This window comes from Pantherophis guttatus, chromosome 8, assembly GCF_059756535.1.
Source record: "Pantherophis guttatus breed Tessera chromosome 8, ASM5975653v1, whole genome shotgun sequence".
Classification (NCBI taxonomy): Eukaryota; Metazoa; Chordata; class Lepidosauria; order Squamata; family Colubridae; genus Pantherophis; species Pantherophis guttatus.
In genome coordinates, this window is record NC_142070.1 from 83,370,878 (window position 1) to 83,650,001 (window position 279,124).

The 279,124-nt window shown below is 49.3% G+C and overlaps 9 protein-coding genes and 3 long non-coding RNA genes across 24 annotated transcripts; 5 read left to right on the plus strand and 7 right to left on the minus strand.

Annotated features, from left to right (window-relative positions):
• Nucleotides 1–20,788: 20,788 nt before the first annotated feature.
• TRMT44 (tRNA methyltransferase 44 homolog) lies at nucleotides 20,789–36,399 on the minus strand. Of its 2 annotated transcripts, none has more exons than XR_015729190.1 (11): nucleotides 36,075–36,399; nucleotides 34,901–35,018; nucleotides 33,534–33,750; nucleotides 31,400–31,468; nucleotides 29,785–29,892; nucleotides 26,806–26,877; nucleotides 26,173–26,273; nucleotides 24,842–25,025; nucleotides 23,469–23,717; nucleotides 22,733–22,849; nucleotides 20,789–21,058 (listed from the first exon to the last, which is right to left on the minus strand). XR_015729190.1 is itself a non-coding variant. In XM_034435992.3 (11 exons), the coding sequence occupies exons 1-11, from the start codon at nucleotides 36,397–36,399 to the stop codon at nucleotides 20,808–20,810; spliced, it is 1,935 nt and encodes a 644-aa protein (XP_034291883.2). In that variant the 3' UTR covers nucleotides 20,789–20,807. The 2 variants fall into 2 exon arrangements, 1 of the variants encoding a protein (XP_034291883.2); XM_034435992.3 differs by having other exon boundaries at nucleotides 23,345–23,717.
• ACOX3 (acyl-CoA oxidase 3, pristanoyl) lies at nucleotides 35,807–55,544 on the plus strand. Of its 6 annotated transcripts, none has more exons than XM_060688985.2 (18): nucleotides 35,807–36,039; nucleotides 37,671–37,861; nucleotides 39,083–39,316; nucleotides 40,705–40,779; nucleotides 41,207–41,296; nucleotides 42,015–42,158; nucleotides 44,095–44,183; nucleotides 45,940–46,036; nucleotides 46,445–46,627; nucleotides 47,813–47,935; nucleotides 48,932–49,052; nucleotides 50,129–50,251; nucleotides 50,406–50,516; nucleotides 51,716–51,831; nucleotides 52,005–52,179; nucleotides 53,179–53,246; nucleotides 53,830–53,916; nucleotides 54,077–55,544. In XM_060688985.2, exons 1-18 carry the CDS (start codon nucleotides 36,018–36,020, stop codon nucleotides 54,194–54,196), a joined length of 2,169 nt encoding a protein of 722 aa, XP_060544968.1. In that variant the 5' UTR covers nucleotides 35,807–36,017; the 3' UTR covers nucleotides 54,197–55,544. The 6 variants fall into 6 exon arrangements, with proteins under 6 accessions (XP_060544968.1, XP_087731105.1, XP_060544970.1 ...); XM_087874979.1 differs by having other exon boundaries at nucleotides 35,858–36,039; nucleotides 47,816–47,935; XM_060688987.2 differs by lacking the exon at nucleotides 35,807–36,039 and adding an exon at nucleotides 36,108–36,581.
• An 827-nt stretch (nucleotides 55,545–56,371) lies between these two features.
• SH3TC1 (SH3 domain and tetratricopeptide repeats 1) lies at nucleotides 56,372–75,991 on the minus strand. Of its 4 annotated transcripts, none has more exons than XM_034435987.3 (17): nucleotides 75,905–75,991; nucleotides 74,657–74,956; nucleotides 73,206–73,333; nucleotides 72,349–72,454; nucleotides 71,322–71,462; nucleotides 69,680–69,809; nucleotides 69,477–69,550; nucleotides 68,088–68,292; nucleotides 67,631–67,758; nucleotides 66,859–66,900; nucleotides 64,594–66,273; nucleotides 63,729–63,909; nucleotides 62,335–62,485; nucleotides 61,340–61,462; nucleotides 61,065–61,215; nucleotides 58,487–58,683; nucleotides 56,372–56,871 (listed from the first exon to the last, which is right to left on the minus strand). In XM_034435987.3, exons 2-17 carry the CDS (start codon nucleotides 74,913–74,915, stop codon nucleotides 56,635–56,637), a joined length of 3,933 nt encoding a protein of 1,310 aa, XP_034291878.2. In that variant the 5' UTR covers nucleotides 74,916–74,956; nucleotides 75,905–75,991; the 3' UTR covers nucleotides 56,372–56,634. The 4 variants fall into 4 exon arrangements, with proteins under 4 accessions (XP_034291878.2, XP_034291879.2, XP_034291877.2 ...); XM_034435988.3 differs by lacking the exon at nucleotides 75,905–75,991 and adding an exon at nucleotides 75,128–75,575 and having other exon boundaries at nucleotides 74,657–74,920; XM_034435986.3 differs by lacking the exon at nucleotides 75,905–75,991 and adding an exon at nucleotides 75,128–75,323.
• A 6,429-nt stretch (nucleotides 75,992–82,420) lies between these two features.
• ABLIM2 (actin binding LIM protein family member 2) lies at nucleotides 82,421–119,466 on the plus strand. The gene is made up of 22 exons (XM_087875403.1): nucleotides 82,421–82,588; nucleotides 83,126–83,351; nucleotides 87,045–87,188; nucleotides 91,575–91,758; nucleotides 92,943–93,046; nucleotides 94,141–94,267; nucleotides 94,900–94,993; nucleotides 96,355–96,442; nucleotides 97,945–98,003; nucleotides 101,010–101,093; nucleotides 102,210–102,356; nucleotides 104,566–104,686; nucleotides 107,962–108,060; nucleotides 109,749–109,850; nucleotides 110,496–110,549; nucleotides 112,941–112,990; nucleotides 114,470–114,614; nucleotides 115,071–115,139; nucleotides 115,868–115,909; nucleotides 116,681–116,688; nucleotides 116,863–116,943; nucleotides 118,867–119,466. The coding sequence occupies exons 1-22, from the start codon at nucleotides 82,421–82,423 to the stop codon at nucleotides 118,978–118,980; spliced, it is 2,310 nt and encodes a 769-aa protein (XP_087731529.1). The 3' UTR covers nucleotides 118,981–119,466.
• Nucleotides 119,467–122,125: 2,659 nt separating this feature from the next.
• Nucleotides 122,126–136,053, minus strand: LOC117676489 (solute carrier family 2, facilitated glucose transporter member 3-like). Of its 2 annotated transcripts, XM_034435978.3 has the most exons (11): nucleotides 135,503–135,600; nucleotides 134,473–134,848; nucleotides 132,631–132,729; nucleotides 129,175–129,335; nucleotides 128,299–128,539; nucleotides 127,828–127,990; nucleotides 127,008–127,195; nucleotides 126,469–126,573; nucleotides 125,897–125,998; nucleotides 124,943–125,146; nucleotides 122,126–124,373 (listed from the first exon to the last, which is right to left on the minus strand). In XM_034435978.3, exons 4-11 carry the CDS (start codon nucleotides 129,219–129,221, stop codon nucleotides 124,158–124,160), a joined length of 1,266 nt encoding a protein of 421 aa, XP_034291869.1. In that variant the 5' UTR covers nucleotides 129,222–129,335; nucleotides 132,631–132,729; nucleotides 134,473–134,848; nucleotides 135,503–135,600; the 3' UTR covers nucleotides 122,126–124,157. The 2 variants fall into 2 exon arrangements, with proteins under 2 accessions (XP_034291869.1, XP_034291868.1); XM_034435977.3 differs by lacking the exon at nucleotides 134,473–134,848 and having other exon boundaries at nucleotides 135,503–136,053.
• Nucleotides 136,054–137,405: 1,352 nt separating this feature from the next.
• On the minus strand, nucleotides 137,406–141,850 carry LOC148112732 (uncharacterized). The gene is made up of 3 exons (XR_015729191.1): nucleotides 140,827–141,850; nucleotides 139,418–139,531; nucleotides 137,406–138,748 (listed from the first exon to the last, which is right to left on the minus strand). It is a non-coding gene; the product is annotated as an uncharacterized LOC148112732 (long non-coding RNA).
• Nucleotides 141,851–148,670: 6,820 nt separating this feature from the next.
• FOXJ2 (forkhead box J2) lies at nucleotides 148,671–165,118 on the plus strand. Of its 2 annotated transcripts, none has more exons than XM_034435975.3 (11): nucleotides 148,671–149,045; nucleotides 156,726–157,076; nucleotides 158,767–158,841; nucleotides 159,269–159,337; nucleotides 159,741–159,881; nucleotides 160,023–160,221; nucleotides 160,958–161,245; nucleotides 161,491–161,592; nucleotides 161,702–161,902; nucleotides 162,482–162,580; nucleotides 162,889–165,118. In XM_034435975.3, the coding sequence occupies exons 2-11, from the start codon at nucleotides 156,744–156,746 to the stop codon at nucleotides 162,966–162,968; spliced, it is 1,587 nt and encodes a 528-aa protein (XP_034291866.1). In that variant the 5' UTR covers nucleotides 148,671–149,045; nucleotides 156,726–156,743; the 3' UTR covers nucleotides 162,969–165,118. The 2 variants fall into 2 exon arrangements, with proteins under 2 accessions (XP_034291866.1, XP_034291867.1); XM_034435976.3 differs by having other exon boundaries at nucleotides 148,697–149,049.
• A 752-nt stretch (nucleotides 165,119–165,870) lies between these two features.
• On the minus strand, nucleotides 165,871–169,211 carry C3AR1 (complement C3a receptor 1). The gene is made up of 2 exons (XM_034435973.3): nucleotides 168,681–169,211; nucleotides 165,871–167,790 (listed from the first exon to the last, which is right to left on the minus strand). Exon 2 carries the CDS (start codon nucleotides 167,768–167,770, stop codon nucleotides 166,421–166,423), a length of 1,350 nt encoding a protein of 449 aa, XP_034291864.2. The 5' UTR covers nucleotides 167,771–167,790; nucleotides 168,681–169,211; the 3' UTR covers nucleotides 165,871–166,420.
• Nucleotides 169,071–176,648, plus strand: NECAP1 (NECAP endocytosis associated 1). Of its 2 annotated transcripts, none has more exons than XM_034435971.3 (8): nucleotides 169,071–169,361; nucleotides 169,940–170,040; nucleotides 171,375–171,479; nucleotides 172,163–172,244; nucleotides 173,139–173,247; nucleotides 173,361–173,550; nucleotides 174,496–174,601; nucleotides 174,805–176,648. In XM_034435971.3, exons 1-8 carry the CDS (start codon nucleotides 169,264–169,266, stop codon nucleotides 174,851–174,853), a joined length of 840 nt encoding a protein of 279 aa, XP_034291862.1. In that variant the 5' UTR covers nucleotides 169,071–169,263; the 3' UTR covers nucleotides 174,854–176,648. The 2 variants fall into 2 exon arrangements, with proteins under 2 accessions (XP_034291862.1, XP_034291863.1); XM_034435972.3 differs by having other exon boundaries at nucleotides 169,227–169,361; nucleotides 174,810–176,648.
• A 13,526-nt stretch (nucleotides 176,649–190,174) lies between these two features.
• On the minus strand, nucleotides 190,175–193,192 carry LOC117676485 (uncharacterized). Its single transcript, XR_015729192.1, has 2 exons — nucleotides 192,357–193,192; nucleotides 190,175–191,202 (listed from the first exon to the last, which is right to left on the minus strand). It is a non-coding gene; the product is annotated as an uncharacterized LOC117676485 (long non-coding RNA).
• A 5,116-nt stretch (nucleotides 193,193–198,308) lies between these two features.
• Nucleotides 198,309–202,094, minus strand: MSX1 (msh homeobox 1). The gene is made up of 2 exons (XM_034435970.2): nucleotides 201,613–202,094; nucleotides 198,309–198,948 (listed from the first exon to the last, which is right to left on the minus strand). Exons 1-2 carry the CDS (start codon nucleotides 202,040–202,042, stop codon nucleotides 198,512–198,514), a joined length of 867 nt encoding a protein of 288 aa, XP_034291861.1. The 5' UTR covers nucleotides 202,043–202,094; the 3' UTR covers nucleotides 198,309–198,511.
• Nucleotides 202,095–270,600: 68,506 nt separating this feature from the next.
• Nucleotides 270,601–277,692, plus strand: LOC148112733 (uncharacterized). The gene is made up of 3 exons (XR_015729089.1): nucleotides 270,601–270,903; nucleotides 271,033–271,128; nucleotides 274,584–277,692. It is a non-coding gene; the product is annotated as an uncharacterized LOC148112733 (long non-coding RNA).
• Nucleotides 277,693–279,124: the final 1,432 nt, after the last annotated feature.

Sequence of the window (279,124 nt, forward strand, 5' to 3'; positions counted from 1 at the left end):
ATCCTGGCTGAAGAACGGAGCCCACGGTCTGGCTTCGGCCCCTTGCAGGGAATCAGCTGTTCTTCGGTTGGCGTTTATAGGAAGACAACATTAATGCTCTCTCCAACATGGCTGCAAACCAATTCCCATGTTGGAAGGAGAATGGGTGTTGGCTTGGGGACAAGAGGGACATAGTTCCTGTCTGGTGTTTGCATGGAGCAGCCATCCAAAAGCCAGCGTCCCCTCCTTCCCTGGAGGAAGCCAGGAGCGGCCACTTGAGAAACCAGCTTGCTGAGAGGCCCGGCTTCAGCACTAAGTAGATTAATGCTTCCTGTTCCAAAAAATTAGGAAAAGGGAGGAGGGAGAGCCCTCTTTAAATAATCCTCTTTAGATTTCAAAGCAGCAGATCTTCAAATATCCCAGTGAAAGGGTGAAGGGGGAGTTCTTCAATCTTTGAAGCCTGGGTGGAAAAAGGCAGCTGTGAAGCATCCGTGTGGGTTCCAAACCAGCTTCTCTCTCCTTAAATCTCTTTGCGGTTGGGGGGTGGGGGGAGCAACCCACGGATTGGAGAAACAAAGCTGCTGAGATCCAGCCAAGGTTGGTGCTCAGAGACTCAGCCGGTTTCATGACCTCCCTGGGCCTCGGGGCTTAAATTCCACGTAAAGATGGGTGGAGCAGCTGGGCTGAATGGTAGCCCCCGCCTTGGGTTCTCGTGTGGAAGCTGGCAAGAAAATGTTAATCAATATTTTATCTTTTGTGGAATTTTATCAGCAGCTACTTTCCAACCATGATTTTGTCATCCTATCAAATCCATGTCTTAGTTATGACATCAAAGGAGAAGCATAATCCAGAACTTGAGGCCCTCCTCCTCCTTCTCCTCCTCCTCTTCCTTCTCGTTTTCTTCTTCTTCTTCTTTGTCTTCTTCTTCTCCTCCTCCTCCTCCTCCTCCTCTTCCTTCTTATTTTCTTCTTCTTCTTTGTCTCCTCCTCCTCCTCCTCCTCCTCCTTCATTACTGCTATTCTTCCTCTTTTACTGCCCTGAGTGTTGAGGGAGATAAAAAGTTCTTTCTCTTGCTCTTCTGGTGGCTTCAACCATTGTTAATTGATGTTGTTGCAGTGTGTCTTTGATGAGGGAACTCTATGGGGTCAAAACTTTAAGATGGTACCCAACCATGGGGGATTGCACAGTGATTTTGAGATTTATTTTTACCATACCCACGATGACTTCCTGATCCAAGCAGAATCAACATTGCAACTGCTTATGCATGTGAACGGGAGAGATACAATTACAGGCACTAAATTATGTAAATTTTGATAAAATTCCTCCTTAGTTCTAGGCTGGTTCTCTCCTTGTTTAGTTTACGTCCGTTGCTTCTTGTCCTGCCCTCAGGTGCTTTGGAGGATAGGTTGTCCCCCTCTTCTCTGTGACAGCCCCTCAACTATTGGAAGACTGCTATCATGTCACCCCTAGTCCTTCTCTTCATTAGACTAGACATGCCCTGTTTTAGCCTCCAGTCCCCTAACCATCTTTGTTGCTCTTCTCTGCACTCTTTCTGGAGCCTCAACATTTATAATGTATTAGTAAAAACTGGATGCAACAACATTTTAGGTACAGATCGAAGAAGCAGGATTTGGTTGCTGAGCAGTATTATGGACACCGATGCAAACATTGAATCCAGCATTGCATGTTATGTCTGAGTTGTGATGAATATCCAGAAGAAAGCATAAAATGGAAATGGATATTAGGGGGTAAATTGAAAGTTCAGCCAGACCAAAATGGTTCTTAGAAGATACTCATCATGCATGGAAAAGCTATGATGGGCCTGTTGGGTTATCAAATGGGCAAAGGTGAGCTCTTTTACTCTCAGCACATGAGGGAGGCCAGAAAAAGTCTTATTGGGGGAGCAGATCCAGGAGTTACAAAGAAGAAATTGAAATGCTTAAGAACAGGAGATCTAAGGAAATTTGAAGGGGGAAAACATTGTATGTGTGACAGGAAAAAATGCATGCTGAAAGCTACAGCTGATTTTAAATAGAAATGTATAAAGCTGGAGGACAGCCTAATAAAGGGTATCCATAACAGCATTTCTAATGAGAAGATAATCTCAAGTAATCCAAAATGTTAATTGTACACTATTATTTCAAATTGTTCTTGTTCATTTCACTGCCTGGAAGCAACTATTTCAGCTAACTAAGGTAATGGGCATGACTGGCTCATAATTACTTTTTCACACTATTGTGATTAAAAAGATAATTTTGGTTGTCAATCAGTCATTCATGCATGTCATATTTTTTCCCAATCAGACATTTTGCGCACATCTGAAATCTTTTACTAAAAAAAAAAGAAATTAGTCACAGATTCTCTGGTATTGCAACACCATTTTGGTACACGCATAATCTCTCTGGTCCTTAGAATGATGGAACCATAGGGTTAGGAGGACCCTTGGAGGTCTTCTAGTCCAGCCTCCTGCCCAAAGCAAGAATCCTCGTATCATCACAGGCAAATCTTCCTATCTTTTCTTGAAAGCCTCCAGCAACAGTTCCACTTCTTGTTTCTTACTGCCTGGGAATTTCTCATTTCGAGGCTGGGTCTCCCTCTGATGAGCTTTCGCCCAATGTTTCTTATTCTGCTATTATCGCTTCATTTCCCACTCAAAGACTAACCAGATCTTGGTTAGTTTCTCAAGGTATATGAAGGGCTGCCTTGCCACACGTGCTGGGTTTGAGCATCAGGAGAGGTTATGCTTGCAGAGCCTGCCTCCATGACACACGTAAAACAGAGGCTTAGTTCAATGACAAGGTTTTGACTCTTTCGGCATTCCCCCCCACCCCACCCCCGCTTTGCCCCAGCATCAAAGATCGTTTCCTGGATCTGTGAAATGCTTTCACTGCTGTTCTATTCCATTCTGCTTGATGGCTCATTTTACTGACACCGACAATCAAGAGAAAACTCTTTTATCAGTCAAATATTCCAGAAAATCACACCTCTGTCTGTTTGGTGCCGGGGCCAAAGCCAACGCACAAGCAAAAGTGAAGGAATGTGGCTTCCAGGCATTTTCAAATGTCACCAACGCTGGAAGGCCCTGAAAGTTTTTGACTAACGTTTTAACACACCGTGTCAGTTTCTATCATGTTACGACACGCCTGTAAGCGGTCCTGTCCATCGGACACCATGCGCTGTGGCTGCAGGAGAAGAGACGGGGCAGCTGTGGCTGGGGACCCGCTCAGACCAGGGAAGGGCGAGCGTTCAAGAGTTCAGCCCCGGGTGCAAATCCACTCGGGTGCGAGACGGGTCCTGTAAAAGCTCGTTGCGACTTATTCATTTCTACCTTTCCAAAGGCTGTTTTGTGCAGGTTGCTGGATTCACTGTTTAGCAACATCTACAGAACAATAAAAAAGAAGAATTTTGGAAAAAAATACCTTCCGTTCGTTTTCCACTGAGGTGCACCAGCAACATCTCATCCCACCTGTCTGCTTTCCTTAGGTCCAAATTCACACGGAAGCCTCACTCTGTATTTCCTCATATAAACTCTGAATTTGTGTGTGTTTCACATTAAAATCCAGATCCGATTGCAAAATTCTGTTTCGTTTATGCTCCTGTTTTCTGTAGATTCTCGCTCTCCTCAAAATGAGAGAAGGAATGGGATCTGCAGAACCTTTGGGAGCGCAGGCGATAGATACTACAAGGCCCATGGAAAAGGGGCGGGGCTTGTGTCGTAACAACGCCCCTCTGACGCGCTCTTGGCAGACTCCGTTGGGACACAACCAATTCACAGAGCAGATCCCAGCAACAAACGGGAACGAGGTTTGTTATAGGGATGTTTCCCTTTCAAGGGAAATTACAGGTAGCCCTCGACTTACGACCACAACTGAGCCCAACATTTCTGTGGCTAAATGAAACATTTGTTAAGTGAGCTTTGCCCCATTTTACGAACTTTCTTGCCACAGTTGTTAAGTGAATCATTGTGGTTATGAGTCAACTGTTGTTAAGTGAATCTGGTTTCCCCGTTGACATTGCTGGACAGAAGGTTGTAACGTGGTAATCTTGTAAATAAATATCTTCGAGTGAGTGACTGAGAAACTGAAAACTCTTTGACAATCAATCAATTTTTATTATGGTCTAACATTACAAATAAAAACATTTAAAAGCTTTTTTTTCACTTAACAATCCTGTAATTCCTTGCTTTGTGATGGGGTTGGGGTGAATGGAGCTGAGCATTTACCAGCCAGATGCCCTTCCTGACGCCTATGTGAAACCCACAGCAAATATTTTCTCTTTGCGCCCAGACAGAGGAATATCTGCCACTACCTAGGATTGAATTCACAGCCTCCTAATTGTGAGGTGAGAGCTCCACCTCTAGGTTACCTCACTGCTCAAAAAAAAAAAGAAAGAAAGAAAGTGGAAAAAATAACAAAAAAGACAAAAAGACAAAATAATATATTAGATTAGTGGTGGGTTATCAGTAGGCAGTTGGAGTCTGCCTAACGGTGCGTAGGGTATGCTCTGTGTAGTCTGTTCATACTGTCCATGCTGTTCATACAAATATCTTTATAACTACAGACTTGGTCATCAGGATCACATCATCTGTAGGCCTTGGGCCGGCTGCGTGGGAACGTCAGCAATTTATGATGCAGGTGGATATATACCCAATGAGCTAAAGGCTCCTGATGATGGGCCAAAATGCCCTCTCTGGGCTCCTGCACAGGTTTGCTGGGCGAGATTTCTCAACTTAACTGGAATTTGGAAGGAAGGAATGGAAAGCCAAGTGAAACTCGCAAAACAAGAACGGAACAGAAGAGGGACAATAACCTAAAGTCCCAACTACGCAGCTGTGAAAGGACGAAGCTGTGGTCCTCCTGCAGACAAAATGGAAAAGACTTGGGCAAAGTGGGAGGGCCAGAAGCAGAGACGTTTTCTTCAGGGGGAACAATTGGGATTCAGTCCATGCCCCCCTGAGCGAGGGCCACCTAAGCCCCGTGCCCCCCTTTCTGAAGAGGCTGGTTCTGAGTCAGGAGCCCTCCCTCCCCACGTCTCCTCCGCCTTCGCTTCCAAACAGAAGGCGCAGAAGGCCCGGCTCAGCTCCCGGCAGGTTGAGAAGAGGCCCAGAGCAGGTGTGCTACTTGAATGGGGCTATTTTTCTTCTGGCTAGGCTTCCCCCCCCCCCCACCTACTTTTTTTTTCTCCATGCACAATAACACAATCCTGCTTCCTGCCGGCCCCCTCGAAGGCCTTAAATGCATGTCTGCATTGTGGGCAACATTCGGGAAGGCGCCAGGACTCGAGTGGACGGGGGGGGGGGGGGCAAAGGCAGGAGAATTTGTGCCTAATGAACCACTTCAGACTCAGCTGCCTGAAGTAGTGGTGGAAAGGCTCCCAACTCTGCTGTCTGGACAAGCAAGGCGATAAAAGAAGACGCCGGACTCCGCCAGAGCGACCAAAATCCTCCCTCCTTTTCATTCTGCAGAACTCCTCCTGACGCAGCCTTTGCTGTGCTGGGAGCTTGATAGATGGTGGCCTCCATGGAGCCTGGATTTCTTTCTGGGAGGCTTTGGTTAAGAGGGAGGTTTTCCGACAAGCCCTTCTTCCCACTTCCAGCACTTTTCCCCCATTTGCAAGGTTTCAAACCCACACAGCTGATATGACCCAACCTTTGAAAATACAATATTTGTTCATGCTGCTGACGACGTTACTACCTGAATGCCTTCCAGTCCATTCCCAACAAAACTCTCTCTCCAAAATGCTTTTCTGTGGGTGCAGAACGGGGCTTCTTAATTATGACGACAGTTTTTTTAAAAAGGATCTGGGTGGGAGGAAGAAAATGGGCTCTAAAACGGCAGCATCAGCAAAGCTCCAATTAAATGCTGGATGCAGAGAGGCAGAGATATGTCAGGGAAGATCATGCAAGAGAAATTGCAGAGCAATTAAGGTATCCTGGAGGTTTTTCCCCTTCCTCTGCTTCTTTTTTTAATTCAGTGGGTTACATCAAATGCACCTTTTCTCCCTGCTAATCGCTTTTGTCTGTCCACAGATGACCCCACACACACACACACACACACAGAGGTTGTGCATTGCCACCTATGGACGCACTCCAATGTCTTCTATCGGTCCTATTAAGAAAAAGTGAAAGTCTAAGTAGTTGCAGATAAGGCGTTACCTTGGGAAACTACTCCTTTCCCAAGATAAATTTAATTCTTGAGGGTTTTGGGGGGGGGGAATACTTCTGCAATAGGATTTATTAGCAAAGATCTCACATCCAGGTCCACATCGAATCGTTCCTGTCCTTTGTTAAAACAGCTGAGATTCATTTGAAGGAGAAGTTCAGGAAAGTGAAGATAAAAGTCCATTCCCAGACAGAGGCTGTTCAAGGAAGAGAGTGGACTATTGTGGGTTTCGACTTTTCCCTGGGATCCTGGAAACCGGCGCAATGAATACTTGGGTATCAAACTTGAAAGGTGGAATGGTGTCGTGTGTGTGCACACAATTTTCCATTTTCAGAGCAGGTATTGTGCTCTAAAGTAATGCTGCATTTTACTTCCCTAAAAACGAGCGTTGCCTGTAAAGGCCAGGAAAGAGTACAGAGAAGATGATGAAGGGACGGGAGGCTAAAACATGTCAAGAACGGTTGCAGGAATTGGGTAGGTCTAGTTCAATGAAGAGAAGGACTAGTTTCCATCCGTTGCTCCTTGACCTGCCTTCAGGTGCTTCGGAGAATAGGCCGACCCCTTCCTCTCTGTGGCAGCCCTTCAAATACAGGTCGCCACCTGGTCCTTCTTTTAGTTAAACCAGACATTCCCAATCCCTGCAACCGTTCTTCCCATGTTTTAGCCTCCAGCCCACTACCTACGAAGTTAGCCCTGCACTGGTGCTCTGTACTCCAAGCTCCCTCCCAACTCTGTTATTCTGTCATCAATGAGAGGGAGAGGGATGGGGGCAGGGGGGGCAGAGAGAGAGAGAGAACATCTGCTAGGACTGTTTGAATTCCAGTTTTTGGACCACATTTAATCGCATTTTTAACTGTAGTAGATTTCCAGGGCTAAAATAAGCCATAAAGCAAGGAGAAAACAGCTCCACGAATGAAAGGGATAAAAGCGGGGAAGGTTGTTCTTTGTAAACTTTGAAAGGTTCAGTAGTGAACCTGCATTTCTTTCTCCTTTGTTGCTTACGATGCTGTGGGGACGCTGTGCTCCAGGAAGGCAAGGTCCCGCTGCCATCTAGTGTCCACCCAACCCTTCCCAGCAAGACCGGCCTTGAATGGGGAGCCGGCCAGGCTTAGTTTTAAGGAACAAGGGCTGCCATATACAAGTCACAGGTCCCTGTCTGGCTTTGGTGAAGAAAAACCCATTTGCTGCAGAAAACAGACACTGGTTGTCCCTTAGTGGCCCCAAGTGTACCTACAGTAGAAGACGTTCAATCACTAGAGTGTTTTTCAGCTTCACAGAAGATTATTAATAAGGCAACGTACAATCAGATAAATGAATAAGCTTGTGTGTGACTCTTAACTAGTGGCAAAAAAAAAAATATGGCCACTGGATTTCCCAGAGTTCAATATAGGAAAACACAGCTCCATTTCTTCTCCCCGGATCAGCCCCCCAGGGCTTCTGCCCCTCCGGCTGCCGTGAGCAGCAGGAGCCTCCAAGCGCCTCGGGAGGACAAGGCTGGTTTGCAAACTAAAATGCACAAACTTCATTTATGGATCAGGGCCGTTTGCAAAGCGAATTGCAGGCAGTTCTCAGATTATGACCGTTTGTACAATGACTGTTCAAAGTTAGGGTGGCCCTGAACAAGGGGGGTTTCCAGCTGCTCTGGCCGTCTCAGCGTCCCCTCCTCCTGTCATTGGGATCCAGCCACCCAGCGCCCAGTTTGCAGTGATGGCTTCGCAGGCAGGCAGCTGCCGTTACAGGATTGCGATTTCCGATGTTCCCAAGCAAAGACAATGATGAAGCCAGCCGGAAGTTGAAAGCCACGGTCATGTGAGGTCCTCATTTAATGACCCATGTATTCCTCATTTAATGATGTCAACAGGATTGCCATCACACTTTATGGCTGCATGGCTTAGCAACAGAGTTCTGGTCCCAATTGCCATTGTAACCTAAACAACAGCAATAGCACGTAGACTTATATGCCACTTTGTAATGCTTTACAGTCCTCTCTGAGCAATTTAGAGTCAGCCTCTTGCCCCCAACAATCTGGGTCCTCATTATACTGACCTCAGAAGGACAGAAGGCTGAGTCAACCTTGAGCAAGTCAGGATTGAACTGCTGGCTGGCAGTGGGCAGAGTCAGCCTGCAATGCTGCATTCTAACCACTGTGCCACCATGACAGTGGTAGAGTAGAGTAGAGTGGAGTGGAGTGGAGTGGAGTAAAATCTTGAAAATTACCTCTCCAAGTCCTCAGAAGTATTATCTAGAGTATTCTCCCTACAATTTTTTCTCTTTCAAGATGTAGGCTTTCTTTGGGAACCCCTATAATGCTGTGGCAATGCTGGCCCACATTTTAGCTGTCTGGCTCGTGAACCCCACTTAAGAGTTCTTAAGTTTCTTTCTATGAATTCTGTTGATATCAGTTGGGTCTACAAGGACTTCCAGAAACACCATATCACATCTAATTTCACACAGTAACAACTGGAATAATGCCAGGCCACAGTTTTGCAAGTTCTATGGCTCTTGTTACTGACATACCACTTCAAAATTAATGCACCCCTGGAATTATAGCATTTTGCATTCAATAGTGCAGGAGTTCATTTGTGGTGGATAATAACAATTGTGAGGAACCTTTGAATACCTGAGTCTGTGGCATGGCGGCAAAAAGAAAACTGCAATTGTTATTATCCATCACAAATGAACTCTTGCTAACGACATGATTTTGCTGGCGTGTCACTTCAGAATTCTGCATTAATAAGTGCAAAATGCTACAATCCCAGTGGTGTATTAATTTCGAAGTGGGATGTCAATAACAAGAACCGCAGAACTTGGGTGTCAAGCTTGTTAAATTCCAGTTAATCTGATTTATTGCTTCTGCTCATACACAAGAATCTAGTCAACTAATGGTTAGCAATAAACTGGCACTAGATAAGAGTCCATGGAATTTGAGACAGGTTGGACTTTGAATGTTTGTGGGAAGATGCCGACTCTAGGCTGGTTCCTTTCTTGACTCCTCCCTCAGGCTTGGCCCGTCCTTCTCCTACAGCCCGTTTCCTATGTGCCTTGCATTGATGCACTGCAGAGCAACCTCTTAGCCACACCCCACAAGCCTTAAAGGGGATATATGTGGATATATGAGTCCCCAAATTCTCACCACTTCAAAGGGCCTACATTTTTCTGGCTCATACTCAGGATTCTTCAGCTTCTCTAAAGACTAAAGCTTTATTTAGTGGAGCTGTGGAAGGAATCTTAAATTTTGGAGTAGTGTGTTTTCCTACAGAAGGCCAGGAAAGATTGGAGCAGATTTTTTCATACCTTTGATGGGGAATCTACCAGCTTCAAAGGTTGATACTTTATTTGCAAACCGGAGCTTTGCTGCTAATAAAGCTAAATCCAAAAGTTTCACAAACACCCCTCCTTGTGTGTGTGTGTGTGTGTGTGTGTGTGTGTGTGTGTGTGTGTGTGTCTGGGGTCTTAAGGAGGTAAAAGTACAAAATGTTACATCTTGGAGATTATTTGCTCACCTTTGTTTAAACAGATACGGCTCTTCCATTTATTTCGTCTCTGGCCAGAAATTACTATTGGAAAATTGTGCTGCAAGAATTCCCTGGTGTCTGCACATTTTAGATTTGCCCTCGGTGGATAGTTAGCTATGGCTGGACATTCATTTGAAATATTTCCAAAATAAATTGTGGGGAAACAATTACTGGAATCAACAATTAAAATAAAATATCACGCAATACAGTATAATTTAAAAACACATTTGGGAATAGAGTTCAGTTTTGGAAATTGAGCTTAGTGGACCCAAATCAGGAAATGCCTGAAAAAGAGCAGCTGGGATAATTCCCTTCTTCCTCCTGGTGGAATGCAAGGCTGGGCCCAGGGAGGGAGCAACCACATACCAAGAATTCGGGATCCTTTATGCATCCTTTATACACAAGGAGGGGGACGGTTCAAGTAGAAAGTTACACGTTAATAGAGCAACTCTACACCTACTTGCAGTGGCGAAATAGTGACGATCCCCTTTATGTTATGCTTTCAGCTGGTTCTCGTTCAACCGAGGGACAAAGAAGAGAATTTGCAAATAATTTGGTCATCTACGGAGATTCTCCATCATCCAAGTCAGGGTTGTCCCAACGGTGCTTTTTCAAAAGGCAACTGGACTTTCTTTGTTTTTCCTCGAAGATATTTCTCTTCTCATCCAAGAAGCTTCTTCAGTTCCCCACCCAAGAAGCAGCTTCTTGGATGACAAATGAAACGTCTTCAAGCAAAAACAAAAACAAAACAAAGTCCAGTTGCCTTTTGAAAAAGCACCTTTGGGAAAAGAATTTAGTCAAACTTCATTGAGTTGTTTTGCCCAGCATTAAATACGCACATCTGCCGTGTTTGCATTTACTTTTTCAATTTCGATTACTGTACACCGTTGGATAGACTCTCAGATGCACTGAGCTTGACATGAGAAGGGAAGGAAGAAGGGGAAGAATCACCCAGGCGTGGAATCCTTGGGTTGGAGGGAGCTTGGAGGTCTCCTAGGCCTGACTAGGGCAGGAGTCCTCGGACAAACGGCTGTCCAATCTCTGCTTGGAAACCTCCCCTGGCTGATGGGGATCCCAGGAGGCCAGCTGCTCCACCGCTCGCCCGAGAGCTGCCACGGTCAGGAAATCCCTCCTGTTGCAAGTGCTGATTCCCTTCTGTAAAGCTCCCACCTGCTGAAAATTATTCTTCCCCCAAGTCAGTCTGAGGCTGACTCTAGGAGAGCTTGACTTTGCAGGTATCCTAATACAGCCGTCCCCAAACTTTTGGGCACCAGGAACCGGTTCCCTGGAAAACAATTTTTGCACGGATGGGGGCTGGATGTTGGTGGGCATGCTTTCACACACCACCTAGATCCAACGCATGTGCAAATGAAGCTTCGCTCACTTGCGTGGCCCAGTTCCTAACAGGCCACGAACTGGTACTGGTCAGCGGCCAGGGGGTTGGGGAGCCTTGTCCAAATACATTTGTACCATAACCAGTTTGTCTATAAAAACAAGTGAGGACATAATGTGGACAGAAAAAGGACGAAAAAGGGTCAATTCCCATCTAACAATGGGCTTCTGGATGGACGATGGCCAATCACCCCTCCTCCCCTCTTTCTTCTTTCCTTCCTCTGTTAGGTTTTTTTCTTTGGGATGGGTGTTTTTTATTTTTTGGAGCATTGCAAGAATCACCTAAGAGCCGTGATGAATGACTGCACATTAATAACTTGGCATGTGCTAACAGCTGCCAGGGAGCCATTTAAAATGACCCCCCCACCCCCATGGAGTCTGCTGCTAATTTACAACGTGGCTGTGATCCCTGGAGTTACCAGGAATTAGTTTTGAAAAATGCAGCGAGTGAGAGCCCGGTCTGCTTCCATTTTCCTGGCTTCTACAACATTACAATGTTCTTTGTAAATACACTGCGGAAAGCTTTATTTTTTCTTTGAACAAACACTGAAAAATAACAGCCAGTATTGGGCGGCCTTAGGAAATTAATCAAATCTTCACAGGAGAGAACACTTGGGGCTACCTTTCCTTTTCTTTCTCTATTTATCAGGTGTTACTTGCAAAGTGATAAATCTGCTCCAGTGACTGAGTGGCTCAAAGAGAAATGACAGATATTTCTGGAGGCATCCAGCAAAAGAGGTAAAGAGTCCGGATTCTGTCTGGAATCAAGCAATTGAAACTTTACCCCGTTTCTTTCTACAGGTATTGTACGTGCAACAATGTCTTCTTAGTTACCACTCTGATGAAGTAAGTGTTACACTCCACAGATGCTTCCCAGAGACTCCTGATCCCTGCATGTCCTTGTCACCAGAGAAGAGCTCCTGATGTTCCGGATGCTTCTTAATTTCTTTTGATAAAATTCACCCGGTTTCTTCTACATGGAAATATCCCCGTGCAACCCACAAAGGCCACACTTGGAGAACAGAGTCCAGTTCTGGTCACCATGCTAAAAAAAGGCGCTGAGACCCCAGGGAGTGTGCAGAGAAGAGCAACCAGGATGATTGGGGGTCTCTGGAGGCTCAGTCGTAGGAGGAACGCCTGAGGAAACAAAGAGTGTCCAGACTAAGAAAGAAACAGGTAGCTGTTTTCCAATACTTGAGGGGCTATCAGAGAGAAGATGAGATTGACGCATTTTCCAAAGCATCGAAGGGCAGGACAAGAAGTAAACAAGCTAGAACTAAGGAGAAATTTCCTGACAGTGAGAATGGAATTGCTTGCCCCCCTGGAGTTGTGGGGGCTCCATCACTGGAGGTTTTCAAAAGTAGGCCAGAAGGACAATCATTTGTCCAGGATGGTATAAGATCTCCTGCCTTGACCAGAGGGTTGGAGTAGAAGACCTTCTCCCCTATGACCCTTCGTTCTAAGTAGAGTATCGCTTGTTCTGCTGGAATTGGCGGATTCTAATCTTCTCCTGGATCTAACCACCGCTTCCTCTCCAGGGTGGGGTGTGCAAGGCCAGGTAGGCCCCAGCTGCTTTATCAATTCTGCTCGGTCTAGTAGTTCATTGAGCTTTATTGCCATCGGCTGTCACACTTCAGTGACCTTTGCACAGCGCAGTCTCAGGATGCACACCGGCAAGATACATTCCATGTATATATTTCCATATTAGAAGCACCATAAAATTTAAATGAAGGAGATTTTGGCCTGATGCTCATAACTTACGTTGTGGTATTTTAGGAAAGGTGGTAACAGCTTTTCCTGGAATAGCCATAGTTACTAATCATTCTGATCTGGGCCTGTCTGCCTTTGATGTTTTGGGCACAGAGCAAAGCTAAGCAGAGCTGTCTATTCATGCTGTTGTCACAATTACAAAGCCGGTTGCCCAAGACATCACTTCAACATATTTATGACTTGGAAATTAAGATTTAGCCCCATGTCTCCTGAGATTAGTGAATCTAATTACTTTCCTAAAGCTAGAAAGTGTTTCATTAGCAAAGGAGCTGCAACTAACCACATGGACCTCATTATTTCTTCGATGTTATTAATTTGTTTTAACCTTCATTATTTAAATTGCTAATTAGAAGTAACAATATGAAATTGTTATAACAAATGTGTCCAGATCATATGTATAGGGGAAGCCACTGCATACTATGGATTTCTGCCAAGATCACCTTGCATGGTCTGGTGATCTTGGGAGGTATCATTGCTTACCTGAGCAGCATTATGGCCTAGAGGCGAAGACGCTCACCTCCCGCTCAGAAGATTGGGAGTTCAATCCTAGGGAGATGCAGATGTTTCTCTATCAGGGCACAAAGGGAAAAGATCTGCTGCGAACTCCACACAGGCGTCAAGGAGGGCACCCGGCCAGTAAACACTCAGCTCCATTCAGTCATCCTGACCCCACACCAAAGCAAGAGATTAGCAAGGGCTAATCACACGTTTCCACACGTTCACCTTCACTGTCCTAGAACCTAGATCAATCAGATGCATGGTGTCAATGATAAACTTTAAAGAATCCAAGGAGATCAGCCTCCAGATATCTTACGAAGGGGGTGATCCAAGAGGATTTTCTTATCGGAGAAGTCATTCAAATTCAGGAAAGTTCATCATCTCCACAGTTTTCCCCCCAAATTCTTCCCCCCATGTGAACTCTGGCTTCCAAAAAGATGTGAACTTTGACTGTTTTTCAGACGTAGGACCATTGCAGCATCCCCATGGCCATGGGATGCTTGACAACTGACTTACATTTATGACGGTCACATTGTCCCGGGGTCACGTGGCGATCCCCTTTTGCAACCTTCTGACAAGCAAAGTCAATGGGGAAGCCAGACTCGCTTAACAACCATGTTACTAAGTAAACATTGCAGTGATTCACTAAACAAGAAAGATCGTAAAATGGGGCAAAATTCACTTAACAACTGTCTCGCTTAGCAACAAAAATTCTGGGCTCCACTGTGATGGTAAATTGAGGATTACCTGTGCAGTCAAGATGGGGCCATATGAAAACTCTTTTTTTAATTCAGTGTAAGGATAGGCTTCAGCTAGCCTGTTTCTATGCTGTGTTCTACTGTAATTTAATCGATTGTTTTTGCAGCCCTTATCCAGGGTGTCCAGAGGAGGGCTGGAGAGGAAAGCACTCGGTGACTTTGCTTTTCTTAATCCTCCCTGCAAATGCCTGGGATTAATAGCCACCGTGGGCACCATCTGTGTGAAACTGGGGGTGCCAATTTATCACACAAGCCAACAAATTTGTGAGAATTTTCAGGCCATCAAGATACATAAGTGCCTTGATTAAAAGGTAACTGAATGATGATTAGTACATTACAGACTGTGTATTAATTATGGTTAATTGTTGTTTTCTCATTTTGCTATACCCAGGATACTCCAATCAGCAATAAATTGAAAACTAATAAAAATAAAAACAAGTGCTACCAATATAGCAGCAAAACAAAATGTTTCTCAAACAAGAATGCATAAATCAGCCTTAAAAGCTTTGGATTTTTAAAAGAGAACAAGGCTTAGATTACTTGTCAGACCTCACACCTTCCCACTGTTCAACGTTACCATGGCACTGAAAAAGGTGTCTTATGACCAGTCCTCGCATTTATGACCATCACAGCATTCCCGCAGTCACGTGATCAAAATCTAAGTGCTTGGCAACTGGCATGTGCATCTGCCATTGCTGCAGCATCCTGGAATCAGGTGATCGTCACTTGTGAGCACCCAATGGGGGAAGCCGGATTCACTTAACTGTAGTGATTAACAAACACTGCAAAAAAGGCCATAAAAGCAGATGCGTTTCACTTGCTTAGCGATGGAAATTCTGGTCACAACTGTGGTCCCAAGTCAAGAATTATATGTCCTAAGACCTAAGCATATTGTACGAGGGTCCTTGGCTGCTTTCCTGCAGATGTTTCATTGCCCAGATGGAGTAACACCCTCTCTGGCACTGATGATGTTACCCAGTTTGGGTCATGAACCGTCTGCAGGAAGCCACCCAGCTGAGAAAGGGCCAAAAGTTCATCCCTGAGCGGGAAATATTCTCCTTTATTGCCACCCGATGCTTCTCCCGATAGAAACAGACTTGGCAGAGCTGCTTCTCCGATCCCTTTAAGCAGGCTCCTCTAGCGCCCAGGGCTTTAAGAGGGAGCATCCCTCCTTTGAAGTAAACCTGGATAGGGTCTGTGTAGATCAACGACCTGGTCCAACGGGAGAATTAAAAGGGGGGGGCAAGGCTTCCATTGTGCCATCCGGATCCCCCTCCTGCATGGCTGGAGAACTAGCCCGGCTAAGCACCTTGAAACTCATCCCTTCCCAAGCAGCCAAGTCCCGTCTATTTGCAGGATAAAAATGATTTAGGACATTGGCAGGTTTGTGCGTGCAGCGGAAGAGGGAGAAAGCCATCGGCTCCGTTTTAAGACATGCTGAGCCAGCCAAACACGTCCATAAATAAGGAGGCGTTTAGCGTTTCTGGCAGCCTGGCAACCTCCACGGACTCTAAAGAATGACTTAGAAGCCCAGCTCAAAGCCATGTTTCATAAGCCTCAGCTCTGATCCTTTATCATTCGTTCATTTGTGCATGTAGCCTTTCATTTATTTATTACATTCATATGGGCTCAGTTTCCAAAAGCTTAAAAAAACCCCATTTCATTAGCATGGTTTCTTTCCAATGAGAAGGATCGTGAATCTCACACAGGATTCCTTCGAGCTTCTTCTTTTTTTTTTTAATCTTTTTTGTGTGTGAATAGTTTCACCCGCAGTTGTTGATGTTTTTCTACATGTCCATGAACAATTTAACTGCCCGCTTCTTTAATTGAAAAATTAAATTCTGTGCCTAGAATACTAAAGAGTATTCATAAAAGGAGCCAGCACTGAAGGTGGATTGTTATTTTACGACCTATTTTGTGAGGGTTCCACAACAAAATTAGTTGAGGTTGAAATTCAGTGAATGTAGAAAAAGCAAGTGAGACTCTTTACAGGAAGTCCTCGGCTTGTTTGTTTAGTGACCGTTTGAAGTCACAACAGCACTGAAAGTAGCGACTTGTGACCATTTTTCATACTTATGACTGTTGCAGCATCCCCATGGTCATGGGATGCTTGACAACTGACTCATATTTATGACGGTTGCAGTGTCCCGGAATCACGTGATCCCCTTTTGCGACCTTCTGACAAGCAAAGTCAATGGAGAAGCCAGATTCACTTAATAACCAGCTTACTAACTTAACAACTGCGGTGATTCACTTAACAAATGTGGCAAGAAAAGTCGTAAAATGGGGCAAAATTCACTTAACAAGTTTCTCACTTAGCAACGTAGATTTTGGGCTCAGTTGTGGTCATAACTTGAGGACTACCTATATAATCTAGTTTTCTTGGTTGTGAGCAGCTGCCATCATCTAGAGAGAAGCTCCAGGGAGACTCTGCCACATCCCAATATAATCCACAGAATCCTGTTTCTCGGGATAATGGCTGGGCTCCATATTCAAAAATACAAATTCACCATGCAAATACATGCAGGTAATAGTCCTTTACAAATCCAAATCCTTTATATATTCTATATATAAGTATTATATATTATTTTGTGTGTGTGTGTGTATGTATAGATATATATATGTGTGTGTATACACACACACATATGGGTTTTCTATCGAAGCAACCTGGTCTACCCAAATATGGGAAGGAGCATTCTGCTTCCTTTCGCCTTTCAGCCCCAATCCAGGAGCCCTCAGGTAGTGGGGTTTTCTATCGAAGCAACCTAGAGGTTTGGCTTAGAGGGTAAGCCCAGGTTCGAATCCCAGAAGGGTATGGCTAGCTGATGAGAGCTAAATAGCTTGAAATGGATCTATACTATTATCCCCAGAAACAGGATTCTGTGGATGATGATCTAGATGATGGCAGCTGCTCACAACCAAGAAAACTAGATTATATAAGTAGTCCTCAATTTATGACCAGAACTGAGCCCAAAATTTACGTTGCTAAGTGAGAAATTTGTTAAGTGAGTTTCTAAATGTATAGTAAAGGTAAAGGTTCCCCTCGCACATATGTGCTAGTCGTTCCTGACTCTAGGGGGCGGTGCTCATCTCCGTTTCAAAGCCGAAGAGCCAGCGCTGTCCGAAGACGTCTCCGTGGTCATGTGGCCGGCATGACTCAACACCAAAGGTGCATGGAACACTGTTACTTTCCCACCAAAGGTGGTCCCTATTTTTCTACTTGCATTTTTTTTTTACCTGCTTTCAAACCGCTAGGTTGGCAGAAGCTGGGACAAGTCACGGGAGCTCACCCCGTTACGTGGCACCAGGGATTCAAATCGCTGAACTGCCAACCTTCCGATCGACAAGCTCAGCGTCTTAGCCACTGAGCAACCACATCCCTGTAAATGTATATGTATGTATGTATGTTATTATAGGTAATGCACCCATTGACATGGCCCAAAAACTGAGGGGGTGTGGGCTATAGTGTTGCATCACTATTAAGTTTTTGAAAAGACTGAGGTAGGAACAAATCAAAATGTGCTCTAAAAAATGCATAATAAAATTTAGAAAGAAGAAAATTAATTTAAAAAACGCCCTCTGGACATTCCTTCCTTCCTTCCCCTTTGAAGCTCCTTTCCCTGCGCTCTTGGTTCCTCCCCACAGGCAGAAAGTGTAAGACGCAGAGGGGCTTTCCTTAGGCCAAGAGGACGGAATCGTTTTCTTCTGCTATTATTCAAACTTTCAAAGACGCGCAGCCCAGAAAAGAAGTTTGAAAAACCAAGATCGATACCAGCTGTCCAATATCCAGCGCAGCCACGATAGTTCCCGGCGATCGCCACTAGGGGTCAGGCGCGGACGCTCTGGGACGCAGCGCGGAGATTCGGCGGCAGCTTCGGGCGCCGTCTCGCTGGAGGCGCGCAGGAACCGGAAGCGGAGGGAAGCAGGTTTCCGGTTCCGATGCCGCTTCCCCCTGCAGGGTTGCAAACGGCGCCCCGGTTCTTGGGTGGCTTGGGCGCCCCGCGGCCCTCCTGGGGGACGGGGAGGGGGGGCATCTTTCCTTGGGGGGGGGGGAGGACTCGAGGCTTCTCAAAGGGGCGGGGGTGGTTGGCGGAGGGGGCTGCCCCGAGTCCGCTTTTCGTGGCTGGGAGGAAGGCCCGGAAGTAAAAAAAAAGCTCCGAGCAGCAAAGGCGCCTCCGGAGGCTCCCAGAGCTCGGCTGCTTTCTTGCAGACGTCTCATCACCAAGCTAGGCAACGCCATCAGTGCCAGTAGGGGGTGTGGGGGTCGTAGTGGGTTAACTCCCAAGACTTAACACCAGAGGGGCAATCAAGAACCCAACAGCAAACGGACCACCCACCCCCAGCACCAGCACCAGCACCAGCAGGGAAAGCCACCAGAATATAGACCTGAGAGCAAACCCACCCACCCCCCACCCCCACTTGCACGGATGGTGTTAACTAGTTTGGGTCATGAAACGTCTGTAAGGAAACCACCAAGCTCGGAGAGCATCAGGGACCCTTCATTTCAATCCTGAGCTACAAATATTCTCCTTTATTGGTGCTCTGCTTAACTGATTTTCCCTGTCTGAAGAATTAGCATTCCTCCAGCCACACTGTGGTTTGCACTTATCTACAAAGATGATTTTAAATTTGTTTTTCCTCTTGCCTTCCACATAGCCTCCCAAGCGTAGCGGTGGTAGACAAACCATACTAGCTTGTCAATATTCCTAGGCAGGGAAAACCTGGTCAGAGTCATCCACCCTCTAGTCATGTCCCGATTCAGTTGTTTCAAAGTGTTATAAGTCAACTGATTTCGTAAATTGCTTGGCACTCAAATTATGAGTGCAACATATTTGTATTTGGACAATACGTATTTGTATTGTATTGCCAGTTTTCGAACTCTCCTGGCTACCTATTTTGTTTGAGCGTTTAACGTGCTAATCTATGCCAAAGTACCTTCTCTGAAATATGATCTACCGATACTTGATGCCTTCTCCCTTTGAGATGAGATAGGAGAGGAAATGCTATAGCCTAGTTATGAAATATGTTAAAAAGGCTTATCAGTGTTATTGATTGGACATAGCCTGCAAACCAACATTAGCGAGGATTCAAATCTCTTAATGAAAAATTAGGAATCGTCGTATGTTAGCCAAGCTTCCCTGGAGTGTGTTATATCACTGACATGATAGCAGTATTCCAATATTTGAGGGGCTGCCACAAAGAAGAGGGGGTCATCCTAAGGTTTTTTAAGAAGAGACTGGCCAGCCACTTGTCTGAAATGATTAGGGTCTTGTGCTTGAGCAGGGTGTTGACTAGAAGACTTCCAAGGTCTCTTCCAGCTGTTTATTTCTGTTTCTGTCTTTTTAAACGTATTTGCTCCCCTCTCATTTATCAACCATTTTGAAAATCAAGATAATAGAATAACAGAGTTAGAAGGGACCGTGGAGGTCTTCTAGTCCAACCCTCTGCTCAGGCAGGAAACCCCACACCACTTCAGACAAATGGTTATCCAATCTCTTCTTAAAAACTTCCAGTGTTGGAGCATTCACAACTTCTGGAGGCAAGTTGTTCTACTGATTAATTGTGGAACAATTAATTTTAATATGATAACCTATATTGTCACTTTCTTCTGTGAACACACTGGCACACATTAAAAAATGAAATTCTAATGCAAGATCTCAAAAGAAAATATACCGACACACTCAAACGCACATGCATATAAATACATATCGGTATATTAATGAAGTCCATTTTGAATACATAATTTAGTATGTTCCTTAGCGTTCCACCTCTTGGCTTCAGGTGGTCCCAAACTGGCTCATTCACAAACTTGCCCCTTAATTTAGTTATGTTTATTTTTAAATTCTAAAGGCTTCCGTCTGTCTATGGGATGGATACCCCAATCCTATTTTGGGCAGAGCCCCTTTTTCCCTCCCCAAACCAGAAAGAGCCAGGTTGCAACTTTTTTCCATATAACAAATTTGGCTGAGTTGAAAGCTGGTTCCCTTTAATAGAATTGGCTAGGTGGAAAAGGTGCTATCAAAAACTCCCCATTTTTGGCTTTCGATACACTATTATGTCTCCCCTCTCCTAGGGATCACCCTTCCAAGGATGATCTGGGAATCTTCTGGTTAGATCTTGCTTTAAATTCTTAGTTGTAGCTCCGGCTTTATCTTCTTTTAACTTCTTACATCCCACATTCTTTGTGTTACTTTATTTCCTAATTTTACTGTTCTACTGTTATTTTAAAGTTTTTACGGTACATTATGTGTTATGACCTCTGGTTACAACAATAAACGTAACTAACCGACTTGCTATATGGCACCAACTGTCATCAGAAGAGTCGCGGTGCAGAGACCGTCTAGGCTCTACCACGAAGGATCCTTGGTGTTCTGAGCTGGGTGGTTTTCTTGCAGACGTTTCACGACCCAACCAGGCAACATCATCAGTGCTAGTCACCTAGTTTGGGTCATAAAATGTCTGCAAGAAAACAACGCTCTCCAGGACTTGCAATTTAGCTCCACGGACTGACTTGGTCCAAAAATGTTCTGAGAAATGAACTTTTTTTAGTAAAAGGGGGCATCCAAACACTCCCATTCACCAGGCTGACATTTTAATGCACAAATGAATATCCGTTATTAAGAAGATAACTCAGCTAAGCAACCCCGAAGTCTGGTCAATGTTTTCGCTGTGCTGTTCCTTTTGCGCTAGGAACAAGGAAGCTGCCACGCTCACATCAAGAGGCAACTTTTTATTTAGCAAAGTTGAACTAGCAGCTCTTTATTGCCCGGCACGATTCGTCTTTCGTTCAGCTCGGCAGTTCCGTGGGCATAAGGGCAGGAGGCCGAGGGCAGAGGGCAGCCTTGAGGGTGATGCCGGTCAAACCAGCAGAGCCGAGTTTTCGTGGCTTCAGAAGGGAGCCGGGCTCTGGTCTGCCGGCCCCGGAGCTGCTTCCTGGGTCTCTCCTCTTCCCTCCAGTCGCGGATGCGAACTTTCCCATGTTGGACTGGGGGGGAGGAATCGCATCGACACACCAATTAGTGCCAACAGGTAAAGCCCACGTCCCCCTCCCCCAATCTCACTGAAGCATGCATGCGCCCTCGCGCAAACTGAAGAGCACAATCCTTCCTCCCACAGAAATCCAGTTACGAGAGGTTATTTAACGTCCACTCAGAGTTTTGATGGCCTTGCTCCCCTCCCCTCGTGATCACATTCTGGGCGCTTGGTAGCTGGCTCAACCTTACAACTGGTCCCCAGGTGCCCCACGACGTTCAGCTGGGAAGCTGGCAGGGAAGGCTGCGAGCGGAGGGGAGGGGCAAAATCTTTGTGGAGGCTGCCGGGATGGGGTTGAAATCCAACAAAGGATTCCTCCTCTGTGCACTGAAACCCCTCAGCAGGCAGCTCTTTCGCTCCTTCCACTTAACGACCCGGAAAATCACTTAACGACTGCCACAGGGAAGGCTGGGATTGTGGTAGTTGAGCGAAGACAGTCATGTGGGCACCTTGCTTAACAAACGCTTCACTCAATGTCTTAATTCTGATTGTAAGTCGAGGACTACCAGTAGAGCAAGATCATCTCCCTCTAGGAGGCCATCCTGCTGGCAGGGAGCCTCTCCCAGCTGCTCTGGCATCACAAGACGCTTCATACACGTCTATCCGCAAATCTTTACCAAAATAAACCTACAGCCTTTCGGTTCTGGAGTTTTCCTTTTGGAGCTCACTGGATGGAAAGCTAGGACCCTCCCCACAATACAACACAAGAGCAACACAACAAAGGATGCATATCGTATGCAAAATACTGAGCAAGACGTAGTTTTGACTTTTTAAAAATAAAATAAGGGTGTCTGAATTAGGCCGCTCTTTGGAGTTAGAGGCCCAAGTCAAATCACCCTCTTGCCCCGGCCTCTGCAGACCCAGGACCCCCACCCCACCCCACCCCCCTCCCCAACTGCTGGGATCGTCTTCATGCCCTCCTTCCTCCTCAGAGCTGGGAAGACAGCTGGCTTCCTGTAGTAATCGGCCACAGACAGGGCACCAAACTTTGTTCCTGAAACTTTGTCAGTTTCTCTCTACATAATAAAATAGGTTTCACAATCCTTTTCCTCCCACAAACATTAATGGAGTAGCAGAGTTGGAAGGGACCTTGGAGGTCTTCTAGTCCAGCTCCCTAAAGTTGCAGATAAAATTTGGCCTGAATTTTGAAACCTTTGTGGTAATGGTGGCGATTACCATTGCTACTCCTAATAACAAACATTCTTTGAGAAAACTATGAAGTTACTTACATTAAAAACAGAAAAATAAGAGAGAATAAATGGTACACCCAATAAATGGAATTGAACTACATTATAAATCCCAAGGCAGACCCTTGACATCAAAAGCCATCTCTAAAAATGATGGGATGACTAGCAAGAAATCTTCCCCTGACGCAACACAGAAGCGTCAATGGAGGTGCCAGGAGGAAATCACCTGGAGAGGAAATTCCGCAACAGAATTTGGAGGAGGCCCCTTTCTTCTAGACCTCCACCGCCCTTGACCTGGAGGAAAGATCTAGAGATCTTTCCAGGATAACCACACCCCAAGCAGATGCCTAAAGGAAGAGACACTCTTCTGCCCCGGACAGTTCACACCAAGTCTCTAAAACTGAGCCCAGAAAGAGACAGAAACAGAACTGCCTTCTTACCTTTAAATACCTGATAATTATTTCTAAGCAAGGTCTGTAGGCCTCCATATTCCTTCTTCAGAGTTTTCAAAGTGTCCTTGTCTAAATGCCCAGCAATTTCACTCAAGGGAAGACTCTCTACAGAAAACAGGGTTCGTATTAACACGTGTTAATTCTTTGGGGGCTTCTGGGAATTCATGTCATTTGGGACATTTGTCTCCATCTCTCCCTCTCTCTGTGTATGTGTGCACAAACATGTGAGTGAAATGACACCCCCTTCCTTTCCCAAAGGCTTATATATATATATATAGGCTGTACCAAAAAGGTTGCTTCCCCCCCCTTTCAAGATTGTATCATGTGCTATGCTTTACAAGCCTTCAGACTGATATTATCATTATCTTTTTATGCTGTAAAGCACTGATACAGATCTTTTTTTTTTTGTTTGTGTGACCTGAATTCTATATAAACTCTTGTGCCACTGAGGAATCCAAGGTAGGATGTCTGTCGCTAATTACAGCGTGGTGAATTTGACCTGCTTATTCAAATTATCCTCCGGCCTAATCCTTCAGGTGCCACCCAGATTCAAGATTTTGGGACCTTAGAAATTGTTAGGATATGGAGCCCGACTCTCACCTCCGCTGTTCCAGGGGCTGGAAGGTCCGTGGAGGCTCTGTTCCGTCTCGCTTAACAACAGGTGGGCTACCTTCAAAGCCACCTGGTCTACAAAGGCATGCGGGAGGGTGGTGCAGTTTCTTACTTGTTCTTTGCCCCGAGGCAGAAACCCAGAGGGCCAGAGAGTCCGCCCATCTCTCTCCCGGGGGGCCTCCTGGCACAGCAGCTGACCGGCGGCCGAGAGGCTCTGCTCCCGATGGAAGGGAAAGTGTTTGTCCGGTGCCACAATTACGCTGCAAGGCTGCCGTCTCCTGATGTATTCCCCTCTCTCTTCCTCCAGGGCCGGATCGTCTTGTGCCGCCGGGGAAGTCCTAGACATTCCGATTAAACAGACCTACAAGAAAGAGGAATCCTCTTGTCAAGAACCTAAGTGGATCTTCTGGGATCCACCTCCAGGGCCTATCAAGTCCCCCAACGGCTCCAGAAAGCTCATGGGCAATAGACGTAGTCCTCGACCTACAAGAGTTCGTTTAGTGACTGTTCAAAATTACAACGGCAGTGAAAAATGTGACCTACGACCATTTTTTCAGTTACGACTTTTGCAGCATCCTCATGTTCACGTGATCAAAATTCGGACGCTTGGCACCTGATTCATACTTACGACCGTTGCTGTGCCCTAAGGTCACATGGTCCCCTTTTGTGGCCTTCTGACCAGCAAAGTCAATGGGGAAGCCAGATTCGCTTAACAACCGTGTTGCTAACTTATCCACTGCAGGGATTCACTTGACAATTGTGGCAAGAAAGTCGCAAAATGGGGCAAAACTCACTTAAGCAATGTCTCACTTAACAACAGAAACTTTGGGCTCAATTGTGGTCCTAAGTCGAGGACTACCTGTACATGAAGGCAACTTTCCTCTTCCATGGTGGCTCCACAGCAAATGGCATTTAAGGTTTGGTTTTGGAGGCCTCTCGGCTATCAAGACTGGCTGCCACTCCTGCCTCTTTCCTACAGGTTTAATCCCCAGTTAAAACATTAAAGTGTCCCCCACCTATGGCCAAACTAAGGAATGGACATGCTGATTGTGGGTTGCCAAATTAATGGCCATGAACAGAGGCAGAAAAGCTCCTTTCAAGCAGGGTAGTAACCTCAGCTCCACAAGAGAAGCCGGTGTGGCAGCACCTTCAGGAGTGAGGTGGCCAACAGCTCCAACCCCCTGCAAGAGTCCAGGAACCCTGTGGCTCCACAAAGGACCCTGAGCACAATCCTTAACAGCAACGTTGGGGGCGGTTTGCAGTTACAGAGAAGGGGAAAAACCAACCAACGCAGCCTCCTCCAGCCGGCATAAACCTAGTTAGTGGGACAGCAACTTCAGGCTTTTCTGCCTCTTCAGCCGAACGAATGTAAATTCAGCGATCTGATGTGCAGCTTAGGCTTTGGAAAACTGCCTGTATGCAGCCGAGGCTCAGCAATAAGGCTGCTAAAATGTAGAAAGAGCCGCGAGAGCAGACGTTCGTTACCCTTTTTGTGGAAGGAATTCTAAGGCAATCTTCTTCTACATTAAAGCCGCATACATTCCCGACTTCTGTAACGAAATCGAGGTATTCTCTGTACTGGCTCTTCTGACTCTGCCTTCGGTTGTATTTTCCATAGAAGTCAAAAAAGCAGCAAGGCAGCAGAAAATAGCGACAAGAACAGGAAGACCTGCAGCAGGGAGGCAAAAAAAACAAAAACAAAGTCAGGCTCTGTGGGAGGCAAAACAAAAGCTCCCGGGACTCGGGTGACGTGTGTCTATCAAGCCGAGTGTTTATTCAGCACAGATTTGCTGGGGGGAGGGAGGGAGGGAGGGAGGGAGGGAGGGAGACTTTGAGAGAAGGAGCCTATTAGGTCTACTTTAGGGGATGAAAATATCTAACAGCTTGCTAAATACCTGATTTACTTGTCTGGTCAAAATGTACGTCTGCAGTTGGATGAACCTGGCTAAGGCTTCCAAATGCTGACTGCTCAACACAACTCCTAAATATTGTGAATCAGATTCCTAAATGGGATGCCACTGGATATTTTACCACTTAATAGAGGGGTCCCCAACCCCTGGGCTCTGGCCCAGCACTGGGCTGCAGCCTGTTTGGAACTGGGCCACAGAAGTGACGGCTGAGTGTCCGCCCACAGCTCCATCCGTATGAGTGGCAGACATGGGGGCCTGCCACTCGAGCAAATGGAGCTGCATGCATGCACGCGCTTGCCTGCCACTCATGTGGAAGCATCCCACTTCTCTCCCCACCCCCACCCTCTCTCTCTCTCTCTCTCTCTCTCTCACACACACACACACAGGTTGGTCCAAAAAGCCAGAAAGGTTGGGGTGCTCTGACTTAATAAGCGGCACTGCTACTGCATTGGCTGCGGTGCACATTTTGGGAACTGCTACAGACCCTGTAAAAAAATTAGGGAGACTAAGAGTGCTATGAATTCACAAAATTGGGTGCTTTAGAAGTAGTTTAGAATTCATGCTGATTTTACCAATTTCCACTTTCTGGAGGTTTGTCCCAACTAATATAGAATTTTGGCCTGTCAGAAGAATTTTCTATTTTTCGATTCTTCTCAACCAAAACTTTTTTAACCTCCTTTTTTTATTCATAGCTCACTTCCTCTTTCAATTTTTCTAAGATTCTTTGTATCCCTGTCACTAAATACTTTCCTTCAAATACAAAACACATTCCTTGGCGTAACTGAAACACCTTTGTTTTTAATGTAAATGGTTTACAGGTGTCCTATTTTGAACTGCTTAGCGTAACGCGGTAACTCCCAAGAGAATAACTGCCGAAGGGCTCAGATGGTTCCACTTTGTTGGTACCTGGCTGCTATTACGGGGATCCAGGGCGTCAGCTCATCAGAATGATTTCCAATTAACCAGTCAACATCTGGATAAAGGTTGTTTGGATTAATGGCACTTTCCTAATACAAAAGAGAACAAGACAACTTAATAAACCATGCAAAGGGTTGCCGGTATTTTTCCACCGAAATCTATCAGTACAGGTAATCCTCAATTTACGACGTCGATTGAGCCCAAAATTTCTGTTGCTAAGTGAGATAATTATTAAGTGAATTTTGGCCTCTTTTACGACCTCTCTTGCCAGAGTTGTTAAGCAAATCGCTGCCGTTGTTACATTAATAACATGGGTGTTAAGTGAATCCTGCTTCCCCCTTGACTTGGCTTGTCATAAGGTCACAAAACGGATCACATGACCCAGAGACACTGTGACCGTCATAAGTATGACTCCCTTGCCAAGAGTCTGAATTTTGATCACGTGACCCTGGGGATGCTATAACAGTCATAAGTGAAAAATGGTCATAAGTCACTTTTTTCACTGCCTTGTAATTTCAAACAGTCACTAAATGAATTGTTGTAAGACGAGGACTGCCTGTGTTTCAGCTTAAAGTCATTTTGCAGAGCCTGATGGCAGAAGAACCCCTATTTCGACCCTACCTCCAAGCAGGTCTGTGGGCCGTACATGTCCCATATTTTCCTTCTTCGGACATCAATTCCTTTTCCTGAATGCTGGAAGAATCCACACAGGAGGCATCCGTTAGGGAAGCGGCCTTTACCATAACCGACTTTTAAGGCAAACATTCTTTTCTCCTCACAACGGATTAAAAAAAAGCAAAGCAGCCATTCTGGAAACAAGAGGCAGCCTGTGGATGGGAGCCTCAACCCTCCTGCTCCCTTGCCGGCTGGACCGCTGCCCAAATCAACCAAACCAATGAGTCCTCAGGGGTTCAGTTCAGAAGAAAAGAGGAGCATGAAACCCAAAATGTTTGGGCGTGGAATTTCAAAGTTACAGCTCGCATGTCAATCAGTTAAGAGGCTGCAATGGCTACAATGCTGTTGGAGTGTTGTCATTTTTGTATATGTAGCTTAAAATTTTTATTTTATCCCTTCACAATAAAAAAAGAAAATTCTACTTGGGAGACCCTATGCTGAATAGAGTTAAGCTGAGTAAGCAGTAAATGCTTACTTACTGGAGCTTATTTACTTATTTAGAAAATTTATATGGCCGCTCAACTCACTTCAACAGTATCTGAACAAACTTATTTTCCCTTCCGTACTAACAGGGTTAAACATAACAGCAGTATAATAAAAGGAAACAAGAATACACAACAACAACAAAAAAAAAATACTAAGGAAAAACGAAATGTCCGAGGATAAAACCTGACATCGCAGGGCAGGGTGGAGGGTCTAAGTTATCCCAGATCTCCTCCTAGGTTTTCATAGCTTATTTCTGAAACATGAACAGGGTGGGTTCAGTCTGATCTTGGCTGGGGGGCTATTTCACAAGAGGGCTGCAACAGAGAAGGCTGCCAATCTCTAAGGGATGGAGCTGGGAGGGAACGAAGCCTACCTGATCTTGCTGGACAGACAGAAGCCATGGGGAGGGGGAGGGGGAAGCTCTTGGAGAGTTTTAAGGGTGAGGAGCCACACCTTAAACTACAGCTGTTCAGTAGTCACCCAGGAGCTCCCCATCAAAGTTAGGTCAGTGTTTCTCTACCTCGGCAGCATTAAGAGGTGTGCACTTCAACTCCCAGGATTTGTGGCAAAGGTTGAGAAACACCATCGGCCTCAGTTGGGGAAGCCCAAGTTACCCCTTCCAACTCCGCTGGAGAGGCCTGGCAGGGGCAGCAGCCCCGGTGGGCCTACTTATTAGGGGGAGAGCCAGAGAAAAAAGTGATTTGACCAACAAAAATAAAATACTTAGGAATCTGGCTCACCAATAAGGTATCATCTCTCAAAGAAGACAATTATATTAAATTGGCCAAACAAATACAGAAGGACTTAGAGGCATGGAGTAAATTGAAACTATCACTATTAGGCAAAATTGCTTCAATTAAAATGACAATTCTACCAAAACTACTATATCTATTTAGAACAATACCGATAAACCCAGGAAAATCATATTTCAAAGACCTTGATAAAATGACATTAAAGTATATATGGCAAGGAAAAAGAGCCAGGATTAAACTGAAACACCTGCAGGACACCAAAGAAAGGGGTGGCCTGGGATTACCAGATTGGCAAACTTATTACACTGCAACAGCTTTAACTTAGATTAAGGATTGGATGACACTCAAAGATAAACGAACACTAGCACTAGAAGGATTTGACTTGTCAAAAGGCTGGCATGCATTTTTATGGGAGGAAAAGCCCAGACAACATGAACACTTCAGGAGACATTATATCAGAGGAGCATTGGCAAAAATTTGGACTGAAATAAGGAGAAAACACTACGACAAAATCCCAAGATGGCTATCAACCATGGAGGCCCAAATTTACCCGTACACAATGGATACAGACAAGATGAAAACCTATGACGAATTGTTGAACACAGAGGGAGATATGAAAACAAGAGAGGAACTGAGACAACAGGGCATGGATATTGATTGGTGGCCGTATTTACAGATAAAATCAAGATATAAAAGTGATATGGAAAAATTTGGAATCCAAAAAGAAAGAAATGAATTAGATAAAATTATAATGCAATCAGATGACAAATTAATAACCAAAATATATAATTATCTATTAAAATACAAATTGGAAGAAGAAGTGGTGAAGGAAAATATGATTATTTGGGCTAAAAACTTTGGATATAATATTAACCTAGAAAATTGGGAAAAAATATGGAAAGTAAATACTAAGCTGACAATGTCCATGCCCTACAAAGAAAATACATACAAGATGTTTTATAGGTGGCATCTCCCCCCTGCACGGTTGGCAAGGATGTTTCCCAATACTAATCAGAATTGTTGGAAGTGTAAAATACAGAAGGGGACCTACTACCACATGTGGTGGTCATGCCCAAAAGTCAAAAAATTTTGGAAAACAATTCAAAGTCAGCTGGAAGAAATTACCGCCCAAAAAGTACCCCTCAGACCGGAAATTTACCTATTAGGAATACTGACAAAGGACTATAAAAAAGAGACACAATACTTGATAATACACATCCTAACTGCAGCTAGAATCGTCTTCGCACAAATGTGGAAATTGGAAAACACGCCACCAGAAGAAAAAATAATACAAAAAACAATGGAATGTGCAGAAATGGATAAACTGACCAAAGAAATACAGGGAAAAGAAGATTCAGACTTTTACTTAATTTGGCAAGAATGGTACAACTGGTTAGATAAAAAAGACACGAAATAAGGGAATACCATCCAATGATACAAAAATAAGGAAATAAAATGAAATATCATTATATAAACATTGATACAAGATGAAAGATAATATATACAGATATATAGATATATAATTACCGAAGTAGCTTTATTTTCAAAGTTCAAGCTCTATGACTTGATTTCATTGTAGAGTTAGTTTATGTTTAGTTTGTTTAAATGTTCATGTTTGTATGTGTATGTTTGTTTACAAAATTAAAAAAAAAAAAGTGATTTGACCAATACTGTACAACTGACTTACCCCCTCGTTACTTAAAATGTGAACCAGGAGTCCATTTCCACAGCCAAGGTCCACAAAGGACTGTTTCTTGGACAGGCCTCTCCGAGCTCTCTCATCTTCCCAGAGGATCTAACAAGACAGGACCGCCATTCAGAAACACCAAATAACCACCAGCAAGAATGAGTCATTGGAAATTAGGAAAGGGCGAACTGGATTCATAGAGATCCAGGAGATTCCAACCAGGGCTGACTACTGGGGTACGAGGCCACCTTCCCTCTCCCAGGGGTACCTCTGTGTGTGTTTGGGGGGGGTGAGCTCTGGGGTCACAGCTCTCCCCCACCCCCACCCCCCCGACAGCTTTCCTGAGTTCTGCCCTGCAACTCGGAGCGAGTCTTTTGCGGTATACCAACCCCTGTGGATAGAGGTAGGCTAGACTACCTTAATCCCAGTGGAGAGGGATTTACTGATGGCCACTAACATGAAATTTTCTTTAAGCCATTGCCAACCATTAGCAACACCCAAAAATTTATTTATTATTTTTATAAATAACAGAAGGCAGCAAACATAGCTAACCCTCCTCCTATTTTCCCAACAACAAGAAGATACCATTTTCTGCTCTCTGCTGCCTCTAACGGTCTTCTGTGCTTTTGCAACCCAGATGTGGGAAACATCCAAAGATTTATGATTTAATGACATACAATCGAAGTGGGACTTTTGGATTCTGTGTCATTTTAATCTTTTGCAGACTGTTGCACAGCTCTTTCATTTCAATAATTCTGCCTTAATGCAGTTTAAAACATTGTAGGAAGAGATTGGTGTTAATCTTAGGTTGACAAAAAGAACCATGAACGTGGCAGCACTTTTTCCAGCCAACATATTTTATTAAAAGGCATAGAGCTGATTTTTTTTTTTGCTGACCCTGAAGTCCATTAGCATTACATTCAGTTATGTGCAATCGAGTTCTCCAGCTGAGCCTGCATTATTGTTTGGATGCAACATGCAAAATCACATTAACTAACCAGATGATTTTCTGGAAGAACTTATTGTAACCAACTCTTCAACTACCCATCTAATCGTTTTTAAAGGGCCCCACACTGAGCCTTTATTTTGGCATTTAGTATCCATTCATGGCCTTGACGTTCAGGTCAACTTTGGGCCACACCCAGATGGGCTTTAAGCAGCTGTCGCTTCCTGGTGCCATGAAAGAAAGATAGACCCGTGATGGACTGATGCCTCCCCGACTGACACTTCTACAAGGTGGACGAGATCCAGAAAATGACCCATCTTGGAACGTTCCTTTCCGTGGCTCTCCACACTACAGTTGGGACCCTGCATCTTTTTCATGAAGAATAAAGAAACAAAATTCTCTCCTGGAAATGTATGTTTTGTGGTTTTACTGCTTTTTCTTTTCTTCTTTCATAGCACTTGGCCACTCCTTGCAAACAAATACATAATCTCCTAACTGAAATTATTAACAGAATTGTGCTCAAAATGTATCTTGTATATCCAATTTAAAGTGTCAAACTTTACATTCAAAAAAATCTATTCTTTATCATTCCATTTTTGGAAGTTTATTATTTTGGAGTAATTTATATTTTCAGAGTAAACTTTTAATTAGTTTTTAAATACCACCTACCAGCAGATAAGTAGCTATAGCAACATCCTCATAGACAAACTTTTCAGGATCTGTTACTTCAGGCCAAACCTGTGGATAAATAAGACACAGGTTCAAATGATTATCCTCAAATAAAGGTTATTCAACGTAAGAGGTTATTTCAAATATCCAGCAGATGCCTGCCTAATGCATATTCAGGCCCACCAGACCCCACAGTCTTTTGGGAAGCCTCCGTAAAGAGGCTGAGATGGTGCTAGCCCTTTAGTCAGCTCTCCCTGCCAACGCAACCCCCACAGAACACATTCCTAGCACCAGGCCAGCCTCCCTCCGTGCCCTTTCACTTGCAGGGCTAAGCGGATTCAGACGTTGTTTCGGAGGCATAAAAACCCAACCACAACGATGTTGTTTTCTTCACACTGTCAAGGTAACGCATGGCCAACGTTACTTCAACAGGAGCCACTATCCTGGCACTAACTATCCATTTTCTCCGAGTAGCTTTTTCTTCCTCACCCTCAAAAAGTGAGTTAAGTTGTCATCAGCCATCACGAGGCCACCACTTCAGCTGGCACAAAGTGCAGTGGCACCGTCAGTTACGCGCACCCCTAGATCAATGCACGTTTCACCTCTGCCCCGTGAGTTACCCTGGTTACCAGCTGGCTTCCAGCTTCAATTCAAAGTGCTGGCAATGGCTTCTAAAGCCCAACGTGGCGTGAGGCCCGGTTGAGGGACCGCCTCTTCCCAACCACACCGACCTGCCCATCAGGAAGAGCACGTTGTGGGTCGCCTACAACTGATGGGTGCCAGGAGGAGAGGCCTTCCTGCTATGGCACCCGCTCTTTGGCACATCATTCGCCCAAGGTCAGACGGCTCCCGACCCTGCTGGTCTTCAGGGAGGGCCTGAAAATAGGATGCTGCCTTCAGGCCTGGGGTAGAAGTACTACATTATATTATCAGGGAATGGCTGCTCTCCTGGAAATGTATGTTTTATGGTTTTACTGCTTTTTCTTTTCTTCTTTCATTATTTGTTTCACTCTTTTTGGTGTCCAGAGTCACATATATTAGGAGGACAACTTTACCAAATAAATAAACAAGCAACCACCCAACCTTAAGCCAATTCTTACAAAAGCGGAAGAATGTTAAATTGGGACCAGATCCTGTGACAAACCGAAAGGCTTCCTGCTTTCCTCCCACATTTACACCAACAGCTCCATCTACGTTTCTTCGCCTACTTTTCTTCTAATGTGACGCATCTACCAGCAATGCCCTCCAGATTTCACACATTGTAGTACAAATGGGGCAAACGTTGTACAGCAGGACACAAGTTTGGCATCAGGACTCAAACGCTGACAAAGTAAAGTAGTAGCAAAGCATTTCAGCCGTCTAGGAGCCTCCTTTAACAGAGCTCAGTTACCTTGGGGGAAAAGAATCAAACTTCCCCAACTCAACTGAGTGAGACTGCTGAACTTACACAATTTAAAGATTTCAGGCAATCTCTGTAGATCTCAACAAACCCAACAGGTTTTTAACATATTACAATTGTTAGTTGATAAACTTATTGGAAACTGACTCGTGTTTAATTCGCATCTGGCATAACCAACCTGTAATTACACTACTCCATCAATCTAGACACTGCGTAGACCTGACGAGGTAAGATGCGGCTCATGAATGCTTAATAACATCTGCTAATCCAAAAAGTTGCAACCAGATTCCCTGAGATTTCCCAAACTCAGGCGTGGCTCTGAGAATCATGAAACAGCTTTAGGCCGTACTGCATTGCAAGCAGATTAATGGCCAACACAGCCAAGCACCTTCTCTACCTGGCAGTGATGAATTCTCACACATATAAGACAACCTCAAGCTTTTCAACCATAATCCACGCTTTCCTCAGATAGAACCGGATTTCAGCTTCCTCCCTTCCCTCCCTCGGGAGTTTTAGGAGGCTGAATTCTCCACACATTTTCCCCTTGACATCGGATGAAGACTGGACTCAGCCTGAGAAACCTCTTCTGTCCCCAAGGCCCAAGCATCCTCCTTCATTTCATTTCTTTGTTCAATTAAGAACAAAACCTTTTCATTTAAGATAGGGACAAATAAACACTTTTCTGCATGAACATTAAGTTCAAAAATGTCAAAGCAAAAAGTAAGCTCTACTTACTTTGACCATCTCTTTGTACTTCTCCTTTAAATCTTGATAAACCTGGCTGTATCTAGCTACAGAAATGAGAGAGAGCGTCCTCTTAAATTCATTTTTTGTGATCTCTGTAGACCATTTAACCAGTTTAGAAATCAATTCACTTCCAAGCCACTCTGCTTTAGGATATACAATTCCATCAGGAACATATTTTTCTGGGTTCAGGAGCACTGACACAGTCCTACAAACAGACAAACGAAATTAAAGATCAGAATCAATCAGTGGTAGAGTGCTTTAATTTCATTGTGCCTCTGGCCAATCAAGCAACGTTCCAGTTTTAGTTTATACTAGCATGTAGCAAAATGGGACAATATTTTCTTTCTCAAATAGAAGAATCTGAGGCAGAGGCATGCAGCTCATGGCCTCCCTCACCTGCACCTTCTTAGAAAGCAGTAGTAACAATTGCAAGTGAAGATTTTTTGCTCTAGAAAAATCAGGAAGCTCGTTCACCACCATGGGGTAAGAGATCATCAGTATGCTGACAATACCCAATTACATAACTCCACCCTGGCAAATTAAGCAATTAAGCCATGAACATCTTATCTTGGTGTCTGGAAGCCATGAGGATCTGGGAGGGGAAAAACAGGCTTCAGCTGAATCTGAGCATCTCAGGACTTGGGGGCCCATCCTTCGTGCTAGATGCGGTTACACTCTCCCAGAAAGATCTGGTGCGCAATCTTGGGATCCTCCTAGAGCAGGGGTGTCAAACCTGTGTCGTCACGGCAGCATCACGTGACATATGGGGACTTTTTCCTCCTTTGCTAAACCGAGTGTGGGCATGGCCAGGGTGTGACGCATCCGGCCCCATGGGCCACAAGTTTGACAGCCCTGTCCTAGAGACTCACGACTCCTGCTGAATGGGCAAGTGGTAGTCATGGCTAAGAGGGTCTTGGCATAGCTGCCTGTGTGCCAGTTGAGCGCGTTCCTGGCGCAGCAGTCTACCCACAGTCACCTCCAGACTGAACTACTGCAAAATATATATAGATTCAGCAGGTACAGAATGCAGAGGTGCAGGCAGTTCCGTGTGCTCCTAGAATAGCACATGCGATAACTCTGCTCTACAAACTGCATTAGTTGCAGATTACTTCTGCAGAGTCCAACTCACACGGACAGTACTGCCAAAATCCAAATCATATCAAACTGAGGCCAGCAACACCCAAGCCGGATGCAACGTGCTACTAAATTTACATCTTAATGCAGAAAGATGCCATACATAAAAAAATCTGACAAGACTGAACAACACAAACAGAAACAAAGAATCATCACTCATTTGAATGCATCTGTAGTGTGATAAAACGATTCAAAGACAGCAACATCTTCTGAGCACCCACCATTCATCGTTCTGTATGTGCCGAAGCTGAAGTTGATAAATATTGTCGACCTTCACCTTGTATTGGCCTTCGCAGGTCTGTTCCAAAGGCAAAAAGGTTACCGACCCATTAAGGACATCTGTAAAGAGTTGCAAGTTCTTTGTAAGATACATCTTTTAGAAAATGACAAAAAGACTGTTACGTAGAACTCCAAACTGAATTTACTGAGCATATCACTCGGCAGGGTCAAACATGGAGGTGTGGGGGGTGGAGCAGACCAGACTGAGAAGTGGAGAATTAACTCAGAGGGGCTGCTGGATTCTTTGTCTCTCTGAGCTTGTTTCCTTGCAGATGTTTCATGACCATCCTTAGTGCTGGCTTAGATCAAACCCTGCTCCCTTCCAGCACCCATGATGTTATCTACAGGTAGTCCTCAACCTACGACCACAACTGAGCCCAATATTTATGTTGCTAAGTGAGAAGATAGTTAAGTGACTTTTGCCCCATTTTACCACCTTTCTCGCCACATTTGTTAAGTGAGTCCCCCACAGTCGTTAAGTTCGTAACAGGGTTGTTAAGCGAATCCGGTTCCCCCAGTGACTTTGCTTGTCGGAGGGTCCCAAAAGGAGGCCACGTGACCCCGGGGGGGGGGACCGCAAGCGGTCATAAAAAGTGAGTCAGCTGTGGAGCACCTGAATAGAAAAGCCCTGGGGATGCTGCTGTGAAAAGGGGGATGATCCCTGTCCGTTTTTTCGGGGCCCTTGTAAGTTCGGCCAGTGAAAGGGGCGCTGGTGGCGGGAGGGCTGCCTGCAGTGGGGGCCTCAACCGTCTGCAAGGAAGGCACCAGGCGGGGCCCCCCTCCCCCTCCCCCTCCCAGCACCGGGGAGGCTCCGTATAGCGGGGTGGGGGGAGGGGAGGGGAGGGGGAGGCTCCCCCCCCTCCACGCCCTCTTCCCTACCGGGGCCTCCTCCAGGGAGACGGGCGGGCGCCACGGGCGGAGGCGGCTCCCGCTTTCCAGCCGAGGCAGCGAACGCCTCCGGGGGACGGGCCTGCCCTGCTCCCTCCCGGCCCCCACCCCCGGGGGGGGGGAGATAATAACCCGGGCGGCTCTTCCACTCGCGGAGGCCGCACCGCAGCCATGGCAGCGCAGGGCAGGGAAGGTGAGGGGGAAGCGGGAAGCGGGAAGCGGGCCCACCTCTCACCACCAGCTCCGGGGCGGCGGGGCTTCGGGGGCTTCGGGGCAGCAGGCGGCGCAGCACCAGCTCCAGCTCCAGCTCCGGCGGCCCCCTCAGGCCCAGCGCCTCGGCCCCCGCGCCTGCGCAGAAGGCCCCCCAGGCGCGCTCGGCCGGGCCCTCCCCTCCGCCCGCTCGGGGGACGCGCAGGGGGGGCTCCGCGCAGGCGCCGCTCAGCCTTTTGTTGGCCACCTGCGGCCGCTCCAGCCACACGGCCGCCGCCGCCCAGAAGCCGCCGGGCAAGCGCCCCGCAGGGTCCCGCAGCGCCGCCGTGCCCGCCGCTTCCATGGCTCCGCTTCCGGGCTCCTCCCGCCGGCGCCTGCGCAGTGGTGTGACGGAAGGGACGGCGGCCGGGCAGGGACTTTCTTGGCCGCTTCTCAAAGGGCGCCTCCGCGCAGACAAGCCGGCCCCCGAGGCGGAGGAGGAAGGGTGACCCCGAGGTCGTCTAGCCGAGCGCCCAGAGGCTGCAGGTGGAGGGGGGAGGGGCTCCGTCTCAGGGAAGCGAGGGGCGCCAGGGGGGCGGAGAAAAGAGAAAAAGGGTGGGGGGGTCCCTTGAGCATGGGGGGGGCGAGATCAGGAGCGGGCGAGGGAGGAGGGGGGGTCTAGCCTAGCTGGAGGGGGGGCGGGGGGGTTGGGGGCGTCCCTGAGCTGCCTGGGGCGGAGGGGGAGGGGCTCGTTCAGGACAGGCGGAGAGGTCGCCCCTCTTCCCCCCCCTCCCAGCCTCCCCCACCCCTGGAAGGAGCCCCCGGGCGACTCTCGGCTCTCCGGGAGCGCCTCCTCCTTGGCCCGCCCGGGCTCCCTGCTGCCCTCCGCGGGGGCTTCTCCCAAAGCTTCCGGTCCCGCAGAGTCTCTCTCTCCCTGGTTCTTTGTCTCTTTAAACGCATCCTGCAAATACGGGTAGTCCTCGACTTATGTCCACGGTTGAACCCAAGGCTTCTGCTGTTAAGTGGGACGCGGGCTAATCGAGGCTTCCTTGCAGACCTTTCGTGGCCCAGGTAGGAGTTCCCTGGTTACTGCCAGGCTGGATCAAATCCGGCTGCCTTCTGGCACCACTGAGGCTCCCGGGTTTGCCCTGTGACCTTGCCACAGTTGTTAAGTGAGTCACTGCAAGTCTTCAGCTAGTAGCCTGGTCGTTAAGTGAATCTGGCCGTTGACTTTGCTTGGCAAAAAGGGACCGGGTGACCCTGGGAGACAGCAAAGGTCGTAAGTATGAATCGGTTGCCGAGTGGCTGAGTTTTGATCACGTGACCACGGAGGGGCTGCAACGGCCGTGGGTCACTATTTTTCAGTGCCGCTGTAACTTTGAACGGCCACTAAATGGCCTGCTGTAAGTCGAGGACTGCCTGTAGCGCCTCTCCTAGAAGGAGCTGAGTGGGATCGCGTGGGAAGGTTTGCCAGAAACCTCTCAGAAACTCCGCCTGTCGGATTAAATCAGAGCCGGAGGATGATCCCCGTGGAGGAGAGGCTGCTTTTGCACAGGGTGTGAGTTCAGGGAGAGGATAATCTGCACGGCTCTGTCTTCCTGCAAAGCTCTTGTGACGCCCTCTCCGTATTCTCAGTTCGATTCCCAGTGTCGGGCATCTGTATCAGGATGGCTTCGGGTGGGGAAGTGGCACCGTCCAGCCCCTCGGAGCCCTTGGTGCTCCCGGACTTCCCCAAAGGACCCCTGTGCGCCTACCGGAAGAAGGCGTCCTTCGACTGGAAGGAGATGGCCCTCTTCGTTGAGGAGGAGGACCTGATCCGTTTTAAGGTGAGGCTCCGCACAATTGGAGAGGAAGGAAGCCTGGCCCCTCCCTTGGAAGGCCCACGGTCCACCTGTCTCCCCAAAGAGGGTCCGGAAAAGTTGGTTCTTCCAAAGAAGGCCGTCTTTGACAAGTTCCCATTGGTCTTGCTCTTTGGGCTCCTATCTAGGGCCATTTTTATGGGAGCTCTTTACGCCCTATATTGTGTTCAATTTGGGTCTTTATCTTGATAGATGGGCTCATCTGTGGGCAGCCGCTTCCCTTGTCTGAAATGGTTTAGTCTCCTGCTTGGACTAGAAGACCTCCAAGGTCCCTTCCGGCTCTATTCTGTCTGTAGTTATAATGGCTGGATTTTTACCTAGATTTTTAAAAAGGAGATAAAAACTAATGTAAGAAAAAGAAAATAAGAAAGAAATCAAATAGAATGATAAAAGCGCAAGAAAGAGAAAAGGGTATAAAGCCATACTGATCAGCTAATAAAAGTTCTGAATTTAGTCGGGGATTTATATACAAAAAAAGCTTGCTTTTTGGGCGTTCTAGTTTTTATTTTATTTTTGGTGTTTATTTTGCTGAAATAAATTTCCACCCGCATTATAGCAGGAGTATATCCAGAGTTCCTCATTGCAAGGATTTCAATCCAGCTTTATGTTTCAGTTGTAGCATTTCCAGAAACAGAATATTTGTGGCTCGGGGTTGAATTGTGGAGCTTTTAGTTATTTGCTTGCCGACATTTAGTTACTCAGATAATATCATTGGCACACGTAGTTGTGGTCTTTGCTGCCTCTTTCCTTGGGTTGGGTTACAAATTATCTGCAAAGAAACAATTAAGCTCAGAGTGCCCCAAGAACACTCCCACTCCAGAAATGTTGGTGATGATGAAAAGAGTTTTCATACACACACACTAAAAAAAGGAAATGCATGCAATATTTTGTTACCAAATTCAAGCTTTTAAGGACCCGGAAGTTGCTGTAACATGAATTGTTCCTTAGAGGAGCATTTGAAGTATCCTCACCCTTCTTTTTAGCGCTAAGGGCTCCGAAAGTGGCATCTGGAGACCAGTCCTGCCTTGAGTTTTACTGTCCCAAAGACACGGCTTGTGAGCAGGAAGAAGAAGGAGAAGGAGAAAAATGCATTCTGTGTCTTTTGGTTCATATTCCCTTACAATGTCTGCAGAAATTAGGAATGTAGATACTGCATGTAGGAACTGACTGATCTTTTTTTTCATGAAGCACACGATATACTCAGCTCTTGAGAACGACCCTCTCTTTGCTCGTGTTCCCGGAGAAGAGTTGTCGCTTGAGAAGTACCGGGAGCTGACCTTCCGGCGCTGTCGGAAGCTGTTTGAATACGATTTTCTACTCTTGGAGGAGATTCTTGAAAAACCCTTGAAAGTGGTCATTATGATCAGCTGCCTGGGGATGTACGATTGGTCCCTGGGAACCAAATATTTGCTCAATTCCCAGGTAGGTACAATTGTTCTCCCTGAATTGACACACTGAAGCCGCGGGATCCCTTTTCTCATTATTATTATTATTATTATTTAGCCTTGTTGTTGAGAAACTTCTGTGGGTGGCTGTTCAACTACATGCTTACTTTGACAGTAATTATTAACTTTGTTACTTAAGCATGGGATGTTGCCAATGCCAGGTTGCCAAACTAAAACCTTTGCTTGTTCTCATTTAAATATAAAAGGAGTAAACTGCCATATTCTGCTTTGAAAGCATTAGCAATGCTTTCTAGTTTAGGCTTAAGCCCTCTACAGGTAGTCCTTGACTTACGACCAAAATTTCTATTGTTAACTGACAAATCTGTTAAGTGACATTTGCCCCATTTTATGACATTTCTGGCCACAGTTGTTAAGTGAATCACTGCGATTGGTAAGTTAGCAACCCGGTTGTTAAGTGAATCTGGCTTCCCCCATTGACTTTATCTGTCAGACGGTCGCAAAAGGGGATGACGTGACCCCGGGACGCTGCAACTGTCATAAGTATGAATCAGTTGCCAAGCATCTGAATTTTGATCACATGATCATGGAGATGCTGCAAAGATTGTAATTGTGAAAAACAGTCATAAGTCACTTTTTTCAGTGCCGTTGTAACTTTGAACGGTCACTAAACAAACTGTCGTAAGTCAAGGACTGCCTGTCATTTTTTTAATGAGATGGATACATGCTGAGCTGAAAGAGGAAGGGAGGCGGTGGAGGAAAAAGCTCTGGAGCCAGGAACCAAAGAGCGAAAGCCTCCGAAGCCCTCGGGGCAGTGAACAAATGAAACTCTCTCTCAGGCCGGAAATCCCTCCTGTACAGCTGTGTTTCCCAGCCTCTGCAACTGTGAGTTGGGTGGACTCCATCTCCCAGAATTCCCCAGCCACCCGGAAGACAAAGGGGGGGAGGGGAGGGGAAGGAAGAGCACAGGGCAGGAGAGAGGAGCCAGGGGTGCCCAGCTGGTCCCGCCCACTGAACGGGCATCGGTGGTTTTAGTGTAGCCAGACTGCAGCTCCATCAGGCTGGCCTGGCCCAATTGTTTGCTCCACGCACAGAGCAAGTGCAGCTTCCAGAACGTATTCTGTTCCCTTTTTACCTTTACTGCGAGAAGCTATTTTGTCCTAACGTTTTTCTTTTTTTTTTTTTTTATGTACTGTTGTACTATTCACTTTATCTGTTTAATGTAGTTCTTAATAAAATTGTTGGAAAAAAGCTGCCTTGCCTGGAAGAATAGTTAACGTACTTTCCACCTGAGCGGCAAATAGTGCCGCATCTTTACCTTTAAACTATGCTGAACATTTTATGATTCTTAATTGGCTTGTTTTTTTGTTTTTGTTTTTTTCCCTCTGGCTTCTGTTAATGTCGTAGGTGTTCAAGGATAGCATTGAGAGTTCCGGATGTGAAAGACATGAAAAATTTGTTAAACAAGTTGAAAGCATGGAGGTACTACTTTTCTATTGTTTGAAATTTGAAGTTGCTGACATCGCTTTTGCAGAAAGATTAATTTCATAAGAAATAACAATAGGACTCTTCTATAAAATAGGCAGCCATTCCCTTTTTCAAGTTTGACCGTGTTCGTGCTGCAGCTTTTCTAATTGCCTAGGAATTGCCCAAAGGCCAGAGAAGATGCCGGTTGCAACGCTGCAGTCCGGGCTCCCCCAGCAATGCACATAAGAAATCCTTGTTGTGATCACTTCCCTGGCCACCCCCTGCAGGTGCCTTACCAAGAATGGATCTGCTGGACGTTGGAAACCTCCTTTTAGCCCCGAGCGAGCGAGCGGCAGGCTCAGCTCAGAGCTGCCCAGTGGAACCATGGGGCAACGATGCTTCTGTGTGACGGTGTTCCCTTTTTTGTGTCTCTTGGCCACAGATATTTGGATGCTTTGCACTGACTGAAGTCAGCCACGGCAGCAACACCAAGAACATCCGGACGGTTGCTAGATACGACCCAGACACCCAGGTCAGACTGTCAGCGGCCAGCAACGGTGGTTTCTAGTCCTCAGTGTTTAGTTTTATTAAAATAATGACATTGGATGGTGAAACTGTGTTTAAATGGACTCGTTGGCTAACCGGGTGTCAGTTTTTCACCAAAATCTGTTAAATAACATAACTGCGGCCTTGCAAGCAGCTCAAATTGCTTCATTTAAATAATATACATGACATCCCTGCGCTGGAAGAATTTAGATCTAGGCTTTGTTGGCTAACAAGGCTGCTAGTTGTGAGGTTTCCCGTAGAAATATTTCCTGTTTCTGTCTAAAGGTCCTAATATCAAATACCTTGACTTACAACAGTAATTGAGGCCAAAATTTATGTTGCTACCGTAAGTGAGACAGTTGGATTTTACCCCATTTCATGACTTTTCTGGCCACAGTTGCTAAGTGAATCACTGGAGAAGTTAAGCTACTCACACAGTCGTTAAGTGAACCTGCCTTCCCCATTGACATTACCAGTCAGAAGCTCACAAAAGGGGATCACGTGACCCCTGGATACGGCAACCGTCATAAATACGAGTCGGTTGCCAAGCGCCTGGATTTTCATCAGGTGACCATGTCACTTTTTTCACTGATGATGTAACGGTCACTAAATGAAGGGTTGTGGGTCAAGGACCGCAGGTAGAGCCAGAGCCAATCACTTCCTTTTCCCATTGGATATGAAATGTCTCTTTTCCAACTGTGCAGGAGTTTATCCTTCATTCCCCTGACTTCGAGGCTGCCAAGTTTTGGATTGGCAACATGGGGAAGAACGCCACGCACGCGGTGGTCTATGCCCAGCTCTACACACCGGATGGCCAGTGCCAGGGGCTGCATTCCTTCGTGGTGCAGGTGAGGGACGTGTTCTTGCTCTCCGGGGTTCGGCAGGAGCCCTCCCTTCGTGCTGTGGTCGGTCATGCCGCCCACAGCACAGCATAATGTCCCGTTTTGAGGCATCCTCACAGAGAGAGAGACTAGCTTTGAGGGTTTCTTTGGTGCCTTCCGTCAGTGTTGACAGCCCTGCGGTTTTCTTGGCAAGATTTTGGAAGTGGGTTTGCCATTGCTGCCTTCTCCTCCCCCTGAGGGCTGAAGGAGAGTAACTGGCCCAAGGTCACAGTTGGACCAGCCTAAAGCTGGACTAGAACTCATGATCTCCCGGTTTATAGCCTGATGCTGAACCACGACCTCAGAATGGATAGCCTGAGGCCACTCTTGGAACACCACGTCCAGTTTTGGTCAACACAATGTAAAAAAGATCTTGAGACTCTAGAAAGAGTGCAGAGTAGAGCAACCAAGAGGATTAGGGGGCTGGAGACTAAAACACATGAAAAAACGTTGCTGGAATTGGATATGTCTAATGCAGAGGTCTGCAATCTTAAACACTCAGAGATCCATTTGGGCCCATTTCCCACAGAAGAAAAAACACCGGGAGCCACAAAACCCTTCCCGTGCCTGACTATTTCTTGAGCGGCCACAAAACTAGCATATGTAGTTGAATTAAACGTTCTGTTTTCTTCGGAAACTTTTCTTGGATTTATCCATGGTTAGCCTACTGGGGGTTGAAAAACTCAATAAATTGCATGCTGGCGGGTGTCGCACATTGGCGGTTGTGACGCATATTTTGAGTGACGGAGCCGCAGCAGAGGGGTGAAAGAGCCACATGCAGGTCCAGAGCCGCAGGTTGCTGATCCCCGGTCTAGTGTAACAAATAGAAGGAATAGGGGTGACATGGTGGCAGTCTTCCAATATTTGAGGGGATATCGCAAAGAAGAGGGGCTCAACCTATTCTCAAAAGCAGCTGAAGGAGCCGAACAAGAAGCGATGGATAGAAACTAATCAAGGAGAGAAGCAACGTTGGAACTAAGGAGAAATTTCCTGACAGTGAGAACCATTGATCAGTGGAACAACTTATCTTCAGATGTTGAGGGAGCTCTGGCACTAGAGGTTTTGAAGAAGAGATTGGACAGCCATTAGTCCAGAATCGTCTAGGGTTTCTTGCCTGAGCAGGGGGTTGGTCTAGAAGACCTCCAGTATCCCTTCCCACTCTGTTCTGTTGTGATGAGACCATGCAAAAATTGGCCTGTTTTCATTGCTCTAAGCCAGCCTCAGTCATGAGGTCACTGAGGCCCAGGAGAGCCAAGAGGGTGAGGTGTTGTTCTAGGCCTAGTGAGACGCAGGTGTGCTGTGTTGTTCACCTATAATTGTAGGTTTTATGGCCACTCAATCATGCATGATTCTGAGCTACTCGGATCCACCCAGGTTCAAGTCCCCCTCCCCCCCCAGCCATGAAAGTGAACTGGAAGACTGACGTTGGCAGGAAGGCCTTGTGGCCCTGGTGGAAGTCTCCCCAGGGAGCAAGAGTCCCAGGCAGCCATGGCCCCAGGTCCCCTTCCCAACTTCTTTGTTTCCTTGCTTCAGGGCCCTGGGGAGCTCCTTCCCCTGAGCTTCACCCTCTCTGCATGGCTGTGCCAGGTCTGCACTCAGCCGACTTCTCTGTGTGAGCTTTCTTGGAGGCAAGCTTCAACAGACGATAATCATGTCTGCGGAGATTCTCCATCATCCAGGTCATGGTTCTCCCAAAGGTGCTTTTTCCATAACTGAAGAAGCTTCTTGGATGAGAAGTGAAACATTTTCAAAGAAAAACCCCCCAAGAAAATCCAGTTGCCTCTTGGAAAAAGCACCTTTGCGATGATAATGGTAGCAGTAAAATGTACACATGTAGCACCTTGATCTAAACAAAAATGAATCGATGTATTGATTTAAATTTCCCATTCTTCTGTGCTTCCAGATTCGAGATCCAAAAACGCTGCTTCCGATGCCAGGCGTGATGGTTGGTGACATAGGCAGGAAACTTGGACAGAATGGCTTAGATAATGGGTAAGTATCTTCCAGCAGCAGGAAATCAGTATTTCCACCCAGGGTGATGGTTAAGGCAAAGGCACCAGGTTAGAAACTGGGAAGACCGGGAGTTCTGGTCTCATGTTGGGCACAAAGCCAGCTGGGTGATTTTGGGCCAGTCCCTCCTTTTCATGGCGAGCCACTTTCAAAATCTTGCCAAGAAAATTGGAGGGGTTTCTCCAAGCAGCCAAGACTGACTCGAAAGCACCCCAAAAACGAATAACTTCAGAAATGTCCGCGTCCAAGGCTTTCTGGTGTTAACAGCATTCCAAGATACTTCTAAATAAATACAAGAATCCTTTTTTAAAAACCTGTTAAATTTTCCTATCCCATTGTCAGACCTGCCATGACATAGGCACTTAGGAAAGAAAGACCCTCGACTCCATTAGGTTGAAGTGATAGGTTCTTTTACTAAAGTTAAGCGGTTACAGAGAAAGGAAAGCTACACCTGAGTATTCCTGCACAGAGCTTACACCTTTTTCCCTTCCCTGCCCTCCCGCTTTGACCAGTCCATCAGTGTCCAATAGGATGCCTTTCTGATATTTTGGAAACGTCTTGGATACTTGGCACCTCTCGATGTAGTTTTGCATTCTGTTGCCAGGCCATTCTGCCCTTGGCGGCTGGTTCATTCCAGGTTGGTCCCTCTGGTTCTTGCCAATGTGTCTCCCCTTCTGCCGGTTATCTTCTCATTCCCAGGCCTGAACTTTACTATTCCAGATTCCTTCCCCCTGCCTGCCCCTGAGTTTTATGGCAGGAATGGAATGGAATGGAATAGAGGAATAGGAATAGGAATAGGAATAGGAATAGGACAGAGCAGAATTTTTTTATTGGCCAAGTGTGATTGGACACACAAGGAATTTGTCTTTGGTGCATAGGCTCTCAGTGTACATAAAAAAAAAAGATACGTTCATCAAGAACCATGAGGTACAACACTTAATGATAGTCACAGGGAACAAATAAGCCTGCCAGCAAAATGAAGAAGCTGAAGAATAATTTTAATAAGAATAATTTTATTTCTATACCGCCCTTCTCCCGAAGGACTCAGGGCAGTGTACGGCCTATTAAAAGCACAAGACAAACATCAATTAAAATTATTAAAATTATTACATAATTTCGGCTCAGATTTAAAACCTCAAATATTTAAAACACCCAATTTAAAAATCATTACATTGATAGCCCGGCTTGGCAGAACAGCAGGGTCTTGAGGGCACAGCAAAATACACGGAGGTCGGAGATCTTACGCATTTCCGGGGGCAGTTCATTCTACAGGGCTGGGGCTCCCACAGAGAAGGCCCTCTTCCTGGGTGTCGCCAGCCGACATAACTTGGCCGATGGCACCCTGAGGAGACCCTCTCTGTGGGAGCGGACTGGCCGGTGGCTGAAGCTGAAGGGTGTTTCCCTGCCAGCATTGCCTGGACTTGGAAGCTGCCCAGCCGGTCTCCCTGGGTGGGAGGCCTGCAGGGACTTTGGGAGGCTGGGCTGGGTTGCTGCTTAAAATCCATCCTGCAGGAAAGGCAGCAGGGAGAGCTGCTCCCAGAAAAACGGCACCCGGGGGAGGGGCTCTTCTGTCCCGAGGAGTCTCCCTGCTTTGGCCAGAAGGAGGAAAGCCGCACTGTGGGGCACGCTTGCTCTTGTGGGGAGGGGGATGTGCTGTTCTGGCTGAGGGTGTCCATGTCTGTGCTGAGCCCGGGAGCCCCCCCTCCCCCCCAATTCAACCGTCTCTTGAAACTGCCAGGTTTGCCATGTTCCACCAAGTGAGGATCCCCAAAGACAATCTGTTGACCCGGACAGGCGATGTCAGTGCTGAGGGGAAATACACGAGCGCCTTCAAGGTAGGAGCTCTGCTTTTTTTAGGGTTTTTTGTTTTTAATCCCACCTTCGTTAGTTTCACAAAAAATTCAAGGCAGAGAACATACCTAATACTTCCTCCTCCTCCTCCTCCTCTCATTTTCCCCACCGCAACAGCCCTTTGGGGTGGGCGGGATTGAGGGAGGGGGACTGGCCCAGAGTCACGAAGGGCTAACGTAGGGCTGGAACTTTCCCTCTCCTGGTTTCCAGCCTGGAGCCGTCAGCACTAGACTAAATCAAGGCTCTTCACCGTATGGAAGTTCGATTCCGTTCTCCCTGCTTCTTCCTCACGGGCTGGTTTTCAGCAGAGTGGCCGTAGCCCGGGAGGACTTGCTCTCTCAGTGTTAAGGCCGGGGTCAACTCTTCCTTGCGGGACGGTTGTGTTTCCCCAGGATCACAAGCGGCGTTTGGGGGCTTCACTGGGCACCTTGTCCAGCGGGAGAGTTATGATCATCGCCATGTCTGTGGTCAATCTGAAGCTGGCCGTGTCGATAGCCATTCGCTTCTCCGCCACCCGGCGCCAGTTCGGGCCAAGCGACGCTGAGGAGATTCCTGTCCTGGAATACCAAATGCAGGTAAAGGCAGCCTGGCCAGGAGCCGGCGCAAGGGGAAGTCTAGTTAAGAGTTCTGGTCATAAGTCATTACGGTCATAGGTCGAGGAACCCACCTGACCAGAAGTAATTGTGGCAGTCAATAAACAGACCCTTTCCTTTAAACGGGGTTCAACTGATGAATCTCATCATGGGACCACCAAACGGCTGAGTTGGTCATAAAAACACACACGCCATACAGTACATGCTCCTGTGATCATGGGGAGGCAGCATGGCCATTTACAACAGCCGGGGGGAGGGGGAGTGCTTTATGGGCCGTACTCTTTCTGTAACTGTCGTAACTTTGAATGGTCGTAAAAGCTGCAACTGTTTATAGCATCCTTCTGGCCAGTATTCCCTGCCCGGGCCTTACGGAGAGGAACAGCAGAGTTAACCGAGATCTGTGTCCTCGCGTGGACGTCCCTGCTGGTTCCCTCACATCACTGCTCCAAGTTTAATTTAAAAGACTACTTTGAAAGATAATGCAAGTTCAGGTAGTCCTCAACTTACAAGAGTTCTTTTAGTGGCCATTCAAAGTTACAACGGCATTGAAAAGGGGACTTATGACCTTTTTTCACACTTACGACTGTTATGGCATCCCCACGGTCACGTGACGAAAAATTCAGACGCTTGGCAACCGATTCATACTTATGACGGTCACGGTGTCCCTGGGTCATGTGATCCGTTTTGCCACCTTCCGACAAGCAAAGTCACGGGGGAAGCCAGATTCACTTAACAACCGCATCGCTAAGTTATCAGCTGCAGGGATTCACTTGACCACCGTGGCAAGAGAAGGCCGTCAGATGGGGCAAAACTCACCTAACAGATGTCTCTGTTAGGAACAGAAATTTTGGGCTTGATTGTGGTCATAATTCGAGGAGTCCCCGTTTACTCTCAACCTAGATAGGTATGAGATTATTGCCTGATTAATTTTAGTGCTGCCTTTTGTACCTTCTCTTTACCAATCGCATCGCTGTCTTGGAGGGAGCCGAGGCGGCCTTTTATGTGTGTGTGGGGGGGGGCAGGAGCAGAATCGGGGGGGGAGGGGCGGTTGTGGGCCTTGGTGGGGATTTCCAGAGTCGGGGCTTCCAGAAGAGCCCGTGATGAGATGCGTATTTGCCAGGATGTGGGCCTCCCAACTCACCCAACCCAAATGTCCTTAAATCGCAGCAGTGGCGTTTGCTGCCGTACCTGGCGGCCACCTATGTCTTGGACTACTTCTCCAGAGCGCTCTTCCTGAAGTTCATGGAGTTCCACATTGGGCTGCTGATGAGGGACAAGAGTGCCCAGCAGGTGGGGGAATCTTCCAGAACCAAACCCTCTGGCCCTAAGCGATCCTTTGGGATCCCTCGGTTCCCTTGGCAGGATGGCTGTGCCACGAACGTGATGGATCGCGTTTCTCTTCACGGCGCAAACTTCACTGCGTTGCGTTGAACGGGTGGACATTGCTTGGGGCAAGACTTCAAGGTCATCGCAAGGACACAAAGAGCCATCGTGTCTTATTGATAAAGTCTATAATTTTGGATGGAAATATTGAATGTATACAGGTAGTCCTCGACTTACAGCAGTTCACTTAGTGACCATTCCTAAATTACAATGGCACTGAAAAAAAGTGACTTATGACCGTTTTTCACGCTTGCGACCATTGCGGCATCCCCATGGTCACACGATCAGAACTCAGCAGCTGACTCATACTATGACGGTCACAGTGTCCCGGGGTCATGTGATCCCCTTTTGAGACCTTCTGACAAGCAAAGTCAATGGGGAAGCCAGATTCACTGGACGACCGTCTGACTAACTTAACAACTAACTGTTAATCACTCAACAACAGTGATTCACTTAACAACAGTGGCAAGAAAGGGGGTAAAATGGGGCAAAACTCACTTAACAAACGTCTCACTTGGTAACAAAAATTTTGGACTCGGTTGTGGTCATAAGTTGAGGACTGTCTGTATATTTATATTGAACTTCTCAGATTTACAAAATAGGTGGGTGGGTGTTTTTTATTGATAGGAGTAATTGTTACTTTTCTGCAACTGTATCTAGCTATTATTTAGGAGGGGATTTGGGAGGTGGGATTCTTGTTAAATAAGCATGCAAAAAGAATCGGGATGAATGTGCACCTCAGATAGACCGGAAACTGCCGGAATGTTTTTCCTTTTGCCCAGTTCTCCCATTCTGTCTGCTTTTCCCCGGGGTGGAGGGGAAGAGGGGGGGGGCTGCTGGTGCTCCTGAAGGGGTGGGGAGCTGGGGTGGTGACCACTCTCTTCTTCCTTCCTCTTCCCCAAGGCTGAGCTGGGCCGTGAGATCCATGCCTTGTCCACCTCGGGCAAGCCCCTCTCCTCCTGGCTCACCCAGGAAGCCATCCAAGAATGCCGGGAAGCCTGCGGGGGACACGGCTACCTGGCCAGTAAGTGAGACAGCGCTTCCAAGCCAGCAGTCGGGAGGGAGGGAGGGAGGGAGGGAGGCGGTAGGCACCTGGTGATGCACTAAAGGTTTAATTCTGACAAGATTAACAGGTAAATACAGGTAGTCCTTGGCCACCATGGAGCCCAAAATTTGTTAAGTGAGACATTTGTTACGTGAGTTTTGCCCAGTTTTATGACCGTTCTTGTCACAGTTGTTGGGTGAATCATTGTGATTGTTAAGTTAGTAACCTGGCCATGAAGTGACTCCGGCTTCCCCATTGACGTTGCTTGTATCAAAAGGTCTCAAAAGGGGATCACGTGATCCAGTGGTGGGTTTCGCTCACCTTTGCTACCGGTTTGCTCGCGCATGCACCACTTCTGCACATGTGCAGAAGTTTCTGTGCATGCGCAGAGCGTATTTGATGACGTCCGGGTGGCTGGACGGAGCCTCCCACTGCCGCTGCTACTGGTTTGCCCGAACCGGGACGAACCGGTAGCAACCCACCACTGACATGATCCCTGGACATTGTGACCGTCATAAATATGAGACAGTTGCCAAGCATCTGAGTTTTGATCGCATGAGCGTGGGGATGCTGCAACTGTCGTTGAGTGCAAAAATCAGTCATAAGTCACTTTTTTCAGTGACATTGTAACTTTGAAGGGCCACTAAATGAACTGTTGTAAGTGGAGAACTACCTGCCCATCGCTTCCTCTTGCAGCTGTTTGCATTCGACCGAACCCCTTGTCTTTTGTTACCAAGCTCCTTGGATGCTTGAAAATTGACAGGCAGATAGAAGTGAGCGAAATAATTAAGGTTCACTCCAGTTTTTCCACGGAAGGGGGAATCTGGGCCTTTCCGGGATACTCGCAACTCAGCACCATAAAGTTTTGCGAGCCGTGTGCGTCCCACAGCTGGAGGTCAAGGTTTAAAAATCACTTGACCTTGACGGAGGTTGGGGCTTTGGGGGTTTTTTTTTTGGTAATTTTCAATAAGAAGGATTTTTTGTAGCTTTTAAGTAGGTGACGGCTCCTTCGTAATGCTTGTGTCTTCTGTGTGCTCTTTATCCCTGACCTCCAGTGAATCGTCTGGGCGATATCCGTAATGACAATGACCCAAACTGCACTTACGAAGGAGACAACAATGTTTTGTTGCAGCAAACAAGCAACTACCTGCTGCGGTGGATGAGCGAGAGATCCCAAGGTGAAGGGGGGGGGCGAGGGGGGAGGACCGGGGGTTGCTGTGCTCGGAGCTCAGCGAACGCAGAGAAGAGCATCCGACTTTCACCGGGCCTCAGAGCCATTGGGGCGTTTTGGATGGGGATTTGGATTTGATGTCTCTGGCGTTTCATCTGCAGGCCATCCTGTTTCGTCGCCCATGGGATCGGTCGATTTTTTAAATGATTATGATGATATTCTCCGTCAGAAATTCGTGCTTCCAGATGCCCAAGACCTCATGGACTCTTCAGGTAGCTCTCTCTTCCCTTCCAGGATGGGCTGCATGGATCTCCTTTCGGGCCCACGGAATGTTCTGGAGGAGAGCCCCCTGCTCTGTGATTCTTGGGCTGGTGGGTGCTCATCAGCTGTTTGGCTCAAAGGAGCCTGGGGTTGTCTGGCCCTCCTGAGCAAGGGGACCAGTGGGAGGAGGCTCAGGGCAGAAGCGGGGCTTTGGGTGGGGGGGCGGCAGAGGGGAGTCATCAGAAGGGCAACTTGAAGACATTTGCACTTTGGTTCCTGAAATGAAGAGCCACTGTTCTGACCCAGCCTTAGCAGAAACAAGAAACAGACTCCTTGTCCCCCCCCCAAAAAAACCCTCTTTATTTATCTCTTGTGAATTAATGACATTCACACACCCAAAAAGTCCAGGCATTAGTCCTTCAAAGAGTTAACTGCAGTGAGAGACCTTATCAGTTCCTTGAGATAATTGCCAGGCCGGGCGTTTTCCAGCCACAAAGCTGTAAATTAAGTTCTGGCAAGCAGTCTCTCAGGCAGGAAACATGATGAGCCAAATCTTCAGAAGTCCGAATGGTTGTCTCTACAGCCCCCACTCCCCTTTCCTTCTATTTATTCCCCAGCCAGGGAGGGGCCACTCAGCATCCATATGTGCTTTGCTTCCCGAGTCAACTCCTTGTCCTCCGTCGTTCTCCTCTCCTAACAGCTCTGCGCATACATGCATCTGGAACAGGCCCCAGCTGTTCTTCCTCCCCACTTATCTCAACTTCCCAAAGCAGCTGCCTCTCCAGTGGCTCGGAAATGTCGGATGGCCCTGGCTCCATCTCTGCTTCCGACACAGAGCATCCATCAGAGCCTTCCTCAGACCCCAGAACTGGCCCAAGTTCCTCCCCAGCCTCGTCCGAGTCTGCTGCCAGCTCCACTGGCAGCTGGCAGTCCACAACAGCCACGATCTTGGCGCATTAAGTGAACTTCCCAATGTTTGTGAAAATGGGTTCATCTCCCTGGGATCTGTTGGTCATGATGTCTATTGATCCTTTTCCTCTTTATGAACTGCACACAAGAAAAAAATTCCAGTTTGCAGATGGCCCTGACTTCTGGCAATGCTCATAATGCATCCAGTGACGTTCATTAGGTGTATTGCTGCTCGCTCTCCCCGTCATCACGTTGAATTGCCTGAATGAATGTATAAAACAACTGCCATTCCTTCCTCCAGTGGCTTTGAACGCCTACAAGTGGCTGGTTTGTTACTTGCTCCGAGAAAGCATCCAGAAACTGAGGAAGCAGGAAGAAAGCGGCTGTGCTGATTTTGAGGCAAAGAACAACAGCCAGGTAACTTCCGGTTCTAATTTCAGAGAGTTCTAGGTTTTCCTTCAAGTGAGAGGAGCAGCCCCCACTCACTTTAATTCCACGGACAGCCTTTGTGGGTGAAGGCACAATTTGTTATATTTGTAGCTCTGCTTTTACATGGTCATCCTGAAGTACGCTTTCCCTTTTTTCCACAGGTGTATTACTGTCGTTCTTTAGCTATAGCTTTTATTGAGCACACAGTTTTGCAAAAGTACCACAAACACGTGCACAGTCCTGGCACACCAGTAAATCTTCAGCCGGTACTAAAGCGCATTTGTTCACTCTATGGACTCTGGTCTTTAAATAAGCACACGGCAATACTCTACCAAGGTGAGGTTGGCTTTATGTCTTTTTGTGAGCTCTGTGACCCATAAATGTTTGTTGCATAACACTTCCAATTCATCCTATCTGTTAACCTGCTGAGAAATCAAAATGCCCAAATTGTACCATTTAATATAAGGGCGAAATACATTACACCCTTACAATTTCAGCCTCTGTACTTTTGCATTTTAGCTTTTTAGCCATGCCTCTTTTTCTAGAGAGGGGTGATGTATTTCCCTTGAATAACTTTAAATCTCCCATTCTGTTACTTAACCTATTTTTAAGTTGTTCTAAGTAGAATCCAGGCCAGACTGAGTCTAAGTAAAATCAGCAGATTAATTATCAGCTACTTGTAAGCCTGGCTTGGTTACTGCTGAATGTCCAGATTTCCTTGTTAAGAGACGCTGCTTCTCCATAGGCCTGGGACACACACACACACGCCCCTCAGCAGGCTATTAAGGGAGGCCATGCAGCACTCTGGATTCAGGATCCCCTCCTCCCCCGAGATGTTGGCGGGGCCAGGCGGTTGTGGGAAGAGGAGCAGGTGTCTCTTGGATCTGCCTGTCCAGGCCCTTCCACACTCAGAGCCACAATTTGCGAATCCCCAGGTGCTGTCCGTCTCTGGGCAGGAGAATTTCCTCCTCACCCTTTTCAGTGGGATGTTTCGCTCTTCTCCGCACACAGGAGACAGTCCTGCCCTCAGCCCAGGAAGAGCAGCTCCCTCCTGAATCCCCTCCTTTCCTTCCTTCCTTCCTTCCTTCCTTCCTTCCTTCCTTCCTTCCTTCCTTCCTTCCTTCCCAGTGAGATGGGGGAACCTTTCCCAGTCATGCTTTTTCCATATCTTGTAGTCAGGAAGGTCTCAAATGCAAAGCACCAGAGCGTTAATCCTCAGTACAGTGCCTTCAGTTTATTTTGGGAATTATTTCTGCATATTGTGTACCCAACAGGAACTTAAAGTATGAATGAACTGTTCATTCTGAATGTGTTATTGCTCTAAATATGTTTTAGGTGGATACCTTTCAGGTGAAAATGCTGGTAAATTGATACAGGATTCAATTCTGGAACTTTGTTCAAAGGTACGTTTCAGTAGGGACTATTGAGATCTTGAAAGTTTGTCGATCCCATCAGATTTCAGTGGATATTTAAGTGCAAGGCGTTAGGTTCATTGTAATTTCTCTTACAATGTAAGGGAAGACCCAGGAAGCTCTTCATATCCTGAACCTCCCCGTGTTTAGCTTCAGTGCATGACCCCAAGCGATGTCCTCACTTTCTAGACCATTTGTAACCTGCTTGCCCGTCCCAGCCAGTTCAGGTCCCTGTAGCGAGGGGGAAATTTGACTTGAGAGAAACAAGAGGGGTCACTTCCCATCTGCCTCCCCAGAGCTGCATTTTCCATTTCCAGCTTCCTTGGTCCACTTTAAAGAGAGCCTTTGGAGCCGTTGGCAATTACTGTTTGGTGTTATTAGCCTTGTGTCATTCATGAAAATGTGTTAGCCAATGTGAAACAAAGCAAATATGGGCACAGCTTAAAAACTAAGTCTAGATAGATCTTTGCCTGGTCAATTATGCTGGTCTTCTACCATTGTTGTTGCCATGGACTCCTCAACCTGATGGCCAGTTTCCCTTTCTCAACACCCCCCTCCCCCTTCTCTCTCCTAGCTGAAGAATGAAGCAGTGACTCTGGTGGATGTCATTGCCCCCCCTGACTTTGTCCTCAGTTCCCCAATTGCCAAGGCTGATGGAGAGGTAAGCGGGCTCGCCCCCCCCCCCCCCCTTGGGGCTCCGTCTTCTTACTTTCTGAATTGCATCACAGAATTGCATTACCAATCTCTTAGATCGGTTTCCTTTTCTTTCCTTCAAAACCTCCTGTTTTGACCGAAACCTTTCTTGTTTTATGTTTCTCCAGCTATATAAAAATCTGTGGAGTGGGGTTCTTCAGACCCCAAAGACCCTGGAAAGACCTTCCTGGTGGTCAGAATTTTGTAACAACAAACCTGTCGTGGGCAAGTTGAGGTCCAGAATGTAAACAGGAAAGCCCACCGAGCTGCTAGTGAACCTTCATCGCAGGAGGGAAAGGATCATGTGAAAGGAAATGAAAGAAGACACCGAGCTTAGGAGAAACAGCCAAGCACTGCAGGGCCTCCCCATGGAAGCTTCCCTGAACCGGCTTCTTGTCTGCTTTCAAAATGATGGAATGTTCCTTCTCTGCCAGTTCAGCATTCCTGACATTTAAAGTCCAGTTGCTTCTCGAACAATAATCTGTTAAAATAGCTTTCTGTCCGCAAGTTACTGACCACGTTGAAAGCCAGCAGCTTTTTTTGTAGATGTCCCTTTAAATATTTGCATTTGGTCCATGAGATTAATATCGTCTTATTCTTCAGGAAAGGTTTTAAGATTGAATTAAGTTATTATTTTGCATCTGACATCAGTGTTTTCCGTCTCATCACAGAAGGCAAAATATCCAGGAGCCCAATCCTGTAGCAAACAGGAATGGCATATTTCAGTTCCTCTGAGATGTCATTCTGGAAGGAAGGCTTTTTTTTTCTTTTTCTTTTAATTCTCCACGTTTTTTTCTTTCTTAAGGTTTTCGGACAGGGATGGCTAACCTTTTCTGGACCGAGTGCCCAAAGCGCACACGTGCGAATGCGCGTGCATGCCCGAGCCCTCAAAATGCAGTGCGCATGCCCTCCGTACATGCACACATGCCCCCCATGCATGCACGGCAGGGACCCAACAACCAGCTGGCCAGAGGGAGGCACGCGCACATGCACAGTGGAGCGACGGCTCACGTGTCCATAGAGAGGGCACGCTTGCCATAGGTTCGCCATCACAGTTTTAGAATAACCAACGCTGGAGAGAAAGCTCTGAATGTCTCTCTTGACCTTCCATCTGCTAGGTGCCTGGAAGGCTCTGTTAGGGAAGAGCAGCTTGTCTCCAAAGAGAAAGGAAGGGGACCATGAAATCCTGGCAATGGACTTGGCATATCCCCACCCTCCCTCCCTCCCTCCCTCCCTCCCTTTGCCAGTGAGATGAGGAAATCTTTCGCCTCCTTTTTTTAGCCAGTCTGCTTCTGAGACCTGGTTCTTCCTAGCTGGGATCCAGATCAGGAAGTGTCCTCAATCCAGACTTTACCTTGAATCAGGAAAAGGGGCCATTTCTGTTCTTAAGCATTATCGAATCTCAGGGTTGGAATCCAATCCTGAAGAAGTAAGTGGCTGAGGAAATTTCAGCTGGGATCTAGTATGAGCTGGTTGCTGCATCCTTTTGATTCAGGCTCCCACTATCTATAAGGTAAATCTTGCAATCTGGATCTGGTTGACTCAGTTTTCCATAGCCGTGTATGTCTGTACAGTAATAAAAATATATTAACGATGTTTGTTCAGTATGTCCATTCAAATTCATAACAGCTTGCAAACAAAAAAAATTGTCTGATACCGCATAAACCCCCACAGTTAAGATGTAAAAGAAAAAGCATCTGCAACAAGAACATGACAACATTCATGGTAAGGTAGAGTTCTGGGAGAACCCCCAACCATTCCACAAATTTGTCACCCTGTACTGTGTGTTGATTTGAGGAAAGAGGCCACCTTGCATGCACAGAACTGGGCATCCAGTGTTTCTTTCATTGACCTTCAGTTCCTTCTTGCTTTTGGGCTGAGGAAATTCCTGTCGGATTTATTCCAGGATAAGAACACCCATGTTCTGCTACAACAGAAGGAATCTGTTGTAACTGGCTCAGTTACAGGGAAGAGCATCTAAGGATAATCCTGAAATGGACAGTGACAGTTGCTATAAAGGGAATGTACTGGAAGGCACCCAACTTCCTCGTTCACGCCTTGTCAAGTTCTCTTGAATGGCTCAGACATATTTGAACTTTTCTTTCTCACCCACCTTGAAGATTAGGCCAAGGCCCAACTCTTCATCCTTCAGAACATCTCGTGAAGACCACAACCACCCTTCATGGACACAAGAGGCTGAAAAGGATGTTGAACAGATCTTGATGAGACCACTCTTTGGGGGTGCTAGTAAAATCCTCAGATTGTAACTGGGTGCCCCACTGAACATTATTACTTTACTCTTTCATATGGAGATCCATCAGTTGCTGCCTCAGGTAACATATTCATACTCTAAATGCCGTTTCCCAAACAAACTTGGAACTGTGTTAAAATTGGAGCATGAGAAAATGTTAAGTATGTATATGTATTATTTTATCATATTTATTTTCGGTTAAATGCTTTCATTTGAGCTTGATCACTGTTTGCTGACTTCAACTGTTCTGTAGTTTCATAGCCAGCTCCTTCCAGGATCATCCCTGATGCCCTTTTCTTGACTTTGTCCTTATTTTGGGGGGAATGGGTGGGAAGGAGGAGGAGATACCGAGTGCTTCAGAAACTCAGGTGCCAGAAAAAGGGGGGCTGCTCTCTGTCCCTCGCAAGCCCTCCAGCCAGTGTCCAGAGGAGAGGCTCACAGGACTTTTCTCCTGGGAGGCTGGTCTGGAGAGAGGTTGATTCTGCAAATATTTAGCTCCGTGGCAAAGGCTCTGGCTTTCTGATAGAAGAAGAGAGACATCTCTCGGTCGATAAGGAAATTGTGGTAAATTATGGCAAGTCTGGTGTAAATCTTCAGTTGCGCTTTCTTGTTCCCCAAATCCATGGCGGCAGCCAGTGCCAGATTGTAGTATCCTGCAGCATCAAAAGGATCCTGAAACATTAAGCGATAGAGGGTCTGTGATTACTTTTTTTTAAAAAAAAAATTGAAACAGGCCGGTCGGTAAGTCAAAGTCTAGGAAAACAACAAGGGAGTCAGGGAATTGCACAGCAGCTGTCAAGGTCAGAGACGCCAACACGAACTTGTAGTTTTATATAAATATATTTTACATCTCTCTCCCTCTCTCTCTCTCTCTCTCTCTCTCTCCCCCCATATATACACACACACACACACACACACACACACAACAAGGTAGTCAGGCAAAGAGGAGCATCGTGAGGTAAATCCCAGAGCGCACAGGGCACTCAGAAGAAAAAAGGCGGGAAAAAAGGGAAACCCCCCCTCCACACCCACAGCAACCAATCACGGTGCAGATAGCAATAACTCTGTTCTGCCTCACTCTTTGCTGTTCCCACTAGCGGCTCTGCTCACCCAACTCTAAAACCCAAAAAAGCAAGTCATGGCAGAAAAGACTTTCTGTTTCTTTAGGAACGTCCTTGCCTAGGTTGACACCTGCAAAAGTAACGCAGCAACGACCACAACCTCAACATTGCAATTTTTTGCTTGAACAAAAAGACATCCTTCTCCCCCCCACACACACACAAACTCACCCATCTGCCACTGAGATTTGGCAATGGTGGCAAAGCTCATTCTGGGCCATGAAAAGCCAGAGTGCCTTTTGTGGTCCCCCTGCCTCCCTCGCTCCCTCTGCCGGGAAGGGGGCAAGCGATGGTTGGGCGGTTTCTGTGCCGCCACCACCGCCTCCAGCGGCTTCATTCCAGGCTCTGACCCTCCCCGCAGTTCCCCCGGCCCTGCCCCTCGTCTGCCTGCCATGGCGTCACTCCAGCCCTCCCAGCCCTATCCCCCACTTTCTTCCTTTCCTCCCGTGGTTTCTTCACGAGTCTCATCTCCCCAATTCACTTCTGTTTGGGGTGTCCCGAGAGTGATGACAAACGGCTTCTCTCCTGGCTTCCCAAGCAGGTGGAAGGGAGAGGAGAAGCTTCCTGAGTTTGCAAAGAATGCAGGAAGGTGCTGGGCCTGGAGGGTTGTTTAGATGTGCAAGAACAAGCATCAGCTTAATGAGGACGGCACATTCCCTTGTCTAAAATTAGGAGCCTTTTCTTTCTACAAAAACATTTTGCAATCTTTGAGTGCAAGAGGCTGTGGCCCAAAGGCTGCACCTTGGTTGCCTCCCTTTTTTTTTTTTTTTTGCACAAATTCTTCAAAAAGGGGACAATGCACAGGGGAAGGCAGAGGCAGCAGTCACTGGGGGAAATATCATCAGAAAAACCACCACAGTCCAAGTCCTCTAAATCAGCAAGGCTTCCTCATCAAATTAAGGAGGAAAGAGGGACACAGAGAAACTGCCATTAAGAAGTTATGGATCTTGGGAGGTGTAGACTGGCCTCCGGTGAGCTTCTTCTTGTGCATCTCTGCCTTTCTGGTAAGATAATCCAATTTATTTGGGGGGAAACATGACAAAAACTACACTTAGCATAGATTATTCTCCTCCTGTTCTGGTCTGTTCTCCTGGGTCTCCCTTACTAAGTAAAGATTCCAAAACCAGGTGAAGCAATTTCCCGTCTTCAGGTGCTCATTCCTGTCTTACCTTCAGGTCGTAGAAGGTGATGTCTCCCAGGAGAAGGTACACTTTGACATAATAGAGGGCTTCCTCGTCAAACTCCAGTGGGGAGGGGCAGAGGGAAACGGCTTTGAGGAAGAAGTGCTCGGCCAGTTCACACTGCCCCAAGTGATGGTGGATGACCGCCAGGCGGTGGTAGGCCACTCGCTCACTCAGCTGGTCTCCTAGCAAAGAAGCAAAGAGAAAACCGGCCATGAAAGAGAGAAAGATGGCAGGCAGCAGACCAGGGATGGTGGTCCTGATTCACCAGGTTTGGTAGTGAACAGCAGACCTAAAAATATGCCATCAAGAGAACCACGATGTCTCTTTAACGTAGGATGTGGCTCTGTGCTTGTGCTGAGATACCTGCTTTGATGGCTGCAATAAAATTCATCAAAGTTCTTGAGAAGGGTTCTTGGCCACTGTGTTTGCTTCTACAGGGTATGACAGGAAGCATAATTTCCCAGAATAGTTTGGATTCTGACTCGCCTGCTTGGCAGAATTCTAGCTGCCAAACAGTCTTGGAAGCCTCCAAAACTGACGCTTGAGATGTTGCATCAAGAGTTGTCCAACCTGGGCTGGGCTGTTGGGAGTAGGGGCTGCAGGAAGAACAGTCTCGAATGAATACCAAATGGAAATGCCGTCAACAACTCTGACGAAGCCTAAAATCCTCACGTTTTAATTTTCTAACCTATTCATGAAGAATGACGAATCTGTGGAAGGCTTTGACAGGCAGAGATTTAACTTCTGTTTTAGAAACTACAATTGGAATCCAAAGATTTCTTGTGTTAATTTCACTCCCCCACCCCCGCCACTTTATAAATAGGCTTCAGAAGGTCATTCAGCTGTTGGAGGCTATAGATTTATGGAACTGGGATGCTCTGATGACTGAATAATTGTGACAATTAGACAACTTCAGCCCGTTCTTCTGAATTGGCCTGAACTACCGTGGCCTGGCTGCCAGGGAGGACAGCAGAAGGAGCAATGGGACACAGCTGCCACAGTCACTGGGTTGCTACCAGGATCAGTTCCCAGTGTGGCCATTGACTCAAAGAGCCTTGGTAGTACAGTGGTCTAAGGCACCCTGTTATTAAGCTGGTTATTAAGACCAGCTGCCTGCAATTACTGCAGGTTCGAATCCCACCAGGCTCAAGGTTGACTCAGCCTTCCATCCTTTCAAAGGTAGGTGAAATGAGGACCCGGATTGTGGGGGCAATAAGCTGACTTTGTATAAAATATACAAAAGAATGAAGGCTATTGCTGAGCACATTGTAAGCCGCCCTGAGTCTCTGGAGAAGGGCGGCATATAAATCAAATTAAAAAAAAAAAAAAAAGGCCTCATGTGGCTCAACTGCCAGGAGCTTCCAGGCTGTCCCTCCCAGCAAGACCCAGTGCCCTCTGGCCCTTCTCTCAGGGAGGGAACGCCAAGGGCCCCCACCCCCTCTGAAGTGGAGGGGAGGATGCTAGCCCTAATGCTAGCCCTGCAGTCTGGAGCTCCCTGAGCCCTTGCATTGGGTCATTTGGCAACATTTGGGGGTGAAGAGTGGCAGAGTTGCCTTAGCCACTCGGTTGGGAATAACTTGCTGTTATTCTAAGCCACCTGGAGTCCTATGGAGCAGGCAGCATACAAATGTTTGCATACATCAACAAAATAATCCCAAAAAGTGGTTGCACCCCAGTGTAGCAAGGAGGCTGACTCATCCTTTTTGAGTCTTCCACTTTTTGAGTCTTCCTCAAAGAGATTTCCTCTAGTGGAGCTTTTTCCAAGATTTGATGGCAGGGACTCTCCATAACAAGGCATGAAATTTCCTGCCTTTGCAAGGAGCTCCCAACCTTGTTCTGCCCTTCTCCAATTTCTCCTGCCAGACCCTCATTGCCCACAGGCTGAAGACTTTGCTCCCAGCTTCTCCTACTGCAATTGGGGCGAGGGTGTCTGCAGCAGGGGAAGCTTTGATGGAACCCCAGTGGCCATGAAATGGGCCTTTTTGACCACATACTGCAGACCTCCTGGACAAGGCTGTCAGTCCCTGGATTCAGCCCTCCTTTTCCCACCCTTCTGTGCACCTAGGAAGCATTTGTGGGGACTGCAGTGACACAACTAGGCCAATGATATGCCTCTTTCTCTGCAACTCTGAATCATCCCCAAGGCCCTGAATGTTGAATCAGGGCAACCAGACTAAGTTTTTTTATTGGCTGGAGACGTTTCACGGCTCATCTAAGCAGCTTCATCAGTCAGAGCGAGTCAGGTAGGCAGAGAGTCATTGGGAGTCAGGATTCAACCTTCAGACACCTTTATCTGTATGACTTAATGGACATATTGCAATGCATTTTGGGGAGGAAACCCCTTAGAGGTTGGTGTGGCAGGAGTTGGTACATTCCAACGAGACTCTGCCTACTGACTTGCTCTGACTGATGAAGCTGCTTGGATGAGCAATAAAATATCTGAAGCTAACAAAAAAAACAGTCTGGTTGCCATGGGTCACCCTTCAGACACCTTTGCCCAGATGACCGAGAGTCTTCATTGACATCCCCAAGTGATTTTCGGAAATGCACTAGACAAGTTTACCTAAATCGACACTGAGCATTAATGACGTCTGGGCGTATCCGAGACATTCTTCATACTTCTGTAAGGTCAAGAACAACCCAACCAACTTGTTGAAGAGGCGAAGTTCAGCGCTGCCGTTTTTGGCCTTCGTGGCAAGTGGCAGAGCCTTGTCCTAAAACAAGAGCAGGACACAAAGGGCCGTCTTGCAGAGTGTAACATCACAAAGGCGTCACCCAGCCTTATCTGCCCGACGTCTCAAGGACGACCCGGGCGAAGGGTGGGAAGAGGATACCCACCCTGTAGAAGGGCGCTGCTTTTTCCTTTTCCCAGTCTCCGTTGAAAAATATGTCTCCCGAGGCTTCGAGCATTTCCATTTCTAAATTGGGGTCCTGAGAACTCAGAGCAACGTTGTGAGCAACCTAGGAGGAAAGGAGGGTTCTACCAGACGGAGCAACACAAAAGGGAACCGTTCAAACAGAAGCACTACGCAACCAAAAGCTGCCTGTAATCCACTTTCTTCTTTTTCCAGTGTTCCATAAATAGACCTTAGAGAATTAGGACTGCCGCTAGCCGCCTCTTCTGATGTCACATTTTACATTTGAATAAGAACCGGGTCATTTCCTCTTTGCTGGAAATGTAGAGGATCTTCTTGAATCACCCCAAATCACAGCCACAAAACTTTCCATCCTTTCAGCCAAGGCTTGGTGACATCTTGAAGATGCTAAAGGCACCACAGAGAAGGTGGGCTAGGCAAGAGCATCTGGAAGAGTCCGTGTGGGAGGTGATTCAGCATGGGTTTGTGGGACCTGATCTACAATGAGATTCCCACCTCTAACTGGCTGTCTGGAGAAAAGCAAACTTACATGCAATTTTTCAACTGAAAGGGATAGAATTTAAAGGAGCAATCGACACTTCTGATGAGAGCAACACCATTACAAATTGTGAAAGGGAGATACAGCTAGAAAGTGTATATTTCTATTCATTAGAAAAGAATTTACTAAGTTTACTTTTCTCAAATATTGAGATATATGGAAATAATTAGTTGTAAGTATATTTGCTCTTCCTGAGAAAAGTAAATTTAGTAAATTTCAGAGGGCATCAAGATATGGCTGAAAGACCCATCTCCTATTTGCTAGACAGGTCATTTTAAAAACAACCAAATTAACATCTTTTCTTTTCTTTTCTTTCTTTCTTTCTTTCTTTCTTTCTTTCTTTTCTTTTCTTTTTTTTTGAGTTAAAACAATTGAGGAAAAGGTCAATTTCAGTGGCCTCCCTAGATCATTCCGCTCACCTGGATATAAACGTCAACTAATTCATTCTCCCGCAGTGCGTAATAGATCCTTCCTGCCTGGAGCCAGGCCTGAGCTTCCTTATTTTTGGCTTGAAGATCAATGAATATCCCAAGGCTCCTCTTGAGGTAGTCCAGAGCAGACCGGCATGCCCTGAAGGAGAAGGAGAAACACTATCTGGCTGACCTTGTATTATTCTCAAAACCTCTGAGGACCCACCAACAGATTATTTTGATCCACTCATGTGGATCCTTTAATTCAACCTTCTGCCATGTGCAGGAAACCCATGACACCAAAATCATGGTTGAGAAGCTTCCCAATCAGTTCAGAACTGAAGACCCTTCTTAGGTGAGAAGGGAAACATTGCCAAAGGAAACGGTCCAGTTGCCTTTTGGAGAAAGCACCCTTGGGAGTGACAGGGGAGAATTGTACATTTAGAACTGCACGATCCTGTGGATGTAGCTTTACAATAAAGCCGAATTAGCTCATCCAGACGTGTTTTCTGTCTGGTCTGCCTGAAAGGCATACATCAATCTTGCAAGTCTGAAAGTACAAATCTCCCACTATCACCATTACAGCCTGCTGACTTATGGAGGCTCCACTCTGAGCCAATTGCTCTATCTGCTGTGGGATATTCTCCCTCTTATCTGAGATTTTATTCAGATACACCATTGATATCTATTTATCAGCTGCGGAAACCATTCTGATTAGAATCTTTTTGGAGACTGTGATCAAACTAGCAACATTTGGACAGAAATATTACGAGATCTATAGTCACATCATCAACACCAGCTCTAGAGATCCTCATGCAGAACTGCAGCCAACCAATCTCTCCCAGCTGGTGGGGTTTTTTTCTAGCATGGTTCCTGCACCACACAGGGATAAAAATGGAGCACCCGGAGCTCTCAGTATGAGAGAATTTAGGAAAGTTCCACCAGCTGAAATTCTGCTCGTCGTGAAGCTCATAGAGTCAGAAAGGAGGGGGCAGGACGAGATCCTCCAGGGCTTTCCCTGCAGTATCAGAATCCGGCTCTTCTCAGCACCTCTCAGAAGCCTCTTTCTGTGGGTCACTTAACTTGAAAGACCGAAATGCCTGACCCTCCCCCCTCCCCCTTAGAGAGAATGCGAGCATCCCTCCGCAGCAACCGTGGGGAAGGGCTGAAGAACGCTGCTTGTCCAGCAGAGCTCAGGCCAGGCCAGGGTAAACTGGCTGACGATGATGGAAACTTTGATCCCAGACATCAGAAGAGGGCCTGTTCTTGGGATAAAGTAACCTTTTGTCGAAGGGAAGAGAGCCTCTTCTCCCTGCAGAAGGGCACTTTTGTGTCCAGCTCACTACCAAAGCGGCTGAGTGACAAAACCTCTTCATTGGAAGCTCGTGCGTTACAGTTCCTACCTTTCTGTTCCCAGAGACAGGTAGAGATGGCTGATGGTCTCTAGCACCTGCCCTTCCATGACCTTGTCGGACATCTTCCTAACCAGGGTGAGCTGATATTCGTTGTAGAGGACACACTGCGCTGGATCTGGGACAACCGTGCTGTGGAAATGACACAGGTGCTGGACAGCCTGGAGTTGCCCTAGAAAGGAGGAGCGGTTGGCCCATTAATGCCACAAAGTCTTCCAACAGCATGACGCCCTCGGCCCCCACAGCTTTTCACCAGCCTGAAGAGAAGCCCTTTACTTGTGGCCGTCACTTTCCATGCAGTGAACTGCCTGAATCACATCAACAGTAATAAGCCACAAATGCTCTTTATTAGAGCATCACCAAAGAGCATTTGGGCTTCTAGGGATTTCCTGCCTGTTCTAGGCAGCTCGTGAAAGGTCACCATTTCTTAAAAGCAAATTTGAATTTTGAACATAAGAAGGAAGAAGGCATATAAAACTCAGTCTTACTCTACCCAGAGCCCTACTCAAACCATAATCTGAAGAATTTGGGTATTGAATAGGGAGGAGGAGGAGGAGGAGGAGGAGGAGGAGGAGGAGGAGGAGGAGGAGGAGGAGGAGGAGGAGGAGGAGGCAGAAGCTTCCACCGTCTCTTCCTGCGTCTTCTGTCCCTTGATGGTTCCAGGTCATAGCAGAGGGAGAAGCAAAGGCAGCAGACTTGCTTTGAAATGCGTGTCTGAGTGGAGTAAAGAAACCTGAGCAACGCCCTCAAACCATAAGATACCCAGCTTAGCTCCTCTGGGCCCTTCGCCTTGATAGCTGGGAAAAAGCTGCACGGCATCATTTATCCTAATTGTGAACCTGGGAAATGAATTTACCTTCCACATCCTCGCATTCCATCGCCACCAGAAAGGCCCACTCATAGCAATTCCTCCCCTTCTCCTTCTGAGCCCCACGGGTGTAGTGGTGCCCCAGCCGGAGGAGGATGGCCACGAAGTTCCCCCCACATTCTCCACTGGAGAGTTCGGAGAAGAGCTGGATGGCTTTGATCAAGAAATGCTCCCCCAGGCTTTGGGCAGACGAGTGCAGGCACAAGATGCCCAGGTTGGCCAAAGCCACTGCCTCGTTAGCCACGCTGCCCGTCTCTCTGGAAATGCTCAGAGCTTTGAAGTAGCTTTCCACAGCTCGCCTGGGCTGATTCCTCTGTCTCAGACTGATGGCCGCCATGTTATGGATGACACCCAACTGCTGGCGGGTGCTCCAGGGGGACTCTGCGGCTGCGTTTAAAATGCACAGAGCCCTGTCAGTCTGCTGATGGAGGATGTAGAGCCAGCTGAGGAAAATGAAGTGGCTAATGGTGTCTTCCACCGCTCGCCCACTCGTGTTCAGCTCTAGAACCTCCTCCATGTAGCCGATGGCTTCTTCGTACTGCTTGTAACGGCTGTGCAGCTGAGAAAGTTCGTAGTAAATGACGCTGCACAGCTTCTGGCTGCCCCTGCTCCCTTCCAGCGCGTGAAGCAGTTCTCTGAGGTAAAAGGCCACGAGGGAGGGGTGTGTTTGTCCACCAGGTGTGGGACTGTGGACTTTAGAGGCATTCCTTAACACCAAATCGATGGTCCTGAACTGCTCCAGCAGAGAACAGGAGCTGCGGGAAAACACCACCTTGGCGCAGCTGAGCGCAAGGCGGGGCAGGCACTTCTGGCTGTAGAGTTGGCCAAGCTTCAAGTAGCAGTCCACGGACCCTCTGCCGCTGGGCAACCCCTGGCCCGTATTCAGCAGCAGCTGCAGCCTTTCCAGGAAGGGGGCCGGTTCCTGCCCCTGCTTGAAATTCAGGCAATGCTTTGCCAGCAGGAAGCAGGCCCTGGCCTCGGCGTTTCTGCTCTGGCTGAGCACGGCTCTTTTCAAGGCGTATTTCAAGATCTCCAGGGCCATCTCTGCACCATCCGTGTCGCTGGCCAGGCCCATCAGCAAGGAGGCAGCTTTGTCAAGGAAAGAAGCGCTTTTCTCCACGTTCTTCTGTTTCAGGTAAATGCCTGTTAGATGGGTGTAAAGAGTGGCTACCAAGTGGAGGTCACGAAAATCCCCCCGCAGGGTTGCCAGGGCTTCTTCAAAATACACCCGAGCCTGAGACAGCTTGAACCTTCGGAGACTCATTCTTCCCAGCAGGTAGCACAGCCGCGTCGTGGCCCAGGACAGGTCGGCTTGTCTGGCCACCGCCCGAGCTCGAGCCAAGTAATCCATCAGCTCTTCCTCTGTGGCATCGCCATGGATGGACGTCTTCAGGAAGGACAATGGAGGGTCGTACAGGCCCCCGAAGCCATCTTCATAGCCTTCCTGATTCAAAAACGACAGTAACGAATCAGGAATTTCTGGCCCCAAAGTACCATCCTGGCGCATGGAGAAACATGGCTTCTGCGAAAGGGGGGGCTCCTGCCTGTGGCAAGTGGGCAGCTGCTGCTTATCTTCAGTCGGCTGAAAGTCCTTCATCTTCATTAGTGACCTCACCGCTCTGCATGGAGTTGGACTCTCCTTTCCATTAAAGAAGGAAGGGGGCATTTCTGAAAGACACAGAAAGAGGAAGACTGCAAGTCTCAGGGTTGGTTCCAGGTTGCTTCTCTCCCTGACAAGTTTCCATCTGTTACTTCTTGCCCGGCCTTTGGAGAACAGGCCGACCCCCTCTTCTCTCTGACAGCCCCTCAAATGTTGGAACACTGCTATCACGTCGCCCCAGCCCTTCTTTTCATTAGACTAGATATAAAAGATGCCTTCACTAGATACCTGCATTAAATATCTTCACTAGATATAGATATAAAAGGTACCAAGCAGTGGTGAAATCCAAATTTTTTTACTACCGGTTCTGTGGGCGTGGCTTGGTGGGTGTGGTGTGGCTTGGTGGGTGTGGCTTGGTGGACACGGCAGGGGAAGGATACTGCAAAATCTCCATTCCCACCCTACTCTGGGGCCAGCCAGAGGTGGTATTTGCCGGTTCTCAGAACTGCTCAAAATTTCCACTACGGGTTCTCCAGAACCTGTCAGAACCTTCCATCACGCATCATGTCAGCCCAATGTTTCCTCCTCTGCCTCATTTTCCACTTTAAAAAACCTAAAATGTTCCCTCTGTCTTGAATATTTACACCTTTTACCTTCCTCGCGAGGCTTCTGAAGGCCCACATCATTCTGTGCATCTGTAAGAGGAGACAAATGAGAGCATCGTTCAGGCCAAGTTTAGCTTATTGACTGCCTACTTTGGGAGGCCTAATACTGTAGAGAGACTCGAACTCCCATCCTGGGAACTCTGCAACAACCTGGTGACTTCACCCAAGGATGCCAAATTTGGGCCTGGACACACACAGATTTATTGGGTTGGTGATGACAAATTTCCAAGTATGGTTTCAACTGGAGATCAGAACCTTACGACACCAAGTATCAGGTAGACTTATGCTTTTGTTTTGTTTTGTTTCCTCCCTCCCTCCCTCCCTCCGTCCCCCTCCCCCATCTTCCTAAATTGAGGCTCAGCTTCCTTTCAGATAAACGGTAGTACCCAGCTCTACATACTAGAAGTAATTGCAGTGTCAGTAAATGCAGGCCTTCCCATTTTTCTTAGGCGCAGAAAACTTGAGAAATGACCTACCAGTACTAAATCCTTTGAAATTGAAGAAATTCATATTCCAACTAAATTCATTCTCATTTGAGCTTCGCCCTGCTGAAGCATTCAAATGATTGAATCTTTAAATTCATGCTCATTCAGTTCCTTGACTTTGGAGGCTAATGAAATGTAAATAATATATAACGTGGCAGTTCATACGACCACTTGTGTCTTTCTTTTTTTCAAGCTGCGAAGTCCAAGAGGCGCCCAGCAGCCTTGCGCCTATGTCCTGCACAGGGAGGGACCCGCAAAACCTTGGAACTGCTCACCAATTTGATAAACGCTGCAAATGCTCTCCCGGGAACCGTGTGCCAAGAGCCTGATCAGGTTATCCAAGAGGGATTCTTCTTTCATGAAGGAGTCACCATCTTCCCGGAAGAAATCCATGTATGGAAGTCTGAGAAAGGAGGAAATAGGGCAATTTTAGGACTTTTATGGCTTTCCAGGGCAAGTCGTCCTTTCCAAAAAAATGAGGAAGAGAAGGAGCAAGAGGGCAGTCTGAAAAGTAGGGGGGGAAGGAGATGAGAAGATAAAAGTGTCATTATTTTTAATTCTGCTAACGGTTGTCTTGTGGGCTCATCCCCCATCTTCCTTGATGCAGGGAAGAGGACCCAGATGATGGCTAGGAGATCTGCTTCCTTATCACCAACACAAGTCAGGAAGGACCTTTTCTGCCTCACTTGACCTGATACCTGGCAAGCGTTCCTTGACTCGAGTGGTACTTACTCTGTGGCCATGGCCAAGAAGCCCTCGGGCTCCACACAGCTGCTCTGCACAAAGCCAACCTGGCCCGAAGAGAGATGCCTTCCCACAAACCAAGGCATGCATTTCATGAAATAGCCAATGATTTCAATTTTATCTCCGTTTTGGAAACTGATCTCGTCCGGCACAGCACTCTCGTGGCTGACGACTGCGATAGATAATCCTGTGGCTGGACGATATGGAAGACATCAAACAACATAGTCAGACATCATAACATGTCAGTGATGTTAATTTTAATGTTGCAAGTTTCACAGAGAGTAACATTAGAAATAAGAGGTCATTCAACCCACCCATCTTAAAAGTGGAGCGTATTTCTTAGCCTATAATATCCCTGGCAATAACCAGAAAAAAAAGAGCAGATAGAAATAATTTATTACAGGAAAAACAGCTAGAGCTGCCACCTGTGATGGCTCCCCCAGCTGATGTTTCTCTTCCAGAGATTTGGGAGGGGGGGTTTCAGCTGTTTTGTACTTCCATCCATAAGACCACTAATCACCAGTATAGCCATTAAACTGGATGGATAGAGACTGGTCTCCAAACTTCCCTTTATGATGGTGGGAGTATACACACAAGGAGCCCAAGAGGAATCTGTGAAGGCATCTAAGTCCTTCCCAGCCTTGGTTTAGGCCTGAAGTCACCCACCGAACCTACCTTACTCATGCTCCTGGAGGCGCTTTGATGGGACCAGGAGAGGGAGGACGGGGCAGTTCTGATGCTATCTTTTGGGATCACCACAAAGGATGTGAGAGGACACAACTGTGCAGTAGATCTTGAAGGGGGTGGTTCTTTTTAGTGGCAAGGCAGAAGAGAGGGGCCACTGAGGGTCTGCAGGTCTTAAGGCTCCCCCTGAGCCTGTTTAATATCTACCTGGATCCAGGGAAGGGGTCTCATCCAGTGACCCTCAGGATGGGGATGAGGATACTCATTTCTCAGCCAATCCTGAGAGTGTCTCTCCAACACCTTCTTTAATAGGGGCAGATTCGTCCATTTCTGGAAACCTCTCTCTCCAACAAGGAGCTTCGAACGTCTTTCATTTACGATCCTGAAGATCTGCAACCAGGGTCTAGTGAGCTTTTTTGAGCTCTCCTGCTGGCTAACGTCTTCCCAGAAACCATCTCTCTCTCTCTCTCTATCATTCACCCATCCGAGCCAATTTTTTAAACAGAATTTCCCCGCAAACAGATCTGGCAGGAGAGGGGATCAGAGGGTTTGAAGGAGGAAGCTAAGGGAATCCCATCACAGTGCCAGGAAGTTGAGTAAACGGGTGGCATTGACATGTTCTGTTGAAGGTTCTGTTCTCTTCAAGTCACGGACACAGAAGTTAAAAATCCAATTTTAATTATCGCTCCTTACCTGCTTGATCTGTGACTGGAAGTGTAGTTATGCAGGCCAACCCATCAGATGCTGCGTTTGCTTTCAGAAACCATCTACACATTCAAGAAAGTAATATTCAACCAACCATCAATGGCACCACTGCAATGCGCTGAAGATAAGCTCAACCCCCGGAGCTCTCGTTCAGACCGAGGGAAGCCCTGCAAGGGAACTCGGGTACCTACTGATGGAAAGGCACCGGGGGCTCCAAGACATCTGTGGGGTGGCCGTTCCGGACTTGCTCTGGAGCTGCCGATTCCACCTGGCTTGGATTGGCTGCATCAACGTTCTCAGGACAAAACCCAAAATAGGCACCTGAAGGGAGGAAAGTACCACATGAAACAGGGGGTGCCTTCTGCAGTTGTGGATGCAGTTGTCGTTCATCAAAGAGTAACATTGTGCTCGGTGGGAGAATGGAGGAGAGAGACCCCATGATTGAAGTAGCTCTTTTTCCCCAGGTAGAGCAGAAACATATCCTACCCCACAGGATGGGCTGTGAGAATAACCTTGGGAGACAGGAGGAAGAGCTACAGCCAGGACAACCATTAGACATGGGATATCTCAGCTCCTCAAGGCAGTCCAGAAAGGAAACCAAAACCATGAATCCTAGCACTCCCTTTAAAGTTACAGTAACAGGGTCTTACAAGTCTGAAAACGCTTCCCCCTCCCCTTCCTTGCCTTTACTTGCCAAAGAACTAGGGAGGGTCCCTTCTGAGACGTCACTTCCTGCTACCTCTCCACCCGGTAGAGCCAGCTGCTGCTTAGACAGTTTGTTGGGCTTGTATTTGAGGGATCCAGAAGGAGAATCCTCCCCAAGGAAAGGCTTGGGAGCTGACTGGGAATGAATTCTGAGCCTGAATTCCTGCTTACTCAGCCGCCTTGGAGGGCTACCGTGTCTTGGACTACCGCAAGGACATCGTTCATCGACTCCCTGTCGCTCCTTGTTTCTGTGGGAGCCCAACAGCCAGCAGCATTTTTAGTGGCAGGAATGAAAGCTTTTTCCTTTTCCTGTTTGCAGCTCCACTCTGGTGATGGAGAAGGAAAGTGCCAGAAAAAACAGCTCCCCATTAAACTTTTCATGGGGAAAGATTTTGAATACTCAGGCAGGATTTTTCGTCAGTTTTTTTTTAGCCAGAAAGACTGGCCTCAGTTGCAAGATGGAAGTCAAACAAGACTGGAGAGAATCTTGTACAACTAAATCCTTATTCTTTGCAGTGGAATATATGGATGGGGGGGGAGGGGTGAAAGGCAGATCAACAGCCCCCCCCCATCCAGTGGATTCCCTGTACTTTTCACTGATTAGCAGTCCTTCTATATTTTGTGCTAATTACAATTTCTGAAGACATTTTTTGAGTCTCCAAGTTAGCATCACAGAGAGCATGCTCTCATAGTTAAGACAGGGTGTAACTAAGCTGCAGGTAATTGTTGCCAAATCTAATGACGTGTGAATGCAATTCCTCAAATATGCCTCTTCACACAAACACCAGTTCCGAGTCTTGGCACAGAGGAGGAGACAGACAGGCAGGCAGGCAAGCAGGCAGACAGACAGACGGAGAGAGAGAGAGAGAGAGAGAGGCAGGCAGAAGTGTGATCCCAGCCAGAGCCGAGGCATCTCTATCTCCAAATCCAATTCCCTTCCGACCAACAGAACCTCTTATTTTGTCTTTATTTGACGTCATCCTCAGAACATGAATTTGTTTGTCTTTATTTGACGTTTTCCTCAGAACATGAATGAACTGAAGCAGAGCCCAAAGCTTCTGCTCGTATCTCATTCAGTTCAGCAGATGCTAAATACTGTTTTGCAAGTGGAGGTAAAACCCCAGGTACCTTCTTGAATTAAGAGTCCTCTGTAGATCCGATGGAGACAATTTTCATCTAAGAGGACCTCAATTCCAGCAGCTTCTTCTGGTGAAGAGAGCCACAAAGAGTCATCCAGCAACAGAGTCTCCAGGCAGGGATTTAAAAAACCTGTCAAAAGCATTTTTCATATTATCCAACACGGTCTCTTCTTTAAAAATCAGTAGCGTTAATTGGAAGCATATCTTTCCTAGAAGTACCACAGCTTTTGACCAGGAACCCAAAACTCTCTGACCTCCAGAGTATTTCTACCCATAATCCATCCCAGGTTCAAGAAGAAAAGGAGAGGCAGCGCAGTGGGGCAGTACTGGCTTCTGGTGCGAAAAGGATCCTTCGATCTCCAATGCAGATTGGAGAGAGAAACTTCCTTGTTTTGACAATTGTTGCAATTTCTGATTTTGACCATTTCAACCTGAATACAGTAAAACTTCAGTGAGTTCCTGAGGGTCTCAGTCCCTAAACTGAGGCCCTTCCCCACCTCTGAACAGAAACTCCCTTTTCTGGTCCTTCAAGCAGCAAAAACTCCCAAGGATAGAACTGGCAGATTGTGGCTACGGCCGTGTTGCATTCCACCCCACCCGGTTATTTGCCTTGTAGTGGAACAAAACAGATATTATATTCCTGAAGCTGTCCTTGGGTGGGGAAGGAAAAAGCGGGGAAGATGACTTTCATAACCCTAGGAATTCTATCCATCATTTTTTCTTGGCTCAGAAGTTGAGCCACTAGAAAGGAAGAAGAGCAGCAACCAGGGCAGTAGAGCCAAACAAACCTATCTTAAACCATAGTTAGATCTTGGACTCAGGGAGGTGGATCCAGTCTGAATAGTTCTGGATTCCAAAACTCTTCTCACAAAAACCCTTAGTGTGAAATTAACTGAAGCACTATCGTACACAACGTTTAAAACGGGATCTTTAAATTTGTATCTCTTAAACAATGTCTTAATTTTCAGAGCACCAGCAGCCACCAAAATACCAAATCTTCTGATGTGTTGCTTTACCAAGAGAATAGTAAGTTATAAACTTCCAGATTTCCTCCAAGGTCCAAAATGTGATGGCGATGAGATGGCCTTCACTGTGGATGGACAGCAATCTGGCCGACAACTCCTGAGGAAGACAAAGAGGAACAGGGCATTTCTTCTGGGAACAAAACTAGTAAACCTTTGAGTTTAAATACAAGAAAATCATGGTGGCAGCCTGATTCTGCACTACACCTTTGTTCCCTCTTGAAAAATGGCACAAATATGACTGACTAAAAATGGAAAAAGATTTTTGCAGCTAGTTTCTGCCTTTCCTTGGCCCGGTTACATCTGCTCTTCAAAATATTTAAGTTTGGTAATCTTTATTCCATTATGTTACACGTTAAAAATATTATACTTATATTCTGAATGGGTTAAGACGCATATGTAGAAACGGAGACTGACCTCCATATAAAGCGCTCTACAGAATCTTGTGAGACAAAAACCGCCTCTGAATCTCTTTAGGAGAGAAGAGAGAAGAGGGGATCGGGGGATCAAGAAGAAAGGGGGGGCAGTTTCCACAGTTCAGGAGGTCCACGGCCACTGATCTCACAGCCAAAGGTTCTAGGATCCCAAATTTGGGAAGAGCCTTTGGCTCCAGGGGGTTCCCCCAACTCCTTCCCATGATGTGGCTCTTTCCAAGCACACGAAGGGGAACCAGAGGGGACCCCCACCGCCTCCCTGCCTGCAGCTGCCACACATTAGGGCCACAGAGGCACCGCCTATCACAAGGAGGGAAGCCGTGGCAGAGACGTCCCTTCTCCTCTCCACCCCACCCTGGGAATTGGATGGAGTCCATAAGACAAAGGCCGACTTTCACCCCACCTTTACAAGCTTACACTAAAAACCGCCACGGCCCGCTGGCTGTCATTCTCCAGGAGACGGAGTCTTCCCTGCAGATGCTCCTGCAGCTGAGAATCGGGAAGGCCCGTCCTTCGTCTGATCAGGGTTATCTTCAGGAAGAGAGCTGAAAATGCCAGGTTTATGGTTAATGGAAACGTCCCCAGGAACAGCCGTTCGGTTTTCCTTTTACCTTCTCCCTGTTGAGGGCGGAGGTGCTTTCTGGTCTATTGGGGCCAAAACTCCATCTCCACTTCTCTTCTCTGGGGCAGCTGTGGGGCTCAGGTGTGAGCAAGGAAATTTCACTTTGTGTTGCAAAAAGTCAGAAAACAGGCAAATGAAATAACCTCTTCTTTTCCCAAAAGGAGTAATGCAGTGAAATCTCCCCTGCAAACCTGTCCAGCGAAGGAGAGCAGGAGGAGGGTCCCTTGGTGTAGAGGGCCACCAGCAGGGCAATGGCCAGACAAGCGGGCCCTGAGCCCCAGCCAAGAAAGCCCCATCTCGGACAAGCCCCTCCCCAGTTCCCAAGAGGAGAAGGGGAGGGAGGCGAAGCTCTTTCAGACCTGATTCCCTCTGCCTCTGGAGCTGTTCCAATCAACCTCCATCCATGGCACTGCTTCCCTCATCTGATGGTCCTTGCATGGCTGAGGCTTGGTCCGTGCTGCCCAGCAGAGCCCCAGGTTGCCAGCAAGAGGAATAAAGACCTTCCCGCAAGCTCTGAATACCCCCCTCCCCCCCACTCCAGAGGGCTGCTTGACCCCCTTCTCCCAGCACCAAAACTGCAGGTTAGAGCTTCACTTTTCCATCCTTGGAGGAACTTAATCTCCGCTGCAGAATTTATTCCCTTCTGAATATTTAATTAAATATTCTCCTTTTGTCATAAATTGTATTTGTAGCTTTGAGTGCTTCCAGGGTAGAAAGACAGGGAATCAGCCCAAAAATAAAAGACAAAGCTTAGTAAACATTTAAATACCATTCCCGTTACATAGGGTTGTGAGATTGTGAGTGGCTGAATCACAAAAGCATTGGCATCTCAAACTAGTAAACAGTTACTCAGTGTCAGAAAATGGGATCACAAGCTTTCACTCTGGCCACCCAGAGATTATGTTGGGAGGAGGGGGGTGGAGGGAGCAACCCCAAAGTTTAGCACGATCTCCAGAGATGAAACCAGGGGTGAAATCCAGCAGGTTCTGACAGGTTCTGGAGAACCGGTAGTGGAAATTTTGAGTAGTTGAGTAGTTTGGAGAACCAGCAAATACCACCTCTGGCTGGCCCCAGAGTGGGGTGGGAATGGAGATTTTGCAATAGCCTTCCCCTGCCACGCCTACCAAGCCACGCCCACAGAACCAATAGGGAAAAATTTTGAATTTCACTCCTGGAAGAAACCCATTCAAAAGTCAAAGGAAAGCTGGAAAGATGCCATGTGTGTGTGTGTGTGTGTGTGTGTTACCTTTTTGCGGCTGCTGTAGTGTAGCCCCCTCCTTCCCTGCAGGAGTTGGCAGGACATTTGAGTGGGCTGGTGGACACATCTGGCTGGGGTCCCACTGTCCCAGGAGCTCAGGAGGTTCTTCTTCTGCCCAGCTCGGGGTCTGCCCTGCTCCAGGGTCAAGGGGAGAGCTGAGGGGAGGCTTTTCCTGGGGGGCAACGTCAGACGCGGTGGCTTCTGGGCTCCTGTCGGCTTCTGCTGCTGCTTCCCTCGAGGGCTCCATGTTTTCTAGACGGGCAGCAGAAACATCCGGTCGCACAAGGCCTACATGGCAACAAACCGTCTTTGGTTAAAAGGTCCCCTTTGCTAGGAGCCCCACACTGGGTGGACTTTGGCATTTGCTTCTCAGCCCCATTTCGCCCCCAGCTGCCTAACAAGACTGTCAGGCTACAGGATTACAAGGAGTTCGCGGGGGATGGGATGTTTCTGGAGCACCTGGAATTCATCCATTGAATAGGTAAGGGAGTTCCCCTTCTTCATTCCCGTTTAGCAGTTCTGCACAACCCCCATGGCCAGATCTCCGTTTCTGATGGATCTGATGAAGGAGCAAACCTGGACACCAGCTCTACCGAAAGAGAGACCCTGGATCCTGAGGAATGTGTCTGCCGAGGCTGCCTCTTGATTTCTTTTCTAAGAAGATGGGAGACCTGCCTGGGATCAGAAGACTTTCCCAGAGCAGCAGAACCTCTGCAGCTACGAGGATGAAGTTGGAAAGAAAAGGACCAGCATGGACCAAGGTTCCTGCCTGCCCGTTGGTTGCCATGGGAGGAATGCTTGCTTGGGGTGGTTGCCGGACGGAGACGGGCAGTTCTGTGCTTCCCTGCGCCTAACCCAGCTGCTGCCCCTCAGCCCTCTTCCTTCTGGGCCTTGCAAAGGACATCTCAAGGGCCAGCTGGGAGAAAAGGGCAGGGAAGGTTGCAGAGCACAAGGCCCCTCCCCTCCTTACAAAAAGGCCCCACCCACCTTTTCTCAGCCACTCAAACTCGGATGATGCCTTTGGGGAAGGGCAGGTGCCGCTGCAGTGCCCCTCTCCCCCAATGGCCCTGGGCGGCCCCTGGGGTCCAAGAGCGGGGGAGGCAGCTGCGCCTACTGCCTTTCTGCGAAGGGCTGTTCCTCCCTCCTTGCTCAGGATCGCCCCTAAAGTCTTCCTCATAGTGCAAGGCGTGAAATAAAACCAGAAACACCCAAAGAGCCAACTTAGCAGGCACCTACCTCCCTCTTGTCTTCCTCTCTCCAATTTTCACTCTGCCACTCCAAAAGTGCTGATCTTTCCCTTCCTGTCCCCCGCCGGATTCTCACACACACACACACACTTTCTTTTCCTGTTGGCTGTGGGCTAATCGGCCCTTTTTGCAAACACAGCATGTTGACCTTTAACAGGCTCTGTTAATCTTCACAGCCTCTTCCCTAAGGTAGGCCTTGCTCAAAGGTAGGTCTCGCCCAGTGGTGGGATTCAACTAATTTAACAGCCGGTTCTCTGCTCTAATGATTTCTTCCAACAACCAGTTCGCCAAACTGCTCAGAAAGTTAACAACCGGATCTTCCGAAGTGGTGCGAACTGGCTGAATCCCACCACTGGTCTCGCCCGTCCAAACCCCGGGGTCCGTGTGAATTCAGAATCTCTTTTCCCCCTAGAATCCCAATACCTGGAATAATCCTCCCTTCTTCCTAGCCCCACATCTCAGCCCGGCCCTCCTGGATACTGCTGCCGGCCAGGTAGCCCTTCCGAGACCAGACAGGCGGTCACTCTTGGACGGAAGGCCAGGACCAAGAGGCCTTCAGGGTCCCCACCAGCGCGTGGAGATGCAACTTCTGAGCCGGCTGCAAATTAAGCCCTAAGCGTTTGAGGACAGCCCTTGCAATGCTTCCGCCCACCGAGAGTGACCAGTCCACCATGAGGTGGACATCAACCCCGAGAGATCAATACCAGCCATGTAGAAGCAGAATTTTTCAAAGGCTTCTCCTATTTGGGGGGATTCTTCACTGCCTCAGGCTCATCGACCCCCACGTCTCTTCAGAGTCTCCCACCCCTGGTTGTCTCATCTTCTTAAGGGCTTTTCCAACATGTTCTCCTATTGTAATGTCTACTGTTCGTTTTATAAACAGTAACTAAATCCATTTTAATTTGAAAAGCAGCCTTCAGCCCTTCTGGAACAGAAAAGCACCATAGCAGCATTTTAAATAGACTTTTTTGTCAGACCATTTGATGGTGCACCACGTTCTCTTTCCAGATGCCCAGATTTGGTTTCGCTGCACACGAAAACACGATCCCTCCCTTTCCAAATTCCTTTTTGGTGGATCCAGTGTTTTGAATTTCTCTGAAAGGAAGCTGTGGATACAGGACTGGTGGGATGGGGGACTACAGCGCTTCCCTTCATTGTTTCCTTTAGGACCGGCCCGTTTCCTGCTTTATTACGCTGCCAAGCACATCCGAAGGGCCCAGGGCGTGGCCGGGGGCGGAGCAGAGAGCGGGACATGTCCAGCCAAAGGGATTGTGGCTCTCCTCCTCTTCAAAAGCAGCGCCTTGCTCTATCTATATTTAAGAAGGGCAGCCCTTGAAGAGCACTTAAGTCGTGCCTCTGCACAAACTCTGGCGGTGGAGTGGTTGGGAATAGAGTCCACCACGGCTCCGAATTCCCATTCAGACGTGGAGATTGTAAATTACTTTGCTGAAAAGGAGGAGCCCCTAGACTTTCACTAGCAAGCCAGTGAGATCTGGGCCAGAAAGCAGGCCTGTGAGGTGGACTCCGGCTGCTCCAAAAGTCTCCTCAGTGACCCTCACCAAAGGGAGGGAGGGGAGAGCCAGTTGTGCCACAAGGCCACTGCTCTGTTAATGGCCCAGAGAATGGAAATGGGGGGGATGGGGAAATAGGTGGGAAGGACAACCCTCGGTCGTGGGGCTCAGCTCATCCTCCAGGGGACAGAGGCAAAAGTTAGCATGGCTTTGAGTGGGTTAGAGAACAACAGATCAAAATTTACCGGAGACGAATGCAAAGTCCTTTACTTGGGAGGCAGATTTGCAATCCACGGATCATAGCAGCCATGGCCGCCTTGCACCGTGGGGAGGCCTGAGGGGCCTGGCTGGGGCCTGACCGTCTTAGAGAAACCTATCTACGTGGAGGCTAAGGGCCAATGTCAGTGGGACAGTATATAGCCAAATCAACATGGCCAACCGGGGTTATGAGTCCAGGCAGATCCAGTTTTGCCTCTGGTACAAGGCTACGAGTGTAAGTAGCCATTGGTATTAGCTTACATTTCACTGTATATCCTTATATAGGCATTCAAAGCAGTATTTTTAATCTCTCTCATTCGGTAGCAAGAAGCTCCCTGTGTAATTTTATAAACTGTCTTTCTGACAGTTCACAAATCTTCCCAGCCTAACAGAAGATAGCAAGATGTACTTTTTTTGCCTAGTAAAAGTTTGGGGAATCTCTGCCATCCACAAACAAATGAACAACACCCAAAGATCAGAAACTCACAACCGCAACACCCAAAAGGGAAGCAGGTGCCTGGCTCTACTGGCATTGCCACAATTAACCTGGGATTAGAATGCAGGTCCACACAGAACTATGATGGCTTACTGGTTGGGTGGCTGCATCTTTGTCCCTGTTCTTCACCACTATACAATTATTTGAATTAGAAAAGCAGATAATCAAGTTTAAGGCTTTTGTCTCCAAAATGATAAAGTGTAACTGAAATATTTCTTCAATTCCCTACTGTCAATCAATGTTAGCTTGTTTTAATTCCTCTGTATTCTTTTTTCTAGTAGAAAGATGCTGCAAAGTAAAAAAAAATAATTTCAAAATGAGGGAAAACCCCTCAACTTCTAGGTTGTAATAGCTACAGTTTGAAAAACAAGTCTGCAGTCAGGAAAAGGTTTAACTCAAGCACATCTCAGAGACAGTCACTGGAATATGCCAGAGCCTCTTACCTTGAAAGAGTTAATGCCTCTTTCTGGGGTCTTTTGGGGGCGATTTGTAGTTCTACCACTAGACCCCCAGAAACAAACCAGAAACCTTCGAGAAGGAGGGATAATGAGATATAAAGCTGAGGGGGGGAGGGAAGCAAAGCAATTTAGCAGCAGAAATAGAGTTATGGGTGGTTTCAGCCAATAAAGAGGGCAGGAAATCTCAATTTAAAGGGCCAGGTGGGGACCTCCAAAAGGCCAGTCCTGACATCATGTGTATCTTCTTCCTGGACTTACCACCATTTATCTGAGTTCACCCCATGTATAGCTTCCAACAGCTGTTTTTCAGGCCATGGCGATTGCCTTCTTGTCCACCATTCTGACTGCTACTATTTTAGCAGAAATGGCTAAGGAAGCTGGCCGTACCTCCACTCTCCAAGGAATCCCACTGGCTAATCAGGCCCTTGGCTCTTTCAGGGCTTCTGGGGTCACCTCAACAAGGGAACCCTTCCCTGAGTTTCAGGTACGAGGTCCCTGAAGGAAGTCAGGTAATCTGCTTAAAACAACTAGATAATTTCTGAGACCAGCCATTGGGATTGGAGGTACGTGTGCATTCTCCTTACATCGGGAGGACGTAAGATGGGTCCATGTTCCATCCGCTCCTCTCTTCCAGCCGTGAGGACGGTGCAAATTTTGCAGTTTAATTGTGGCTTCACTTTATGCTTCTGGCCCCCATCCAAGATGGGAAACCACCAAAGGGTCCTTAAGGGAAGCAGATGAAAGCCCAGCTCGATTAGCGCGAAGGGTATTTGTAAGGTGAGGTGAGAAAACAAATATTTTTTTCTTATTCCCTTTTTTTGCCTTTTTAGCTCTTTGATTTCTTCTGCCTTTTTTCTCACTTTGTATTAATTGGAATTGGTTTCTTTAATAAAGTGTTTAATAAAATTATACCCCCCCCCAAAAGAGACCAGGTTTCAGTTCTGTGGTTGTGGCTGCCATTCTGACTTTTTTGACCTCCGTCTGGAATTCGACGGAAAGCCCCAGGAACTGAGTAAGAAAATCCACCTGACGACAAAGCCAAAATATGGATTTGGGGCTTTTTTTCAGCAAGAATCCAGCTGCTTGTTAATTTTCAATATTCCATTTCTACCTTCTTTTGTCCTTTCTTGTTTAATTAGGTGAACAAGTTCATTTAAAGAACATAATGACATTGTCTACTACAGGAACCTGTCAGGGTGGGTGAGGGGACACAGGGGTCCCGATGAATCCCACAAGACTGAAATTTTTATGGTGCCTATAAAAACGGGGGGGGATGCTTTGAGGGCACCCTTGTGACTCTGGACTCCTCAGGCCAAAAAATGAAGCCCATTAATCATTCCTCAAGGAGGGACTTGCTGCCCTTTAGACCCTCGAATGCTACACGAAGAAGAGTCAAGAGAAGAGCAGCAAATGGGAAACCATTATTTCCCCCCCCCACCCCCCCCACCCCCTGCAAAAAGGAGAGTCGTGCTTCCAAGGAATCTATCTGGACTGCTGAAAGGGCTGGATATGTTTCGATTTGATTTTTACCTGGCCTTTGAATTGGGATGAATTCCACTTTCACTGGACTGTTTATTATTCTTTTTGCATTTATATAGGAGAGTTTCTCAACCTTGGTGACTTTCAGACTCTGGACTTCAGTTCCTAGAATTTGGGAAGTTGAAATCCTCTGTCTGGGTGGAGAAACACAGCAGGAATGCATAGAATTCCATTCTGTAACTTGGAGGAGTCCTCGGATTGTGAACGTAATGGAATATGCATATCGGTCATAACTCGTGACGGTCATAAATCGAATCAGCCACCAATTTTACAACCTTTTTTGCGGCGGTTGTTAAGCAAAATGCCACAGTCATTAAGCGAATCAAGGGTTCGTCATAGGCCGGTTTTGCTGAAAAAACCTGTTTCTTGGTGTAAAATGGTGTTACAGGACCACATGATGGCCATACACGCAGCCTGGTTGCCACTCTCAAAATGTGTAACATAACTGGGGGACGTAACATAACGTCTCTGCTTCAAATGGTCGCTAAGTGAACAGCTGTAAGTCAAGGACTATTTTATTATATAAATTATGGAAAAAATAATAAAAACAGCTTTATTGTTGTGATAATAATCATTGTTATTAAAACCTGCAGTTTTGTTCACTATGATTAGTTTCTGTATTATTTGCATTAAAAAAAATAGTAACCAAGAAAAAGAGCCATAAAAAAGGCCCAGACGGCTGAGCCACCCCCACCCCCACAGGTGCCCGGAGGGGGGAATCCTAAGCCAGCCCCCCATCTTCGGGACAGCCCCTGAAAAGGCGATAAAGCCGAGACGGAGGGAGAGCCCCTCTTCGGAGGCGCCGGGGGTCTTTGCTCCTCCACGGAGAGATCCGGGCCTCCTTCCATCCGCGTTTTATGAATGGGGAGACACGGCCGTTTCCGCGGGAGTGGGTCTCCCCCGAGGGCCGGAGCAGCCTGGAGACCCTGGCCGGCTGCGGGCGGGACGGTTCTTTCCTGTCCGCGATCTTTAGCTGAGCCCGAGTAGAGCCTTCCAGGAGCCGCCTCCACTCCCAGCCCGGATCTGGTGCCTCCGGCCGCCCCAGAGCCCGCCTGGCCGCCCCTCAAGAGACGCGCAGCAGCTCGTCCAAATCCGCGCAATGAAATCCCCGCCGCCGCCCTGCAGAGCCCCCCCCCCGCCACATCCAGCTGCACCTTTTTCTCCCGGGGCGAGGGCGGGGGGGGGCATCGCAATGTGTGTGTCCCCAAACCCAGGTTGGGAAGCCCCTGGCCGCAGGCAGCACCCCGCACCTTCCCCGCCTGGGTCTGCGGGGGGGGGAGGGGAGGGGGGCGACCGGGTCCCTCCGCCGCGTCTGCCGTCTGCAGCGGCTCCAGCTGGCGCCCAGCCCAGGGGCTCCGCAGAGGCGCCGGTTCCCGGCGGAGCGCGACCGCGACTGGCTGCTGACGCGGACTCCCCTGCCCGCCGCCCGCTCGCTCGCTCGCTCGCCCCACCTTCTGCGCCGGAGATCGACAGCGCGGAGGAGCGGCAGCCGCAGCCGCGCACAAGCGCCGCGGCGCGCCCGGCTGGCCAGCCGCAGGGAGGAGGCGGGAGCCCGCAGGAGCTCCGCAGAGGAGCCGCCGCCGCCGCCGCCGCGCAACAGGTGCCGGGGGATGCGCGCCCCGCCGGCCGGCGCAAGGGGCAGCCCCGGCGCGGCCCGAGCCGGCCAGGATGAGCTCGGCCACGGCAGGTAGGCGCGGGTCTGCCGGGCGGCCACGTCCGACTGCGGCTCCTGCGCCGCCCCTCCTGGCCCCGGGGGAGGGCAGGCCGAGTCCGCGGCCCCTCCGGCAGGGCAGGCGGCTGTCGCGCAGCGGGGCGGCGGCCGGAGGGGAGGCGGCGGAGGGGGGTCTCCCCCTGCCCCGGGTGCCGCTGCGCTGCCCAGCCCCAGGTGCGGCCCGCTCTCGCTCTCCGGCCGCCGCGGACCGGGCTGGGCTCGGGAGGCTCGGCGGGGCGTTGCGGGGAGCAGGTGCCGCAGCGATGGGAAGCCCGGCGCCCACCCAGCCCTTTCCCGGCCACAATTCCCGGCGGCTCCTTTGCTTTTCCCTTTGGGGCAGCGGCGCGGCGCTCATCTCCGGCCGGGAGGCGAGCGCGGGAGTCAGGGGCGCCGGCCACAGGGGGCCCATCTGCGGGCGCCAGGAGGCTGTGGCCCTCGAGCGGCTCCGGACTACAACTCCCGGCATCCCTCAGGAGGGAGCGGTCCTCGGCCTGGGAGAGCGGAGGGCTGCGGAGCCTCACCTGGCGCCCAGATGCCTCTCCGGGTGGCTCGGCTGCAGCAAAGGCAGGGCCGGGATCTGCTCATAGCAGCCCAAGGGCAGGCGGGGCCGGAGCTCTCCCTGGCCGGGAATGACCGACCACAACTCGGAGGGAGCTGGGAGAATGGAAAAGGAAGGCCTCCTTCCGCCCCCCCCCCTCAGGTTTGGGAGCAGAGCGAGCGGAAGACCGGCCCTCCCTCCCTCCCCCGGGCGACACCCCTCTTGGGCCCGGCTGCAGCTGAGAGGGCAGCCCAGGGGCAGAAGGGGAGACCTGGGGGTCAGCAGAGAGATATCTGAATGATAGTTGACAGAAAGGTGAATAAGATTCATTAGTCTGACAGGGCTGTGAAAAATGGCTGCGGATTCAGGATGCCTAGGGATTGTTTCCAAATGAGAAGGGGTCCACTCTGTTTGGATTGGGTTGGGTCCAATCTGTCCTGACGACTGGAATCTCAAAAGGATTCGGAGAAGAGAAGCAGGAACACTTTTGGAGGAGAACATCGGAGCTGACCGGAGGCCTGGAATTCAGGGAATCCCTGAAGGGAGAGTCTTCTTTAGCCTTGAGAAGATGGGGCGGGGGGGGGGGGGCTATGACAGCCCTCTTCAGTCACCTGAAGAGGCGTTGGGCAAGAGAAAATTAAGGGGGGGGAAATGGGTCGAAATCTTTGAGTGTGAGCTCATAATGTATTTGAGCAATAGGTTCGACAAAGAAGCCACTGGTCCTCTGAAGCAGATCAGTTGGGGGCATCTTCAGCCAAGCGTGTTGATTTATTGGATGTGCACAGCCGCCCGGACTCTTGCATGGACCAGAGCAGGTCTCTCCGGACAGGAGAAGAGCGCTGGAGATCCTGGCTCCTAGGAACCTTGGACCGTCCTTGGCCACCAGAGGAAGCGTCTTCGCATGTTCTGCTTGACCTACTGCAAGGTGCCTCGGTTTAAGGGAGCTTCTCCTTCTCGTGTTTCTCTCATGGGAGAAGGGACCGTGTTGGATCTGCAACTGGCGCACAGGAGCCCCCAGGCCCCCAGCAAAGGATGAAAAAACCAGCAGAGAGTAAAGCCTCAGGATCTCATCCCGGCAGGCATTACTCTCTCTGCAGTTCCCTGCTGCTTGTTCCAGATCAGTTTTACAGTGCAGACAATTGCAGAAACCTAACACACGCCTCCCCCCACCCTCACACACACACACCCAACACCAGTCAGGTTAATAGATTTAAGATCCAGGGAGATGGGGAAATACTCAAAAGAAGCAACCAAAGACAAGAGCTGGGCAACTTGAGGACCTCCCTGACACAAGAAAGGCAAAGGCGGGTCTTCCAGAGGAGACACGGGGCAGATGTCCAACGTTAGGAGGCCAGAGAGCTGGCCGATGGATAGAAATGGCAGGGACTCTGATGAAACCATCCGTGCTGCTGTTGTGGAAATGCCAGTGGCAGCCAGAGGCATGGAAGTTGAAGATCTGGACGCAAAGACCTTGGAAGAATTAGAGGGAGATATTGGCGTGGTTTGTTTTATTGATTCATTCATTTATTTAACAGAATAAAGAGTTGGAAGGGACCTTGGAGGTCTTCTAGTCCAACCCCTGATCAGGCAGGAAACCCTATAGCATTTCAGACAAATAGTTGTCCAGTCTCTTCTTAAGAACTTCTTAAGCACCCACAACTTCTGGAGGCAGGTCATTCCATTGAATAATTGTTCTAACTGTCAGGAAATTCCTCCTTAGTTCTAGGCTGCTTCTCTCCTTGATTAGGTTCAGATGCTTTGGAGAATAGGTTGACCCCTTCTTCTTTGGGGCAACCCCTGAGATATTGGAAGACTGCTCTCGTGTCACCCCTGTCCTTCTTTTCACTAAACCAGACATCCCCAATTCCTGCAACTGTTCTTTGTATGTTTCAGCCTCCAGTCCCCTAATCATCTTTGTTGCTCTTCTCTGCACTCTTTCTAGAGTCCCCACATCTTTTTTAAGATTGTGGTGACCAAATTAATCCATTCGTTTTAGCTGCTCATCTTAATGGTAACTCTGGGCAGGAGACCAATTATTTTATTATACAAATAAAAGCAGATTCATATGAAAAAATTAAAAGCCGCTAAGAAAATCCATAGTCACCCACCTAGCAAGGAGGTAGGTCCCTTCACCCAACCCACTTGGGGCTTGAAGCTGAGCACTTACTGATATGCTATCCTTATAGTGAGGAGGACCAAAAGAGCAAAGAGATTGGAGAGCTTCTGAACAAAGAAATCCAGGTAAAAAGCTTTTTGGGATTTTGGAGACTGAAAGAGATGAAGAAAGACGTTGCCTCCTCAATTGAAACAGGTTAGTGTGCCTGGTGGCTCATCCAGTCCCCATCCTTGTGGAGGCCAAATTTCCAAAGTTGAACAGTGAAGCTGGGAACAGGAAAGAGAGAACCAGGGTTGGGGAGCTCCTGGAGGTAGGTGTCACCACAGGCTAGACCAGAGATGGTCACAACCGGGAGAACCGAATGAGAAAAACAAGTGCCAGCCCAACAAAGATTGGACTGCAGCCAAGAGGCTGGGCAGGGGGCTTAACTCCTGGAGGATGAGTTGAGTTAAAGTTGAATCTGCCAGCCGGCAGCTACCTGAACCATCCGGCCACCTGGACTCGGACTGAGCTGAGGATACTCTACAAGTGGACATCAGTGCAGCAATCAGCAGGAAACCATGGCTGAATAAGTTTTGTCTGGCCGGTTGGGAAGCCAGAGGGATTTACAAATCACCACAAGGCCAGCCAGAAAGTTTAATAAAAGTTGGAAAAGGGGCTGCCAGCCTCTTCCTGATTTTTGGCTACCATCTTTGCAGTGACTGAACTCAAGCCTGTAGTAATTTTAGGAGAGACAAAGGTGGTATTCAGTTCTCACAGAAAGGATGAATTAATGACTGTGAAGAGAGGAGCTCACTGGCGCCAAGCAGCCCCAGTTCTGCATTTACAAAAGCAAGACGCGTCGGCTTGCAGGACTGGCTCCCAAAAGCAGTTGGCGGCCAATGCTCTGACCCCGAGATCAGCTCCAGGGGCCTTGAGAGAAAATGATGGTCAAGAGGACGAGAACACGTGTGGGGGGGGTAGGGGGAGGAGAATGGCCTCTCCTCCTCCACTTCGGTCACTAAGTTCACTGCTGGGAGATAAATCAAGGGAAACACCTGCCTCCATCCATCCATGTGTCTTGCCTTTCAGCTGGTCTATTGTTACGTATCTGAAGGACTCCCGTTTGTGTAAGGGCCAAGGCCAGGGCGCTTCCATTTATCTGTCTCCTGCATGGTCCCCTCTCCCCGGCTTGCCTCCCTTCCTCTAGTAGCCCAGTTAGAAGTGAAATTTTCCTAGTCTAGATGTTTCTTAATGAATGGAACTTTTCCTCAAATACAGTGTATAAGGAACATCTGCTAGGATTCAGTGAAATGCAGGCTAAGTCTCCAAGATAACTATTTTTGAGCATTTTTATTCTCTTTTAAGGTGACTTTCTGCTGCATAATTACCAGCATTATTTTAGCCCAGGAGAACATCCTCTCTCCGGGCTCCTGCTGGGTCTAAATCCACAACATTTGCAGCCAAGGAGTGCAGCAATCCGCTTAAGGCCTGGATGGGTAGGAGAGACACAGCTCAAGCATCAGCCGGGCTGCCCTTAAGGATCCGGCTTGGATAGGAAGGCAACTTACCGGGTGTGTGAGCAAGTTCACAAGCAAACAACCTGAAACCTGAACCGTCATAAAAATAGGGGACCAGTAGACCCTGTCCCTCTTCCGCAAAAGAGAGGGATTTCTGGCCCATCGTAACACAAGAGTAGATGAGAAAGGTGCACAAAGCTTGAATCTGGATTTTATTAAGTTGGGTTTGATATGTAGCCACCGCTGGAATTCTTTCCTAGTCACTTCAGTAATGTTGGTTTTTGCACTTTTCTTATTCCATATAAAATTCCTTACTTTACACACCCTATGTAGGAAATGAAAACTATCATTGATCTTAATTCCATTAAGGTAATTATCTGATAGTAGTGACAGCCTAGAGGGGAAGACGCTCCCCTCCCACTCGGGTGATTGAGAGTTCAATCCTAGGCAGCAACAGGTGTTTGTCTATCAGGGCACAAAGAAGAAATACCTGTTGCGAACTACACGTAGGCGTCAGGGAGGGCATCCGGCCAGTAAACGTTCAGCTCCATTCAGTTGCCCTGACCCCACCCCAATAAAAAGGGATTACAGGGACATGAAAAAATAAATTCTCTGTTTAATATTATTGAGTTAAAGAAAGTCACAGTACTTTCTTTATGCAAAGTCCCCTCAACCCCATCTCAGAATTTCAGAAACAGTCTCTCTCCATTGTTTTCATGGATCTTTTTATGATTTTACTTGAGGAGTCTCCCAGATGTGGTCAGTGAGTGGTCTATACTTCCTAAATTCTATCTTTTTTTGCCCTATTTTCAAGCAGAAACAATTATTCTCCTCCCCTTGTTGGTTCTTGCTGGCTGGGGAATTCTGGGAGTTGAAGTCCACAGGTTGGAGACCCCTGTTCTAACGCGAGCAGAGTTGGGTCATTTCTGCAGAAGGGCGAGAGCAGGGATGGGAGCCTCCTTCTCTTCAACCCTTTGATAAAGGCTGTTTCCCTTTCCGACAGCTTCCCAGCGACAGGCTGTGCACAGCCATTTGGAGACACCCTCAGGAGCCGCCATCCTTTGCCACAACTGTGGGAGTCCGTGCAAAGGAGAAGTGCTAAGAGTGCAGAAGAAGTATTTTCATATTAAGTGTTTCGTTTGCAAAGGTACGTGCGATAACCTTTGTAGCGGGGAAATGAAATGAACCCTGAGCTTTTTTGCCATGGTGTGGCCAGATGTTGCTCCCTAAAATTGGCACTTCTGCACGCTTTGCAGAAATTTGCACCTAGGAAAAGAGGACAGTTAAATTAGGGTGGGTCATCAAAATTAATTGGCACAGTCACATCCCACACTAGTTTTAAGTGTCCTATTTTCCCATGTGCAAATTATATTTCCCCCAATTAAGTTTTAGCTCTGGGGTGTGATACAAGTCTAAACCTCTGTTCAGAAATAAGGATCAATATAATACCTGGAGGCCCATTGATGGCCAGTGTGTATTCTGGGGGAAGGGGTGGTGGTCACAAAAGTCCAGAGGTTGACTGGGACTGTGTTGATTCCTGCATCCCATCACCTGTAAAAAGGGGGACAGGGCTCCTAACAAGGGGGTTCATCTTGACTTTTTCACACACACACACACACACACACACACACACACACACACGTCCTTTCCCCTATAAACAGCATCTCCCCATTTCCCCTTTTCGGCCCTCCCCAAAGTCTGGGACACCCAAGGATGATACCCCAGGACAGATCTTGGGTTTTCTTTTTCCCCTGGGTGGGGCTAATTGGCCCGTGAGGGGAAGAGTAACCCTCTCTTTGTGACCTTTGACCCTTGTACCGGAGTTGGCCCTGAGATGGGGAGCATAGGTGGGCCTGGGAGGAAGGAAGGCCCAGGATCCCTTCCAGGGAAGGAAGAATCGGATCAGAAAGGAAGGCGGATTCTGTGGGCGCATCAGAAGATGTGGCCAAGGGAGGACACTGCAGGGTTAAGGGTTCACTTCACAGTAAACACACGGCCATCGCTTGGGGGAGCGGTGGGGGGGGGGCTCAGTTGGCCCAGAGAAGGTCCCTCCCTGGGCAAGTCTATAAATAGGGTCCTTCCAGAGAACTGAATGTCATCCTGGAGAGCCAGCAGAGGAATCCGCCGCAGGGCGAGAGGGAGGCTCCCGGGGTTGGCTGGGAACAGTTGCTGGATGATGAAAGCTGGCATAAGTGTGACCGGCTTCTCTCGGCTGTCCCAGTGCCAGCCCGGAGGGGCACCGCAGAGATGCCGCGTCCAAAGCGGCAGCTGTGCCTTGGCAGAGACTGAGCTGCAAAGCCCTGGTGCCTCTTACAGGCTCCAGCTCGGTATGAATGCCTGGGGTGGGGGCCCTTTAGAGCAGAAGAGCTTATCAGGGGGCCCCCGTGGCGGAAAAGCAATGCAGGCCATCGGCTTAAGCTCGGACGCAGGCACCTTAAGGAGAGGATCCGCAGCCCTTTTGCAGAGCAGGCCAGACCTCCATTCATAAAAATTAATGCAGCTCTTCAAACAGCCCAAATTCGTGTCTCGGGACTCATTAGCGGTTGGTCCCTTAGAGTTCTGGCTCCAGGGGAACCTTCAGTGGGGGGAAGCGCTTGTGAGTTGGTGGCCCCATGACCACCAGCCTCAGCTGAGCACCTAGGAGGCCACAGGCGAGATCTCTTCCACTTTGAGGTAGCTGAAGTCCTTGGGGGTTCCTGGGTCAGTTGGAGCATCCCATCCATGCTTTCCCTGAAGCTTTCCCTGACCCTGGTCCTCAGGTAAGGAAGCCTAGTTGAGGCAAGAGGCTGTCTTGAGGCTAACTCAGCCCGAGGACCCAGCAGGGCTGGACAAGGGTGTCTGTGGGGTGCCACCAGTGATGAAAGCAGCACCATGCTGCCCCAATGCAAACCCCGCCCCTTTTGTGCACACATCGTGGTGTCGTATGCAGAGTTTGTGATGCGGCAGCCCAAGGGATGCGTCTGTTGCTTTGAGAAAGGCATCAGGTCCTGTAAAGGTCTCTGGTGGCTCTCAGCACAGCTGTGGGGATTGCAATTTATTTAATGTAGTTTATGGCATAACATACATGGACTTACAATGTATATCAACGTCTTGCCTACATTAAAATCAAAGTGAAATATGAATGTTTAAAAAGGTCCACGCTCAGATACCAATGTCTAGGCCCGTGATGACGAACCTATGGCACGCATGCCAGTGGTGGGATTCAAAATTTTTTACTACCGGTTCTGTGGGCATGGTGTGGTGGGGGTGGCAGGAGAAGGATACTGCAAAATCCCCATTTCCTCCCGATCAGCTGGGACTCGGGAGGCAGAGAATAGATGGGGGCGAGGCCAGTCAGAGGTGGTATTTACCGGTTCTCCAAACTACTCAAAATTTCTGCTACCGGTTCTCCAGAACTGGTCAGAACCTGCTGAATACCACCTCTGACGCATGCCCAAAGTGGCACGCAGAACCATGTCGACTGGCCCGTGGGGTGTCACCCGTTCCTCTTCTGGGTTACTGGCACGCATGTGCACATGACTATCAACTGGCTGTCAACATTTCAGAAAGTCCCCAACTCCAAGTAAAAACTCTGAGGCAGGCAATTGTCAAAGTTCCATTTATTAGAGAAGGTAAACTGGCACATCTATTCAATAAACTGAAACTGAAAACATCTGGGAAAACCCAAATCAGAGAGTTCCGGTTTTCCCTCAATAAATCAAAACCCCAAATCCAGCCCCTGCACCCATCAGTCGGTCACATGGCCCAATCACCCTCCGTCCCAACTGCAACCACTCCTCCTCCAGGTGCATAAACACCCTGACCTTGACCCAAGGGAAGAATGCTCTTATGTCTCCTCCAAATCCCCCCTCCCACTTTCCCAAGCGCAGGAAATTGGCAGCCAGGAAGCATCTGGTGCTAATAGGGCTCCCAAGGCTGACACTGGCCTTTTTGTGTGTGGCAGTGCCAGAAACCAGAAGAGCTGGTCTTCCGTTTTCCTGCGTGAGCATGTGCACCAGTCAGCTGAACGTCACGTGCACATGTGTGGCAAAAACCTGGAAGACTAGCTGTTCGGCACGCATGTGCGTGCCAGAAACCATAAGTTAATTTTTGGCTACGCACAGGCGCCCTGGGCATGAATTGTATGAATTCCCAATTCAGCTCTAACTGCTGCAGCAGATGTTCTTGGATCTACACCCAAAATACGTCTCAGATGCTGGGACTGTGGTTGAGTATAGACCCCAAAGAGCACAGGGGTAACCTTAGCTTTATCTACTTCAATTAATGGGGCTAGGGGCCCTGGGTAACGATGGTTCTTTAGTTTAAGCAGTAAATTCAGGCGGGCTTTTGCTCTCAGTGTACTCCGTTGATGATGGGAAGCCCAAGATCCAGTCTTGGAAAAGGTTACGCCTAAATATACAAAGGTGTCAACCTCTGTTCAATTGGTTCACCATCTAATTGCCACCTATGTCTCTGATGATGTTTTCCAAACACCATTATTTTCGATTTAGATTTACTAATGATTAGGGAGTTATTCTGGCAAGAAGAGCTGAATCTTCTTAATAGCCTACGTAATCCTACTAGTGAATATGATAATAAAGTCATATCATCAGCATAAAGCAAGCTGTTAAAAGTAAGTATTTAGGATCATCGGCATGTGTACGATGGGATCCTTCATTAACCCTGGCAAGTCATTGATATATAAACTAAATAATAATGGGGCCAGGATACACCCTTGCCTTACCCCTTTATTTGTGTGAATCCTGTAGTCAGAGCCCCATTAACCCCCTACCTCACCCTCAAACAGGGACCTGTGTGAAGGGCTTTAATCAAAGCCAGCAGTCGAGGTTCTGTTTTAAGAGATGTCAGTTTACTCCATGGCACTTCTCTGTTTATCCTATCCAATGCTGCTGCAAGGTCTATAAAAGCAGCAAATGGGGGTCTCCTCTTATAAACTTACTTGGCAATTAGATAGTTCAAGACAAAGAGTTACCAATAGTGGATCGGCTTTGTCTGAAACCTGCTTCTTCTTCTTCCGTGAGGATATTGTTTTCCTCTACCCAGATTTCACTCCTGCTCAAAAGGAACCCAGCGTATAGTTTTGCTACAATGTCAATCAGGCTAATGGGCCTATAATTACTGGGATCCTTTTTATTTCCTTTTTTATATATATGGGGACAACTGTTGCCATCTTCCACCCATCTGGTATATGGCAGGTGTTATTTATAGGGGTAAAAAGACCTGCCAATACTGGACCCCACCAATTGGGAAATCTCGTGAATAATTCTGCTGGTAAAAAATCCTCACCTGGGGCTTTAATGCTCTTTAAGCTTTTAATGATGGGTTGTATCCCCTTTTTCCAAGACTGGTGGCCAAAGTGGGTGGGGGGGGGAGTTCTCGGGTTTACTAAATCACGCGCTGTGCTTAAGGTTATGAGTGTTTAAGGTTGCAGACCCCTGATTTAGCCTGTTCCTCTGCGGCTCAGGCCACGTGGCGTTGGGCCTGAGAGACGGAGGCCTTCTGCTTAAGCCTCCTCGGTCTGTTTCGATTGCAGCGTGCGGCTGTGACTTGGCCCAAGGGGGCTTCTTTGTCAGGCAAGGGGATTACGTCTGCACGTCCGACTACCAGCGGCTCTACGGCACTCGGTGCTTCAGCTGTGACGAGTTTATTGAGGGCGAGGTGGTCTCTGCTTTGGGGAAGACCTACCACCCAAACTGCTTTGTGTGTGTGCTCTGCAGGTAAGTTCTTGGGTGGCGTCTTTCTTCTGAAGACCAGGGGAAACGGAGAGCCATGGGCAACTCCAAAACAGATCCGTTTTCCCCCGGGGCTGCTCCGGACAGTGTCCAGGGCAGCTGACGAGAACTTGGGGCTCCATCCAAGAACCGGCTTTCCTTCAGTTAAGCTTCTCTGCTGATGGAAAACCTGGCAGCCAGAAACCTCCATCCAGTGGCCCAACTCAGCTCTCAAGTGCTGTGAGTCTCCACCCCCCCTAGCCCCCCCCAGATTTCTTTGTCCCTGTAACCCCAGAGCCCACCCAGCCACCCAGCCACCCCCCACTAGAAAAGGAAGAGTTACTCCAAAAGCCTCCGGCCTCTTTGCCAGACTTTCAACAACCAAAGTGTGATGAATCCCATTCAATGGCCAGGAGAAAAAGGGGTGAGGATGCCGGATGGGGCAGGCAGAATGCTGGGCCTTCTTTATTAGTGAAATCATGAAGTCTCTCTGAATTGCTTGACCTTCTTTCTCCCAGATTGCAAAACTGAAGGTCTCGGAGATCTTTGGCTGAAACCTTTTCCTGCTCTTGTTTGTCAGCTTTTGAGATGCTCCCTTTTTTCCCCTCTCTCCTCTGAAAATTTGTCCTCTCGGCTGCAGCCTTTCAGAACACACCAGAATTCCCCAAACCTCAGAGGAGGAGAAGCGTTGCTTCCCCATCTGTGACTGAGGGTGTCAGTCCTCCAGGCTGTTTATTTGTGGGTGGGAAGAGATTTCTTGTGCTATTCTCCGTCCCTGCTTTGGATAACATGGGGAAGAGTTCTGGAGAAAGTGTGTGCTAAGCAAGAGACGTTCAACCAGTTTTTTAGATTCTTAGAGAATGACCATTTATAGTTTTCTCATTCCAGCTGATGTGGTTGTGTAAAATATACACCTTCAGAAAGTGAACATCAGCCCTTCAGTGTGTCTGTGCAAAGACGGTTAAATGTTGGTCTGATCTGAAGGGCAGAATCATTTGGGTGATCAAGAAAGGGAGTGAAGGAATGTTGGGGAGGAAAAAATGATCCCTTCTGCAGAGGATTTCCATGGGGGGCGGGGGGGAGGAGATTGGAGGGAGAAGCTCCTGAAGAGGAGTGGCGGGGGGGGGATGTAAAGGGGAAAGGATGTCGAGAGACCCATTTAGTGATGCCGCTTCTGCATCCTCCTGCAGGCAGCCGTTTCCTCCTGGGGACCGGGTGACTTTCAATGGCAAGGAGTGCGTCTGCCAGAAATGTTCTCTGCCCCCGGCTGGTGCCAGTTTTCCAGTCCTCCGAAGTAAGTCACGGCTTCCGAGATCTATTGCGAAGCGGCTATTTTTAGCAGCCGAAGGACAATATCCTCCCTGAATGTTTGCCTCGTCCACAGCATCCACTTTGATGTCAAGTAAACGATGCGCAGAGTAACTTTTCAACCTTTGGGTGGCTTACGTGGGGCTGCTGATGGAGACGGCCCATGGCAGCCAGATTCCTCACCAGATAACTCGGTTTAGGTTAAAATAGGATGGGATCCTGATTTACCAGAGGCTTTTATGCCCAGTTCAGAGTGAGGATCGCTGCTCAGTGGTGCAGCCCCGGGACTCCCACTCTGCTCTGCCTGGCTTCATCTTCAGGACGGGGCCCTCCCCTCGAGAGGTCCACGAGACATGGGGCAGGCACAGGCCTTCTCCGTAGCAGCCCCTTCTCTAGAGCCCCCTCCCCTCCCCCTTGCTGTCTAGTCGGCTCCGGCCCTCTTCTGGGTGGCTTCAGCAGCTGTTCGGCCACCAGGCCAGATTCAGTCACGTCTCGCCACTGGGGCTTTTGACCGTGCATGCGTTCCCTGCCCCCTTTTTGGAATGAAATGGCTTAGCCCAACTCTGAGCAGAGCCCTGGTTGACTAGAGCGGCTTCATGGTCTTTCGCTTCATGATGGTTCAGAGTTACAATGGCCCCGGGGGGGAAAAGTGATTGACCGCCTTCTCCAAGGCTGCGACTGGTTGCAGCTTCCATGCAGTCACGTGATCGTGATTGGCAACCTTCCTGGCAAGTTTCCAACAAGGAACGCCCATTGGGAAAGATGGATTTGCTTAATGACCCTATGATTCACTTAATGGCCACATGATTAGTGTAACGACAGAGGTGATTCACTTCACAGCCATGGTAAAAGGTTGAAAATTCGGGTCCCGTCCTGCGAAGGCTGTCTTCATGGCTGCATTACTATGTGACTGAAATTCCAGTCCCAGCTGTGCTCGTCAGTGGAAGACGACCTGTAGATTTTATAAATGGGCTCTTAATGGTCCAGCTGTGGGGCTGCCCTGGCCGGTCTTGGCCGATCCCCAAAGGCCGGATGAGAGGCCCAGGTGCAGCTTCCCAGCGTTCGTCTTTTTCTTTGCAGATTGCGGGAACTGTGGCTCTGAAATTAAGAACGGCCAGTCTTTGGTGGCGTTGGACAAGCATTGGCACCTGACCTGCTTCAAGTGCAAGATTTGTGGAAAACTTCTCACTGGGGAATATATCAGCAAGTAAGTTGGTCACCCTGTGGGGAACCCGGGTTTGGTCGGCTGGCGTTTGTGAAGGGCCAGCAGGTCTTCTGAAGTGCTGCGTGACCGTTGAGGTAAAGTGGGTACAGACATGACACGCCGTATGATGGCTTCACCGCAGGGCCTCCCAGGATGCTGGGAGTGGGTGGAGGGCAGAGGCTGGGCAACCTGTAGCCTCTGGGCCAAAGAGCAGGAAGAGAGTCTCTCACCCTTCGGTGGAACATGGGAACTGGAGTAGGGAAAGGAGAGGATGGGGCAATCAGTCTGTCCTGCGAGTGGAATCGGAACCCAGAGAGTTTAGGACTCATTTGGGAAATTAAATTGCCCCCATCAGAAAAGCCTTGTGCAAAGGGGAGGTCCAGTCTACTTGGGAATCGCCACAGTGATAGCGCTTCAAAGGCAAAATGGAATTGCGGTGTGAAAGGACGTGGCTATGTAAAAGCCAGGAATTGTTTGGTTTTCCAAGTTACCAGTTAAGTTTGGAATCGTCTTCTGTCGCCATTGGACCGATTCACTCTAGAAGGACACGTATGGTGGTTCTTCTGACTTTTCCCCCAGCGGCCAGCCTGTCCGGAGAGCCGGCGTTGAGGCAGGGTGTCTTTTCTTCCCTGCAGGGATGGCGTTCCATATTGCGAAAGAGACTATCATACTACGTTTGGGATCCAGTGTGACCGTTGTGGGAAGTTTATCACTGGGAGAGTTTTGGAGGTAAGGCAAGTCTGGAAGGAAGGAAGGAAGACACAACAGGGAAAAAGCAGCAGAGTTTGACTTGGGAGGTATCTGGCAGGTGGCAAGAATGTCACATGGAGTTACTTTGGAGTAGTTTCTCTTATTCTTCTTCACCTATAGACAGTCTTGCCAGAGTGAAGCAACTCTGGGCAGAACTACAGATACAGTCTGAGGACAGCTGGGGAGGAGCCTTCTTAATGCTCTTCCTGCCACCCAAACTTTCCAAGTTTCATGGCCTCTGGAAAGCAGCCCCTCCCTCCTGGAACCCAGACCACATTCCATCACAGTATCAGAAGTTTTGTTCAATATAATTTAAAAATAAGAAGAGACCCTATTTCTCAAGGAAGACATCTTTATTCGGATAGTCCTTTTGCTCTTCCTTCTCCAGTCAAATCTGCTTCTTGGACACTGCAGGATTTCAAGGAAGGCGAGCAAAGGAAGATGGCCATTGGGGAGGGGGCTTCCCTTGCCTGAGACTCCATTCATTGTCTTCCACCCCCCACCCCATTTTTCTCACTTTTTAAGTCCAGGATAGAACTTTTAAAACCCATTTTTTAACCTTGGAGCAGAGAATTGGGGATGACTCGGATCCTGAAAAGTCTAACCCAGTGGTGTCTGCTCATGGCAGCTGGCTCTCCGCCCCACACCCTTCCTCTCCTCTGGAAAGAAAATGCCCCAACCGTCATTGCCTGGCTTCATTCATTCCTTACCTGCTGCTCCTATGGGAGGAAGTGACTTTTAGGCCTTGGATAGACTTTTCTCTCTGGGGGGGGGAGGAGGTAGGCGTGTCTCAGCCCCAGCAAACCCCTGCAGACAGAGAGTGACTATCCAAGGCTCAGGCTAAATCCAGCCTGCTATTTAAAGCCAAAAGATAAATCACTGGCAGAAGAGTTACTGAAGCCGATGGAAGAAACTAGGCACGCTGAGGAAAGGAATTGGCCAGGCACCTGCTCCAGGAGATCATAGATTCTATTAAGTCCTACCAGAGGAGATGGGGAAATGCAAGCAGTGAGGAATATGGAAAAAAAAGAAAATCATCATTTCAAAATACAGTAAAGCGTATATTTTTACATTTTGATATCTCTTTGATAAATTACTTCCTACAACCTTTTTATTTCCTTTTGTAAAGCAAGGTTGCGACTGTATTTCTGCTGTGAAGGTATCCGGGATAATTTTAAATCCTTTCACGTATTTTAAGCTGCCTCTTCCTGAAGCCGTGTTGAAGCAGTTTCACGTATTCCTTGCGAGTCAGCTCTTCAGTGCATTTCAGGGGGCAGGAAGTGATTGTGCCCTCTCTGATAGTCTTCTCCTTCCCTGCTCCCCCTCCCCCTCTTCTCCAGGCTGGAGAAAAGCATTACCACCCCACATGTGCCTGCTGTGATAAGTGCAATCAGATGTTCGCTGAAGGGGAAGAGATGTATCTTCAAGGTAAACCAACCAACCAGACAGCCCAGCCTGTGAATTACCGGTGTTTAGGGTGGGCAAGCGTTTCTCATCCAAATATTCCAACCTCGTTCCTGTTAAGAATTGAGAGTGATTTGTCTTTGAAATGGGAGGCTAAATGTCTGTGGATATTCTCAGTTATCCAGGCCATGGTTGTCTCAAAAGGGCTTTTTTGAAAGGCAGTTACGTTTTTTCCTTGAGGAAGAAGACATTTTGTTTCTCGTCCAAGAAGCTTCACCAGTTCTGACTGATGAAGCTTCTTGAATAAGAAGCAAAATGGCTTCTTCCTCAAGAAAAAAACAGTCCGGTTGCCTTTTGAAAAAAGCACCCTTGAGAAATGGGAGGCTGTTTTCAACAATCCCAGGAGCAAAAAGGAGGTGTGCGTTTCTGGGGTGGCCAGAGCAGCTGTCCTCCGGTCTGCAGCAGTTGGCTCTGAGGGCATCTTAAGCAGGAGGAACAGCCGGGTTGCAAGGTTTCTGTTCAATAGGCAATGCCAGACAGAACTTCCCCTTGGATAATTCACCTGGAGTAAGGGAAATAGGGTAAAAAAATACTTGGATAAACAGACTATGATTGCCCCCCCTCCCCACCCAAAATGTATGTACATTGTGTGTTTCTATAAGGGTCTAGGCTAGGTCAACTCATCGCCTCCAACTGGTCGTGGCCAGCTCGCCCACAGCAAGTTGGCTGTGGCAAAATGGCCACAATGACCCATTCCGTTTCTATAGAGCTGCTGCTTGCTTACTAACACCCGAAAAGCCTTTTTGTTTTCAAGTAGTAGTAATATTAAAAGGAGCAAAACATTGTCCCATACTTAGAATGGTGCAAATAATTAACTCACACACGGAGATGCATCACCCTTCCCTCTGAACTTGATTTAGCCTATTCACCCTGATTCCAAGTAAATGAAATAATCCCCCTTTAATTCCTGGCTGCCCAGCTAGATGGCAGCATCTGTATGAGTGTTGAAAGGTCAGACCCAGCCAGGAGTTGCAGGGAAGCCAAAGAAAAGCTGTGGGGATCTTTGCAAAGAAGGCAACCCAGGATCCCCTCTGTGAAGAAGCTGGATCCGAAGGGGCTCTCCTCTTTCATAAATGGCTGGGCACAACCTTCTAATGAGGCGATTGTCTGTCATCTGTATGCAGAAGACTGAAGGAAAAACCTGACAAACAACTGACTGAAACTCTCATTCCATTTTCTTTTCTTTCTTTTTAAATTTTTTTTTATTTAAAACAAAAACAAAACATAAAACCACCATCATTCAAATACAATCACAGAAAGTGTGTCGATCGGTTAAAATTCTTTTGTGCACAATCCCATATTCAAAATTACCAATTATTTAATTTCTCTTATTTATCAGTTTTGTATGTCCCTTTATACTATTATACTCATTTAGTCATTATTTAACAAAGGCTTAACTCCCATAAGAAAAACATTTCATATATTTTATCATTACATTAATGATTCCATTTTCATTCCATTTTCAGGGTCTTCTATTTGGCATCCCGCTTGTCGACAGGCAGCCAAAGTTGAAGAAAAGGCCAAGGTAAATGTCTTTGAAATGCTTCATTTTATTTTCTATCCTGCTCGACGTCTTTGTCAGAGCACTTAGCAGCCTCCAGCCGCTTCTTCCTGGCTACCCGGAAATCCCACAGCCATTGACCAGAAGCTTAAAAGAACAGCCTCTCTGATGCAACGGCAGATCGTTCCGTTGTCTTCCAAGAAAGCCACAGAGAGGCATCCTGGGAATCTCCATGCTCCACTCCTGGGACTGCCATCACCATAACTCACATCTGTCAAACCGGGGTGCTTTTTTTCCTTTCCCCAATTATTGCATGGAGGCCAAACCGGCTGCTTTGCAACTGTGCCTCTTTGGAGACCCAACAGTCTAAATCCCCCTCCCCCATTAATATTTGGGTTCCATCACATTGTTCCAAAGGTAGCTCTACGAAGGTGGTGGTGAGCCAAGCCTCCCTCCTGTTTGGTCTAAAAATGCTTCCTCCGGTTGATGTCCCCTGTGTTGGCCAGTCACCCCAGCCCACCTGGAGGGCGGTGATGGGAAAGGAAGCTCTGGGTGAGCTTGTGAAGCCCTTCGGAGGCCATCCCATAACCAGGCAGTCCAAAGCAAGGCTTTCTGGATCTTGGGCTTAGAATGGCAAACGAATTCAGGCTCCCTGCTCAGATGTCCCTTTTCAGGCAGTCCTGCTCCTGTGTGGGGAAACGATGGGAGGCACAGAACCATAGCCAAAGCTAGAAGATTCTCCCGGCTGCTTCTGCGTGATGCTTTGCCTGTTGCTGTCCTGGGAGGAGAATTCAGAGGGGGCCCTCATCATGATTGGAGACGTTCTGGCACGTGGAATGCTCTGGAATCCTTAAGGCACCCTTTACTCTACGGCCTTTTTTGCAGAGATGCTAGAAACAGGTGCATTTTGCACCTGGTTTAGTGGGCGTCCCAGGAGGTATAACTGCCTTTCTGCCTAACTGCCACTGGCTACTCAGTACAAGCCCACCTGGCTGGCAGGGGCTGAATTTTGCTCTGCCACTTTCAGGATCAGCAGTCAAATTCACTTTCCTAGAAAAAAAATTAATTTCCTTTTTTTTTTTAAAGCTATATTTTATCTGGAAGACACACCTTCCCTTTTCTTTCTCTCCCTTTTGTATGCTACAACCGTAAGTGGAATAAACCGAGTTAAACGCTCAAGGGAGACCTTACTTTTTACCAGGATGGGCCTTGTCCCCACCCCTGTTTAACCTACACAGCAAGGATGCATTTGGAAGGAATGGCGGGTGGAATAAAAAGCAGAGCCCCTTCTCACCAACCATTCGAAGGGAAGAGCCTCTCCCAGAGGGAAAAGGGGAAAGTGATGCACGCCATGAAATTTAAAGAGGAACCTCAGCAGCCTCTAAGCTCAAGAGAAGACCGGAGGAGTTAGGGAGGAATAAAGGAAAGGGGGCGGATGGTGGTGGGTTCTTTTTTCAGTATAAGGATAGATGGGCAGAGTGCTGGTCCAATAAGAGAAAGGCAGTTATAGATTTAGACAAGGAAATGAAGGGTGAGGACATTTTGTAAGGGAACGTGAGGAGGGTGGTGAGACCATGGAGGATGATGCCTAGGGATCAATCAAATGTGTGTGTGGGGGGGGGAGGGTGTTACATTAAAGGTCAGAGGAAGGACCTGCCATAATGCATCAGGGAGTTAAAAATGGTGGCAGGAAGCCTGTCCTTTCAGACTTGCATGCTTCTGTTACTCTGGCCTTACTCGTTGTTTCCTGTCTAGTCTCCCAGGGCGGACTGTCTCATTTCTAAAGCCACGTCCAACTAGTCAGAGGAAGTTGTGCAACTGTGCAAGTGAGATAATTATGGGAAAAATGTTCATTTGATGGATTTGGGAGCAGTCGCTAAGAGGGGAGCCCTGGCAGCTCTACGTGCTAGAGAAAAACTAGGAGTCACCTGCTAGCCTCTTTTCTGACTAACACAGTTTATTTATAGGCATTTAAATAAGTTTGGATGGGCCGCAGTTTCTCCCTTTGAATGAAATGTATGAGTTGGACAAGGGGGCAGCAGGCGCCACCAGATGGAGAGCAACAGGGACTGTGTCTGTGGAGAGTCTCCATCCTTCGGGTCATGGTTGTCCCAAAGGTGCTTTTTCCAAAAGGCAAGTGGGCTTTCTTGGGGTTTTTTTTTTTTCTTTGAAGGCATTTCTCTTCTCATCCAAGGAGCTTCTTCAGTTCTGAAATGAAGAAGCTTCATGGATGAGAAGAGAAACATTTTCAAAGAAAAGAAAAAAAAGTCCAGTTGCCTTTTGGAAAAGCAGCTTTGGCTCAATACCAGGGACTCCTAGAGCTGAGGATCAGCCAGGGCCGGATTTTCCTATAGGCTAACTAGGCGTCAGCCTAGGGCCTCAAGATCAAGAGGGGCCTACATTCAAATTGTTAGCAAAATTAAAATTACACTTTCACTATAGGTGAAAGGGCCTCATAAGTGGAATAGCCTAGGGCCTCTTTTCATCTAAATCCGGCCCTGGGATCAGCAAATAGAAAGTGACACGTTGGGCTTTGCTAGGAGGTGTGGGATGTACCGGAACAAAGGATTGCACCTGGAAAGGTTGGGGGAAGTAGATAAAAAGGGTCAGGTGAGTGGGGGAAATCAAAGAGATTCCAGAATGTCCTTGATGTGTTGTTACAAGATAGGGACCATTTGACCTAGAAGGCTTCCATCAGAATATAGAACTTTTTCAAATTTCTTTTGATTTTTGGCTTCCATAGATCCAGTGATCCAGCTCTCCTCCTTTGCTTCCTGTATGATCCTGGACTTGAGAAATAAAAACAAAACTGAAATGGGGAAGTAAAGGGGTGAAATTCTTATTTTCCTCATGTTGCTATATCTAAAAATAGTTGATTATAAAACCAGTTGGTTACACAAATTCCAGTTTTGAAGTAATTGAGCCTTTGCCTGCTAATTTTAGGGCAAATTTTATCTGTAAGCAAGAGGCTTTTAAAATGTTTTTCAAGAATGAATGTGTAAGAAAATTCATATCCATGTTTGTTTTCAGTTGCAGGAAACCCGAACATCATCTGAGAGCATAATTTCAGTGCCCCCTTCAAGTACATCATGTTCCCCAAGTCGAATAATTTATGTACGTGTCCATGGTAAAATGCTAAAATAAATAGATAAATGGGAAAATAGGAATCGTTTGGAATACAATGATTTTGACAACTGGTTATTTGTAAGAGATTATTACCCGGAGTTTTTCAGAAGGAGCATCTGGGTTTTGTGGGCTGGAGGATTTGTATGTATTTAAGAGACTTGTTTGGCTAACCAACTCAGATAGTTGCGACTCTGGCTGGAACCCGGTAAGCAAACAAGAAAATAAAAAGAGCACAAACAATTACAGTTAAAATCAGGGCAACAAGAAGCAGCAGGGAGTACAAGCGTTGCCTTAGGCCTGCCCTGGCAAGAATGCCCATCATCCTCCCCCAAGGCTCCTCCTCCTCCTCCTGAAGGCCAACAATCCCGGGGCCAGCTGTGTATGGGTGGCAGACCGTTCCGGAGGCAGGCCAGGCGGACCTTGTCAGTCCCAGCTGATGGCCTCGTTCCAGAGAAGGACCACAAGCGTGAGAGCCCGTGGGGTTGGTGAGGGAACCATTGGAGGAAGGTAGAACTGGCAGGGCAGCATCCTTAGCCACCTGGCTCCATCCTTCAAGAGCTGGGAAGCCAGGTAACCATTGGAAGCAGCTCAAGCAAATGCCTCCCTCATTCACTGGGCCCCAAGGAGGAGGAGGAAGGCGCAGCCTAATAGCCCTTGCAAGGCTGCCTTCTTATAGCCCAGCTCAGTGACGCCTAATTCTGGCCTTCCTTGGAGTTGAGTGTCTGATCTGGTCGGCCTCTCATGTGGCCAATACCACCACCACGAGGCCTCTCCGTCTGGGTCTGGTTTCTTTAGTCATATTCTCCACCGTTTTTCCTGGAACCGACCTTAGGCAAGCTGGTGATAATTTCCAGTAACCCTTTTCAATTCCTTTCTGAAACGGAAGCTGCATTAGCTATTTCCCTTTTTTTTAGGAATAGATGCTATTTTAGGAAAAAGTTTCATTTTCTTTTCTCTTGTTAATTCAACAATTTCACTTTGTAAGTTCTCTAAAATCTGTGGGGGATCCATTGTATGGAATCAGGATTTTTTTATTTTTATTATTATTATTTGCATTTTATGAAGGAAGCTGCTACCTTCAGTTTTTCTTTCGTCTCTTTTTAGGCGAAACTCGGGGAGGAAATTCTTGACTACCGAGACTTGGCTGCTCTCCCTAAGAACAAGGCCATCTACAACATCGACCGTCCAGACATGATCTCCTACTCTCCCTACATCAGCCACTCGACCAACGACCGGCCCAGCTACACCGAGGTACCGCCTGCCTCTGCGGATCCGGAGAAGTAACCATCGTAGTGGGATTCCAGTTTTGGTTTCCTCTCCTGCTCAGGTGTTCACACTCTTTCGTGGGGCAGGTGAACACTCGAGCTCCAGGCAAAGCCCTGTCCGGTACTCTACAGTCAGACCTAACTGCCACGTTTGTTTCATATCTTTTGCTTCCTGAGGGGGCAGATGAAAGGCAGCATTTTTTGCCAAAACTAAAATCACAAAATTTTGAAGTTTTATCGTAATGGCCATGGAATCCAACCTCCTGCTCAGTGCAAGAATCTGTATGAAAACATCCTCAGTGCTCGATTGTCTACCTTCTGCTTGAACATATGAGGAAGACTGACCTTATTCACGAAGCAGGTGTGGAACAGAATTACTGAGTTGGAAGGGACCCTAGAGGTCTTCTAGTCCAACCCCCTGCTCAAGCAGGAGATCCTAGACCTAGACCATTCGGAGACAAGTGGCTGTCCAGACTCTTCTTGGAAACCTCCTGTGTTGGAGCACCCATAACTCCTGGAGGCAAGCCGTGCCACTGATTATTTGTCCTCACTGTTAGGAAGTTTCTCCTAAGTTCTAAGCTGGATCTCTCCGTGGTTAGTTTCCATCCGTTGCTTCTTGTTCTGCCTTTTGGTGCTTTGGAGAATGTGGACCCCCTCTTTTTTGTGGCAGCCCCTCACATACTGGAAGACTGCTATCATATCACCCCTGGTCCTCCTTTTCACTAGACTAGGCTTGCCCAACTTCTGTAACCGTTTTTCATACGCTTTAACATCCAGCCTCTTAATCATCTCCGTTGTTCTTTTCTGCACTCTTTCTAGAGCCTCAACATCTTTTTATAATATGATGACCAAAACTGGACGCAATATCCAAGTGTGGCCTAATTAAAACTTTATAAAGCGGTACTAGAACCTCTTGTGATCTTGATTCTATCACTCTGTTGATGAACCTAGGATGGCGTTGGCTTTTTTGGTGAGTGCCACACACTGCTGGCTCATATGTAAGATCAAAGAAGCCCCCAGATTTGTTGCAGTGAAGAAATGATCACCTGCTGATCAAAAAAACCCGTCCAGCCTTCAGCCTTCATTCCCTCAGATTTGTCTGCATTTCATTTTGTTTCTCCTCCGTCTCACTTCCACCTCGGGGTTGCTCAGGCACCAGAATTCAGAGGCTGTGGTCCTCATTGTGCTGATGGCGTCTCGCTCTCCAACTTTGGACGGTTTTTCCTTGAGGCCTTAGATAAAAAGAGAGCTCTTAGCACCGATCCTGCATTCAGCTTGAAGAAAGGATCCATCCGGTATTCTGAGTTGGATGTTTTGGCAGAAGAAAAAAAGGGCTGGTTGAGGCTGCACAAAGTTGGTTCCATACATTTGGAGATGGTTCCATCATCATCTTATTTTCAGGGCTGAGAAAAAAAGAAGATGCTAAATCCAGTATTTGCGGATTGTCTCTCAGGCTCTTCTGTCTAATTCAGTTTATTGGACTCTTTAATTTTGGTGATACTTGCATTTCTGAGTCCTTCGTAGTGTCACCTTCTACACCCCCTGAGGCTGGGTGTAAAACCTGCCTTTGCTGGATTTTCCCAGACTGCAGATGACTGAGATAAAACTAACTGAGGAGAGAAGGCAAGCTAAAACTAAGGAGGAATTGGCTGACAGAACAATTGACCGGAGGGACGGCAAGCCTCCAGAAGTTGTGGGTGCTATATATCACTGGAGGTTTTGAAGAAGAGATAGGACAACCATTTGTCCAGGGTGGTATAGGGTCTCCTGCTTGTGCAGGGGGTTGGACTAGAAGACCTCCAGGGTCCCTTCCAACTCTGTTATTCTATTATTTGGAGTGGGGGTGGATGAGGCCTGTTTGGCACAGTTCATTTAGAGAGACGGCTTCCTTTTCTCCGTGTTTTCTGATGGTCTCCTGACATTTTCAGATCTGAGGTGCTGTTCCTGGGCCTTCTCTCTTTGCATCTTGTCCTGGTTTGAGGGGTAGACCACCCCCCACCCCCCACCCCGTATCAGCAGATATTTCATTAGGGCCATTGGGAAGGAGGTTCCCTGGCTCGCATAGATGGAACAAATGCCTGGCAAAAGTCCCAAGAGAGCCACGTTACGTATCTCAGAGCCGCTGCTGATTGCAGGAGTCCCTTTTTCTCTCCTGATGGCATAAAAACGGCCCACCTTCCCTGTCCTCTTCACAGGGGGACCAAGAGGACCAGCCCCTCAAGCCGTGCCGGATTTCAAGTCCCAGTTCCACCAGCTCCCTGGGCTATGGGCGCACCACGCCTCTTTGCGCTTCGCCTCCGAATTTCAGCCGAGCAGGTAAGGGGCCGAGCAGGCTCACACACCCCCCCCCCCCCGTCTTCCTTCCTCCGCCAGAAGAGGCGCCTCTCTCTCTCTCTTGCAGAGCGGGTGGCCCAGAAAGCTTTAAACGTGGTCAGATAGACTGCCCTGAGAGGGAGCCCCTCCAGGGAGCTCTTTTTGGCCAGCAGCCAAGATCCCTGGCATCGAGGCCTCCCCACGGAAGGAGAAAAGCCCTTTTGGCAGTAGGGAGCAATTCTTCCACCCCGGCCCCTGCTTTTCTGGAGGGTGGGCTGGGGGATTCCCTTGGCTGCCATCTTCTGCAACATCCATGCAGTTCAAACGGGGTCCCAGGTGTCGGCTGTGGATTAAGACACCTGAGCTGACTGGCCAATGTCACGCTTTCTATAGGTCAGGGACCAGTTTTATTACCCATTTTTTAGGGGAAAGGCAGAAGATAGATATTTTTACCAAATATGTATTTTCCTGGTGTACGTGTGCTTCTGTTTGCATGCTTAGAAACTCTCAAAGGGAAACCCGCCTCTAAATTTTTCAGCATTTGTGAGCAAGCGGAGAGGGTGAGAAAGGAGGCCAATTACCTTGAAATGCCTTCCTTTCTTTCTAGGAGAAAATTAGGAATGTTTTCAATGACGAATGTGTTCCAGGAGACATCCTTGTGCCTTGCCCTTTGTTGTTTGTTTATTTCGTGTTATTTTGTGGAAGTGTTATTCTGGGTGAGTGTGAGGGCTGAATCACCTTCCCCTGGCTGGTAACTCTTGAGGAAGCACCGGGTGATTGCACAGGCTGGGAAAAGCCCAGGAAGTTGAAGAAACGGGGGCAGAAGAGTTGGAACTTCCCGAAAAGCAGCCTCCTCCTGACCGAATGGGGATGCAGGCCGGGTCCCTTAGTGTGAGACGCTGCCTCAGATGCCCCACAGATGCAGAGAAGCCACACAGGGACGATGAGACCCTGGGACACCTGGGGATCCTGCAAGATGGAGGAGGAGGAGGAGGAGGTCTTTCAGTTCTCCCAGCCGAGTTGAGGGCCTTTGAGGGGGGCAGAGAGCTCCCTGCCAGTGATCTGATCACACCAGCAACCAGGCTGAATCGTTGAGCTGAAGCACAGCCGGCTTCTACATGCCAGTCACCATTTCTCCAAGGCAGGGATGCAGGACGTGGTCCTCTCCTTGGCCAGCCCGCTGGGGAGGCAGCTGTCACTCATTTTTTTCTGCCATGCACCAACATTTGTCTTTTCTGACTTGGGTCTCTCTCGGGTCCAGCTGTCTGGATTGGTTGGTGGATGAGATTTCTAGAGCCACCAACACACAAACTACAAATTTCCTTGTAGGTCAACATCTTCATTCTGCGGTGGGCCGTAGTAAGGCTCCCTGGTTACCTCCGGGGCCATTGCATTTCTCCTTTTTAGCAAATTCACCCACAGAGTGGTGAGAAAGTGAAAAAAAAGCAGTTTCACTGACGGAGCCGTCAAAGGAAGGAAGCGGTCTTTGCGTTGTGCTTTTTCTGTTTGTTTGCATGGTTGCATGTTCTTGTGTTTAACCTGCTGAGAGTGGCAAGAGTCCTGCCTCTTTGGCTCTCGTACTGTGGCATTGTGATGCAAGCACCGTATGTGCCAGTTCACGGAGCAAACGCCCCAAAGGAGAGCTGGCATCGGGCCAGAGCCACCTTGTGTGCCCCCCCCCTCCCCACATGCGCAGCTCTGCCTGGACTCCAGAGGGTCACGATGCCCCTGGCTTTTCCTTTGGAGAAGGAGGGGAGATCTTAAAAGTGAGGTAGCTCTCCTCTTGGGCAAATGACGATGAACTGCCCCCGAGAGCCTTCAGATCGGAGATGCCACCCATGGCTTCCATCGCTGTGTCTCCTTGCTTGCTCCTTGTATGACCTGCACGGCATCCTCGGCGTCTCACCTTCTCCTCCCTCCCCACCTGGTAAGAGGAGACCCATTCCCGGCACTTAGTTTGGGCTTTTGTGATGTTGCCTGTAGGTCATTCTTGGATTGTTGTGTCAACTCCGTCGCTCCTTGGTGGTGGAGCTGATGTTTCCAAAAATAAGCCAGGACTTCCCTGCGTTCATGGACATGATAGCAGTGGTGCTGAGTGACCCCAATCCTACCTTGGGGATAAGCCCTTTTCCTTCCAAGTCCTAAAGGAGGACTTTGGTTTAGTTGCAGTTTCCTTGTGGTTAGTAAAGAGCCTTTCATGGAAGTCTCCCTTTCAAATTCCAATCAGAATGTCCTGATAGGTATTAAGAAGACCCCGCTGTGCCCTGTACATATTACGCCCTGACACATTAGTCTTAAGGTCTTTACATCTGGATTTTTCCTTTCATCCACTAAATAAGGTTGATTAATGGTGTGAAACATTAATGCGTTTGGGTGTTTGTTTCCCTTTTATATGGTTTGTTGGTTAGGGTGATGTATCAACACAGGAAGTGTGATGATAAGACTTGGTTTATGGCTAATTGGGCATTTCTGTGGCAGACTTCCTACGGTGAGCAGCAGCTGCTCCTTGTCAAAGCAGCCCCTCTTTCAGGTTTCTGGGGGCTTTGAGACTTGCTTTAGTTTAAGGAGATTCCGCCTTAAAGCAGCCACATCTTTTTTCAGGCTCATGAAAGCATGGGGGAAAATATGGCTGTTTTATTGATTAGCAAAGAGGTGCTGTGTGCACATGAGATCCATAGGACAATTTCCGAATGCCTTTCAGGGTGCATACCCTCACAACAGTTAAGTCTGAACTATGCCACTGTGGCTTGTTCAAGCAACCATTGCTTACTGTGACTTGAACCAATGCATCGCTAAACAATGTAGATAAACTATGGACCCCCTCACCGACAGTGGTACTATTCACGGGAAGTCCTGCACTGGACGGGAGAAGGTTCCAGCTCAGGAAATCCTGTCTTCAGAGGGCTCTGCCAAGAATCGGGTGGGCTGTGGCCAGACTGGGAAATGAAGGGGACAAAACGTAGAGCACCCCCTTTTTTCTGGGGCACACATCCTACTTGAAACGAAGGGGACTTTTGTCCTTGGTTTAGAGCAGAGGGGCTCCCTCTGAGCAAAAGCTCTCTTGGCCTGAGAAGCCAAGCTCTCTGGGACGCTGCCTGCTGCCAGAATGGCCAGTGTCGCACTCTGACTGGGATGCTGGGAACTGTCCGATCCAGGGCAAACAATATTTGCACTTGTAGTGGGGCTTTTTTCATGCATTAAAAGATATTATTGTTGTGAGAACTTTCTAGCAAGTAAGTGAGTGAGTTTGTTTTCACTGAACTTTCTGTTGCCCCCAGCTGGTACCGAGACTCCTGGTACCAGTAGCTGCATCTCCCTGCCCAACTACCCAAGCCTTCCCTCTACATTCAGACATCATTACATCCCTTTCTTCAAAGGTAAGGCTCAGGAATGCCTCCCCCCCCCCCGCCCCCTCCGTGATGTGGTGCCTGTAGAGACATCTCCCGGTGTGTGCTCCATGCTCTCTGTGTCTGCATGTGCCTGTGTGGGGTGTTGTTCCTTCTGACGTTTGTGAGTCCTTTCTCACTTTGATGTCCAGCCCAGGCCCTCCACGAGAACGGGATGCTTACAGAAGGCAAAGCTTTTAAAACTTTATAAGCGATGCTGCATAATTTCAAACACAGTTTGTCAGTGTTTGGGTAAAGCCAAGAAGAAACCTCTTTGGTGTTTCGGTGGCTGGGCGTCTCCTGCGGTTGCTGAGGGCAGAGGGCTGTGGCCTCGCTTTCTTTAGAGAGCAGATGACCTGAAAGGCAGATGTTGGTGTCCATGATCCCAACACAAAGGAAGGGACTTGGGGGGGGGGAGGCCGTTTGAGACCCAGGGTGACCTCAGATGCCTGGGGAGGAGCTGGGCTAAGGCTGCCTGTGGGCTGGGTGGGCAGCCATCCTCCTGACATGCTCTACCTTGAAAAGAACCAAGCCACGTGAGGATCTGGGATCCCAGAACCAGAGTGGGTCCAAAGAGCTATTCCGGTGATCCCTGTATCGGATCAGCCAGGGACCTTCTCCTGACAAAGAGAGCTCCTTCCCAAGAGGATCACTGCCCCGTGGCCCTTTTTCTTTGAGTGGCCTTCTCCCACCGGGCACCCCTTCTTTGTGCCTCCAGGGCACCTTCTTACCGCTCATGTGCCCGTGCAGCTGGAAACAGGACGGCGGGTGTGCCCGTGCCCAGACCTACGCGCCGACCCACTAGGCGTCTTTTCATTCAGGTCAGCAGCGTTTCCACAGTGTAGGAACGGAGTGAGGGTTTTGGCGGCAGTGGAATCGCAGAGGACAAACCCAAACAGGCAATCCGCTGCCGGTCACTCACTTCTTATCAAAAATAACAAGTTATTTCCAGCCGCGATGGTGCTGCCCATGGTGCTTCTTTCGCCCTGCCTACAGAGTCTTTCCGCTCCTTCCAGTTGGTCTTCTGCCACCGGCAGGAGAAGCCTTTGCAGGCCCCGGGGCCCCCTGAGCCCTCCCCATTCGAAAAGAGCCAGGAGATGAACCGTAGGCCCGATGCTTGTCCCGTCGGAGGGCTGGCACAGAGCGGTGGGCCAGGATGCCCGAAAGGCCAGCAGAGCAGCCGGAGGCTCAGTGGGGCTCAGGAGCTGGGCAGGGGGCTTTTTTGGGAGAGGTGGAGGGAGACCTCTGGCCGTTCTCCAGGGAGCGCAAATGCATGGGGGCCTCCAGCTCCAGGTTTTTCCTGGTGAAACAGACGATCCCGATCACATGGTCCCCCTCTCATCCTAGAGTGATGGGTTCCTTTCAAAGGGTATTTCTAAACAAGCAGAAACCGCACGTTCCAAAGAAGGTATTTTGGCCCTGGGAATCCACCACTTGATCATCCAACATCTTCATTAACTGGAGATTCCCTTCTGAGCCCGACTCAAGCTTTTGGCCACGAGGCCCACGGAATCAGAGCCAGGGTGGACTACGAGCCCCAAACTACTTTAAAGGTGTGACGGATTAGCAATTTATCCAAGAGGAACTTTCTTCCATTGAATTTTACCTATTTTGCTTGCCATTTTTTGTTTTATATGCTTTTTCTTTTCTTTTCCATTTTTGTGCTCTTCCCTTTGGAGGCAGTGAAAGTGGCCGGAGCACCCCAAGCTTATCCCTCTGCTCAGACAGCAAATCTGCGTCCTCTCCCTATCAGCAGGCACCCAAACATTTTCATATTCCAGGTAGGGTTCATGAGCCCGTTTTCATCTTCCCTCGGGGCCTCCTGCCATGCCGTCTGCTATTGGGTAGTGGGGGGCAGAATGAACAAAATACGTACATTGGAAGAACTAAAATAGATTCCTTTAGAATAAAGGGCAGCTTTCTGTGGAAGGAAGGAAGGTCGGGGGGTTGCAAGGAAGTCATCAGAGATTTTTCCTCTCATCAGTTTTGGCTTGACTCCTAGCTGAGATTTCGGTCACCTGGCTAATTTTGAAGAAAGAAACGCACAGAGAGTTTATCACAAATTTCAGCTGAGACAATTTGAATGTAATTCTTCTAGGAATGAGGGAATCTTCTGGAGTCAAGTTTTTAAAATTGTCTTTCATTATAAAAGACATTATGATTAATCAGAGAAATCCATGCTTTGATATAAATATTTGGGAAGAATTGTGAGCTTGGATCCCAACATTTTGCTCAATGAATGAAAGAGGAAGTTGGCCTTTCCGTTAGGAGAAAATTGGCATTGTTCCCCCAACAAAATGTGGAGTCCAGTGTAATGCCCTTGCTTGAGATTCATGGGGAAACGGGGTGGGAGGGCTTCAAAAGAGAGAAATCCTGTTTCCATTGCTTGTTTTCTTTCTTTTCTTCTTTTCTTTCCTTTTCCTCAGAGACTGGAATAAAAGATAACATCTATAGGAAACCCCCCATCTATCGACAGCATGGTACAGTCTTCTGCTTTGCTCACCTCCCTGGTACATTTCCACCCCCCCCACCCCCTTGGCACGTGGGTTGCTGCTGTGTTCTCCTGGGGTCAGTTCTGGGGTGCCATTGGGGCATTTTGTCTACATTTTGTCCGTGAGCATCCATGCCAGCCCTCTCGGCCCTCTGCCTGGCGCAGCCGGGCAAAAGGCTTTGTGGCTGAGCTGCAGCACAGGTCTCCTTTCAGCCGAGGGCGCCAGAGCTCCCTGCCCCCAAAACAGGCTGCCCTCCCTTCCCCTGAGAAGACGCCTCACGGCAGCAGCCTGACACTGTGAATGCTGTGGGTGCACTGGCACCCCCTTATCATCCCCCCCCCGAGGCGTGAGAGCCAGGGAGCTACTGGGGTGCTGCACTTTGCCCTCTGCAGCCTGGAGGAGGCCTGGGGAGTTCTCAGTCTTTGGGGTTGGCTGTGGGTGGGGGACACCGGCAGATGCTCTTGCAGGGTTTCTGTGATTTGGGGGAGGGGGGGAACTAGTGGGGCGCAGGAGCATCCTCAGTGCTGAATGAAGAATCCCTCGTTTCGCCACAAAGCCTGGGTTGACTCATCCGTTCTCTACCACACGACACAAGGCCCCTTTCGGCTGGACTCCTCCAAAAACGTAACTGGGGAGAGGGGTCACACTTGCAGGGGAGCCGTTTGATTGTCCGAACGGTGGAAGCAACTGAGGTGGAGAAGGAAGGGCCAGAGCATCCAGGCTGCCTTTTTCAGACCACAGGAAGCAAAGAGGCCCAAATGCAGACCCAAAACTCCGCAGTGAACATGGCAAGGAGGCGGTTGGGTGAGAGCAGGCCAAGGACCCCCCCCCTCCTCCACCCCCGTGACTTTCCCTCCCCATTAACTCCTGGGAGAGGATCATGGGACCTCATGGCCTCTCGGCAGGAAGTGGAGCCTTGGCTGGAACCAGGCGCTGGGCCTTCTAGTGGCCACGGAGGGGCAGAGGCACCTTCCCCCCCCCCCACTTTTTTTTTTTTAAGCCAGGCGCCCAGATCCCATCACTACCCAGGGACCTTTGCAAGTGGAGCAGCTGACATGCCGGCTGCTTCTTCCTCCTTTCTAGTGACAGGAGAGTCCTGTTACAGGGCTCATTTCTTCAAAGAGTTTGCAATTGCTCTGCAGCCTTTGCAGTGTGTCTGGGTAGAATTGTGTATAGGTTGCTTGTATAGGCGAGAAAAGATCGCATCAAAGGCACTTGGCTTCTGCTGGATGGTGCATCAATATTTTTAAATGGAAAAAAGAAAAAAGCACCATGGATTACATGTTGAATAGGTCAAAATCAAGAATGTTTTGTCTGCAGAGGGTCGACAGGTTCTGGATGGTTCTCGGATGACCTCGCTGGCTTGTGATCATCCTCCTGTTTCAGTTTCTTGATCAAAATAGCTTTGAGCTCCCAGGACAGACAGCGCCTGTCAAGCTGGAATAGGCCACACCATTTGAGATGAAAGCTTTTTTTTTTTTTCCTATTTAACCTAGAGAACAAATAAGCCACGGGCGTTTTGCAGTACTTAAAAATTGACCATACAAGCTTTGTAGGAATTCTGCAATAAGGGATTGTAAGCCTCTCCCTCCTGAAGGGCCAGCTCGCCCATTCCCACAGGCCCCAGCGTTGATCCCGGGGGAGCATCTCTTGGCCAAAATCCAAGAGCATCTCTTGCAGCTCTGTCTCTGACCCCTCGCCCGGCCCAATGCGCATTCAGGAGTTGCTTCAGAGGACAGGCAGCCTATTTTAATCTAGATTTTATGGAGCAATGGAGGGTTGTGTCACCACTGTACCAAGGCTTCAGCCCACAACCCTCACGATCCCATCTTGTGACAATGGTCCCCTCTTCAGATGGGCCCTAAACAGCCCCTAATAGCAAGAGCCGATTGGAAATTTGGGCCCCGACATGCCACCACGGCAGGTGCTGTAGAGCGAGGCTGAGCGATGGGACCGAACGGCAGGATTGGGCTCCCTGACGGCAGTGGAGTCCACGCCTGCCCCAAAGCGGGCCTGATCCGTGGGGAGGAAGAGCGAAAGTCCCGTCTGCAGCTGCAGGGACTTCTCTGGCGGGAGAGCTGAGGGTTGAGTGGCAGCTGTTCCTCTTCTGTCACTTTGATTTGCTAAATGAAGAGGAAAGAAGGGCAAGAACTGGAGCTGCAGAGGAAGGAAGGTCCTCGTCAGAAAGGAGCCCCGTCCCTCCGTTTCTCTTTCGGGGCCTCCCCCGCAGGGAACCGAGCCTGTTGTCCCAGCAGTGATTCCCTCCGCCTGAATCCCTCCCCACCTTTTTGCCCCCTCCTGCATATTTGGGGCAGAGAGAGATTTAAAATCACAGCTTTCTTTTTTCTTTTTTACCTTGGACATTTTTTTATTGTCTAGGCTCAAGGAAATCAGACGGAGAGGGGAGTTCTGATCAAGAGAGCAAGAAGGTAAATTTCAGTAACATCCAGGAGGTAGGATGTCCGTTGGCCTAAGGCCCCCGTTCCGCAATCTAGTGCTGTGTTAAAACCACAGAGCACATATTTAATTGTGGTTGTGTTCAAAACTTGAATAAAAATAAGCCAGTTTTCCAAACAACCCTTCCTCCTCCCCTTCCTTCTTCACTGTTGTGATAAGCCTCGGTCATTAAAAAGTCCTTTGGCTAAAAGCATCATAAACAGGACGAAGTAGGTAAGGATGCATGGAAGCTTATGGGACGATACGTTGGTTAAGTCTCCAAAGCGATAACAGTTGAAATGTGATGTTTGATCCTTCTAAATTATCAATCTTATAATGAATTAGGCATAGATGAGATGCAGGTGGGTTATTGTCATTGTTTTTAATGCCTTCAAGTCAATGTTGGTTCTTAGCAACTTTTGGGACATTTTTCTGCAGTTTTCTTCTCAAAAGTCTCAGCAATGGTTTGGCTGGGGCTGAGAGAGAGTGGCTGGCTCAGAGTTGTCAGTCCCCCCTCCCCCCGTCCTGTCCCCCCCCCCCCCACACACACACACCCAGGCTTCAGGCCCTGAACAATCTCACCAAACTGGCTCTCACTGACCTACCGATATGTGTTCAAGGCAGAGGAGGGCTTACCTTACGGAGCCTGAGGTTGAAAGGCAGCCAGGGAACGCTTCCCGCCAAGTGAGCAGACCAAGAGAGGGGTCACTCCAGCCGGGAAGTCCTGCAATGATTTCCAGTCCACTCAGTCAGCAAAGAGGGATGGAGCTAAAGCGGAAGCAGAGCCCACCCGGACCACAATGCGTTGCCTCCGTCCATGAAGCTGCAGTGGTTTTCCTCAGGTGGATCCTTTAGCACAACCTTCGTCTTTCTCCTCCAGCGCTCGGCCCTTTCTCAGTCTCCCTCTGGGTCCTGCCCCTCTCTGACACACTGGCCCCCTTTGCAAGGGTCCGGGTCCATCACGGACGTCCTTTGCAACCCACAGGGGGCTCTAAGTGAGGAGACACATGCCATGACAACGCCATGCAACAGATGCCATCCATATTTGTGTCCCAATGTCATGGGTGTGATGACGGTGCAACATGCCCTCTGCCCTCATCAGGGCTTCCTTCCTTCCTTCCTTCCTTCGCTCAGCTTCTTGTCGCCATCCCTGCTCCCCTCCCACCAGCCCCCAAGGGGGAAGGGCGCTTTCTCTGCAAACTGTTGGCCGAATCCCTCAACAGGCCCACCTGACCCCCCTCTTGAAGGAAGTTGCAGGCCTGGGGGGGGAGGGGCATCTGAAACTGAGAGCAGCCACCTCTCATCAGCCCTTCTAATCAATAGGAATTGATTATCCCCTTGGTAGAAATCACTTTAAAACTGGAAGAGAAATGCAGTTTTCTTGATTCACGTAACGATCCCCACCCCCCACCCCACCCCGTTGACCTGTTGAAAAGTGCAAGTCATTTAATGTTGGGAATTGTTTCTCCTAGTTGAAGTCCAGCTGGCTGACTCTGAAAGGGGACGTGGACTTTAGAACTAACTCGCCTGACTTGGATACTCAGTCGCTGCCTCAAAGTCCTGGGACAGACCGACAACTCCAGCGGCTGCAAAGCAACACCAACTGCACCTACCTACGTAAGTCCCCGGCTGCTGCCGGCCCTTCCAGGTAGTCCAGAGCAGGAAACCAGAAGTGCGCCTACTCACCCGGCCTGGCCTCTGAGGGTACAGGAATAGACCTTTCCATTCGCGCCTGAAAGGGCTTCCCACCCCCTCGGCCTCTAGTAGTCCTCGACTCACAGCCACAGTTGGAATTTCAGTTGCCAAGCAGTGCGGTCACAAAGCGGGACATCACTTAGCTGCATTGCTTAGCAACCATAACCAGGCCAGGCCCTGTTCTCAGCTCTACTTGTGGCGGGATTTGCAGCTTCCGCTTAGGACGCTGTCGCCACAGAGCAACAAGAACCCAAGGCCAAACCCTGTGATAATGCTCGGGTGCCCGTGACGGATTCTGCCTCCCTGGTGGCGTCTTGCTCTGAGGTCTCCCCATTTTCTGTCGTTGAAGGTCTCTCTCCCCTTCTGTGTCTTGCACAGGATTCCCGTACTCCAAATCGGCCTCTCTTCCCGACTACGGAAAGCAAGGCTTGCAACACGTAGGTAGACGTGAATGCGCAGTGCCAGATCTGAATGGACGATCGATGGAGTCCCGGCCCTTTTCTAGAACAGCCCATCCAGGGGGTCTCGGCTGCCATCGTCGGGAGTCTCCGGCTCTTCTCCCCCACCAACGCTTCCCCCCCCCTCAAAGCTTTCAGCAGCATCTGGAGGCTTTGCAAGTGCCGCTTTGCCCTGCCCCTCCTGCAGCTCTCCAGATTGGGAGACGGAGACGGGGGCCCCTGGAAAAGTCTCTCTCTTGGGAGGGGCTTGCCCTCCAGAACCCTCCTCCCCAGGATGGCATGATTGGGATCCTTGTTCTTGTTCTTGTACTTGTTGATTTAATTCACCATCACAAAGGATTTTATTTTATGAATCAACCTTGAGTTAACAGTTAAGCAGAATTTCATTTATGGATAGTCCTTGAATTACGGCCACATATGGGACCAGAGTGTATCCAAAGTGGTTTTTACTTTTAAAAAGGCAACCGGGCTGATTTTTTGAGGAAAAAGAAGACGTTTCACATCCCAACACTCCCTATTCTCGTCGTTAAGCGAATTCTACTGGTAGTTAGCCAAAGATCTGCCCCAATGCAAGTCATTACAGGCTCGGTCCATAATCATCTCAAAATGTGCTTGACAAAAAACCTTGCGATGGACTTGCATTGGAATCGACTTCTACACAATCCTCACTCACTCACACCCACCCACCCAAATCTTTCTTTCTCTTCTAGGCTGCAGGTGTGGGCCCAGATGACCAGGAGGCGGCCTGGGGAAAGAGAGGTACTCAGTCTGCCCAGCCCTCCCTGGGGAGGGGGGCAGGGGGCTTTTCCCAACTGAATTTATGCCCCAACCCACAAATCAGGCTCTACAAACCACCTTCAAAACAAACTTGGATCACTCCAGGTACACAGGAGTGATCAGAACTGTAATGCTTTTGGGGGGGGGGTGTCAGTCCAGGCCGGCCTCTTGCCAAACTGGCTGTCCCTCTTCCCCATCCCTCTGGCTCTGGAAGCACCCACTTGTTCTGCCCCCACCTCGCCTGGCGGCACTGTTGCGATGCCCCTTTCCCTTTCAGGCTCGTCCCTGCCTGCACTCATAGTGTCCAGCCTGCCCCCGTAAAGTTTTCTTTAGTGCTGGAACTTGGGAGCAGAAGAGAGCTGGTGTCTCCTGGGTTAGGGTCACGGGAGGTCCGTGTGCACCTGTCCGGCCTGCCCCCTGACACAGGGGGTGGTGGGGCAATGGCCTCACGGCCATTGTGGTGGGGCAATGGCCTCACGGCCCAATGCAGGACCAGCCCTTGCTCTGCCCCAAAGACAGCCCCCTCCAGGGGGGCTGCAGCAGCCGACCTGCCCCCAGACCAACAAAGAGCCCCTCCCTCCCTCGCCTGATGTCCGAAGGGCCACTTCTCAGTGGGCTCCCTCTGTGCAATCTGGGCACAGCTGGAAAGCCATCCATGCTCTCCCCCAGTAGGAAAACCAAGGAGAATCCAGAAAGACAGGCTGTGTTCTAATTGAATCTACCTGATTTATTTTCTTTCTTTCTCTTTTGCAGAATACAAGGTAAGGAAAGCTATTAAGGACATCAAAGCGTGTTGAAATCCAGCCTTTTTGTGCAAAAGCTTCACTCCTTTCTTCTTTACTCCGTGTAAAGACTGAGCGAGTATGTACATCTCTCTAAAAATGGCCACAGGAGCCCCGTTTTCCCAGCAGTCAGCCTTTCTCCTTTTCTCCCAGGTCTATCCCTATGAAACCCTTATTGTCACCAACAGAGTTCGAGTAAAACTACCAAAGGATGTGGACAGAACCAGACTGGAGGTAAGAAAAGATGATATGGTTACTCTGCAGATTAATTGCAAATATGAACCAACCCATCTCATAGAAGTTCCAAAACTGGTGTTAGTTTGATAGATTTTGTTTTGTTTTTTCACACTGGCTAAGAAGATGTAAAGGTACAACTGTGTAGCCGAAGAGCGTCAGATTAGAAAAGAGTCTTTGGAGTGATGTGATCTAAATCCTGGAAAGGATAGCTACACGTTTTGATGGTCTCTCCTATTTAATCCTTTTAAGACATAAATTTGCTAAAAAAGAAACTACTGCTAGAGGACTTTTGAGTAGGACTTCAAGAATCTCTGCTTGCAAATATTAATAATGGTGGGATTTCATATGCCGTGCAATGTTACGGATGGTAACGGCCTTGAGCTCAGCACAAGTGGAGGGTCCATATTATTTGCCAACTATTCGTTAATTTGAAGAACTGTGAAAATTGAATAAATGGTTAAAATTCCAATGAACCTTAAACTCTAGGCTTTATACATGTAAGTCTCAGTCTCCCTCTCTCTCTCTCTCTCTCACACACCCACACCCACCACGCAAGTAGAGTAAGAAATCAGAATGAAGAGTTCAACTTGCAATAGATGAATGAGATTTACCTGCAAGCTTAACAAAAATAAAAGATTTATGGACTGTAGCAATATTAAATTCTGTAAAGGACATAGCTGTGTCTATTTTGCTGTTTTTTAAATTTATTTATTTGTTGCAAAATGAAAAAAGAGAAACAGAAAAAGAAAGCAACAAAAACATAGTCCATTTAATAAGCATTAGGTATAATTTTTGAAAACACTAAACTTTGACCACAGAAAATATTGCTGATCGATCTTTCTTCTCCATCAGGAGAGCCAGCTCATAAAGAGAAGGCAAAGGTAGAACCCAGCTGGAAGAGCCTTCCTTTTAGCTGCCCCCTGCTCTGTAAATCCATCGTTTGTAACGTAGTGACCCATCCCCAATTTCTGGTACCCTCAGCATAGTGGGCTCAGTCCTGTGGCGTCCATGCAGGGGGCACGGTGGGGCATCTCCTGCTCCTCTCTGCCCTGAGAGCTTAGGAGGAAGAAGGTGAATGGCAGAGCATTTCTAGAAGTTTCTTCCCTCACAACACCAGGCAGCTCCCTCGGCTCTTTTGCTTTGTGGGTAGTCACCCGAAGGCGCGAATTTGTTCAGCTCCTGGCTAGAACCTTCTAGAACAACGTTCCAGGCTATGAGGCTGAGATTGGTGGTCCACGTGACTGAAATTTCCAGAATGGATTCACACCTTGAAGTTCTATCATGGAACACTGTACTGACAAACATACAGAAATTCAACCAAATGGAGAGCCCATACGGGATGAAAAACTCTCCCCTCACCCTTTTAGGTTTCAACGTGGTGAGGTTGGTAGGAGAAACCTTCACTGGTGGTTTGCTCCAGCTTGTGTTTTTCTCTAATTCTACCATTCTAAACTATATAATTAGACGACAATCTCTCCAGAGAATACTCTTCACTTGACTTGGAAAATTTCCTTTGATGGTGTGTTGCTTCTGCAGATCAAATGGGAAGGGAGAGAGAGAGAGAGAGAGAGAGAGAGAGAGAGAGAGAGAGAGAGAGAGAGACGGCATTACAGTCAGTGAGGGATTGACTAAAGTGTGTGTGCTTTCATATGGACAGGGCAAAAATGGATGTTTCCAGAGGCAGATTCAGATGAGTCACAGAGTGGCCCATTTGTACAGAAAGTTTCCTCCGGAGTTCGGGGTGGGGGGGAAGTTTTCCGATGCCATCTGGCCGCTTAACTGAATAGGCTGTTCTTGCTCTGTTAAACAAAAGTTGTGGCTTGATCCACAACTTCTCAATCTCTTGGTTTCTGGTCTGCTGCATAACATGGATTTGGCCTCTCTTTGAAGTACTTACAAAGTGCCTTCTCTGTTTTCAAGCACCACCTGTCCTCCGAGGAGTTTCAGGAGGTCTTCAAAATGAGCCTTGAACAGTTTGAACGACTTGCACTTTGGAAACGCAACGAGCTAAAGAAAAAAGCTTTGCTTTTTTAGCCTTCCTGAAACGAAGAGAAACGTGCTTGACGTAAGCCAGCTCCATCCTTCCTTCCACCACCTGTGTCCACCTGCAACTGACCTCATATCGCTTCACTGTATTCGGGCAGAAAACCAGACCCAACGGGAGGCCCAGCTCACTCTCACCCCCGGCCAGGTCATTAAAGGGTGTAACCAATCTCGCTTCCAGTTATTGCTTTATTTGTTGCTTGTTGCAAAGACAAAACCAAACCCGTTAATCTCAGATAGGAAAGAAATAACTCTCATTTTGACCAAAGCAAAATACTTGGCTACTGTTTGGTCTCTACATTTTTGGGCTTGTATACAAAGTCAGAGTTGATGAAAAGGGAGGGGGACTTCCTCCAGGAGCAAAATAAAATAAAATAAAGCCAATGTGAAAAAGGTCAAAGAAAAAGCATGTTAGAAACTCACTCTTGCCAATGATTGTGTATGACACCTTTTAAAAATAAAACTAGAGCAAACCTACACTGCAATGTTTTGAAATCTAATTTTCTCACATGCAACTGGTATTTCAGACGCAAAGTACTGTAACAAATGAAAAATAGTTATAAAACCTTTTTATTTTATATTACGTAAGTGTAACGTAAGCGTTGTCCAGATTGGCAAAATATAATTCATCTTAGCTGTACTTTGTTTAAAACGTGTGAAATGTTTACATTTGTGGAACGAAATTCTCCTAAATTTAAATTTAAATTCTAGGGATGATATAGAAATTCTGTATTTACAAAAAAATAGTGCATTCTAGTATGGAAAAAGTCATCTGGCTGTGCAATCCTGGCTTTGTCCTCCCATTTTTCTCCCCCATTTCACACTGACACACAAAACATGTAATTTTCTGATGCACCTGTCGGCATCCTCATTAAACGTCTTGTTTTGTAACTGACCACTCTCTGGGTCGTCTTCCCCTCCCGTCATGGTTGCTCTGGGCAGGAAAAGGAGCTCCGTGTTTGGTCCAAAGATTCTCTCCCCCCCCCCGCCCCCAGTAGCCTGGTGGAGGGGCCGGCTACTCCTAGTCCTCCCACACAAGGAACTTGGATCTGGCAGGATCCGGTGGGTGGAGGGTGAAGGCATCCCCAGGTTTGGAGGCTGCAGCCTTCCCACCCATTTCCAGGCTCCTTCCAACTGGGTGACCTTGGGCCATCGCGCTCTCTCTCAGCCCAACCCACTTCACAGGGCTGTTGTGGGGAAAATAGCAAGAGGGAGGAGCATTGGATATGTTTGCCACCTTAAGTTATCAAAATAATAAACGCATAAAAGTAAATGTAATAAAATGCAGACCAAGGGATCTTCCATCGACCTGGTTAAGCATGCTGTGTGGATGTCAGACTGTGCATATATTCCCAAAGCACCAGGGTCTCCTCTCCATTCTCCACTCCATGAGCTGCCCCCAGCTGTCATTTCCAACTCTGCTCCTTTTCTGCTATCCTGCTCGTTGGCAGGACCCTCCTTCCCGGTTCTGTGGGCTCCTCCTGCTGGGGTCTTCAGTGGCGCCTCCCCAACCCTCCTGCCATTCTGCTGCCTCCTTCACTTGCCTCCTTGTCTGGCTGGCTCCCTTCAAGGCCCGGTCAAACCGAAGCCCCTGGATGCTGGAGGTGACTCCCCAAGGAACCGTCCTAAATAAAAATTCTGCCTTGCTTTTTTAGGCGGGAAAGGGGCTCTCATGAAAAACTTGCTGAAAAACCTGAATAAACATTGCTCAGAAGCTCAGAATACCCTTGATTAAACAAAAGGAGATTAAAATCTAGGAAGCAGGTATTAAATGCACAGAATGGAGACTCGATTCACATGATTGGAAAATGACAGTTGAAAGATGGAGATAACATTTGTTGAAAAGGCACAAGCCCGGTTGGTGAACATAGTCCGTCCTTGGTGTGGAGCAGTGGGTCTCATTTGGGGAAGGGGGGCTTGGAAACCGCCAACTGACTGCCCAGATCCAGAGAAAGATGCGAAGACGGAGCCCCCTCCCCAGTCTTTTCTCCCATGGGTTTTGGGGGGGAGGGAAATGCCCAATGACTCTTTGCTTCTAAACAAACATCTGGGGAGGTAAAACACGCTAATTGACACAAATGCAGGGTTTTATTTTAACTTTCTTTCAAAACTTTCTTTTTTTAATAAAGACCGTGTGATCTTGTCATTTGGGGAGAGATTGTTCTAAAGGAAGAATGACAGATTACTGTGTAAAGGGAAGGCTCCATGATGCAGCTGCCCAAATGCAAGGCCAGAAACCTCCATATAATTAACTCTCAAGAAGTTCAGGGGGACGAACACCCTGCTCTTTCCCACAAGAGAAAACGTTTTAAGAGGCCAATTTAGGAATAAAAAGACCACAGGAACACAAGCAGAGACAAGCGGTCGGAAACGAGCCAGTCCTGTATGGAAGACCAATCCAGCGTTGGACGAGACCAACAATGGTCTGTTTACAAGGACCGTTCTCATTGGATCTCAGGATTTGGAGGACCAAAAGCCACCAATTCCCTCCTTAGTGTGCATTTTACCCAGAGAACAATGTTCCTTTTCCACCCCAATTTCTTCAAAGCTCCAGAGAAGATAAAGGTCTTTGTGGAAAACCAGAATAAAAACCAAATGGTTCCAATCCTCCTTTTCCAAGGAAAACCACCTCTGTCATTCTCTCTCACCTGGATTTGCATGGTTCCATAGGTATCGGCTGACATGCATTAGGACATATTCCCCTGTGTTGTGTTGTGTTGTGTTGTGTTGTGTTGGCTAAGTGGCAGTTAGGAAACCATGAATCTCCCAGTCCCCCTTTCCTTTCTAAAGCATGCAAAGCAATGGCCTCGTTCTCTTTCTCCTCTTTGTTGACCTTCATCCTGCCAGCTGGGGCTGTTGGGACAACTGGAACAGACCAGGGGAAAAGAAGGCGGGGATGGATCCGGTGCCCCTTGCAGGTACTAATGGGAGGAAAGGCAGAGAGTTTCAGGGAGTGGGGGGCTCTGGCGAAGGCCCCCCTACCCTGAGTGGGGCCATATTAACCTGGACACATTTTAACCAGCAGCATAAAGCCTTGGCCTTCCAAAAAATATGTTTGTTACAAATGTAGGAGAGAGGGAAAGAGTTAGATTTGGATCAATAAAGACAGATAGAGAGGTCCATATGCAACCAAAAGTTTCTTTCTTTTTTCTTTTTATTTTGTAAAAAATGACACATTCACAATAACATTTATAAAACTCTGGAAATCTTCACCACACAAGAAGACAAAACTTACATACTTCAAATGCGGAATACTTTGCACTCCCGTATTGTCTCGGTTGGAAGAAGAGCCTTCAGTGGGCTAAATAAGGATTTTTTAAAAATCAGGGAAACAAGGCAGGGTGGAGATGAGGCACAGATTTTTGAAGGGAGATCGGGGCGGAGGACGGTTGAGAATGCAAACTATTCCAAGTTTAGACGGGTAGCCAAGCCGCACTCCAGAAACCATGGTCCCCTGCCCATCTCTCCCTTTTGCCAGCTTCCAATTAAACCACACCCAGACACACCCAGGAAGATCACAGCTTTTGCACAGTATCCCTCTAGCGGCCTCACTCTCACACCCAGGCAGCTGCCCAACCTCCCCCTCCAAGCAGGGAGAGGTTTCGCTGGAGGCAACTGGCCCTTTTCTGGCCAGGACTTCCGTGACCGTCCTGGAGAAGAAGCGTCCCAGCAGGGTCTTTGGGGGGGGGGGGCAAGAAGGGTCCGTTCACTCCACCGAGGGATGTTTGCACCCCTGGGAGCTCCCAAGTCCAGGCTTTGTCCCCTGGCCATAGAAAGAGCGACCAGCAAAGTCTCTCTGCATTATATAAATATATACCGTAAAGCTAGACCGTAACTATTTACATTCTTTCCAATAAATAAATAGATCAGGGGAAAAAAACTATAGTTTTCTTCTTTTATTTAGTAGCTTTGGTCTCTTAAATTCCTTCATCTGAAGTCTTAGCTGCCTATTCTTCATCCTCAAAATTTCACTTTTGATTCACCTAACAACAAAAGATTGCAAAAATACACTTAAGCAAATAACATCTGATTTTTTTTTCATGTAATCGTATCATAAAGAAGGAAATTAAATCAGTCACCAGAATCGGTAAGTCAAAAGCATCTGGGGAATTACAAATACTCTGTATTGCCTTCTTTATAAGACAAATGACTACTCCAGGGATGTCTCGGGGGGGCAAAAGAGTCAAGATGGCAGCTGCAGCTGCACCATTAAAGCTTTGCCCCTTTAAGATGCCCTCCGAGGTCCCAGAAGGGAGCCCAGCCATGGCCTCTGCCATCCCTCAGCCCCCATCCAGGAGCCCCCTAGATGCCCCAGGCAAGTCCTCCTGGGCAGAGGGCCAGCTCACTCCCTGGCACCCATGCCACCCATGCACCACAAACCCCAAGGCTCCCCTCCCCACCCTTGGGTTCCCCCCAGGGAGAAGAGCAGGTCCTAAGCAGACTGTCTCCACTTGTCTTCCCCACGCGATGCCTTTAACTTCCTCCCCCCCTTCAAGCATTATCAGTTGGGGGGGGTCCCCTGGCGCACTCCAGGCTCATCACCCGACCTTGGTCTCTTTGGGATCCCACCACCCATCACTGAGTTTTTTGTTTGTTTGTTTTTAAGAAAAAAGTCATCTTATGCTTCTTTCCTGTCCTTATACTCAGAGGAGTGTTGCATAAAAATAAATATTTCCAAGCAAAGTGATACAAGGAATAAATTAAGTCTAGTAAATAAAAAAGTAGTTCTGATCTTAATTTCCCAAACACAGAAGAAATCCCCCATTTGACAAAGTGGAACAAAGTGTCTCGTTCCCTTTTTTTCAAAGTAAATTCCAGTGTGCTGCACTTCACCCTGTAGAAAACACCGCAAAACATCGGGAGGAAAGGATGGTTAACTCACGGACAGACAAGGAACTGGCCTCAAAGACATGAATGACCAACCACAAAAACGGTTTAGCCTCCACATAACGTAACAAGCATTCAAGGAGCTCGGAGCCATTCCTCAGTCCTCCAGAGGTACGTGGCAGGAAGAAGCACAGCGGGTCAAACGGCCGCCTTTCTCTTGTCCTAGTGGAGCACTGAAGCCATGGCAAGAGCCGGAAGTCACAGGGGACATGAAGAAACAGCAACGGGTACAAAGGGAGAGCTCCTTTCAGAGGCAAGCAAGGATGGGGCGGGGGGGGGGGTTAGGCATCTTCCTTAGACTGAATGCTAGTTAATTCCACCATTGAGCTCTTGTTGCCAGTTGCTGGAGCGAGCCCATTCACGGCTGGCCTCTCAAACCCACTGGAGATCTCTTCAAAAGTCCTGCCTTTTGTCTCAGGGACTTTGAAGATGGTGAAGATGAAGAAGAAAATAAGGAAGCCAACGAAGATCAGGAAAACATAAGGCCCACATAATTTCTGCAAGGAAGATAAGGAAAATGTTATCTTTGCTCTAAGACAATGGAAGTTCAAACATACATTAGCTCTGGTCTGGAGGAACAAGCGTCAGGGCCCAGTCAAGTCCTTTATTCAACAGCCCATTTCCCCACCCCCACCACCACCACCAAACTGAAACCTATCCTACCCTATGACACAGCCAGGCTAGATTGATGGCATGCCACAAGAAGAAACGCCTCATCCTCAGAGTCACCAAAGGTCATTCCAGGAGCAGGAGTCACAAGGATAAGGACCTTCTGTGGCTTGGGTTCTTCATGAGGAGCAGAAGCAGGAACTTTGCTCAAGTTAATATTTATGCCACCCCTCTTCTCCTGGGCTTCAACTGAGCAATGAACAATGTTTGTTTGTTTTTTAAGAAAAAGGGTGCAGCCCACCCTCCAACTTCCCCCTCACAACAGCCGTTCTGACAACAGCCACCGGCAGTTCTCGCCCCCTTTCAGTGCTTGCCCTTTCCTTCTCCTATTTCCCACCTGTGGAGACATTTTTGATGGCCAGATCCAACAAAGAAGGTTCAACTTAAGAGTCCTTACCACCGCATAGGGAAAGAGCATGCCCACCAAGAAGTTGGAGGCCCAGTTGCAGAAACCAGCCACGGCCACGGCTGCAGGACGAGGGCCCTGGCTGAAGAGTTCGGACACAATGAACCACGGGATCGGTCCAGGTCCAATTTCAAAAAAAGCCACAAAGGCAAAAGTGCCAAAAATACTGACGTAGCTCATCCAAGTCACAATTTTCTGCAAAAACAGAAATGTAGAGTGAAGCTCTCGTAATCCCAGGGAGACATTGGTTGATCCCAACTTTTAGCATCTGCTCACCTGGGAATCAATCAACCAGGAAGCTATCTTGGGTCAGATGGTGCAAGCAGAGACTGCACAATCTCTCCAGATTTCTTTGGAGAGCAGAGATGAGCATCTCCCACGGTTCATTCTTATTTCTGGCCTTGTTTGGCCAGCAAAACATTTTAGTCAGAGAGAGGCTAAAACTGGAGAAGTACCTGGAGAAATATCTCAAACCTTCTACACTTTCTATCTTTCCAAAACACTTACACCAATTTGGTGGCACTCTGTTTTGGTTCAATCTAGTTGGCCACTTAAACATTGGGATATATGGGAGTGTGCGTGCATGTGTGTGTGTGTGTAATTCATGACCTTGATTTTGATTCCTGCACTCCTAAACCGCTTGGGGGGAAGACATCTCAAGGACTTTCTGTTCTTCTATGAACCATGTAGAAGGGAGTCTCTTATCTCTAAAAGGCAGCCGTACAGAGTGGCCTTGATTATCTTATTTCTAGGCTAGATTGTACAACCTGTGACTGTGAGAAAACTTGATTAGTGGTTTTATGCCTGGCGGTGGGGGGAGGGGGGACGTAAAACCCCCGAGAGATGCAGCTCCAGACATGAAACTGACGTTCTGTTTCTCCAGATGCGTTAACTTCAGTCCAAATCTTGAGGGGGCTGCCGTGAGCCAGAAATGCTGCTGCCTACCTTCAGCGCCAAGGAGACGGTCATGACGGCTGCGCAGACAGCCATGCCCATTAAGCCAACCAGGTGGAGGGTCCGACGCCCTGCCCGCTCCACAAGGAAGAGCTGCAGAATGGGAAGAGGACACAGAGGATTGCAGTGGGCAGCAGATCTCTCTGCCACCATAGGGACAGATACCAGACAGTGTTCAAAAAGCTCTCCATGAAATGGCCAATTGGATCCTGTTGCTGTGACTGCCGACTTATTTTACTGCACCCTCTGGAATCCCCTCTCAGCAGAGAGGTCCAGTGTGGTACCACATTTTAAAGGCAACACACACATGCGCCTTCAGTGGCCTCCTGATAGGCACCAGAATGTGGAATATCCATCCTTCAGCCCATCCCAAGTCAACACATCGGTCACACTTGAGTGATTTAAGCTCCATTTTTCTTTTAACATCATGGCTCTCCACCAACCCCCAAAGCTGCCCCTGATGTTTTTTCCTCTGCAAGTGCCTCCAGATTTCCAGGAGGGTCTTTCACCTCAGACCCCCCTCCCCCAAATGCAGGGTGATCCCATCCTCTGTCACCACGTACCGACACTACAGTAAAGACGGTATTGACCACGCCGGCCCCGATGGTGGCGTAAACTGGCTGCTTCACTCCGGCATCTTCGAAGATCCCAGTGGAATAGTAGAACACCTAGAGGCAGGAGGAGAGTGGACGGCGGCACTTAGAACAGGGAGGACAACTTCAGCTCTGAGCACAGCACCTGCTAGGAGGACAGGTGAGGAAGGGAGGACTCTCTTGCACCTCGGTGAGCGCAATTTCTTTGAAACCAGAAACCAACACGAAGCCAAACCAAAGTGCCAGGGGCAGCACAGGAAGGTCCCAAAACCCACAGTGTCACTGCGCCACTGACCCCCTGCCGCTTTTGATCCGTGCAGCAGAGGGGTGGCTTCAAATGAATGGTTGCAACGGGCATCCTGGCCTTTTGGGTGCCCCTCTTATGGCTGCTCTCCTGCCTTCATGCGGACCCAGCTCCCCTCCCTTCCCAGAAGGCTCCTCCGGTCTCCCGCCAGAGACGTGGTTCCCTCTGCCCCCACATGGAGGTGACCGGCCCTCGGGGGACCCACCGCGTTAATGCCCGAGAGCTGCTGCGAGAGTTGCAAGGCAATGGCGATGAGGATGGCCTGGCGGTAGCTGGGGGAGAGGAAGAGTTCTGGGATGGTGACTTTCTTCTCCTGGGACATCTTGGCGCTTTCCTCTTTCATCTCCTGGATGTCACTGGACACATCCTGGATGCCACGCAGGCTCTGGAGCACTGAGGGGAAAAGGACACGGGCCGAGTCAGACGTGGGGCCGCCTCACTTTGGAGAGCTCCAATCAGTTTTGTGCCCAATTTATTTCTAGAAAGGATTCTTCTTGACGGAGCTACTCATCCTGCCCAGGTAAGGCAGCAAAGAGAAAAACAGAAGCCCCCTTCACCAGCACTGGAGATGACTGACGGCTAATAGTCCGACTTTCTTGGCTGGGTAGGAGAGGCTTCTGCGCACACATGGACTTTTGTGCTGTGCAACGTTCCAGCGTGCCAGAACCTGATCCGCAGAACAAACAAAGAATTGTGTCTGCCGGTTCAGAAGAGGGGAGCAAGAAAGGCGGAGATCCACAGAGAGACCTCCTGTCAGGAGCCATCCGAGATCTGGACGGAGCGCCTGTGAAGACTCAGTTGCCCTTCTGTCAACAAGGAGGAAAGGACAGCTGGGTTTTGAAGTCTGCCGTGCCCTTCCCAGGAACCCTCTTCTTAGCAGGGATTGTTTTACCAAAGTCTTCATTTTTACCAATCCTTTAACTTACTGCCAAAATGCTTTTGGGATCAGCACCTGCCTGGCAAAAGGTTTTGCTAAAACAGGCGTGCCTCTGCGTCGCTCTGCAGGGCGGCTGCAGAATGAGTACCTTTGATGGCCTTCTCTTCCTCCATCTTGTTGATCAGCAGGAATCGGGGGCTCTCGGGACAGAAGGGGAGGGTCACCAGCTGCAGGACGGCTGGGATGATGGTGAACCCCAGCAAGACCGGCCAGAGTTCTTCCGTCCCCAGGATGACATCCAGGCCAAAGATCTGGGGGGGGGCAAGAAAAGAGAGGCCCAAGGGTCAGGCCCCATCCCCAAAGACTGAAATGCGAGGAGGGAGCAAGTCAGCCGGGCAAGATTTCCTCTGAGCCTCTGGAGACCTTCTTCCTTGAGGCTGCTGTCCCTGGCCTTTCTCAGTTCAGAGCAGACCCAGAAGGTCCGTGGGGAAGTTCCCCCCCACCCCACCCCAGATCCCATGGTGCTGATTAAGCTGAGGGATTCTCTCCTCTGGAGCATCCATCTCTTCCCCAGAAAGGCAAAGGCCGCGATCTGCCTGCCTGAGGAGGGCTAGCTCACCTGGGCCACCAGGATGCCCACCACGATGCCCAGCTGGTTCAGGGTGCCAAAAGCCCCCCGCAAGGCAGTCGGGGAGACTTCACTGATGTACACGGGCACCAAGCCAGTGCAGAGGCCACAAAAGACCCCGATGATGAAGCGCCCGATGATCAGCATCTCCACTGCCCGGGCCATCTTGGAGAAGCCCATCAAGAGGCCAGCCACCATGGGCAGGACGTTCACCAGCAGCATTGAATTCCGCCTGCAGAGGGTGGGGGGAAATGTGTGTGTGTGAGAGAGAAAGAAAACTGAAGGAAGAACTGAAGAGAAGGGCAGAGGAGAGAGAGAGAAAGAGAGAGAGAGAGAGAGGGAGAGGGAGGGAGATCTGGGGCTCTAGCATAGCATTCGAATTCAGGCAGCAGTTGCTTCTCAGGGCTTCACCCTCATCCAATCTCTGGGACAGCCATGCTCTGCCCTTCGTGGCAAGGTGGTGCCCACCGGAGACTCTTGGCATTGGCACCTGGGGCTTGGAGTCCTGGTCTTGTAGAGATGGCCCTTGGAGGGAGCCAGCACAGGCGCTTCCCTTGTGGCAGGGCTCAACCAGTGGTGGAATTCATTTTTTTTACTACCGGTTCTGTGGGCGTGGCTTGGTGGGCATGGCAGGGGAAGGATACTGCAAAATCCCCATTCCCATCCCACTCTGGGGCCAGCCAGAGGTGGCATTTGCTGGTCCTCCAAACTGCTCAACATGACTGCTACCGGTTCTCCAGAACCTGTCAGAACCTGCTGGATTTCACCCCTGGGCTCAACCCCCCCGGTAGCTTAATCGCAAGGTCCCTTTTGGACTGGGGGCCCCGCTTTCTCTCTCACGCCCCTCCTATGCCATTCTTCACCTACCTGCCAAATCGGTTGACAAGAAACCCGACAGAGAAAGAGCCAATCATGCCTCCGACTGAGAAAATGGCCACCGAAAGGGACCACAGAGCGGTCAGGAGGCTCTTTGAGATGTAGTCTCCCGTCCGTTCCAGCGACGTGTCATTGAAAAAGCCCTTGATGATCTGCAAGGACAGAAACGGAAGCTCAGAGTTTCTGAACCAGAAGGAGAGAGCAAAACGTGGGGAAGTCGAGAATGAGCCCAGTCAAATCACAAGGATGGCCAAGAGAGGAGGAAAACAACCAACCCAGGAGGTCTGACAAGTTCCCCTGATCAGGGCAGATGTCAGAAAGATCCCTGAAGAGATCCTGCAGAGGAGCAGCTCCTGCCCAAGCCTAGAGTCCCCCTGCTAACCTCCTGAAGGTGTGGCCTTCCAGAAAAGCAAGCCCATTATTAGGCCTGCGGTTGTATTCACCCAACTTGACCCAGAGGGTGTTTGGCTGCTGGCCATCCAAAGTTCACCATACTCCTCCTCCAAAGAGCAATGCGACATCAGGGGCAAAGGGTGGTGGCAGGGAGAAGGAAGCAAGTCCTTCGTAGTATCTACTTGAATAGCAGTATTCCTTGCCAATAGAATGTCCTCACATCCTTGGACTGAAACAGTGCGCTCAGGATATTTTTTTGGCTAAATTGGGACCAAATTCTCTCTCTCAAAATATTTAGCAGAATCACTTTTTCAAGCAGCTCTTTGTGTTCCTCATTCCATTATATTAATGGCTTCTCATTCTGGATACACTGAACAATGAAAACAACAAAATCAGAGTCATACTTTGTGCATTTTTGAGAAAAACCTCCAAAATTATCATTTTTGGAGAAGAACGGGTATCAAAGAAAAGATAACCAGACTGTAGATGTTCCCGGGATGAAATGAATATGTGCAAGCAGAAGACAACAATAAAGGCATCCAAGATCTGAAAAAACAGGACATCAACTTAAGTGGATCCTGGCTGGGTAACTTCAATGCTCATACAAGTCAGTTTTTTCTCAATCATCGTGAAAAACTGCTTACACTCTCATGTTACAAGTGTGCTTGTATTTTCATCCGACATCATAGGAATATCAAATGCTTCTCCGATACCCACCAGGTTTATTCCATGAAACATGGGCTGGTAGATCTAAAAAGTTACATTTTATTATTTGTAAGTCTTTAAATGTTCCCACAGGGTTAAATTGTTGTAACATGAGGGACGTAAAAGGTTTTCTTCCTAAAAAGGGAATTGGGGCTTTGTTAAAATGGGGGAAAGCCCCTCTGGACCACAAGCAGCTCCCTTCCCACCCTGGGCTAGATCCAGCTGCTCCTTTCAGGGTGGTGCACGAACGCAGACACACACACACACACACACACAGAGAGAGAGACACGTCTGATCTGCAGAGGGCAGCCGAGCGAGGGATCCTCTGCGCTGACACCAGGGGGCAGCAGGAGACCAGCCCAGAGACCAGCGGGTGAGCCAGGGGAGGAGAGGAGCCTGTCTAGCCGTTATCCTGTCTCCCCCTTCCCCATGAGCGTAGATGGCAGGATGCGGCACATGAGTCATCTTTACGAAGCGAGAGACCCACGCATTTCCTCCTGAATACTTGTCATTTTCATTAAGGGGCCTAATTCAGAGACAAATTATTTTGGAATTCCCTGAGTCATTTTCCTTCCCATATTTTGGCCACAGAGTGCAAAAGTTGATAGCTGAAAAGGCTGGCAGGATGGAGGAGCTGGAGAGATTAAGCCTCTGCCATCGTCCCTGACGGTTGTCCTTGGTCCTTCCAGCCTTCTGTGACTCAGCAAATTCCCCTCCTGCTCCTCCTCTCCCCTCCCCTGCCCCCTCCACCGACCCTGCCAGCCAAGGATGTTTCACAGCTGGTGCCTGCCTGGCCATGCTGGGCGTGGACATTGAGCCCACCCGGGTGGCACATGGCTGGGGAGGTGTCTCACCCTTTCTGGGAATGTCCTTGGGGGACAGGAGGGAGAGCCAGAGATGGGACAGTGGCTTGCCAGGATGCCTCAGCCCACAGAACTCCCTAGCTGGCCAGAGGTTTAAAAGAGAGCAAGGGACGAATAGTGTCAACCTTGTGAGGTTCTGTTAATGCAACCTTACAATAAAAATAGAACTCCCGTAGGACTCCTGGCTGGACTACCTAGCAGGGCTAACAGGGAGTCTTTCCCAAGACTTAGAATCCCAGAGATCAATTTAATCTCAGCTGAAGGTGAAGATCCCAAGATCTTCTCCATTCCCCACTTAAGTTGCTGACCCATCTCCTTTGGGGAGGGGGGGGAGGGTTTATCATTCTCAAATTGTTCCTTAATTTAGATCCTGAATAAAGGGGGTTATTTACAAAAAAAGTGGAGCTAGTGACCCTAATTAAAAATGCTCCGCCATGCAAGTTGTCCATAAATGTGGTGACTTGGCAAAGTTCTCCAAAGGGGAAGGTGACCCTCCTAACCCAAAGAAGCAGGACCCCCGGAAGGCCAGCAGCCCCTGAGGAGATCTGAAGGGGACTCCTGGCCTTGGTTCTTCCCACTAGGCAGGGGAGGTATCACCACTCCATCCCTCCCCAAGTGCCTGCACATTCCCCCTCCCCAAGGGAGGGTCAGCTGAGACAGCCCCATTGGCCCAAGAGCCCCACAGGAGCCCAGTGGTGGGAATCAAATAATTTAACAACCGGTTCTCTGCCCTAATGATTTCTTCCAACAACCAGTTCACCAAACTGTTCAGGAAGTTAACAACTGGTAGTTCTCCCGAAGTGGTGCCAACTGGCTGAATCCCACCACTGGTTCTGTTTCCCCGTCTCAAGGCCTCCTCGGCTGCCTGGGGACCAGCCACTCTCTGGCCGGTCCTTCCCGAGCTGAGCGGAGGGAGGAGAGTCCAGCTGTTGAGAAACAGCTGCCAGGCCATTGGCCACAGCAGGGCCTGCACCGGATGGGCGGCAGGTGCTGGGAAGGTCGGCCCTTCCACAGAAAGGGCCCCTGGGGAGAGAAACTCAGCCATTCAGGAGGCCTGGCCTGTTACTCAGCCCAGAGGCTGAGTCAGTTTGGCTTTCAGGGCTGGGAAGGGAAATGTCAGAGCAGCCTCCCTCCTGCCCACATCTCCACCTCTGAGCCGGCCTTGATGAACTGAGGAATGGCAGCATCTGGCCTCAAGTCTCTTTCCCCAGGAGAGGCTCCTTCGGCTTCCACGAAAGCACGAGAGGCTCCGTGTCACCTTTTCCGAAAAATAACACAGCAGTGAGGAGCTCTACACTCTCTTACAAAACTAGGGGTTCTTCTCCCTCTCCTTAATCTCAGACGCCGAGTTCCCATCAATGACCAATTCCAGGACGGTCCCTTCTCTGGCTCTACCCGAATTCCTCCCCATCTTTTCTGCTACAAGCAAATTCTCCAGGAGCAGAAAATCCCTGGAAAGCCCCCCGTCCCCCCGTCCCCTCCTTACCACTTCAGGAGCATTGATGACTCCCGTGTTGTACCCGAATTGGAGGGATCCGATCGCTGCCACAGACACAGCAGCGAGAAGCGAACAGGTTATCTTCTTCTGAAAAGAGAAGCAAGGTTACAGTTCGCGTTTCCCCCAAAGGCAAACAGCATCGCAGCTCCTCCGTGGGATTCTTAAGAAGGCAAAGCCCATTTGTCCACCATTCCCTGGAGGTGGCGGGGACAGCCGGAACCCCTGGCCACTGCCTGGACAGTCCCTGCACTTTCCTTGGCCAGACACTTCAGAGGGTCTGCCGTGCCTGCTTCTTCCTAGGACTGGGGGGGAGGGAGCAGCCTGGGGTCGTCCCGTTGGCCTCCTGCCTCAGGCGGGGTTCCTCGGCTCCTGGCCTGAACCCCCCACACCCCATTCAGTGCAGCTTCGGGGCAACATCTCGTTCTGAGGGTGGCCAAAAGGCTTCAGGCCAGCTTCACTCTCTGCCTCTTGCCAAACATCTACGGATGCCCAAAGGGCCAAGGCCCTTTCCCCAGGTTGGGCCCCACAGATAAATCCTAAAATAAAACCCCTTACGCTACCTCATCCCCAGAACGGCCCCCCCCCCCCGTTATCCTTTCCCCAGCAGATGGGCTCTCTACCCACCCAAGAGTCCACGTTTCCATAGCAACAAGTAAAATGAAAAGGCAGGTGGGAAATCATTTGGTTGCTGCCTGCAGGGGATCCATTTCCTCCCCCTCCAGTGTAGGATTTTTCCATATCATTCTTAAGGCATGTCATTTTAGAGTCCACTTTCAGGTCAGTCTTCTTTGCTAAAGCCTGGGTCTCTTGCATGACATCTTTTAAAGAAAGTCCATAATGGCAGACTCGTTTGAAGTCAGCTTCTGGGTCCCCTGTTCCAAAGCATCTTTCAGTACATCCAATGTTAAAGTTTTCTGCTCCCTTCTATATTAAGTCAGAGTTAAGTGTTGTTCTCCTTTAATTGTACTTTTTAGTTCTTTCTGGTTCCCTCTAGTGTCCAACCTTCAAAGTCCCATCCTGTCTTTTTTTAAAAAGAATTTATAATAGCATTTTTCTACAGAAAGTAATCATATAATTAATTTCAAATTTTAATTTCAAATATATCTGGACTATTAATCAGTTTGCAACTTTCTAAAATCAACATTTTAATTACCCTTTTGCTCTTTATTCCACAAAAATATCCTTAAACTTGTATTTAAAACTTATTTCACTAAAGATTGAAAGAAATTAAACTAGTATTGTAAAAACTTGTTTCTAAAAACAAGTTACAGTCCTAAAATCTAAAAACAAAATACCAAGCAATTTCCAAAAGTGATTAGAAAAGGAAGTTACAAATCCAGTGTCCTTTTGAAGGCAGCAAATTGAGCAAGTCACCTCTTTCTTCATCTCCCAGAGTTTCAAATTCACTGCAGATTGCTGTCTCCCCTTTAGGAGCAACTGTCTGGAGCACTTGTGGGTGATCCCAAGTCTTCTCCTGGTCCAGAGAGGAATCTTTGCTCCCAGTGAAATTGTGTTCAGTTTGCTATCTCTTCCCAATTTTGGTTTGCATTTTAACTATTTTACTGGCCTGGTTCGCTTTTTAATTTTTGTGATGCTAAAAGATATCAGAAAGAGGTAGAGATCCTGTTCTTCCATGGTTGCACAAATAGATTAAAAGGGACATGTACATTGGGAAGGGATTTAGTGCCCACTTTCATGATTGAGGTTGTATCTTAAACCTCCAACAAATGTTCAGCTAAGGCTTCTTAACACTCCACCCAGCTATCACTCTTAGATACTCTTAAATACAGAGAAAATCATGCAACAGCCCAAGATAGGAATGTAAGTTACCTAAAAACTGATGGTGAAGGGCTAAGGATGAACCCTAACAGCACTCCTGGCTACAAAGCTACAAACAATGTCGCACTCCCAAGGTCTGAAGGACTTAAGGCAACCGCAATGAGATGGGACGATGCCATTTGACCAACTCCTGTGTAGGTGCTGAGGGTCAAAGATGGCTTGGTGAAGGCGAAGGGAGCTGGATGGCTTTGTAGGCTACTGGGCTACGCAGGCTTCAAGCTGTGGTGCTGTGGCCCCTCTGGGCTTCCAGCTGCAATTCCTTTCCACAAACCAGGTGACTTTCTGTCTCTGAAATCCTGTGATGGTCTGAAGGGCAGGTGCTTGATGCTCGCTTCGCTTCTGGCTTTCTTGCCCTGGAAGCCATTTCCTAGCAGAAAAAACCTGTTGCAACCCTTCTGCCTGCCACCCCCAACTGAGAGAGGGTCCTGTTGCAGGCCAGTATCCTTTGCAGCCACAAAAGTACAAATGGAAGGGGGGGGAGGCAGCAAAATGGCAGGCAATCTGCAAGAGCGCTGTTCAAGCCCTCCTTTCCCCTTCGCAGGTGCTGGCATTTGCAAGGACGTGGGGTTGGGTGGATCTTGCCCCCACCTTGGAGGGGGGGTTGTTCCCTCCCACCTCCAGATGACCTTGACACCTGCTGAGGGTCTTTGGTAAGACTTGGGATGAGAGGCCGCCTCTGCTCCCGGTACCCTTCCGGAGCTCCAAACCAGTCAGGCTTCGCTCTCTCTCCCCCCCCCTCTCTGTCTCTCTCTCTCTCACACACACACACACACGTTGGTTCTCCTCCGAACGGAGCCCCGTAAAGCAGCCGGCCGAGGCAGCCGGGCAGAGTCCTCGCTGCTGCGGCCGTGGCGACTTTATCCCCAAGGCATCTGGAGAAGCGACGCCCCGTCCCTCCGCGGGAGTTGGAAGCCCCCCCCCCCCGCTGCCCGGGCCAGAGCCCGATCCTCCCTTTCCCTGCCGGGTCGCCCAAAGCGCTCTTGGCCGGCCTCAACCGCCACGCGACGCCCCCGGCGCTAACCTCGCTCTGCTCAATGGGGCCGGCCGCCTCCATCGCGCCTCCGTCCGTCGGGCGGTCCTTGGGAAGGGCTGCTGCAGATGCGCCGCCGCCGCCGCCGCCGCCGCCGCCTTTATAGCTGCTGGGGCCTGCAGGGCGGGGGGCCCGTCGGGCGAGAGGCGCGGCTGCCTCGCCCCCCGATGACGAGAGCAGGGCGGGCGGAGGCGGCTGCGGGGCTTCCAGCCTCCCCTCCCCGCCCCTCCCCGCAGCCGCTGCCAAGCCGGAGAAGCGGCCCCGGCTCCTTCCGCAGGTGGCCGCGCTCGGAAGCTGCGAGGAGAAGCGGCCCTCGCCCCCGGGCTTAGCCCGTGCGGAAAGCCGCTCGGCCGGAGGAGGGGGCCGCTTGCCGCCTGGCACGGGCGAGGCTTCCGCGGGGCTTCCCCGCTTTGCTTGGGCCTCTGCCGGTTCCTGCCTGGCGGGGCTTCTTCCTCCCAGGAAGCGAAGCCAGCGAGCGGCCGCAGCTGCCGAGAACCCCCCCGACGCTCGCGGGCTTCCTGGGTGCCGCGCCGGCCGCTTACGAGTGCGACGTGCCGCCTTGCGAGGCGCCCTCCTCCCCCCCCCCCCCGTCACTCCCGGCCTCCGAGCGGAAAGGTTCGGTTCAGCATCACCGCCGCAGCCGCACTGCCTTGCTCCGTTGCCATGGCAACCAGCCCGGCATCCAAAGAAAGAAGCCGGCGACGGCAGCGGCTCCTCCTCGCTGGGCATGAGGGGCTCAGACCTTGGATGGGAGGAGGTGCCCGGCGTTAGGCTGGCACCCCTCTGGGTAACTGCACCCAAAGGCGATAAGGGGACATCCCAACAGAGCCAAACTCTCTGGGCTGGAGCTTGTCCAGGAGAGCCTCCCCGGTGGGGTACACAGACTTTTGCAGAAATATCTGAGGAATATCCGAGGGATGCGAGGAAAGCAGTTGGTCTGTACCACGGACGACAAAGGTTTTACCTCCGTCCCAGATGTTCTGCCCAAGTTCTACCAAGGTTTTATTCTAGGCCCAAAGCAAGCTGGGCTGGCATTGCCACTTGCCCGTCTCCCATCCTGTTTGGCTACTTTTTGTAGAATAGGTTGATGTATGTGCTATAGAATGAGATGCTCCGATGAGGTTTCCCAAAAGATTTGTTTTGCCCAGAATCTCAGACTTCATCTTGTCCTGATCTCGCCATTTTGGTGAAGGTTCAGCACCCCAATTCAATGGACCTCCTTGAAGAAAATGGCCATTCCTTCCCTCTATTAAAACAAGGTTTTACTGTACTGATAATTCACAAGATTTTGATGTTGCAAATGCCTCAGGACCAGGGGTGAAATCCAGCAAGTTCTGACAGGTTCTGGAGAACCGATAGCAGAAATTTTGAGCAGTTTGGAGAACCGGCAAATACCCCCTCTGGCTGGCCCCAGAGTGGGGTGGGAATGGGGATTTTGCAGTACCGTTCCCCTGGAATAGGGAGGAAATGGGGATTTTGCAATATCCTTCCCTGGAGTGGGGTGGGAATGGAGATTTTGCAGTATCCTTCCCTTGCCACGCCCACCAAGCCATGCCTACCAAGCCACACCACTCCCACCAAGCCACGCCCACAGAACTGGTAGTAAAAAAATTTGGACTTCACCACTGCTCAGGACCAAATTGCAAATTCAACTGATATCCAATTGATCATGCTGCCTTTTTTCAAATTTTGGGCAATCTAAATTTTTCTTGCAACAACTCACTTAAAATGATTAATGATAAGCTGAATCAAAGTCACTTGGGGGAAACATGCAATTTTAAACTGGGATTGTCTGGAATGTAGCTTATTATGTGAGGGTCAAAAGTATACTCGACATCCTCTAGACATATGTTGCAGATTTTAAATGTAATGCAATGGAACTACTGCTAAATTGCGTCTCAATTGTTTCTGTAATATCAGATAGGTCATTTAATTGCCTTTGAACTGTTGCACCCCATTAAAAAATGGAAGTTACAGTGAATGGCCAAGGATAAAATTGAAGGTTAAAAGGCTCATCATTGTATGAAAATAATAACTTAAAAAATATAGATGGTTTTCCTTTCCTGAAAATATGGTTAATAAATATTAATATTTATAAAAGTTTTTGCCCTCTGATGCTTTCTAAAGAAAACTGCAATTGTCAGAAATATCAGCCCAATATTTCATTAATCTACCCTAAACACCCCACAAAGATGAGGTGATAAGAGAGCCAGGCGGGGGGCTCAGAAAGAGGCTGTTATCGAGAGTCTGACGTTCAGGATGAATCGGCCACCGAGGGCGTATTGTGAAAAAACTAATGGATTTCCAGAGTCTGGTCAAGGAGACCGATGGAGCCACAGCTATTATTTCCTCCAACATCTGGCAAAGCCAGGTGATATTTTGGACACACCTGGCACAAATGGCACTCCAGTTTGGAAGTGAGCGCCCTGGAAAAGACGGCATTTGGCTTCACTTGCTGTTATTCCAAGTCGTGATGAACGAGATCCACTTACAATTTTTGGAGCAGGGGAACAAGACAGCACCAAGTGCTTCGGGTCTGAGGCTGCATAACAGAAATGGGAGAATTAAAAACAGGAAAGGTAAAGAAGGCTCCATTTTGCCCCGAGTTGGTAACGTTCAAAAAGAAAAAATATAGGCATGACATGGCTACTCAGGCAGATTTTTTTTGTTTTGTTTATCTATGCACAAAAATTGTACTTATTTAACTGAAATCATTCTATAATTAATTTCCCAAGAAGTCAGAGAAGCTGGTGGTGGTGGTGGTGGTGTTTCTATTAATTGATGATGAAACCAAAAGTGCATACATATGCAGGAACAAACCTCTGAGGTCCTTTATTATTGCTAAAGAGGCAATAGATCTGAGCAATGTGTTGGTTTCCACCTGCCTTTCTCTCCGTGAATGTTATCGCCTGTGGTGGGGTACAGGGGTGGGTTCTGCTTACCTTTACCACCGGTTCACAACGGGGTCGCGTGCGTGCACTCACAGGCACAGGTCACTGAGGACGACATCCGGGGCGGTGGACGGGGCCTCCTGCCGGTTTTACTACCGGTTCTTGCGAACTGGTCCGAACTGGGGGCAACCCACCACTGGTGGGGTAGCTGGAGAAAGCAGCCCAGCCTTGTGTGGATGAGTGGGGCACTGGGTGGTGTCCAAGCAGAGCTTCTGAAAGAGAGACCGCAGGCCATCTAGGTTCATTCATTGCTACCATCACAGTTGGGTTTGGCAGTTATTTCTACCTGTGGAAACACAGATTGATTCTTCATCTGAGTTGCCAGATGAAAGTGGGAGCAGAAACGTTGAACATTGTCAGAAATTGTCAGATGCTGGCTAGGAATGGCGAATTGCATCACGCTTAACACTTTCAATAATTTTATTGCCCTTAAAGGAATGTACTGAATTACATCCAGATAAAGACTGTGTCATTCTACACTAGACACTTTTTGGCAGTTGTGATTTGTGTGAAGCATTTTAGAACTTCAGACAAATTGTGGTATCAGATTTCTTAAAGAAACCACACTGTGAGCTGGCCTTATTTCCCTATTAATTCTTTGAATGATGCTCTTGTATTCTTCGTACAACCCATGGGGCTGAAAGGGGCATTAGAAGCCTTTTCATCAAAACCCCGTAGGAATCTTCAGACCACCCCAGAAAAACACATCTTGCCTTCAAATCCTCACAATCACAGAGAGGCCTCTTTCATTTCGGATTAGATCTCCGTCTCTGTGAAGCTTCCAACTCTTGGTCCTTGCCCTACCTGCAGCCATCCCAGAGAAGAAATTCACAGACCCTCTTTCCTGGGTCAGCTCTTTAAATATTGGAAGACTGCTTTCCTGACTCTTCTCCTTTAGGCCCAACAGAACCGGCTCCTTTTTACCATTCTTCAAATTAGCCTCCAAACCCTTTACCTTCTTTCTCGCTTTTCTCAGGACGTGTTCCAGTTCCTTAGCATCCTTTTTCTCCCGTAGCAACTAAAGCTGGACACAGGATACTGGATACTCCTTTCTGAAAGGTGTAATGCGCTAGGAGGCCAAAGAAGAAAAGGTGTGTCAGGTGAGGCAGAGGAAAGAGGTAACCTAAAGGACTTGGCAAGAGGCCAGAGAGGTGTCAGGAAGCCACCGGAGGAAGTGGGAGATATTCATGAGAAGAGCACAGGAAGCCAGAGCTGGGCCTCCAGGAAAGGGTGGGGTCACACGAAGTTCTTAGCCTGGTTTTTTGAACTTCCCATTTTGAATGAGCACATTCAAAGGTTCAGTCAAGGGTTTGTCTTCCTTGGGGGAAATCTAGGAACGGACCCTGCTTGACGGTCAACAGACAAAGCAACACCTCTTAAGATACGTTTCACGGCGGTTGGGGGAAATGGTCCAAAAAATCAGAATGATGGTTGGAATGATGGGATGGACCCTCCCATTAAATGTGTTGCACATCAAGACAGGTGGAGCATTGGTGATTGTGGCCAATGGCTTGATGCTTTGAACCACGCTTTGTGGACCTTCCAGTCTACACTGTTTGCCTCCAGAAGGGCTGCCACTCAAAGGCTTCCAGTTCAGCAGGGTGCAAAGAGAGTTCAAGCACAGCTTTCTCCCTCACAGAACTTTCCCACATCAACTGGGAGAAGGAAGGAAGGAAGGAAGGAAGGAAGGACTCTTTTCTTTGGAGTCTTTCTCCACCCCCACCCCCTTTAGTTGTGGGGTTGTGTTTTGAGTGAGCACCAATGTCTGGGCCCCCAAGCCCCCCCCCCAGTATGAGTGCCAAACAGGGCCATTCTCATGAGCCCCCCAGGAAGCAAAGCCCTGAAAGGCATTTGAGTGAAGCCCTCCCCCAGGAGCACTGCAGGAAACATGTAAATCTCCTCAGAAAAGAGATGCAAAATGGGGGGGACACTTTCACAGATCGGTACTTGTTGATCGACCCTGGTTATCACCCTCCCCCCCAAAGTGGGGACTTCCTGCCTTCAGTTCTGTTGTCCTCAGAAGGAGCCATAAGCTGAGCTGGCCCCACCTCTTTCTACTCCCCCCAGAAGCACCACCAGGTACTTCCTCCAGAATTAAAAGTTGGGGGTGTGTGTGGAAATGTAGGGTTTGGACTCAACAGTTACAACCCCTCCCAACAGGTAAGCTTGGACCTGCAAAGGCAGCTGAGGCCGGGATGAAATCCCAGTCGCCTCCTAAAATCCTTACCCTAATGCCGCCATCCTCAGCCCTTCAGGGTTGCTGCCCAGGAGTGCCAGCCACACAGGGCAGAGGTGCAGCAGCTGGAGTGCCACGGCTGTTTCCAGGCCATGCGCAAGTCTGAAGGCTTTTCTGTGCCTGCTCACCTCAGTTCTCCTGGCCCCACGGCTTGGTCCAGACTCCGTCTGCAAGGCCAGCAGAGCTCAGCTTCAGGGAAGGGGCCGAGGAGCAGCCCCAGCTTCCTTCCTGGGGCCTTGGCTGGTTGCTCTTCGCAGCTCCTCTACCCGCTGGCTGCTCATTATGGGAAGGGTGGGAAGGGAAGGAGGGCTCACACATCCGAAAAGCAAGGCACACCTCTAAGCAGGGAATAGTCTGGGGGTGAACCGGCAGGTATTTTTAATGTAACTTTGACTGTGAAAGAAGGACCCGGAAGGCAAATCCTAGGAGCTGCTGCTCTTTCCCTTCCTTTCCCTTCTGCACAGGAGCTCTCCGGGTTGAAGGAAAGGGGAGGGCTGCCTTTCCAACGGCTCCCCCCTCCTGCGGGGCCCGGGAACTCTTGGGTTTGAGCCACTGCAGAAGGCCGGGGCTCCCTAAGCACCAACTGAGCAGCACAAGGATGGCCCCGCTTCCCACCCTCCAAGGGTCCGAGAGGGTCGTCCGGGCCACCAGCTCCCAGGACTCCGAGAAGTGGGAGAGGAGCCGCGGGGCTGGGCCTGTCCCTCCTGCTTGAAAGGCTGCTGGTTGCAATGGAAACCCGGGCCGCCCTGGGCATTCGCGGCCGCAGGGCTAGGAGGAGAGCGAGTGTCTGACAACAACAAAACAAAACACCTGAACCGGCAAATCCTGCAGGCGGCCGGGAAGAGAAAGGCCGCCCCGCTCCCTCCCCCTCCCCCTCCCCCTCCCCCTGGCTTGCAGCAACAGCCTCCCGCAGGCGAAGGGCTGGAGCCTCCGGTGCCTGCGAGGGAAGCTGCTCCGAAGGGCCCCGAGAGCGAGAGGCTCCTTTGGGCGGCCCGCTTCCTGCCTCCCCTCCCCTCGCCCGGCCCAGGGCCAGGCACGAGGGACTCGGCCGTCCAGGTCCCCTCCGTTCCAGGCGGACCCTGAGCGGCTGCAGCTGCCTCCCCGCCGGGTTTCTTTGCTGATGCTTTGCGCTTGGCATGCTGGCTGGGGGATTCTGGGAGTTGAAGTCCTCCCATCTTAAAGGCGGGGGGGGAGGAGGTTGAGAAACGTCTCAGGAATGAGGGGCGTTCCAGTCCAGGCGGTGTGAAAAATTTGCACAAAGATGTGTATGAGTGTGATGATGATGGAATTGTCAAGTTCCCAAAACAATTGAGCAAAACAATTGAGCCCCTGTCAGAAAGTATCAAGGCTTGTAAACTATTAGCCAACGAAGCAGATTCTTAAGTCAACCACAAAGGAAACGTTTCATTTTTGAGAAAGAAAGCAGAAACTAGGAGTAATTTGCAACCTCGAAACTAAATGTTACAAATTGCTAGCAAATGGTCGAGGAAAACATTTAAGCCACAGCAGAGCCACATTTTCAAAATCTTTTATTGCAACAACTCATTGCAAATCCAGCATGACCTCAGCATGAAAGAAAAAGGAAGCGGAAGGTAACAGAGAGGAACAAGGGTCTCTGACCGAATAACCATCTGGGAGGGGAGATCCAAGTTAGGAAGAGGAGGAGGAGGAGGAGGTGGTGGCAGCAGTCGAGAATAACGGAGGCTGAGGGAGCTGCTAGCAGGGGAAGGGGCAACCCTCTCCTCTCCCGGTGCAAGATGACAGGACGACATTAGCAGGGGCTGCCATTCGAGCTGCTGCAGAAATGGGGGTGGGGGGGAGCAGCCCGGACACAGCCAGAGAGCCGAAGGGCCATCTGGAAGCCACGCAGGTTTGCCATCGTGCTGAACATAAAAACATGCGAGGAGGGGAATGACCAATTAATGCGTGTTAATTCTTGTGAAAACGGAAGGAAAACGTGTGGTGACACAGAGGGGAGGGGAGCGGGGGAATTTTCTGCAAGGGATGAGTCAGAATTTGGTTACTCCCAGTGCTGCTTTCTGCAGAAATCTCCTGGCCCCAAAGCGCAGAGTTTTCTCCTCCTCCTCTCCCTCAACATCCAGACTGCCCCGCCCTAATTGATGTTCTTGGACCAGGAGATGAACATCTGGTGCTCTTCAGTCTTTCCGTGTCGGTGGCCTAATGCCAGCCATCACAACCTCCTGGAGCATCTCTCTCCATTGGATGTGGGGCATGGATAGGGCAGCAGAGAGAAGTGGATTCAGAAAAATGCTGCTGAGGTCTTTTCCATCCTTGTGGACGAGAGAATGACCAGCTTGGCTAGTGCAGGGCTGGGCAAATATCCAGCCAGATGGAGCAACTGGGCAACAGACCCTTCCTTCGGGCGGCCCATCCCGCTGGGCTGAACTACACTCTGACCGAGCCAAAGCCCAGAAGGCCCACTTGTCCTGAAAGGAGGATGGGTGGATCTGACCCATCGTGGCCCCTGAAGCAGCCAGAGAGCCCACCCCACAAAACCATGACTCCCACCAGAAGCTGCATTATTTATTATTAGATTTTTATACCGCCCCCTCTCCCGAAGGACTCGGGATGGGGTGGCCCCTTCTGGGGACAAGGTGTTCCAGGGGCCGATGCTAGAAAGGGGTGTTTTCTCTGGCTGATTAAGGGGGCTCTTGGGAAGCAGCAGGCCTTCTACGGAGGTCCCAGCCCACGAGCTTGTAGAGTAGCAGAGATCACCTGGGTAGGATCAGGGCAGGAATCTTTGCGGGGGGGGGGGGGTGTGGCAAAGGTCAGAAGACCCAGAGGCTGGGAGAGGCTGAAGTCAGGAAAAACTGGATGAAAATGGCCTGGGGGGAGAGCCGCTTCTCTCCAATTAGCATGCAAAGACTCGGGGGGGGGGGGCCTACCTGCAGGAGCCCTGGGGAAGAGCCTCTCCTGGGTGGAGAGCCATCTCCATTCCTTCCCTAGGTTGGACGCTGCCTGAGGGGGAGGCATGATGCCCAGTCCAGTTTGAAGTTGATCATTGTGATCCCTTGGAGGTGACTGGAGGTAACCTCTCTCCCACTTCCCTGGAAAATTGTTATATCTAGGATCTGCCAGCATGTAAGGGAGGCCTGGGAAGAGAATCAAGCCAGGTGGACTTGGGTTGCCCACTTTGGGAACGGAATGGGACAACTTGCCGCAGGACAATTCAAGAAATATAAAAGTGAAATTAATTTCAATGGAACCATGGCCAATAATAAAGTCAATCTACAAATACAAGAGTTACAAGAAAACATGGTCACCAATAACAGAAGTAATTCAATTAAATTATTAATACAGTTGAATTGTGGGAACATGGATTTGTCTTCACTTATAAATTGTTTAAATTGTTTGCAGTCAGCTATAACTCAAAGGGGACTAACTTTTATCAGTTTATGAACTTTTACATTTAGAAATTTTCCAGCTAAGCAAGCGCAGATGACATAAACTCTACAGCACTCGAGAGCCTGATCTGGTTCCCAAAGATCTCTCCCTGTTAAGGAATAGATGAGCGACTGGCTGTTGATCTCGTTATGATGATCTTGCGAGACCCAGCCACGAATAGGAGTGCATGTGTGTTAACGTTTTTAAAGTTTTAATGTTTTTCTTTTTAACATTTTTATGGGATTGTTCGCATTGTTTTATTCTTTGTTGTAAGCCACCCAGAGTCCCTTGGGAGTTGGGCGGCATAGAAATGTGACTAAATAAATAAATAAATAAATAAATTTGGGTTTGTTAAGAAAAATGGATTTAAAAAAAAAAATTCTATAGCACCATGAGAGGGTGAGGGGGGGGGCAAGAGAAAAAAGTAGATGACCTTTTGGGGGAAACAGGTTGTGTATCCATTTACTGTAGAAGTAAAAAAGTGTGTTTGAGTAAACAAGATGATTCCTCGGTGGGTCTTAGTGTTTATTTTTTATTTATAAAGTACATATAGTCTGCCCCCATTCCTAATTGCACCAGGGATCTCCTGGCTTGATCCAAGCTGCCTTCATGGTGCGGCCACCTTTTCTGGCATCTCGCACAGTGACGTGGTCTTCATCTTAAAATAAGGCCTGCCCGGCACACCTCAGACTCAGGACTATGCCAGTCACCAACACTGGGGCCTGCCAGGCACCCGCCCAGACTTCGGACAATGCCAGTCAGCCAATAGGGGCTGCTTCCTAGTTTTTTAAAGCTTTGGTTTTTTTTTAGTTCAGCACTTTTTCTGAATGTTGGTGTCTTCATCCAGAGACATTCATGAGGATCCACCCTGAAGCTGCTGCCAGGAACTGCAGCCCAAGTTTGGTCCCCAAGCCTTGTTGGCAGAGGCCAGGTACTTCTGCTGTCCTGGGGGGCTCTTGTGGCCGTCCATTGCTGCTGTTTGCTTAAACAAAACTGACTCTGAACACGCTCACAAGTCCAGCTGGAAACACTGATTTTTCTTCTTAAACATCATACATTTTGGCAGCTGGTTTCTTTGACGAAAAACACAGATTATCTGGACCTCCCATCTCTGCCAAGTAGTTCTTTTATATTTATTTACACAGAAAGTATTGATATTCAGAATTAATATTTGCAGTTTCTTTGTTTCCTGAAATATTTTTCCAGGAAAGCCAGTCTTTTCTACAACAAGGGTCAGTCCTCACCAAGGACTAGACACTTAGCCCCATCCACATGCAGTCGGGACTCAAAGTGCCGGGTGAGAAGATGTAAACATGAGAACATGCCCTCTTCTCAGCTGTAGTTTGTCTTCTTAATCCACCTATTTAGCTTTGGTGGGAAAACGATGCTTCCCTCACGTCCGGCATCCGGTTGACCGAACCTCTTCAAGAAGGGCAGCCACGAAACAGCCGTGGGAACGTGGATGGAGGCCAGGGCTCTCCCTTAAAGGTTCCCTCCAACAAAAGTGTGCAAACATGCTGTGTTTGCCTCCTTATTTTGTGGTGCTGCTTAAGAAAACAAAGACCTGGCTGAAGGTCAGTGGAAGCCGTCTCCTTGTGGAAGGACAATGGGCAGCATGAGCTCTGCTCTTCTAGGGAGGGGGGCAATTGGCCCGGTCCCGACATCTTCTGGCTGAGCATGGTGGAGGTTGCGCAGAAGCCCTCAGGGTCCCCAGCGTCTTCACCACAATTGTCCAGACTTCCCTTCCCTTTCAAGTTTTTTATCCCTGATTAAAGGGGGGGGGAAGTGTTCTGCCAAAAGGTTTAATTCATTCATTGGCTGAACCTATCAAACAAATCTCAGTACCGGACATAGAAAACTGTAATCTAAAAGATGCCCAGTGTTAAAAATAAACACAACAGCACCGCATTAATAGCAGGAAAATAGGTGCAAAGCACCCTGAGAGGGCGGAGTCTTCCAGACCAAAGGCGGCCCGGCTGACCCCCACCCCCGTCCCGCGTAGTCCTGCCGGCTGTGGCAGGTGGGGCGTGTTACTCCGGGGCTGTTTATCGAACCGGCCTCAAAGTCAAAGATAAGGCTTGGAAAGAGGCAAACACGGGGGGGCAGGAAGGCGAGCCGCTTTGAAACCAACCCGGATGAGGCCGACTGCCGAATCCGGGAGCAGGAGACCCGCAGGCGCACCGCCTCGCCCCCTTCCGGGCCCGGCCTCCAAGCAGGAGGAACAGGCCGGACCCTCCGCCCCTGGCACCCACCTGCCCCGCTGCTCCCTGCCTTGCCCGCCCGAGGGGGGGGGAGGGGGAGGCAGGGGCAGCGCCGGGCAAGTCGCCCCCAGGTCTCCGGTGGCTCTTAGGGCTCAGGTTCCGGCCGGCCGAAGCGCAAGAGGCGACTCAGGCTGGCCCCCGGGCAGGGCTTTGCGGGTGGGGGGGTGGGGGGCGGCGCAGGGGTGTCGTTTGGAAGCGGGAGAGCTGCGTTTTCAGCCCAGGGTTGCCAGCCGGTGCTGCTCTCCTGCAAGGGCAGCCGAGAGACCCTCAGTCCCTCCCCCCCAATTCCACCTCCCAGTTTAGAGAGCCGAGTGGCTCGGGCGCCCCCTTCTGGCCACGGGGCGAGCGGCAGCCTCAGCGCCCGGCCGAAGCCGCTTTGGCGCAGGGAAGCTGCCCTCCTCGGCCTGGGGCGGCCTGGGCAGCTCGGTGGGGCTTGGGGGGAGCGAGCGGGGCTCTGCGCCTCTTTCTCCAAATGGAAGAGAAGGCCGAGGAGGAGGAGGAGGAAGGGCGGGCTTTGCCTGGGGCGGCAGGAAGAGCGAGCGCGGCTGGCCTGGCGATCCCGGTCGGGTCGGTTGCGGGAAATGTTTGGCGTTTGCGGACTGTGGTGGTTTGGGGCTCTCTGGGGCCTCCAGGGCCTGTCGAGTTTTGGGGCGGGGGGAGCGATCTCTCCATCTGTCCTCAACGGCACCTGCCACGTACAGCTTCTCCCATCTCGCTCCCTCAACTTCCATCTCTCCCTACGGATCCCTTGAAAGGCTGCAGTGGGGCTCACGCCACGTAACTCCCGACACCCGCCGACCGCATTTGAACTCCGAGCTCCCCCATGCCCAAGTCTACTCCCACTCCCGCGTACAGAGGCTGCCCCCTACAACAGAAACTACCTACGCGGGGGGAGGGGGGGCGTTGGATGTCTTAGATTTACAATTCCGGGGGATCCCTTGGAGGGTCACCCAGCAGCCCCTCCCCCGGCGTGGGCAGACCGTCTCAAAGCCTGCAGGAAGGACCCGATCCTAGCTGACCACAACGCCGCTGGGCGTCTCTAGACCACGTGGCCGTAAGGTGGACTTGCATCGCTTAGACCCGCCGGGTGGTTCGCGTGAAGGGCCTTGAGTGAAAGTAGAAGAGGCCGAACAAGGAGCCTTTAAAGCTCCTTATGGGATTCAAACGCAGCGGCAGCTGAAGGCGGCATCTGCAGAGGATACGCCGAGTAGAAGCGGCTCTTGGCAGCCAGGGCACAGCAGCCTCTGGAAGCAAGCCGTTCCCCAAAAGGCCGCAGCAGGCTCCGAAGCGCCCGCTCTCTTCCCCGATGCCAGCCGCGCACCGACACCTACGCTGCCGGCCCCAAGCCGTGCGCCGGCCCGGCCGTGGCCACCGCCCGAGGGTGCCTGGAAGGCTCTCTCCGCCGGCGACCGCGGCACACGTTCCGGGGCTGCCCGCCACACGGGGCCGGGAGGGGCGCCCCCGCGCGGCCCCCGGACGGCGTCGACGGCGCTTAAGGTGGCCGCGGCCTCTGGAGCGGAGCGACCCGCTGCGGGAGGGAGGACGTGCCCCTGGCCGACGGCGGCACTCCCCGGGCTCTGGGGACGGACTGCGGCCGCCGGGAAAGCCAAAGAGGCGGCCGTAACCTCCCCCACCGGCGGGAGGGTCGGGGCGCCGGCATGGTGGCCGCTCGCCCGCTTCCCAGGGGCTGAGGAGGGTCCCGGGAGGGCGGGGGGCGAGGGAACCGGCAGCTGCCCCCGTCCTCCTCCGGCCCGATGCCTCCCGGCTGCTCCTCCTGCTGCTGCTGCTGGGCGCACGTCCCCCCGGGCCAGCCAGCCCCGGCCCCTCCGGCGGCTGAGCAGGTGAGCGTCGGGCGGGGGATGCGGGTCCCGGGAGGAGCGGCAGGAAAGACACACCACGGCCACGCACGAGGGCTCCACGGCCGGCCTCCCCCGCCCTCGAGGGGGCGACGCTGGGCCTCCTGTCCCCGCCTGCGCGAAGGACCGGGACCCTCCCCCGGGAGCCCCCCGCCCGCCCGCCCGCCCGCCGGCACCAATGGGAGTCAGGCGGGGCGGAGATGCGCGGGGGTCTCCCCTCGACGGGCTCTCCGAGGTCCCGCAAGCCTCCCTCGGGCCTCCGGGGGCCACGCGTGCCCGGGACCCCCCTGGCGGCGGCGGCGGCGGCGGCAGCGGCAGAGCCCCCTTTGGACGGAGCGCGCCCGGCCGCCTCCCCGCCGAGATGCCGCCGCCGCCGCCGCCGCCGAGGGAGCCTCCTTAAGGCGGGGAGGGCGGCGGGTGACGCGGCCCGGGGGAGGCGGAGCAGCGGCCGGGGAGGAGCCGGGGCCTGCAGTGGAGCCGCGGCCCAGCGCGCACCGAGCCCGAGCGGAGGCGGCGGCGGCGGCGGCGGAGGCGGCGTAGGAGGCGGCGGCGGCGGGCCTGCTGCGCGGGAGGGCCTGGCTGGGCGCTGGTGCGAGGCTCCGGGGCCGGGCCGCCTTCCCTGCGGCAGAGAGAGATCGAGAGAGCGGCGTCCGCAGCGGCCCTTCGCCAGGCCTCCGCCGCGCCCTTCCTGGTCCGTCCAGGCGAGGCCCGGCGCCCGCTCCGCCCGCCCGCCTGGCCGGCCACCGGAGATGCGGGAGCGGCGGGCGCTGAGGGCCGGGCAGAGCATGAGGCCGGGGCGCGGGGCGGCCTCCCCCTGAGCGGCCGGTGGGTGAGCGAGCGAGCGGGGCGGGCGGGCTGGGAGGGTTGCTGGGCGCCGCCGCGGCCTTTCCCGCCGGAGCCGTTGGCGCCCCTGCCCGGCCCGGCCCCGATGCCCTTGAGGGCCCCGCCCGGCCTTGGCCAGGAGGAGGCGGCGGTCTTGGGCCGCGCGGGAGCCCGAGGCGGCCGGATGGCGAAGGCGGCGGGCCCGGATGGGCGGGGGGAGGGGGGCGGAGTGGGGCGGGGGCCCCGTTGCGCCTGCTGGGCAGTGTGTGTGTGTGTGGGGGGGTGTCCCCCGATTCCCCCGAGGCCGAAGCCCCCCCTCCCCCTCCCCCTCCCCGGGACAGAGGGGCTGCAGGGAAGGGGACCCCCGGCTCCCCCGCCTGCTCTGGTTGCAAAGGGGGGGGAAGGGGCTTCCTTAGGGCACCTTCGCCCTGGGTGGGGGTGGGGGTGGGGGGGGCTAGATGGGACCGTGGATGCGAGGCCCCTCCCGGCCCCTTTCTGGTCCCAGGGAAGCAAGTGGGGCTGCGGGTCAGTTTCCTTAACCGGCTTCCATGGGAAAACAGAAAAAGGCGGGGTTTCCCCCCTAGAGAAAAGGCCTGCCCTAGAGATAGCTTCATTTTTCATACTGAGGGGTTTTTATTATTATTATTTTTTTTTTTTGCAAGTCCAGAATTGTGGTTTAGGGATGCTGGTTGCCGGAAAAGGCAGGCAGAGGGTGCTACCACCTAATGTGGTTTTTTGTTTGTTGTGGCTGGCCCACTTAACAGCTGCCTGAGTGTGTTCGTTTAGGAAGCCCAGCTGGCTTCTGGGGCTGCCCTTCCTGGTTTCCCAACTTTGTCCCATTGCAGCCACCAAAGGTGGAAACGGTTGCTGCTGCTGCTGCTGTTACATAATGAACCCATCGGCTTCTTTGATCCCCAAAGATTTATCAGCTCATCTCAACCTCCCTTCTGCCTACGCTTTGGTAGACGCTTCCTTGGGTAGAGCTAGAAAATGTTTGTCCCTGCAAACCTAGGAGAAAACAGCTCTTTGAATGACTTGTCCTCCTCTGAACCAACGTCAGCAGTGAATTTTGCCTTTCTTAATGGAAATAAAGTAGGGAAGGACTGATAGATCCCAGAAAGTTGATTGCAAGTGGTGGAGAATATTTTGCTCTTGGCTGAGTATATTCAGGGAACCAACCGCCTTCTTCCCAGTCCAGATGCAAGTGAATTTAGCTAGTAACACCAGGAGTGGCTTCTGAGCTGAACTGTTTGATTATCTGTGCTGTGCAAAACTGACACGCACGCAATTCATACAGCATCCATACAAATTTCTGGCGTTGGGAGTTGAAAAATCTTAAGTGGTAGAAGAGAAACCCTGTATTAATTAAGGAAGGGTCAAACATATTAATAAATAGTTATGTTTTCTATCATGCTTAAGAGTTGCTTTTCTTTTTGTAATGACCTGTTGGCAAAAGCTGAAATAGGAATGGATGGAAGCAGCAGCTTTCATTGCCTTGCAAACTCGCCCCACCATCGGCCACAGCCACTCTGTGCATTAGGGCTATGGAGCTCTCCATCAGTCCCCATTCGCACCTCTGTTTAAATGGTGGTTATAATAGGTAACACAACATGCCATGTATTCAGGCTAGATACATATATTAGTCACGGACTATTTTTTCCTTATCACCTGAAGCCAAAAGCAAACCAGCCATATCGTGGCTTAATGCAATGTGTCAGTGCAACAGAATGCACTTCTTCACAATTGCTTTCCTCTAGTAGTTTGATGTTTAGTCTCTAGACTGATCTGCCTTAGCTCTTAGGGCTAATTGCTCACAGTTTTCCATTTTAACCACACAATTCTTTGCATATTTATTCAGAAGCAAGTTCTATGCATACAATCTACTTAGGACTCTTGCCAAATGGCTTATGATTAAATTACGGCAATAGAAGAAGTTGCTTTAACAAGAACAAAAGATCGTAAAAGATTACGTTGGATTTTTAAAAATGACCACTTAAGTATCTTTTTTCAGATTTCATTTCAGTTCAAGGAAGTATTTATCTTTCTATCTACAACAGAGAGTCCAGCTCACTTCCATAGAACCCGAAAGGTAGTTTTAAGACAAATGGTAATTGTTTTAGGGTTTTACGAAGTAATCTTCTGCTGGATTTTTTACTTGTTTCATTAAATGGGCAAGGACTTTAAATTCACATGCCTTCTGACAAGAAGGGTGGGTTACAAATTCTCATTTTGCCGTGAATGATGGGGCAAGGGGCATGTGCAGAGTGCCATTCCCCCAGTCGCTCATTGCTTGCTCCCACGTGCCAAGAATTCCGCCACTTCCTGGCAGGAGGAGGTTCTCATTCCAGAACTTAACAGCTGCTGCTTCTGGTCTGGGGTGAAGGCTTGGGGCCTCATGGCATTTGCATGGGTTATATTCAGATATCCCAAAATATGGTAATTGTTTTCAATTGAACATGAAGTTTGCATAGAGAGGACTTTACAATGGCATTTATCCTAAATTAGCTTTTAAATAAATGTAATGAAGGACAATAGCTTTGGAAATGCAGAGCCGAGGGCACCGCTTGAGAGGCCCTGTGGCTGTGGGAGGAATGCTGCTGGGCTCCAGCCTGGGTCTCTGGAGAGCAGGAGAAAGAGCTGGGCCCTGGGGAAGCCCACCTCCGGCACCTTTAGACAGCCGGGTCTGGGAAGCGTTCAGGGGGCCATGATGGGCCTCCAGGAGGAAGAGCCACATTGGGGCTGTGGTGTCACAACTGGAAAGACATAGATGTGCCGAGACTCTCTTGTAATAGCTGTGATATTTGTACCAATTAATCTGATAGAATATTGGCAGCTGGTTGCGGATTCCCAGGCCTTCCTGTTGTTTATAATTACGCCAGGTAGCAGCCCAGTGCAGAGGATTTTCTTGCAAATTTCATGCAACTTGTAGACACGATTGCAGAAAGCATTCACAAAGCTCCGTGCTGTTTTGTAACATGGTTTTTGAGCAGGAATCCATGCTTAAACTGCTAGGCTAGATCTCTAAGTAATCAAAACATGAACAAGTTTTGAACTTCACTGTTGCAATTTAGTTATCTTACCATTAAATCTTGCAGCTGTCCTGTGTTGAAATCAGATATTATGAATCAGTTTATGTTGCATTCTTCTTTTTAGTGATAAAAGGAAGAGAATTATATTCAGGCTTGAATGCTTTTCTCATTATTATCTAAACCAAAGGTATCTGGGCAGAATAAAGTTTATAAACATAAAAGCAGCAAAAGAATAATTAAACCATCCTAGTGTAAGACAATATATATTAGTTTATATAAAAAAAGGAGAAAACATCATCCCTCCTGTTAGTTTTTTAAAACCAGGACAGTAATATGGTGACTTCAGATGCTTCCCATCTGACAATGGGGAAGGGCTTCTGAGAAATGTAGCTTAGTTAGCAGCAAGCTGCCAGATTTTTATTTTGTTTTCTTTTAAGGAGAAAACTGCACACCTCACAGAAGAGAGGAGTTATTCTCTTCATTGTCTTGCGATGTAGAAGTATGTTAGGCTCTTTATGTTACTATCTTGGTCACTGAAGTAATTTTTAAATTTAAATTTGACCGGAGCATTCAAAATATATGTGCTTTGCAGTAGGCCCAGACAATTGTGTCTTTGTGGGTTTCCCCAGATTGAATTGTTCGAACTCTCCAGGTTAGTTCTCTTCTAATATCTCAAATGAGATGCCAAGACACTTTCCTCCCCTCCCCCTTCCTGAATTTAGTGGCTTGTTACCTGCTTATAGCATGAATCAAATGCTTTATGTTAATCTCCTGTGCCTCTTTTCCTGCTAGTCATGTTTATTTTTATTTAGTTTCATTTATTTAGTTTTATTCAGTTCATTTTTATCCAGAGATTCATGGTCTTCTCCCCTGGAGCTGGAGCTGTCTTTCTGTTTCTCTTAACTTTTTGATGGGCATGGCTTCCTACCCTGCCCCTTCCTTTCCTCCCAAGAGTTCATCCATTCTGTTTTCAAGCCCTGGTAGTCTGGTTTTTGTGTTACGTTGACTCCTGGTCTTGTAGACTTAGCAAGCGTCCAGTTCACAAGAAACAACTGAATAGCTGAAAATGGAATAACTGATCTTGAAAGGGTTAGCCTGGTCATCTCCTGGTGCTGCAGACCTGGAAAGTTAATACTGAAATAGTTCAGTCACTAAGAATAGACAGGGCAACATGTTTCATAATAATAGTAGGGCCACCCTCTCCTGCAGCAAACTCCAAATGGGACGGTGGCATCGCTTCTAGTCCAGGAAGGCATCATCCAGGAGGCCCCCCCAGAGCATCTGATGAGCAGCCATAGCTGGAAGAAAGCTCTTTTCTGCCTGAGCCAAGGTGCAGAAAAAGACTAATGGAACTCGAAGGTTGGAGGGCACCTTGGAGGTCTTCCAAGCCAGCCCCCTGCCCAGGGAAGGAAACTACAGACCATGTGAGACAAATGAGTTGTCCATCAATTTGGTTGAAAATCTCCAGTGACGGAAGCCCAACAGTTCCAGGTGAAAGGCTGACCCACTGCCTGGTAGCTCAGGAATTTCCTCCTTATTTTAAGTTTGGTTCTCCTTCTGTAAGACTTCCGTTCTTTGGTTCTTGCCCCCCACCCTCTGCACTGTGGCTTCCCTTCAAGTCTTGGAAGGTTATTATCATGTCTCCTCCCAGGTTCCTCTTCTTTAAGCTAAACATCATGGCTCTTTTAACCATTGTAAGTGGAATTCAGCCTACAAAGTCCCTCACAAGCCTTGTGACGCTTCCCTCGCTCTTTCCAGTTCTTTAGCATCCTCCTTGTTTTGGGATGACCAGAACTGGAGTGGTCTGATCGGTGTGACATAGAATGGAACGTTATATCTCTTACTGATGCAGCCCGGCCAGGATTGCCTTTGCTCTTTTCGGTAGCTGCAGGATGCTGCTGGCTCAGGCTTAATGTGAGGTCTACCACAGCGGCCAGATTCTTTTCCTAGTACGACCACCGCATCTTCTATATCAGTGTTTCCCAACCTTAACCACTTTTAAGATGTGTGGACTTCAACTCCCAGAATTCTCCAGCCAGCCCGGCTGAGGAATTCTAGTAATTTAAATCCACACATCTTGAAGTGGCTAAAGTTGAGAAACCTGGTCTGTCTGTCTTGTTTTCCATACATCAGGTTCTTCCTATCCAAGTGAGAGAACTCTACTTTCCTTCATTTGTTCAAATCACCCCAGTGTCATCGTTCCCCCCCCCCCACCGTCTCCTCCCCCCCCCCCGGATTGGTTTCAAGGATATTCTAAGATCAGTCATTTTCAAATGCTGTTGAAATAAATAAAATTAGCAGTGACTTGCATAAGTCAATGAGACCAAAACATAATTGACTTAATTTGGGTTCATTCTTTTCGTGGGCAGCTAACTGTCTTTGAATTAAGGCTGTGTTGAAAAATCTGTAATGGCTAGTAGCCAGTTCCTGAAGTTTCCCAACACAAGAGAAGGCATAATTCCAGGCTACTTAATCCACATTTATACTATAGCCACTTTTGCCTTCATAGTAGACCAATGGAGGCGCACCGAGAGTTCTGTTTTTCCCACTCTTGTACCTGTTTATGAGCGAAGTACATTCGGAATTTTTGAGTATGAAATGGAAGAATGGTTATTGTTCTAGATAAATTAATCCGGTACCGAGTAGCAGTTTATATGGCTGGGTTCTTTCCTTTCCCTACCTTGTTTTTGTCCTTCAAACTTCTGATCGAGTGGGAAAAGGAAAATAATTGAATTTATTTCTCCTGTTTTTACCCTTGATCTTATCTAAAAGGCTGAGAAACAAAGCATGGTATAGCCTGTGGTTAAAAGAATAGAAGTATTACTATGACATGTTGCCCCTAATATAATCTCTAAAAGAACATGAAATGAATGTTTGGGAGATGCCTACTGAACCTCAGAGAACGTTTGCTGTTGGTTCCTTGCTGTAAAACTCTAATTTCTAGACTTCTCTTGAGTCAGTGGGCTCTGCAGTTAGTAGTTCATTAAGCCTCTTTGCATCAAGGATATAAAATAGATCAGCAAATAATTGTAATCTCGGGATAGGCAATGTGGGGGGGGGGAGATTCTTTTTCCTGAGCTGCTTCTGACTTTAAGGATTCCCTTGATTAGCCAATAAGAACTAAATCATTAACGCACAAACGCAAGCAGGCTAGAAAAGTTAGTTGACTGGAGGTAAGATTCTCTTCTGTTCAGATTTACCTGCTGCAGGGCAAATTTTATGTGTCCTGCAGCAGGTAGATCTGGACAGGAGATCTGTGTTCAGGAATTCAGTTCTAGGCCTTTTCTTCTCATCTCTTTGAGTCAAAGGAAATTTGCCCACCTTCTTCCAGGTTTTGAGAGTACAGTAAGATCGTGGCGGTTTGGATCCAAAGCTGCAAAAGCGTTTCCGAGGTGGCTGGGGGCCCCACCCCACACCCCATGTAAGGGAAGCTGCTTCCATTCCTGGGACTGCATGGTCGCTCTCTCACCCCTGGCAAACGTGTTTGAGTTGCTGGAGGTGCCAGTGGTGCAGGTGCTGATGCTTAGGGGCAGGTGTGTCTGTGTGGCCAAGGCTTCCTTGACTCTTGGGGCAACCTCAGGGGAAGGAGTTGTTGGGCCATCCCAGGAGGAGAGGGCTTCTTGAAGGGGCAGCCCCTGACAGATGTGGCATGCCTGCCCACAGCGCCTTCTTAGCTTTGGGCTTCGTCCGCAAGGCATCTGCTTGGCGCCCTTTGCGAACAGGCTGGCCTGAGAGGCCCTGATGGTGGCCTGCTTCATCCCGCAAGAGGAGGGTGGTGTTGTGGGAAGCGTCTACCAATCCACGCTAGGTCCGCCATGGTTTCCCAGGGCCATCCGTTGAGGTGTTCCCACTATGGTCTGATTTATGATGCTTTTTTGCTTAGATTGTTCTCTGCCAGAAGTCTATTAAATGATGGTGGGGAATGCAGAAATTCCCATGGATGAATGAGTATGGGCTCTTAATGGTGAAAATGTGCTCGCAGCCCCTAAATAGCAATAGCCCTTAGACTTATAGCCCGCTTCTCAGTGCTTTACAGCCCTCTCTAAGCGGTTTATAGAGTCAGCATTTTGCACCCAACAATCTGGGTCCTCATTTTATCCAACTCTGAAGGATGGAAACCTTGAGCTGGTCAGGCTCAAACTCCTGGCTCTGGGCAGAGTTAGGGTTAGATGGTTACTGTGCCATCATGGCTCCCTAAGGATCCATGTTAGCTTTTATCTAATTAGACACTTATTTACAGACTGCCCACTTCCACAAAGCAGTTTCTTTCTCTATTTCCCTTTTTAATCAGCATCACCATTCTGAGATTAGACATCCCTCAGCAATGGAAGTTCCAGTCCCTACTTGCAGTTGTAAATCGAGGACTACCTGTGGTTGAGCTAGCGCCTCTCCCTTATTTTTGGGGGGGGGGGGTCATCTATGTAAACGATTTGTCACCTGTTCCAGGAATGTGTGACCTTCGTTTCAAGGAGGTGGGATCAGACTGCAGTGTTTCGCTTACCTAATTGTGCTTCTAGACTACCCAAGAGTGGGTAACATATAGACCTGTGAAAGGGTGGCTTTAGGAATAAATTAAGATTTTGACTTAGCCCTGCAGAGGATTGGGGAGCCGCCTAACTCACCTTTCCTGTCCTTGCTTCTGTCTTCGCCACAGATCTTGTCCTCCAACGTCATGGCTTCCGACCTGGAAAGCAGCCTCACGTCCATCGACTGGCTCCCCCAGCTCACTCTTCGGGCCACCATTGAGAAATTAGGGGGGGCTTCTCAGTCAGGTGCCCCGGGAGCTGGCCGGAAGTGTCCGCCTGGCTCTCCGACCGACCCCAATGCCACTTTGAGCAAGGATGAGGCCGCGGTCCACCAGGACGGGAAGCCCCGCTACAGCTACGCTACCCTGATCACCTACGCCATCAACTCCTCGCCCGCCAAGAAGATGACCCTCAGCGAAATCTACCGCTGGATTTGCGACAACTTCCCCTATTACAAGAATGCGGGCATAGGCTGGAAGGTGAGGACCCCGAGCGTGAAGCTCTCTCGTTGCTGGGCTCATGAGAACCCATTGCTGTGACACGCCCCCCGTGTAGGGAGGGCTCAATTGAGCCAAAGCCACAGATTTCTGCCCCAAGGAGAAATTGTGGTTTAAATTACGGTGGTGGTTAGGGGTGTGCGCATGAGATGGAAGCATTTTTTATACGAGTAGTCTTATTTCGGAACGTAACTCCAAAAAACTTTTCTATATATGCTTCCCAGGTCCCTTGTGAGGGTGCCTGGGTTATATTTATTTAGAACATTTGCATGGCTGCAATGGGACGGGCTCTGGGTTGCAGGACAAAAAAGGGAAAGAAAATCAAGCAAACTTATAAGAAAAACCACACACGGTGTTAAAAGCAGCTGAAACAAGGAAGGGGTGATCAGAAGTATGACACTCTCTTATTGGGGACTCAGAGGCAGCTGCCCTTTGGACTGACTCCTCCGGAGGTTGAAGCATTTGCTCAGAGAGCCAAAGGTTTCAGTCCTGGGGAAGCCCAGGCTTTGGGGTAGGTTTGCTCTAGGCCAAACGAAAAATACGAGATGGGCCTAGCGGAGGCAGAGCTCGCCCTCACCCCAGAGGCAGGGGTACTTGTTTATGTGGAGAAATGCCACAAATGCTATTTTAGTCCTGCAAAAATCCAGTTAAGTTTCTTAGCCTGACCTCTAGAGAAAGTGGCAGAACTCCTTTGGCTCCGTGGGTTCTGGTATTTCTTTATCAAGATTTTGCTTTGCTCGAGTAAAGCTATTTCACTGCTAGCCTATTTTGTTTGGGCAGTAGTACCTGCTGGGCCCTGGTTTTCTGGCAGACAGCAACCATATTCTGAGGATTAAGCAAGTCTGGATCCGAAAATATTTTCAGAAGACAGGTTGGTCGGCGACTAGAGATACGAGACTCTGAGGGTCAGAGCTGGAAGTCTTGGCTGGGCAGGCAGGAGAGTGTGGGGGAAAGTCCTGCTTCTCCTCAGGGTGGAGCTGCCTAGAGGCCGTTGGGGTCTTCTTGGTCCCTCTTCTTGGACTCTCTTGTCTGGCCTGAAGAACCCAGCAGGGCAGGAATCTGCCATTCATTCGTTTGTCTGTCGAGCGTTTCTGTGCCGATTCGAGACAATTACAATACAGAATAAGATGGACAGGCAGATCAATGATACAAATATACTTCCTGGGTCCTTTTGGCAGCCTGAGTCCTTTTATCCGGGTCTCCCATCCAGGCCTGACGAGGCCAGGCCCGCACATCGTCTCAGCCCAGAGAAGGTCAGCCTGCTGCGGCTGCTGCCGCCCTTCGCAGCCTTCCATTTCCCAGCAAAATTTGAGCCATAATTCCTCAGCTGCTTGGCGGTGCAGAGAACGAGGGGCCTGGGACCCCTGAAGGCTTCCAGATCCTCACGCCGCAGCTGCCTTCCCTGGGCTGAAGCTGTGTGATACTGCAGAGTTCTCTGTGGCCAGAAGCCCCCAGGCAGAGGCCAAGGGGCTGTCAGGGCAGCAGGCCTGGGGGAGAAGAACGGGGGCTTGGGTTGCCGGGGTAGGGGAGGCTGAGATGCAGGAGGTGAGGAAGTTGCTGGGCCGGCCTCTTTCTCCCAGCCAATGGGCAAGGCGTGTTTGGGGAGGAGGTGGGAAGGCAGGGCTAAGCAGCTGCTTGACTACTGCAGCGATTCCTTCGCTTCTCTCCCTAGAACTCCATCCGGCACAACCTTTCTCTGAACAAATGCTTTCGGAAAGTGCCTCGTCCCCGGGACGACCCTGGAAAGGTGAGCCGGCTTTTCCCCACCAAGGGATTCTTCAAGCCTTCCGCCTTCTTTTGACCCAGTGAGGCAAAAGGAGATCCACGAAGGGCCACAGAAGGCAAGGCGGCTCTGCCCGTGGAATGGGCTTCGGGCAAAATGGGGGCTGGGGGCTCGGGGGCACTTAACCTCCCCGTCTTTGGAGGTGGCAGACAGAGGCAGGAGGACGGGAGCTTCGCCTGGGAGGCTCCCTTCCCTTTTCCTGAGGGGGGGGCTGCTCTTTCCGACGGCGGCAGCCCTTCCTGTCCAACCTGTTCCTCCCAAGAGGGTTTACGCGAGGCTGCAACTCGCTCGGGATGATGACACTGAAACGGAAAGAGGGCAGAGGGCCTGGCCGTGGCAGGAGGGGGAAGAGCAGCCAGTGCAGCTGGATTGCCTGCCTTTGTCTTTTCAGGGCTCGTATTGGACGATTGACACCTGTCCCGATATTTCCCGGAAGAGGCGCCATCCACCGGATGACGATGTGAGTGTGACCCTCCAGCAGAGCACTGAGGGGGATCCCTCTTCCCCAGGGGCCACCGGGAAAAGGGCTTTTAAAATGGTCAAGGAGCCCCTTTCTTCCATCCTCAAAACCAACTTCTTGCTTAAAGAAATAGATTTCATTGACTGAGCAACTGCTCAGTCGTCTCCTTTAGTTGATCAGTTGATGGGAGTTTTCTTCCCTGTGAAGGTTCTCTCAGGGCTGCCGCTGTGAGAGAGTCCCTGGAAGGGCACCTGGCCTTGGCCACCAGGGATGGAGCCCGAGGCTTCTGTTGGAGGCCCCTTCCTTGGGAGGTTGTGCTGGCCTTCCATGCGCCTTGGTTTCGCGCAGAAGATGCGCCCCTATTTCTTGTGATGAGGCTCGACTGCCTGCTTTGATTTTCCAGCTGTCACAGGATTCCCCGGACCAGGAGGCCAGCAAAAGCCCCCGGGGCTCCGTCTCTCTGGGCCCCGAGGCGTCGCTCTCCCCCGAGTCCAACCAGCAGCTCTCGTTGCAAAGCACACCCCCGCTGGGCAATTACGGCCAGGTGCGTGATGATGGCGCCAAAGACATTTGGCTGGGTGGGGGCAGGAGGCCCGGTGAGCCTTGGCCCAGGACAGAGCCCTTTGGTGCCCCCCCCCCCGGGTGTGCTCCTGTTTCACCCCCACCCCCTGCTTGCCTTCTGCAGCAGAGCGCAGGGCCAGTGGAGGTGGCCGCCACAGTGGCGGGCGGACAAGGCCGGGAAGGGACCGAGGTGCCACCTCCGCACTACAGCACCAGCAACGACTTGAAGTTCTCCTACTCGGAAATCAACTTCCAGGATCTCAGCTGGTCCTTCCGAAATCTCTACAAATCGATGCTCGAGAAGTCCTCTTCCTCCCAGCATGGTGAGCAGCGGGGCTAGGTGGTCAGGGGTGGGGGCAGGGAGAGGGACAAGTGAGTTGCACCCGGGACCGGCTCCTCTGATCCAGACGGGGCTGCTGAGCTGCTCTGAGGGTTCCTTCGGGATGCTTGGAGACCCTCTTATGAGAACGGGCGGCTGGCATGAAGCGGCCCCTTCATGCAGTTTGGGGGAGCACTCTGTCTGCCCCCACCGCCCCTCCCCTTTGGCTCCCTGCTTGCTTGGGGAGAGCAGCATCTGCCCAGGACTTGGCTTGGAAACGTCTGGTGGGGAAAGGCCAGCGAGGGACATCAGGCAGGCAGGGCAGGGCAGGGCAGGGCAGGGCAGGGGGCGTGCTCTTTTGTGGAGGGCAAACAGCCCCCTGTCCGCCTTCTGAAACCACTCCCTGGCCCCAGGAGGGGCACAGTTGGCAGGGCGCCATATTGAGCGGGGTCATGGGCTGTGGGGCAGACCCTCTCCTGCTTGCCCCACCGGCTTTCCTCTGAAGGGAGCAGAACTGGCTTTGGGGGGGGTCTGCAGGGTGGGGGGGGGGCATCGGAAGCAGGTCATCGACACCCCTGACCCGGAACCAGTCAGAGTTCATTTCCCAACACCAGAGGCCCCCTACCACCCCCACCCCCGGAAAAGGCTCAGCGGGGCACAAGTCTGGTCGCAGGGCTTGGGAAAGAACAGGAAGGCCCCCATGCGCCCCCTGAGCATTTTCCTCCTGATCTGCCCTTCAGATTTCTCCTCCCTCCTGGGGGAGATGCAGCCCTCCAACCACAGCTACTACATGTACCAGCAGCCACAGGGGCCTCCCTCCGTCGGAGCTGCGCCGCCCCTCCACACTCCAACCTCGGAGAGCTGCCAGTCCCAGGGCAGCAAGCAGCAGGCGGGGGACGGCTACGGCCCCCCTCCCGTGATGTCTCTGCACCCCTCTGCCATGCAGCACGGAGGGTACCACCAGCACCATCATCCCCACGCCCACCCGCAGCAGCAGTCGCAGGCCTCCCTCAATAACGCCAGCTTTGGTGAGTTCCAGCCCAGGGAGGGGCTTTGTCCCATGGGGTGAATTTTAAGGTGGCGGGAGGAAAAATGGCCGCCTAAGTGGATGGAAGCCATTTTAGCTCTGTCTAGCATAAATGAACTGGGCGGCTATGTTGAGTGACGTTTCAATCCTCTCCGTAACATTGGGGTGCATCTCCTGCGCCTGGGGATAAGGGAGAAGATCTGGGGGACGCTCATTTCCCTGCCTGTCTTGTCTGCCCCTCCCCAGCTTTTCCCTCCGACTGGTGCTCCAACATTGACTCTCTGAAAGAAAGCTTCAAGATGGTCAATCGGCTCAACTGGTCCAGCATTGAACACTCCCAGTTCTCAGGTGAGGGCATCTTCCTTGGGTGGGGGGGGGGGGGGCTGCCCTCTAGGGGTGTGTGTGTCCCTGGTGTGGGCAGAGCAGTGATTGCCTGTTCCCCCCTCCCCCGCCACAGAATTAATGGAGAGCCTCCGCCAGGCCGAACGGAAGAACTGGTCCTTAGATCAGCACCACATTGCCAACCTCTGTGACTCCCTGAACCACTTTCTCACCCAGACCGGGCAGCTCCCTCACCTGGGGGGGCCCCCGCAGCCCCCCCGCATCTCCGAGTCCTGTGCCCTGAACAGCAACAAGCAGGAGCAGCCCATGAGCCAAGGTAGAGACCGAGGGCAGGAGAGCCTTCTGGGAGAGGGAGGGAGGGAGGGGCAAGGACAGCTGCGTCCTCCCTTCTTGGGGAGAAGCCTGAAGGCGTTTGTGGGGGAGCGTGTGCTCCTCCCCTGGAGGAATCGGGGTGACCTGAGGAAATCAGCCGTCTCAGCCTATGACGGGGTTATGGGGAGCCGATTGGGAGCAGGGCCGCCCTTCTGAGCAGCTCAGTGTTGGACGAGAGGGGTAGACTAAGCCCTTCCTCTTTTAAAAATGACCCGTGTCTCCCAGGGTCCAGGCCTGGTCATAGTAGTGGAGGTTAGGGCTAACTCCATGGATGGTGGGGAGGCCAGGAGGTGCCGTCTCCTCAAGATACCCCATTAGACACCTCTGCCCCTAGATGTCCGAATGAGACCCTAACCCTTTTCAATATGAAGTGTGCCATGAACCGCAAATTCCTCACAGGAAGGGGAAGAAGCAGGCGGACACCATAAAACAGCCCCCTCCCCGCTCCCAATCCAAGGTGGTCTCAAAGAGACGGTAGGGATTTTCAGTCCTGACCCTCCCTGTCTGCCCCTCTTCTCCCCAGTGAACTCGTATGGTCAGCCGGCACCTCCCCACCTGTACTCGGGACCCTCGCCGATGTACTCGATTCCCACCCAGGATTCCCCAGGGTATAACCGCCCAGGTAAGGAGATGTCCAAATCGGTGGCCAACTGGGGAGGCAGCTGCTTCGGCTTGAGCTGCTTGGCAAATGCTGCTCATACTTTCCCTGGCAGGCTCTCTGCCTGCCCACTTAATCCTCGGCCTTGAATTGGCAAACCTTGTGAACGTTCAGCCGTTTTAATTCTTTAGATTAAATAAGTTAATTCAATTAAGGGCTCCCTCAAATGCCAGGGAAAGGGGGAGGGGGGTTTGCCACAGGAAGCATTCAGAAGAATTCAACTTACGCTTCCTTCTTGCGCTTTTCTTTCCCGCCTTGTGCAATTTGCTCAGGTCATCATTTGGTTTCGCGGCCCCCTCCAGGAGCCCCCGAGGAGATCCCTGATGATTTCAATTGGGATTTGATCACCTAGCAAGCGAGAGACTTGGTAGCCCATCCCTCCCGGAGGGTCCCTGCAGGAGGAGGAAGCTGTGCGTGCCAGTCCCAGGCCAGCGCTCGGCCTCCTTCCTTGCCTGTATATAGATATATATTCTCTTCTTCAGCCAGAGAAGCTGCCACAAGATGCTGCCCAAGATAATCTTCCTTGCGCTCCTTGTTTTTACCTTCTTTTCTTCTTCCTTATTATTATTATTATTATATTATTACCATCATCATCATCATCATCATCGTTGTACCCAGCCCTTTTCACTCTATCTGCCAGCTTCGGATTTTACACGTTTATTGGGCACCTTGTCTGGATGCAAGTCGGAAGACTGCCCTGGTGCCGGAGGAGACTTCCAAAGAATTGAGGGCATCTTTCATCATCATCATTATCTTCATCATCATCGTCGTCGTCGTCGTCACCCCTTGCATTGTACAATCCCTCTTTCCCCTAGAGGTGGCCAGGGACTCTCTCGATGGCTGCTGAAGTGAGCGCGCCTGTGGATCTTGAGAGTCTGTAAGAATTATGTCCTTCCTAAATGTCGTGACGTATGTGTGTGGGGGGAGGGAGTTGGACTGGTCCGAAGGAGAACTCTGCCCGCTTCCTTGCACCAGCAAGCAGGAGCGAGCGAAGGGAGGAAGGCCGTGGCCGTGGCAAGAAGGCAAGACTGGGCTCGGAGAGGCCGAGAGAGGCTGGAACGGGAAGCGAGGAGGACATCGCCCGACTTGCAACGCAAAGGCTGTTCGGCTGCTGCTGCTGCTGCTGAGAGAGGAGGGCGGGGGTGGCCCTCCCCGTTTTCAACTCCCTGCCGTTTTGCACTTCAGCCCTTGGCAGATCAGGAGAGCTGGACAGGTCTGCTCCGCGTCAGGTGGGATGGACAGCAAGGACTGCTGGACTAGACCAGGGCTTCGGCCACCGGCTTCCTCTCCTCTCTTCCCCTCTTTGAAGGCAGCAGATGAGACAGACGAATCAAGGAGAACCGTACTCCTCTCCCCTTCAAGGGCTTTTTTTTTTTTTTAAACTTCTGGATTTCACCCCCCACCCCCCACCCCACCCCCATTTTGCTGGAACGTGTTGTGACTTGTGATGCAAAAGAGGAGGAGGGTTTCCCCCCGGCTCCTCTGCCTTGTACAGCTAAGCAAGGGATGCTTCCTGCATGGTGGATGAAGCGAGGCAGAAAGAGGAACATCGTGCCGGGCAGAACTTGGAGGGCTCCAATTTGAGCCCCTCCTGCAGCGAGAGGAGCCGACCTCTGAAGGAGACGCGGCACTCCCTGATTGACTGGGGAGGGAAGTTGGACGCCCCCTTCTGCTCCAGAGAGAGTGGGGAAGGGCAGAGGCTGGGTGGGTGGTTGACAGGCCCTTCCGAGCATGGGTGTCACAAACTGGGCCCGCCAGGGATTCCATTTTGACAGCCCAACCCACTGCTGGGTTTCCCCTTTCTAGTGTGCTTCTCTTGTGGCCAGACCTCTCCTTCCCCTGCACGCCCCTCCAGCTGCAAGCCTGCTTTGTAGGGGTGGGTTGAGGGGAGAGCCCGGTTGGATGCAGAACCGTCATGCGGAGGGGGGGGGAGGTTCCTGCCGCATCCAGCTCACTGCTGGGGAGGGAAGGAGGGAGGGAGTTTGGACAGTGGGGAGGGGGGGGACCCTGCCTCAAGGGAGACCCTGAGCCGGATGTGCAGGAAGACCTGGTGCTGCCTCCTGTCATGAGAATGCTGCCCGGGGCAGGATGCAGGGATGGCTTCTCCTCCAGGTTTTGGGCAGGGTGCTTCTGCGGAGGACTCCCCTCCCCCCCCCCAGGAAGGGTCATTCAAGGAGGCAAGAGATCATCCATCAGGCTCTTCATCCACACAGTTGCGCCTTTCTGCGTATGTAAATATATGCCAGTCAGTGTCCAAATCGGTCTCCTCCCCCTTTTCTTCCCTGTAAAGAAACGGTGTCATCCTGGGGTAAGGATTCGATCCGAGGCAGTGCCCCGCCAACGGCCGTCCCGGTCTGCCCAACAGCCACGGAGGGGGATCCCTCGCCTGCCCATTGCTCTGTGCGGCCCACAATGCTTGACGCCGAGGAGGGGAGGGTGGCCTCACAAAAATTATTTTTGTGCATGCTTTCTTAATTAAAAAAGTGAATGTTTATGGTTTAACCGTTTTGGTGCCCCTGTTTTAATTTGTGGCAGACTGCAGGACTGACAGATTTAAGGCCCTCTTAGTTCTTACTGAACAAAAGCCAACAAAAGTTTAAATCCGGTCCTTGAACGTGCAGCCTGCTCTGGCTCAGCGTCTCTGCGCAAAGGAAGGCTCTGCGTGGATGGGTGAAGGGCAGGGGTGAGGGGGGGAGCTATCCTTGCCAAGGGCCCACCCTGCGCCCAGGCCCAGAGTCACGTGGCCATCACGGAGAGCCTCAAAATCCCAAACCCCTGCCTCACCCCCCCCCACCGTCATGTGATCAAAAGGGGGGCTATGGGCGTGCGCCAGACTTTAGGACGGGGGCACTGCGGCTCCCACCACCCCCATAGGCCAGAAGGCCTCTGTTGTTCACCCCACTCATTGGTTAGCCTCCCCCCCCCCCGAATGGCCTGGGCCTTTCCCCCCCCCTTTTCCTTCCCTTGCAGTGCTGACAGGTGCACCCAGCCGATGGATGCCAGCTCAGCCAGAAAGCTACCCCAGGCCATCGCTCTCGAGCCCGCCGGACGTGAACTTCGTTGGGCGACTTTCTGTTCCTGGCCGGCCTCGAGGAAGGCAGCCTTTGTTATCTGGCCCAGAGGGTTATTGCGGGAAGGTGGGCTGTCACTCCATCCCCAACTCCCTCATCATCCTGCATAGCAGGAAAAGGAGGCTGCTTCTTCAACCCAGGTTGGACATTGCCAGGAGATGGAGGAAAATAAAGCTGGCCTTGGGGAGTTCCATGTTGTTTATTTCTCATGCAGCCCAGAAGCGCTATAAGAGAAACCATCACCCCCCCCACCCCCCCACTTCCACCCTGCTGAATCCTCATCCTAAGAATCCCTGAAGCTTCCACACCAGCAGCCTTGGCCTCTGCGGGGGCCCGTTGGGACTGGGAGATGCTTCAGTGGGAGCCAAGCCCTGGGAAGGTGCATCTCGTGGGAGGCTCCCAGCCCAACTGCCACAGGAGGGCCGGCTGGCAGGGTGGGGCCCCTTGTGCGGGGGGGGGGGGGGGGGCAAAAGGAGAGAGCTTTTGGCCACAGCCCCTTCCTCCCATCCTCAGTTTCTGGTATCTTCTTGGTGAGCATTTGCTCATCTTTTTTTAAAGACATCTTAAAAAATACTTTAAAAACACTCGTCGCTGGCAGGCTGGAAGTATAAGCCGCTTAAAGTAACGCAGGTAAAACAAGCGCAAAGGGCTAGTGGAAGAAGCGCAGACTGTAAGCCAAGCTAGCCTCCCTTTTCTTGCTTCACTAGAGACTTCCCCGAAACTTTGGCCCGTGTTAGAGAACCGAAACAGAAACATCCACCTCGTCAACCGTGGTCGTCTGCCTTTTGTCCCGGGAACAGACTGCCGAGGAGGGCTCCGCAAAGGCCCCCTCAAACATCTCCTGCACCGTCTGGCAGACCTTCCTCCTGAAATGTTGCCCCACGAAGACGTAGAGAAGAGGGTTGATGCAGCTGTTGGCATAAGCCAGGGCAACGGACACGCTGTCCCACCACAGCAGGGCCTGGTGAAGTGAGGTTTGGGGGGCAGCCAGGAGGAAAAGCAGGCCAGTGACGTGGAAGGGAGCCCAGCAGAGGAAGAAAGTGGCCACCACCAGCAGGATCAGCTGCAGGGCCCTCCGGCGAGGCCCCACAAAGAGCTTTGAGAGCATCTTTCGGGCAATCAGAGCGTAGCAAGCGGCCATGACCGCAAAAGGCAGCAGGAAGCCAAGCACAGCTCTGGTGAGGGTGATGGACACAAAGACGCTGGGCGGTTGGGCGTCAGGGAAATAATCGGCCGGTTGGTCCTTGAACTGGGAAGTGCTGGCTGTGGGTAAACTCGGATGGACCCCGGGAAACTCGTGCAGAATGGAAGGAGCAACAGTAACCGGCCTCCTCATGAAATCTGCCTCTGTCTTGGTTCTAGAATGGTGCGATACGCCCAAAGGCGTCACGGTGATTCTCTGGGTTGTGTTTACAGTGGGGTAGGAAGGGTGTGGATCCAGGTTCCCACCTGGGGAGGCACGGTCGTAGGTGCTTTCGGTGGCCAAAAGGGTGTTGTCTTCTACGTCCCACAGATCATCCAACCACTGGTAGTCCTCATGTCTCTCCGTTTGCCAGTTGTTCATGCACCTGGTATTGCCAAATTCATCTTTCAGGGTCTCCCGGTAGAAGAAGGAAGGGCAGCACAAAAGGAAGGCAAGGATCCAGATGACACCGCAGACTGCGGACGCAAGCCTGACCGTCCGGTGATTCTGACACCAGACGGGTTTGGTCACCAGGAGGCACCGGTCAATGCTGATGGCGGTGAGGAGGAAGACGCTGGCAAACATGTTGAAAATAACGGCCGAGGGGAGAACCTTGCAGAGAAGCCAGCCAAAGGGCCAGCGCTCGTGGAGGGCCAGCTGAGCGATGGAGAACGGCAAGGAGAGGCAGCAGACAAAGTCGGCGATCGCCAGGTGCAGGAACCAAACCGTGTTCACCGTTCGCTTCATCTTCAGGGCAATCGCCCAGATGACCAGGCCATTTCCGGGGAAGCCCAAGAGGAAGGTGATGGAGAAAATGGCCAGGGAGCCGACTGAGGTGGAAGGCAGCGGGAAAGGCTCACTGTTTTCGTCTAAGCTGCCGTTCGCTAGCAGTGGAGCCATCTCTCGTCACAAAGGGAAGCCTGAAAAGAGTTCAGAAACGTTATCTTGGGCTGCAGGTGGATGTGGGGTTTCCCCCCCCTCCCCCACCCCAGAGGGACCTTTGGCGAGCTGCATTTTCATGCCCCGATATCCTCAGCCAGCGTTGTGGGGGAAATGCTTGTGGGACGGCTCCCCACAAGGCTGTCGCTGATCTTTAGTAACCAGAAGATGCTGGCCGGCCAAGGGGATTTTTGCTTTGCTTTCCAACCACAAGATTCGTGACATTAGCTGGCTGGCTCCATTTGTACATAACACAAATATTGGGACAATATTAGAAACCTGTAAGGGAGATTGTTTTAATTGATCAAGAGAGGATGTGTTGGTCCTGATTAGAAGTAGAAAACATATTTTTGACTGCAAGAAGCTATGCCTTTGACTTTGAGATCCATTTCAGGATGGTAGAGGAAAGCCCCTTGTGAAAGTCTGGAACTGCGGAAGCTTCCTTCCATCCAGCCCACCGCAGTTTGCCACCGACCAGGCTCTCCGCACCTGATGGCACCCAAACCTTTTGCAGCCCAAGGCCACAGGATTAGACCGGGGGAAAGCTCTGCACGCCCCCACGCAGGATCTGGCCATGGAAAAGGGGGGGGGAGCCCCAGGGCTCCTGCCGCTGGTTAGCAGCATCCCGGAGAACAGCAGGAAGCTAAAGGAGGGGGGGGGAGGGTCTCCAGCCCGCGACCCTCCGATTTCGCTTTGCCAAGGAGCGGCTTAGTTCGCCGGGTTTGTCTGGCAGGCTGCGGGTAACCGGTCGGTCCAAAGCGAGTCGCCGCTTGGGAGTCAAGGCAGAGCTGGGGGTGGGGGAGGCCCAGGACTCTTGCCTGCCGCCTGGGGAGGGTCGCGGCCCCCGACCGCCAGAAGCCCCCCTTCCTACCTGGGCGAGGTTCCGCCGGGCTCCCTCGCTATCGTCCGCGGAGGCGAGACGGAGAAAGGGGGAAAGTGCCCCATCAGCACTTTTGGGGCCGGGGCCGGTCGGCCAGTTCCGCTTTCCCAGGGCGGGGGAGGCTGAGCAGTCACAGGCGATGAAGCGGGAGGGGCTGAGCCAGGGGGACTCCCCGCCACTTGGCGCGGGGAGGGGGGCTGCTGAAGCGCATCTCGAGGGGCGGGGGAGAGCGAGCGAGCGAGCGAGCAGGGGCTCCGCCGGGCGAGCGCGGGGCTGCCGTCGGTGGGGAGGAGCTGCGGTGGGCGTCACCCCGAGCCCTTCTCCCGCACCTGTAGAGGCTATCGGCCACGCCCCCGCCCGGCCCAGGGGAGGAGCCGACAGAGGGCTCCACCCCCGAAGAGGCAGCGCGGCCCCTCTGCCCCGCACGGCTCTACGGCTCTTGAGCGCCCCCGCGGGCGGCCATAGAGGCCGGGAGGCAGGAGCGGCGCCTGCGCGCCAGGACGCTGGGCGGAAGCGGCGGGCGGAAGGCGGCTGCGGGTCTTCCCTTCCGGCTCGCGGTCAGCTGGCGGGGGCGATGGCGGCGGCCGAGGCGGAGTACGAGTCGGTGCTCTGCGTGAAGCCCGAGGTCAGCGTCTACCGCATCCCGCCGCGGGCCTCCAACCGCGGCTACCGGTAGGAGGCCGAGCCCTGCGGCGCCTCGCCCCCCGCCGCTGCCCCGCCCCGCCCCGCCCGGGCGAAGGTCGGCCGCCTCCCCCGCGGGGCCTCCGGTGGGGGGGAGGGGTGGGGGGGAGGGGGTGGGGGGGGGGCGGAGGCGGAGTGGGGGGGGGCCGGGGCCGAAGCTCTCGGGGGCTGCCGCTCCTTCCCTCCAGCCGCCTCTGCCCTCTGCCCTCTTGCCAGGCGCCGCCGGGGGAAGGGAGGCTTGGCTGGAGCCTGGGCCTGGCGGGGCCTCTGCCCCGGGGGGACCCTCACGGCAGCCCTCGACTTACGGCCGCAGTTCAGCCCAGAGCTTACGTTGCTAGGCGAGAGGGTCGTTGAGTGAGTTTTTGCCCTTGGCTTTGCCTGTCAGAAGGTCGCAGGAGGGGCTCGTGGGAGGCTGCAGCCGTCATAACTATGGGTCGGTTGCCAAGGGTCCAAATTCGGCCCGTGCGGCCACGGGGAGGCTGCGGCAGTCGTAAGTGTGGAGCAAGGGTGGTGAGCCACTGTTTTCCGTGTAACTTTGAGCCCTTGTAAGTGGAGGACTTGCCTTGCAGGGCCTCCGACTGGAAGCTGGATCAGCCCGACTGGACGGGGCGCCTGCGCGTCACCTCCAAGGGGAAGGTCGCCTACGTGAAGCTGGAGGACAAAGTCTCAGGTGAGGGTCCGGCTAGGAGAGCCCCGGGGGCCCCCGGAGGCCTTGATGGGCTCCTCAAAAGGTCCTGCCGCCTGTGGCTGCTCCTTCCCTCGTTGGGCCGAGTGATACACGGACGGACGGACGGGCCTCTCTTAGACGCCTTCTGCTTTTGGTGATCTTTCAAAGCAGAGTCTCCGTGAAGCAGGGCCAATGAAATACTTGGGTTGTTTTCTCCTTTCTGCTTATGGAAAGTGATGCTGGAGCAATCCAAAGCTGTCTGTAATTATCTCTGAGTAATGAGGTATTGATTGGGTGGTTTGGGATAACCGGTAATTTTATGGGGAGCCTTCTTTCCGGCGTGTTTTGGGCAATACGGAACACTTTCTGGCCTGGTTCTTGGATTCCTCCAAATGAGGATTTTTGCAGATTGACTTGGATTCCTAACCCCGCTCACGGCACGGTTTTGCTTGAAGGTTTGGTGTGTTTATGCCTGAGTCTAGGCTGATTCTTAGTTTGTGTTCCAACCCGGCTTTTTGCCAAAGTGGGCTCCCCACCCCCTTTCCCGTCTCGCTCTTAGCCCTCCGGCTGCTCCTCATTCAAAACGAAGGGAAAGAACTGACTTTCAAATCACAACAAATGCTCAAACATCTTTCCAGGAAATGGAACATTGAAACTTAGGAAACATAAAGCTTCTCTAATTGCAGCTTTGAAAAAAGACATCTTATTTATCAATTTTTTATTGGGTTAATTTGATTTTTTGTTAGATTATTTTATAAATTCTATAATTTGATATTTTGCTATGGTAGCACAGCAGTTAGAATGCAGTATTGCGGGCAAACTCTGCCCACTGCCAGCAGGTCGATCATGACCAGCTCGAGGTTGACTCAGCCTTCCGTCCTTCGGTAAAAGAGGACCCAGATTGTTGGTGGCAAATAATACTGGTATTTGTGAACCGCTTAGAGAAGGTTGTAAAGCTCTGTGCAGCTGTATATAAATCTAAGTGCTATGGCTATGTATTATTCCAATCTAGTTGCACAGAGGATGCCCTGGTGAAGGATCTCGTTTCAGAGGTCAACCAAGGTTGGGGGGGGGGGGCACTGGCAAAACGGCTGCTAGGGAGAGCTGCCCACTCACAAAAGGCATCCTACTAATCTCCATCCAGCTGCCCAAGAGATGGATGGGTCCGAAGCCCTTGTTTCCTGCCCTCTCAGGATTGCCTCTTGGGCAGCTCTCCCTGGCAGCCATTCTGCCAGAGGCCCCCCTCCCCCCTGCCGCCCAAACGCTTTCTGGAAAGGGTCTGGTTTCCCCTTCCCTTGCTGGGCCTTGAAGGCGGCTCTCTTCTTGTTTCCTCCTAGGGGAGCTTTTCGCACAGGCTCCGATCGATCAGTACCCTGGCATTGCAGTGGAGACGGTAAATGACTCGAGCCGGTATTTTGTCATCCGGATTCAGGATGGAAATGGTAAGAAGAAGAAGAAGGATGCACAGTTTCTTCTTGGCTGATGTGAATGATGGCGGCCCCACTGAGCATGCCTCCAGCCACCCTAAGGCATCTGGCCCCTGGGGACCGTCTTTCAGCCATCAGGGAGCCAAGAAATGCCCCTTGGGAGCAGGTGGAGCAAAGCACTTCAGAGCGTGCCTTGCCTTGGGCAGAGCCAAATGCCCGGCGAGGAAAATTCTGAACTAAATGTGAGAGGAATTGAACGTGGGGAGCGACCTGAGAGATTCCGTGTGAAAACTCCTCTCTCTCTCCGGCTGGTTCTCAGCTGAGGACCTGAACGGCCTCAGATGGACTGAAGGCATCTAAAGGAGGGATAATGGAGCTAAGGAAGTCCTTGGGGCTATTGTACAGGTGTGGCGTGAAAGCTGTTACCAGGTTGGTTCTGACCGCCAGGTCTCCTGAGCCTAAGGAAAGAGTTTCCTCTGGGCCAGGGACTGATACGGAGGTTGGCATTCCTTTGAGAGGATAAGAAGGCCTATAAGGTGGCAGAGTCGGCCCCTTCTCCCAATGGGAAGCCAGAGAGACTCCCCGAAGGCCAGGCATACAAGGCGCTGCGTTAGCAAAAAGTGGCAGAGAATTCCCAGGATCTCTTGGGATCTTTCCCTCCGGCGGCTGTGCTAACTGCTGCTGGCTTTCTTGATCAGGGCGCAGCGCCTTCATTGGCATCGGCTTTGGCGACAGAGGAGACGCCTTTGACTTCAACGTGGCCCTGCAGGACCATTTCAAGTGAGTCTGCCTTGCTGGGCGAGGAGGGGAATCGGCCGGAGGAGGGTCAGCCTAGGGCGGGAACCTTCCTTCCCAGCTCCACAGAAACGGAGCTGCTTCTGTCTGGAATGGGGGCTCGGTTTGTTCAGCTCCGTTCAGATGGGGTTGTTTCATCGCCTAGTCCAGGAGGGTGAGGAGCTCTCTTGAAACCTCAGACAAAACAGGGTGTGTGGTTGCACTAAACAGTGTTGCAGCCTCTCAGAGCGAGCCTCCCATCTGCCGTCCAGGGTCCCCACGGCCGAGGGGCTTTTGAGCCTTTCCTCTGGGCACCTTCACGGGTTGACCGTGACCTTCAGCCATTCGGTGAACAATCATTCAGACTTAGAGCAGGGCTGAACCGATGGTGGGTAGGACGGATCCTCAGCGTTGCAGCTTCCTCACGGTTGCGTGATCACAATCTGGGCACTTAGCACTTCAAGAGCAGCTTCAGCCCCCCCCCCCCCCCAACCACGTGATCGCCATTTGCAACATTTCCTGCCGGCTTCCCCAGAAAGTTAGTTGGGAAGTTGGCAGAGAAGGGCGCAATTACCCCACATGTTCACCCCACACAGCCCCCAGCACCTTTGCACTTTCTCAGGGCCGACCGTTTGCACCATCCCAGCCCCGCTCTCCCCCACCACCACTTCGCTAGTTTTCCTTCTGACTTCCATTGTGGGAAGCCAGCAGACCGTTGCCCCCCCCAACGACTCCAGGGTTCAGTTAGCACAACCGACATTGCCATCACTAAGCGATGCAGCCACGCTTTGTGACCGCGTTGCTTAGTGACCGGCGTTCCGGTCCCCGTGGCTGTTGTAAGCCGAGGACAGCCCAGCCTGCTTCCTCTTCTGTCCTTGCAGCTAACCTTCTTGCACACAGGTGGGTGAAGCAAGAGACGGAAATCTCCAAGGAGTCCCAGGAGCTGGACAGCCGGCCCAAGCTTGACCTGGGCTTCAAGGAAGGGCAGACCATTAAGCTGAACATTGGGGTGAGGCTCCCCTGCGCCTCTTTCCTGGCTTGCTTGGGTCTCAAGGGGGGGGAGTAAGGGGGGGGCGGTGATTCCGAGAGGTCCCTCTTAACGCTGCCTTTCTCCCTTTGCAGAATATCCCCGCCAAGAAAAGTGGGTCAGCAAAGCCCCGCCCTGCTGGCTCAGGTGGACTCAGCCTCCTCCCCCCACCTCCGGGGGGCAAAATGGCCCCTCCTCCCCCGGTTCCCCCTCTTTCTTCGACAGCCATTTCCAACCACGTAACTCCACCCCCCGTGCCGAAGTCCAGCAGTGCTGGCAACACAGGTAACGGCTGCTTCCCGGTAGAGGGTGATTCTGGGGGGTCCCCACTCAGCAGGCGCTCAGAATAGTGGGGGGGGAGGGGGGCGGCGGCAGAGGCCCTGATGGTCATGGAGTCGGGATGGGGAGTCCTTGTTCTTCCTCAGGAGGAGAAACCCCTTGGCATGTCTCCCTCAGCTTGGCTGGCAAGCCGGTCCAAGGAAAGGCTGGCCTTTCGGATTGGCCGGGGATTCCCCTCCCCCTCCCCCCCCCCGGCTTCCCTTTTGTGGGTCTTACGGTCCAAAGTAAGTACAAGTAGTCCTTGACTTTCAACAGTTCAAACAACAGCATTGAAAAAAGTGACTTAATGACAGCTTTTCACAGTTACGACCTTCGCAGTATCTCCATGATCACATGGTCAAAATTCTGATGCTTGGCAGCTGGTTCATACTTACGGCCGTTGCTGTGTCCTGGGAGTCTCGTGATCCCCTTCTGTGACCTCCTGACCAGCAAAGTCAATGGGGAAGCCAGAATGGCTTTATAGCCAGGTTACTCACTTAACAACTGCACAGATTCACTTAACAACTGTGGCAAGAAAGGTCGTAACACGGGGCAAAGCTCACTTAACAAATGTCTCACTTAACAGCATAAACATTGGGCTCACTTATGACTTGTGGTCATAAGTCAAGGACTACCTATACACACTGATTTGGGTGGTTCCAGGCAAGGTTTGGGGGGGCGGGTGGCGGGTGTTGTAGCAGCCCAAGTGGTTTATCCTCTGCCTCTCTTGGCAAGAGCTGAAGCTGAAGCTGAAGCAGAACAATCGGCCGGATATAATCCTGTTAATCCTGGTACTTTGAGGGCTGAGAAAATCGGGAGTGGATCCTGATTGGTGTCCCGAGAGAAAGTCGGAGGAGACCCTCTCCATATTTCTAATCAAGAACCCCCTCCTTTGACACCCCCACCCCCCAGATATCCTCCTAGACTTTGATTTGCCACCCGCCGCCTCCAAGGGCCCTGTGCCTGCCGTCCTCCCAGGCAGTCCAGATCTCTGGGGAGACTTCAACACGGCACCCAGGTAAGAGGGAGGCTCCGGGGTCGCAGCCCTTCTCCTTTCGTGATTTCACCCATGAGGGGGGAGGGATGTTCGCTTCAAGATCTTGTTGGAAAGACGGGAGGGGTTTCTCTCCTGGGGAGGGCCGGTCCTTGGGGGCCCCCAGCCCACTTGCCTTTCTCCTAATCCTTTCGCTGCCTGTGTCCACCCTCCACCCCACACCCCAGTGCAGTTCCCAGCCAGCCTGCTCAGCCGTCTAACTGGGTTCAGTTCTGAAGAAGCAGAGTGGAGGAAACGGAAGTGGACCAGTGACCGAGACAGATGGACCCAACTGGGATGGGAGTTTCCCAACGTCCTTGGCTCTTCAGTCGAATCCTAATTTCCAGACAATCCTCCTGTTTTTGTTGATGTTCCCGTCCCATTGACGCCCGTTGCATTTTATCTCTTACAGCAGAATTGCTTCAGAATTCGCCCTTCCGGGAGCTTTGGAAGAGCGAGGAAGGATGGCTGAAACCCGGGCTCCTGCTTCTGGTCAGTCCCTGAGGTCTGGGAGGCTGACCAGACGCTGCTTTTCGTTTGGGATTTCCAGCCAGGCTCCGTTTCCTTTCTTCTGGGCCTCAGTGCGCCTGGTGCGGGCGGAGGGCCAGAGCTGCTCCTGTTGATCTCTGCTCTCGGGGGGCTCCAGTCGAAGCACCTGATCTGGGGCAGTCCTCATCTGGCTTTTCCTCAGTCTCCTCCCCTCCAGTTTGGTAGTCAGGGCCTCCGAATCCGGTTTTGTGTTTGGTGAGCCCTTGCAATTTCCCCGGCTTTTTTCTCACGGCTCAGTTCTAGTGAGATGATCCCTTCCAAAATTGGACGTAGTTGCAGCACCCAAGAGACCCTCCTGCTCCCATCTTTTACAGATGACGGGCACGCACCTCCTTCCGGGCTCCCTTCTGAACCCGGTTTGTGGTGCCCTCGAGATAGGCTGCCTGGCACGCGCACACGGCAGAGGCTCGCTCCGCGGCCCACTCCTTCATCACAGGAGCAGGGTGGCATGTGAGCTCTGCCCCTGCCAGGGAGGGTCAGGCTTCTGGATGCAACTTTCTGGCCAGTATGTTTTGTCGCTAGATAGCCTGTCCCTGGCAGAGCTTACTGAATCATGAAGTCGTTTCTGGCAGCGCCTCTTCCCTCCGCCTGCCTGCCTGCCTGCCTGGTCCGTGTCTTTTTGGGATTTGCGCACGTCTCCCCTTTGCTCCTCTTGCCGTTGGCGAGCTCACACGGCTCTGAAACACCTGCTTCGCTTGGCCCTCGAATTGGGAGGCCGTTTTCTTGTTGCGCTCTAGATCCGTTTCTCCCGGTAGGCTCGTGACCTCTGTGGGCGGTAATAATTACGCTGTAGTCTTGGCTCTCGCCTGTTGCATGTCCTGGGTGACCCCGTGGTTTGGTGCTTCCCCTGTGGGTAGTTTTTAAGTGAGGAAGGCACTTCCAGGTAGCCTCTCCATGTTTTGTCTCTTCTCCGCTCCCGGCCACGATCTCCTTTGCAGAGGAGCAGAGGGGATCTGCTCCGCTAGTATCACGCGGAAGACTGCAGGGAATGAAATGCACTTTTTAAAAATAAAAATAATGGGTGCCTCCCTAGCAAGGCTATCCGTAAACAGCCCCCCGGTCCACTTAACTCCTGAAGTTTCCTCTGTCCCTCACAGGCGGCAGCCAAGGGTTACGTTGGAAGGGCCCGATTCCCCTGGGAAGCGGGAATCGTAGCCCAGCTGGAAGGCGCCTGGTTGGGCTTAGCCGGTTCCACCCCTTCCTTTCGCCCTTCAACGCCCTGCCTGGAGGTTCTGGATCCGGCTGACCCCTCTCCTTCCGCGGCAGGTCCCCTAGCCATTTCCACAGCCTCACAGCCACCCGACTTCCTAAGTTGACTCATTGGGAGGCTGTCCCTCTGTGTGCGTGTTTTCTTACGGCTAGTATTACCTAAATAATATATTATGTATTGTCACAAACAGAAGTAATATTCATCTGTATGTATATAAAGTATAAGATGTACTGGTTCAATAAATAGCAAATAAAAGAATTAAACCTGGGGAAAGCTGTGCATTAAAAGGAGCAACAGGGCAGCTCCCTTCTTTAACGCTCAACCCCCCCCACCCCTCCCCCGCTCCCGGCTTCTCCGGGCTGGCCGGAATCTGCCTCCTTCCCCAGGGTTGGGCCAGGCCGGGTTAGTCAGTGGGTTGGTCGGCTGAGGAGGATGGAAGAGAGGAGATGTTGGAGCAGGTGGCTGGTGAGCCTTTAGCCTCCCTGGCAGTGCTGGAAGCTGCCCCTCCAGTCGGAAGGGCAGAGGGCACTCCCTGGCGTCTGCAGGGAAGCCTCCAGTGGTGGCCACAAACGGAGCCTCTTAACATGCGCAAAGTCCGTGCGTGTACAAAGGGGAGGAGCTTTGATTGCAGCGCTCTGACTGTTGTGTTGCTTATTTTGACCTCCCCTGAACCTCCAGCCTTCATAATTTTTTAGAGAAAGCGCTAAACAGCCGTGCGGGAAGGATAAAGGATTCCGTTCAAAGAGAGAAGATGGGTGAAACAGGAACTGACCCCGAGGCAACTCTTCATAGGAAGGACGAAGGAAGGAAGGAACGAGCGAGCGAGGGAGGTGAACCAGAGTGCAGCAGCCGCAGCAGCAGCCAACACCAAGAGAGTTCTGCAAAAATCTGCGGTTTTGTGGCCCTTGCGAGTGGGGGAGGGGGCAAGATTCTCTCCACAGTAGAGAGGATGCGGCTGTGCTCTATGGAATCACGAGGAACAGAGTCATGGGTTGGGTGACTCACCACTACCCAGAAATTGCAACGGAGGTTCCTGTCCAGACCCCTCGGCCCGTGACCTCTCTCCATTGCCAGGCTCTGGGGCTGACGGGGACTGGCAGAAACGGCTTCTTTTCAACCCATTTCACACCTGGTTTTGGAACAGGAAGCCAGTCCTGGTTGCCCTGCGAGATGAGCTGTGTTGGGAAAAGGAAGGGAAACATGAAGCAAGTGACTTAGCTTAGTGTCAGCTATCGACAAGACTGTAGCTTGCTAGCTTTGCATAATGGCAGCAAAATCACTTCTCTTTTCCAGCCAGAAAAATTGAGGAATTAATGTGCTTGAAAAAACAGGGAGCTTCTCTTTTACCGAGAGGCTTGATCACTTTATGTAGTGATCAAAGGTCTCCCTGGGTGACGGTGCTGTGGGCTGGCTCAGCTTCTTCGGAGCCCTTCCTTCCTTCCACCCAGGTGCCCTTGTCTGGTCCTGCCACCCCAGCAAGTGGGACCTGCAGCTCTTGAGGCTGGCTGGCTGGCTGGCTGCTCCCTCAAGAGCTGGGAGGGGGCTGGGAAGGAAGCCGGCCCTCCCTCCCTCCCTCCCTCGCCTGTCCAATCCAGGGTCCCTGGCTCTCCTCTCGGGGAAACGAGGCCCGGCCTGCTCCCGGCCTGCCGGGCTCCTCCCAAACGCACAGCCTGGCAGATGATGTGGTGGGGAAGAAGCGGGACTTGCCCAAAGCACATCCTTGGTCCCAGGCAGAGCCTCCGTGGGGAAACCCCGCGGCTAGTTTTAGGTTGCTGGGTGCTGATGACGATCGTGATAACGGCTGGCTCAGCCTAGGGCCCCTGGGGGCAGGGGGGAACCTTTCTTCTTCAGGGGACATTGGACTTAGGGACGTAGGTGGGGGGGGGCACCTCTTAATTCTTCCAGATTTCGTGATGCGGCCTCTCTCCACGCGGAAAGCCCACCGTGGGCTCTGAAGCGGTGAAGTGCCCCCCTGCCCCCAACTTGGCGATCTGGGTAGACAGCTCTGCAGGCCCTTTTGAAACCCGAAGAGCGCATTGGATCGTGTGGGGAGTCCGGTGCTGTTTTGCTTGAAGCTTTCAAAAGCAGGAGGAAGACAAATGGTTCTCAGAGCTGTTTGCCTGGAATCACGAAAATAAAAGGGCTGCCTTTTGGAAAGGCGTACCTGGCGCCCCCTGGTGGACTGACAGTTCAGCATCAAGCCTTGGCAACTGCAGGAAAGGGGGAGGCGGGAAAGACTGAGCTGGGTTGGGGTGCGCTTAGGTGTGACCCTCAGAAAACCAGGGAAGACTTGGTGGGCGCACCTGCTGCAGGGAAAAGGCATGGAACTGCTGTTGCTGGAGGATGGCTTATTCCCCGGCTCAGTCAGCTGTTCGATACCCAGGAAGATGCTTGAAGATTGCGGAGAACTTGAGGGGTGGCATCTGAGGAGACCCATCTTTTCAAGTACACTGGCAAAAAAGCGAATACAATCCTTGGTCGTATAAACAGAGGCACAGAATCAAGATCACGTGAAGTATTAGTACCGCTTTACAAAGCCTTAGTAAGGCCATATCCAGTTTTGGTTACCACATTACAAAAAAGACGTTGAGACTCTTGAAAAAGTGCAGAGAAGAGCAACTAAGACGATTAAAAGCCTGGAGATTAAAACACATGAACTGTTGCGGGATTTGTGTTTGGCCAATCGAGAGAAAAAAAAGGACTGATAGCAGTATTCCAATATTTGACGGGTTGCCATAAAGAGGAGGGGGTCAGTTCATTCTCCAAAGCATCAGAGGGCAGGACAGGAAACGATGGATGGAAACTAATCAAGGAGAGAAGAAACCTGGAATTAAAAAACTTCCTAATGGTGGAACAATTAACCAGTGGAACAGAAGTTGCCTTCAGAAGTTGTGGATGCTCCAACACGGGAGGTTTCTAAGAAGAGACTGGACAGTCACTCGTCTGAAATGGCATAGGGCCGTGATGGCGAACCTATGGCACGCGTGACCAAGGTGGCATGCAGAGACATCTTTCTGGGCACGTGAGCTGTTGCCCAACTTACCTGCAGCTGCGCATGCGTGTTGCCCCCCAGCTGGTATTTGGGCCTCCGGTGCTCATGTGTGCAATTCAAGAGAGCCAGCTGGTCATCGGAGCTCTCCTGGGCATGCATGTGCATTTGCACATGAGAGTACTGCGCAGCATGGACATGCATAGATGGTGTTCGCGTGTGTGCCCTGCACAAAAACTGCACGTGCACAGATGGTGTGATTGCACACGCAGTGCACGGAGGTGCGTGTGAAAGCCTTGCACATGCACAGATGGTGCGGTTGTGTGCACAGCACACGGTGGGAGGAGCCGCATGTTAGCGTGGATATCACGGGTGCACGCAAAGTGCGTGCCTGTTCAGCACTCGGTGAGTAAAAGGTTGGCCACCACTGGTCTAGGGTCTCCAGCTTGAGCAGGGGGTTGGACTAGAAGACCTCCAAGATCCCTTCCAGCTCTATTCTGATGGGTGAAATGCTCCTTCTGGAGCTTTCGTTGTGCAAATGCAGCTCCACTCTGTCCATGGCCCACCAGCACGGAGACTTCAGTGGCTTCCAGGGCCGCATGCTTGAGGCACTCGCTGGCCTCCTTACAAAGCCCCTGTCACTCCCTATGCTATGCCATTCATGAGGCCTCCCCGTTCCTCTTAAAAACCCTGCCCAGGTGGCTTCTGCCCCACCTACCCTGAGGCCGTCTCACTTTCATTTAGCCCTCTTTGATGTAAGAAAACAGAAAGAGGATGTCTTCTTAATTGGCCTGTGGCTTCCTATACATACACCCACAGCTATCTAGGGCCCGGGCCTCATTGGGTGCAGGGCTGTTTAGTGATGCCCCCACCCCACCCCCTCGGGTGACAGACAGGTGGGCAGAGAGATGGGTAGTTAATTGTTTCTTAGGGGCAAATAACTCTGGATCATGCAAGACAAAGGCTCCCATTGATCCCAGCGGCCGCAGCTTAGAACCGGCTTTAAATGAAACCAGATTGCATGCTCACTGCTGTGTCCCGGTCCATCCAGGCCGGCTTTGGCTTCTTGGAAACAGACCCTTCAGCGGCCCTCGCAGGTCCTCCTCCTCCTCCTCCTCCTGCTCTAATCTCCTGCAGATGCAGCCTCCACCCCAAAGGGGCTGCCTTCCAGGCCTAGGTCACACCTGCACCCGGATTGGGAGCCCACCGTCTCCAGCAACTGAAGCGGGCTCAGCCTTGCAGGGTCTCCACGTGCACTGGGGCCTAAACTGAGGTGCCCACCTGCCTCCCAAGACCAGAGAGGGGGGGAGAGGGTGGCATCGCCCCTCGACCTGTTCTGAGAAGAGCATCTGAAGCTGCAGAGGCTGCTCTGAAAGACAAGGAAGCCTCCGGGCTGAACATGGCATCGGAGGGTGGAATTGCCTCCATGCCTTCTTGCCATCGTGATCCAACCCCAAATATTGCAGATTTTACCCTCTTTATTCAACCAATGTGTTCCTTTTAAATATTAAAAAGTGTCTATTTTAACTTGGTTAAATAAATCAAAATCGCTTCCCCTTAGCTTGTATCCTAGCATCTCTGTTGTCACCGATCCCTGTGATTTCCTCTGCAGTGGGTCCCAAGGATTTCGCAGGCTGCCCCACCGCTTTCTTTGAATGGACCAGAAGAAATGATGGTGCTCGGCCCGGGGGAAGGCCTGCAGGGAGAGGCCTGCAAGGACGATGCCGGAACAGAGCAGAACACTTGCACCCAACGTTAAGCTATGGAGATTCGAAACGGTCTGCCAAAAGATGGACCCAGGGCTTCCTAATTTTTTACTTAGTTTACTTAATAAAACAACACAGAGGGAAAAAAATAAAATGACATCAACAAGAGAAAAAGAAAGCAAAAGGCTTCTGACAGATAGGCATGGACTTGGGAAGTTTTATGCAACGGTTTCAAGGAAAGATGAGCATATTTCATTGGGATCCTCCGGGTGTAACTTGCATCAAGGCTTCCACCCACCGAGTGATGGGAGCCAGGCATTCATCTTTCCCCCATTCAGGGACTCCTCTTTGGCAAGGAGAGCCGCACAGAGGATCCGTTCTGTTGTCCCACCATCAATTTCCACGTAATCGGTAGGTGATTCAAAAGAATAGGGATGTCCAAAAATATTAAATCATACCTTAGAGTTAAATTAATAGATTTAATCACCTTTCCCCAGAGTATAATAACTTTAGGACATGTTTTAATGAATCTCCAACAAAATGGTATTTTAATTACATCTTCAAAAAAATGGTGATTCACCCATTTATTTTCTATTCAAACACAATGAGTTCAATGAGTTTGAAATATTATTTTTGGTTGAATAAACCCTAATCTAAGATCTGAAATTTTTGACACGAGGGCAAAACAATTTCCCATTGTTTAGACAAAAGAGGAACCCTCAATTTCTTACTCCATTCTTTAAAATTTGCCTATTAAATTGATTTATTGATAACAGATATGATTATGGGCTTTTTTGTCTCATAAAATTTAATGATGCATTCTAATAATTCAGATGTTTTTGAAGTTGAAAATGCTACTGTTCCAAATTACAAATCCATGGCCTCTGTAGTTGTAAAAACTGCAACTGAGGAGCAACAGAAAAAAAAAACAATAGTATTTATCTTTTAAAAGAAAATGATCAAGCCAGCATTTCCAGCTCCAAGGGAATTTTTGTGCCTGCTAAGTACTTTTTTTGGTGTCTGCAGGTTTCTCCCGAGTCCTTTCACACAAGGATGGTCTTGGGTCTCCAGAAGCTTCTCTCCCTCCCTCCCTCCCGCCCTCCCCGCATGAAGGCACAACAGTGAGAGATTGCTGTAGCATATGTGTTTGAATGTTATTAATTTATTGAACAAACATCTATATTTCCGCTTTTCATTATATCGTTCAAGGGGAGTAATCATGATTCCTAGTCAGGGATGGTTTTATTTTAATATCTGTTTTACCAGCTTAGTATTCCAATCTGGCATAGTATTTTTACACTTTTCAAACTCCTGTAATACTCTTGCTCTCACCCACAGAGAGTGTCCCTCTTGGTATGCATTTCCTCCTAATCTGCACAGGAGTTCAAAGGAATGGCTAGCGATGTGGGTCAAATGGGGCTGGGGCACCCCCTCCCTCCCTCCCTCCCTCCCTCCCATGCACCTTAGGGCCACTTCGAAGTTGGGCTGGAGAGGAGCAGCCCAATTTGCTTGCAGTGCAACACCTGGCAGTTCCCTTTCCCCCCCCTCCCCCCCCTTACAGAAAAGCCCCTGGTCTTCTTCCTGCAAAGGGAACAGACAGCCCCAGGGCCAGGAAGGCAATTGTTTGAAAAGAAGCCTCTGCTGCCCCCGGGAAGAAATGCCACCCTGGGGCCACGGTGTGCCAGAGGCAGAGAAGCCTTTCCCCTCAGGTGGACTTTCTCCCAGACTCAGAGGGGCCCAGCAGCTGCAGCAGCTCTCTGACGCCCCCCCCTCCCTCCTTCCCACCTGTTGGTTGGGCCCTGGTGGGGGAGGGGTCATGAAGGGGAAGCCCCACCCCTGCATGGGAGGAGCCCGTCCCTGGTCCAGCCCGTGGGAGCTGCCAGGCCACCAAGGAAAAGGATACGCTGAACTAGAGGAGGGAACTGCCTAGTTTTATATTCCCTTCCATTCATGCCCAACTGATGATTGCATTGACACGTTTATAAACCTTAACAAGGTTTCCAATTACTCTCTTCACATTATTTCCCTCTTAAAAACCATCCTCTGACAGCCGGAATTTCCCTTGTTTTGGGACACATGAAATACCGTACATTCTGCCTTAAATTTGGCCAAACCTCTATTCTGAATCTCTGCTGTTCTTTTGTCATGGCTGCGATTGGGTTTTCCAGGCTGGTATTATAAACCAGGGATCCTGCCTGGTGAATTGATGGGTTTTTCAGCCTGGGAAGGTCCCTCTTCCCCCCACCCACCCACCCCCACCCCCACTCCTGCTGAGGCAAATTTCTCTCCTGCAGCTCTCAGCATGGATCTTATAGTCATTTGCATTGGTTCATTTCTTACTAGTGGAATTGTTCTGGAACATTACCTAGTAGAATAAAACCTCCAAGATTTCAATTCAAAGTTCAATTTCTACAATTTTTAAATAAACTATGTATTCTTCTTCAATTCTTACAAGTAATTTTTACAAGACCAGCACCTATGATTAAATCTTCCTTCAGTGTTGCAACATTTCTAGTATTTGATGTTACATGATTTTCTCTTAAATTATAGCATTGGAAAATTTTACAGATTTTTTTTCCTAAGTGCTCCCAATGTTACATTATAATTGTTTCTTTAAAATGTTGCATTCACTTTATCATATATATTGATAAATACATTTTGGCCCAGTGAAAGTGTTCCTAGGCTGGGTTTTGCCTTAAAAACCCTTCCTTTCTTCAGATCCCTTTTTATTCTTCCAGTGATCTGTAAATCCATCGGCCACGGTGGATTTGGCCCTTTACCAGAGCAATATCTTTGCCGCTTCAGTCTCTTTCTGGAACCTGGATACACCAGATTCACATAATGCACAGAATTACGCTTTTCTTGCAATAATTTTTTTCTATGACAAAAAGCATTTCGGGGCAATCTCAAAAGCAATATCCCACTAAAGGCAAGATTACTGCATTTATTACTGGTTTTTTTTAATAGAAGTTCCTGTTTTTGTCCACCTCTGCCTTATAAATACATCCCTTTAAGTTTTTGTCTTCTTTTCTATCTGCATTATTATCTCTGAAGTCCATTAGCCAGGCTGACATCTTCTAATGCTGACATTCTGCTGTTCGGGGATTTTATCATCATTCTAAATGAACAACTTGCGTGGTAAAATAATTCACACTTTGCCAAAGCAGTCTACCTCTATTTCTGAATTGTCTCTTCTTCTTTTTTACTTTTAGGGTTTTTTTTTCCCCTTTTCCAAATAAAATACGTATTCTTTGTCAGTCTTGCAGTTTTAATTCTGGGATTGAAATTGGCACTTTTTGATGTGTGTGTCTGTGTGTTAGTTAGGTAATGTGTTCATTTTAATGGTCACAAAAAAACCATCCCCGTTCCCAATGCCTGCAGGCCTCACCGACACTGCCAGCTCCATTGCCACAGCTGGGCCAGGCAAACAGCTGCTGGTGTGGGAGCCATTGGGGCTCAGCTCCCTCTTGATCCAGAATTCTGCCCAAGGGGCTCCCGTTGGCACCAGCCCCAGGGCTCAGGAGAGGGCAGAGTGTCTGCAAGCGCCATGGGGTCCATCCAGATTTGCTTGAGCACTTTCCAAGGAAAAGGAAACTTCTTAAACCGCCCAGATGCTGCTAGGCGAGAAACTCTGTGTCTGTGGCTTTGCTGGGCTTGAACACATCTGCACATTCAGCGCTCTTGAGAAAGTTTCGGCATCTGGTGCTTCAGTCCAGATCCTGCTCAGAGCAGAGTGGCCAATGATTTGCCACAACCCCAGTGCCATCCCTCTGCTGAACAGCTGATTTTCACAGCATGGTCTCAGACCTAAAGATATTTTACCCATGTAATATGCTGTATTGATATTACCCTTCTGATCTTCTCATCTTTCTTAATACCTTCTCCTATTGGTATCTATGTTTGAGCACTTGTATCTTATGATTAATGATTGTAACTATGATCTATGACCTATCATTTTGTTCTTTGCATGTACACTGAGAGCTTATGCACTGGAGACAATTTCCTTGTGTGTCCAAACACACTTGGCCAATAAAGAATTCCATTCCATTTCTATTTTCTCCTATTCTATTCTATTCTATTCTATTCTATTCTATTCTATTCTATTCTATTCTATTCTATTCTATTCTGTTTCTGTTTCTGTTTCTGTTTCTGTTTCTGTTTCTGTTTCTGTTTCTGTTTCTGTTCCTGTTCCTGTTCCTGTTCCTGTTCCTGTTCCTGTTCCTGTTCCTATTCTAAACCTATTCTATTCTACTCTTTCTCTTTCTCTTTTATTATTTTCTATATTGTATTCTATTCTGTTTTCTGTATTCTATATTTTCTCTACCCTACTCTACTCCACTCCACATTCCTGTTCTGTTCTATGAACAAGGATGGTCTTATCGGTTTTCTCAGTCCACACTGCACTCTTCTCTCACTTTCCCATCACAGAGGTAGGTCCCTCAATGGAGAGCCCCCTCTACATGAAAGCAGCTATCCCAGGCCCCCTCCCCTGGCCAAAGCAAGGCTGAGACCCTCAGGGAGAGGGGGGCTGGCCCCCCGCCCCGCTTGCATCACCTGCTGCTACTGTCCAGGGGGGTCCCTTGGATCCAGGAGGAGGAAGAGGCAGCTCTTCCAGCTTGGCCAGCAACCCTTTATGCCAAGATGGAAATGCCCGAGCTTTCTGTCTCTGGTGCTGGATTCTGATTTCACTCTTTTCTTTTCATGTTACTGATGGGAAAATCAAATACACCTTGCCTAAATAACGTTCTTTTTATGAATGTCAGTACTGGTGCCTTTCATAGCCACAAGGGGATTGCAAACTGGGGGGAGGGGATTACCCTGAGAGTCAGTGAGAGAAGATCCCCTTTTCTCTTGATGCAGGTTTTAATGTTTTACACTGCCCGTGTTGAGTTCTATGGAAAAATTCAGGGGCTGTGCCTGAAAGCAGCCCATTTGTGGGGTGGTGGAGCCGGGTGCAGTCGGGCCTGCAGGGCTCTTAACTGGCAGCCAGGAATGCCAACTTCATGCCCCCCCCCAGTGGCTCTCTTGCTGAGGGTGGGCCTGTTCCTCAAGGGAGGCAGCTGAGATGCAGATCAGACGGAGGGCCGAAAGAGGCATTTTCAGGGACCGGGGAGACCGGGTGCCCTCAGCAAAGGCAGGAGGGATGGCTGACTTTACTCAAATTTCATCTCTTGGGAGAGTGATTAATAAAATACAGAACAGGGGAGATTTCTCCAAAAACATGTGGAAGCTATTTATGGATTATGCTGATGGGCCTGGCATTAATGTATGAAAATATGCAATACTGCTGCATTTGTTGGAAAGATTGCCACATAATGAAGGTTTTATCGGTGAATTATGCATTCCTCCTCAAGTTGTATGTTCAAAGAAGAGCAGGAGAGGAGGAAGGAGGGATGGCTTTGTTTGGAGATGACTCGGGGGTTTGCAAGGCTCTCCTGCTTTGAAAGAGAGGCCCTCTCCTTCGCCCAAGGCCTCCTCCACCGCCACTGAGGAGATGCAGTTGTGAGGCTTGGTGCCTCATCCTGACAAGCGCTGAGCATCTCCGTCTGGGAAGAGCCAGAGGGCCAGCACAAGAGGGGGGCGCCTTGGAAAGAGGAGGCCCACATGGACCAGAAAGGGAACCTGCAGCCCGGCCCTGACTTAATCAGAGCACAAACACAAAGGAATTCTGGGAAAGCTCCCCAATCTCTCCATCCAAAAGCCGGTGGGGAAAAGAGGAGGAACAATGGATTATTCCGATATCACACAAAGTCTCAGCCCTGGAGGAAATGGCGGGTGGGAGAGGTTGTCATAGATTCCAAGGGATCTGTTCAGCCTAACAAACAATCGTAACAGGCCTTCTTCTCTGGATGCTCTGTCAGGTGTGACACAAGAGTTCTAAGGAAGGCAATAAACAGATGTTAGAATTATGCTGCTTAATAATTTTGGCTGATGTATTTCAGTAGAATGCAATTTGGATGGTATTACCTAGTGGTTGGAGATCTTCAGACAGCATCTCTCTCGTATAACAGTTGCGTCCCTTTCTGGATCGGGACTCGTTATGCACGGTCACTCATGCCCTCGTCACCTCCTGTCTGGACTATTGTAACACTCTATACATGGGGCTCCCCTTGAGGAGCACTCGGAGGCTCCAACTGGCGCAGAGTGCGGCCGCGCGGGTGGTGATGGGAGCAACGTGGCGCTCCCATGTAACGCCTCTCCTGCGCGAGCTGCACTGGCTCCCGGTGGTCTTCCGAGTGCGCTTCAAGGTCTTGGTTATCACCTTCAAAGCGCTCCATGGCTTAGGACCTGGCTATTTACGGGACCGCCTGCTGCCACCAATAGCCTCCCACCGACCAGTACGCTCCCATAGAGAGGGGCTCCTCCGGGTGCCGTCGGCCAAACAATGTCGACTGGCGGCCCCCAGGGGGAGACCCTTCTCTGTGGGGGCACCTACGATCTGGAACGAGCTCCCCCCGGAGATACGGAGGATTCCGGATCTGCGTACCTTCCGTCGCGCGCTTAAGACGTTTTTATTCCATCAAGCTGGCCTGACCTAAACTTTTCCTCTTTTAAATGGAATTTTAAATTTGGTTTTAATTTATTGGGGTTTTAAAATGTCTCAGCCAAATTTATTTAATTAGTTTTATCTCTATTTTAAATTTTGTATCCACATGTTTTATTTTATGGCTGTTCACCGCCCTGAGTCCTTCGGGAGTAGGGCGGTATACAAATTTAATAAACTAAACTAAACTAAACTAAACAGTTTTCCAGGGTATCCAAATCCAGAACGTAAAAAAACCCCATAAAAATGTGTAATTACAACTTTGCGTAAATATCTACTTTTCATTCATACATCTATTAGTTGCCATTTTTTGTGTGCTTTTCCTGACAATGAAAGGCTTAAGGAAGGATAACAGGCATATGCCTTATTTTGGTCTTCATAAGTAACCAGCTAATAAGCCAGACATTTAAATTCTGCTTCAGCGAGTAGATCCATAGCTTGTCAGAGCATTTAGCAAAATCAAGTCAGCAGATTTTTCCAGTATTTAGCCTCTTCTCAATTTTGCTAGCGGGCTATCAACTTTCAGTTCCCCAAACAGCTTAATCCTTGGATCCGCAACGGTTATGCAACTGTTTATATTTTTTTCATTCTGCTTTCCCTGCTTCTGAAAAATGGGTTTCTTTTCTAATTGTTCTGAAGGAGACACATTGTGCTACACCATGTTTCAGTTGCTGAATCACTTATTCCATAATTCCTGTAATTTGTGAAATTCCGCTGAGCTTTGCACATTATTTCTACCATAATAAACGGCAAAGAAGGAATTCTCAATAAGGAAAGAAAAATGATCATCAGTTACCTACTGCTATAGGTTCATCTTCTGGATTTAGCCAAACCAGGTAACACATTTACCCAAAGCACTGAAGATGTACAGAAAAGCTCTTTTCCATTTTGTGGGTGACCAATTCAGGCAGATGCTTCCTTAGATGAAGTGGGACATATCGCCAAAGAAGTGGCACATGGCAGACATCTCTGGCAGGCACCAGAAGCTTTTGGTGGAAACTCCAGACCACGGGACTGGAGGGCCCTGGGAGGGCCCTTTGGATTCCAGAGCAGCTGGCAGGCGATAGGGCTTGGGTGGTGGGCACAGGTTCATCTTGCTTAGCCCCCCCCCCACTCTAGAACACCTAAGCTGTGGCAGCTTTAAGAAAGAGCAGAGCAGAGCATCTGCTGAAAGGGCACAGGAGAGCTTGGAAGGTGGGATGCGGTGTGTGTGTGGGGGGGGGGGGCTGAGCCAAGCTGTCGTGGTTATAGATGACTTCAGCCCAGCATTGGAGAAAGACATGAATTCTCACCAGTGGAAAAATCCCTAAAATTGTTATTTGAAAGGCTATTTCTTGTCATTATTAGGAATATACGGAGCCAGGACGTGATTCCAGTCCTTCCCAGGTAATTCTAAAATTGGGCCTACGATATGGAAAGTGATTTGGAACGATGGAGCTCCATCACTGACCAGTTTCCAACCTTCTCTTGCTGGATGAGTGGACAATCCCTTTTCCTTAGTCATAGTCAGGCCTGGGGTGGTGAGTGGCTATTTTCTTGGCTGCCTTTGACAAGACAGGGAAGGAGGGAATGCTGCTATTGGGGAGAGGGACCCACTGAGAGGTGGGAATTAAGGGCTCTGTCTTGGCTGCCCTAGTTACGGTTGTGGAGGTAATGGTGGGGTAACCGGAGAGAGAGTCTCTCTCTAGCCCTGTTCTTACCTTCTTGAGGCTCAGGGCCGTTTGGCTCCTGGGTTGTGTTTTCTTCAAGGAGGGAGGGAAGGAAGGAGTTAATCTCTTTGGCTCCCCTCCTCGGCCTCCCCCCTGGCAGTCCACCCCAGTTCCACCATGAAGGGGCACCATTATTCCTTGCCACCCCCTTCCCTTGCTGAGAAGGGCCCTCCTGCTTGCAATTTGTTACAGAAATCCCTGCCAAAATGCCCCCAACACAGACTTCACTATGTTTTCTCTCAAAAGAAGTTTATGGACATTTTTTTCTGCTTTAAAAATTCGGCATTTTGAAGGAACATAGTTTGGAAGTCTCTTGTTTGACATTTGTTTCAGTTTGGTGCATTTAATTCTTTAATAGCGATTTTAATTTCCTGTAAATTCTGTTCTGGTGAAAGGAATTTTTTTTTTTTACATTGTATTTGAAGAACAATGTAATATGTGGTGCAGACCATGCATATATCCAGCATCCTTAATTTTCATGAGGAGGAACTGGACATAGTCGCAGGTACAGTCCAGGATCCGCCCTTCACTAAGCTTTAAGCCTCTCAGCTCTCTGGGGCCTCTAGAAGGGGGTGGGGGAGTTGCGATGTGAGAAAAAAGAAAACTGGGAAAGCTGTTTGGTGGGACCAAGGCTTTTACGGGCTTCCCTGCTTAGATCAGGGGTGCTGATCGTTGCTCTGTCAGGAACCGAAGCCTGCAGGAAAGCGCAAAGAGGAAAGGGAAATGGTGGATTTATTTTCTAGAGTGTGCAATGGGACACCTGATCTCTTTACAACAGTTAAGGACTGTTTGTTAAGTTCCCGCCCGTGAGTGAATCTCTCTAGAAGGCATTAGACAAAGATTAGGCAATCTTGTTGTAAGCCTGCTTTATTATTGTTATTGCTGTTGCCGCTACTTTGCTGCAGACCTTGGAACCATAAAGCATAGCAGGGAGATCTTTGCTCAAGGATCTTATAATACAAAAAGGGGACAAGCCCAAGGGAGGCATCAGAAAGAAGGTGCAATGACAATGACAATAGAGGAAAAAATAAAGACAAATGAAAGTGAGGAGGTTAAGATGCTGCCAACAATGGCAACATGAACTAAAGCTGGCCAATGCTATTAATAAGGTCAACTGTGAGTTTAATAATTAGCTGCAAGCTGTTCCGTCAAATCCAGATCTGAAACTGACTTCCTGCACAGTCAGACACTAACCCTGACATAACAATCAGAGGATTCCCTTGCTTTTCAGGGATGAGAATATTTCCAGTGTTCAAATATTGTTAACTTTCATAGTGAGCTCAAAAGGAAGTAACCGCAATGTCTCATTTAAAAGAGGGTTGGAATTTGATTATGCAGTAAAAATATGTACAAAAATGTCAGGGTTCAATCAGGTTAAATCCTGTAAGATCTTCAATCTTCCATTTTTTTTGACCATATTTGTTAGATATATTAAAAGGTAGCAAGACAGAAGAATCAGTCAATTGTAGCTCCTACCTTTTCCATGTTCTTATGGTATCTTCTAGATACGGATTTGTAAAATACATGAAGGCCTGAGTATCAGGGATGAATCACACTTTCCTATGAGATGGAGAATGCAGAACAAACTCAGTTTGTTTCCACTGATGGTGGTTTGAATTTCACTCATCTGAATCACCTTCTCCTGCAAAGGACCATCTTCTCTGCTATTGTTAAGGGCTGGCTAACAACCAGGGGGAAAAAGAGGCTGGGAGAAGCCAGTGTGCCCTGGTCTTTTGTCATCAGCGGTTGTCGATCTCTGGTAACAAACGGTTACAGCAGAGCCTTCCTCTGATCCACCTCACTCTTCACTGCTCAAGCTGGAGGACTCTGGGGGAGGTTGAACCCCTGAAGGATACTTCCACTGGCTGCAGACCAGGAGCTTTTGAAGCAAAAGAAAAGAGAAAAATGCACAGGGGACACTGGTGTGCACCTTTACACAAAGTGTACACACAGCCCAAGAGAATTATTTGTAAGTCAGTTATCAAAAGGCAGCCTCTTTTTATATGAAGGCTTTGAACATTGGCGGTTTTTCCCCCTCTAATATCCCATGCTTCTATTGAACTAAGAATAAGTGAAGAGTTCTCCATCTTCACTCACTGGGGAAAAAATAATCCCCATCCAGACACTGATAGCTCTAATGCAGGGAAATAGGACAGATTTAACATTTTATATAAATTTAGTTTCTAATGCTAAACACTATAAAAATACAACGTGGAATGCCCTGCTGAGCAATTCTGGCGACTGAGGCAGGGCAGCGGCCAGAGGTTAACACTCATCTCTGTCTAACAAAGATCGGGGGGGGTGCGGGGGGGGCTCTCTCATCTCACAAGACTGGGACCATTTAAAATATTTTGGAGTCAGGCAACATTTCAAATCCCTGCCATATTTCTCCTTCTTTTTCAGAAGTAACTCTAGGTTCCAGATGAGCTATTTCCACCTGACATTCAGGAAGGCTTTCCAAGTCCTGAACTAATTCTTGAGATTAGGCGTAGGGTAAATGAAGGTAAACAAATTAGGTTTGACTGATTTTGGATTAGGAGCAGCTCTCTGGGTAGACAGAGTGCAGATCAGGAACGATCTCGCACCATTTTGGAGGAAAAGGCAGGATTCAAACTGGGTTAACCACGGCCAAGAAACACCGAGCCTCTCAGCCTGCTCTGGGGCAGCAGCCCGGCGCCTGGGTCCTTTGGAGCCCGGACGGAGCACTGATCGGCCCACCCGGGGTCTCCTACAAAAGCGGCGCCCCTCCCCTCTTTTAGCAGACCCCACCCGCCACGTCCGCGTTGCTGAGAGGCTCTTTGGGAATCTAAGCCGGCCCCGAAACCGATCCGTTTCCCGTCTCTGAATCCAGCTACGGGAGGAGAGAAAAGGCAGCAAGGGCCATTAAGAACTACAGTATTTAATCGTTTAACCGTTTAATTGTTTATTCTCTAAGCGCGGGATGGAGCCCGGATTCCAGAATGCATCCAATCTTGTCCTCCGGGGTTTTTATTTCCTTGGCACTCGGGAGGGCTGGACTACTTCAAGCCTTACCCGGCGCCCCAAAGGAGGCGGGACAGGGGTCCCACGCTGGTCCAGCTTCACCTGCTCTTCCCAAAGAGGCCACCTGGGGAAGTGGTAGAAAGGACGCTTGGGGGGGGGCTTTGATCCCAGGGCTGTGGCTACCTCTTGGCTCCTTTGAGCCCCCTCCCCCTCCGAAGGAGGCTCAAGACTGGGCCCCAGAGGGCTGTGGGCAAATTCCACGCCGTCCCCACATAAGGAGCCACGAAAAGCGCTAGTCTCTCGGGAGACGCGCCGTTGGAATCTGGGAAAACCAGAGCCGGGAGGAGAGGGGAGCAGGGTATCCCACGCACCCCTTCTGCTTGAGGAGGAGCCTCGGCTGGCCCGCGGGGAGGAAGGAGCTCCGTTCGCAGAGAGCCGGCCCAGCGGGAAAAGGTGAGCCCAACCAGGAGCAGCTCAGGACCCGGAGAGTTTGGGTGCCTGTCTTGGCAGCACTTGTGGGTGCCCTCCCTCTGCCGTGCCCGCAGGGACCACGCCCACCTCTTGCACAGATTCACACTCTTAGCTGAGCAAAATGCCGGAGCCAAACCGGAGAGGAGTCCAGAAGGGCCTCGTTTCAAAGGAAGCAGAAAAGTCATTTATTTCCTCAGAAAAGCAGCTGGAAGAAGATTGCCCAATGGGGTGGAAAGAGCCCGAAGTATAAATCACGAGGCAAAGCCCAGGCGCCCCTGATAAGGCCGGGAGAGAGAAATTTTGTCCCCTCGACTTGTTTCTCTCTCTCTCTCTCTTGGCCGCCCCAAAGGGCCCCGCCTCTTTTCCTCATTTGCATACAGCAACCCAAAGCGGCGGTGGGTAGGTGGGTGGGTTGAATCTCACCTGCTTGATGAACCCCAGGCAGCCAATTTGAGCGGAGAGCAGGACAGGAAGAGGGACCGGCAGAGGGAAAAGTCCCTCTTTCAGAAGCGTCAAGTGGGGGGGGGATATGCAGGCCTGCATTTTAAAAGAAGGAACTCCGCCCCTTCCCAATATGGTGATTCCAAGCTGAAGTTTCTTTTTCTCTCTCTCAGAGTGGCTATCTAGAAAGATGCTTCCTGATCCTGTTTTTCCCAATTGCCCCATTTTCACCTTCCCTTCCCCCTTCCCTTTTTTCTATCTCCCTTCCCTTCCCCAACGCCCCCCCCACTTGCTCTCTTCAGCTGCTCTTCTCTTCAGACCTGGACAACCTCCCCACCCCCGCTCATCCCTGCCCATGATTTAAATGGAACCGCGCCCCAGTCTCTCTCCCTTGGGGGCCGGAGGCAAATCCAGCCTTGGCCCATGGCAGCCTCCCCCTCGGCCACCACTGATCCTGGAGGAAGCTCAGCTGAGCTGCAGCAAGTGCGCTCGGAGGCCCCTGGTGGGAAGCTGCCCTCTCCTCCTCCCCTTTCCCCCCAGGGGCCCGGACCTCTGGGACCCTCTCTCGAGTCTGGAAGCCCCCCTCGCGGCTTCCAGGCAAGGGCTGCTGCTGGAGAGGCGGCGATTTCTGCAGGGACAACGGAGGCCCGCTTTCTCTCACTGTGGTGGGGCAACAAAAAAAGGCAAGCGACGCCAGACGGACCTTCCCTGATTCTTTGCCAGTTTCAGCCACTTTCCCAAGGAAGTCCGAGAGGTGGTCGCCAAACAGTTTTCACTCTTCAAGCGACCCTTCCTTCCTTCCTGGCAGAATCCAAGGTGAGTGAAGGGAGCTGACTGCAGCGTCTCCCAACCGGCCTGCTCACAACCAGGAGAACAGCTGGGGAGTCCCGCAGAGGGACCCAGCAGGCCTTGTGCTGAAGGGGGCAGCAGTCTTAAAATTTAATATATTTATCGCTCGATAATTGTCAAATAAATAAATCGATGACATCACCCATCTGACTCTCAAAGTATCTTTTCCCCAAATAGAGAGAAGGAAGGAAGGAAGGAAGGAAGGAAGAGAAAGAAAGAAAGAAAGAAAGAAAGAAAGAAAAAGAAAGAAAGAAAGAAAGAAAGAAAGAAAGAAAGAAAGAAAGAAAGAAAGAAAGAAAGAGAAAAGAAAAAAACTGGTGGGGGAAGCCTTGAGATAGCCTGGGTGAGATCTGCAAATGCTCTGGGCATCAAGGCCAGAGTCTACTGGAAAAGTCTCTGCACTTATTAAATCTCTTCAGGTAGAATTAAAATGTCAGAGCAGCAATTTAAGGTCCACATCAGTGAAACTGGTTGGATGCGCCATCATACAGAACAAGTGATTGTAACATATTTCAATGAATATAAAAATGCACAAGGGTCTGTGCAAATGCCAGATGGAAATCTGGGGATCAGGTGATGGCTTATCTCGCAGCCACTTGGCTCACCCTGGCCTCCTTTCTGAGGGCTGGTGACTCTAGCAGACATTCAGAGGGCTGCAGTGCCATTTTTCTCTACCCATAACCTCTCCAGGCTGCCTAACATGGGAAGAGGTGGGTTTGGTGGTTTCCACTTGAAATATACTGTCTTCTGAGGCATAAAATCCTTGGCAAATAAACTGCCCTAAAATGAATAAAGTGAAACAGCCATGTTGACTTTTCTCATGGACAAACTCTGATATTGGTTGTTTTCTTGCAGACATTTCATTACCCAAACTACCTACCAAAATCTCCCAGACTGCCCCCACCAACGCTGACAGGGCAAACCCCTAGAATATAAACGGAGAGCCAACCTCCCTCCTTACTAGCACTGATGAAGTTACCTAGTTGGGTCATGAAACATCCGCAAGAAACCCACCAAGCTCCCCGAGAGCACCAAGGAGCCCTCATGTCAATATTCTCCTTCATTGGACAAATTTGAGCAACAGGAAACTTGTTTTGATCTGGATGCCTTGATCTTGCAGCCAGTGGTCCCAAGTAAATTCCAGCCAGCATGGTTTTGGATGATGGTGATAACTTCACCTCTCCTGCAGGGTTTCTGAGCTGTCTCCTGCCTGGGCCTCGATGGCTGTCACTCTCCCCCTTTTTTGTGCTGATGGATCAGAGGAGTCGATGGGGGGAGGGTCAGTTCAGTAGACCCTAGAGACTGAAGCTGCCTCTGATGGGGGAAGCACCATGCAACCCGGCAGCAAAGTGAGGAAGGAGATACGCGACCCTCAGAAAATCTACCTGATCAGGAAAGGATGGTAACTTTGGGGAACTCATAAGGGCGAAATACAAGGAGATTCAAAATCAGTTGATGAATGAATTGTCTCAAAGGTGCTTTTTCCAAAAGGCAATTTTCCTTGAAGATGTTTCCCTTGTCATCCAAGAAGCTTCTTCAGTTCAGTTGAGTCTGAAGAAGCTTCTTGGATGAGAAGCCAAACGTCTTCCTTGAAAAGTTGCCTTTTGGGAAAAAGCGCCTTTGGGACAACCGTGAGCTGGACGACTGAGAATCTCCATAGGCAAACAAATGATGAATTGTGTGTGGAACGGGACGGAGGGCTGCTAGATGGCTTTAAAGGGGACCAGCCAAATTACAGGCAGCGGTCGCTAAAGGCAGTAGTTGCCACAGGCAATCCTGAAGGGCAACATCACGTGACCGCGCCGTTAGGGATGGAAAGCCCAGCAGGCTCTGTTGCTGTCAGGAAGGAAACCATCGCGGTGCCCAAGCAAGAATGTCACGTGGTCCTCTCGTGCCACCTCCTGCTAGTTGCCCCTCTAGACCCGGGGAAGCTGGCATGGGCCTCGTCGGAAGCCGGCAAAGAAAAACCAGCCATGAATCGAACCAGCAAATGCTGCTCGCGTGACCGCAGGGAGGCTGCGACGGATGTAACTGTGAGGACCGCCCTACCTATCATTGGCTCAGCAGAGTTGTAAGTTCGATCCCTGAATGATGCTCATGAAGTGAGGACCACCTATGGTGGACAACGGGCGCCGCCAGAGCAGCCGGCCTTCCCGCAAGAACTGACCGGACTGGGGGCCAGGCTAGGTGCAACTTATGGCCCCTCAGTGGAGAGCGCGGGGGCTGTGTTCGTGCCAGGCCAGAAACGCTTTGGAAGCGCGAAGAGTCCCTCCGATACTCGGAGCTGCCTTGACCACAGCAGGAGAGGCTGGAGAGCCGGCAGCGGGAACGGAAGCGCCCTTCCCACATCGCCCCGTTTCGTTCTGCTTCCTTCCGACCACAGCCGGAGCCCCAAGGCCGAATCTCGGCCCTACCTTTGAAGGAGCGTTCGGAGAGAGTAGATCACGGCAACCAGGAAGATCCGGGAAGGACCAGGTGGCCGATCGGTGATCGCGCTCTTGGGACCCGGCAGGGAATCTCCCGCAAGAAGAGGTCGCGGCTTCTCTCTTCCTCCAGACGGCAAGGATTTCAGCTCCAGGAAGAGATCCCGATGGAAGCTTTTAAAAAATGCTCCTCCGGGTCGGAGAGGGGAGCCAGGCTGAGGCCTAGGGGGAAGGGGAGGGGCGGCTCGCGGACATAGATGGGCTCCAGTGGAAGCCAGGCAGCCCTCCCGAATCTGGGCTTCTGGACTGGGCGGCCGGTGGAGTGGACGGCCTTGGGAGACCCCCCCAAACCTAAGATTGCATGGTGATATTTTTTCCCCGTTGAGAAAAGTCCAAGGTTAGAGCATTTCAAAAAGCTAGGAAGTTGGGCTTTGAACATTTCAGCGGTGCATCTACAGCCGCTGCTTTTAGAAAATCCGAGGTTGCTGCGTCAACCTCTCCGTTGACGCAGCGGGAGACCCGGCCCCTTTTCAAGTCCCGGATCCGCCACCTGAAAGACCGAAGGCGGCTTCTCGGGAGGCGCTTCCACGGCGCAATCGAAGCGCTGCCTCCCACGAGCGCTTCGCTCCACACACGGAAGGGACAACTAGCGGCGGCGTCGCCCGCAAAGGAGGCTCTCCAGCCAAGCCCTGTCCGGCGGGCGCTCCTGCTTTCCCTCTCTCGTCCTCGCTGCCGGGAAGCCTCCCGGGCAGGTCCACGCCCCCGTTTCCCCCGCCGGCCATGGATCGAGCAGGCTACGCTTCCCGGGCCCGCCCAGTCTTCACTAACCTCCCCCCCCAGCCCCTCCGCAATCGCCGCGCTAAAATGGGTCTGGGAGCCCTCAGAGAAGCCGGCCCCGAGGCTGCGGCGGACTCTGCCTTCTCCAGGCGGAGCCAGAATCGCCTCTCGCCCTGCACGTCTTGGTCAGGCGGGAGCGCCGCAGAGGCCGGTTGGCCGCGCCACTTAACCCGAGACTTGGCCGGCCGTGAGTCCACTTTTCGGGAGACGGAGGCGGAAAGAGCTGCTGGCCTCCCCGGATTCGCGGAGCTTCCCATCCCGACCTTTCTGAGGGCGGCGGCGCGATTCTGTCCTCCCCACTTCCTGCCTTCCCTCCAGGGACCAAGCCCGCTCTCCCTGGGCCAGGTGTGCTGGTCGTCGGGCGACGATAGCTTTTGGGCCCACTGAAGGGTTCCCTCGACATCTCCCGAAAGCCCCGTTGCCTTTAGCAAATGTTCCCCTGGAAATTAAACGTGGCGCGGATTCCATTTACTTGGGAGAAGGTCTCTCTGAATTCGATAGAATTTACTTCCAAGTAAACTGGAAACCCAAAGGAGGAATTTTTGCTTAATTGGGGGCACAGTACGTATTCCTCAAGGGTAAGCGTGGCTCCGTGCACCTCTCATTCGCAAAGGGCCGACTGCTTTTGATCAACGCTGTCGGATCTGAGGAAAAACGAGGCTGCTGAAGCTCGTCGCAGCTTCGAATCCCCCCACGAACAGAAGGGCTCGGAGGCGCCACGCGGAGCAAACTGGGCGACGGCAGTCTCGCTTCCCACTCGGGCCTGTGGATCTGCTCTCACGTGAACCCAAGGTCCCTCTCCGCAGGGTTAATCCACCCCCCTTTAGACCGGCGGCTAAAGCGGCGGGGGGGGGGAGCGGAGCCGGGACTTATCTCAGAGCGCAGGACAGGCCGGCAACCAAAACCACCGCGGAAGAGAGAGAGACGCGGAGATCCCGCAGGTCGGGTGGGACGAAGGCAGCGCCCAACCCGGTCACCCCGCTGTCGTTTAAAATTAATTTATTTATCAAATATAGCTATTAATATAAACGATAATAACTTTTTCGACTGTACAGTATTGTACACGGGGCGCTGCGCTCCTTCCTCGCGGGGAGGCAGCCAAGGGCCGCGGCGTCTCCGAAGGGCTGTCCGGCCAGGGCGGCTCCGCCAGGGCAGCGGAGGGTCCGGGCTGCTCCTGCTGTCGGCCTACGCCAGGTGATACATGCTATATCCGACGTGCGCGGCCGCGTAGAGCCCGACGGGCGTCACGGGCAAGGCGGCGCGCTGGAAGGGGCCTCCGGAGGCGTAGAGAGAGGCACCGGCCACGGCCGGGCTGCCCAGAGGGAAGGAGAGGCCGAAGGCGGCGGCGGGCGGCAGGAGCGGCTTGGCGGCCATCTTCAGCTTCTCCAGCTCGGCCTCCTGCAGCCGCTTGGCCTTGGCGCGCCGGTTCTGGAACCAGATCTTCACCTGTGTCTCGGTGAGGCTGAGCGAGCTGGAGAACTCGGCGCGTTCGGCGATGGAGAGGTACTGCTTCTGGCGGAACTTGCGCTCCAGCGCCAGGAGCTGAGCTGTGGTGAAGGGCGTCCGGGGCTTACGGTTCGTCTTGTGCTTGCGGAGCGTGCAGGCCGGCGGACTGGAGCGCCCTGCGAGGAAGGGGGGTGGGGAAGAGAGAGAGAGCGCGAACGTTTAGGGACAGTCCGGCCCGCCCCGTCCGAAGGCCCACTGCCTCCGCTTTCCCCCCAGCCCGTCTCTACCGCGCCTCCTTTACCGTCCGTCCGGGAAGCGGATCAGTGTGCGGAGCCCCCCGCCCGCCCGCCCGCCCTGGGCTCAGGTCCTGGTTTGGTTTATCTGCAAAGTGCCCCGGGTTGAAAGGCTCCGAGTGACGCCGAATGTCCCGAGATCGGCGCGATTCCAAGACGCAAGAATCCTGCCCTTGCAGTTCCCAGCGTTCCTTCTCCTGCCCTGGCTCAGAATCCAAGTGAAATTGCCTGGAGGTTGAGGTCAGAATCTATTCTGTGATGGAGGCGGGGAGTTTCTGAGTGATTTTAGGTGAGGGCCTGAGGTTCGAGCTTTAAAAGGCGGGAGGCTTCCCCTTTCCCTCCGGAAATTCCCAGAAGGAAAAAGAGAGAGGAAGGGGCCTGCTTTAGAGCTGGAGTAGTAGGACGGCTTTTGACCACCCGTTTCATTCTTAGATGGAGAAGGTGACAGGACCCCCCCACCCCCCCAAGCCCTAAGCCTTCTCCTCCCGGTTGGGCTTGGAAAGGAAGGCCAGGCCAAAGCAAACTGGCTGGCCTTTCCCTCCGCCAGAGAAAGGAAGCACCCCAAGAGTGTTGGGGCTGAAAGAGCCCGGCCTCTTGCCAACCAACATCTTGGGCTAAAGACTTGTTGCTTTTGTATGGGAAGAGAGCCGCCGATTGGGAGGAGCCGGGGAAAGAGAGCCCCTCTGCCCTCTTCCCCACTTCAGCTTGCCCCACATTGCAGACACAAAGGGGTGTTGCTCCTTCCTTCCTCGGCCTGCTCAAACAGGGCATTGTTACACTTTCGTGGTGCCAAGGAGCAGACTTGGAGGTTCTCCCTGCAGAAGCTGTGCCTTGAAGGGCAGATGGGATCTCTCTGGCTTATCTTCATTCTGATTTCAAGAAATGTTGTTGCTGGCCACAGACAGGCAGCCATATAAATAAGAGATAAATAAATCGGATTCACTCTGGATCTTCCTACTGAGCAAGGGAGAGAGCCACTTCACTTACATGGAGAACAAAGGGGGTCGGAGTGCGATTGTGCCCCGTGCACACTTCCTCTAGGAATCCCAAAGTGGCTTTTTTTCAGGAGGCACCTGGACTTCCTTGTTTTTCTTTCTCTGATTGGACGGTGGGGAAGCTGAAGAAGCTTCTTGGATGAGAAGCGAAAGGTCTTCAAAGAAAAGTCCAGTTGCCTCCCGAAAAAAGCACCTTTGGGATAACCTTGGCCTGGATGACTGAGAATCTCCAGAGACATTCCTCGAGAAATAAGCTATCTGAGTCGATGGTAGTAGGAAAGCAGAAGGAGTTGATAGACACTTTTCTAACACATTTTTTTTAAGCCTCAATGCTGTTTCATAAAACTTTGGTTGGAAAAGGGGCTACCCAACTCCTTTTGAATAATGCGGCCAAGTCCTTCCAGGAGGAGCCAGATGGGCTTCATCCCCCCTATTTTGTTTTGCTTAACGCCCCCAATTTTAAGCCACGGCGATAATACTCTCGTTTCATTTCAACTACTGTCCTTCACTGATTTCTACCTATTTTCTTCCCTGCCATTTAATTCTGTCTAAAGCAGGAGAGAAACTCCCATCTGACTCAAGAGCAGAAAATACCTGGAAGGCTACAAGAAATAGTTCTGAGGCCATCCAGGCAGGTAATTTGGACAGCACCGTTTTCAAACTAACTCCAAGGCACCGACTAACTGGGGAATCAAGGCAACCCACCATATCAGCTGCCAGGCCCAGGAGGAGCAAGCGGTGCTGGCTGGGCTTCTCTCCCCTCTCGGGGTCTCAGGGATCTACTTTCCCTGAGGCAAATCTGCTCCAGCTCTTGGGGGGCCGGAAACGCCGCTGGGTTTCTGCTGCGCATATAAATCGGGGGGGGGGGGCTGGGCTATTCCGATCGGGTCCACCTGCCAAGCCCGCTCCGCACAGCCAGTGTGGCTTCTGGAGGGAGGGGAGAGCTGGGAAGGGGTTGCACAGCTCTGAGGCAACCGGGCATTTTCTCCAGCAGAACCTCTCACTGGCCTCAGTCTGGGAACAGCCTTTGGGGTGGGAGTGGAGTCAACCCAGACCTTGGAAGGAACTCTGGGCTGGGAAGAGGCAGGGAGGCAGCAAAAGTCGAAGCAAGCATCGGGGCAGCCGGAGGGTCCTCGGAGCCTTTGGTCAGCCAGCGGTTCTGGGGAGAGATGCCTGAGCAGGCCGCCTTGCAGCCGAGGTGAGAGCACGCAAGGGGCCCGGGCAGGACCCCAGGTCTTTCCGCAGGGGAGCTCCCGGGGCACCCCGCTTGTGGGGCGGGCTGAGCTACGGGAAGGGGCAGCTCTTTCTCAGGAGGCAAGACGAGGAGCCGAGGCTCTAAGGGGCCTGGAACCGGACTGGCAACCGTGCCGAGCCCCCAGGGCGCCGGGCGAGCATCCTTCAGCCGAGTTGGAAGCGGGTTCCCCCGACAAAGGAGTCGCCTGTGTAGCGGCGGTTTCGGCCTTGGGCTCCCTCCCGGCGGTGACGGGGCGCGGGGCGGGCACCGGCGGCGAGCAGGGGGCTTCCCGGGGTTGCTGGCGGCGAGGCCACTTACTTGGCGGCGACGGGGAGAAGCGGCGGGCGGACCTCCAGGGCGAGCGGTCGGCCTTCTCCGGGCTTTCGGCCTTGACCAGAGTTTCCTCGGGAACTTTCACGAAGGCTCCGACGCCGAACGGGCTGGGCAGGACCGGTGGCGAGGCGGAGGCCCTGGCCGGCCGGGGACTGGGGGCTGCGGGCGGGCGCGCCGCGTGCCCTCCGCGCTCCGCCAGCCCGTCGCGGGGCCCGCTGCCGGGTTTGCGGGGCTCGGCCATGAGCGCCTCCACGCTGAAGGGCAGCAGAGCCGCGCGAGGCTTCTCGCCCTCCTCCTCCTCCTCCTCCTCGCCCCGCATGGCGCCCCCGGGGACCGCCTTGCTGCGGGCCTGGGCCGGCGGTTCCTCGCCTCGGGCTGTGCACTGCACCGAAGTCATGGCGGGCCCGGGGGCCATGCAGCGGCGGCGGGGCGGGGGGCGCGCATGGAGCGGGCCAGGGCGACGGCGCGGGCGGGACCGCGCGCGGCTGCACTCCGGGACACTTTCCGCGGCGCGGCTAATAAAGCGAGGCGCCTGTCCCGGCGGCCAATCCGTGCGCCGAGGGGTGGGCCTCTGCCTTCCCATTGGACGCGGCGCGCGGCGAGGGTCCCGGGTGGGGAGGGGACGGCGGGTGGGCGGCGGGGCCAAGGACCCCTTGCTGGACTTGCTCACTGAGGAGATGCCGCTCCCGGTGGCCGCTCCTGCCTTGGCTGGCTTTCTAGCGGAGGTGAAGGAGAAGGAGCCGCGGGTCTCGCATGGTCACCCCGAATAAAGCCCCTTCCTCCAGCAAAGGCCCCGTCGGCGGCCTCGGGGTTTCCCTCCCACGCAAGTCTGGTAGCTGAGCTGCCAAATTCCGCAGATCCACCGTGAGCGATGGAGTCCGTCGGCGGCCGGGATCCCGTCCCGGCTTGCGCCAGCGGTGGGACCCCTCCGGGGCCGGCCTTCCACCCTCCGGGGACGGGCTGAGTGCCGGACAACCCCTCCATCCCTCGAGGAATCCCCGCTCTTGTTCCCCGCGGTTTCTTCTCGCAAGGGAGGAGAGGGGTTTATCCGCGCTCTCTTTTGGAAGCCGAAGGTGTTGCGGTGAACTTCGTTCCAGATTTATTGAAGCATTTTTGGCCCTTGAGTCAGCCACCATCTCCAGCGGCCTCGGGAATGTAGTCGTCGTCGGGGGGCGATTGCATTACGTGCATCTGCGTTACCTCGTGCAGAGAAAAGGCAATCCGTAGCCGTTTTACGGTTCTTTGATTTCGAGGATCGCAAAAGTGATTTTGAAAACAGGTTTCCCAGGTCTCCCCTGGAAAATGGGGCCAGGAGGGGAGGGATCAGGCAAGGGCCGGAAGGTGCGCCCTAGGAAACACCCACCTCCTCTGGTCTGCCCTTCCCTCCCCTCTCCTCTGGCCCGGGCAAGCGGCTCCTCCAGCCACCGCCCGGCTCCGAGGGAAGGAATTGCGGGTCGCTGGAGCGCAGAACGAGAGGACGGGTCGCGGGGCCTCCTTTTTTCCGCGAATTCTGCCGGCGAACGCCGCCTGTCCTTTCCGGGAAGCGGCCAAAGGCCGGCTGATTTGGCAAGTTCCGGCGGACGGCACTCCCCGCCCGTTTTCCACGGGGGAATTTGGACTGCCGCCGTCGGTTCGACCTCGGCGCTTGGTCGCTCTCCCAGGCGGTCGGATCCCCCCTTGACAGCTCGCTAGATCCCTGCCTTTCCGCGACGGATCAGGCCCGCTGCCTCTCTACGGAGGGGGAGGGGGAGGGGGCTCTTTGCCCGAAGTGGTGGGGACGCTTACGCAGCCTTCCCAGCCTCCGGAGCAGAAGAGCAGGGTGACCCGTCCTGCGTCTGGATCTCCCAGCAACGAAACTACGCCAAAGACTTAAATCCTAGCCTCCAGATTGGTGAAAGGGACGATGGGGGGGGGGGGTGGCGCTGCAAATTTGGCCTTGCTACGGGTAGCTACGTGTGGACTTGCAGCAGCCGGAGCCTCGATGCCCATCCCAAAGTCACCCTCCCGGAAAAGGGCTCTTGGGTTACAGCGGGGGCGCCTCTGGGGATTCTGTACCTCGCCCCTGCCGAATGAAGCGTTTGGGCTTTTCAGATGACAGAATTGGTGTCATTCCGAATCCAGGAGGCTCCAGATCCCAAATCGTTCCTCAAATTCTCCACCCGACGTCGCACTGATACCAGGACGGGAGGGGGACAGTCGCCGGTGGGTCACAGGCTAACGGCCCTTCCCTCCCCACCCTAAGGCTGGCTCAGCCTTGTGGGCGAAGAAAGCCGCTTTGTCTGCCCTAGAGGCCAAGCGGTGGGGCTGGGGAATCGGCGCCATCTCGTTTGCCCCCTCCCAGCTTCTCTGCAGAAGGAGGGCTCCTCGGAAGTCCTGGGTCTCTTCTGCTCCTCCGGCCGCCCCTCCGCGGGTTTCCTCTGGCGGCGCCTGCCCTTTCCACCTGCCAGCGCGACCTGGGGGCCCGCTTCCTTTTGTGGGGCTGACCAGAAAAGCGGCCGCCCTTCCCCTCGGGGCCAGAAACCCCGGCGGCCGCCCACGGACGACTCCAGGCATTTGGAGCGGCGGGAAGAGAAAACGTCCGAGCCGAAGCGGCTATGGCTCGGGTGCAGAATGCTCCATTTCTGCTCGGTGATTATGGAGCGCCTTCCGGCCACCCCAGCCGTCGGGGGAGCCGCCTTCCCCCGCCTCCCCTAGCGCGCGAAGGTGTCCGGGAGGCTCTGAGAGGGGCAGGGTGGGATCCTACGCCTCGGAGTCCAGCCCGCGCTCGCTGTTCGGCCACTCAGTGGGGTTAGGCTGAGCGCTCTGCCCGCCTTTTCTGTTTCCCCCCCGGAGGCCAGCGCGGAGAACGCCTGAAATTTGGAAAGAGGCAGGCCGGAGTCCGCCGGCAACCCTTAAATGGGATCGGGGCGGAAGTTCCAGGGATCAGGGGTTGCAGGCAGCTTGGCCGGAGTCAGGCTGGACGGTTCCGGCTCTATTTCAGATCTGGACAAATCTTGCCTCGAGTTTAGCGGATCCCATTTGGTGCCTTGAAGGGAGAAGAGGGAGCCCCAGAGACCACTTAGTCTGCCCCCCCCCGCTCGGCTTTTCCCTCAAACGGCTGCTCCCCCGGAAAGCCGTTTGAGGCCAGAAGGCGTGTGGGTGTTACTGTCTGCCTGGCAGGGACGGGAGGCGCCTTCTATTCAACCGCGATGCTCTCCCGAAAGCCTCCAGTTCCCCTGCCTGGAGCGAAGAGGGTCCCGCCGCCCCGGGCTGAAGTGGGGGCTCTTCTAGCAGACGGTTGGACGGGGAGGGCTAAATGGTGAGCGAGGGTGAACTTCCTAATGGCCCGCGCTGTTTGCGGCCCTTTTCCCACCTTCGCTGGTTGTTATAGGGGGAACCTGGGAAACCGCCCGGCCTAATTCCTTATTTTTATTCTTATTATTAAACTTACATGTGCCCCATGGACTCCACTATAGCTCATCATGATCCGTTTGGCCTGAGCGGTCCTTATCAGGCGAAAATCCGCCCCGTCCTGCGAGCCAATAACTCTCTAAGTCTGCAGGCAGGCATTTAGCCCTGAGGATCCGGCCAGACCTCTCGCCCCCCGCCCCGCAGGCTTTGCCCACTACAGCCCAGCCCCGGGTCTCTCGCGGAGGACGCTTTGTCTCATGAGCTCCTCTGCTGCCTCGGGAGCGGCCGGGCCTTTCGCTTCCTCCCGCGGCGCTTGCCCGAGGCTTCGGCCTGGCAGGGGTCGCCTTAGTACTAGGGAAGTTCTTCCATGACCCCGGACCCCCTTCTCCAGGTGTTTTTTCCTGCAGGGTAGCCAAAGGGGCAGCGGGGAGGGACGCTGTCTGTCCCTTTTGACTCCAGAGGAGATTCCTCGACGCCCCACCGACTCATGGAACCTCGGCAATTTCCCCCGGCTCTGCCTTCAAGAGAGGTGGGGAGAAGGGGCCTGTCCTGGAGCTGTCCCGAGTCTCTTCGGTGCTCCCGGTGGCTCCCACGCTGCCCGTCCCGCCCGCTCCGCTGGCCTCTTCTTCCACTCCAGCCGACCCTCTGCCAACAAATTCTCGGTTTCGGGACTGGAGGAATTGGGCTAGCGCCGCTCCAGAGGCCGGTGGGGCACAGTTAACAACAGCCTGGCTCGCTGGCCTCGCGGTGGGACGATTCGAGGCGCCGAAGCTCGGGCCCTTCAGATTCTGCCTCGCCCGGGCCGGAAGTCTCTCCCCTTCAGCTCCGTCAGAGGTGGGCCCGGACAGTGACGGCCGGGGGGACTTGCGGCCGGGGAGGGCTGGCGGCCTCCTTGGATCTGGCGCCGGCCTTTCCCGCGGCTTTTCCGTCGCGTCTTCTCCGTTTCACCGGGATGGTCCCTCCGGGGTTCGGTCGCCGTCATTCGTTGGCTAGAAATTCTGTTTCGATTGAATGGGATCCAGTCTCGCTTTGCGCCGCTTCTGAGTCCTTCGAAAGTAGGGCGATTGGATGGCGGCGGCGAGGACGGGGAGGCAGCGGCGCCTTCTTGGGCTGCAGTTCGGACGCCCTCGGATCCAGCTTAGCTTTCGACCGAAGCGGCCTGACTAGTGCCGGCGCTGGGAGCGAGAGCTGGCGGGTCTCGCTCTGGACGGCGGAGGCTGCTGTCGAGACACCCGGGCGAATTCAGGAGGCGGCAAGCAAATCCCAGCGGCGCCAACTCCTGATGGCCGGGTTCGACCAGCCACAGTTCGAGCCGTCCAAGTCGAGGCCCAGCTGACCGGGCCGGCCTCGAGGCCGCTGCCAGGCTGCATCACCGGTTGCCGCCGCCCAGCCCCGGCCGGCCCTGCTAGGGAGCGCAGCCCCTTGCCCCGATCCTCGACGCCAGGCACTCTGGGCAGCCGGGAGTGGCGCTTCAAGGCTCCAGGGAAACGGCGGTCCCACTGGCGGCGGGCGGATCCGGCTGCGAGAGGCCCCCCTGAATCCCGCGCGGGTCAGGGAAGCGACCCGGGCCAGGCCGTCGGGGATCTTCTCAAAGCCCGAAGCTCAGGCGGGCCTCGCGACCGACCCGAAGGCCGGAGGCGTCTCCACTCCTCGGGGCGGGGAGGGTGGAGCGGATCGGGGCGGTCAGCGAGAGACGCCGCGGGAGGAAAGGCCTGCCAAGACTGCTGCGCCAGGTCAGCGCTTGGGCGAGCCTACGGGCAGAGCCGGTCGGTCGTGCTGCTGGCCTTTGTGCCAGGCAAGGCGGACTCCTCGAACTCCCCGGGGACGCCCCCTCTTTCTCCCTCCTCCAGCCCTGCCCGCCCGTCCGTCGCCTCTGGGCCCCTCTGGGTTCAAACCGCTTGGGAGGCCCGGCTCCCTCCAGGCTCTGCTTCTCCAAGCGCCGCCGCAACGCGCTGAGGCGGCTTCCCTCGTCCGAGCCCTTCCGTCGGCGGAACAGAGGCGCTAGGAGGCGTCGGGGTCCCGAGAGGCCGGGCTGGAGGGCGGCCAGCGTGGGCTCCCTCGGGAGATGCAGATGGAGGGGTGAGGAGCGCCAGGCTCAGTCGTGGTCCGGGAGGCTGCCGGTCTCCTCCGGTCCCCCGGAGGCTCCGTTGGTGGAGGCTGCCTGTCCTTGTCCCGCCAGCCATTAGCACCCCGGCTTGGAATATGCTGGGCAGGGCCTTGGGGGGCTGGGGATTGGGCGCCTCTTGGGCTCCCAACCTTGAGATGGGGGTGGGGAGCAAAGCCTCACTCCTCTCCGGGTCGGACCCCCCCTTGCCCTTCTCTCCAATGCTGGTTGGGGTGGGGTGAAGTTCACCCCCACCCCCGCCCGGCTGCTGGCCTACCGGTGGGGCAGTCCTCCTGCTGGGCCTGAGGTGCAAAAACCACGAGCCTCTTTGGCCCCTTGGAGGAAGGCAGTTCTGCTGCTCTCCAAGTAGAAGGTCATTCAGACACCCACTAAGGAAGAATTTTAAAAAGTAAGTAAAAAACCCACTAAGTTGATTTCATCATAATATTTAGAAAGGATAATGGAAAGCCATGTGGCTCAAGAAGAGGTCTAAACACCACCAAGGAAGGTCAGGAAAGGGAGGATCAATTGAGTGGGTCAACCAAGAAAAGCTTCTGAAGAGGGAAGGAGGGAAGGAAGGAAGGAAGGAATTTTGTCATTTGAGGTAAAGTTCATCGGTACCTGCAATGCATTCCTGTGACAACTGGCCTGGGGCAAAATGTGATTGCAAGAGCAGTGAGTATATGACATGTGAGAGATCTGGTGCACTCTCTTCTCCTTCCGGAGATCTCCCCACCTCCTCACCCATCATTCAGAAGATACAGTCTTTCGCTCTGGGTTTCCCTTGCTGTGCAGACCTGCCTTCCATTCCCTGCTTCTTTCCCTGGGAAATTCACATTTGATTAGCTTAAGGCTTTTCTAGTACAATTTTAGCAGTTTTTCTTTCCTTCCAGGGAGTAAATCCTCAAAGGCCCAGCTCAGGACATTTCTGGGATTGTGATTCTGACCAGCACATTCTAGAGGGGAGGGTTAGAACCTGTGTGTGTGTGTGTGTGTGTGTTTGTAGGGCTCAGCTGTGACAGGTCAGGAAGTGTCTGCTGTTGTTACCAATGGGAGGATTTTCCCCCCACAGAGTGTAAGTCTCCCCGAATCAACTCTGGGAAGGACCAGCCAGACCAAAGAAAAATCCATAATGTCAGCCTGGTTTCCTGCTACAGCACACAATTCCAGACAAATGTGTTCAACTTAATTGGACACTTGATGGGGTGCTTGTGGTTAACCCAACTGCTTTTATTGTATCATAAAGCAACAGTGTGTCTTTTAACCATGTGCACAGAGTCACTAATCCTCAGAACGGGAGGCGTCATCGCCAACTTGCATAATAATCACACTGCTGTATGCACTATCCTTTCTGGACTTTCCAAATATACATTATTTTTCCTTTCATTGAATGAATAATTGTGCATTAAAACTTTCCAAAAGACCAGGCCCTCCTCTGTGTAGGGGTCCAAAGGTAATGTATTGGCACGAGTATCTAAGGGAGGAATGTAAGAGTAGTTTTTGGAGATCCATTAATCTTCCCTCTTGAAGAATTCAAAGCAGAGGTAGATAACCGGTATTACAATTATAAAACTGTAACAGTCTAAAATTGAAGCAATTTTGGAAAATTAACAAAACAATTTTGGCCTTCAAGATGACTAACAAGCTAGCCCCTTTTGCTGGATATTCTGTGCCAATGAGATAAATTAGAAATGTAAAGACGGGGATCATTTTTACAAAATGTTCCTGCTTTTTAGCAGGCAGGATATAGGAGCATCTTCACGCATATTTTACCCAACTCCTCAGCATACTGCTAATTTGTGCAGTTTCAGAATTTTCAGGATGGATCCTGAAGAACAAGAATACTAAGGGAGATGTTAGGCTAGCAACAAACTTTTAAGAAAGCTGAGTAAGAGATTGTCCCTGGATATACTCACAGTGCCAGGCAGTCCTTCCTCAATCTGCCACAATAAGCCCAACCGGCAAGGATGCTCTCCAGAATCTGATTCACAAAGGGGGTTGTTTTTATGGATGGAAATGATACCCAGTTGGGCCATGAAACTCCTGCAACAAAACCACTCAGCTCAGAGAGCATCAAGCATCTCACAGTTCAACCCTCAGCTGCAAACTTTTCTTCTACTGGGGTTGCTTTTGTCTGGAAGCTTTTACAGCTCTTCAACATCTCTCTCTCTGCCTCTACCCTGGAGTAAGGGAAAGTTACATATTAATTAGGGTTAACTGTCAGCTGGGTTGTGCGTGCCTGGCTAAGAAAAAAGACTGAAATAATTGTGTAATTGTGTTAGAGCAGAAAATGTGTTTCCTTGCAGCTTGTAAGAGTGAATAGGAAGGGCAAGCTTGTCTAAGCAGCGTCTCTCCCAGAGGTTAGTTTAAAAAAGCAGGGCCATCTCAGGACAAAGCCTCTCTACTTTTTTACCCTCATTACAATTTGTACAATGTACTGACATAGTAAAGAAATGTACTGACATATTCAAAATCAAGACTTGCCACTAATTAAATCAAGAAAATAATCTCATACAGAGGGGGGCTGCAGACAATACGGCAGTCATGTACAGGTAGCCCTCGACTTATGACTACAATTGAGTTAAAAATTTCTGTTGCTAAGTGAGTCATGTGTTAAGACAGTTTTGCCTCATTTTATGACCTTTCTTGCTACAGTTGTTAAGTGAACAACAGCAGTTGTTAAATTAGTAACGTGGTTGTTAGGTGAATCTGGCTTCCCCAGTGTTTTTGTTCATCAGATGACTGCAAAAGGGGATCACGTGACCCTAGGACATTGCGACTGTCATAAATATGAGTCAGTTGCCAAGTATCCGAATTTTGATCTCATGATCAGGAAGAGGCTGCAACGGTCGTAAGTGTGAAAAACTGTCATAACTCATTTTATTCAGAGCCATTGTAACCTTGAATGGTCACTAAACGAACTGTTATAAGTTGAGGATTTATTTAATTTAATTTAAAATAATATTCAAATTAATTTAATTTTGATGACTTTAAATATCTAGACAAGTTGGTCAGTTGTTGATTTCAACCAAAACTGAATAGGAACTGGACTGCTTCCTGTGGGGGGATGGTGGAGAGCTGGGCTAGCGGAAAGCTTGGGATCCCAGCCCAAGGCCACCACCCCCTCCCCATCCAGGAGATGAAGCAATGAATTGCAGTGGGAGCTCCCATTAGTGCAAGAGGTCAAGGAGGGAAAGTCTACAGCTTCTTTGTAACATTAAGGGAGCCTGTTCAACAGCCCTCTGTAAGCTATGGGCTAAAACTTCACTTGACCCTTGTTTCAGCACTTACAAACGGAGTGTTGCTTTCCTTGGGTCAATATCCCTGGACAGAGGAGAAACTGGCAGGGAGGGAGGGGTTTGCTGGTGGTAGAGAAAGCAAAGGGCCCTTTGCAGGGGTCACCTGCATCTCTTGGCATCTGGTCTAAAAGGTATTCTTAAGGCTATGTTGGAGGCCACAAGAAATGGGAGGAGGGGAGCATTGAAGCTTGGGGTTGCTTCCCTTGTCTATTTTCTTCCTACACCTTGTAGGACCAATCTGCTTCTTGTCCCAGGTCCATTCAGGCTGCATCTGTCCTAGTAGTTTATTTCTTATCAGTTGTTGCTATCCCCTTTGACGCCTGACACACTTAAAACAAATCCTTCGCTATCGCTTAGAATAGCAGAAAACAAGATTCCACGGCTAGGAAGCCATGCGATCTCATAAGGAGACCCTCTAACTTTGGAGCAGAGATTTTATCCTATTTCTTTCAGCCCTCTTCAGGTCAGCTTAAACTTTACAGTTAAACAAGTTATGTCAGTAGAAGGAGTTTGTTTTGATGCAAGTATCCCCACAGGCCATTTCAGAATAGTAATAACATTTCTTTATGAAGAAGGAATTCAAATTAATTTGCCTAAAGCTTGGCCTGCATGTACCACCAAGAGCAAAAAAGTAAGTGGGTTTGCATCATAAAAGAATGGCAGGAAAACTTGTAGTTTAGGCTCTTGTTCAACAGTAGGCAATATTGTTCCATTCTTCTCCTACGGAATCTTTGCACCAACTCTCACTCCGGAAGGAAAAAGAAAAACGCAAAGATTTGGCTGTCTCCACAGGGGCAGGGGATGGCTTCAGCAGAGCAGGAAGGAGCATCTGATGGTCCTCCCTCCCTAAGATTTTTTGGTGGAGCAGCTTGACAGATGACTAAACCCACCATTTGAAATAGCCCCAAAGTAGGAAGCATCTGGGATCCCCTGTCCATGGCCCCATCACAGCTGTAAGGCCTGCGGTCCTCCCACCTGCCTCCTGAGGCCAGAGAGGGTTCAGCCATCCGGGAGGGTCCTGGCATGCCGCTGACTGGCAACTGCACTTTATCTCAGCCGCATGACAAGCCTCTTCTGCCTCAGGAAGCCCTCCAACTCTTGCAGAAGTTGCATCTCTTGGAAAGATGTCCAGCCACATCAGTCCTGTAGTTGGGTCCACGCCCCTCTTGAAAACCTTCTGCAGGTACCCTGAGTTGAAAACCTTTGATTCCTTTTTAAAGAATTAGATTCAAGTATGAATGGAATTGCAAATATTGAAGTGGCTCTAAATGGAACACCTTGTGAAGCCTCTTTTGAGCCTGACACTTTCAGCAACTGGTCGCAGTCAAACGAAATTCATTTCCAGGGCTTGGAAATAGATGAAAGGCAACGGGGGATGGGGGGGGGCGGGAGGGATGGGGGGGGATGTTGCTGGGGGATGAATGTTGTTTACATTCTGCTCTTTTTGCCACTCGTTATTTAAAAGGCAATTAATACATTTGTAAACTTATTGTCAACATTACTGGAACTTAATCCAAGCATATTTTCTTTTCATGCTAAAATGTTAGTGCTGAACTTAATTAATGCTACCAGTTCTTGTAATTGTTCTATGTACAGCAAACTGTTATGCATTTGCTGACAGTCTGAATAATACAAATGAAGAACAACAGATTTTGTTTGCTCAGAAATAAACCCCATGGAATTTGGTTCAACAAAACAAGCTGGGGGGAGTCAGAGTCTGAAAACTCTGGCATTTTGTGAATTCTTGGAGAAAACAAAAACAGCAACCATGACAAGCACATTGCCAACTTGATACTCTGCCAATTTCTGTACGACTCTTATTGAAAATGAGAAAATAGAGCAGAGGATGGAACACATTTACTGAAACGAGCATCAAGTCTGTGTTTCCACCCCATCAGCCCCTGACGGAGCTACCCTGGGATCGTGGCTCCTTTCCCAGAATACGGCATCACTAACTCAGTTACATCTCCTGACTGTGGTTCTGGCAGGGACCCAACATGCTCGCTAGGTCGGGATGAACCATTTGTGGAATACTCAATCCCCACCCACTTTCCCCAAGAAAGGATGGTTTGTTTATTTATTAAATTTGCGTGGTGCCTGACTCTAGCAACTCTGGGTGGTTTACAAATTGTTAAAAAAATAATTAAAACAAGAAACAATGCCACACACACACACACACACACACACACACACACACACACACACACAGAGGACTGACACCAGTCCCAGTTGCAAGGCTGACCACCAAGGCTGCCCTCTTCAGGCTCTATCCCAGAGCCACGTCCCCTGGAGCTCCGCAGGTCTTCCTTCCAGAGAAGCGGTTCAGAACTAGAACTGAGAACGGAGAGTAAAGGCTGGGAGGCCTGTAAGACTGACTAGGCCACAGCTCCTCCAGGCTCTCCACAGAAGATGGCTGCTGGCAGGAGAAAAAGCTGAGCTTGATTTCAGGCAGCTGCTTCTGATTATGCGGCCAGGAGGTTTCTGAGCCGCAGCTCTGGCATGGAGTGTGGGGGGGGGCACGTGGCCTCTCACCCTCTGCCAGCCTCTCACCCGGCCCACAATGGGGCACAGCGTTCCTAGTAAGGATTGGTCCGGGGGTAGCTCCAGCTTGAGTTGCAGCTCTGTGACTGACCGTCTGAGGCTGCTCTCGCTTTGATCATGGGAACGGAGTCTGGAGGGCAGCTTGCTGGTTGTTTCAAAATATTTCTTTGCTGCCCAAAGATCAGAAAATACAGTGAACTATTACAAAACTGCAGCTGTGCATTCAGGCCTTTAATGACCCCCCCCCAGTAAAAGAGGTGACGGGTGGTCGGAGGAAGCAGTGGGAAGAGCAAGCTGTCCTGATGGCGACCAGAGGCTCAGCTCCAGCCAGACTTGTGCCGGCAAGACAGCCAGAGCCCTTCTCGGAAACTGGGGTGACTCTTCCTGGGCTAAGGCTAAGGCTCAGGGCAAGGGCGGGGAAGGAAGACTGTGCCTGCACCGGGAAGAGGGGCTCCCTGAGCGCCATCGCATCTCACGGGGGCCTTATCAGCCTTCTCCCTTCCCCATCCGACTCCTGGCGCTTCACGGTCGGACTGGGTGCCAGGGCCTTTGCGGGATTATCAGACATCTGGATTAGATGCTGCTCCATTGGAGAGAAGCACTTCACAGAATATGGATCTATGGAAGCCCAAATCAGTGTGAACATGCCGCTTCTCTTCCAATGCAAATATTCACAGTCCTTCTCTAACCTGCCCTCAGAAGGCCTCGGGTGCTTCCCACCAAATACTCAGAAGCGGGAAGAGCTGCTCCTGCTTATCCACCCTCTGTTTATGAGCCCGCAGTGGTTTATGTTATGCCAGCATCTCAGCCAGGCTTTAATCGTTCCCTGGCTTAGACAGGAGCACCTTGGAGGAGTGGGGGGAGCCCTTCAGCAGCCGGAGGGGCCTGCGCAGAGCCTCACCTGGAGGGCAGCCAGCACAGCCTGCCTGTCAATTGGGAGGAGCTCATCCCTGACTCTGGAGTATCAGCTCACTGAAATTCCATGGTGAAGAAATGTCCTTCAAGAGAAATCTCTCTGGCTCAAGTGGGTGCCCAGGGCAGCGGTCAGCATCCTCCCACCCAATCCCCACCGCTGCAGATTGGGTCCCGCAGCACTTTATTTGGGGTCTGTGTGTGGCAAGATTCACTGCAGGGAGTGTCAGCTGAAGAGCCATGCCAAAGTGGGGAGAAGATCTGACACCATCTGCCCCTAGGCACACTTGCCAACGGGATGGGGCTTGCCTTGTGCTGCCACACCACCAGGCACAACTCTTAACATCTTCCCCACCCACAGTGACTGCTGGGAATGCCCCATTTCTGCCTAACTTCTCCGTTTTGTCTGCCTGCCTGCCGGTGCAAGAGCCTCGGGGGCAGAGAGAGCTCTGTGGGGCTGGAGAACCGGCAGCAGGAGGGTCAGGGGACTTGGGTTCCTCATTGCTGGCAGCAGGAAATGGGCAGGGGCCCCAAGTCTGTCAGCCACTTTCATGGAGGAAAAGGCAACGAGCTGAGCGGGTGGCCAGATCAGAGCAGAGGAGAGGGAGGTCAGCGTCTCAGCATCTCGGCCAGGAGGAACTTCAGGAGCGCCACTGCTTCAGGAGTGGCCCAAAGGTGGGAGGGTCTGGAGAGTAGCAAACCCTTCTGTGAAACCAAGTGGCCTCTGCACGGTAGACACAGGTTACAGGACACCCCAAGAGTAGGTTTCCAAACAAGTGGCAACCATTTCACGGAAGGGAGCAAAGGACTGCTAGAAGGATCAAAACAGTGACAAATCTTCTGCTGAGCACGGGGCATCCGGTTGGCCACAGGTATTTCTCAGCAGGAGCCACGTGGGCTCTGTGGCCACGAGGGGACAAGAAACCTGGCATCTCCAGTTGTGGCCTCCTCATTTTCCCGATGACTTTGGTATCAGCAAAGATCTTGTTATATGCAGTGTTGCCTATTGCTCACATTTTTTCCAAGCAATCTTCTTAATACTTAGAATTTTTGTACATGGTTTTTGTGGATAATCTATACTTTTATTATATGCGGTACAGATGTTTTGAGTTGGAAAGCGGTGTTACAAAATGCAGCTTTTAAAGGAAAACTGACTGAATTTACCTCCCACCGCTACCCACAGAGAGAAATTACGAGTGTGAAAAGTCAAGGTGAGAATGTCTACGTGAAAGATTGGGCTTATGTCACAGGAAGCTTCATGCCAGGATAGAGATGACCAGGATAGGGAAAAGGACAGTTGAGAAAAACATCTGGAATTTTATTCTATGTTCCTAAAAACAAAATGAGATAAACAATTTGTCTCAGAATTTGAACTTCCTAAGGTATAACCCCCAGCCTCTGTTATTTAGGTGCTGAAGGAAATTTGTACGCTTATAAAGAGATTGCTGTAAAAGAGTGAGGCCAGCGTAGAATTAAATTTAAATTAGCAGTGCAGTCAACTGTGCCAAAATGACGGATGTGGGAAATGATTCAGAGACGTCATTTGGGATATAATTTTCGATAGACTTTGGTAGGGACCGGAATATTCCAAGCTGCTTGGAATAGATTGCCCACCTCTTGTGCACAAAAGAGAGTGCCTTAAAGTCTGGGCTACGGAAGTGGATCCTTTTATTCAATCTCTCCTATGAGATTAGGGGAGACTTCCCCTATGCTATCAAGGATTCGCTCCAGAACCTGAGCAGGGCCATAAGGATTGGGGGATCTTGTACATTTGTTCTTTTCACCATCTGAGGAAGGAGGCCAGATGTGCAAAGGATTCCTTGACAATTCACTGGACAAGAAAGATTTGGCTTCCTGAACACTTTTGGGTATATTGTACAGATTTTTGGATGCTAATCACAAAAATAACCTGTAATCTAACCTATCTCATACCATTTTATAGAAATCTCCTCTTTTTATACCCTTCAGTGCCTGTGGCTGTGCTACACACATGAAAGAAACACATGAAAACATGTTTGGGAGATAATGCCACCATTTGGGGTATTTCAAATTCTTTTACATTTTTTACCAACTGTCCTTTGATGTCAGACAACCAGCAATCCCATGAAGGTCTCATCTGTTTATATAAATAATTCCTAATAATGCCAAAAGGACATTTGCCAAAATAGCAACCTTGGTAAGCCTTTCAAATGCAGTTATCCGTTAGTAACTTTTTTGGTCAAAATCTTGTTAAGATCTCTGATGTTATTTTAAGGTTTTAAAAAAAAATTTCCTCTTTACTTTTTGTAATTTGGAAGGAAGACTGACTCACTGAGTGGTTGTTTTCTTTGTTTTCAAAGACCTTCAGCTGTAGAGGGGTTATATCCAAAAAAGCGATTGAGAGAGAGAGAGAGAGGGTTTGGTTGAACTTACTGTGCCTTTACTGTCCTCCACTGTGGGTGCAAGTTCTCTGTTCTCCTGAGTTCTCCTCTGCCAGCCACGCTACTCCCGAGAAGACTACTGGGTTTCCATCCTGTGGTCTCCTCGTGAGCAGCTGCCCCGTCTCTTCTCTATCCAGAGAATCATTGCAGGTGAGAAACCTCTGCTGGTTGCCATTCACAACTGCAGCAAGACCTCTGCTCCTTCAGAGGCATGGAATCTGCCAAGGAATCTCACCTGGGAGGCCCAAAGGAATATATCTGGAACAGGGTGCCCCTCTCCCCTTCTCCAGGGAGGCCCACCACACCCTCCCTTTCGGCCTTCAGAAGGCCTGGCTCTGTCGGTTGTTCTGGGGCCCCAGATGGGGAGCAGCATCCCGGAGGTAGTGAATGGGCTAGACAGACCCACCTTCTCCCGAGTCCATTTTGCTCCCTTCCTTTCCAACTTGGTCAATTTGAAGTCGGTCCTATTATATTCACTGAAGATGGGCAGCAGTTCCTATCTCCACTAAATTGCCAGATTAAAACTCTTTCTGAAAGTCAGACGGTCTTAGAAATCCAATAAATTTGATTACCTTGAATTAATTAAGCCCACTATTAGCTATCTTAGTTTCCTGCTGCACAGAATCCAATGTAAGAAACAGGGGCTGGGGTGGAGATTTTCTCCCTTGTCCTCCTAATAGAGACCCTTTGGGATAGTCTCCAAGGCTCGTCCCAGATCAAGCTACATAGACAAGGTGATTACATTGCATCTTTAATTCCACATGATTTTAAGCCCCCTCCCTCCCTGCTCCAGCCCCGCAAACTGTTAGGCAGATGGGATTGCCAGGGAAGGCGTAACCCAGAGGGCCCCTTGGCTGCACATTTCAACCACCATGGTGTCTCCCTGCCCAGATCCGTTTGAATGCCTCCATCAAGAGAGAGAGAGAGAGAGGGGAGGGAGGGAGGGAGGGAGGGAGAGGGAGAGAGAGAGAGAGAGAGGACACTCACTCCGACTGGGCTTCCCTTCCACTCCCAGGGCTTTGGCAGAGAAAGACCCTGGGCTCTCCCTTGCCTCGCCTGCTGTAGGTCATTTACTCCTGGAGCCCTTTCAAGAGGGGCTGGATGCTCCTGGTCTCCTCCTCCTCCTCCTCCTCCTCCTGGGTGGAATCCATCATGCGATGGAGCACGGAATCCCATCAGGGCGGGCTGGGAGACGGGGTCAAGTGGTCTGCTACTGCTATGCTGTTGGAGCTCATCAGAGACATATTTAATTTAATTAAGGTTGTCAGTGCTATTGATTTTGGCGGTTTCAATTACAGTGCTGTTACGGCTTCTGGATCTACTGATCTGTGATGAGGCATATCAGCACCGGTGCACATGGAGGAAAGAGCCCTTTGTCTCTTTTAAAAGCTGACACATCTGCCATCGGCCATAACTTATGACTTTTATCCAGCCCGGCTCCTCTTCTGTTCCTCATAATTAATTTCTCATTAGACAGGTCTTTATTGTTTAATTTGTGCAGTTTATAATCAAATTGGGCACATTAATTGTCACAGAATTTAAGGCTAATGAAAAATAAAGGTTTTCAATAACTTACTCTTCCATTATTCCAGACAAGATAAAATAAAACACTTTAAGGATTGTCAGCTTCTTAAATTATAAATTAGGCTGTTTAAAGAGCAGGGGCATTTAGGAGGCAGTTATCACACATTTACTAATGATAAATCCTAGCCTGCAGTGCAATTATTGGGGTTATATTTACTATTCCTCTTCACTTTCCCCCAATCTACCCTTTTCTAATTTAAGGGCATTATGTCTTTTTCCTGGGAGTCAAAACAAGCGAATTCTGAGATAATGGGGTGGGTTAGGGTCTACGTGTGCCATTGACCACCACAACTAACTTCAAAGACTTTGGCTTCTTTGCAGAGAATCCCCAGAAGGATCCATCTGGGGGCCTGACAGGCAACTCAAGAGTTTCTCATGGAGGAGAGATTTCCTAGAAGCCGGAGAGCACAAAACATGGCTTAGATCTCACCTTCCTCCAAATGGAGTTCTGTCCATTTTGCTTTCTCCCATCTTCGGCTGATCCTTTTAACAAATGCAAATGGAATGTTTCTGCATTTATTATTATTATTTTTGGCTAATAAAAATCACTTGGGCAAGAAATTTGCACTTCATGGATGCCTTCTACATTTTGTTGGTTCACGGAGGAACACTTTTCCCACATAGTTTTATTCTGAGAATTGCTGCCCAGAATTGCAGTTTCCCAGCGTTTTGCAGTTTTCCAGGATTCTAGTTCATTTAAGAAAGTCAGATCTGCCTGAAGTACAAATCAACACTTAAAGAAAAGTTCTTTCCTCTACCTTAACTCTATAAGAACCTGCAGAACTATCCTGCTTCCTGGAGTTGGGGGTTCTGATGTTGGACATAACATCAGAATACCAGGAAGTGCAGCTGGAATTCTATAGACCGAGTGGAATCAGGAAAAGAAATTGGGATTTCTCCTTTCCTCCTCATTTCAACCAACTCCCTCCTGGAATCCACAAGTTGCAATCAAACCAGTTTCAGAGAAGGTGAATGAGATGAGGTTGCACCTCAAGATGATGCAGCTCCTACACAGAGGGAAACAAAGCCAGGAATCCTGTCAAAAAGATCCCTCCAGGTAGATAAGAAGGAAACAAGAAACATCAAAGGAGAAATGTCATCAGAAGGTAGACAAAAGAGGCCAGGCCTGAACACATGGAAACCTCCCTCCATTACAGCTACCTGACCTGTGAATCAAGAAAACAAGGACTTTTTTTTTTCTTAAACAAAGGGCCCTAAAGCTGGCCCACTTGTCCAGTTGTCCTGGGTCTGGACTTGCTGGCTTCTGGGTCTCTAGCTCATTCCTGGCTGCCCTCTTGAGAGGGAAGTGGGTAAGTAGAGGTCTGTGTTTGTGCATGCATGTCTTCCATTGTCGGGCCTCAGAATTTCATTAGCAATTGTTACCTCTGCACCCCTTTCTCATCACCGTGCCTGTGAACTGTCTGCAGAGGTTGGAACCCTGGTAGGAGGCAACATCGATTCCTTGCACAATCTTTATTAAAATCCACTCTGCCCCTTAAAAAGACAAGGTTTACAGCTGAAAGGGGCAGATTGATTCTCAGAAAGACGTAAGTCTGCTAACAGTTTTGGAGGCCGGAGGTGAACATTCCTGTAAGGACCCTGTCAGAGAACAGGCTGTGGCGCTTTCCCCTGGACTAGTTCAAATAGATAAACTGTACTGACTTGTTAGAAGACTCGCAGACAGGAGTTTTCCTAGTGAGCAGTCCTGATGGAGAGACCAAGCCAAGTCTGATCCAAACCCATTTCCAATGCTGAATACATGGAAGATAAAGTCCACGTTGGATTGGTCAGCAAGGGCCACTCCTGGTACGGTGGCTCATGAACTGCAAGGAAAGCACCTCAAGCACCCCAAGCAAAGCACCCGGAACACCACCCGGCAAACAGAAAGAAAGGGGGGAAATTCAGCAGTCACAAAACTGATATTGGAAAACTAGGGGAGTTCAGAAAAGAACTTTAATATTTCGAGACACTAATACCAGGCTCAGGAATGGATGAACACTGATTACTGAATCAATATCATTTATCTTTAGAACAAAAGCTTTTACAGAAACCAAATTTCAATAATTAGAAAAAAATTGCTGAATTTGTGAATAATATTAATCAGAACTGTAGAAATAAAACCGAAAAATTATCAAATGATTACAATTTTTGAAGAGCAGCCTCAAACTTTTTTACAACTTCCGAGATACCATAAATATGATGATGAAAGAAGTGAAAATTGAGCAAAGCTGTGCTGAAGATCAACCCTCTGACAGTCATGGAACTGAAAAGAAAAATTATGAACTCAAACTACAGGAAAGATGTTTACCATTGAAAAAGACAAGTGGAAAAGAACTATCAAAAGTTCTGAAAGGCACAAATTTGGCACTAGGAAATACTGAATCAAAGACATTGGATGAAACCAGTCATCTAATTTATAGCACAGCCGCAGTGATAACATCGGACTTGGGATACAAGGCTGTAAAACCCAAGCAAAAAATCAATCACCAAAATGGAAAATTTGATTGGAAAGAATGATCAATAAATTACAAGCTGATATCAGCAATCTGAAGAATTTGAAGGAAAGAAAATTGAAATATAGTTGCATCAAAGGAAGTTCACAAGAGAGATATTATCTTCACACTAAAACAACTGAATTAAAGGAACAAAGTCATGGCCATTTCAAGTAAAATTGAATGATGTGAAGGTGGAATAAATAAGTTTTAATAAAATTAGCAGTTTTGAACAAACCAGAATTTGTTCTATAAAGCATTGTTAGGAAATACAAGCAATACCTGCAAATACAACACAAAGCTTGCCTTGATAAAGGCAAAACCTTAAAATTTTGGACTGACATCTGGGATAATTTGAAAACCAAACTAAAGATGCAAAATGTATAAGTGAAGTTGAGAAATAAACTGGCTCAGTCAAAACAGATGATATGTTCATAACATCAGGCATGATTTTTTAAAAAAGTTTTTAAAAAGTTAAGAATGGGAATGGATTATTCTTTTGACAAAAAAAAATTTGGAGAGAGAAGAATCATCATAAGGTAATTGCATTTATTTACAGGAAGAAGCCATAAACTTAAAAATAAAGAACTGAATATCTATTTAATTGTAGCAGCCAGTTGTGCAACATTGGACAATTCTAGATAACATAACAATTGAATTGTGGGCTAGCAAGGCCCCTTCAATTGCCACATTAGAAATATTCACAGTTAAAGTTAAAGGAATGAGACTTCAGGGACAGGAACTATAATTTTATCTCATGTTTATATTAACAGATTATAGTTCGATTTATTCTTTATATGTAGTAAATTTTTACACGTAAAGTATCTCTATATTCACATTGTTGTAGATCTAATTTGTATTTTCTATTTTTTTCTCTTTCTTGGATTTATGTGATGGTAATTATCTATTGTTGCTTGAAAAAATAGGTTAAAAAAAAGAACTGAAATCAATCAGGGGGAAAAAAAGTCCAGGAATTGGTTACTCAATGCAAAGAAATATTAAACTGAAAGATTTTTCAACTGAAGGATAAATGGTGACTAGTAGAACATCCTTAATAATAAAAGGCAGAGACAAAATTATAATTGCAATTGGAGACAATTACTAGCTCGCTAATAGTTTTGAAAATGCCAAGTAGTTGGTAAATTAGCAAATGTGATTTTGAGTTACATATTCAAAATTTCTTTGTATCTGAAGAAAAGGTAAGTCGTGAAATTCATGAGGAAGAAAAAAAAATCAATTGCTGATCAATAAAAGGAAAATATACTGCAAAGTTTTCCTAATAATTATTGGCGTATGAGGCAAAATGATTAAACAAAATTTTAGAAGAATGGAATAATTCGGCAATATCAACTGTGGAATGACCAGAACAAACCATGAACCTTTTCAGGGCTTATGTCACAGCTCAGGATTTACGTGGATGATTTCTATGTTCCAATAAAGGAGAATATTTGTAGCTCAGGGTTGACATGAGGGGCTCTTGGAGCCCTCTGAGCTTGCTTGTTTTCTTGCAGACGTTTCATGACCCAACTAGGTAACATCACCAGTGCTTCTTAAGAGCAAATCCCACTCTCTTCTAGCACTGATGATGTTACCTAGTTGGGTCATGAAACGTCTGCAAGAAAACAAGCAAGCTCAGAGAGCACCAAGGACCCCACATTTCTAGGTTCCTGGCAGAAACTAGAATTTCCAAAGAACACCAAGACGGGAGTCTTTCGGTTTGTTCTCAATGAATTAAAAATGTAACAGCGACTACAATAACAATGACTAACTCAGACAGACAGATGAAGCCAGTGAAAACTTTTATTCGCTTTATGATTAAATTATTTTATTAGGTTCATTAGGTTTTCCAGGAGGTGCCAGTGAATCTCCATCCTTCAAGTCTGCCTGGTTTAGCTTGAGCACTGGCTGTAGAGCTGATCAGATCCCTTGGCTGCAGGACGAGACTTGACCAGACAAGTATCGCTTGTTGGTGAGACAAACTTTGTTTGCATAAACTAGGCAGACAAAGCAACCAGCTTGAATGAAGCCTCATTGATGGGCAGTGATGCCTGGCAGAGATGTCAGAGATGAATGTCCATTTCTGTCTCTCTTCCCACTCCTGGAAGGGACACAGGAGTCAGGCTCACGACGGAAGAGGCCTGGCTTCGAATGGAAGAGGCCTGCTTTAAAGATACGCCCGTTCTCCTTCTATGCCGACGCATTTTGTGTTTTGCCTTGCAAACGTCCCAGCAGGAGTTTCAGAAGTCAGTGGCTGCCATTGTTCCCTGTTCTGTGGCTGTGCCCCATCAGGCCGGAGGCCCTTCCAGCAATCTGGCTCAGCCGGAGTGACATCTTCATCTGTCAGGATTGCCATGCCAGTCAAAGGGGCGTCAGGGGGACATTCCTGATTCAAATTGGTGTGATTGGAGGGAAGGACCAGCCCTCTCTTGCCCTGCTTCAGAAAGCCTCCCCCAGGCAAGGCAGGCAGGCAGGCAGGGGCTGGCGCCTGCTGGGGCTTCCCTGATGCCATCTGCTGCCTCTGCACTGCGTAGTGGGTAGGACCAGCCAGAAAACACCATCAGGAAACTCCAGCCGAGGCCTGGTGGGTGGGGTGGGAGGGGTGATGGATTTTCCCTTCTCCCTAAAGATGCCCCAAATCTTCCCCTGCTGGCAGGAATTAAAGGCCAGCAGCTCCCTCACCCCCACTTCTCCTTCCTGGAAGGCACAGCCCGCAAAGGTGAATGCAGACCAGTTGTAAGCCCTGACTGGGGTATTCGAGCGGTCAAAGGCCCGGCCACCATCTTGCCTCTTTGGACTCCTTCCCTTTGCAGGTACTCCCCGGCAGGTGCCAAAGCACCCGTGAGCTGGCTTGCCCTGCTGAGTGCAGCCAGGAGGGGCTCTTTCCAGGGGCAGAAGCAGACCAGGTTGTAGCAGGGCTCCCCAAGGATGTCCGTAAGCCCCACCTACTGAGCTCCAAAGTCTTTGGGAAGCCTGAGGGCATGCAGGCAGCCCCTCCCTTTGGATGGTCACCCCAGATGTGTGCAGTTGTGGTGCAGCTTTAGGTAGGACAGAAGGTGGTGGGAGCCCCCTTTTTTGTCCCCTGCCCTTAATGCGTGGATTAACAGCCCATCTCTCTCTGCCTCTGAGCAGAGCAGGAGCTCCTAGCCCTCTTCCTGGGGGGCTCCCTGGGGGGGCTGGAGGGAGGAAGAGGGCTGGGGCGCCCTTTGGCTAAAAGAGCCACCTGGGTTGAGCAACTCCAGGACAGAGAATGTACTCAGAATTCAGCTTGGGATTCAATGAACTGAGATGGTAAGTTTCCTGGCAGCAGGAGGACCTAGTAGAAAGAAAGGAAACTGGGCCTGGGGAAGAGATCGGAGAGGAACTTCAAGGTCAAGATTGAGTCCATTCTGACTGGTCTTTGGGTGGGCAGGCAGAGAAGCAGGTTTAGTGGTGGAAAAGGTGTGGAAAGAGAGACAAAGAGGAGTAAAGGCAGAGAAGATCCAGCGCTGAGATTGTTAAGCCCATTCAGGACAGTAAAGGGGCAACAGCAACAACCCCGAGAGTCTAAAGCTGGGGGGGGGGGAAATAGGAGGAAGACGGAGCATTATAGAAGATTTCTGCCTTCAGTTATTTATAAAGTAATAAAGTCAGGATAAAAATCTACTAAATAAATAAATAAATAAATGTTTTTAAAAAGTAAAGAAAGAGAAAATAAATGTTGTGGTTGCTTGTTTTATTTACTGCAAATTCTTCTCTCTCTGTGGGGTGGTGGTGGGGCCCTTCTGGCTACTGTATTTTCAGAAAAGAATTGGCTCCTGCCCTCTACTTATTCTGAGTTGCTGGTCTTTCTTTTTTAATATGAAGGGTCATGATCAAAGTTGTCCCAGGGGATTAAAAAGAAAATTAAAAAGCAATCAAAGGTGCCTTTTTAAATTAGGTGTAAAATGTCACATGTTTGTAAAAAGAGGGGGAGATCTGATTGTGTTGGCATCACAGTCTTGATTTTTTTTTTTTTTTGACACCCTTCCCTAATAAGTGCCCCAGCTGAGATATTCCTTTGAGGCCAGGAAGATCTTGTTGATTTTTTTTTTTTTAAAGAAAGAAAAATAACATGATCAATATTTATCATTTCTCCATTTATACAATCCAGCCAAATGTTTTCCAGAAAAAATACACTGTCGTTTTCAGCATATTTATGTTTTGGTTACTATCAAACTTTGGATCCCTTTCCAGTGATTAAGACATCTAAATCCCAAAATTCTCTCCAAATGGTATCACTTTTCAAGTTTATAGCTGAGGACCCAGTTGTGGGGGCAATAAGCTGACTTTGTATAAATATACAAAAAGGATGAAGGCGATTGCTGAGCACATTGTAAGCCGCCCTGAGTCTCCGGAGAAGGGCGGCATATAAATCAAATTAAAAAAAAAATATATGTCCCATCATTTTTCTAAACATCAAATTACTTTTGGGCTAAATTGATATCTCGTTCCTTAAAAACCTTCCATTAAAAGTGCTAATGTTAATCCTGCCAGTATTTCAGAAATGAGAAGTCTATGATGCTTATAACTTTGATAGTGATTTGAATGCCTATTTTAAGTGGTCTTTGAAAGTCCCCCTGCTGAAAGATCCATAATTTGTTTGGCGAATGGAAAAGGGAGAATTCTTTCATTTCAGTGGGGATTCGATTACTTCCCTCTCTCTGGTGCTATTAAGGCCACATTGTTGTCTCCGCTCTCGGAGGAAAAGGGGCAACGAACACTTAACTCTTTCTCTGGCTCTTGCTGGGTGGCACGGTCAATGCAGCTGGCCTGGTGCCACAGTTCACCTCTGCTGGGAGAGCGCAGCTCATTACTCCCGTCGGTGCAGGGACTCCGGAGAGAGGGACAAGAGAAGAGCGGCTGATGCTTCTGAGAGGGAACTCATAGTTCCCAGAGGTGAGACTGGTGGCACCCAGAAAACTCGACCTGGATGAGGAATGCCTGGAGAGGCTGCTTGCCCACCTTTGCCTTACGGGATCTCAAGCCTCATTGGGTCTCTAAGTTCCAGGATACCCTCCCACGCCTGGCCAGTACAGGGGTGGGGGAGTATTCTGGACGGGCCTTCCCTGGCCAGTGCCATTTTGAGCCTTGGTTCCCAGACAGGCCCAGGCAGTTCCTGTTTCTTATGGTTAATTGGTTGGCTCTCCTCCAAGTGCTGGGCAGGGGCTCAGGGCCTTCCACAGGCAGGAACCTTCTGCATTGGGGACCAGGTTGGATCTCCTGGCTGTTCTGGCCCAGCTGCTCCTCTTTGTCCTCCAGCTGTGCCAGCTTCAGCATCCCAGCTGCCTCTAGCATGGCTTGCGCTCACAGTGAGCTTCCATCTCAGCTCTTCCTGGGCTATTCACGTAGGTGCTCTTCCTTTCACCAGGCACCATAGGCTGCTTTCCTTTGGTATGCTCTATGGGAATTGCCTGGCATCATTGGCAGTCCATCACAGCCTCCGTCTTTCTTGCCGGCCACACGACCTCTACTCTTGGCTAGTCCTGTGAACTGTGTTGTGTCCTTCAGAAATGGAATTGTTATGACATTGCATTATGCAATGGGAGGGGAAGGGGAAGGGGAAGGGGGAGAAGAGAAGAGAAGAGAAGAAGAGAAGAGAAGAGAAGAGAAGAGAAGAGAAGAGGAGAAGAGAAGAGAAGAGAAGAGAAGAGAAGGATAAAGAAAGAAATAAGTGGGAAAGAAGACTTCTTTAATCCTTACAGCAACTTTAAGATGTGTGTGGACTTCAACTCCCAGAATTCCCCAGCCATTTGCACCCCTATCTATTTCTTGGGCTGGGCTTTGAGGAAACAGTCCCCCCTCCCCATTGTTGGGCATTTGTCTTCCTATTCAATCAACTTTAATGTTAGCATGAACAAATGTCTTCTGCTTAATTATAGACAAATGCCAAATATCCAATCATGGACAGCTGCAAATATTTATTTCAATAAAATTATCCTTACTTGTAGAATTCTTCAAAGATCTTTGTTATTGTGTAATTTTTTTTGAAGTTTTCTACATTTTTCGATCCCATTGATGCAAAGAAAGATGTAGTTTAATTTTCCAGTATTTTGCAATTATAAACCTGGCAGCTAAACAAGCATTGAATTACTTTCTTATGTTGCACATGTTTATAGGTCTTGAAAATATGGAGATTAAGCCAGCAAGATTAATTATGAAAAGAAGTCAGACAGCAAGATTAATTATGAAAATTTGTTAAATATTTTTTCCAATTTTCCTTAAAACCTTCTAATCAAAATGAATAATTAAATGGCATTGCCAATTGGAATACAATTTCTATAATTTTGATTCCAACCCCTCCAGTAAAATCCATAAAGTTGGTAATAAATAGAATGTAATTTTAGAGGTGTATATAATGTTTTTCTGCCTCTGGGCCACTCCTGATGCGGTGAGAAGGCTCAGTAGCTCCAGTGGCCAGGAGCGACTCTGAGGCAACCTTTACTGGAATTCATCCTGGAGGCCTCCTCAGATGAAGAGGAAGAAGCCCAGCCTCATCTACAATGGGGCTGAAGGTGGCCGGGCTCTGCAGGCAGGAAAAAAATCAAGCCTCCTTTGGAGGAGAGAGCCCAAAATCAAGCTCAGAAGGCAACATTTAGGTGCCAGATGTTGGTCTCTCCAGTCAGCAGACCCACTTCTAGTTCCTGGGGAAAGTGTGGATCCTCTCGAGGATCTTTGGTGTGGTGATATGACCAGAGAAAGCCACAAGAAGATCTAGTTATTGAAGGTGCCAATATTGAAAAAGGAATTCCTGACTTTGTGCACAGAGTATGACATGTGAGGAGCATGAATCAAAGAAACACTGACATCGTGTATCATTCTGATAAACTAATAAACAAAAAGAATAGGTTTTAAAAATATAAAAAAACCTACCATATAACAAAAGCAGAGTATCAAGGAATAGCCCAACTCTGTAAGGATGGGGTCAGGAAGAATAAGGACAGAAATATTCTGAAGAAAAAAACCACAAATGGCAGAACTTCATTCAAATAATTATTATTAATGAATTATTATTCAAATAATTCTTCGTGTTCTGAAAGGAGCGATGAAGGACAGGTTGGGCCCCTCTTAAGGTGAGTTAAGCCATCGTTGCACAACTCTTTGTTGGTTGCCTGAAGATCAGAGCTGCTTAAAACAATTGTCATTAGAAAACAGCCTCAGAAAATAGAGGTTTAAAATTCCATGACAAAAGATAATAGTAATGGTCTTTACACTGAAATGCTGACCTCAGGAAAAGCTGGCAAGCCAAGCATAATAATCTCACTTAATTGTGAAATTCAAACTCAGTTAACCAGAGACACCTATCTGATGGAAACTACGGGGCGGAATTCCTCAGAGCTTTAATGGGAGGTAAGACGAAGACGCAGGTCCGGTGGCTCAAACATCTGCATTCAGATCAAAAGGTTACATTACCTGTGGAGACACAAGAAACCTACTTTCCTGAACGCTGCAGACACAAGTAAGTCTGACTTCTTCTAAAGGTTAGTTTATTATATTAGCTGTTGTTTGAAATCAAAGTGGAAAAGAGTCCGGGGGCGGCTGGGCTCAGAGCTCTCCTACTGCAGCTTCCCTCTGGGAAAACAATCGGAAGGCCCGAGCAAGGGCAGAGGGACGCTCCTTTGGCTTCTTTCAGTCAGGCGCAGTTTCTGTTCCTTTGGGGATGCGACGAGGGTGTCTCCTCCTGGGCAGCCATGCAGGAGGGCTTCTCCTCCAGAGGGGTGCTCTCGATTCCCACTCTGGCCTGGCCTTTCCTCCAGGTACTATGCAGCCCCTTCTGAGCTGTAGAAGGTTTCAGGCAGTTTGAACACATGTTTTAGCAAGGTGGGAGTTTAAACCGTTGCAGCAAATATTTAGCAAGCCAGAAGCTCTGAGAGGACATCACGGTTTGCGCGCTGCAACACAAGTCTGACCCACTTAGCTTCAGACAGACACTTTGATTGTCTGTCCGTCCCGCTGTCTGCCCATCCATCAGTCCCTCTGTGTTCTGCCCCAGCTCCGGATTCCCAAGGATTGTGACACACACCAACGGTCCTTATCAAAGTTACAACGTACCAAGAATAAACAAAGGTTTATGCGGCAAAGGTTGGCAACCAGCCCAGAAAACAAGATACGATAAGACACTCACTCTCCAAAATGCTCTGTAATAATTACACGTAGTTTCCAGCAAGAAATTACTAACTGAGTGTGATTTAAATAGGCTAAGGGAGTGGCCAATTATCCTCAAACCTTACTCTCGAGGAGACCTCCTCCTCCTGAGTAGCCACTCCTGCCTTTTGGCAGCCTTGCGTGCTCCAGCATTGAGGAGAGGCTCCTCCACTTCGCTCTCTCCACTTGAAGGAGTCTCTGGAGGTTCTGAAGGCCTGGCTGAGTCTCTGCCTCTGGCACCACATCCTCTTCAGCCTCCTTGCTGTCCGATGCGAGCACCGGCTGCGCAGGCTGCTGGCGCGACCCCACACCAGCCTCCTCATCGTTGGGATCAGCCACGATCCGTGCAGGCCGCTGGTGGGCCACAATACTTTGCACATCCGTCCACCTATCTGTCCATCTGTCTGTGCGCCTATCCCTCTGTCCACCCATCCATCAGTCTGTCTGTCCGTCTACCTGCCCGTCCATCCGTGTGTCTTTTCCTCTGTCTGTTCTTGGTAGATCAGCAATAACTTTGCTTACTGTCACTATGCAAATGTCCAGGCTTGGCTGAGCCTGAAACTTCACCTAGCTTGGAGATTGCTTCAGATCTGAACTTCAATTCTCAGCCCCACAACTTCCATTCAGCCATCGATAGACACAGGGAGATAAACTATATTTACCCAATGTTCAAAAGAGGTACCAAAACATCTAAAAATGATACTGAAAGACCAGAGGACAGAACTCTCTCTAGCAGCCAACCCTCAGGTAAGCAGGGGTTATTGTTATTGTTATTGTTATTGCTATTGTTGTTGTTGTTGTTGTTATTATTATTATTATTATTATTTCAATTTATATGCTGCCTTTCTCTGGAGACTCAGGGCGGCTTACAATGCATTAAAGAAAAACCATTATAAAAACATTTAAAAATTAAAATATTAAAACCCATTCACACCATCCATGGCCAGATCTCACAAGATCGCAACAGCGAGATCAACGGCCCCAGGCCTGCTGGAAAAGCCAGGTCTTCACCGCTTTTCGGAAGGCCAATAGGGTGGGGGTGGTCCGGACCTCAGGAGGTAACTGGTTCCAGAAAGCTGGGGCAGCCACAGAGAAGGCCCTCCCCCTCGGGCCCGCCAGCCGGCATTGTTTAGCTGACGGGACCCGGAGGAGACCAACTCTGTGGGATTTTACTAGTCACTGGGAGCTATGTGGTAGAAGGCGGTCTTGCGCCCTAAAAAAACCATCAAGCAGAAAACAAGCAGTAGTAAATTCAGTCACCACATGACCAGACTTGATTTTATAACAATTTTTACAATGGTCGTTAAGAGAGTCACCACTGTCGTTAAGCAAACTACATAGTTGTAAGGCCAAATCCAGCTTATCTAATAGGCATTTCCTGCCAGAATATGGCAAAAGAGGTCACAAAGCACAATCAGGTGACTGTGGGACCTGCAACTCCAGACGTAAGCTAGTTGCATCTGAAATGCAGTCACACGGCCAAGATGGTAGTGCAGCAGTTGTGACTTCGAGGGTGGGTCATACATAACTTTTTTCTGTTGTAACTTCAAGTGATTGTTAAGTGACCAGTCGTAAATTGAGGGCTATGTATAGATTGAAGTTGGTTGGCATGAAGACACAATGGCTTCTTCTTCAACCGTAGCCTCTGAAACAAGCGGTTCTTTCCTCCCAGGTTTCAAAGGGCTCTGGGCCTTTCTAGCCTCCAGGCAAAGCAGCCGCTGGTTGCTGAACTAGCCGACATCCCTGCCCTGAGACCTCCTGGTGGGGCTCATCTCTCGCAGTACATTTGGACAAAATTGCCCAACAATGAGTCTTCTTCTCCACCAAGGTGGCTAAAACGGCAATTTATTATGGTTTGCCTGAATAATGTGGGCATTCGTGGGGAAGCATCCTTACAATCAAGCTCTTCAAGGGCCAGTCTCATTTAGGAAATCTTGGGTGTTGCTCCCAGCTTCCTTAGGTCCAACCTCGGTCTCTTGGTTCCTTGGATCCAACCCCAGGGCAGGGCAGGCTTGTACTAGGCTGCCCTTGATAGATATGCTGTACTGGACGGATGTTGTTTTCCAAAGGGCAAGGCGCACAAACAGCGGCCGGTTCCAGCACTGTGATTTCCCAAGGCCTCACGGTCCAGCGTTAAACATTAACAGCTGTAGGAAGGGCAGGCGGGGGGGGGGGATGGATCAGCATTTGCTGGCCTTCGTAAAGGAGAGCCCGCAGAGGTGGGGGGGGCACGGTTTGCAGAAAGGAGGAGTAGCAGAGCTCTTCTGGTGTTGGAGGGCAGCATTTCATAAATCTCTGTCTCAAGTAGGTAGTGACTGCAGGTTTTATGTTTCCATACAAAGCAGTGGAAAAATGAAAGAATTATCTGAGAAACAGGTCAAATTTTTAGCTGAATCAAATACTTGACTTGGCCAAATGAAGGAAGGAAGGGAGGAAAGAAAGGAGGACGGTGCCTGCGATCTGCCTGGACCATGCCAGGTCTGGCCTCTTCAGATGCAGGGCTGGGCATCTCAGCTCCCCAAAACTGCTTTGCCCAAGTGGAAAGTTAATTGAGATGAATTGGACTGTCCTTGGATTGAGGAAAACTTGCCAAACATAACATGTGTGTGTTGCATAGCAAACACCAATCCTGTCCCTCTTTACTGTTTCACCTCCAGGTGAGAGAACACAAGGCCGCTTCAGATTCAGTTGGGATTTGGGGTGTTTCCCTGGCCTATGGCTTTTTAACAACTTTCTCATGTCTGAACAGGACCCAGCTGAAGTGGAAAGCCAGGAGGCTTTTTATCTGGCTTTATTTTGAGCAAAGGGTTGGGCTGTAAAGGGTCTTGAGTTATGCGCTAAGGTTGAGATGCCAGCGTAGATCACAGAGTTTCGCTTTCAGGAGGCAGCAAAAGAGCCTTTTTGTTACAAAGATCTTTTGACTTCTTGACTCCTAGCTGTAAGAAATCCCTGGTTCTTTCTCTCCCAAGTTAAAAAGGAGATTATCTACTGTAGAGCACCGATTATTTTACCTTTTCAGTCACTGTAAACTCTGTTTTCATGCTTGTTGTTTCCTTCTATGCAGCTGTACTTGGTGCTAAATGCTGACCTTTACTCGGCTGCCAGGCTTCTCCCAGACTCTCTTAGCACTTCAAAGGAAGAGCCGGGATTTTTCCGTAGCTTAAAGCCAGCTGGCAGGGATGCTTACCTGTCTACTGTGACATACAGCAACCGCCAGCACTGGCTTGGCCCACGTATGGCCAGATGAAACTGTTTCCCAATTCTTAGCCCAGTGGCTGCTGGCTCCCTTCTGAAGCCCAGCCAGGGATGGGAAGATCTGAGGGGATCAGAAGAGATGGGTGGGGGGCTTCACTTGGCTTTCTCAGGGACGGGACCATCCTTTTGTGTAGCAGTAACAAGCTTTTGCTTTTTTGTGGAGGACCTCTGCACTCTGCTGTGTTGTTCCTCTCTGCTGAAAGCAAGAGAGCTGGATAGGTTTGGATTCCTCTCCATTTGTGTAAGAAGGGGAAAGGAGACGGGTCCTTCCTTGGCACCAACACCAGGGGTTTATTGCACTTTAGCTTTTATCACAAGGGAAAGGGGCTCCTGACACCCTAAAGCAGCGGTTCTCAACCTGGGGGTCGCGACCCCTTTGGGGGTCGAACGGCCATTTCACAGGGGTCGCCAAAGCCCTCTCTGGCCCCCCCCCTATGCCTTCACTCACCCTCACTCTCTGCGAAGGGTGAGGGTGAGACCAGTCCTCGAATTTACGACTGTCCTCACATTTTACGTTTTTTGCCCTATCTTATACCATGTTGAAGAGAAGCAGTTGTGAAATGAGGGACATGGTTGTTAAGAATGCTGCACAGGCATAAATGTATAGTCAGCTAATGCCATCGCTGACTATTGGGGGCGAATCATTGGCCCCCACTGATAGGGCTCGCAACTTGGGTGTCCTCCTGGATTCACGGCTGTCGTTAGAAGAGCATGTGACGGCCGTGTCCGGGAGGATTTTTCATCAGGTTCGCCTGATCCGCCAGTTGCATCCCTATCTAGATCGGGACTCCCTACACACAGTCACTCATGCCCTCGTTACTTCTCGTCTGGATTACTGCAACGCTCTCTACATGGGGCTCCCCTTGAGGTGCACTCGGAGGCTCCAACTGGCGCAGAGTGTGGCCGCGCGGGTGGTGATGGGAGCGACATGGAGTTCCCATGTGACACCTCTCCTGCGCGAGCTGCACTGGCTCCCGGTGGTCTTCCGAGTGCGCTTCAAGGTTCTGGTTATCACCTTCAAAGCGCTCCATGGCTTAGGACCTGGTTATTTACGGGACCGCCTGCTACCACCAATAGCCTCCCACCGGCCAGCACGCTCCCATAGAGAGGGGCTCCTCCGGGTGCCGTCGGCCAAACAATGTCGGCTGTCGGCCCCTAGGGGGAGAGCCTTCTCTGTGGGGGCACCTATGATTTGGAACGAGCTCCCCCCGGAGATACGTAGGATCCCGGATCTGCGCACCTTCCACCGCGCGCTTAAGACTTTTCTATTTTATCAAGCTGGCCTGGCCTAAATCTTCCCCCTTTTTAAATGTGGAAATTTTAAATTTTTAAATTTTAAATTCGTCTTTTTATAGGGGTATGGGTAAGGCATTTTAAATTGGGGAGCCATTTTAGATTTAATTCTGTTTTAAACGTATTTTAATTGTTTATATTGTATGTTTTTAACTTTGGCTGTTCACCGCCCCGAGTCCTTCGGGAGAGGGGGCGGTATAAAAATCTAATAAATAAATAAATAAATAAATAAATAAATAAATAAATAAATAAATGTGAGGATGGTCATAAGTGTGAGGACCAGTCAAAAGTCCGAGGACCTGTCAGAAATGACTTTTTTCAGCCCTCTGAGTAGTCCCTATACACATAGCCATGGCCACCTGGTCACATGACCAGCTAGCCACGCCCACCCAGTCACATGACCTCCAAGCCACGCCCACAAAATAAGCCACGCCCACAGAACCGGTAGTAAAAAAAATTTAGAACCCACCCCTGGTTGGGGGTCACCACAACACGAGGAACTGTATTAAAGGGTCGCGGCATCAGGAAGGCTGAGAACCACTGCCCTAAAGCATAACGGGGCAGCCATTTTGAGAGCTATTTTTAAGAACTCTGCTTTTGCCTCTTTTTAAATTGTAGAAAGGAAAAAAGGGTTTTCACCAGTTGGCCCATTGAAGCCAATGTGGGGAAATCTTACCTTACACAACGGTCAGTCAGCGCCACCTCCTAAGCGAAAAGCCTGGCTGAGGCGCTTCTGCCTAAGGAGGCTTGTCTGAGGAGCACTCAGTCTGTGACCTCACTTCTTTCCCATCGCCTTGGCCAGGAAGTGACAGTTTGGGCTACACTGGCACCTAATTCCCAGGCAAGGTAGAAATGTGTGAGGGAAAAAACCCCACGTATCTTTTTTTTTTTGCAACACTTGCCACCAGCAAGGAGGCGTTTCTTAGGTGAGGGAAGTGTTGCGTATTGCAGAAAAGCCATCCCAGGCCATTCCACGTGGATACAAAGGAGGCAAAACAGCCACTCTTGACCTCCCTTGCCATGGGTGGGCTGGGACTCAGCAGGCCCCACTCTGTGCACTTTTTTCCTTTGTGGCTGTCACAGAGCAAAGAGGTTCCTGTGGGTTCTTCTCACCAGGGAAGGCGGCACAGCCTCACCCGTCCTGTTCAGCAGAAGAGCCAAGCGGCAACAGCAGCGCTTCACAGACAAGGGAGGAAAGGTTCTCAGCTCACTTAGGAAAGAACCCCAGGGGCTTCCGTCAGGCTATTTTAACCGGCCACCTGTGCTGTGGAGTTTTCTACCTGTGACCCAGGTGAAGCCAACCAGGACACGGACGCGGTTGTGTGAGAGAGAGAGCAGCTCCAAGTTTCAGAGACTGCCTGCCTCTTCCTAGGGCCGAGAGAGAGAGTGATTGGCCCAATCAATCACCTGGCTGGCTTTGGTCGCGTGAGCTCCAGATTTCTGCCTTATCCGCAACACCAAACTGGCTTTCCAATATACTCTCCATTTGGCAAATCACTCCGCTAAAAGATATGAAAAGGTATGATGACTGGCATTTCCTTCCCTGATCCCTTGCCTTCCTGTAGGCTTTCTCTTTAGAATGGGATGGGGTGGGATAATAGAACAGAAAAGAATAGTCTTTATTGGCTAAATGTGATTGGACACACATGAAATTGGTCTCCAGGGCAGACGCTCGCAGTGCACATGCAAAGCAACAGAGTAACAATAATCACAATAATGATACCAATAAGTGAAGGTAGTAAGATGCAAAGGATAAGACTAATACAGCCACACTGCATGGGTAAATATCCTTAGACATGAGGCTGCGCTATGTGAATTATGTGCTCAGCAGAGCGATGGCATGAAGGAAAAGAACCCAAACCTCTCTGTGTGTCTGGTTGTTTTGGCCTGCAATGCCTTGACTTGCCGTCCAAGGAGAGGAGTTGAGACAGCTGATGTCCAGGAGGTGAGGGGCCTGTAGTTACCATATTTTCTCAGCCCTCCTTCTGCAGTAGACAAGTGGTCAATGGCAGGCAGGCTGGCTTACTGCCTCTTATACCTTTTCTCCCCTTTGCTTAATGTTCCTTATTTCAAAATAAAATATGGGACGGAATGTTTGTAATTAGTCGGTTTAAAGAGAGGCGATTGGTTTAGCTAAACCCTTGTAAGTAGGCAATAGTCCCAGCTATGGCTACATCAAACGGTATCCAACTCGTTCTGTTGGCTCCCAAGGATTTCAGGGCGCTTTTGAAAGAACTCCGAAGCCATAAACTGAGGAGGGGGACGGGGGTCAAACGGGCATCCCCTGTTGCCAAGGCTCGGGAGCATTTGGTGATTCGGCTGCCCTTCACCCAGACGAGGCGACAGGTCCCCCGAAACGACGCTCGGCAAAAGGGATTATTACCGCCCCGCCTCGCCTCGCCAGAGTTTGGGCCACTGCTAAAACCCGAGAGGGCCTTTATCGGGAACCGAAATGCCGCATTACCATGTACGCCGTAAAATTATGTCTGCAGTAATTAAATACAACCGAGCTTGTGGGGGGGGGGGGGTAGCAGAGGAGATGGAGGTGTGGGGAGAGACCCCGCCCGTGTCCTCTGCCAGGCCAGACAAACGCGGCATTTCATGGCGAGCTTTCCTTTAAAACGAGCCCCTGTGGCACAATCCAAGGCAGGTCGCCGCCATCTCCAAAACGCTCTCCAAAAATTACTCTGCGGAAGTGGAATAGTCAACCTAGCAAGATTACCTTTTTGTAATCTACACCAATGGATTCCGGCAACCACGCTGGCAGTACAAATCTTTTGGATTCTCCCCCCCCCCGATCCCCGCGCCTGCCTTTTTCGGATGGGCTCCGGGTTGCTCTCCGGAAAAATGCGGTACTTGATGAGGGTTGTCCCCATAAATCACGGGATGTCCCCTCGTCCTTCGCAGGCCGAGCGAATGCGGGCATTAAATAGGCGCTTAAGGCGGATCGCTGGTTCCCGTGGGCGCTTCCCGGCCGCCGCCGCCTCCTTTCCTTACCGGAGACAGAAGCGTTTCCCATTTTCATCCCGCAGATCCCCCCTTGCAAATTCGGGCTGCAGCGCTTACGGAAAAAGTCCTTTGCGGGGTGTCCTAATTGCTAAGAAAAATTGTCTAGAAACGTTAAGCTTCTCTGCGAGGAGTGATTTTATAAGGAGCCCTCTAAATTTCAGGTTCGTGGGCTGAAGGCTTGGAAGCCAGAAGGTCCAAAGGAGGGTGGTGGAATCTAAAAGAATGAAAGGTTGAAAAGGTTGGAGATTGAGATCCTTCTCCACTGCTTGACAGATCCGCTCCCCCGTTCCTTCCCTCTACTGTCTTTAAGTCTGCCGTAAATTGAGCAGAAAATTTAAAAACAACAACACACATTTCATTCTCAGTCCATTTGTCTAGTCTGAGATTTTGCAGATTTCTAGCCTAGAGGGAGGACTCTGAGACATGCACCCCATTATACAATCTCTTGCCAGAATACCAAAAGGGGAAAAAGGAACTCCTCCCCCTCCCCTCAATAATCTTTGTTTAAGTAGAAGCTCCTTTGGCAGCCCTGAACAATTGGACATTTCATCCAATTCTGCCAAGAAACCAATAACTATCGGCAGTTCTTTCACAAAACAAAAGAAGACACCCTGTCCAGCCTCTCTTGCTCTGATGCAAGATCCACTCGCCTGTTAAGAGTGCTCGGATCTCTTAAAAGTCCATCTGCTTTTCTCAAGGAGGAAAGGGTGCCAAAGAGGATGTTAAAGGGAGATTTGGATTCTGCCCCAGATCAACTTGTGGGTCTCCAAATCTGCATGAAATGGCTCCAGCAGCCCTGCCAATGGCAACGTCCATCTCCGCCCACTCTGGGTCCCTCTCTGCCTGTGGCTGCTGCTTTGATGCTGCCCAGAGCAACTTGGGGTCCTCGCAGGAGGGAGACGGGAGCAGGAGGAGCTTGGGGCGGGGGTGGGGTCTTTGGGGGAGGCTTTGGGGCCTGGATGTTGGCACAGCAGCTCTAGCATGGGTGGGTGTCATCTGCCCGGCCTTGCACCCAGAGGCACCCAGCCTTTGGTCTCAGGAATTCCTGGCGTTGGCTTCCCTACCCAGCGTCTCTGGAGAGGTGAACAGCCCTAAATAGGTAGTCCTCGACTTACGATCACAATTCAGCCCAACATTTCTGTTGCTAAGTGAGACATTTTTAAGTGAGTTTTGCCCCATTTTACCACATTTCTTGCTATATTTGTTAAGTGAATCACCGCAGTTGATAAGTTAGTAACACGGTTGTTAAGTGAATCTGACTACTCTCATTGACTTTGCTTGTTGAAAAGTCACAAAAGGGGATCATGTGATCCCGGGACACCCTAGCCGTCATAAATGGAACCAGTTGTCAAACATCTGAATTTTGATCACAGGGATGCCGCAAAGGTTGTAACTGTGAAAAACGGTCCTAAGTTACACTTTTAGTGTCATCGTAGCTTTGAATGGTCACTAAACCAACTGTTGTAAGTCAAGGACTGCCTGTAAACGGGACAAATAGATAAATACATTTGTTTTGGGAGGATGCTTCCTGTGTCAAAGTTCTTGAGCTGAAGTTGAAGTCCACACATCTTAAAATTCCTGTGATCGAGAAAGATTGTGGTGACCCTGGAGAAGCCAGAAGGCCTTATCAGGCTCCGATCGGCTTCCTGCCTTGCAGACAATCCAGCCTCGGTGAGGTCGGGTCCGTCTCTTTCCCTCCATCAGCCTTTCCCCGTCCGAGGCTGCAGAGGCATCCCTGGAGCCCAGCTTTTGGACGGGATGGGCAACAGAGGGCCTTGAGGGCCGGGGAATCCTGGCTTTCCCCACAAACCACCTTTGCTCTGCCTGCGCTGACCATGAATGCCCTCTTGAAAGGAGGAGATAACAGTTACTCTCCAACTATGGAGCTGAATTTAGTTTAAGTGCGCGTAAAGGTTTGCACACAAAGTGTTTTTTCAGTACGAAACGGGTTATTTATTTCTCCCTTTATTTGCTTTGTGGTTGAATGCGGAAACTCTGTAAGGAGATCTTGAAAGCCAACTGCCAGTTTCAGCGTATGGATTCAGTTATCAGCATAATTAATTGTACTGGGAGAAAAAACAATTTGCTGGTTAATTTGCTGAAATAACAAAGTGCCAAAGCAGGTAAGGCGGCAGTTCAGCCGGTCTGAGTAAATCACTGCCTTGCTCTGACTACTGTTCACTAGCATAGAGAGATAAGTGTTAATGGAAGAAGTCCCCGGGGCTGCGCATTCATTTTGGGACAAATAGAAAAATGGCACTAATAGGCCCCTTTTGTTCATCCATCATCCGTCACGAGGCAAACGTCACAGACCTCAACCATCCTCAGGTGAACAGCAGCACCTTCAGCCCTGCTGTGCCGCTCAACCAGCAGGCAACAGACGGGGGGGAGGGGGGAATAGCAGGAAGAGCAATGTCCAAGGCAAAGCGGCCTTCGGCTCTTCAGCTCAGGGGCTTCCTAACCGATGGGGCCTCATTTGCCTGGTCCTCAGAGAAATTCCTTCTCTCTTTCCATCATAGTAAAAAGCCAAACATTTTCTGCACGCTCGCAAAAAGGTACATAGTGACACAGGTCTGGCCATTAAGTTACTGCTTTCAAAAGTGATGCAGAGAAGAAAATTATGGGATTGGAGGAGCAAAATAGACATATCTCGAGTCCTTAAATATCTCCAGATCTAATTCCAGGCACTTAGAATTGCTATTAGAATGTAGTTCTGAGCCACGAATACTTCAAAATTCTTGTAAAAATGTATTTAATCTGTTCTCATTTTTTCTTTCCCTATGTTTAGGGAGTTAAATCTTATGTGAAATGCTGACGTGGGTCTCCAGAACCAATTTTTTTCTTTCAGGTAAGTCTTAGGCCCCAATATTCTGCACCGGGAGCAGGGAATTGGGCTCCTTCCCAAGAGGGTCCTCCTGGCATCACTGAGTTGCACTGCTGACTGGGGTAATTGTAGTTCTTGCTCTCCATTGGTGGACTAGGGGCCCAACTTCTTCCTTTTGGGTATAATTTGAAAACTGGGTGCAAGATACCTGGACTCTTCTCCATCAGTATCCATCCATCCATCCATCCATCCATCCATCCATCCATCCATCCATCCATCCATGAGACCCCAGAAAAGTGCATAGCATGAAATTTGCTGCCTCCATTGCCAATGGTGGATCCTCCAGGCTCCCCCCCCTCCTCATCAGCCCACCCAGCATCAAGAGGAAAACTTCCCTCCGTCACTCTTCTTAAAGTCTGATGGGGTTGGAAGTGGGATGAGGGCCTGTTTGACAGATGGCTGGACTGACAGGTTTAACCCCCTGTCAGAATTCCCTCTGCTCGTCCACATGTGATTTGCTTGGTTGCATTTAAAAGCAGCCCAGTCCACTGGGTAGTCAGACTGCTTTCAGCCCAGCATTTCATCCTGTTCAGAAGATGGCTAGAAAACTCCCGTTCCAAGAGCAGCCTGAAGGCCCAGGGGCTCCCCAGCTTCACCACACAGCCCCACCACCCCTGCTGCACAGTCGCCGCTACTGCTCATTGACCCAGAGCAAGCCAGCAGGGAGAGCAGCTCAAGTGGGCTTCTTCTGCAGAGCCACCTTCCTCCCAGACCTGAAAGCTGAGTTGATCCGAGGAAAGCTCCAAGGTTTCTCAGCAGCCCTTCTCTTGCCCGGGGGCAGCAGGAACCCCGGGTCCCAGCCTTCTGGGGGCTGCCCTGTTGCCCGTCCCCAACCCCCCAGACTCAAAGGGGAACTGGCCAAGCTGCCTGAGCCTCAGCAAGGGACCTCCTGCTTTTGGGCTAAAGCAGATGGCTTGCCTGCTTCCTCTTCTTCAGGGTAACTCCCTGCTGGTTAGTCCTTCTGGCTCCCCTACATTGAACATCCTTTTAAAATGTGTGTATACTCTTTATATCCGCTTGCACTTTCTCCAAAGATCTGTTTCTAAGATTATTGTTACAGATTCCCGTATTAATAATAAGCTTATATCATAACAATGAACAAGTGGTTGCTGAGTTTGCCTCTAAAGCAACTGCTGTTTAACTGTTATTTAAAGTCAAGTCTAAATATTTTTTCCATGACAAAGCATCCTTCTGTGCTTACCAGTTTTACCCAATGATACAAACTGTACAATGGATACAAAGACTGAAGTTGTCAGTCTTCTGGCTTGACATTAGCCTGTCCTTAAATGAAGAAATCTTTAGTTGTTTTGCATATTTCCCTTTAATAAAATGCTCTGGACAGAAAATTCAACCACCTTGTTTAGTGGAAACCCAATTCTCTAACCTGAAGATCTGAAAGAGCCTCTAACCTCCAGGCTCTGCCCTCTCCTCTGGGGCAGCTCAGTGGGACAGAGGGGTGACCCTGCTTACAAGGAAGGAAGAGGGCAGCATCACTCATAGAGGTCAGTCCCAGCCACCGGCCTTTTTCTGGCTCCTTTTGCACTTGGAAAGCAGCCCAGCTCAGCTCAGCCGACCCATCTGTCCAGCCTTAGACGCAAGGCTTGGAAACGGAGGCTCAGCTCCTTCATGGCCTGCCTGCATGGGGAACTCGCAGGGCCCTGCTCCAGCTTTTGCAACTGTTCATGGCAGGCAACAGCCCTTCCAGAGAACGGACCCTCTGCAGGCCCTTTTGTGGACAAAAAGCCTATTTCACAGGGGTTGGGATTGATTTTTCAAACCTGGCCACTTTAAGATGCATGAACTTCAACTCCCAGAATTCTCCAGCCAGTGCTAAGAGTTTGAGGGTTGTTTCGCAGCTTCCTGGCTTTTTACAATCCAGATCTGATCTTGATCGTTTCTCTTATACTTTGATGAGTGATCCTAATGATATTTACTGTAAGTAGTCATGTCAGGAATCTTTTGATTTTTAAAAAAATAGGTTGTAAAGAGTCTGCCATTTCTGGGGAGGAGCTCTTTCCCCAAAGCAGAGCGATTGGAGGTATCCTAATGTTTCAGTCCTAGCATTCTGTCTCCCCTCGCCCCAATCCTTGGGGGGAGTGGGGAATGCAAAGGAAATCAAGATGGGGATTGCAACCATGAGACAAAAGCCTCACCATGGTGCGCATACGTCACACGTGCAATGCACAGGAAGAGGCGCAGGGCTTTGACTGGCCACCCTCTGGTCTTGATGGAAACCCCCTTGGCCTGCCTCCTGCAAAAGACCTAATCTAGCTTCCCCATCTTGGACCAGCAAATACCAAAAGCAGAGCGACTACAAGTCCAGGACCAGCCCAGCCCAACCTGTGCCCCTTTCAGCTTGTGAAGCTGCAGAACAGATCTTCCAGAAGATCCTGGGTTCAGGTTAACAGAAGGCAACCCATATCCTTCCAAATTTTCTTACATCGCCTTTATTTAATTTCTTGGTTTATGAGATAAATCCTACAGTCTACCAGTCTACTTACATTCATCTTAGTTTCTGGCGAACGTTACCAAAGAAGGAAGCCCATCCTTTTGTTCCAGTCTCATGCCCTTATCCCTGGGCGAGAGCAAACTCCTTTGTAGGACTTCCCTGCAGGGACCATTGCCCCTGATGCCATCAGGCCTTCTTCTCTGCCCTGCCAGGCTGTCCAGCTTTCCTCCCCTTCTGGGGTCCCTGGCAGTCTCTGGGCAGGGTGATTGGGGCTGGTCCTTCCTTCCTCCTTCCCTGCCTGCCTGCCCCTCAAGAGTTAAAGGGGAGCCTTCTTTCCGCCCCTCTGCAGGGCACTCCGGGGGAGGGCAGGCTGGCGCTGGCGGCAGGCGGCTTTCATTACCCTGATCGGATACATGTGCTCTATTTTATCTCCAGCATTTTCTCAGTAATTCAGCACTTTAAAGTCTCAGCTGTCTACCGATCTGCAGACAATTGTTTGGTGTAATACTATCCGGAAAAGACTGATAAAATGCAGATGTGGCCAGGGCTCTGAAATCTGTGGTTTGCTAAGTGGCTTTTCTCCCCGATACTCGCCCGTGGCGACTCAGCTCTCCCTCCCCCCCACTCCCCCCACCCCCGTGAGGCACGAAGGCAGACTTTCTTATTAAAAGGTTGTAAAGAGGAAGTAATTGCTCAGAATTATTCGCAATTAAAGAAGTGGGCTGAAATGTGAAACAGCGGAGTTAAATTTTCTGTATTTTTATGATATCCTCTTCCAGCCTTATTCTCAAATTTTAACCAATCTTGAGTTTAACGATCATTTTCATTTCATTAGGCTCGCTTGACAAAGCGAATGGCTCTCTTCAATTCTTTTCAAATGCTGGGATTTTTTTTTCTTTTTTCTTTTTGGCTGTGTAATTATGATGCTTTCCCAGTCCACAAGTTTGTCTGGAGCCCCTCCTCGTCCCACTCCCCACACGTTCCTTTGGTTCTCAGCGTAAAACGAGAGCCAGGAGCCGTCGAATGGCTTGGTGGTTAGCATAGCCTCAAACAACGGTTAAGCGTTTGCTGAGGTGATGAAGATTTGAGCTCTGTTCTTAGCAATGGGGTCCAGGGCTTACTTCGCTTGCTGGTCCACAGGCCCGTCAGGATAATGAAGTCCATTAAAGTGATTTCAAAGGCAGCATGGAGCTAGGTGCATGACAGAGCTGCCATGCCACTCTCTGGAGCACTGCGCATTATCGTGTTAGGTACCAACCTTAGGAGGTGCAGAGAACTAACGTTTGCTTGTGACTGATGGGTGGCATCTGTGGCATGGAGGGGTGCTTGGCTGCCCTTCCATGTTAAGTAAAGACACAGTGTGGAAAATGCAGGTTGCTCCTTCATAGATTTGAGGGGCCTCGGAATTTCTTATGGAACACGGAGTATGCCATTTTTTGAAAAGTTGTAGTGGAAAGCACAGAAGAAAGAAGGCCGGGATGGACCCAGAAAGGCCACGAGAGTGACCTCTGTACAAGCAGACAGAAGTGGCCTTTGGGGAAGGATTGAGGTGAGGTTGATAGCAGAAGACTCGTAAGGATCAAAGGAGAAGCAGCAGAAGGAACCTGTGCCACAAGGGCAAGAGGGGTCCAAGCTCCTGGCGCCACCCATGGACCCCTGAGAGTTGGCTACTCTCTGCCCTTCAGGCTGTGTGCAAGGAAGGAGAGGTGTTGGGCAGGTGGACACAGGACGTGTGCGTAGACCCACCGGCACCCTCTCTCCCCTCAGCCTCACCCGAACACTGCTGGACACAGGCTCTTCTGTCCTGCAGGTCAGTGGGAAATGGGAAGCTGCCTTTCCTGCAAGGAGAGAAGCAACCTGGAATTAAGGAGAAACTTTCTAACAGTGAGGACAATCAACCAGTGGAACAAATTGGAAGTTGTGGGTGCTTCATCACTGGAGGCTTTTAAGAAGGGACTGAACAGTCACTTGTCTGAAATGGTACAGGGTCTCCTGCTTGAGCTGGGGGCTGGACTAGAAGACCTCCAAGGTCCCTTCCAGCTCTATTCTGTTTGATTGATTGATTAGGTTGCCAGGCCTGTCATATGGAAGGAGAGCAGGCAGGCAGGCAGGCAGGGAGGGAGGGAGGGCTGCTTCCCACCCCTTCCCCAGCCCTCTTCTGCGGCCCTCAGAGGAATGGGAGGGCCTGACTGCTTAACGCATTGTAAGCCGCCCTGAGTCTCCGGAAAAGGGCGGCATATAAATCGAACCAATAGCCAGATTTAGTCCGGCTCAGCAGACTAAAAGCACTGTAATTTAACACCAGCTGTCTGCAATTACTGTAAGTTCAAATCTCGCCAAGGCTCAAGGTTGACTCAGCCTTCCATCCTTTCTAAGGTAGGTAAAATGAGGACCCAGTTTGTGGGGGCAATAAGCTGACTTTGTATAAATATACAAAAGGATGAAGGCTATTGCTTAATGCATTGTAAGCCGCCCTGAGTCTCCGGAGAAGGGCGGCATTTAATTCGAATCAAATGAATGAATGAATGAATGAATGAATGAATGAATGAATGAATGAATGAATGAATGATTCAGAGCTTCTGGAAAGAGCAAACGTCTGCAGAAACTAAGCCAGAACCCTCCACTTCATCACGGGCCCTCCACTAACACAGGAAAATGCAAACAGCTGTAACTGTTTCCCCACAGAATGCTGAAATTTGCCTGAACATTATGAAATTATTGGGGGTCAAGGCCTCCCAACTTTTAAGACATAGGCACAGGAATTTAGGAGCTAAATTCCTTGAAATGTCTTTTTTTTTAGGAAGGAAGGAAGGAAGGAAGGAAGGAAGGAAGGAAGGAAGGAAGGAAGGAAGGAAAGACAGAATTTGTTGCTTTTTGAAACAAATTAAATGAGCTAAATTGCTCCTACAGCAGAGCTAAATTTGGGATAATGAGATGACAGGTTCTTTGGCAAACGTATTTACAAAATTGGAGGTGAACAAAAAAAGGTTCAATTAATTCTTCCAGTTTGGGGTGATCTAATGCTGATGAAATAGAGATAGGCAAATGCAGAATTTTAGAGGCATGGGTGAAAGATTTTCTTCATGTTTAGAGGGAATTAAATAGGAAATATTATTATAAATAAGTTAGCATTTTGTGCTGGAAATTATTTTTAAGAAAACGCATCTGCTATTCACTTATGGAAAATATTTTCTGACTTTCAGATAATTCCTAAAAGCTTCCAGTTCTTCTTAGGGTCCTTCGGAAGGGATCATTGGGGCAAATTACGTAGTTCAGCATCTGAGTCGATTCTTCTTCAACCTGCTTGGAGAACCCCTCAACTGGAAGACTGTTCCTTCTCCCTCCCTCCCTCCAGAAATACCAGAGCTCCTGTAACCGATAGTCTTCCTGAAGACCAGCAGGGAGATCAGATGGCCTAATGGACACCTCTGGCATTGAGGTACTCCCACCTCCTCTTCCAGGACATTTTCAGGTGCAGCGTTTCCTTTCATGGAACCATCTTCACCACCAGAGGCCCAGGTATCCTGTATGGCTCAGGCAGGTGCACTGTCCACATATCTCCTTGGATGGAGAAGAACCTGCCCTGATAAGTTTCACTTAAATCCTCCTATCGGTTGCTTGCCTTTCTCAAGCAGGGTGCTTGTAAGCAGCCACCAGATGCCAGCTGGGATATGAAGGGGCAGAGCAGAAGGAAGAGAGGCTTTGCCTTCCCTGCACTCTGCTCCTGTTTGCACCCCCAGGCCATTGGGCTCCCGGCACCCTGGACTTCCATTCAACACCCCAGAAGACAAGCTCAGGATCCAAACAGATCTTGACAGACTTGAACAATGGGCCCTATCTAACAACACGAAATTAAGGCAAGGTTTTACACCTGGGCAGAAAAAACCAAGTACAGATTAGGTGAAGCCTGGCTCAAAAACAGTCACTGTTTTTGATCATCCTAGTGGGTGATCACTTAAATATGAGCCAGCAGTGTGGCAGCAGCCAAAAAAGCTAATACAATCCTCGGTTGTATAAACAGAGGCCTAGAATCAAAATCATGTGAAGCATTAGTACCACTTTGAAAAACCTTGGTAAGGCCACAGCTGGAATCCTGCATCCAGTTTTGGTCCCCACATTACAAAAAAGATGTTGAGACTTTGGAAAAAGTGCAAAGAAGAGCAACTAAGATGGTTAAAGGCCTGGAGACTAAAAGCCATGAAGAACGGTTGCAGGATTTCGGTATGGCCAGTCTAGAGAAAAGAAGGACCAGGGGCGACATGATAGAGGTATTCCAGTATTTGAGGACCACAAAGAGGAGGGGGTCAATTTATTTACCAAAGCACCTATATGCAGGCCAAGAAACAATGGATGGAAACTAATCAAGGAGAGGAACAACTTGGAACTAAGGAGAAACTTCCTAACAGTGGGACAATTAACCAACTTGCCTCCAGGAGTTCTGGGTGCTCCATCACTGGATGGTTTTAAGAAGAGACTTGGACAGCCAGTTGTCTGAAATGGTATAGGATCTCCTGCTTGAGCAGGGGGTTAGACTAGAAGACCTCCAAGATCCCTTCCAACTCTATTCTGATTGATTGATTGAAATGTCTCTCTAGGAAACTCCATCCTCTTTGCTTAGTGAAGCCTCTACATATTTTTGATTCTTCTCCTTCTAGGTTTGGGATCACCTGCAAATTTATGCCCCCCTCCCCCGTCATGTAGTGATTAATAAATGTCTGGAAGAGACAGGGAGCCTTTGCAGGCTGCTCTCTCTCCCTCCTCCTGGGCTGAATTTCCCACGGTTAAAGGTTCCATGTGAAGCTCCCCTATAGCATCCTTTTGGAATCTTCTTTAAAAGCACCCCTGCACCTAGAAAAGGGACCCCCCCCCCCAAGGCAGCCTCTGCCACCAACTTAAGCACAGCCTGGGTACCTGGGATCTGGAGTGGGGGTGAGGAGGCAGGAGACCTGCCAAACCCCCTCCTGCCTCCCCCAGTCCCATTTGTGCCCGAGGGAGCGGGCCTCTCCCTTGCCAACAATGGGGATTTTTGTTTGTTTGGTTTGTTTGGTTTCTTCCTGCTTTTTCTCTTTTGCTCCTGCCTGCCGAAAAGGGTCCCTCCGGCCTCTGAAGGAAAGAGGGGGGGCGTTCCCTTTGCTTCCCGAAACACCAGCGACTGGCATGCCTGGCTGGCTGCAATTTCCCACAATGTGTAAATTAGTCAATCCTCCAAGTCCGCAAAACTTTGCTTTGAAGTGGACATTAATGAAGTGCCCCCCCCCACCCGAGAGTCCCCTGCCTGCCTACGTTGGTATGTGGAGCAGCCCCCCCTCCCCTTCCACAGCTCTCCTTTTCATGCCTTCCCAGCCTGGAGTTCCTTCTTCTTTTTCAGGCATCTGAATTGCCCAGACTGCAAAACTCCTGGGGGTGGGGGGTGGGGGGGGTGGGGGGCGGAGGGAGGGGAATTAATGAAAAAACTGACTACTGGCCTGACTGATGTTGGCACTTCAAAGCCGGGGGAAGCCAAGTAAATTGCTCTGGACTGCTTAATTCAGAAGGGCTCCCTTGTGGATGGCAGCCCAGTGACAAAGTTCAATTGGCGACAGGAGACAGGCAGGATCAAAGGCTGCCCATTGTCCTTCCTGGCCATGAAGAATTGGCCATTGTTGGGGCCTTTCAAGCCTCCTTCACAAGCTCCGGCTTTGCATCGGGATTTCTAGTTTAGAACCAGCTCAAATCAGTAACTAAATGACTTCCTTCTGATCGTACATTTCTTCTCTAAATATGACATCTTGAATCTGCTGTAAAATTCAGCCGAGAAGCCGATGGAATTGCTCTTGGGGAGACAGCAACCCAGCTGCCCTGCAGGGCCTGCCTGATGCCCCTGATGCCTTCTGGGTGCCGAGGGCATTTCCGGGAACGCCCCCCCCCATATCCCTGGATGTGGGATGAGAAGAGCTCCCTTGGCAGCATCAAAGCCACCTCTCTGCAGGCTGCAGGTCTGTTTACTGGGCACTTTTTCTTCCAACCTTTAAACACTTGCTCAGAAATTAAAATTCATTTTCCTCTTTTTATCCATCAAAGTAGGGCCACTTTTCTAATCTCTCTGGAGCATACAGTGGGGTTCTGTTTCTTGTTCTAAAATGTTTTCCACAATAGTCACAAATCCACAACTTCGCAATGTTTTCTAAGTCCTTTGGGAAGTAAAGTGAACCCAATTAACTATGTGTTTATTTATTAATTAGGTGTTTACCCTGCTTTTATTACTTTATGAATAACTCAAAGCACTGAACACACCTGTTCCTCCTTCCCCCTCCTATTTTTCCTACAACAACAATCCTATGAGGTGGGTTGGATGAGAGAGGGTGGGGCCCAAAATCTTCCAGCCAGCTTCCTTGCCTAAGGTAGGACTTGAACCCATGTCCCAGTTTCTAGGCCAGCACCTTCACCGAAATGCCGTCCTTTTGATTTCAGCAGAACCTAAGCAACCTAAGTCCAGGAAAACCTGGACGTGGCAAATGGCTGTGTCTCACTACACAGTCCTGGCGTCCCTCAGTGTGTGGTGTTGTCCAAATATCTTGCTTTAAATTGATTCGGTTTAAATTCTTATGTGAAACAACCATTCTAAGATTCAAGCTTCACCTTCACATCCTCTGAACAATCCTTGTTTGGAGGCTTTTCAAAGGAATTCTCTCTTCACACTGAATGCAAAATTAGTTTATTGTATAGTCATTGACAAAACTGTCTGTTTCTAAATTTAGAATGCACTATTTTTTTTATAATATTACAGGGAAGAAAAACAAACTTTTTGGAATTTTAATTTAAAATTTGATTTTTTTTAGAGTTGAAATTTTAACTTGCAATTTTGAAAAACGGTTGCATAATTGAGCCGTCCTGCTTAAATCCAGCCTCTATTTTCAGCCCCAGCAGTTTGTGGCTGCAAATGATGGGGAGAGGCTCATTTGTCTCCTGCTTGCAGGGTCCCTCTTAATCACATCGAACTCTATCTAAGCCACAGCAGAGCAGTTACAAACAATTACATCCATTATGGGCAGCCCAACGTTTGGATATTGTGGTTAATCTGGTGTCAACTTTCATAATATTTTATCTGTACATGCAAATGCGTGGATTTGAGAGCTGAGAACAAAAGCTCATATAAATGCCAAAGTATGTTGCTTAGCGATGGCTTCACAACAATTTTCATGACGGTAGCAAAGTTTTCTTCTGTAAATGAAATTCCAATTAGAATGAGCAAGTTTGAAAGGTTAGAAATGAGTTAATTAAAAAAGGATAACATGCAGGCCCTGAAAGGAAACTGCTGAATTCCTGTTTTACATGTTTTAAAGTCCATGTATGGCTTAGTTCTTTTTTAATTCTAGAAAAGCTACAGTAGCTGCCCCCCCGCCCCATTTGGCTTAGTTTTGAGACCCTGAGGCTGAAGCTGCCCCTTTTTTCTGCAACATTTTGAAGGACAGTGCAGTCATTAAAGTGAATAAAAACTTAAAATGTATATAGCTTTGGGCCTTAAAATTAAGCAGAAGGTTACTCTGTAAATCTCTTTGATGTCAACACAAAATTACTTCTCTAAAATATTGTCCGCCTCCAAAATACCAATAAATACACAAATTGTGATATAGCAATTAAAGATAAGATTAAAGACTGCTTTATCCAACAATAGTTTAAGACACCCACAATTCCTAAAGGCCCAGGAGGCCATGTGGGGTGAAAGCAGGGGTGAAATCCAGCAGGTTCTGACAGGTTCTGGAGAACTGGTAGCGGAAATTTTGAGTAGTTCGGAGAACCAGCAAATACCATCTCTGGCTGGCCCCAGAGTGGGGTGGGAATGGAGATTTTGCAATATCCTTCCCCCAGGAGTGAGGAGGGAATGGGGATTTTGCAATATCCTTCCCCCAGGAGTGGGGAGGAAATGGGAATTTTGCAGTATCCTTCCCCTGCCATGCCCACCAAGCCACGCCCACAGAACCGGTAGTAAAAAAATTTAAACTTCACCCCTGGGTGAGAGGGCACAGCTGCTGTCTCACTCCTGTGATGCCCACCCACTGCCAGAGTGCAGGGCCCGCCATGGGACTCCGCTGGAGGTTGGAAATGCTACCTTCTGTTCTGGAATTTGGAAGTCTAGAGGAGACTTTTTGTTGAGGGTATTTCTGGACAGATGTTTTCAAATAAGCACCTGAATCCAGGCTGAATTTGTTATGCTTTGTTCATGCCATGTTCAATCATTATAGGTTTCAGACCTGTGAAATTTCTGCCTGCTTAATCACTAGAGAAGGTAAAATTTTAGAGAACAAAGTCTTCTAAGCCTTTCAGAAATAGATCAGGTAGAAATTAACAAGAGAGCTTTCTGTCAACTGATTGTGGGAGCTGCACCTGTTGAATGTCTACCTGGAGGCATCCCATCCCATGTAGACCTGCATGGCAAGGTATGTGTGTGTTTCTCTCGGCTTGTGAAACCATCTTAGGATCCAAAGCTGGACTTTATCCAGATTATGACGGAATCCAGTTTCGTGGACTCCAAAACAAGGGATAGTCCGGGTTGCAGTCACCTGTGAGCAGAGTGTTTTTTGTACCTGAGTGCAATTTGCAGAGCCTCCCTGGGCTTTGCAGCAGCATTTCCCCCCCCTGAATCCTTCTGGCAATTCTGCTCCGAATTGGGCCAGGACAGCACAGATGGCAGACCCACCCCCACCCCCCACCCCACCCCGGTCGTTTCCCTGCAAGGTTTGCAAGGCCAGTAGCAAGAAACATCTGGCTCTGGATGCTCCTAAGGAGGAAGCAAGGGAACAAGGAGGGCTGCCCAGAAGGTTAACTGAAAACAGGCATTAATTGGACGGTGTGTGTGTCAGTTTACATGTCTGGAATTATATGACAGGGGTGGGGAAGAAGGTGACAAATATTTTTTAAAAAATGTAATATATTCTGGATGTCACATATTAGATGCTAGTTAGGTTATCTTACAAATGTATTTTAACTCTGCCTTAAATTGTATTTGTTTATTATCTGTACTGGTCTTTGACCACAATAAATTGAATTGAACTGAATGAAGTTGAGTTGAGTTGAGTTGACAGAGAAATATCTTTAATTCATTCTCTCTACAGTTTGGTGGGCAATTTTGATGACGACTAGATTATCTGTTTGGTGAGGTACTTTTGAGGCTATTTCAAAACAAAAATAGAATTGATAGAATTGGGGGGGAGGGAATTGTGGTATTTGATGGGATGACCCCTGCTTAAGCAAAGATTTGGAGAAAGCTCCTTAAATATCTAAAAACATCTCATGTTCTCCTCTGGAAGTGCTGCAGCCTGGAGTTAAGTCAAAAATCTTCCTATGCCTTTTTCTGGCCATTCAGAATCAAGCACTTTATGGGATCTCATTATTTCCAGGTATTATTTAATATCGGAAAATAACAGAATAACAGAATTGGAAGGTCATCTAGTCCAACCCCTTGCTCAAGCAGGAGACCCTATAACATTTCAGACAAATGACTGTCCAATCTCTTCTTAAAAAAACCTCCAGTGATGGAGCACCCACAAGTTCTGGAGGCAAGCTGTTCCACTGATCAATTGTTCTCACTGTAAGGAAATTTCTCCTTAGTTCTAGGTTGCTGTTCTCCTTAGTTAGTTTCCACCCATTGTTTCTTGTCTTGCCTTCTGGTGCTTTGGAGAATAAGTTGACTCTCTCTTCTATGTGGCAGCCCATCTGATATTGGAAGACTGCTATCATCTCCCCTAGTCCAGGGGTTGGCAACCTTAAATACTCAAAGAGCCATTTGGACCCGTTTCCCACAGAAAAGAAAACACAGGGAGCCACAAAAACCCTTCTTGTGCCTGACTATTTCTTGAACGGCCACAAAACTAGCTCATGTAGTTGAATTAAACATTCTGTTTTCTTCTGAAACTTTTCTTTTCTTGGATTTATCCATGGTTGGCCTACCGGGGGTGTCGCACATTGGCGGTTGTGCCACCTATTTTGAGCAACAGGGAGCTGCAACAGAGGGATGAAAGAGCCACATGCAGCTCCAGAGCTGCAGGTTGTTGACCCCTGCCCTAACCTAGTCCCTCTTTTCACTAAACTAGACATTCCTAATTCCTGCAACCGTTCTTCATATGTTTTAGCCTCCAGTCCCCAAGAAAAATGACCCAAGAAAATAATGGATAAAGGCCAGAAATGCACTGGCATCCTTCAGCTCTTTGGAGCAGAAACAGTTCATAGAAACTAGAAATAAGATGAGGAGAGGAGGGAGGTCCAGGTCCAGGGGAAGAATGAAGCACTCCTGAGTTTCCCGAATGGAATCCTTGATACCTCCAGGGAGATGTAATAGTAAATTTAGAAACAAAAAACATGAAGAGATGGAGGGAAGCTGACAGGATCACCTCCTTGTGCAGATCATCCATTGAGGCACCACAGCCACTTCCATGCCAGATCCAGAGCTAGATCTAGATCCAGATCTAGAAAGTGTTTAGAAAACACATCCCCCCCTAAGAGTTGCTAGAGCTACAGTACCACCGTCCACTGCATTAGCTTAGCTGAATAGAGGATATTGATTACTGGCCAATAATTCTTTGCTTCTTGCTCTTTTCTATGGCAGCCATTCCCCTCACCCCAATCCACAATTCTGTAAATCTGGAAACATCATGGCCTTCAGTGGGAGGAACCGTCATCCACCCGCCCACTATCCCAGGATGTGAAGCACAGAAGCCCAAAGGTGCTTCTTGTTTTGCTTAAAGACATTTCGCTTCTCATCACTGAAGATTCTACAGTTCTGCCTGAATGGTGCTGAACATCATAAATCCTTTCATTCTCCACAATTCAATCAGAACTAAAGAAACTTTTTGGATGAAAAACAAGACGACTTTGGTCAAAACAAAAAACTCTAGCTGCCATTTGAAAAGGCACCTTTGGGACAACCAGGACCTGGATGACTGAGGATCTCCATAAGCGGAAGCACAGAAGCCTTTATATTATGGTGGCCACTAAGCATTGGAGGGATGGACAAGGAATAAAGTTTGGGTTGCAGTGTGTGAAGCAGGTATATGAAATACATTTTGCTCCCCACTGGGAAAATTAAAAAACAGTAGCAAAAGCGAAAGACCTCTCTAATCCAGCATTTCCTGGAATAATGATGTAAGAATTCAAACTCTCTCCTCATTCAATTGACATTCTGTTTTTTAAAGTTTAAACAAAAGTATTTCGTTTACTTTTGAAAAGTGGGTGCAATCCATGCCTAACCAATCTACTTCACATTTCTTCAGTAAAATATTAGACAAGAGTGCTAAAACAAACTAAAAAAAAAAAAGAGTGCTAAAATGCAACGAGTAAAAGCAGGTCCTGCAATGCTTAATTAATATATTAATTAATAGAATTTATTGGCAGTTGAAATGCTTCCTGCGCTATTGTTAGCTCAACAGCCTTTGGAAAAACAATGGTATATGAAACAAATCTGATTCCAGAGTCTTAGCTATCTGAATAAACAAAGAAGCAAACCATCCTTGGGTCATTTAAAGGGATACATGGACCCTGTCTGTGAGACTTTCACAGGGTTGTCTGAAGAGCCACATCAGCCCAGAAGAGCAGATCCGACAGTACCTGTCCTTTCAGATGCTGTGCCAATTTTTACAAAGGTTATTAATCTACCGTGATTAGTTTGTGTAGAGGGAAATGTCCAAGATAAAATGCATGCTTATCAGCTGCAGATTGATTAGCCTAAGACGTTCTGGGTGGGATTGATAAACGCCGGGATTTATAAGGTCAAGTTTGACTGAGACTTTATGAGTCCTTGTGGGGCTTTCCTGCCCCTTCTCAACGGGGCCCGCCCAGCTGCCCAGGCCATATTTTACGTGGGCAGACACCATTTTCCCCTGGCCAAGAAAGCCTGTCCTGGGATTGCACGTATCGCTTTTGCGGGTTCTTTCTTTCCTTTTGCAAATTTCATTGAACCTCACAGGGCTGCGTACCATAGATTAAAAGAAGGTATAACCAGTATGTGGAGGGTGGAATGGGGAGAGTATTTTAATTTTTAAAATGGATGGGTTTTGTTGAGTGTCAGTTGAATTGTTTACCAATAAGCAGTGAAAGAATAAATATTTTTAGGCGTCTACATAAAAAGGAGGCCATTTTTCCAAAGATAAGCGTGGCTGCCATTTCAGAACAAAAGCTGGGAGAATCTTCTCTTCGGACTTAATGTTCAAAAGCAGCCGAGTCTCTGATTCATTCATTCATACTGTAGCTTTTATTTATATTTATTTTGATAACAAATGCTTAAAAATAAAATGTACCGATTAAAAACAAAGAAGCTATCAGAAGGAAACAACCATACAGCCAGTAGATTAAATTGCATGAAGGATTCATAATTAATAAACACATAAAATTATAGAGTTGGAAGGGACCTTTGAGGTCCTCTAGTCCAACCCCTGTCCAAAGTCAGAATGCCTCGCCAGTCTTTTCTTGAAAACCTCCAGTGATCGAGCAAACACAACTCCAGGAGTCATATTATTCCATTGCTTAATAGTACCAAGGGCGTTTCTAAGCCATTTCAGAATCCCTTTGCTTTTTATGGATTGAGCCCAGTCAATGAGACTTAAGATAAAAACCACAAATTTAATTCCCATTGATTTCATTGAATCTATTCTAGGTATGGCCTAATCTATTTCCAAGTCTATCTTCTTAATTTTATGAAGATATTTCAAACACCCCTCCTAAAACTGTAAACCTGGGATTTGCTGTACCTTCGAACATAATCAAGGGGAAATTTAAAACTGTGAGATTTTTTCCCTGATTTTTAAAAGGCCCTTTTGTTTCCTCTGGAGAACATATTTTAAAATGAAATGGGGAGTTGTGAAATATTTCTTGATGCTTGTTTTAAAGTCACAGATAAAATGGCAAACGCATGGAAGAAAGGAGGTTTTTGATTTATCCATTTTGTGTGCTGCACAAGGGCCACAGCCTCCCCCCGCCCCGCTTGCCCTGTGGGACGGCCAGATAACAAATGCCCTAGAGAAGGGGGAGGCCCTCTGTGAGGGAGGGAGGAGGGCATGGGGAGGTGCAGGGGGGGCTGCATGGCCATGCAGTTCCCTCTGCTTCAGCTGCAAGAGAGACCTGAGGGGCTGACAAGGCTCATGGGGGAGTCTGAATCAGCGGGGGAGGGGCGGATGGAAAGGGGAGCCCTCAAAGTCCCCTCTTTCCACTCCCCAGAAAGTCTGCAAAGTATGCTGTGAACCCTGTATTCAAAGGAGCCCCAGCTGTCAACAGCCTCTCATGGTCCAGCGTGACAAAAACATCCAAAATAGCTTTTTCCTCCCCCAACATTGTTGTGAGGAGTGTTCTTCACTTTGGGGTGTGTTCATTAAAGGGTTGCTTGAGAGACAGAATGGAACAGAACAGAACAGAACAGAACAGAACACAACACAACACAACACAACACAACACAATAACAGAGTTGGAAGGGACCCCGGAAATCTTCTAGTCCAACCCTATCAAGCAGGAGACCCTTTACCATCCCGTACAAATGACTGTCCAATCTCTTCTCAAAAGCCTCCAGTGTTGGAGCGCCCACGACTTCTGGTGGCAAGTTGTTCCACTGATTAGTTGTTCTCACTGACATGAAATTCCTCCTTAGTTCCAGGTTGCTTCTCTCCTTGATGAGTTCCCACCCGTCGCTTCTTCTCCTGCCTTCAGGGGCTTTGGAGAACAGGTTGACCCCCCCCCCAACTCTTCTTCGTGGCAGCCCCTCATGACCCTGAGATGTGTTTATGTGCAGGCAGGGGGAGGGTAGTTTTGCCTCATTCGTTTATTACCAATGTTCCCAATTCTTTAAAGAATAACATAAAAAAAAACCAGGCCACTGATCTGAGGGTATCAGCTGCATTTGACAGTGAGTGGCAGGGTCGTCCGCAGAGCGTGGGTGGTGGGAGCAAAGCTCTGACCATTTTTATGAAAAACGATGGCAGCTTCTGTGCTGCCGTCATGGCTGCCATCTTGGGCTTTTTTACCAGGAGCTGCAGACCCCACTGCTGAACTTCAAAAAATACAGAGATGATGGTGAGTAAACGCAGTTTTTCCCTTATCATTATAAAATAAATGCAACATTAACCTCATTTTGATATAAGGCTCTCCTCCGTGTTTGCCCGTTTGCATAGATACGGAGTGTCTAACTGGAGGTGCAGGGTTGAAAGCAAAGTGGACCTACCAACCATGTTTGTCAAGAAGACTTTGTTTCGGAACAGAGAGCCATCTGGTGACTTGATAAAAGCATTTCACTACTTAAAGCAATTGGACTCTATATATTCCCTGGGCGCCACCATTTATTGCTTCAATGTGACTCACATGTGAATTGAGCATCGCAAATAGGAAACAGCAGCCAGTGGACTGAAGGCTCTTGTAGTCCTTTCATCACCCACTTCCCCTGAAGCATCTCCCTTCCAGTTTGGTCTGAATGGAAAGCACCGGGCACTACAGCAAAAAAAATGTCTTTCTGCTTCGGGGAAGGAAAGGAAAAAGTCTGCTTAAAAAAAATCGAGATAAGAAACCCGAATCCTTAAATTACTTTAGATTACACAGGATATTATAAATCCACCTTTATTTTATTAAAGACAGCACGAAGGGCTGGCAATTGTCAGACAGAAACCGCTGTGGTCTGTGAAGACCAGGGGGAATTTTTCTGCACAAGGCCCTCCATCCAAGTGGACCGATGGAGCATCCGCATTCAGAGGGCTTGCCCTGAGGCCCCAGGGCTGCTGACTCAGCTGGTGCCTGGTTTCCCATGGCAGGCTGGACCTTAATTCGGCTTAGTTTAGTGTGCTGTAGGCTTACATTAGTTTGCCTCTCTGTAAGTTTAGACACTTTAGAGTATACCAGCTTTTAAAAAACCGCTGAAAATAGTAAGTCCAGGGAGGCAGCTACACCTAGCAGACCTGATGGATGACCCGGTGAAGGGAGGACTAGGAGGTGTCCAGCTTATAGTCCTTCCGTTTCACCATGGTCTTCCATCCAGGAAGGAGGCAATGGTGCACTGGATGTGTTCCCAAAGCCACTGGGGATATAGTTGTACTCTATAATTGCTTTGTTTTCTTTTTAAAATTTATTTAGAGGAGGAATAAAGTTGAGTCATGAAGTGGTAGAAAATAAGTGTAGCTCAGGTAGTAGATGTTGGTGGTGGGTCATTCTCCGAGCTTGCTATTTAGCTTCTGAACATTTTGTCACTGGGCTAGGTAACATCATCAGCGGGACTTTGATGGAAGCATCTTGTTTCAGTTCTCCTCCACTTTTGTTTGGTCTTATGTGGTCAGGTGGCTGTTCTCCTAGTGGTCAATGCCATCGTTGGTTGGTCGCTCGATTGATCCAGCTCCTTACGGGCTCATAGGCTGCTTCCAAAGTTGAGTCATCCCCTTAGATATGGGTCAGATAGATCCCAGGAATAAGCGATCCCAGGACGGGAAAAAGTCCTCCTGGCCTGCAGAGAAGGTGCCTAAGGAGGAGGAGGAGAATGAGTCACCCTGCACCCTGGCAGAGAAGGGGAAATCCACCCATCACTTATGAGGGAATGTGTGGCTCTCTTGAACCAGGCACAGGGCGGACTTGATGAAGGACAACAGCCCCAGGAAGCCCCCCAGAACACAGAAAAAAGAGAGGCAGAGAATGTGACCCAACAAGTTGCTCAGAAGAGTTTCTCCTTGAGGCTCTCCTGGGTGGCCATTTGAATGGAGGGGGAAAAGACCAAGAGGTCAGTTTCTTAGGAACTTGCCTTGGCCTGGGAGGGAACAAAATTATCAAACATCCCCAGGGAGTTAGACCAGTTAGGGGGAATCTAGTGGGATTTTTCAGTTTATATTTTTGCTTAGCGAGTATTAATTTCATTTTTATCTAAGCACTGACATTCTCTCTCTTTTTTTTTTTGCTAAAAATTGTCTATACACTTTACTATTACTGGTTTACTCCCCAGATCCAACATTTCTTTCTAAGTTTGTAATCTTTTCTGACTTCTAACAATCTTATCTTAACCTATAAAACATCATGTGCTAAATGTTTGCACTGCTTTCCAGACCATTACATTAGAGTCTGCTTACAATTTGGGAAAGATGCTTTAATTTTATTTAAAATATTGCTACTATGCTAGAGTGACAAATTAAGCATCCAAGGAAAGAGATTTGCATGGGGACCAGTCCCGCCAAAGTCACGGTTTGAGGGCCTTTGTCTCCGATATTGCGCCAAATCTGTAATGAAAAAAAAATATCTACCGTTAACGTCTGTCATGCCATCTTTGAAAAGAAAACCAGTCAGTCTGATATTGAAATAGCTGCACGTCAGAGGAGACGGACAAAGATCTAAGGGTTCAGTCATGGTTTCAGGAGAGAACCGGCAGGCAAGTCTCCCAACTGGGTAAGTCAAATGAAAGGCACAATGTCCATGGAGAGTCTCAATCATCCAAGTCACATTTGTCCCAAAGGTGCTTTTCAAGAGGTAACTGGACTTCCTTAAGGCCCCAGTTGTGTTTGGAGCGGCTACAGTCCACCTAAAAGGAATCAGGGTGCCCTTGTCCATCAGAGGGTAAATGAGAGAAGACGTGTGATAGAGGTCTTCCAGCATCGAGGGTTATCCATGCGTAAGAGAGAGGAAGCCGGTCACTCATGCTCCATCTCAGGAGGAAATTGTTATGCCCTGCAACAGGCTGCCAGGTGAAATGTGAGCTCTCCTTCAGGGAAAGTCTTCAGACAGAGGGTGGACGGTCACCTGGCAGAAATCTTGCAGGACCTCTGTGGTCTGCTTCAATGATGTTTCACCAAATGCCTGTTGTAAAATTGGATTATTGAGACACTTCCCATGAAAAGAGCTAAAAATTGAGAATCATATACAAGGATTCCATACAATTATTATAAACTTGTTCTGTACATTTGCAGCTTCTGTAATGTTTCCTCAATTAAGAGGAACAATACATTACATTAACAATACATTATAACAATACATTATAAAAAGCAATTATGTCATTGTTTCATGTGGTAGAGATCATTGCATATTGTGGCATAAACACTACCTTGGCAAATTAAGAAAAACTTTCAATTTTTAAAAAAAAAAATAAACATCAGTTATAAGTTCTTTGTGGGACTTTTCCCAAAATGACTGCTAATTATTATAAAGTAAATTGAAACAGAATGGCAGGCACATATAACAATTTCTTTATAGAATTTAATGTACAAAGGGGGTATGCAGTTATTATAATGTTATTTTATCATTTAATGTATTTTTATTTCTATTTAGATATTGTTTCAACTTTTAAATAAAATAAAATTATATTTATATATTTTATTCATCTGTGATGTTATTATAAATCACCCCAGTCACTCAAGTGATAAATTTAATAAATAAATAAAATATGTTGAAACAACAATATTTTTAAAAGTCACTTAAGTAAGCAAATTAATTTGAGTGAAGGGAGCTGTTTTCTTAATGAAATTTGAAAAGCGAGAGGAGCGTTACAGAAATGGGGGGGGGGCTCCTCCTGAGTGGCACAGGAACAGGGCTTGGCCAGTGAGGGCCCTAATTATGCCAAAAGGCAGCCAGCAGCTGCCCAAGCACAGGATACGGTGATTTGCAGAGTTAACAATTGGATGCCTATCTGGGGCCTGAATGAGCTGCAACACTGTTTGTTGGAGGACTATTCATAACCACACAATCAAGAGTCTCCTGAAAGGCATAAGCCCATTTCTGTTCTTTGCCTCTCCAAAATTGGCAATTTATTACATTAAAAAAAAATAGCAGTCAGCCCAGAAAAAGACAAAATTGACACAGTTCCTTTTGATCTTTAGTCATGAAAAGGCACTTCGCCCCTGAACTTCTCCATGAATATTCATTAAATGCAAAAGAAGCTGCTCCGCATTTCCCGAGTAGACAATATACTTTAAATATTGCGTGCAACGGCTAACAGGGAATAAAAATCAAGGTGGCTTAAGAGCTTGGGCAAAGCTTATGAATTGTTACACTTCAAAGAAAGCCATTATTGCTTTGCACCCATTTGTACGCATGTATGCGTGCACACGTGCACACACACACACACACATATATGTCATTTACACAACTCTCTTCCTCTGTGTGTGTGTGTGTGTGTGTGCACGGGTGTATATACCAGCACCTGGGCTTGTGTCTGGTTTGCTTCGCCAACGTCTGATGACTGTCAGACTCACTTAACTGCTGCTCCTGGAAGCCTGCTGTGTGATCTAACCCTGCCGTTATATCACAACAATTGATGCCTGAAAAAACAGGCATTGGCCAGGACTTTGGACTGCGACAACAGTCTATGTGATGACACGTTCCATATTTCTCTCAATGTTCCTAAATGAAGGAAGAAAACGCCCTTCTCTTATATCGCAGTGAGCCCAGAGCGCGACTCCTTGCAACTTCTCTGTGTTTATCTGACCCCTTTTGACCCACCTTACAAAAAAGAGAGTGCATTTGTAGGAAGCAAAGGAGAGATACGACGCAAGGCGGATTGGTCTTCTTCCATTCCTCCCTAAATGCCAGAATGGAGTCCTACTCCCACGGCTGGGCAGCCGTGGGGATTTAGCCTGGGGTTCAGGTCTATCACCAGTCACAGTGCCAAGGCCGGGGAGTTGGGGAGATGTAAGGGCACTGGGTGTGAATTGGTTGGCTGCTGTTGGCATTGTGATTGCCTTGGTTGGGGTTTCCAAGGTTCATTTTCTTGGCTGACTTCAACTCCTATGCACTGGGAGTAGTCACGAGTAGTTATAAGTCTGTGGCTTCCACAGTGACCAAGAAATAATTGCAACCTGTGCAAACATGGGTAGATGCCCACTGGATGTGCTCTTTAATCCAGAGCAGATCAAATTCTTTCCTGATCTAAGTGCCCGTCCTTGAGCCCTTTAGCTGGCTCAGCCCAGGCACTTAAAACAGATCCGGCAGGATCCAAAGGCTGCTTGAGGTTTTCCCTCATCTTTTGCTTGGTGGTTAATTTCTCAAACTCCGAGGAAGTCGGCCCCTCTTTTGAGTCAACCGTCTCACCCAAGCAACTTCTTGGAAGGAATGGAAATTTCATGGCAAAGGATCCATATCAAGCTGGAGATTTTTGAAAATGAGTCAACCTCATACCTGGATATCAAAAAGCAAATTTTATGACAGCAAACATAATTGGGGAAAGTATGCCAAGTTCCCAAACCAGAAGATACCAAAAGCACAAGTGCCAATGGTTCCAATGAAGGTCAGAAGAAGAACCTCAGGGGCTCTGCAAAAAATATGAAGAATATCTGAGAATGGAAGAACCACATAGAGAAGGTGAAAAGAGGCTAGAAGGCATGGAGACCCTCTAAAATCCTTGAACTGGACAAGGAGAACTCTGACCTTGACTCACTTGGAGGGCCCTCATGCAGGCAGTTTCCAGGAGGAGTAGCCGGCAGCCAAGGCTTCCCGGGAGGACCATTTCCCCTCCTGGGTCTCTGCTTCAGAAGGAAGGGGGAGGGACCCTGAGATTTCTGTTCCAATCTGCCTTCTGCCTGGGAATGCAGCCCCTTCTTTTAGGGCCCCAAGTGGAAATTGTTGCCATGATTTTCTGCTCTTTTAAAATGGGGGCTGCCTTGGCAGGGCTGCGTTCAAGACACACAAAAGCCTCTCGGTCAAATGACTAATTACCTTTGAAATCAAAAGACACGTACGAATTAGTTGTAGAAAGTTAGCAACTGGAGGGAAAACAGAATGGGATTTCCCTTCAGCTTTGGGTTGGTGGTCCAAAAGGCCCTGGAGCGAGGAAGATTTTCACTGCTGTGTTTTAGTAATAGCAGATCATGGATCAAACCGAGGGCGAGTTCCTAATCTCCCTCTAATCCTCCCGCCCGCTGCACAGTTTGTTTGACTAAGTCTATTAGGCGGGGTTAGGAGGTGAAGCTGCATCTGTGTCCATTTACAGGCAGGACCAGGATGTCCAGTCCCACCCACCCACCCACCTATAGGCAGCACAGACTGACCCCCCGTTTGGAAGGAATGGGGTCTGGGGGAAACCTTCCACATCCTGCCAATAGGATACCAACATTCAAAACACACATTTTGGTCAGGCTGTTTACCTGTTGCGCTAATACCAGCATGTATTAGGGAAACATTCTACAAACTCACATAGAAACGATGTCATTAATACAATATACAAAAACGTAACATTTTAGGCAGGATTTCAAGCAAAGGTGCATATAATTAAATGAAGATGTTATACAAAGGCTTTTAAAAGTAAGTCTACTTTGAAATAAAAGCAACTCCCATTATAAAATCTATATTGCAATCCTATACATGTCTGTATTCTACATTATTTACTTAGGATAAATAAGTATAGGAGTAAAGCCAAATTTCAATAATTTCTTGTTTCTTCTAGTTGTTGGCAGTACATGCTTTTAATAAATTGTACGCTGAATGAATATGAATATCCTGCATCGCCTTTTTTCCCCTTCTGGAGGAAGCAATATTATGCAAAACACAGGAAAAAGCCTGAGAAGTAACCAAACTTTTAGAGAGTTTTTAAAATCTCAAATGTGGGTGTGCACCTACAAAAAACACAAAAGCCAAAGCCAAACTGGTCCCTAATCTTGAGCATTGCTCTGCAGAAGAAGAGGAGCAGAGTCAAGGACCAGCCGCCCCCCACAGCCAAAACTGGGCCTCCCAATGAATTTGGAGCACACAGACCCCAATGTTTTCCCAGCCTGAGACCCTGACCATTTTAGATCTCTTCCCCATTTACGCCAGAACGGACTGATCACATTTGTTCCCATTTCTGATCAGGCCTCACCACATTCCCTCAAGGGCTCACCTGCGCGTTCTCCCTCTTAGTGGCCATTTAGCTTCTTTCCCCAAGGTGGAGCTTCCATTGACTGAGGCAGGCAGGTTGAAGCTGCCCAGGAGAAAGTGGGGCAAAACCCAGGACAGGTTGGAAGAACTGGCACATTTAGCTAAAGAAAAGAAGCCTGGAAGGTAAGGTATCTTTCTTATTTATTTATTTATTTATTTATTTATTTATTTATTTATTTATTTATTTATTTATTTATTTATTTTATTATATTTCTATACCGCCCTACTCCCGAAGGACTCAGGGCGGTGAACAGCCAACAATAAAATACATACATACAAAATTTAAAAAGCAGAAATAAAATCGGAAATAAAATCGGATTAAATCTTCCCTTTGCTCTTTCGACGTTGACTGGGCTCTGCATACAGAAGCTGCCCCTGGAGGAGACGTGCTCTGCTGCTATTTCCTGGCCTGTGAGATTGGGATGAGAAGAGGCCGCAAGCTCTTCCGTTCTTCCTTTAGTGGTATGCAACTTACACCACACCAGAGTGAACTTGGATTGATGGCCAAGGGGGCACCACACTTCATGCTGCCCCTCAACTGAGCCCTTGGATTCAGTCAAGAAGAGGCCCGTATCCTCTGGATCCACCCTATTGGGCTTTGGCTCCTTCTGTTGAGGATCTCCCAGCTACAGTACTGGCTGAAGGACCTGCACGGAGGCCTCTCCGGCATCCTGCTGATACCGTTGTCTCATCTTGGAAAAAAACAAAATGTCTCGAGTCATTTCTTGACCCAGCAAGAATATGAGAAAGGCTCCAGATGTAGCACATCTCAGATTATATCCAAAGGGAACACAAAGGACCACAACAGGTTTACAATCAATACAACAGAAGACATCAACCTCATCAACAATAACCACCAAAAAAGGGAGTGTTAATCTTCCTAGATGCAGAAAAGGCCATTTTACTTGCAATACTAGACAAAATAATCTTCTTAATAGACATAATTTATCAAAACTGAGAAAGCTTTAAATTTTCCTCTGCTAGAGGGAGCTCCAGAAGGCCCCAGAGCATCTGGGAATTATCCGGTGGACAGAAGCGGTTGCCTGTGATCCAGTCTGAGAAACTGGGGGCAATTAAAAGGACAGCTACCCTTACCAAGCCAACTCTTTTACTTGTCCATTGTAGAAAGGAGAAGAAAGGCTTTATTTGATTTGACATAAGAGAAATAAGTCATTTGAGGCTTTTGTTAAAAGAGTGTCTTTTGTCCCTATTGGAGGGGATATTTGGAATCAGATTAATGAAAAATAATGAATTACTCAAACTTTGAGTTTGGGAACCTGGAAAGAGAAAATACTGTTTACAAATTCCCAACTATTCCCAGTGGAATCAGCAGTCTAATAAGCCACGAATTAATATCCTAACTAACTAAGTTAGTGGCCATTCATAATGCCATTGACGGAGTCAGTTTTATTTTGATGTGGCCCAAGATGGCTGCTGGCTGCCTTCCCCTGCTCAGCTGAGGAACCTCTTACGTCCTATCAGCCCCTAGCCTTTCAGGTCAAAAGGCCTGACCGTCTTTTCACGGTAATGCGATGTCATGTAACTGTTTCACGTGAAAGTGTGTGAAGAGTCCTCCTGAGCCACATACACTTCTGAGCAGTGAGAGTTCGGACGGGCCCCACTGATTCTGTTCTGGCTCGGGGGATTCAGCAGCCGCTTCCAAGTGGCTGTGTCAAAGGGCAGCCAAAGAGGCAAAGCAGCCATGACACTCAAGGAAGGAGTTGCCCACTTGGTCCCAGAACACGAGGGTGCCCTCCGCCTCCCCCTCGGTGATTCTGGAAGTCTCCCCAGAGAAACCCGCTGGCTGTGTGTGGCTGGAGAACAGAGTCCTCTGGGAGCCTGAAATAAAACTGACCCAAGTATTACCGGGAAGGGATTCCCAAAGGGCCACTTGGCCAGCGAGGGAGGGGGGGGGAAAGATGGCGGGGAGAGCAACTTCCTCCCTCTCAAGCAACTAGCCAGACTTCCTGGGCTTGGGGAGAGCCAGAAGAGCCAGGCAGCCCCCGAAGCCCCTGCATGGAAGCGGCCCCTTCAAGCAGCCTGAGGGTGGAAGAGTGTCCTTGCCCCAAGCACGCACACATACACGTACCCACATACCCCTCCTTGGCTGTCTGTTGTCCTGCCTCTTTGTGGAAAGGAGCAATGCCTGAAAAAGATCTCCCCACCAAGCCCCAAGCGAGATAAAAGGCTTTTAAAAGCCCTGCAACTGAAGCCTGAGAGCTCTTCTTAGCCATCCCACGCGAAAGCCCCTACAAACACTGAGTGTTCAGTTGAACATAGCCGCAATCTGGGGTCCCTGAGGACCTTCAGCAGCTCAGCTTTCCCCTCCGAAGGCAGAGAAAGGGAGGAGATCCGGCTGTGGTCCCTGATTCCGGCTCCCCAGCAACTTTTGATGTTGGAAAGACCAACAAGGGGGCAGATGGAGAGGCCCTTCATGGGCTGGAAAGGCCTCAGCTTGGGCATCCTTCGCAGGGTGGCCTCCCGTAAGAACGGGAGAAGAAGATGCCAGTTCTGCAGCTGGCCCATTTGCAAGGGAGGCAATGTAAGAAAACTGGAAGGAGGTGGGGGGAGGAAGAGGAGGCGGAGGCGGAGGCGGAGGAGGAGGAGGAGAGTATGCATTTGCTCTTAAAGCTTGGTCTTGTGCACCTAGTATTCGCCTCTCTGTGTCTTTCTTCAACTTCCTTGCTCTTAGCCATTGCCACCTCTTGTTGTTATCTCTTAAGAAGACAGCAAATGCCCTCTCTGCAAAGAAGCTGAAGAAAGAGTGGACTGCCTAGTCAGCTACTTTAAAAAGCGTGCAGAAACTGACTGCAAACAATGGTATAACAAGCAACAACAGGGGTGCATTGGAATATTTGTAACAGATATCATTTCCCTGCAAGCAAGAACTGGCGGGACCATAAAATAAACAAAGTAACAGAAAACTAAGTAGCTAAAGTGTTCTGGGACTTTAGAATTCAACCAGAAGAGCATCTGCCACATGACACCCCAGACTTAATACTTGTTTACAAGACCAAAAAAAAATCTGGACAGTGGAAGTTGCAGTAACTGGAGAGAGCAGCATAGAAGTGAAAGAACTGGGGAAAATCACAAAACCCAAATATAAAAGGGCTGTGGGAAAAGAAAGCAAAAGTAGTAGCAATAGAAATAGGCGCCTTAAGTGCAACCCCAAAAAATATAATTGACAAAATCACCACTAGCCAATTGCCAAAGACTTGGAGCAACCGACACCGTCAAACAGTGACATCTGTGACTCTGAGACCGACGGCTGCCAAGTATCTCTCAGACAGGCTGGATGCTGGAGAAGAGGCGAGTGTAAAGCCAAGGGCAAAAGGCATACAACTTGTTGTGGTCCGCCGGTGGACTGCCCTGCGGAGCTGGCAGCAGAGTCTGACAGTGAGGAGGCTGGGGAAGAACATGGGCCAGTCCTGGAGTCTAGGGAAGGTTCAGATGAGGGCTCTGCATCGGAGGCAGAGAAGGGGCCATCTGGGAGGTACGTGCTGCCTCCGGAGCCTCCAGAGTCGGACCACAGCGAGGCAGAGGAACAGGGGGAGCCTGTTCCCAGTGTGCGCATGCGCAGAGCTGCCAGAAGGCAAGAACAGCTAAAACAAAAGGGACAACTCAGGAGTAGGGCTTGGAGATGATTGGCGCAAAGGCACATGGGCCTTTGCAGGAAGCAACGTTGTTAATTCTGTTCAGTTTAAAGTCTGAAGCTCTGTTTGATTCTGGACTCCGTGTGGCTTTGCCAATTAGGTCTTTGGCAGCGTGTCAAGGGAGATAAAGGTGGGTGGTTATCAGCCTTATCCCGAAGGACTCTTTACAACTATTTGGGACTCATCTGTGAATGAACAGAATTCACAGCTGTTGTAATAAAAAGTTTATGGGACTACTCCTGTGTTTTACTGACTCAGGAAGCCTAGGTCGGAACACAACTGGACTACTGTAACACAGCAAATGCACTCAAGAGGTAGGGTAAATTCAGCAGGTTCTCAGCCTCTGCCTGAGCTGCACCAATAAATGCACATTTAGTGATATAGTTAGAGATGATATTGATCCCAAACCAGTCAGACAATTTCATGGTTTAGCAGAATTGATTGTCCTGACCATTTTACTGTTTCAAACATCCAACAGGAGAGAGTCCAGTCATTCGAACAGAATACTAAAACATTTTTCAGACCTTTCTGAGCCTTTAAGCTTTGGAAAAGGGGCTCCTAGCTGCTCCACCCCAGTCTCCGTGAATGGCCAAAGTCTCTGATCAGGCAAGAGTGCCCTGGCCGAAGCAGCAAGCAAGTCCCAGCAGCCAGCAGCCAGAAACCCTGCAGCCACTTGGCCTGGGCAACTTTCTCTCCCTCTAAATGGGCTGCAGTGGTTGCACTTGGAAAATCCTCTCTCGACCTCTAAATGGTGCGGTTCCAATCAGGAGAACTGATTTTAAAGCTACCATTTAAATAGGCCATAGGAAACATGTGTTTGATGAGAACGTACAGAGAAAGGCTGGCTGATTTTGCTGGAAAGACTAGAAGAATGTGACGTCTTTAGAGCGCTGTTCAAAATAATCTGGGAAAGTATGCATGGACAGAATCAGTACCGCTTTGCTTGAGATTTGACAGCAAAGAAAATACGGTATCTATTTTGTTTATTCTTGGTGGCTTGAATATATAGATATTTGCTTGAAAAAACATCCCCTTTGGCACTGACTTTACAACTTGCATACTTTAGGTTTATTTAATCAGGAGCCACAGGGTAAACCTTAAGTAAACCTAGGGCTTTGAATATCATTGTGGCTAATGCATGAAAGCTAATTTAATTTTATAAATCAAGTAAATGTGGGCTGAAAGTTCACTATTGTGCAATACAATAAGGAAATATAAAACTTTCCAACAAATGGAATAGAAGAAAAAAAAAAGCAAATTCTTTAGACAAAGAGGAAAATGCCTCTAGGTTATGAGACTAACTAAGACACTCGTAAGAATTCCTGGTCTTTTCCTTTGGATAGCTTGAGAAAAAATCTTTAACATGCATAAAGATGATTTCTCCAGCTGTCTAGTGAAAGCCACAGCAACTGGATCCCTGTGGCTCTCTCCCCTCTTCCTTCTGCTCAGGTTTAGGATCCTATAGAGATCATCCTTTAGGGGATTTTCTGCTTCCCCAAGGTGGTCTCTGTGCTGGGACATAAGCTGGCCAATGCTGAATTGCAATTCAGGATAAGAGGCCAAGGAGGATGGCGCTTCCCTTCATTTTCCTGACATCTCCCCTCCCTTCATTTTCTTGCCAGGTAAACTATGTCCCTCTAGGCTATTGTCCTCAAAGCAGTGGTGGGATTCAAATAATTTAACAACCGGTTCTCTGCCCTAATTATTTCTTCCAATAACCAATTCACCAAACTGCTCAGAAAGTTAACAACCGGTTCTCCCGAAGTGGTGCCAACTGGCTGAATCCCACCACTGGCTCAAAGTATTCTTCAAACCACGTAGTAGGTTGTGATACAAGCTGCCTAGAGTTTGTGGCAGTGCGTCCAACTGACTCTCTCACACTGGTTGCAGTGAAGGACCGCTCTGCTCCTGGGTCCACAGGTGGGAAGGCAGGTCGCAAGAGTCATGATATGATCATGCAAGTTACATAATTTGCACAGTGATATTTTGTTGTGTGTAGCATCAACCTAACTTGGATCAGAGAAATACATGTATGGAACAGTCTCTCCTGGGCACAGTTGTTGGGAAGGTGAGATTTAAAATGCTCTCTGAACTTTTGGCAGAGAGAAGTTTCTAACCGGCTTCCCCTATTAATTTTAATGCATTTTAAAAAAACAACCTTATAGCTTTTATTTGGAGTTTTATTGTAGTTTATCAGTGAGTGTGTGTGAATGAATATGATATTCTACATAGTGTTATTTTAGGTCGTGTTAATATTCCCTCATTCCACTGCTCCAGACAAAAGATGGTATCTCTAAGGAAGCAGCTTTTCAAAGATTTAAAGGGAGTTTTCTTTAGCACTTCAGCCACGGAAGTCAGGAAAGAATTGCCTCCGCATTGAGGTTAATGAAGAACAAAGGCCACTTTAGACCCAAACTGGACTGGTGCAATTAAAGTCTACTTACAACAATTGAGGGCATTTCATAAGCTACTGCAAGGTGGGGTTTTGATGTCTGATGAAAAGATTCAATCAGGAATTTCAACGCAAAAACTGCTAACTTGGCTAAAAGGTAAGAGACTTCACATGCTGCCAATCTGTCTGCCTGGAGCCATTCGTTGTCTTCAACTGCATGATTTGTAATCTTTGTTTGATTGTCCTGCTAAGTTCAACAAAAGAAAAAATTCTCAGGTCCTCAAGGTTTATTTGAAATGTCATCAAGAACTGTAATATGCCGTATTTTTGGGCATATAAAATGCACTCCCCCCCCTAAAAGAGGGTGAAAATTTGGGTGCGTCTTATACACTGAATGTAGCCCCACCCACCGCCAGCCCCCACCCTTCAGCCTCCTCATCCTCTCAAGTGGAGCTTTTGGAGCAAAAGGAGAGCCTCTCAAACAGCCTCCAAAAGGTCCGTTTGAGAGGTTACCTTTGCAGCCTGGTTGGGGGTATTCCGGGAGGTGATTCAACTGCCAATCAGCTGCTCCTGCTGAATCAGGCTAATGTGCTGAAGCTGACCAGGCTGTTTGCTAAGGACGCTAGCCAGATTTGTACCGATGGATGCTGGTAGGCAGAGGCAGATTTTTTTTTTCTTATTTTCCTTCCCCAAAATTAAGGTGCATCTTATACTCCGGAGCGTCCTATACTCCAAAAAATATGGTATTCGTTTTTATTTATTATAAGTTTTATTAGATATATGCTCACGGCAACAGAAATACCTCCTCCAACTTTCCCCTTCGCCCTGGGAGGTGGGTTGGCTGAGAGACCTAGGTTGGCTCAGAGTCACTCAGGAGCCTCCATCCGGCCTCTTCCTGGGTCCGCTCTATCCCACTGGCTTTCTGGTATGTCTAAAAGCCACCTTAGGTTGCACTTGAAGGTGGTTTCCATTAACCAGGTAAGGTAGGCTCCTACTAGAAAAGGCAGGCAGCATGCGTGGCCAGGAGGGCCTTTGCACACCTTTGGGTGGCACACCGGCGGCACCCATCCCTGCATTCAGAGGCTCTGCTCACAGTCAGTCATGCCCTTGGGACTTTTCCTCTGGATTACTGCAGCAGGTGCTACTTGCGTCTCCTCCTGAAAAGCACCTGGATATTTCAACTGTTGCAAAATGTGGCTGCATGGGTAGTAAAAGATGCCGCATATTCCACACATGTAGCACACACCACTGCTGCACAAGCTGCATTTGCTGCCAGGGTGTTTCCGGGTGCAATTCCAAGTGCTGGTTATCACTTTTAAAACTCTCCAAGTCTTGGGTGAAGTTTTCTTCCCCATGGACCATTTTCTCCCCATTGTTTTCTCCCCATCCAATTTGGCCTGGCAGGTTGCATGTGTTGGGAGTCCCATCAGCCAAGGAATGTCGGGTGGCAGGAACCAGGAGATACGGCTTCCCTGGTGTGGACCTTAACACTTCTGGTTTAGCAGGCATGCTCCACGCATGCCATTTTACGATGGCATGAGAATACAATTTTGTATTTCAAAAATTTAATGCAATGTTTTTGTAGTAGATTACAACTGCCAATTTATGAAGAAGCTAGAATCAGCTGCTTGTTATTATCCCCTGTAGTGCAGTTTGCTAGATCTTTTCTCCCTTTATAAGGAGTTTTTAAAATTTATTTATAAATATTTTATATTTTATTTTAATTTTAGATTTACATTTAATCTTCCAACTTTCATCTCAAGCAACAATATTGTTTCTAACAGCTCTTTGCCATGGATCTTTGGCATTCTAAAATGTTACTGTGCTGAAAAAAACTATGCTTAAAGGAGTCTTTTAATTTATTACACCACATTTATATACTTCTCAATCTTAGATTCTATATGGTGGACAAGTGAGCAATCATTAAAGGAAGGAGGGAGGACTATCTTTATTGCTCCCAACTGCTCCCCCAGCCAGCTGGCCATCTGCAAAACATCTCCCAATGGTTAAGTGACACCACCAGGGAAGGACAGGGCTGATGAAAGGATTTTAAGAATAGCCCACTGTATCTACAATAGTAAACAAAATCTTCTTCAAGTCGCCCCGTGACGTTCCTGTCATAATGCTTTACCAGTCTTCTCCTGGGATGTTTCTGAATTTCCCAAGCTAAGCCACAACCCTCAGTTTCCCACATGGTTCCCCATCCAAATTTTTGCAATTGCAAAACTGCAGCAGCAACATCTGGCAATCCTGCCTGGGACTCAGCCAGGATCAAGCCTGGTTAGTACTTGGTCACCAGGGAATACTAGAACACTAGACCACAGTGGACCCCCAGCAAAAAAGCCAAGGAAAAGGCCATGGCAAAAGACTTCCCTGCCAAGAAAGCCTTGCGGTTCTCCCTACAAGTCACCCCCGGCCGAGTTTAACTCCTGGGCTTGTCTGCTTTTCATGTCCTAGGAAAGAGGCTGCTCTGCTGAGGTTTTCCTTCTGGAATAATGCACAGAAAAAGCAGAGAGTATCCTGCGGGAGACAGAAACATGGATTCAGGACACGCAGCAGGAGGAACTCCAAGAGAAATCTGAGGAAAGTCTTCACTAAAAAGGAAGCGTGGAAAAAGTTAGTGAGATCTTCCAACAATGGCCAGATAATACGGGCTTCACATCAGTGTTAAGTGTTAAAACTGATTTAATTTCTTCTTGTAAATAATGACTACCAACCAAGCATGTTTGTTTACTTCCCTGGCAGAGATAAAAGTCTCCTCTCTGCCGAGGAGGCTCCGTTTCATCTTCCTGGCCCAGACTTGGTAATCAGCAAAGAACTGGCGCATCTGGAACAATTTTGGTGAGTTGACTTTTTTAAAAAGCTCTTCTTCTTTAGTTATCTTAAAACTGTGATTAACACACCACTAATCCATAAACATGGAAAGTGAGCTGCCAGGAGCTTCAGTCGTCAGTGGTCAGCTCTACGGCACACTATAAAGATGGAGGATTTCTTTTGGGTCTCTCCTTGCTGGACTAACCCGGCTGAAAGCAGGAAAGGCAATGCCCGGAATCTGGCTTTCTCAGCTCTGTATTGATTTTGGGAAAATATTTATTCCAGCTGTTTAACATTATCTTTCAGGTGCTGTGCTAAAGTCTTATTTTGACTGAAGAGAGAGAGAGAGAGAGAGAGAGAGACAGACAGACAGACAGACAGACAGACAGACAGACACCCTTTGGGGAGCCTGGACCATCGCAGGGTCTCCCTCATCCCTGGCAGGAAAGGATGCTGGCTGGATCCTTTTCTCCCTCAGCAGCAAAATGGAACACGGGTTCTGTCCCCAGTTGAGACCTTTACTTGGGCCGGGGGTGGGTGTGTGGGTGGGTAGAAGCAGTGGGGAGAGGTCCCAGGTCTTCTGCTGCCAGATCAGGTTGTCCTCAACTGTTCTCTGCTGTTGCTCTTCATACATGGCTCCTGGGATCCTTTTCACTGCTTGAAATGGAGGAGAAGCTCCCCCCTCTAATCTCTGTGTGGTGACTTCTCTTCCTTTTGGGTAGATACCCCATGCACGTGTGAATGGATGCGTCTGTACCTGGTGAAAATGTCCCAATAAAGTAGTTTTAAAAAGGATTGTTCTGAGGGGCCATCTGTATCCCTTCATGTCTGCCCACTCTTGGTCTACTTAGAGTCCCATTGCTTAAATCCTTGTGAGGGGATCCAAGGAGAGGATCTTCTCTTCACAGCCCTGCCCTCTGGGACACCGTCTCCCCAGAAATCCAGGCAGGCCCTGCCCAGCCCTTTTCCCCCTTCGCTTGGGATAGGGTGGGTGGGTGGTGGGAATCAGGCACTCGGTGGGCATGTTGTATGCCAAAGGTGTGTTGGTTGTTTTGCTCTACCTGGGGTCAGTGTGCTTTTAATACTATATGCCACTCTGAGATATTATGAAATCACTGGACTAACAAATTTAGTAAGTATAAAATAAAATTAATAGTGCTTGTTTGATAAGACCTTCTCTATCTGTCTTCTGACACCAGAGATGAGATTTTGGTTTATATATCTCAACAGTGCCAGCTGTAAGGGACGCTAGAGCTGCTGGCCAGAAATGTTTTCCACTACTGCAGTTTGAGCCTGGCTCTTTGAGATGGGATGAGCTCCCGCCTCTTGGTAAGATGCTGTAATAAGCCAATAATCAAAGCATCTGCCTCTTTCACCTCCTTTCTCTTCCAGACAGCCTCCCATCCTCTTCCTCCTCTTGTCTTGGAGCATGCCCAGTTACGGGACCGAGGTTGCTTCTGTTGGTTGCCAGAAAAGAGGGGCATGAATGGAGGACTCTCCTTTCTTAAAACCAAAGGCTGGATCATTCCTCCACCACAGAGTGTGGCTTTCCAAAACCAGCACAAGGAGACTCCTTCCTTCGAAAACAACGGCTGGCTTTTCCCAAGTCACCCTGTAAATGCCCGGGGTGGCCTCTCTCCCACTCAAGGCAAGGCAGCAGGAGGAGCTATTTTGAGAGCCTTTGCTGTCAACAAAGCAGGCCTGACCCTCAGCATAAATCCCTGCTTTTCTGGCACCTTCTCCCTTCCCTTGCTCTGCTTATGCGTCTGAAGGACCTAAAGCAGGGGTCAGCAACCTTAAACACTGAAAGAGCCACAAAGGTCCTAACCGGAAGCCCCGGTTCAATTCTGGAGCCAACCAGAAGTCCTGTTCCCCCACCATAGAGTCTCCTCCTAGCATGGCATCCTTTTTCCTCTACCTGTCCTAACCGAAAGCCCTATCAGTTGTGGAGCAGACCAGCAACAGGGAGCCGCAGCAGAGGGATGAAAGAGCCACATGTGGCTCCAGAGCCGCAGGTTGCTGACACCTGACCTACAGGGAGCCCTGAGGATGAAGCAGGTCTTTGTTTCCCCAGTCCACTGCAATGGTCAATCAGGAGCCCCTGGGAAGCCTCTTTTCCTTTCGTTTCCCAGAAACCAGTATTAAGGGCAAGAGTTGTCTTACCTTCATGCTGGTAGAGAATCAATATTTCCTGCTTATGAAAATATTATTTTGATTCCAAATACTAACAACTCCTTGATCCAACTTAGTCCTCCATGTGCAGAGGTTGGCTGGAATGTCACTTTGGGGGATTTCAGAATAAGGTACTTGGGTCCTTGCCAGGCTAATCTTTCAGGCAGGTGTTAGCAATGTATTTTTTATGGGCAGCCCTTGCAACAGACCCAAAAATTACAAAATACAGTTGTGAGAATGCTGGCAAGTATAAATATCAGGCATCCTGTAACATAACAGTGCAGTGCTAATTTTCTTATATTAGAGCTGGAATTAAAATAGCGCTGCCGTATTCGGTTTGCAAAAATGCAGCTATCCTTTAGATGGCAGTAACAAGATATAGAAAGGGCTAGTTGATTGCTGCCATCCAGTGGTCATCTGAATTGTTACAGTTGAGAAATGGTTTTGCAGTTGTGATTCAGTCATAACCACAAATCATGTTTTTCATGGCCTGCCTGACTTCAGTCCAATTCAGAGTTCCTCGAAATCCTTGCTTGTACCCTCAGTCATAGTAGCTCACCAGCCTGGCCTTCTTTTATCTGCCCTTAGATTTTCTAAGCATCAAAAACTTCTCAGGGAATCTTTGCCTTCTCATTATGTGTGCAAAACATGTCAACTTCAGTACATATTAATATTTGTAACAGCAGTCTGGTTTCACTTCATTGACAAATGAATTATTTATTCTTTTTGTGGTCCAAGCTCTTCCCAAGCGTTTTCTTCAGTAACATGGTTGGCAGGTGTCACTTTCTCTTTGTTCAGCCATTCAGGTGGTCAAACTTTCACAGCCAGAATGTACAGTTGGAAAAAACCAAAATCATCCTAATTCACACATTTCAGTTTTCTAGAGCATCTCTGAGCAAAGTTTAAGATTTTGGTTCTCAAGTCCTTAAATGGATTCAGACAGATACTTGATGTGGAAGCAAAGGAAAGGAAAGAAGAAATATGAATCTATTTGGCTGTATTTTGAGACATTTGTGTTTGGGTATCTTTAAATATTAGATAGGTGAATGAAAACATTTCCAACTTTTTCATAAATTGTTAATGACCTTACATTTTTAAAAGTATTTTTAATGGGTGATACACATTTACTGATTTTATTAGTCTGTAGCCTTTCACTGCTTAGTTTGCAATCTTTAACTGCTTTTAAATTATTGGTGAGTTAATTCTGTTTTTATTTGCATTTGAAATATTACTGTGCGTAGCAAATATTTGGGTATGAATTTGAGCTATTCTAGAAGGAGGGACAATTATTTTGCTCTAATCTTTTTCAGTGCAGCTTATCCCATCGGTCCCGATTCCATGAAGTGGATCCGCATTCAATCCATTCAGCCTCTTCAGCTTAAGACCCTTTGCCTTTTCTTGCCCAGAAATGCAGACTTCAACAAGAAAGTTTTCTTCACAAGAAAAACCTTAAAAAGAGAAATCCCCCTTTAAAAGCATACCATTGATTTCTAGAAAGAGGTTTATTTGGGGACAGGTCAGGAGAAAATACCAGAATCCCAAAGAAGGCGAGTGAGGTCCCCTGATTTTGGCAGACCTGCAGCTGGGTTGAGTGACCCAGCTCAGGGTCCCTGCCCTGAACCCTTAGAGCTTCCTTAATGTGGGGTACCCGGGGTCTCCCAGCGCCTCTGCTCCTGCTTCTGCTGCTGCTGCTGCTGCTGCTCACCCAGGGGTGTTTCAGTGGCTAATTTAGGTGAAGCTAGTGATAAAAGAACCGGCAAGACCTAAAGCAGATGATAACAACAGTGCTCTGGAAAGGTTCCTTTTCCTGGATAAACACACACACACACACACACACACACACACACACACCGCCTTTCGGGGTTACTGTTGGTGCCTCCCCAGTGTTCCCTTCCAGGAATTCCTTTGCTCTTCTTAAAGCCCCCCCATCCCCGACTTCTTTAGCCGGCTCTTTTCCAACTGTCAGCTAATTACACAGTTGCCTCTCCCGTTTAAGTCGTCAAAGACGTCTCCATCACTTTGTTCCTTTTGGGCAGCCTCCCCTATTGTGCTCCTCGGACGCCCAACAGGGCCGATATTAACTCTCCCTTAATTATACCCCCTTCTTCCTTTCAGCCGCGGCCAATCCCGGGGGCAGGTAGGCGGCCGTCCCTTCGCCTCCATCACTGTCGCTGCCCACAAAGGGATCAATGAAGACGCCTCGCGTCCTGTCACCTCCGTCGGACACGCCCAGCCCCCCCTCCCCCCCCCACGGCCTCTGCGGTGGGAGGGGGAGAAGCCCGGCTTTGAAGTGCTAATCAGGCCGACGAGCTCGCCCAGAGGGCAGAGCCAGGCTCGGCGGAGCCTCCCGAGGCCGACGGCCCTTCTCCTCCGTCCGCCGCAGGACGCGGCAGACCATCCAGGCGCTCGGACCGAGGCCTTTCCCGGCCGAGCGGGAGGCTGAACCGGCCCAGGCGGTGCGCTCGCTCCTTTTTCGCGTAGAAGATGGTGGGCGAAGGGTTGGGAAGGATCCTGAAATGCTGCTGGAGAAAAGAGGGAACCCCTCTCTCCAAGAAGGAGAGACAGTAAAAGATCGCTCGGGCAGTGGTGGAAATGAACCTCTGCCGCCCCCCCCCCGTCCCCAATAAAGACCATGCCCGTTTGCTAATAAGTGGCGGGCTGGAGAAGGGGGCTTGGGTGGATGGGTGTCTCCTGGCAGACTGATTGAATCTTTGTTGGGTTTACGACTGAAGGGAGGAAGGTGGGGAGACTGTTAATGGCTTGGAAGCTATAATGTAAGAACAAAATCAACATTAATTTCCTTTTGTACCTGGTTTAGGAGTTCTTTTACCTTCTGGAAACTGTTACCTCCAGATGGTAAAAGAAGCATCTTGGCCCTGCTGGCTGGAGGGCAACCTCAAAATTCACTAATGGGACAATACCTAAGATCAGCCCCCCCCCCCCCCCAGGTAAACATCTCCTCCTCTGGCTCAGCGTTGGATGGATAAGAAACAAGAAACCCCCAAAGTCGGCCTAGAAGACCTGAGCCAGTAAGCGGAGAGAGAGGCTGTAGCCTCAAATGACAGCTGAGCCTGGCAAAGAGCAGGAATAAAGAAACATTCATGGTAACCTTAATCAAACCATCCTTTTTTCTTGAGGAAAATCAGATTATCTTCATGGTGGGTGAGTTGGGCAGCCATAGAAACCTATTATTTAACAAATAATAAACAAAGAGGCATTGGCTTTGTCCCTGAAAACTTGGTATAGTCTGACACCCAACACAAACGACGTCTCCATCTTGGAATTCTCTTTGAAGTGCAAATCTCATGGCTGTCCTAGTGGTTAGAGTTCTCTGCTTTTTCTCCAGCACTTGTTTTTGTAACACTTTGGCTCCTAAACAAGGTGAAAGCTGGCACGATTTCTTGTGCCATTCGGCTGGTCCTAACAACAAAGCCAGCAATGGAAGCTGAAGCGAAGTTGTACCTGATGCTGAAGGAGAGCCTGGCCGACCATAAGAAGAAAGGCTGCAAGGTCCCACCAAGGGCAAGTGGACTCAGTCCAGGGAACAAAATCCAACCTGCTGTTGCAGAACCCACCTAGAAGGCCATCGGAGTGAGCTTTCTCAGGTCCAGACCGTCCAGAGATATGGGCAATGCAATAGCCACACCTCCCACCCCGCCCCCCTTTCTGCTTCCCTCTAGTGATAGAGGTCTGAGTTTGGAAAACGGGCTCCTGAAGTCCTAACTTGGAACTCACACAGGGTACGTTTCTAGCAGATCCGATTTCCAGCATTAATCAGGACCCACAATGGCAATTAGATTTCCTTACCCTTGTCTCCCAGAGCAGGGCACGGCAACTCATATTTAGGAGAGGGAAGGGTGGACATTATTGCTTAGGTTTTCTGTGCAGACGTGAAGCTAATGATGCTGTGTAGCACCACTGAGTTTCTTCAGATGCGGGTGATGAAACTGATGGTGTCATCGCCAGAAATTTGCTGGAAAATGTCCACTTCAGTCATAATATCAATGATGGGATTAATCAGTTCATGTTAACATGGTGATTATCCTAAAGCAAAGAAGGAACATTTCAAAAGAGTAATCCAGACTGAGAAAGTGAGGCAAAACTGTTTGGGCTTCCAGAGAGGTCATGGTTGAATTATCACAAAACTCTCTTTATTCAAAGCAGATGCTTATTATGATTAATTTAGTGTGAAAAGTGAACCAACATGCCTATAACCAAGACTGTCTCCTCAATTATGTAATAAGACACCACCTCATTATATCCACCAAGGATGATTGTTATTTTCCTAGGGGCTCTAGAGCCACAATTTGCCAAAATCCTCCTCTTCTTCCAACGTTTTTGATGGTATCATACTTCAGAGGGTAAGCCAAATGACCAATAACAAAAGAATTCAAATAAACATCAAATTAAATGAAAAAAGGCATTTCTTGCTGTCTCTGTTGTGCATACCCCCTTTCTCCTCCTAAGAAATGGTGAGCCTGAGCCCCCTCCCTCTGCAGAGCTCTAGGTCTGCCAGAAGCCAAGGGCCCTTCAGATGCCTGACCCCCACAAAGTCAAACCGTGCAGGACCTTCTTTCCTCACCTCTTTTACACAAGGGCCCTGAAGGCCAAGCAGCTCCATCTGCTCTTTTGTTTGGACCCCCAGGCGGTTAGGAGACATCTCGAATGGCAAAGGGCTACCATGAAAATAGCAACCCGTGGTTTGGGGAGGCGGAAGAAATGCCTAAGAGACAGCCTTGTCTTGGAAGTTTCATGGCCCCAGAGAGAGGGACCCAGGGCCCTGGAGTGAATGGGGATGATTCCCGTTACACAATCTTGCCTCCTGCTGGGCAGGCAGCAGGAGATCAGTGGCAGGCAATTCGTGTCTCCTGTACAACAACATCCAATATGGATACCAGCAGCTATTCCAGTGGTAAGAATTCAGAATCAGCACTCCCTGGCGGGCCTTGGAGGTGCCCTTGGCCATCTTCGTATTGCCATATCAGAGGACAAACGCTTAACTTTTGAGGATGGAGATTACAATACTGAGACTCTTTAGGCTAAGTTATTTTTTTCTTTCAGCTCCCTCTAGTGGCCTCACAAACACACGGATTTCCCCCCCCCCCAAAAAAACTTTAATTCATGGAAAAGCTTCCAGACACCCAGCCTCCCATTTAAACTTGCAAAAGAATCTTGGACTTTCATCTTTTATTTGCAGAGGGCCAGTGCTCAAGAGAGAACCCAATCCTGCCCCAGAAGGAGAAATCCCTGGCTGGGGTTCCCACTTTGCAGGTAAGAGAGGGACCCTCTTCGGAAACCAGTCATGGAGGGAGAGGCAGGCAAAGGCGACATTCCTTTCAGGAAGCCCTGGAAGAACAGGGGTGACAGGGTATGTGTGTGTGTGTTCCGACAGGAATAAATTTCTTGAGGGAGGCGGCAACCTTTCTTCCTCTTACAAGTGACTACAGATACGTCTAATGATCCTAAGATGTGTCCAATCAGGCCTGGCCAATAAAGAATTCTGTTGTGTTCTATGCTGATTGGAGATATAAATATTTCAGTGAATAGAATGCGTGTGTATGGAGAGAGAGAGACACAAATGATGGATGATCCAACTGATCGACAGACAGGTAACCAAAGTTTGGTGATCTCAGACTCTAAATGCAGAACTCTGGAGTGATTGATTCATGAATACGTGAAGTTTGAGAAAAACCTACAGCAAAAATTGAAACATTAAGATGTTCTGTATCCTGGCATATTTATTTTATTTATTTATATTTCTTAACTGCCTGTTTTCCTTGCATAACATCTATTACTGATTTATAAACATAATACTTGATGTATGTTTAGCAGGGCATGCAATGGTTCCACC

Bases quoted from the DNA above. Each gene is read 5' to 3' on its own strand.
- MSX1 (XM_034435970.2), bottom strand. From the start codon at position 202,042: ATGGCCCCCGGGCCCGCCATGACTTCGGTGCAGTGCACAGCCCGAGGC. The intron at 198,949-201,612 runs GTAAGTGGCCTC...CCTTCCTCGCAG, and splicing joins CTTCTCCCCGTCGCCGCCAA to GGCGCTCCAGTCCGCCGGCC.
- C3AR1 (XM_034435973.3), bottom strand. From the start codon at position 167,770: ATGGCTCCACTGCTAGCGAACGGCAGCTTAGACGAAAACAGTGAGCCT.
- ACOX3 (XM_060688985.2), top strand. From the start codon at position 36,018: ATGGCAGCGCAGGGCAGGGAAG. The intron at 41,297-42,014 runs GTCAGACTGTCA...CCAACTGTGCAG, and splicing joins GATACGACCCAGACACCCAG to GAGTTTATCCTTCATTCCCC. The intron at 47,936-48,931 runs GTGGGGGAATCT...CTCTTCCCCAAG, and splicing joins GGGACAAGAGTGCCCAGCAG to GCTGAGCTGGGCCGTGAGAT.
- ABLIM2 (XM_087875403.1), top strand. From the start codon at position 82,421: ATGCCTCTCCGGGTGGCTCGGCTGCAGCAAAGGCAGGGCCGGGATCTG. The intron at 93,047-94,140 runs GTAAGTCACGGC...TTTTCTTTGCAG, and splicing joins CAGTTTTCCAGTCCTCCGAA to ATTGCGGGAACTGTGGCTCT. The intron at 112,991-114,469 runs GTAAATTTCAGT...TGTTTCTCCTAG, and splicing joins CTGATCAAGAGAGCAAGAAG to TTGAAGTCCAGCTGGCTGAC.
- NECAP1 (XM_034435971.3), top strand. From the start codon at position 169,264: ATGGCGGCGGCCGAGGCGGAGTACGAGTCGGTGCTCTGCGTGAAGCCC. The intron at 172,245-173,138 runs GTGAGTCTGCCT...TCTTGCACACAG, and splicing joins GCCCTGCAGGACCATTTCAA to GTGGGTGAAGCAAGAGACGG. The intron at 173,551-174,495 runs GTAACGGCTGCT...CCCACCCCCCAG, and splicing joins CAGCAGTGCTGGCAACACAG to ATATCCTCCTAGACTTTGAT.
- FOXJ2 (XM_034435975.3), top strand. From the start codon at position 156,744: ATGGCTTCCGACCTGGAAAGCAGCCTCACGTCCATCGACTGGCTCCCC. The intron at 159,338-159,740 runs GTGAGTGTGACC...TTGATTTTCCAG, and splicing joins GCCATCCACCGGATGACGAT to CTGTCACAGGATTCCCCGGA. The intron at 161,246-161,490 runs GTGAGTTCCAGC...GCCCCTCCCCAG, and splicing joins CCTCAATAACGCCAGCTTTG to CTTTTCCCTCCGACTGGTGC.
- TRMT44 (XM_034435992.3), bottom strand. From the start codon at position 36,399: ATGGAAGCGGCGGGCACGGCGGCGCTGCGGGACCCTGCGGGGCGCTTG. The intron at 33,751-34,900 runs GTGGGTGCTCAG...GTCTGTTTGTAG, and splicing joins CACATACAGAACGATGAATG to GACTGTGTCAGTGCTCCTGA. The intron at 31,469-33,533 runs GTAAGTAGAGCT...ATTTATCCACAG, and splicing joins AGTACAAAGAGATGGTCAAA to GTTTGGCCTGAAGTAACAGA.
- LOC117676489 (XM_034435977.3), bottom strand. From the start codon at position 135,535: ATGGAGGCGGCCGGCCCCATTGAGCAGAGCGAG. The intron at 125,999-126,468 runs GTACGTGGTGAC...CCCATTCTGCAG, and splicing joins CCGTCTTTACTGTAGTGTCG to CTCTTCCTTGTGGAGCGGGC. The intron at 125,147-125,896 runs GTAGGCAGCAGC...CTGTTTTTGCAG, and splicing joins CCGTCTCCTTGGCGCTGAAG to AAAATTGTGACTTGGATGAG.
- SH3TC1 (XM_034435987.3), bottom strand. From the start codon at position 74,915: ATGGAGCCCTCGAGGGAAGCAGCAGCAGAAGCCGACAGGAGCCCAGAA. The intron at 66,274-66,858 runs GTAAAAGGTGTA...TGTGTCTTTCAG, and splicing joins TCAGAAGCCTCGCGAGGAAG to AAATGCCCCCTTCCTTCTTT. The intron at 56,872-58,486 runs GTAAGACAGGAA...TTAATGTTTCAG, and splicing joins TCACCTTCTACGACCTGAAG to GATCCTTTTGATGCTGCAGG.